At 40.3% G+C, this 288,358-nt stretch overlaps 4 protein-coding genes across 5 annotated transcripts; 2 read left to right on the top strand and 2 right to left on the bottom strand.

Annotated features, from left to right (window-relative positions):
- Positions 1 to 136,110: 136,110 nt before the first annotated feature.
- Positions 136,111 to 187,854, bottom strand: BICRAL (BICRA like chromatin remodeling complex associated protein). 2 transcript variants are annotated; one of them, XM_082481955.1, is made up of 12 exons: positions 162,643 to 162,903; positions 162,011 to 162,059; positions 157,023 to 157,071; positions 156,872 to 156,940; positions 151,136 to 152,836; positions 149,250 to 149,349; positions 147,892 to 147,989; positions 146,138 to 146,199; positions 145,866 to 146,011; positions 142,411 to 142,505; positions 140,803 to 140,905; positions 136,111 to 139,998 (listed from the first exon to the last, which is right to left on the bottom strand). In XM_082481955.1, exons 2-12 carry the CDS (start codon positions 162,052 to 162,054, stop codon positions 139,202 to 139,204), a joined length of 3,264 nt encoding a protein of 1,087 aa, XP_082338081.1. In that variant the 5' UTR covers positions 162,055 to 162,059; positions 162,643 to 162,903; the 3' UTR covers positions 136,111 to 139,201. The 2 variants fall into 2 exon arrangements, with proteins under 2 accessions (XP_082338081.1, XP_082338080.1); XM_082481954.1 differs by lacking the exons at positions 156,872 to 156,940; positions 162,643 to 162,903 and adding an exon at positions 187,839 to 187,854.
- Positions 187,781 to 190,781, top strand: TBCC (tubulin folding cofactor C). The gene has a single exon (XM_082481956.1). It carries the CDS (start codon positions 188,028 to 188,030, stop codon positions 189,087 to 189,089), a length of 1,062 nt encoding a protein of 353 aa, XP_082338082.1. The 5' UTR covers positions 187,781 to 188,027; the 3' UTR covers positions 189,090 to 190,781.
- Positions 190,782 to 200,886: 10,105 nt separating this feature from the next.
- PRPH2 (peripherin 2) lies at positions 200,887 to 211,090 on the top strand (the record flags this gene model as incomplete). The annotated part of the gene is made up of 3 exons (XM_082481150.1): positions 200,887 to 201,467; positions 204,223 to 204,469; positions 210,854 to 211,090. The coding sequence occupies 3 exons, from the start codon at positions 200,887 to 200,889 to the stop codon at positions 211,088 to 211,090; spliced, it is 1,065 nt and encodes a 354-aa protein (XP_082337276.1).
- Positions 211,091 to 222,479: 11,389 nt separating this feature from the next.
- UBR2 (ubiquitin protein ligase E3 component n-recognin 2) lies at positions 222,480 to 283,481 on the bottom strand. The gene is made up of 47 exons (XM_082480588.1): positions 283,390 to 283,481; positions 278,883 to 279,142; positions 276,299 to 276,377; positions 274,634 to 274,747; positions 271,362 to 271,489; positions 270,344 to 270,482; positions 268,618 to 268,680; positions 267,259 to 267,379; positions 264,191 to 264,298; positions 262,518 to 262,606; positions 261,577 to 261,675; positions 259,052 to 259,215; positions 258,865 to 258,964; positions 257,654 to 257,782; positions 256,722 to 256,905; positions 255,615 to 255,676; positions 254,694 to 254,804; positions 252,772 to 252,837; positions 251,385 to 251,507; positions 250,940 to 251,003; positions 250,515 to 250,639; positions 249,137 to 249,189; positions 248,717 to 248,819; positions 248,094 to 248,142; positions 247,569 to 247,723; positions 245,511 to 245,613; positions 244,644 to 244,753; positions 244,315 to 244,395; positions 243,367 to 243,548; positions 242,478 to 242,677; positions 241,518 to 241,611; positions 239,911 to 240,072; positions 239,435 to 239,550; positions 238,777 to 238,849; positions 237,832 to 237,980; positions 237,680 to 237,735; positions 237,150 to 237,246; positions 234,973 to 235,040; positions 234,309 to 234,444; positions 233,595 to 233,685; positions 232,975 to 233,105; positions 228,428 to 228,536; positions 228,113 to 228,169; positions 226,763 to 226,840; positions 226,303 to 226,473; positions 225,534 to 225,635; positions 222,480 to 224,804 (listed from the first exon to the last, which is right to left on the bottom strand). Exons 1-47 carry the CDS (start codon positions 283,465 to 283,467, stop codon positions 224,663 to 224,665), a joined length of 5,274 nt encoding a protein of 1,757 aa, XP_082336714.1. The 5' UTR covers positions 283,468 to 283,481; the 3' UTR covers positions 222,480 to 224,662.
- Between the last annotated feature and the right edge of the window lie 4,877 nt (positions 283,482 to 288,358).

Here is a 288,358-nt window from a genome sequence, read left to right as displayed (position 1 = left end):
CACCACCCCAAGGATGCCCTCTCTCTTCACTGACAATGCGGGAAAGGGAAGATGAGCATAGCTCTCGCTTAGTCATCACAGGTATGTGCCTAAAATAACTATTGCCCCAAATATCTTAAAAGCCAAAGGCTTAATGAAAAAACAGACTTGCTCCTGAGAGCATAACATGACCACACCAGCCTCATACTTCACACCCCAGTGAACCGGATGCTAACTGAGCAAATGCAACAGATTAAATAGCCCGTGCCACAAGCAAAAACAGGTACAGAGGCATCATTGAGATCAGTTAACAGCAAGCATTTTTTAGAAGATCAAGAGTCAAAGGATATACACTAAAACCTGAAAAAAAAAGAGCTGTATGGCATTTAGTCTCCAAGAGTCAGACACACTGACATTATCTTGAGAGCAAGACACAGTAAATCTGTTTAGGCTACTGCCTCCTCAGGCATCTCATGATAAATCTCTCTCCAGCTGCTTTTCTTGCCTTCAGCCAGTTGTCTTTTGGTCAATGTAGTATAATGGGATGATGAGGCCCTACCCCTTCAGACTACAGAGTACCTATTGCAAGGTACATGGCTCTTTGTAAAATCAACTCTTTTTCTTCCACATTTACTTTTTGAATTTGAACAAACTAATATACTGCCAGGCAAAAAAAAAACCAAACCAAACCAAACCAAACCAAAACAAAACAAAACCCACAAAAAAAACACCAAAAAAACCCCAACAAACACCAAACCAAAACAAACACACATCAAATATCCCCCCCAAAATCCAACCAAATTACACAAAAAAATACGCTTTTCCATACTGACACCCAGAAGTACAGACCGAGACCATCAGCTTTTCTGTCCAACAAAGAAGGAGTATAAAGCTGCCAGAGGAGAGCTGCTACTTGGAAAGCACTTGCATTTGTAGAATCCAGCATCTGAAGTAAATCAAGGAGTGCTGTCTCAGCCATCCATCGTGATGGATTTATCTTTCTGAAAATCTTCTCTAGTACTTTGGTATCGAATTTAGTTTCTGACACTTGCCTGATTTTTATGCTTTGATTACAGAAAAGTAGCTTTACTGTTAGTGCGCTGTGCCTGGGAGAGGAAGGGATGTGTGTGTGCACCTGCTTTTATGTTTTGCAGAGAGCTTTGAGATAGAGCTGATTGTGAAAGCACTGTACAAATTGACACACTGTGGTTAAGTCAGAGCAAAAGGAAAACAGGCTGCCTAGACACTGAACTTTCAATTTAAACCACAAAGGTAGACGGCAAGCACTAATTCAAGAACAGGTGGCTTTTTGCTCATAATATTTTATGGCTTTCATTGCTTTACAGTGGAATGAGCTAACCCACAGCTCCCCTCTTGACCTACCCAACATCCTCAAGTTTAGTGAAAAACAGGTGTTTGGTATCTTGGCTTTCCCTGAGCACTCCCACAATCCAGGGACTCTTTAACAGTCTAGAAAACTCTTACTTTCACTTTAGAATGGAAGGCAAATAATGGACCATGTCTAAAGTGACAGGTACGCACTTGACACTAAAAACTTTATGCACAAATGTAATACTTGTCTTCTATATCCTGCACAGGTAAAAATGCAATAAAAGGACATCAGTTCATAAACTCAGAAAAGTCTCATGGAAACTTCTTTAAAATTACACAATTGTGATGAGACTGGGGCTATCAGCAATTATCTACTCAGTAAAAAGTGCTGAGTTTCCCCTCTCATGGTACCAGGTCTGAGCTAAAACCTTAAATCCAAACTTGAAAACTCTGATGCCAATTTGGACAGAAATGTTGCATCTGGCAAGTCTTTGTGTTTTGTCCCCCTCAGAAGTTGACTTCTACTGATAGTATTTATATTGTCTCTTCTAAGAACTTTCTAAGTCTTGCTGCAAGGCAAAGCCAAACAATAAGAAAAGCTGAATTATAATGAAAGGAGTAGTCCAACTAACGCTAAGACAGTTAAGAGAAAAAAGAAAAGAAAAAAAAAACTCAGTAATTTGATACGAAATCCTAACAAGTAGGTCATATCACAGAGCAAGAACCATACACACTGACACTCTTCTCTCAGTTGCCAGAGTTTCCATTTTCATGCATGGTGAAAATGTATGCAGAGAGTACTCACTTCATAGGATTAACTGTTAAATCAGCATGGAAAAAAAAACTTTTCTGAAAACTATTTTTTATTTGGTACCTTTGGAAAACTCAGTTGTTTGTTATTTAAATAAATAAATAAAACCAAAGATAGATTAATAGACCGCTAGGTAGAGAACTTGTGAAAACCATACACTATATAAGGCAATTCTGACACTTATGATACATATTCCAAATGGATAAAGTTATACCTATTCAAATCAGTACTTAATAGGAACTAAATAGGAGCTATTCATCTGAAGTGCCTACGGCTTCCACATATGATAAACACGGCTGCAAAAAGAGATGCCTACCATTGTACGAAATCGGTATTTTGTTTAAAGTATTTTATTGGACTTTTAGTGCATTCAGTTTAAAAACAATGTGTGACCTGAGAAAAGGGAAAAACATCTGCCTTCTTGTGTTACACCAGTCCATGGGGGTCTGTAATTTACTTTTTTTTTTTTTCCCCAACCTTAAACATTCAAGAATAATGGAAGGGCAAGACAAGTAATATTAAAAAACCTCAAACAAAATAAAAGCTGAAAAATGTATATACATAAAACAGATCTGTGAAGCTGAAGTGAAATATTTCAGATTAACTGGCTAGTTGATTAATGAAGCCAGAAGGAAAAAGTCCAGATCAAGTTTAACATCATGCGCGTGTGCGCATGCAGGCATGCGTGTGTGTGCATATTTCATGGAGTTCAAGTAACTGATATTTATACATTCTGATTCCTCTTGCCTTCATCAGTAGCCTACATCTTGCTTTTAGAATTAATGTAAAATGGATTTATTTTTCTCACCATAAGGTATTTGATTTTGGGGGGCAGGAGGAGGAGTCCTGTTTTTCAAACTGTTTTGCCAAGGCATTTAAGTGACAGTTACATGTCAAACCAGCAAATGCCTAGGGGAAAAAAAAAAAAAACACAAACCAATACTAGATTAATTGAAATTCAGTTTGAAAACACTAAAGATCATCAGAATAGATATGATAACAGTCTCCAACTAAAGATCAAATACGAGGAATGTGAAGGTTGGTTGTTTCAGATGTAAGAAGGCTACAACGTGCTATCTATCAGACTAAGGGAACCTACTTTGTAAAATCAAGTCACATAATGAAAACAGACTCTTTATCACCATGATAAAGACAAGCGTGTGCATATGTACGCCTGCATTTAGACTTTGGTTGGTATACATGGGACTGCAAGTTGGGGCACAACGTGAGTGTCCATTTTTGACAGTGCACATGCATGTCTGCAACTGTGATCAAAAGTATGCTGAGAAATAAGTGAATAGCCCAGTTTCTGAGACCCAGAGGAGGAAAACATGCAGGAAAATCGATGTCTCAGACAGGCTCAGGAAAGCTCATGGAAGAAGGGGTGTGGGTGTCTCAAAGCCTCCTATGCACACCAACAGGTTTCCCAGGGAACCTGGAATGGTGAATAAGGACTCAAAACTTTTTTATACGATTTTGTGATATTTATTGCCAAAAGGCCTTTGGTTCAGGCAATGCACAAATGCTTGAGACAAGAGACAGGGGACAGGGAAAAAGTCTGGAAGAAAAAAAGAGGGGGAGTGCAGGAAAAGAAGCCATTTTTAAAATTCACTAATAAAAAGTAGAAAGTCTCATCTTCTCCTTCACCTTTGAATTAAATATTCATTTTAGGGTTCCCAAAACAAAATATGGTCAAGGAAGCGGACACACTTTACAGATGAACTCCTGGGGAACCTTCTGAATGTTAACCGCAGGACAGAATAGAGACGTCTGTGGGAGATGTCAGCAACTGTATAAACAAGGACTCATGGAAGCTATGCGTGCCTCAGCAAGGTATACCTGACTTTTATGATACATATTCCACACAAATGAGCCATGGAAAGTCAGATGAACAGCGAGTGTTAAGAAGGGCTTGAAATGACCATGCCAAAGCATATGAAGAGGAAAACAGAAATGTGACGAAACCTGCAATTCCAAAAAAGAGACGAGAATAAGGATTACTATCTTGTCTTATCAGATTTAAACTTAAAGTCTTTCTAAATGTTTCTAAAACTCAAAATAAATGCATTCTTCTACCTAGATGAGCTTTATGAGGCAGAGGAGTAGAATGTTAACAGCTTCATTTTCTGGTACCAATCTAATAAAAATGCCTAGCTTTAAAATATGTCCATCTTAAAGTCACAAATCAAGCAGTATAGTATATTTCCTACAAATATTTGTAATTATCATGAAGTAGTACAGGAGCCTTAAGAATGCAAAACAAAAAGAGCTCCTAAAGTAAAGCCTACTGATGTTACCCCATACTTCACCCCTACATACACAACGGTACAATATGCAGCATAACTTCTTGCACGTGTCCAAACTCAAAAGGCCTGATGCATATAAGAGAATAAATAAGGTCCAAAACCTGATGTCTAAGAAATTAAACTGCTAGGTTAAAAGGTTTTCACAATGCTTTCAAGCCAGCCTGCCCAGAGACATTTTTCTGTTGTTAAGGGTATATTCAAAAAAAGCTTTTCTGGAGCTGCTATAGCTGAATCAAGCAATGCCTATGCACTATTCTTTTTTTTTTAATGACCTCCTGATCGTTATACAATCTTGACTAATTTCTGCAATTAGAGAGGCTCATTTTCAGAGACTGAGATGCTAATGTTCTTGAATTAGCTTTTATAGTTCAGGGCTTTTAATTTGAGATTTAAAAACCATCATAGCTCACAAAATCAAATAAACTGCAGCTAATGAAATTCACAGAAGTGGAGTGCTCACAGAACATTTCTCACTAGCTTTCCTGGATGATTTATTGACAGCTGGTTGTAAAAACAATTTTATTAAAGGTCATAATGTTTGGTTAGAAAAGAAAAAAGTTTAATTTATGGTGTAATTAGCCTTCCTGCAATAGGCATGATGCCAGACCCATCACTTACAAACTTTGGCTTTGAAATAAGCACTTGGTGTTTTTAATTATATCTTTGAGAACATGTTCAAAGGCAAGACCCCAGTGATGTGGTGTTACTTTCTCTCTATAGCCACTTTATGGCCATTATAATGGCCACGTAATAGATTTACTTGTGCTGATTGATACGTAGCAATCGTACAGCAGTACCTGAGGAGCAGGGCTGGGATGTGTACACAGCAGCAGGAGCTGTGCTCCCTGGGGGAAGCCATTTGGGATCTGCTCTGTGTCCGAGCCTGCTCCAAGGGGCTGGTACAGTTTGAGATGTGCAAGAATGACCAGGCTTTCTAAGTAGTTCCAGGTTTTTTTAAATGTCCTTGAGATGTTATCTCTGCCCTGCCTGTTCTGTGGCAGAAAGCCAGACAGGAGCCCCGGGTCTCCTACCTGTGGCTCCCCTGGAAAGCAAGGCCTACCATCAAGGCACAACCCACGTGCTTTCTTATCTTTCGCCATTTTATTCTTCCACTCCCAGCTTTATTTTGTTGTTCTTTCTTTCTGATCCATAAAATGAAATTCGTGGCAAAAAAAAAAAAAAAAATCATGTGGGATTAAGGGAGGGAGTTTGTTGTAGGCCTCCAGGAAACCTGTGGCCTTTCCCAGGTGGGGTTAAAGCTTTCGGCAAGAACAGGGCCGTGGATACTGGCTGAGCAGTTACGCACAAGGTGTCACTGGGCAATTATCAGCCTGGCTGTGAATTTTTATTTCCACTCCTTTTCACCTTGTTACGCCATTATTGTCGCAGAGGTTTCTAAGGTCATACATTGTTGCAATAGGCAGCAGAACATGTTCAAAGACAGAACCCCTGAGAGACTGCCAAACCCCTCTCAATTTAGGGAGAGTTCCTGATCTGAACTTGAGAGAGAGATTTAAGTTGTTTGTAGGGCCAAAGTCAGGAGAGTCAGCACTGGCTTTTCTCTCACTGAAACCTGGAAGAGGCAGTACAAATTTCCCTACAGAGGAAACATCCTGGAAGAAGCGCGCCTGTGAGGATAATTCCTGTGACAGCCCTTAGGAGAGCATTAAGAGGCCCAGATCCTGAAGTGCCAAGTTCCATCTTCCAAGTTGTTCCACACACAGCGTACCCTTCACAGCGTATGTTGTCAAGAAATGTTTTCATGAAATGTAAGACATGAAAGTCTGCCTAACACTGTAGAAAAATTACAAATCTAACAGCTAAAAATCTGAAAGCTGTATTTGATTTTTACCAAGAAGCCCTGCACCAGGTATCACTGCACATCAGCCACTCTGCCTGCCTTTGTCGCGCAGAACCCTTTTAAAAATTGATCAACACATCCAGCCGTATCTCCGTCAATTTTAAGTGAGGCAAAACAGAAAAGGAGCTTGAAAAGAAAACAGTTTTGCTGCAGAAACTCTCCCAGGAGAGACTTCAATTATCTCCCAGTGGGAGTCTCAAACCGGGCAAGAACGGAGCCATGTTAAGCCAGAAAAATCAGAAATGTTAAGATAAACCCAGCATTAATTCCACTTCTTGACTAAAACACTGTTGAAAAGAAAAAAGGCTCACAGCTGTGGGGCACCTGAAATCTAACACAGAACTGTCCAATCCAATTAACATTTTCCTCATTTGTGACTACATTTGAATTCTCTACACAAAACATCTCAGAAAGCTTTATCCATCAAATCAACATAAACACTGATATTGCCTAAAATTAGCAGTGAATACGCACCCATGGAGTTTCAAGGGGGAGTTGCATTGTGTGTGAACATCCTGTCCCAGGGCTAGAAGTATTTGGCAGTACACATCAGCAACATTCAAGATTTTGTTTTCAAGAAGCCAAAAATCATGCTGCCAGGTCCTGTCAAACCTGGTTTTGGAAGTTTTGGTGTCACTGCCTAGCACTTCCTTGAAGCAAATGTCTCAAGGAGGCATTAATGTTGGGCATTAATGAGCAAGATGACCCTCCCCTAAGCTCTGCGGTTACCACTAAGCACGTAAAGCTGTGTCTAGACACTGCTGAAGCCAAAGCAAAAGGTAAACACATCCCTTTCTCTCTTTGAAAAGGTTTCCTTGTGCTTTTCCCAACTCACTCAAGAACCATCATTCTCTTTCTGTTGCTCTATTTTCTAAGACACGTCATCACTTACAAGACATGAGCAGGGCCAGGAAATGTGAAATTGTTCAAGAAAAGTAGTTTCTCCCAGCACCATAGAAAACGTGAGGCTCGGGTTGGGGAAAAGCAGTGGAACAGACAGTTGAGTAACTGCTCGTTAAAACTCTACTCTGCCTTTCTTAGAAAGTCTGTGATCACCAATTAATTCTTTTTATTTTGCTTTTACTAAAATAATGTAATATAGGTTTACTGAATCTCATGAGAACATGAGGCAGCCCTTGTAATTTAATCTGAGAAAGACACATACTTCATCAAAAGAGCAGTTGGTTTCAATGATCTGCTAAAAGTCCCAAAGGGTTCTTTTTCTAATTTTTGAATACAATTATTAAATATTATTTGGCAGAATTGTGCTTTTTCTGGCTCAGCTTCTTCAAAACAAATGCTTTATAATTAATTTTGTTTCAGTCCAGCTGAATGATCTTGAGTCAATTCCAATATAATTAAATCCTTTCTTTGGAATCCTTCTTGTCCCAAGTCTCCTCCTCTTCCTCCTCAGTCTCCAACTTTCCCCACCGCCACCCTCCACACACAGGTCGGGTATAATTTTGTGAGGGCTCAGAGAGTTCTTCTCCTGCTGATATAAAAGAGATTTCTCAGCCTCTCACAGGTTGAAGCCCATAGTCATCTTAACTCAATCTTCTATAAACATATATTGCATCAGTTTCAGTTTTTCAAAGCTAACAGACATGTGATACATAGCCTGAAAGATTTATTAGAGAATTAAATAGAATGAAATAACCATAGACAGTATACTAAATTTAATTAGGAATCAGCTAATCAAGAGAATGGTATTTATTAAGATATTTCCTAAGGAGCCAAAGGATATCCAGAGGTAATGAATTACACTGACTGCTCCCTAAATCAAATAACACCTCGTGGCTGAGATTTCCAAATAAATAACTATCTGTTCTGGTAAATGCTATGAAAATTAAATGTCTCTGTTACATAGGCTGACTGCCATTCATAGTACTGCAAGGATCAATCTCAGTAATTTTACCCTAGAGTTCGGTGCACAGATATCTGCAAGACTGGTACCTTGGGGCCCATGCTAGACCACAGCATTCAATGTGAAGAAAGTTAAGTCCTTCCCTGTGTGTTGTTTAATTACTGACTGCTAAAGCTGCATGCTGAGCACCAGTTGGTATTTGGTTTTGCATAGTATATTAACATTGCATATTTGTATAATGTATTAACATTAATCCCACCACACTGCAAATGTCAGATAAGGCCTATTGTAATTAGAACAGGTAGCATAAAACACTTGTTAAAGCCCAAAATACAATGCTGGAAGAAGTAGTAATGAAGCCAAAATTTTCAGATTTTGCTTTATCAAAATGTGCTGCGAGTAAGCTTCATTTCTATACAAAGAATACTGTTTTCTATCACATATTCATGCAGATTCTGTCACCTTCCCTGTATCTACAGAGCTGGAGAAAACAAGCCTGAAAGTGCACTCACTCTGTGAAAACAGGATAGCTATTTTTAACTGCAAACTCTAACACCCTAATAAATGTTATACTTGTTCCTAGCTTTAAAGAGTAACTTACAGTGACAACATTTATTGCTAATTGCACAAACAGTTTATTATGCAGGACCATAAGAAATCTTGGGGTCTAAAAAGATGTGTACTAAGAAATTATTTAATCTAGCAAATACTGATGAATCAAGCCCTTATTTTTCCAGAATTTGCTAAACTCAAGCTTTATGCCTTGCAGTAATTCTGTAGGTGATTACAAAAACAAATGGGCTTTAGGGCAAAATGTTAAAATTTAGCTAGCTAAAATTAGGCAAGTTAGCATACGCTGAGATTTCCAAGTAGGTAGACAAATTTTCAGATTCAGTGAGCATTTCCAGCTCTCAGCACAGAGACCAGACACTTTTGACTTCAGTACCCAACCTCTTCACCCTCTGCACTGACACGTAGCCGCATTTCCTGACATACTTGCCCAACCTGGCCTTTCCAACTCAGCCAGCCTTCCCCTCTTTAAGGCAGAGGAAATAAGCCCTGTTTATTCCTCCCCTCCTTCATTTTGAAGCTCATTTCTCAATCAGAGACAAAGTTTTCTAGCTTGGCCATTCCTAGCTAACTCCTTTTTTTTCCATTTCTGCAAATGTCTGAACCACATCCAAGCTATCCTGCAGATGCCCGCCTCCCTCCCTACTAACAGCTGCTTAGTATAATTGCCCTTCCACCAAAGGCCATCTGCACACAAACCACTGTTTGGCCTCGCCAAATATTCTCTAGCACATCTGGAGGCTGCCCCTGCCCACACAAGGCTGAGAGCCTACATGTGACAGACGAAGGGATGCCCCGAGTCTAACTGTAAGGAATCTAAATACAACTTCAAAGTCAACCCCAATGCCCAAGGTACTGTGACAATAGGTGCTGAGCCAAATTTTAGATTTGTCTTGTGTCAGTTAATTCCTACAGCACAGGTAAGATTTATGATGAAGGACTGTCATTCAGGACAGGGACTTCATTCCACATCAACAAGCAAGAAGCTTTCGAAGTGCAGCTATTTTCAGATCCAGATCTGGGGTTGATTTGTATGTCACCCCAAAGCACAATATCCTGTTTCCCCAAAGCCGAGCACGGACTCACACCACTGCCACAGGCTGCCACTTCTCTTTTAGCTTGGCACCAGTTTTAAACAGTCAACATTTCTAAATTCAGTGTAATCCCATTTCCTGAAAAACTTTTGCAACTGAAAAGGGGAATTTGTTAGAATTCAGATCCTAGTTTGCAACTGATTGAGAAAATAACTAACAGGTGCCCCATCTCCAAGCTCCACTCTCTGCAAGTCTGTTTCTCTTATAAGAAATAGGTGTTTCTACCTAAAATCCCATAATGGCAGTATTCTACCACCAATTTAAGAAAAGGAAAGAAACAATTGTTAAAACAATATTTCAAACTATGAACTGCAGATGGCTGTCTCCCACACTTACCAGGTTGAGTTACAATATTGTTCCCTTTTAAAATAAGCCTTCATTTCAGTGAACCACAGTGAGCCAATTAGCGCAAAAATCAGCTTTCTACAAAATGGAGAACAAACCTACAGTGGCCACTGGAAAGGCAATGCTAAGCATTAATAAGAAAATATCCATAAGGCACACTCTTTCCCAGACACATTCATGTAACTCCTATTAATGCTAAAGACTACAAACCCTATTTTCTTAAACTGTTTCATCTCAAGAGATCTCCTAAGCAGCCTGGAACATGCTTAATGAGCACTTGTACAGAAGGCAAAGACAATGTCCGTTGGTGATTATGAATCAGTAGTTGCAGCATGTTTCCTTGTGACTAAGTATGTAAGTATCGGTCAAATTTATTCTTTACACTATGAAGCTGAAGTGTCATAAAAATCAATAAGGACTTTGAGAAAACCTTTCTTCCTTTACAAAATGGGGATGAATAATATCAAAATATTTTACATCTTGATTTCATCACCATTTAAAATGAAAAATTTCAATACAGTGGAATATATTTTAATACTATTGTTAATATTTTTTCCCTAAATAAAATTCTGAGACTGGGACTTCATTTCCACTCAGAATGAAGTAAATTTTGAGATTTCAGCTACCATTCCAGTTTGAGATTGTATCTTTCAACCAGCCCTATCCATTCCTTCTGCTGGATTTAATATTTACTTTGTTTACGAGTAACTCTTAGCTTCAATTCCATGAGCGAGGACAACTTCCGATTACAGTATGTTTACCAGAAGTACCATATGGTTTTTGTCAGATTAGTTTTCCTTCCCTCCCAAAATATGCTGTGCATCTTTTGTAAACAATCCTTGAATACCTCAGGTCAAATGGTACTATAGTAACAGAGAGTATTATTATTCATGTTTATCAATAGCATGTACATCAGGGAAACAGTCAAACGCAGTGAGTTTTGTAGTGAACACCTATGCGTTCTTCCATCATCTTACCTTGTATACTGCTGGGTTAGTATGGTGGTGAAGAACAGAAGAGAGCCTGGCTCTCTCCTGCATACTGTGGCAGTCGTCAGCCCTGACCGTGCACAGATCAGAGGGGACCTTCTCCAAAGACCACTGAAGTCAGCAGGGATTATCATTTCGATAGCCTCAGGCTCTCTTCCTGCCTTCTCATTTGTAAATGAGGGCTTTATTATTTATCTTCCCTCACAGGGGTTAAATTAACAGATGTTTGTTGAGCATATTGAAGTTTTCGGCAAAGCATGTTTTCTTCTTGGTTTGTAGTTGTCATTTTTGGAATTCCTTTTGTTTTTCTGTTTGGCTCTTGTTCTCTGGAAGGACCATCTGAGTAGTCCAAAACTTCCAGTGGAACAAGAGAAGAAACAAGTTTTTCCTTATTGGTTATTTGTGCTCAATTTCTTTAAGAAACATCTAGAGTATATTTGCATTTGCCAATTGTGAGAAGTAGAACTGAAGCTTCAAGCTGGGTTTTATCCCTTACGAACTTGGTCTGTGTGAAAGTAGCATTAACAACAGTTCCTTCCTGAATGTCTGCTTGCCAGATGGAAATTTATCTTTAAAATCTGTACAGTAGTGTGATATTACTGACATGTTATTTCTGTGCAGTTTGTCTGTGCATTGGTGTTCTCTCAGAAAGGAATAATCAATCCATTTTAAACTCAAAATATAATTGCCTGTTATATCCCCTGATACTGTGAGAACTTTTAATCATGCCTAAACATAAAATAACTCATATAGAAGTTTGGGGAGTTTTAGTTAATAAAGCAAATAAAAAACATAGCAAGCCATTAGGCTGATGCAGTTCACTTACAGAGACTATTGTATCTATACATTTGATTGAAGACACTATTTTAAATTGTGTATTTAAAATAATTCATTCAGCTATTTCACTTTAATTAAATCTTGCTGTATTAAGACTTGTGTAGATTACTTGGTCATCATAAATATACTTCCAAATATGCAGTATTTCAAAATAAGTAAAAGTTTTAAGAAGAACTTATTCTATTTTTCACTTTCACCCAAGACACATGGAACAATCAATCACAGATACCCTGTCAGATTAATCTCTTTTTGACTTACCTTTTCTGGTACCCAGCACTTAATGAGCTCTCAAGAACTTTATCCTTTTGTGTATCAGTTTACTAACATGAGAGTATCTACCAGAGTTATTTCTCCCCTGGAATATTCACATCACAACAACCGGTTCGGTCTCCTTATTCTGGTAACCAAGCCTAGGTGAGACCAAATTTCTTTCTGTTCTGGCTTTGCAACAAGAAAACTACCATGAGAATCCTGTCCCATCAAGTGGTGCACAAACAATAGAGCCAAAAAGATTAAAGATTGTCATTTATGTCACTGAATGAGCATTAGGCAGAACTAAAAAATTTAACCTTCTGAAAAAAGGAGAGGGCCACTAGTCCTGGCATTTGGCCCAGCTGGATATTTAGTGCTTATGTGACATGATGCCACCTGGTACTAAAGGAGTGGCTTCAAAGGAACCACCTATTATTCATCAAAAGCAGTAGAAACTCCAATGTCATCAGCCCCGTAGTTAAACTCTGGCAAAAGCCTGAAATAGTTTAACTAATAAGATAACAAACAATATGAGGTAGCAACAGGGTTTTTGACAAAGAAAAAGTTGTGATTTCCTCTTAGTTAGGTCTCACTGCTGACATAAATCTTCTCTGATGTGCAACCTGGTTTCCTCTGTGTTCAAATAGTTCCTTGGCCTAAAGCCTTTCTAACAATCTTCTGTAGTGCTTCAAATTTCTAGCTTAACTAACGAAGAGTTTTATTTAATAGCCCTGTCTCTGAACCTTGAAGTCTTTACATAAATATTCAGTTGGGGTGAGAAGGGGTAAAAAGAGCGGTATTAACAACTATAAATATTTCCCCAGGAAAGCAAGAAGGGAAAAAAGCATTGATTAGAGTAGCTAAAATGCTGATTTCTGACCACTTATTGTCCCACTTGTGTTAAGAGTAAGTTGTGCCATGGTCATGCACAGGAACCATCCCAAGCTAAGAGGTGGATAAAAACCCCTGTGCCAACTCTGCACCTCTTGATATATGAGAACAGAGTCTCTGTACTCATCTACCACACAGAGGAGCATAGAACAGGACCTCAGCACAGAAGAAAAAACCCAGAATTTAGAATATGCAAACATTTCTAAAACCAAGCTGAGAGAATGACAAAATAAACTATGAACCCAAGTGCTTTTGAGGAGTGATTTACATCTGTGCTGTCACTTCAACATACAAACTATCTACACAGCTTAAGGGCTAAATATCTACTCTTGGATATCTAGGGAGATCTACTGTCTCTCTTCCCAGCATAGCTCTTCCCTAATTCAACAAAGCTGCGCTGTCTAGCTGCCCTCTATCAGGATGCGTTGCTGAATATTTTTCCGTTCCTCTCCTCTTCTTTCCAAACTGGGCTGTCCCACAGGGCGAAGAGTAGGAAAGTACATGGGCTGAGCCACATTTGAGATGTGTCACTGCAGCAAAGTTCCAGATTAATCCCAAGCTTTCCCCAAACCATTTTCCTCTGGCATCATTCTGTGCTAGGAAAAATACTATAATCGGGCAGAAAGAAGGCTTTCTTGTGAAAGTTAAAAGGGAGAGAGTTGTAATAGAAAACAGGTTAGAAATTGAACTACAGGATCATTATGGTACTTCCATAGTGCACAAACCACAGCATTCAAGTTTTGTACAAACTATCAAAATCTGCATGAGTTTCCCATCATATCCATCAGTAGGCGAGCCTTATGAAAAGCATTTTCCCATGTACTTATCAACACTGCTCTTCTTATTATGCCAATCACAGGCTCTTTGTTTAAAGGGCACAGTAGACATCTTCCCGAGGTTCTATTTTTACTCTTCTGGTGCCCTCCAGATTAATGAGAACCGAGCCCCTGCTCCTGCTGCTGTCAGACCTCTCCTTCGCTTTTTTGCTGACAGCCAAACCTGCCCTTCCTCCTTTCTATTTGATGTAGAATTTATACCAGCCACATGGGAAAAGGAGGAGCAGCTTCAACCACTGGCTTTAATCTCCATGTGAAAGGCAAGGCAACGATGGGGCAACAAGGACCATTGAAGTCTTCAGTGTAAATGTTGTTGCTCATTACAAGCTCCCTCTCTAGGGATAAAAAAAAAAAAAAAGAAATCTTCAAAGGGGAATTGCACCAGCCTCACACACGCCAGCATTCCCTCTCTCACACACGCGCCTTTCATATCTCATACATGTGGTTTCCACGCAGGAAACAATTACTGTAATTAATAGACCCAAATAACCCCACTGTTCATTTAAAAATGCACTTTAAATTGACAGAGGCATGAAAAAAGCGGCTGGGTGCTTGGGTCTCATTACCCATGTGGACTAAAAACCTGGTTGTGTATATAGACTGTCAGCTCTATATTTTTCCAGACCTATCACATCAAATTCAACTCCAGCACAAAACAAAATATGCTCAAGATCTGAATGTTCTCCAGGAGGCACTCAGACGCCATTGTTTCTTCCCGCGACACCTAGGAGCTATTTTGTCTAGACTGAAATAAATGTGACTGACACCGGCAAGAGGAATTTTTTGTGCTTCAAGAGGTGGTGGTTAACACTTGGTAGGGACCATAATGTATCTCCTACAGAAGATTAAATTAAGGGTTCTCATTTGCCCAGCTGGGCACATTTACATTTGCTTACAATTATTGCTACTCAAAAAAAAAAAAAAAAAAAGCAGCATCATATACTATATTTTTTACTGTGTTTAGATTCTGCCTTATCAGAGATGAGAACATGATTTCCTCTTTAATTACCTTCAGTAAGACACATACTATGATCACATCAGGGAATTGGTAACTAATATTTCTAATATTTACAATTGCTTCTTTTTGTCCTGCTACTTGACTGCAGAGGCTGCTGTATCCCTCACACTCGCAAGCCTCATGGCAAACCCCCGTAGGTGCCTTTGCACGTGACTGTCAGTCTACACATCTGAGAATACACTTAGGATGGGATGGCAGCCTTCTGCTGTGCTCCACATCCAGGAAAGCAGCAGCAGGAGGAAATAAGTTTACGGAGGAATAACATATGACCGCAGAGCTGCAGCTGGAAGCAGTAGGGTTGCCACTGTGAGTAAAGGCTTCACAGGGCCACCAGTGCTGAGCAGCATCCTCTTCCTACAGACCCTGTCCAACCCTCAGCGCCCTCCATGCCCGGGAGAAACCAAAGGAAGCAAAATTTGTCTCTGTAGCCATGAGGCTAAATGCCCTCACCCTTGCACAGACAGCTCATCGTAGAGGGTCTGATTTGTTGTGAGCCTGAGATACAGTGACACTTGTGTAGACAGAATAATACAGCAATCTATTTTTTCACCTCTTGTTTCTTTTCTTTAATGGTGCTGAGGAAACCCAGGCCATTTCAGCTGGTACAACAGCTCGACACGTTGTTCAGTTAACATATCTCACATGAATCATCCATTTAATTTTGAACTCTTACTTTAGCTTTTCAAAATAAAGAGTTGGGGTGGTTTTTTTTAAGGCCCCTGGGAAGAATATGTTATATTTGACTTCTGGTATTTGTCTTTCATATGTTTCAGTAAAATTAGTTAGATCTGGAAAATGTTGCCCTTTACCTGGTAATTCAGGAAACCAAAGAAACTAATACATTTATCAAATGAACAGAAATGGCCCTCTGGATTTCAACAAAGTTTCCTTTTGTTGTATATACCAAATTCCAGCTAATCAATTTTCTACACATCATAATGTTTTAGAACAAAGGTTGAAATGACAACGAAACTTGATTATTATAGCTCTTTGCCTGCAGAAGAAAGAAAAGAAAGTAACATTTTATAGTGTCAATGTACACAAAAATAAATCCATGAGCTCTTTTTGACAAGAAAGGCCACAGTAGTTCAATTCAGACAGTTAAAGGCTTTTATATCATTCTAGGGGCCATGATCAAGCAACACATTAAAATATGTATAATGAAAAAAAGAGAACATAGGAATGTGAAAAATTATGTTTTAATTTGCATTGAAGTGAAACGACCTCATAATAGAGGTTGACAATAGAATTAAAAATGTGTCTAATAATGTACGTATACTCTAGCAGGCATCCTGAAATCTGCCTGTCACTTACAAGTAGAGAAATGCTTTTTCTCTCTCATTCTCGCTTGTAATTTGGACACACATAGTGATATCTGCTGGCAAAACAGCTCACATGCATTTGTCAAAACCGCAGATGGGGAACTAAAAGCCCTGGATATATTCACTCATTAGGGGATCCTTTCAATCTGCTTCTTTGCTGTGGTTGCTGGGTTTCTTAGAGAAGTCTGGGTGCGCTCTCTGAAAGCTAAACACTGTTGCTTTCTGAGGGAGCATGCACTATATATCCTAGTTTAAGAGAACAGCGGCAGCATTGCCAACTCAGTATTTTACTAGAAGGCTTAAGAGCTGCTTTTTTACATCTTCAGCTTTGGGAGGAAGCAAGAGCCGGTTTGGGGGTTTGTCTTTATTGCTTTACAAGAATGTAAATTTTATCCCATCTGGTAATGAGGAAAACTTCATTATGTGACCCAAACACATCTGAAGGCATCAGAAGCAAAACAAATAAAAAAGATTAATCATACAATATCTAGCTTCCCAAGAAAACAGTGGTAAATGCATACTCTCGTATAATCTCACTGAATCCCTTAACAGCTTTATAGCCCTCTGACCAATTTCACACATATTGGAAATAAAGGGTGGGATCAGCCCCACGCTTAGCCACACGAGCTACATGTCCAATCTACCACCCTTGCCAACAGCGAGACAATGAATTCAATCATTTATAACTGGTTGGTGAGACACACTAATCATATTGGTTGCATCTCTGCTGCCAATAAGCAGGACCTGAGCTCAGTCGTAGCTCTTAGGTAGGCTTTCTTGTAGATACACCAGTTTTAAATACTCTGTGTGCGGACTCAGTTCTGCACATCTGGAGCTGAGTCCCACCCGAAGGCCCACATCTCTGAGCTGTTAAATTTCTGTGGGTTTTGCAAAAAGAGGAAGTGTGGTAGAGTAAGAGTTGTCTAAAGAGAGAAAAGTACCTCGGAAGGTTCAACCACAGCTTCATGCACTTATATCAGCGAGCACCAAGGGTTGCTAAGTGCTGTTACTCATGGACGTACAGATTATCAAATCTCATAACTGTGTGTGTCAAAATCTCACTGTGGCTCATGATTTTGACAATATTTCTGGAACATCAAATCTCCAAAGACTACAGCCACTGCCATAGGGGATGAGGAAGGTGGGTAAATGCAGGGAATGATGGCCCTGTACCTGAAGAAACCCTTGTGTAATGGATTCCACCGCACTGAACATGTCAGAGGGGTGCAAAAGGAGGTGAACAGATTCCTCCAGATTCCCTGTGTTCCCTCTGGGATATGTAGCATTGTTCCCTACATCATGCAACCTAGACAGTGCGAGAGCCAAAAGTAAAGTTCATCGCCCACCACAGCATGTTTGTCCAAGGGGCTGTAAGCACAGCAGAGCTTCATGCTCACTTAGCAGCAGCATAAAACTCATATAAGGTACGTGTCCATACAAGCCCGAGCTTCCCGCAGCCCTGTGAGTTTAGCAGGGGGAAACTCAGGCCCCTCCGCCTATGCACAAGCCACTACCAAAAGCTGCTGCTGGAGGAATATGTAGGAACTGAACTGTAGCCCACAAAGTTTCCTCTCCTTTTACAGAATATTTCCACTTCACAGTTGAAGCAACAGCTGTGAACAGTTTACAGAATTTAAATGAAGTAAAATATATTTACTTTGATTTTTGTTTCTGAGCTGTTGATATTTCAATGATAAAGCTGCCATATATAAATATGTGTAGACATGAACAACTGCAATGGCTCTGCAGATTCATCTCTTGGAAAGGAACTGTATCATTTCACTCCTCATAGAAACTTGGATGCAAGTCTCATTTTATTACTAATTCCTGGCAAAGATCTATATCTTCTTACTTTAGTTTCACTGACTTTCCTATGTTACGCAGCACTACCCATACAACTCAGTTTTCCTGCTGAGGGAAGGCAGGTCCACAGGAACATGCAAGCTCACGGGACAAATCCAGCAGCTCTACAGAGTAAAAACTTGCGTGTATTTTTACTTTAGGATTCCCAAGTTTTTCAAGGGACATTGCTAAGCAAATTTATAGGAATTTTTGAGAGGAGACCTTCATATACCACACCATACTCAAATATCTTCAGAAGGAACATGTTCTGCCTTGCTGAGTAAAATATACCTTCTTACCCCTCCCTTCTCTTTGCACAAGGGGACACCCACAGGAGAGGGGGGACACCCTAAACAATTCAGAATACACAGAAAGACTCATATTTAACTAGATCCTTGTTAAACCTTTTGAACACTAAAGGCACTGGAAAAGTGACACACATTTTCTTTGGCCCTACCCTTGGCAGGTAATTCAGCTTAGCATCTGAAGGAAGGACTGTAGTTAGAAAATTCAATATAAACCTACGGAAAGTTCATGCAGGAATAGATGAACTTTAGCTCATCTTCAGAGATTACTGTTACCACGCTATCAGGTCTCTCTTCTCTGGTCTGGAACCACACTTTGGCCTGAGAATATATTTGCTGAGCAATTAGACATAAGCTGTCCTAGGCCACTGACCTCCAAAACCACCTTCAGGATTTCCTCAAAAGGAGAATTTAAAAAAAAAAGAAAAAAAAAGAAAAAAAAAAAAGAACAAGAACTCAGAAAAACTCAGACTGGGAGAGAAAGAGGTTACAGGGGAAGGTCACCTGCTATGAATTTAGTATCTGGATAAAAAGTCAGGCTGTTAAGCAACAAGACTCAAGGAAATGAGTTAATTTGAGAAAACGGAGACACAGAAGACAAGGCAAAAAGCTGAACAGCATAGAAAATGCTCACTCTACCAAGATAAACAGTTTCAGTGTCTGTATATGGCTGGCTTTTTCAAATGAGTGTCAGGTATGAAAGGAAACAGGAGGCAGAGAACGGGAACAGAAAGGACACTGGCTCCGAGCACTAAGGAAACACATACAGGGGAGAAGAAAGTTGAGTATGAGGGATGAATCTTGCTCCATTTACTCAGGCAACATTATTAGTAGTGTCCCAAACACTTGTCTGAGGAGCCAACTTATGACCACTTGCATGTCCTCACCTCAGGGTGAGAACCTGGGTATCTCACCTCAGCTTGAACAGTTCCTCTGCACAATGGGGTGGGGATTTAAAAGAAGGCAGGCTTCAAGAGAAATGGCTGCCACGTGCAGATGCTGAGAAATCCCATCATAAAATCCGCCTGTATGGAGGACTGTATCAGAAAGTGGAATCCAATCCCCTCATACCCTCCCCACTTACACCCTGCCCATCACTGAGTCCAGCTCATTTACTTCCCAGATAAACACTTCCAGTGACATTTTTCACAGATCTATTCCTAGACAACTGGCACAACTTCATGCAACAATAAATGAACACTTCAGTAGCAGTTATATCTTCAGTGTGCAATGAAACTAATGAATACAGGTCTGTAACAAGACATCAGTCTCACCAGCATTGCATCTCTGACATAAAGCAGCAAAAAGCAGTTTCAGCAACAGGTTTAATTTGGGGCAATCAAGAGCTATGGAATAGTACTCCTTATTCAGAATTATGAGTAGTGCTTTTTCCTTAAAATATGGGATTAATAACATGAGCTAGTGTGGCCAAGAACAGCAGATTTATTAAAGGATGTATATAACTACAGAGTCAAAGAGAGGAAGGAAGAGGTCACAGTACTCAAGAATATGTCAGATCTTCTGATCCATAAGTTAAAGCCTCTTCAGCAGTATGGTGGCATCAGAAGAAGATAATCTTTTAGGTGTTTCTCTCCACAGAGCAATGTGGAAGAGTTTATGGACATCTTGAACTTCATGCTTTCTGCGTGAATGGCAGAAAGCATGCGTTCTGATGATCAACCATTTTCTTCTGAGAGTTAAGGATATTCAGTGCTCAGCAGAATGGAATTCCTGCCACGGTTTTTATTATTTAGGAATAGGTTATCAGCTCCTTTAGCATTCTCTAGTTCCACTAAAGGCAGGAGAATTAACCTTTTTTTTTCTGTTCCTACACCTACAATGTTCTCTCAGAACCTCTTTTATGTAGAGTTGAAGGTCTGGCACATTAGTCTGTGGGTATCCTGTGTATAATAATGCCACAGTCCATATTTCCCACACTCAAATGATGTGATCCCTGAGCTCTCCGGAGCAGGCTGAGATTTTTATCTTGTAATTAATATCAGACAGTCTTGTCAACAGAGGCAGGATGTCAGAGAGGCTAGTGATCAACCTGGCCAGAAAGTCTGTAAATCTTTCCATGGCATTCCTGTGAAACTTCCACCCGCACAAAACTGCAGAGACGAGAAGAGTACACAGGGTAACTGCAGTAAAAATGAAATCATCCTCATTCTTCCATCCAGCATTGCAGAGACATATCATGCTAATTCTTACACATCAGTGCTCAGTTATAATCACTTGTTTAGCTTGGCAAAATAGCTGGAAAAACAACAGAGAACTATCGCTGGGGGAGAGGGGAGACTTAGATCATGTTCCCATGTCATTTTTTCATTATTTCCGTTAAAAGTATAATTCCTACTAATAAATCGTTAAGACCTATAAAACTATGCTAAGAAAAATCTACAAGATGGAGAAAGAGAACATAAAACCCTTCCAGCTAAGATGGAACTTACATGTATAAAACCCTTAATGTTGCCATTTCTTTGCACTTCTGACCTTTCTTCGCTGAAGTAGTCATGACACCTCCTTATTCTGAAAGATATAGACATATATATATATATATATAAAGGTATACATATAAAGATATATATATATATGCAAAGAATATTCTTTAACGAAAGAGTATTCTGGTACTGGGTGTGAGAGATCTGGGGAGCATATTATAGGTCTGAAACTGGACAAATAGCAGCACAATAACATATCCAAATGGTGCTTTTATACAGGAGATGTCCAAGGACTCATATTTCATTCAGAATGCAAAGAAAATGGAAGTTCTCTTTCAGCAAAAATCCCAGGCAGCACCTATTGCCTCAAGGGGGTTGTGAATCACAGGTGATGTGAAAGCCTGTGCCACACAAGAGACAATTTCAGTAATATTTATTTTTATCATACTTATCTCAATCCAAATGTGTTATTCTTTGTACTTGGCACAGGAATGTGTGTGGAAGGAGACTGTCCAAGAAAAAGATCTTGGACTCTTCACTGGCAAGTTGCACACAGAGTAAAAGGCCCCAGAAAGGCAAAGGAACTGCCTGGGTCTGCAGCAGAACTGGAAGTTCCTTCACGAGGAGCCCAGTGTTCTCTGCATTGAATCATTCAGCCGTCTACGGAAACCAGCCCCTCTGTGGGTAAACTTTGTTAGCATTTCCATCCATCACTGCATTGTTCTTTAATCAAGACAATAATAAAAGTCTTCAGGAATGGCAGAAAATGTTAGATTTTTTTTTTTAACAGTCCTACTAGCCATAACTCATGTATTCTAGCATGAATAAGCTCTGTTTGGTCCAAAGCTCTCTTAATTCATGTATACTACTCTTCCAGGTTCCTTAAACTCTTGTTTAAAATGCAATCCATACCGTCTACCTGATTATTTTACAAACATTATTCTCAGTATGAAAAGGTTAACAATAACTGAAAATTAGCATAGCATCAATAATCAGGTTTAGAGAATCAACTGTATCTACATTCTGCTAACAGTAAACACTAATAAACAGTATCTGCTAGCACTAACATAAATCAAAACTGTCCCCTTTCCTCTCCTGGGCATTGCACTGGAAAATATCAGAACAGCAAAAATACTTGGAATGTTTCTTACTTTTTTTTCTTTATTTTATTAATGATAAAATATTGGATGTCAACGTGCAATGCTTTGTGCATTGCATCAGACAGCTCGAACAGTAATTGTGATGAATGGGAGTGGAAGGGCCAAGGTTACAGGCATTTAAGAAGGCTCTGTGGATTGAAAATATTAGGATTGATTAAAGGTCAAATACTTTATGGATTTATCAGTGTTGTATACATTTTCTCATGACACAGAATCACTTACACTACCTACAAAATGAAACAGAAAAGAACTGCAAATCAGATAATTTTCAGGTCTTTAACCCACATACAGGCTTAGCCATTGAACATAATTAATGGTACTGAAATGTTTTGATTATCAAGCAATAAACCAGCCAACCCCTCCACACACCTCACCATCCAATAATTCCTCTAGCTTCACACAGGTTCATAGGTAACAGTCTTTCTCAACTAATGTTTAGTATTTACTAACATACCATCTGGCAAAAGATACTTTTTATAACGCTGTTTAAAACCTTTATTTATTTAAACCATCCAACTTTAGTCAAGAGTTAACTTCATAGTTCACCCATGGTCTCTTTCCCTTGTTTTCTGGGAATACAGAGTTTGAGATGGATATCTATATATTTACCTTTGATGCAGAGATTTTTCTAGGATCCAGACAGGCAAACGGCTGTCTCCATTTGTTTCACAGTGGATTTGAACTGGCCTTCCTGAAGTCTGTATGTCAACTAGGACAGAGCAGAAGAAGATCAACGTGCAGGAATCTGTGGGAAAGGACCTTGGATTTGGAGCTTTTCTTTAAGAAGTTGTGCAAGGCGACTCTGCTGGTCTCACTAACATCAGGACCGAACCTTTAGCTCAAACCCTGCAACATACCTCAGTATAGTACTTACTTTAAGCAAGTGAAATCAGGTTGACTTCAGTGGCGCCATTCTTCTGCTTCAGATGAGATGTCCCACATGTCCCACAGAGTCTTTTTCACTGCCTTTGGTGAGCTACGTGCAATGCAGGTCTACATCACTGGAATGTCTTGGTGCTTTTTGGTGTCTTCCCTGCGCAGCACTGCAATGCTACCTCCATGTTCAAGTCCTGGCCTGGGATTTGCAATACTTTTGAACTTTACTGAAAAAAATGGAAGTAGAAACTTGATAGGAATCTCACCATAGCCTTGCACCTGCTTGGTAGGATAGTCTTTGCTATGTATATGTATTATACATTTGCACAGTTGACAAACACCTGGGTAGACTGAGCAAAGAGAAAGGAAGGAAAAGGTTTTCTAAGCCAAAGCTTTTCTAAGCCAAAGCTTTTCTTTAGGTAGGTTATGATTTCCTTCTCTTCTGAAAGGTGCTCATAAAGCTCATCTCTTTCCACCCTACTAACAGTCAAATTCACCAAAGAAACCCTTCCCAATTACCTGAGTTTCCCAAAAGATGGCATAAATCACTGTGTAACTTATCACCTAAGGCTTAGAATGGAGAAATAGTCATGAGATTAATCAAGGGATCACTGAATAAAGGCCCCTGTGGGACTGGTTACTGGTAGCTACATTGTGTTGTTCAATAACTGAGCAAATCTTGTTCTCAGTTACCTTGAGGGGTGTGAAATCCAACCCCAAAGGCTTTGCGTGCAGCAGTATTGAAAGAGCTGATGAAGGGTGTGCCTGTCTCTAGACTGATAGCAGTGAAGAAGAGGCAGAGTGTATTGGGGACATCCACAGACACCTCTATAAGGGAAGAAACGTGTCTTTGCATTTGAACAATTATCCCATTCTGTCTCCTGCAAACAAGCCACTGGTGTTACTGGTTTCCTGAGACTGGGGACATGCATCTTCCAGTCCACAGCTTTTGGATGCTTGCATGAGAAAGAAGGGTTAAGGCAATAGAACTAAGGCAACCAAGTTTAAATTTTGGCCTCTAGTATGTGCCAATTTTTCAGTCATTATGATTCTATTAAATTTGATAGCAACATCTAGTGGGTAGACATATGAAAACTCAGACCTGTTTCCTCAGTGAGGAAGCTTTAAAGAATAACACCCATTTAGTAGCATAACATTTGATTAAAGTAGGCTCAAATATCCTAACTGTAAAGGTTAAGCACAGACATGTGTGTCACACATGATGCAGCGAGTAAATGATGTAATGTTGATAGACCCGTAACAACGAAAAACATTCCAACACCGCATTTTGGCAGAAAGTTTGATACCATATAAAATACAATTAAAAGGCTATAACTTGCTTGGCGTGAGAATCAGTGTCCTGTAAAAATAATACAATATTTATTAGAAACTTTCCAAAATATTTAATTGCATATCAAAACAACTGCTCAGCTTTTAAAATTGCAATCCCTTAAGCGGGTTTGTACTGTGCAAGCTAGCTTTTGTAGTTTCATTTTGGCGGGGTAATGTTATAATCTGCAGGCTTTTTCAAGTGCAATTATTTATCATATCCCTGGCATTAAAAAACCTGCTTTTGCAGCAAAGAAGGTGTAGTACAACTTTGCTTTTCAATAAAGATGAAATTTAGTTTATGTCACAGGATCCCTGCACCACTGAGAGTCATACAGTGGTACAGACATTTACTGGTTCGTAGGTACCAAGAAAGCTGCAAATTTTTAGGACAAAAAAACCAACAATGGGGGGATATCTAGAAAATGTGGTAATAAGTAACATGGTTTTACCAAAGGTAGATTGTCCATACAAACCCTTCAGCTTCATTTAGAAAGTAAACCAGTCTCCCAAAGGAAGAACTCATCTCTCTATGCTTCTGCAAACAATCAATACAGGGTGAGGGAGTAAATTGTTAGGAAAACTGGGGGGCGGGGGGAGGGTGGGGAGAAGCCCAGGATTAACAGGGAACAGGCTAAGAGGAGCTAGTAACTGAGAAGTATTATCAGCTCCATAGAAGGCTACTCATGGAGTTGTTCACAGTTCAGACTGAGCAAGTTTGATGTTTTCAGCAGTGTCCTTAGCATAAAAACATGAAACCGTGCTGACAAAATTTGCTGATGACTGTGGTACTGGCAGCACAAAAGTGTCAGAATGGTATGTCAAAAGGCCTTGAGGTCACTCAGTTAACAGAAAGGCCATTAAATTGCATTGTATGAGATGTAAGATAATGTATGGAAGGAGAAATAACAAGAACTTCTGATGCAAGTGCATTCAGCTGCCAGAAATAGGTCCTCTTTGGTTGTTTCAATGGCCTGATGTCTTCAATGCTATTGAGCTGTCACTGTGATGTAACCATTAAAAAAGCTAAACGGGATGGACCCAGGGATTATTATCCACAAAGTATTTTCTACAGTGAAATGGAAAGGCATGGGCATTGCACAAGCTGTTGCTGTGATCTCTTATTTCAAAACATATTGTTCTTCTCAACCATGCTTAAAGAGCTTGTCAAAGGAGCAGTGGACAAATACCTGGTGGGCAAGGCCTGGGAGGAAGAGTGTGTGGCATCCTATGAAATCGCCTCTCAGAAGGCGACAATTAAATGACTTAACTTCAGGGAGAGATCGGGACTTGTCTGTCTGCTCAGTGCAATGCAGGACAGAGATGAAACTCCTTGCACTGAATGAGGTGACCTGGACACTAGGTCACCTGTCTATAGCAACACCATGGTTCTCAGCTGAAAAACGAAGTCTGCCTGAGTCCTTCTCAGCAGCAAAGCTGCTTCTGTTACCAAACCCAGCTCATTTAAAAAGTAGCTGAGGTAAAAATCTTCGTAGTAATTACCCATACAGTAATTAATATCTTATTAGACTTCAGTAACCCAAAGAGCAGGAGGATTTTGGCTATCAGTACACTAGAGCCAATTCCCAAATTTTAAGCAAACTTAACCCAAAATGCATGGGGACAGCCTCATAGCAAGTATACATATCCCTTGACAGTGTGAGTCCGTGTCTGGAAATGACAATATTCTTTCTCGTGGTCTTTCTCTAAGCAACGAGCAGACCCAACCTCAATTTGGTTTTGTATGAAGCCAAGTCTGAAAATTGCTTCTAATTGCTTTATGTGCATAGTACAGTTAAATGACAAGGAAGACATCCTACTTCACAGTTCACATGCCAGTTTTATGTATGCTCATAGATATACATTTAAAGGTCTGTGAGAATGCGAGAAAGAAACAGCGACAAAGCCATCTGCGAAAGAAAAGTTGTGGGGTCTGTTGGCTGCTTGCATTCAGATGAAACCGACAAAACATTCTCATCCCCAGGCATCTGCGAATGGCAATACCGAAATCCATAAAATAGGCATAGTGAGAAATCCACAGTATACAGACACTAGAAAGGAGATATTAGCTATCACAGAAAAACAAGGAGTTTTATTGTCCTGCTCATATCATATGGAGCATGCTTAATTCATTTATTTATTTTTTTTCTAATAGTCTTATCCTTTTATGTTATTACAGTGCTTCAGAAAATCTCAAGGTCTAGGGGGAAGTTTAATGTTTGCTGTTCTGGGATCATTTGAAGCCATGCATTCAAAGAGGACAAAATCACTTTTAAGTCTGCCTGTAGGAAATCTATCTTGGCAACCAGACAACTAGAATTAGTTATTAAAGGCATGTCAAATGAATAAAGACACCTCTGTAAGGAAAACCGCAAAAGCATTTACTTTTTCTAATATGAATAGTGGGCTAATACCAAATCAGCTTTCATTTTCCACTCTCCCTTCACCTCCTAGACCAGAGGTCAGATCCAATAAAGACTAACGCAACTGAAAATCATTTTGGTTTTTTGCATCTATTACATAGCAGACGTATATTAAATAGCACTGCTTGGAAATGAAGCAAACTCACATAATCTGATGTGGCAATCTCCTTGTGGAACTGGTTCACTGCAAGGCAAAGAAGTCTATGGTATTATTAAAAGTTAGGAGGCACACCAAAAAGTGAGGGGTTTTCCCTTTCCAGAAAAACAGAGGTAGAGCTTTCTAGTTCTGTAATGAAAATTAAGATACTGAGACAACTACATTCAGGATCAGAGTCTACATTTCTTCCTTACACTGTGCAACCCCCCAGGAATCGCTTAGTTAACCAGTAAAGACAAAATAAGCATTTTCATGGCAGCCAGAGTCTGCTGGAGTGGGAAAAATTCCTACTATTACCAAAGATCTCCTGTGTGATACCTTCTAAATTCCTTAGATCAGAGAAGAAACTTTGGGATTTTCATCTTTACCGTGCCTACATCAGAAAGCAGGACCTCTGTGCCAATTGACTGTTACGTCTGTCCCCACAACTTTACTTGAAAATGTACAATTTATGTACATACCTGCTGCTTTAAATCCTCCTTATCAGAATATGGTCAGATTTGACCAGGGTCCAAAAGCAAGCGTAAGCTTATTCTAGACTTTTTTGTTAACTGCTACATAACGTCTAATAAGAAAGGAGCCAGAAAACCCATGAATGGGCAAAAGACTGTCCCAATCTTGTATTTATTGAAAGAAGCAACTATAGATTGTGGTTTTATCTTGATCCGCTTAGTCAGGAATATTTATTTGGACTAAAGTAGCCATAAAAAACAGCTCTAGCTGTAGCTATAAAAAAATAGGTAAATTGTTTTGACATCAGGTAGCATATACAGTTACTAAATTTGTCAGAACTGAGCACTATCAAAGGCCTTCGTTTTAAGAAAAATATACTATTTATACACATAGTAATTCACCTGCTTAATCAGACACAGGGAAAATTAAACAAAAACATGGGAAAAGGAAATCTTGTGGATGAAAAAATACTCGTACCACTTATAGAAGTTGCAGGTTAGCTATCAAACACTTGTTTAGAAGACTTTGGAATAGGAAAGGTTCCAAATCTTACAAAAAATACACAACTTTCTGTTCATGCAGCTCAGTAAAACATAGCCCAAAGGAGCGTCTGGCTTGTGGCCTACAAATCAGATAAGAAAATCTCTCCATACTTGCTAGGTATTAGCCTCTTCTTCATCACTTCCCAGAGGAGAATTTCTCAATCTTCTTCACTTATTCCTTGCCTAGTCCTAAAGCCTGCTGTCATATATGTAACTACACCACTTGCACTGTCTCAGGAAGAAAAGTCTTCATTCATACAATGCACCAAGTTAAACACTGGAAAAAGACATCCCTGATTTCTCATAGCATGTGTTGACTTTTCTTCACATTACACTCACAGCGTAGCTCCAAGGAATTTCTCTATCGCTCAGTCTAGATACAGCTAACAGAGTGAATCCAGCTGAAATGTCTATTGAAATTAACTCTTTGAAGCCAGACTCAACCGCTGGGGAGGGCATTCTCCTCAGCCTTTCTCATACCTACCAATAAACAGCAAGAAAGCATCATGAAGTCGTTCAGTTTGACTTTCACGCTCTCTAAAACATGTATACCACAGGGCAGAGAATTAACTCAGTTGCTCCGGTATTGCAACCATGACATTCTGATTTACCAACATGTATTCCACATGTCTCCAGAGTCAACTTGAGAAGGCCAAGAAATGGAGAAGCCAACACTTACTTGGTACTGTGTTAATTCTGACCAACCTTTTCACAGAATCACAGAATCACAGAGTTTCAGAGTTGGAAGGGACCTCTAGAGATCATCTAGTCCAACTCCCCTGCTAAAGCAGGATTGCCCAGAGCACATTACTCAGGACTGCATCCAGGCGGGTCTTGAAAATCTCCAGAGAAGGGGACTCCATAACGTCCCTGGGCAGCCTGTGCCAGTGCTCTGTCACCCTCACCGTAAAGAAGTTTTTCCGTGTATTTGAATGGAACTTCCTATGTTCTAACTCATGCCCATTGCCCCTCGTCCTGTCACTGGGAACCATTGAAAAGAGCCTGGCTCCATCCTCCTTCAACCCACCCTTTAGATACTTTTAAGTATTAATAAGGTCTCCCCTCAGCCTTCTCTTCTCCAGGCTAAAGAGTCCCAGCTCTCTCAGCCTTTCCTCCTAAGGGAGATGCTCCAATCCCTTAATCATCTTAGTTGCTCTTCGCTGGCCCTCTTGAACTGGGGAGCCCCTTTTTTGCAGCAGTGATCATCAGTCCTAAAGAGCTGGAGTGATAACTGCCCAGCACATACCTCCACCTCTGTATTTCCTGGTTATCGAACATGTTACCTTGATGCAAGACCTGAGCTCTAGAGGCTTAACCTCAATTCTTGTCTACGTTCTGTAGAGGCACAAAGCCCCGTTTCTGAATCTTAGCACTTTGATAATATGGTATTAACTGTAAAAAGGATTTAATACTTACCAAAGCTCCCAGGTTGTCAGCAAGGACAGGATGTATTTATGTCCTTCTGGAAGGATATGGAGATGCAATTCTGTGGGAATTGTCATAGCATATCAAAATAGCAGGCCACTGCTCTTACGTACTCCATCTTTGACTTGGATTTGGGGGAAAATAGCCCAGTACTGCAACAGGAAATTGTATATTGAGACTCAAGATGAGTTCCTTACTAAAATTCCATATCGGCTGTTTTGTGTCCTGAAACATGAAGATTTAAACCTTCGCTATCATAAATTTGAATATACTTTTATTCATATGGATCTTCAACATTTTGAAAACCTAGTTCATAAAGCTTTTTACTTGGTTTGATAGCTTTGTAGCACACAAATTTCAGATGAACCGTGGGTATGTAAATAAATATTGTGTCCTTGGTGACTTTTTTTCATGGCCATCATTGCATATTTATTTGCAAAACACAGAGCTGGCCCCGGATATTTCTGAAACTCCTTGTTATAACAATGAAGGGTTTTTTTGCTTTGAAAGTACACACAAAGTCTGCTGCATGCTGGCAGCCCACAGCACTATTTTGCTATTTTGACTTCAAAGCAGTCACCTTTCAAACGATTGGCTAGTTGTGCTCACAGGGAGAAAAGTACTCATGCTAAGGAAAGAGATATCCCATTTAAGGAAGCCTGAAGGAAGTATGTTTACTGAGGGGGAAAAAAAAGTAATCTAATTTCTCTTGTGAAAATTAGTGAAAGCAGTACTTGGTAACACTGCTCTGTAGCACTGTTCTGTATAGCCATCTCTTCATGAAACGGCCATAGCACAAGGCTTCAAAGGAGCAGCTGCAAAATTATTTTCATGTTAACACGCTGCTTATCACACACTTATTTCTTCTGTCAAACTTGATTCACAGCCAATCAGATATAACACAAGAAATCAGGCAAGGGAAGAGGGCTCCTGTCATTCCCTCCTTTTACTTTCCATAGGGCAGAGCACAAGGAATGGCACTCTTTCATTTCAACAGATTACACCAAACTTGCATGTTATTACAACTCCACCACTGAGCATATGCTTAATTTCCTGTGCATCCGCAATGTAGTAGGGTCTAACAAGGCTGAGCAATACAGCCTGCAGTATTTTCTCACATACCAAGACAATAAGGAACCGCGTAAGTTGTCCAGCAGATGTCTGCTGTTAAGATATGTTTTTAATCACGGAAGGACAAATCTAATAAACTGAGAATTTTTATTATGCGTTTCAAGTTGTCTCTGGTGCCTACAATGGCATTGCATATCTGCTGGGTTTTTACCCCACAGCAGTACATTAGAAAAGAGACAAAAGGAGCAGATCCAGAAGTCACCACGATTACCCTCATTAGTATTTAGTGGGTTTAGAAACAGAATAAACTAGAATTCATGTGAAAGAGCATATATACACCATATTGGATTAATAAAATTAATTTCCTAGCCTTCTGAACCTCCTTTACTTTCATTAATATGCCTCTCTCTAACAAGTTTAAACATTTTTTTTATTACAAGCTGACCTGCTGAAAATTAATCCATGCTCAAATTTTAGACTACTCTGGTTCTAGTTTGTTTGTCAAAATAAAAGTAAATAATACTAGAAGGAGGAATATGTGCTTAAAGCAATTTGTTCATAGCATTATTGATTGAACATGACACCTCAGAGAAAGCAGTACATGGAGAGCTAAAACTTGGCTTTTAGTCATAAATATAAAACTGTATTCTACATCGTAATCTGCTAGACACATGGGTAGATAAGTACAAAGGTGTAGGGAAAGAAATTGCAGCAATACGCATCATCTGAGCAATAAAAGAGTAGGTATCGTTAGGGAAAGAAATTGTAGCACTGTGCATCGTCAGAGCAATAAAAGAAAGTGTATGAAGTTTTTACTCTTCAAATAAAAGGGAGGGGTTTTTTTACCCAGGCTTAATAAAGCTGTCTTTGTACTTCTAGAACTGAAGAATTATTTCTACTATTCTCATCTCAGCTTCCTTCTCATTTTCACTTAAAATATGAACATTTTCTACACAAAAAATACCTGAGTTTTTCTGAACACATACATGGTCGTATTTCATACCCAACACCTCTTGCCACTGCCACCGGAACAGACAAACAAACTCTGCTAATCTGTAAACTGGAAAAGAAGCTGGCAATGGAAACACGAAGCCAGCACTGACACCGATGTGATACCAAAGGATTTTATATGCAGAGTGTTTTTCTAATATTTTTTAATCACAAATTATAACTGAAAGAGGGTGTGACTTACCAAATAGATTCTTCCTGTTAAGCTGTATTTTAAAATGTTTGAGGCTCTGTACAATCCCTAAGCAAAAGACCAAAGGAAAAGAGTAGAGATAACTGCCACTGACCACAGAAGTCCCACAAAATAGAAATATCCAGAGATCTGAAAAACTAGTGATAAATAGCCTTGCCTTTGGGTCACACATACTATATTTCAGGAACCGTGATCCCAGTACAGTTTACCAAACATTTTACAAAAGTTGGGTCATGCCAACAGTATGTATAAAGAAATCATTATACTTTCATCATTTGTAAGTTAGCACCATAACCAGAACGATGGATTTCTGTACCTGTTGTCCTCTTACGGCTGAAGGGAATTCTACCCTACTGCTGCTTTATTATTTTCAGAGTAGTAATTCATTGCTGAAATATAAAAGAGCCCATAACGGCAGCAGAGCTTCATGAGAATTAAATTTTCCAAGGCATGGGTACTCATAGTCTGGTGAGTTTTTTACAAATGTTCCACAGTGACAAGAATTTCCATTAAACAGATTCCATGATGCTACTGGGACTGTCACGAATTTCAAACTTTTCACAGACTACCACAGTATTGCAGAATCCCAAGAAAAGGCTATAATTTCCAGTGCATGCTAGTCTCCTTTATATTTCTGTATTTGTGAGGCTTATTCCTAACTGAATATTTCACTTCAGCCCTAGACCGAGTGAACATCGCTACATTTTCATTCAAAAAAAATCATAAAGCACAGTTGCTTTGCATCTCAATTCAATACTTTCCTGCTCGTGCTCCAACACTGGCAGTCCTTCATGCTGCAGGGAGAGCGGAGGAAAGACGTCGGCTTCAATTCAAACCATGTGAAAGTCTATAGCTGCACTGGTGCCTCTTGTTGTGTTCAACAGCCTAATTTCAGAAGACTGTTTGAAGAAGTAATGCAATCCATTTGCTCACTTTCTAAATAACGAGGACTGACAGCCCTGCGCTGCAATTTCTGTACATAACACTGGTGCTGAAGCTTTACTCACAGCAATGTATCGAGGGGGAGGTGGCACTGAACCTTATTTTTAAGTAGCTCGATGCACTTGAATGCATTGTTTTTCTTCCCTTGTATGTGCTCCTTCCTCAGGAAAATGTCAGTAGCCTGCCAAAACAACAACAGAACATGATCATTACGAGGGCAGACCAACACCGCTGGCAAAGCCGCAACAGCCATATGTGATATCTGAGAACCACCAGAGCTGTTTTAGCAGGTGAACGGGAGGGATGACAGCCGTGCTTCAGCACCTAGATTACAACGCATCGCCTGTTTACATGCTTGTGTTTTTCTTTCCCATGTTTAGCTTCTCGCACTGCAAAACCAAGGGAGAAGAATTAAATTTCTAGCAGGAACAGAGTAAAAAGAAGATACCTTAAGATACATACAGGCACACTGTCCTCCTATTGGGCAGACCCTGAGGTTTTTGCAAGACCAGCCAGGCACAAAGCCGGGAGTCAGCGCGAGGGTACAGGCCACCAGGTAAGAGCAGACCCGGTACCAGTGCACAGCAGTGTAAGAGCAGACCAAAGAGACCCAGGGAAGCTTCTGTGTACAGCTCCTCTTGCTAGCCAGGAAAAACTACAAAAGAACAAGATTTGCCTCCCTCTCCAGTGGTGGCAGAATTTGGTGGACCTCTCTGGCAGTTGCTCTTTAGTGTTCTGTGTTTATTTTCTCCTGTTATAGGACTTCATTTTGAAAAGATGTATTTTCTAACTGGGCAATGTGCTACTTCACAGCCTACACAGATCCAAAGGAGCTTTTTTAAAAGCAATATTATTATATGAGAAATCACAAATGTTGCTATGAAAATATAGTCTGGGAAAGAAAAGTGAATTAATTCTAATGAGAAACTAGAAGTGCTTGAGAGAATTCTTTGACATTTGCCATCTATAATAGATTATACTGCATCTGTCAATTCATTAGACACTGAAAAATACAGAAATGGGACTGTCCTGTCATTTACAATTTTGTTTTCCTGTTCTACTGAACGGCAATATTTCTATCATCTCTCTATATGACTTTAAAACTATGCAAAGTCATATTTATTTGGAAATATTTTTTGTCATCCAAATAATTTAGATAAACTGCATTAACACCAGCAATCCCTAAAAGTTTCTGGAGAACATTGTCACATGTGGAATACTTCTCACTGTTCAAGAAATGATGCCACTTGTCTGGTTCAATAAGACATTCCTTATCATCCTACAGCCCAGGCTTATAGGTTGCCACCTGCCCACCACAACAGCTCATCTGGCACGTCACCCTTTACTACTCACACAAACTAATCAAGTGCTTGGTGGCTGCTCTCTGTTACCACCGTTCTCCTCAACCTGCACGTGACAACTTACTTCAAATTTACTGTGCATGTGCCGGTCAGCTCTGCTGCCCATGCAGTGAAGCGCTCCCCTGGGATGGAAAGGCAGAGGTCTGCAAGTGGCTGCAGATTATGGAGTGGAGGTTAGGCACTGTATCCACACATCCCACAGGTATAGGTACTCCACTTCCAAAATTCTCGCAAAAGTAGCTTTGTTCAAACCCATAGGCAAATTGATTTTCGCTCACAAATCCCGTTCCCTTTGAAATTATTGTTTTGATAGGATCAAGGATCTTCTCAATGTGTATAAATCCTTGAAGGGAGGATGCAAAGAAGATAGAGCCAAACTCTTTTCAGTGGTTCCCAGCAGTAAAGGCTGCTGTGAAGATAAGCCGAGAATGAACCTTTTGCCAAGCCCTGGCCATGACGTCCTTATAAATTAGTATCATCTTTGAGACTTTGTTGGCCTTCTATGACTTTCTGAGCAGGAGAGGACATACCGTTATTTCTTCTCCTGTGTCATGTGCTATTTGTGAAACAAGTCTGGATTTACTTATACTCACTGGCTCCCCATCAGTCATTCTGACATTGAATGACCCAGGTATTTACCCAGTAACCCAGGTGGTTACTTGCACTTTCCGCAAGAAGTCTCACCTTAGCTAGTTATACTAACAAAGCTATTGGTTTCAAAACAGCTATTTTGAACAACTTAGAGACAGAATTTGGAAAATGGATTAATCGCAGTCCTACTGTAACTCAGACTAGGGGAACCTCATTACCCCCAGAGTTATGACTAATTGACACTAGTGTAAGAGGAGAGACTAGTTTGTCTCTCTAATTTGACAATGTCTTTCTCACTGGGAAACATCAGAAAGCTATCTGACAGATAAAACAATTTTTTAAAATCCAGACTAGACCCTTGAAAAGATTTGCACACATTTGTCACACTACAACTTTGATGGAGCAATCCAGACATTGCAACAGTAATGTTTTGTGACCTTTTAATCAATTCCATTTTGCAAGTACTCCGTCTGAGAACCACAAAGGGTATTTACGGGACCCATTCTCTGGAGTCGATGGAAAGTTTCTGTCAAATAACCATCTGCAGAGACAGATAAAACACATAATGACAGGATACGTTTGTGGAGAATGTGAATGCATTGAAAAAATAAATCTGGACCTGAAAGCAGATGAGATAGAACAAAGGGACCCAAGAAAGATGTAAGGCAGCAATTAGGGCTAGAAAATTAAAAATACTGAGGAATTTAATCAAACAGGACAGTCTAATCAATGAAAAGCATGCCACATGCTCTCTGGGTAATTGCATCCCTCCCCCTTTTTTTTTGCGGTGGTAGTAACAGCCCATATTTAAGATAATTGCATTCCTATAAAACTCAGAAGTCTAGGACTACCATCATTTTCATATTTGTCACAAGGGACATCATCCTCATTCCCCTGAAGTCAACAGCAGCTGTCAGTGATTTCAGTGGGAGCAGGAAGGGCAGTGATGATAGGCAAGTAAGTGACAAGTGGACTTCCAGTACGAACAGCTCCATGATCTTTTCTGTTATTGCCTTTCCCTGGAAGAAAGAATTAGCCCATCTGATGACAACCTGTGTACTTCTCCATAGTACTAGTGTGTACTCACACATTATGCAAATAGGTCTCCTGTGTACCACTCCCCATCTCAATCTGCTGTCACCATGTCACTTAAACAAAAGTGGTGAGTAGACAAGAATTAAGTGTAAATCTTAAAAGCCAAGTTGGACAGAAACATGCAAACAATTCCACTCATTAAACAACCACATCCATTATTGTTATTTACCAGTTCTGTATCTCTAGTGCTCTTATCCAGAGAGTCGGGCGAAATCCTTTAGAGATGCTCCTGATCTCACATCTGAACCAGTATTTAAAGGTGTGATTTTAAATCAAGTTATTTAACATAATCTAGCCGAAATTTAAGTGAAAAATAATTTTATTAGTGTATATATCTACAGTTCCCAGCACTACAACCTTTAGGAGAAGCCACAGCTATGTTTGGTAAACTCATCTTACACACTTACCTGTTTTCTCACATGACAACAAATTCTGCTAGTTCAAGCACTTCTAAAGTGGTGCAACCGCACCACAGGAAGAGGAGCTAGACCAGTACAAGAGGAGTATTTTGTGCAGCTTTTAGGATTTTAGGTCCAGTATTTAGAAAGTGTTGTAATTGTTATAAACCCCCCCACACACACACACACTTCTGAGTACATTGGGTTAGCCTTACTGTAAAACAACATCAAAATCTCCATGCCTTTGATCAAACACTCCAACAGACAATTAAGCACTAATAACAGGGATAGTGTTTGGACTTACCATATTTTCCTGGCTAGCAGGCTAATGCCATTTTCCTGATGGGAGATTATAGAGATTTAATTAAAGCTACCATGTTTTAATAATGGACTCATTTAATAGAAAAGCTGCTTTGGAAAAGGACAGTCAGTCTAAATGCCAGTCTGTGTCTGGGACCTTCATAAAGTTCTTTTGTACTTAATACTTGTAGCAAAAACAACAATCAAGCCTTTGTTAGTAATGTCCCTGCAACAGAAGAGTGGCAGCGAAACTGTAGAAGTTAACTCTTTCATTCTTATTATTGATTCCCAATTCAATGCTTCTTTTTTCAGCCATAGTAAAATAACCTCCAGCGGACTCTATATCTATCTCCACAGAAAGCAGTCTGGACCTGACTATTGCTGGGCCAAGATTTGAGTAATAAGTTCCAAACTGTTTGCAGGACTAGTCAAAATAGGCAAGAGAGACAAAATTACTATTGGCTATCTTAAATTAAGAAAAACCTCTCTTAAAAGCAGTATCGTCCTATAATCAATGTACTGATAGGCAATCAGAAGTTAGTTTGTATAAAAGACTTTTATTCTTGAATAAGAAAAGACAATATCATTGGGATACAAATATGCTGAAATTTAGGGTGCTTCAAGAATTTGCATCTAGGACTACCCGGAGAATGACTTACATAAAAAATAGACTCCAACATCCAGAAACTCCGGACAAACTTCCTATCTCCTACAGGCTTTCTAAAGCCCGCTTGCCCTAGAACAAAGAAGATTGTGCAATGCCACTAAGTGACATCCAAAAGCAGTTTCAGTCTCAGCTTCCTCTCAACTATCAATTGGTTTTACTTCAGTGTATCTTCATTTATTAATTTCTTTTATCTTCTCTTTTCCTTGGTCTCCATTTGTCTTTGGTTTTCCCACCACATATGGAGAAGATGTATTTTATTTTAAAGTTATTTTTTAAAAGAAAGTTGCCTCTCTGCTGTTCATTCTGTTCATTGTGCAGTTCACATCCTGATAGTCTGACAATATACTTATTCCCATACACTTCCCTCATCTGGGATTGTGTTTCCAATAAGCCTCCCAAAAGCGCTGTAATATTTACTAGCACACATTTTGGCACACATGAAATGTGTGACTGTATTTATATTCATGCCTTTTGCATATATACATCTATACAGACCTTAAAAATATTGCAAGTGTTTTTCCTAAGCTTTTTAACAATTTGACCCTATTGGTGGTGTCTGCTTTAAATCCCAGTATGACTTTTTTTCATCCGTATCATTATAAAAACAACACAGAAACCTAAAAACAACCAGACACAAAACTCCATCAACTGAAATAATCCTCTATTTAGTTGGAAGAAAAGGCTTGAAATATATATATATATATTCTGAATTACATCTTAACTAACTTTTATTACCATCCCTATCAGCCGTAAGATAATTTGCTTTGAAAAGAAGCACGGTAATTTAGTCTCTAGGGTATTTATAGATATTAATACTATCAACAATTCTTTTAGATAAACTTATTAAAAAAAAAAAGTAGTGTCAAGCATAGGCATTTTATATGTAGGATTTATGTGAGGAATGCACATTAAAATAATTAAAATAATGTCAAGTTTTAAAAAAAAAAAAAGCAATTTTAAGTTAAAGCTGAAGTTCCATTCTGTTGACTGTCTGTTCAGAGCCATTCTTCCTTAGATTCCAGGATAGCTGCTTTTCACAGAGAGGCAGTATACCAGGTTTAATATGCAGAAACACCTAGAAGAATTATACGTAAAACAAATAGAAGCCAATCTGAGTGGATGTTACAAAGTAAATTTTAAAAAGCAGATACTTTATGGCAACTTTTGAAGCTCCCTCAAGCCAAAGAGAATTTAGAGACTTGATTCCAAGACACAATAGAAGAACAACCGCTTTAATGGGTAAGCTTAAAGTCAGGCCCTTAACTCATCTCACAGGTCACTGAACCCTTCTCAGGACCCTGGAGGAGCAGCCACCCTTCTCGCCGGAATAGCAAACACCTAGAGTGGGTCATTTGGTTAGGTAAGTCTTTTAAAAACGTGGTCAGAACATAAAATAAAAATACTGACACATCCTTTCAAAAACCACTGCTTCCTGTATATAGCCAAATATATAATAGATGCCAAATTATATAATAGATATACGTCAAAAAGCAGAATAAAGCCATTTGGAAAGCGCAGCAAAATGGTATTAAATTGTGCAAAGCAATTAGAACTGAACCTTTGCATTCTTTTCAGATTACTGAACCATGTATGGCTATTCGATTTTTTTCAATTACAACATTGTGCAGAGCTATATGTTTCAAAGTGCTTCTCTAGGAACTAATATATAGTTCGACCAGGGTGGTATCCACAGTGTCACCACCAAGGGCAAATGGATAAAGTTACCAGAGGGAATTATTCTTTTGTGGCAGGTTGATTTAGTCTTTTTAAATGACAGCAGCTGAACAATCAACTCTTATTTGTTTCTGTTACTAATAGGGAGGTGTTAGGTGGGTCAGCCTTGTAATAAAGTTTTTCAGTAAAAAGAAACTGCCAGTCTTGATAGCAAAATTACAGCGTTGATAATAGCAAATAGAAAGACCAAGCAGCCCCTGAAGGTGTTTGAATCCATCATTGAAAATAATCTATCATCTGCTCTGTTTAGGGACATTGCTTTAATGAGCAAAACCAATTTTATTTTGGTTTTTTTTACAGTTAATCTCCTCTAATATCACTTTTAAATAAAGATCAAAATTTGAGAATGGAAACAGGGGATTCAAAAACCAAGGGATGTGCAGCAGATGCATGTAGCATTAAAAATGAGTCCTAATAGCTAGAGATTTGAGAGAAATAACTTGCCTCTATTTACACATTTGAGAGCACGCAATGTAATGCCCTGCCCCTGGGACAGCAAAATCTCGACAGGCAAAATAAAATAAAATTTAACTCTCAGTAGGATAATCACAAACAGATCATCAAAATAGCAGCTGCCCGTTCATCAGCAGCTTGGAGTGAAACAGTCACCTTAACTCTAATTGAACTTACTGTAACCTGAAAAGTAACAGTCTCGAAGGCTGAGGTTGCTCCCCGGGGGAGTGGAGCCCAGCACGCAGGCACCGCACACCCTGCGTTGCTGGAGAGAGCCAAGCCGCTCAGCCGCGCTTTGCCACACCACATTACTTCCAGCACGGACCAGGCTGCGACTCCCACTGAACACGCAGGGGAGGGGGTTTCAGGCAGAGTTTCTGTGTGTGAGCACTGTGATGCCAGCAGAAATCAAGTTCAGCAGGCGAAGCAAAGCTCACGGAAAGGTCTAAAAGACTCTGCTCAGCTCTCAGTCCTCTGAGCAAGGCTGGACCTCGAACACCTCCATAGCAAAGGAAGTCTTCTAGAGACAAACCCGTTCTTCAGGCCCCTTCATACCCTGCTGGCAGCGTCCCTGTTACCTGAAAGATGAGTTTAAAGGCTTTAGTAGGTTAAGTCCCCTGTATTTCCAGTAAGCACGACCTCTTGATGTGGTTGACGTGGTTTTGGTCTAGTAAAAGAGGCGTTTTCCCCAAATACAATTGCAAATTTTATCCTCATTAGTTTTTTTACCCATAAATGCTGGGAAACCCTTAGTTGCAAAGCTTGTGTTTCCATTTCACCTGTTGTTGCCTACGGCCTTTCCTGAAACTCCAGTATCTTGATCCCATCATCACACTGTCTACATGTGAACTGAACGTGTTCCAGTCCCCTAAAGTTGCCCTGCTGACAAACATAACCAAGTTAAACATATTTCTCAACCTGTATTATGCTTTGTATACCAGCTTTGTGTTGACTTCAGACTCAGAGGAAGCTCCTACATCACGTTTTATGCCACTACATAGTTTGGCTAAATAGAAGCTCTTGCCTCTGTATTCAGCCCTTGCCTTAGTTACACCCCAGCCAACAGCTAGCAAATTGTTTCCAGATTGATTTACCTGCTGTGCTGGTGTTCAGTGCTCCCCCGAGGAGCTCCTCTTGCTTAGTGGCACTTTTATCACTCCCCCTTCTGCATACTCTCCGTGAACACTTCCACACTCCCCCCGAGTGATGGCAGCCTCTCCAGTTCCTACATCTCCTTCCAAATGCCAGGCATCATTGGGACTCACCATTGCCACAAAGCAAATGACAGACAGGCTTTGGGCTTCACCTGCCTTGAGATTTTTTGCCTTTTCTTTGTAAGACTTCAGATTCACCAAAATATCCACACAGGTATCCTTTTCTCTCCAGAAATTTCATTCTGAAGCCTGCCCACGCAAAGTCTGAATGCTTCCCTTTCAGACTTTTATTTCTCTCTCAGCTTTTTCTCCTGGGTATCAACGTGGATGTCATCTGCAATCGCTCAGGGCAAAGAAGATTTTGTTAGAGTTCTGCTTCATTCCAGAGAGGAGTTTCTAACTGATGGCAAACCAAGTTTACCCATGACACAACAGGCTGTGGCAAAGGACACCATTCCCCATAACCAGTCCAGTGGCTGATACGTTCACAGGGAGCAGGCTTTGCCCATCAGTCCTTCCCAGCCACAACTAGCAAACGTGCTAACCAGCGCGGTGACTAACAGGGTGAGGCCCTTTCCCTTTCCTGCTGTTGAGTGAGGATAAACACGCCCTGATCTCATAAGACTAAACTCTACAAGTGAGACACCCCCGTGTTGTGTAATCCTGCCCGGGATTAGTCAGAACCTGGGGAGAATGATTTATGAAGACTTTTTGTTAGGAGTGTTGCTTTCCATACACATACTTCTAAACGGGGTACACAGAATCTATTCCATTCTAGCCTTTTTTTTTTTAATTATTTCATCTTTTTTTTAAACAAAACCTCAATTTGGGCCTTGAAAGTATGCTGACATTTCGATGAATCACTTGGGAATCCTAGGTCCTGCCCAGCACTTGAAGGATTACATCGGGCTGGAGAGTGCAGGAGTATATTGGGTTAAAGAAGAGTATTCTAAAAAAAAAAAAAAAAAGTGCTTAAATCACTGAAAGCAGAGAACTACAGGAAACCTGTAGCACTCACATCCATTTTAAGAGCCTGGCCTTACTAGATAGACTTCATTCAGAGGGGCTTTAGAGGTGTGATGGAGAAAGTTCAGTTATGAAAACCTGCAGAGGCAGCAGAGGCTGAATAGGCATCGCCCAGCCCAGTGATTCACCATTACCTGTCTGCTGAGCTGTGAAGCAGGAGTGGCATCATTTCTATTTAGTGGTTGTAAATAAAATGGCAAAAGAGAAAGAAAATCAAAGCCCAGGGCGAAAGGGTGGGATAAAAATAAGATATAAATAGTGAGCAAGACTGAATACCAGAGATTTTATTGCTTGCTAATGGATTTAACAAACGCAAATACGTGACAGACTAGAGCATCCCTGTTGCTTAATTGTAAAACCATATACTTTCCAAAAGCTAGGGAAAGCCACTGTAGACATATAGCACTATTGTAGTCTTTCCTTGTAAAGCAATTACACTGCACCATGAAGAAATGTTAACCCTGGCAAACTAAATTTATAAAGAGAAAAGGGTGTCAATCTGGGGGTTGAATTTACTGCAGTCTCCTAAAGGAAAGATCTTTGAAACCAAACCCAAACTTTATTTAAGCATTTCTGTCTTGTGAAAGTACTTTACAAGGTGTTACCATATCCAACTGAAGTTCACACACAAATGATGTCATTTGCAGCAACGCTTCAAGGAAAAAAAAGTAATTGTTTAAGAGGCGTTTTATGATAAGCTACATATCAGACATGCAGATTACAATTATACACTGTAATTACTGCATGCTTTTCCAAAGTCCTCAAGTGTCGGTATAACACTGAACAAGGTGTGACAGCACAGAGAAGATACCACAAGGCAAGCTCAGGAGTAACTTTCCATTGTGTTAACTGCTCTCATAATAACTGCCTGCGTACTCAGCATTGCGCATAGCCATGTCAGATTTGTCCTTAAGCAGAAATGTGGGGTGGGAGCATGTGGAGGAGAAGGGCGGCCAGGCTGTGTGCTGTCACCCTCGGCCAGGCTCACTCACCCGGTGGCACATGGTGACCACAGCTACACTCTCCCATCCATCTTGAGCCACCAGCCTGAGTTACAGGGCAGATTCTCGCAGGAGAGTTGGCTTGTGCTACCTCTAGCCACCACAAGTGGTGGTAACCTGGGAAACTAACTCAGGGCATCTCCACCCCAGCTAGTTGCATGGTATCTTGTTCCTGTAGTTTTGCTGAGTGGATGAATTGTTTAGAGGTTTCTGCTTTCAGACTCCAGTGTTGGGGGTGTCCAGTGCAGGAGACTGATGCAGTGTCTGGGTTATAGGCACTGCTAGACAAGTGGCTGCTTTACTGGCAGAAAATACCACAGAAATGAGAAATGTCATTGCAGATGAGTTCTAACTGAAGTATAAAATTTAATAAATTAACCGAAGTATAAAATATTCTCCTGCTGGTTTGTGTGCCAGCAAGCCTGTTTTTCTTTTGATCTGAAGCAGATTTGCAGATCCCAGAGACAATGCGGAGTCATTCTTCCTTCAGATCCTGGTACTGTTCTTCCATTCTTCTCAGCCCAACCACATCCCCATAGGCAATGTCCGTCCTTCAAATTCGACCACACTTGGTAGCTTGCTCTAATAGGCTTCTACCTGTCTTTTCGTAATTTATTTGTCCTCAAGTTCTCGCCACTGTAACCATGAAATACTCCAATTTCATACTCTTTTGTCCCTCTGCCTTTTTAATCTTAAAATCCTTTTTCTTTACACCTGGCGCTTCTTGAAGAAATCATAGCAAATGTTTCATTTAATGCTGGAGTTGCTGGCCTTAATGTAATGCTGCTAGTTCACCAGTTTTATAATTTCTTTTTGGACGCCAGTGCAACGCTTTTCACAGCCAGTGGTGTTGACTTCTTTGTAGCACTCTACATATAGCATATCTCCTTTTATCCGATAAGTGTCTACCCTCTTAAGAGAAGCTCCAGCAAAATCACCTTTCTACATACCATTTTTTTCCTACAGTTGCTTTGTTGCTTCATTTCAGCAGTTTGCTCATTGCTTTTCTCCCAGGATGAAGCCACTCTGAGGCACCTAACATTTAGTGCAAGTCTAGAACAACTACACCAAATATCTGATACATCTGAAGAGCATTAGCAGTAACTTGAACATCCATGGTGTAATGTCAACCACACAACCAAGCAACTCAGCCCTTGATCAGACGAATATCGCGCCTTCCATCCAATACAAGAGTCACCATGAACACATGATAACATTTGAAGACATTTAGTAGACTTAAATTTCACTCTAAATGATAGACAATGCTTCCCTCCCTAATGAGAACCTTACTTGTTTTGTCAACAAGTTGCTCACTGCCCCTACAGTGTTTTTTCCTTTGGACGAGAGTAAAAGTTACATTGAGAAGAGGAGCTGGGATGTATGGAAATAACATAAGTAATTTGACATGGTCAACAATCAATAAAAACAAAACATCCAAGATGAGAAAATAACAATTATCTCATTTTGATATTTCATTATTTCATTCTGCCACCATCTTCCTCCCTTAAGGAGCAGAGCTTTCTTTCTCATAACTTTACGTACAACTATGGTGTTGCCTGTAAATGTGACTTTTCGGAGCAGCTTCAGGTAGGAGACATTAATGTACAGACATCTTAATGCTGTTCCTTACCATCCCAGATCATGACATCATCTAATAATATTGGATTCCCAGTTCCCTTCTTTATTTTTCAAACTATACTAGTTCACAATGTTCCCAAAAAGGATAGACAACGCGACATTTATCTGATATAGCATGGTCTTTTTAAGGTCTGCGACATGAACATTCACGTCAGTGAGATCTTTTGCTGCAAGGTCTCTTTCAGCATCACCCTGATAAAGAACTGGTCGATTAGCTGGAGAAAAATGCAGCAGGCCAGGCAAAACCAGATCTTTGAAGCACAGGGGAACATAGCTGTCTGTCTTCCAAGAAATTCCCTGTCTGCAAAGGAAAAGGATCATTGATGCTTCCCGAGAGGGAAGCATTCTTCCCGCTGCAGTTCCAAGAGTGTATGAGGGAAGGAATGAGAAAGGGGGCAGGAGAAGCACACAGGATCCGTATGCTATAATGTGCTTCAGGCTCCAAATAGCCATAATCTGTCCCTTGGTTCCAGTCTTTCAATTGATATCTGTAACTTCCATCAGCAAAAACCTTAAAATATTTGCAGTAAGCTCTTTTGCACATTTGGCTGTTAAAATCAGTGACAAAAAACATCCAAGTTGCACCAGATGCTTCCTCAACATGCAGTGGGCGTTTCTGAAAGGGAGCATCAACTTGCTGTACATTGACTTATAGATTTTTTTTTCATTAACACTGTGTCTCCACAATGCTGAATACATTTTCTGGCTGGTCTAAATTAAATAGTCTTAAAAAATTATGTTGTTACATGCACTGTGCCGAAGAAAATACACATTTTTATCTTCTCTGTTTCACTACAACAAAACCAAAACCAAACTAGTTAAATACATTAATAAATGCAATAAGGCAGTTAATTCTAAGTAATTCAAAAATTCTACAGCAAAAGGCTTCGCAAATCATCATCTAAGATACTTCAGACCAACATTTACTCAATTGTTATCAACTTGTTTATGGCAAGGGATTATTTGTAACACATGATACAACTAGCTTACAGCCAAATGCCAACTGAGGAGGGTGATCTTGATTTGTCTGGCAGGGTCGGGTTTTCTTTTTCTAATGGTGGCTTTATTTTTATTAATAAAACAGAGCTTTCCTGGCAATTCATAGTCCTATAATTTATAAGACTTGTAGCTTTAAATGGCTATCTAGGGGTTGAAATAAAGGGAAAATGATCTCTGTGCCACCGAAACAACACAAATTTGCGATCTGTGCTACAGATTTATTGGTTGGAAACACTCCCAAAGCTAGAAGAACGCGAATCGCATTTCATTTTGCTAACTAGAGTTAATAGCAAAGATATGCTAAAAATAATTAGCTAGATTTAAAGTCATTTAGGACAACAAATTCCAAGTTGTTTGATCCTAGGTTAAACATTAGTCTGTGATGTCACACAAGCCAAAGAACCCCCAATTGTGAAATATATCACTGTTTTGATATTTTTTCTTAGCACAACACATCGGCTTCCTTGGAAACTGCAACACAGAGCGTGATGTTACATTTCTCAGACTGAGGAAGTGTTCTGATTGACTGATGATCATTCTAATGTGGGGCTTTAATCTAGTTAAACCACAGGGTTCAGCCAGAGCAGATGTTCAGTGTGTTTCTGAACTGACAGCCCTATCTCCTTTCAGTGAAAACATATACACTTTTTTTCCACTCCCAGAATCTCCAAATATAGTGTTTTAGGACACACCAACCCAGGTTGCAGCTAGGACGTGGCTGCACTCCTACCAGCAATTAGATACAGTTTTCCTCATCTGGGCTTTCAAAAATCCCAACACAGGCACTTTGTTATAAACAAACATCTGGTCGTGTCTCCGTAACAAAGAAAGATAAAGTGGTTTTGACAGAACTTTGCCCTCTGGTCAAACTTTGCTTTTCACTAGTGTCTTTCATTTATTCCTTTTTGAAGACTATTTGCACAGGCCTCTAACAGGATGCAATAAGCAGATTCACTGATACGGAGCAAAAAGTGACCCAATACTCCGAGTGTAGTTTATAGAGCAAAGAAGGAAAATTGGAAGCCAGTAACAAACAAAAAAACACATAATCAAGTACAACAGATCAAAGCTGATACAATATAGTGACAAGAGTTTTCTGGTTCCTTTCGCTGAGGTTTAAACATGATTATATTACCTCATACAGGATAAAGAAAAGCCACGAACATTGTCACAGCACAGCTAAACTTCCATCCCTCCACTCTCTCAGCCACATTCTCTTACCACGAGCATCAGACATTTCCTTCCTTGTCAAGCATGGCAAAACAAGTTGGCATTTTGAAGTTCAGAAATAAATCCCATCTTCGCACCTTAAACTTTACACGCTCCTTTTTGTCAGCTGGACTGGTATCTGAGAGGTCTCTGGTGAAGCTGGGAGAGGAACCACAGGAAAGCCACGACCAGGGGTGCTGTGCTGCCTGGGAAAGTGTTCTTCCACCTCTCAGTCCTCACCTCTCTTGCCTGAAATGTAAGGTAACCATGATTCACTAAAGAGTATCCACCTATACAACAACGCAGTAAGTGCTGACATTTGACTGACACTCTTCCTTTAATATTCAGGCTAGATAGAAACAACACAAGTAGGGTACCTTTGAAAATACAGGTGTCATCAAGCATATACCAGTTCCTTTAACAGTGTGAAACAGCAGATGTCAATAGCAGAATCCAATTGGATATTAATTAAGGATGCTATTCTTAAGTTGCCCCTGAAAAGCACCTTACAAGCCCAGTTCTTTCAGACATAAAAAGGAACTGAGGGAATTCATCAATTTGCACCTTCCAGAAGACACCACCAGTAATTTCACAGAAGAAAGACCGAAGTAGAAGTTTTATTTTAAGTGAAGTTATTGGAGTTTGCAAAGGATGAGGAGGAGTCCTTGGGATACAGAGCGTGTTGGGAGGCAGTGCTGACGCTGTGCTATGGTCTCCTTAAGACATTCTGTATGCAGAGTGGGAGGAAGAGAAGCCCATTTGATGTTAATTTATTCTTTTCCTTTCAGAGCCTTCATCCGCATACCAGCAACTATCCTCTTGGCTCTTGGAAGTGTTTGGAGGAAAAAAAAAAAAAAAAAAAAGAGACGAGAGGTTGAAGGCACAGAAATTCTGGAGCAATCTGTAGATAGACTGCAGCTGGAGAAATTGGGGATCGTGTTTTATTCAGTTTACAAACTTTAACACAAAAAAAATGACTTTTAAACACACAAATTTCTCTACTGAAATCACCTCAGTGGCTGCTTTCTCAACATCTAGCTATAGATGCAGCCAGAAAAAGCAGTCTTTTAATGCAAATCCATACTCTCCACATCCCTTGTGTTTGAGCTGCACCACCATATTTTGTTTTCTGTTTAAGAAACAAAGCAGCAGCAGATAGGCTAATGGTAATAATCAAACCAATCTGCGATGTGTAATTCTTGGAAGGTGAATATATTCCTCTGAAAACAACAAATGAATGATTTTCTTTGTGTACCTTTTTCCCAAGAGAAGGGATAACAAAACTCTCGCATTGGCATGATGCTGAGATTTCTCTCCTGGGCTCTGTAAACAATACATTATAAGAGGTTATCCACATGTACTGCAAATACAACCTGTTTTTACGACTAAGCTACTACCAGAACATGAATGATAAGCCAGTTTCTTCCATGTATTCCCTACATTTCTCTCTAGAAAAATCAAATTTCACTAACAATGAAAACCGATATTTTAACCAGAGGTGATTTAGCCTTTGGGGCTCAGTGAACAACATCCAACTATCTGTAACATTACACTGCTCTGCGGGTTGACAGCTCATATTTGAGCTCCAAGTGACTGAAAGTAAAACAGCTTCCAAAAGCTCCCCTGCCATAAACAGGAACAAAGAAAAACCTCACCTATCTACATAGACTGAGGTCCAGCAGTTCCCAATAGAGTAACGTTCAGTCAAGGTTTGGAGGTTTAGCTAGTCCTGCACAGATGTCCACTCATACAGCTAATTAGCATTAAAGTTCATACAGTAGCAAAGCAATTTAATTCCACGTCTTGAAGTTGTTATTCTCACTGAGCTAGACCCAGAGACCATGGATGTTAACTCCACTACGGGGATGGTTGCTTTCTTCCCAGTTGCAACACTTGTCTTTTGTATATACTACAGCATAGCATATAGCGTATAGATAGCTGACCAGGCTCCAAACGAGCTAACACATGGGGAAGAAAAGCAGCCTAGCTACAGCGATGTGGAGCCCTGCATCTGCTACTATACACCCTTGTGCTCTGCCAAAGACCTAGCTGAGCACTATGGTGTAGGAGGTCTGGCTGTGGTACATCGGGTATATCTGGTATATCCAGATTACTGCAGCGTGCAACATCCTATATCATCTTACAGCCCTCTGGTGTTACACTGATGGGTGTCAGCTGAGAGCCTCAAGTCTTGCTTCCAAAGAAGGCAAAAGGAATCCTGCATTTGACTTCTTCAACTCATATTTTTTCTATTTTTCAAGGCATAACGAGAAGTAGATGTGCTCCCTGAGAGATGAGAAGCTTTTCTCTGTAACCCCTTTTATATCTTTAGGTATCAAGGCAGGAACACACCTTCCATCACCACGTACGGTACAGCTGACAGTGAGTGTTATTTCCTGTCTGAAAACACAGAGGCTATCACATTCGTTAGCTAAAGTTGTAAAGCTCTGAAGTTGCAGCTAGACATCAATATACCCTACAGAAGGTCTCAGGTGTGCAGTAACCCACCTTCACCATTACTGACACAAGTAAATACATTAATCTGGGGAGCTGATCCACTCCTGGAATATCAACACTGCAATACAACTGCTCTCATAAACTTTTGCAAACTGAATTAAAATGTGGCTATTTCAGGATGCTGTCCCAAAGAGAGAAATATATTTTTGAAAGGAAAACATACTGTTTACAAGTCTTTTACCCACATAAACAGATGTGTAGCCTCGAAATCCCCCCTTTAGTTTCCTTGATCTACTTAGCTTTCCAGCACCTAATCATAAAGCAAGCATTGATAAACTTTAGAGCATCCCTGGCATCTTTTTCCCACATTTCCTTGGTTTATGATCCCCTTTCCTAACAGGCACTCGAAATTAACCTGCTTTTCTATTAAATAGCCCATCAAACTGCAGTATGCCCAGCAGGGACTCCCAGACCTACACCTACCTCAGCTGTTGATGTTCATCACTGGTATCTTGTCTGAACAGTTTGCTTTTGCCCTAGACAGAATGCTCTATTGAAAGCCCTACAGGACAAAAAGTCTTCGTACTTCCTAGCTTCGTTGCAGTGCCACTGTGGGCAGAAGATGCACGAAGGAGTAAGTGCCACCAGCGTGAATAGTCACTACATCTTTTTCTTCCAAGGGCTTCTTTTCCTGCCAGGGAAGGCCTCTTAAAGCATTCTAGTTGTATCAGACTTGCCATCTGCTTGAATAAACTAGCCTTTAAAATAATTTGTCAATCCATCTACATCAGCAACATTTATTTCATTAATTGGAAGAATTAGCTCTTTGTAGCAAGTCAAAGACTGTGGAGCCAAAATATACTGTACTCTCTCCCAAGTGACCCAGAGACCCTTGGACGAACTCTTGGGGTGCCATTAAAATGAATAGTTATATAGAAAAAATAGCATTTTAATGTTTATTTAAAGTAGCTACCTTTCCAAAAAAATGAACTTTCAACATTTTTAAACATCTGGTTGCGTTATTTTTTAGTTTGTTTCTCCAGTGGTGTGAGCAGAACGTCTTCAATTTAGAAAAGACAAGTCTGTATTCTTAGCCACATGGATGCTCTCAGGTTACATGCAGTGCAGAGGAGGAGAAGATATATAAATACTTTTTTAAATTATTTTAGGACTGATGTTAAATTTTAGAGGGCCTGTTTCTACTGTCCGTTATGCTACTGAGATCAATGAAGCTAGCCTGGAGCTATAGTTTTTTTACACGATACTAGTCACAGCAGATACTGCTGCATTTTAAGCATAAAAATATTGTTCAAGGTAAAGCAAGATGAATTACAACAGCTTAATAAAAGAATTCATTTGCTCTCTTAAATGGCTAAGATTCTTACACAGACACTATTGTAATTGAGAAGAAGATACGAAACCACAAACCTCCCAAATGTACACACACACTTATATATACATACTTCTTTATCCAAATACATACATATTTATAGATAAAATTACACTACCAGAAATACTGGTATATATTATGCACTATACATGTAAGTTATACACTGTGTACTTGAGAGTCTTAAAGATCTACGGTATGGATAGACCCTCAGAGCATCCCTGGAATTCTTTTACCATATTTCCTTGGTTTATGATCCTCTTTCCTAACAGGCAGCCGAAATTAACCTGCTTTTCTAATAAATAGCTCATCAGTCCTATCTATAAAAATAGTCACCTTTCTAATCCTATGCTATTTTCTCACCTGCTCATACAATACCGTAGTCACGCTCCTAAAAGCGGCCTAAAAGCTCATGTTAACTGAGGTGACTACCACGAACTTCAAAACTTTCAGGATCATCGATTTCCAGCATGCACAAATCTTACACGCAGGGCCCTCTTCCTCTTTAATATAGACTTTTGTGCTCACATTTGTCTGGGATAAAATGCCTGGTCTTCCAAGCATATCTTATCAAGAAGTCCCCACCGGTTATCAAAAAGGTCCTACCAGGACAAAGTATGATCACATCAGCATATTTTTCTAAGAATAGCTTTCTACTTATTTCTAAATAACTGGAAGAAAAGGGTCAATTGAAGAGCCCAGGCTAGCAATCAGCAATCAGCTGACTTCCTGAATAAAAAAACCCAAACCTTTCTACCCATGTGATGATGATAACATTTTTATAGATACTTTTTAAAAAATACTTTTAATCCTTGCAATACGGGGTGAGTGATTTTATCTCCTACTTATTATCTTAATCTAATCTGTTAAGTGAGCAGCTTGTCATCACATTTAACTGTACGGACAATATTTGAAATTTAATCCAGTTATTTGGCAAGGGCAGATTTAAATAAAACTATCTTCATTGGCAACAATTACTTTATAACCTTTAGCTAATTGTATGTCCTAAGAAGATTTTAACAATTTTTGTTCAGAATCAGTGTCAGATTAGACTGCCTACAGTTACACAGATTATTCTGTTTATTCTCCTTAAACATAGCCTCCCATAGGCTTTCATTTTTTATTCCTTGGAATTTCTTTGATGTTTCAGAGCTGATTCCAGTAAAATAATTAAAATTGAATAGCAGCTCCACTTCACTCAGAATCCCAATACCAAGATTTGTTAGTATTTGTAATTTTATGGCTGTTTTCTCTAAGTTTGCACAAAATTTCTCCAGGATCCCATTCTGGCCAGACAGTATGATATTTCATAGTCATCAATATAAGAGGTGTAGAACCACCTGCTTTCTGGTTCAGTTCTAATAGCTTAGCTATCATTTCTAGAAAATAATTAAAACACACACACACTAAACTATCTTCAAGGCCTTAAACATCTCACATTACTATTGAGAGTTAAAATCAGATTAATAATTTTTCTTCTTTGTTGTGAAAATGAATAATCTCTTTGGTGTAGTTATTTAGAATGCCGCGAGATAAGTGATATCCTTCAGGGCAACACAGTATACAATGCAATAAATGACTTTATGGTGGGTTAAATTGTAAGGCAAGGCTGAGGTGTTTAATAACCACAAAAACCTGTTTATTGCACATACAGTACATTGCCACTGACACTATATTTTCATAGGAGAAAGCATTTATTTTTTTTTAAGGAGGAAAATGAAAAAAAAAAAATCAATACAATTCAGGTTTGAACGTATTTTGCACCGTCTTTCCTAGCTCTCCTACATTCGGGGTTTCAAAATGCAGTATCTCCTTCTGAAGGCATAATTAATATGCACACATAAAAAAACTGAATCCACCTCCCTATGCATGGAACTATTTGGGGGGGCCTTGAAATTCATACAGGCAGTGAGCGTGAGCCTATGCCACACTATCTATATTCACGCATCAAGTAGCATTTTCAAAATATATGCTCTTTCTATTAAGGCAAGCAGCGTTCCCAAAGAAAAAGACTCACTAAGCCACTGCCAGCTGGAGCCAGGAGGGAAACTCTTCATGGCTCTGGGTTGAGCGAGCTGGGACCATTTGCTATGCTGAAGGTTTTTGGCAGTTGAAGCAATCATCTGCAAGTTGTCATAGCAGAAGTAGGAGTAGGATGATGACTTCATCTGTGAAAAGAAAAATGGCATTTTATTGCTAATTGGACCATAGAGCAATACAGCTTAGAGATGTACTACCTTAAGGATAAGGGTTTTGTGAAGATGTTTTGGAGTTTGTGCTGTTCTGATACCATTGCCTATGACAAGCTGTGACCTTAGCTGCGTCATTAAGTGTGAAAAGTGAATTGATGCTTTACTAACAGAACAAGACAACCCAAAGGTATTGTGGGATATATATATTATACATAACTTTAATATATAAAGTAGGTAAAGTAAGCTATAAAAGGACATGTTTTAAAAATTATTCTTTGACATTTTTTCTCAATGTGACTAACATCTGTTGGTCATTTTGTCCGCCAGCCCAAGGAGGTTCAGAATATGAAAGAGGTAATGAACTGTGAGCAAGACTTTACCTTGCAAGAGTGTTTCTTTGAATTTTTTTTGTCATAATTGTAGTGGCCTCTGATCAGTTACAAAATAACACTCATTAATTTGGCCCTTTTTTTCTCAGTCTAGTCTTCCAACCAGCAGAACTATGTCCTCCAGCCCATCCCCATCCATGATCAGTGGGGTAAGTTCTGCCCCAAGGAGAACCCACTTAAAGCAGATACCTATTTAGGGCCTGTTACAGTCTCTCATCTGGAGTAACGAAACCCAGGTGTTCCACATAGCAACTGCTTGTCACCCTTCCTGATAGTTTGGCAGGTCTGCAAGTGAAGAGAGATCTGAAAGTTTGTGCAGACATAATGCATTTCATTCCCAAGAAAATGAAACCATGCTCGGAGTTTCCCTACGTGATGGTTGTAATGGGAGACACGGCACTGTCAGCACCTGTGTGGGAGCACCATTTGATGGAAAGTGGGAATCTTTGTGTAACGCAGAATCAATCCCCAAAAGCCAAATGTGATCAGCCTCCTAAGAATAAAACGTTTCTTCCTCAAACCACTGCTTTTTATGGGTGCTCTATCCCCCCTACGCTGTACTAAAAGACTGAGATAGTAGTGCTCATCTGTGCCGACTAAACCTACCATTCACATAGATGACTTGGTAGAGTGGATGAACAAGCAAAAGAAAAACTCGTCTTTTATACAAATATTCTTCTGTTAAAGTTGCAAGACGCTCCCAGGTTTCTTCTAGCATTTTAATCCACCACAGTGTCAGGTCTACTCCCTTATGTACACAGGGAACCTCCATGCATTAGAAGCCCAAAGGAAGTTATCGAGGTCCTTCCTACCCCTCCTTACCTTTGCCTCCACTGCGCATTTCAGATCTGTCGACACAGCTCCTTGTGTGGTCTTGAAACTGATGCTGTTCAACAGCAGCCAAAAGAGAGGGGAAAATCTGCTTTTTTATTAATATAAATCTGGCTAAGAGTTTTTATTTATTTAGAATGGAGTTTAAACTGTGCTTGACTCTAAATAAATAAAACACGTTATTTTCCCTCCCTACTGGTTGCCACCAAGCCGTGTGAATTTCAAAGACCACACAGACAGCCGCGGCTGTGTGGTAAGATGGGGACCGAGGCAAAGGCAGGCAGCCCACCAGGGCTGGGTTTTGCAAGGCTTGCAGGTGAAGGCAGCGTTATGAAAGGCACGCTTCAAGAGTACAGATAAGCATAACCCTGAAAAAGACATCAGTTCCTTGGATATTGTGCCGATGCTGATCCTTCTCCTTCCCTGTCTAACAGTGCGTTTCTCCTCCGCAGGACTGAGCCTTAGTCACGTCACTCCTATCCATCACAGTGACAACTCTCTGTGAGTAACCGCAACCCTGTGAGAGTGCAACGGTGGGGGGACAGGCAGGAAGAATGGCAGGACACCACATTTCAGGCTTCAGTTAAGTGGAGAGGGAAGGAAGAAAATTTCTTTAAGATTTTTTCCAGGCTGGCCATTAGATTTAGGAGATCCTTGAAAAAATAAATTATAAGGGAAAAACCCCACAGGAGTAAACATGCTGGGTCAAGGGATTGGACTCTTTTTCCCTTCCAGTCAGTCATAGGCAACATTTCAGTAACATGTATGTCTTCTTTTTAGCCTTTAAGTCACAAATTCAATGGACCAAATACAACTTATCTTTGGAGTAGCCCCTGGGATGAATTTAGGTCTAGCTTTAATGGATGTAGTGTTAGATGAAAAGTAGATGAAAATTGTACAAAAAAATCCTTTGTACCCTGCTTCAAGGGCGAGTCTGATCTCACTCGGTGACTCCTAGTCACATCCCAAACCTAAACGTCCCCTGTTCCTTCGCATGGTCAGTAAATGGTAACTTCAGACAAGTTGACAAGTTCAGACCTTTTGGAAAACATTAGGTTCCTGAGATACCTATCTGCCAAAGAAGGCACCTGCAAAAGCTCACAGTGTTTGGAAGAAGGGAAAAAAGCAAAAGGGATAAACGCTAACTCAGTCTCCTTCTAGCATCCAACTAAAACCAAATCTATTTGCTGCTCCCACACTATCTGCTTCCAACAAATGTCATAGATACATGCATTTATGGAAAGCTCCCCATTTTAGACCACCAGACAAATAAAGAATGGGTCTAGCTGAGACTCCATTTGTCCCTGACCTGTTGCACCATTGATTTGCATTCTTACTTCTCCTCTCCTTGCAACACTTCTCCTTTTGAAAGTCAATACAGAGGAAATCGCAAAATCCATCTTCTTGGCAGGCATCTTATTGACATTGACCAAAGACTCCACCATGCCAAGTTTTGCTCCTCACTTTGTTTTTGTGGTTTACTGGTTGTTAACTGGAGGAAGACCTGATTGTATAAAACATCATTTTGCTGCTGGACTGTGGTCTGCATTTGATCTAAAGGGCTTAATCTTGATCTCATTGATGCAACTGAGGGACCAGCATTTGACTCCAGAATTGCAGTTATATGCACCAATACAGACCTGAAAAGTCTACTCCTGAAACATGAAGATACAACTGCCTATTTCTCAGGGAGTGTCTATAGATCCTGCCTGCAAAGGGCTGAATTTTCTAAAATGCAGTGGGCAATAGTTCCATGAGGCAGACCTGTCCATAGTCATGATTAAAGCTGTTTTACAGGTTTCAATACAATTCTCAGCAGCAGCATCTGCTGACCTGGTGTGAATGTGAACTTGCAAATGTCTTACTCCTGGGATGAACATCAAACGCCAGCAGAGGGACTGGGGCACAATTAGCAGCTGCTACTAAAATTCTCTCTTCTTTTTACAGGGGAAGGAAGAGGGATCAGTGAACTCTTACATGTGAAAGAGAGAAAAAAGCTTAATACAAAGGCTGGCAAAGCAGAAACAAGGTCAAAGGAGAGTAGGAGACTTACTGGGAGGTCAACCAACTGAATAGCCTACGTTTTTATACAAATAAGGCAGACATTCAGAGTCCATAGCTTGTGAGGCACTTGGCCAAAGTCAAAGTGAGACATACAAAACCCTACCACAAGACAGACAGACAAAGAAAAACATCCATATCTCAGCAGAGCAGCACAGTTGGCTCAGAATTTACTGTTGAAGGAAAGGTCAGCAGACAGCCTTTATTCAGTGATGGTTGCTGAATATGAAGAGACATAAGTAAGGGTAAGATAAAGATATAGAGACTACTAGAGCGGCAGCAAACCCTCCCCAGCTGGAAAGGGTGCTGGACAAAGCACATACCTCCCTGTGCTCCCATGGATACTAAAAACCAGAAGCAACTCCGAGAGAGGAAGAGACCAGTAACTCCATCTGGATTCACAACCTCTTTCCAAATTCAGCTGTTTCAGATAACGATGCAGCACAAACAGATTTCTGCAAAGAGCAACTTGGTATTTCAGGACTGTCTTCTACTGACAGGCATGGAGAATGCGTTGCTGCATGCTGGCTGCAGGGAGACTATCAGAATCCCACATGGATTCAGGATCCCAGCTACACCTGGCACATTTCCACCAAATCTGTTCAACATCAAAGCTTTACCCCCTTATTTTTCTCCTTCTCCCCTCTAATGTTCTAGGTGTAACATTTACTGTAAGGATACCTTTACCCAGCAGTACTTCCTTGCCCTATCTCTCACATATTGCACCTCAGGTGAAATTATTAGCATAAACACAGCCAAATGTAAGGACAAACTACAAACAACCAGTGCTCAGAACAGCTGCAGAGAACAACTTAACCCAGAGTTAGTTCCCTGTTAACCCTAGTCTGCAAGACCTTTGCCTGCCACATCACCAGTCTTTGCAAAGTAAAGACTATGAATTCTTACTGCCAAGGACAAGGATGCAGATACCACCAAACTGGAAACATGAGTCAGGAACTCCCCATCTCCTCTCCTCTGTGTCTTCTTACTGGATATTACAGTATTACTGTTCCAAACTATTTAGACATGTTTCCAAAGAAATGTTCAGTATACTGTATTCTAATGGACCGGATTGAGTGTGTTTTGACTTTCTTCTTTTTTCTTTTTTTTTTTTTTTAATACTTTATTCTGATTTATGGGTGGCAAAAGAGAGAAGACAAATTTAAAGTGCTTTAGAGATCCTATGAGAAACCTCTTTATATTTGTGTGTGGTCCTGCAGTTTTGTCAGTTGTCTGACATTTTAATTTCCTGTTCCCCTCTTATGGTGGGATTCTGATTTCCTCTCACTCTTTCTCCTGTCTCCATTACAAAAACCTGACGGGCATCTCTATTTCTACCATCTGTTTCCTATTCACTTTTCTAAATATTGAAACAAATAATTAATTTGGCAAACAGGCATGACGTTGCCTGGCTCATCTTCTGTCAATATATAAGTCCTACCATCCCCTTCCAGTCTTCCAACCTCTTACAGACATTAGCTCCTTTGCACCAGACTATTCATGGTCCAACTCATGAATGAAACCTGTCCAGCTTCAAACGGTTTAATGTTTTTACATTAGAAACAGCCATTCAGGGTATTCTGGGCCCTCATGAAATGCTGTGTCAACACAGTCCAGTTGCACGCCACTCTTTGAGAAACTGTCTTTCTGTGTTTACACGATATAAAATATGAAAGAACTATCCACATGTGATAAAACAGCCACGCTGAACAATATATACTCTGTCTTCATTGACTAAATACACATAGTCCTCTGCTAGCAGGGACATGATGGTACTGGGAGTAGAAAGATTGCGTCTACCTTTAAAGCAATCCCAAGCTGTTCAAACAGGTACCACCCAATGCCAGTGTATTCATGTTTCATACATCAACGTAGCTCTCAGTGTATTGGGAATCTCAACCCATGAGATTCCGCCTGAACGTCCAGTTGCCATTTCCACAGAGCAGAGACTATCCTTTTCTTCCATGGTTGGCTATGGTTTGTGTCAGAACTGCTCAGTGTCTCCATCCATCAAATACAAAACCCTAACAGAGTACCTAGATGTACTCCTATTGCTGCAGGAGCATACACGTCCTGAATGTCAAGGACCAATTTAATAGATTTTAATTGTTCTTTACCACTGCTGAAACGCTAAATCATGCCTCTCAATGTACCAAATAAGCTTTGCTGTGGTAGACTATGCTAACCTACCACCCACGCTAGCCAGAGATGTTACGTGATGCTAAAAATCTCCTCTGTGTTGTAAAGTGCCAAAATCCCTTCCGTATTATTCACTTACTCCTCACACACCAATAAACAATAATGTTTGTCAGAACTAAGACAGACCTCAATGTCTTGTAGCCATTTCAGCCCTCAGCCAGGAGCGAGTGCTCCTTTATTCCTTTCGGTTTGTCTGCCCTTCACCGTAAAACTCCTTGGGAATAAACCATCCTTTTAGCATCAACCCTGCAAGGCCACAGGGGCAAGCCAGCCAGGGACCGGGCATGAAGCTGGCACAGCCACACTCTGCCTGTCACCCACAGGGCCAAGACCTCCATCTCCGAACTTGAGAAGAAACCACACCAGCCCCAGGAAAGCTCAGCGCACACCTAGGCCCCACTTCAGATGGTGGCAGGGAGCAGGGTGCGCTGAAAGGGGACAAAGAGTCAGCTCAGGACCCAACTGTCATTTTGCCAGTCAGTCCAGCCAGACTGGGACCAGACCTTTTGCCCCAGACCAACGTCATGCTGTCCTGTCCCCAGGTGCCAGCCAGCAGCGTGCCCCCTTCTCCCCTTCTACAAACAGCTGCATGGATATGTCAAGCTGCACCAGACGCTCACCTTTACCTCGCTGGCCACCGCAGTGCTCACCAAACCTTGCCCAGACCATCTTTCCTCTCCTCAGGCTTGTGGTCATGACTCTGAATTCATCTTCTGGATGTTTTCCCAGATGAATATGCCTGTAACTTTTCCTTGGGGCTTAAAAAAGACTTTTCAACCCATTTTTCCATATCACCCCACACTGCCCTGGAGATGTCTCTGAGGTAGATATATGGTGAGGTTACACATTCCTAGTCCTCACCGGGAATAGGATTGCAAAAGAGCATTCCAATTATTTTAGGTTATGGAAAAAGTAATCAAATATTTCACTCACCACTAAAATGTCATCATTTTATGCATTTCACAAAGAATTCTCTCATTATGTTAGATAGGCCTGGAGAGACTCCAGTCTCTGTGGGTTGCACGCATTCCCCTGTTCTGTTCAGAAATTAAAAGCCTCAGTCTGTTTAAGAAAGCTAAGTCATTTGGTGCCCTGCTACTGACCCAAAACTTGATGGCAATACACCTGATTTCTCTTATAAACTGACTTGGCCTTTTCTGAATTTGTTTCTCACACAGCTGTGCGCACAGTGTTCTCCCAACTTGCTTCAATAAAAATAACAATTACACATGAAGAAAAAAGAAAGGCCAGAACAATAACGACATCAGCAACCACTTGAGAAAAATTAATGAATGCTGCCAAACAGCACAGCCATTCACTGACACTGAACAAACAAGACAGCAAGTCTATAAGGCCATTAGTACCCCAATTTTTAATTTAACTAGACTTCTTTTTTTAAAATTTTGGCACAATGCTGCAACAATACAACAGCTTTACATGCAGCATCAGCAAGAAGGCTCAGAGTTTGAGCAAAGGAGTATGTTGGCACCACAGACCTTATGAACACAAGTGTGCAATTCTCACTGCAGGAGAGAGGTGAAATGTATCCTACCGCTTACTCTTCTCCACATCACCACAATGCCTAGAAGCTCAGAAACCCAAAGACACCAGTGACTGGGCACTGTACAAACATATAAAAGGACAGTCTTAAACCTATTTTCTGCAGCTCTAAGACTGCAACACCTGCACGAGAAATCCACTGGCATGGTAGAGATAAAGGTTAGGTAAGAAGTGTCTGTACTGAGAAATACACTGTTTTTCAGTCTTTGTTGCTTTAAGCTGAACTCATACATCACTGGATTTTATGTAATAAAATGCATCTCCTGATAATTTGCTGCAAAGTTTCTCCTTTTCCACGAGACCTTCATAAAATATCTTTCTGCAAAATCAGAAAAGTAGAAGAGAAAAATCTATTTAAGGAACAAGTATAACACATGTTCCAGATTATCTGAAGGACCAGGGTAAGAAATAACACTGATTGCATCTTAGTAAAAATGTAATAGATTCTTTTGAAATGTCATAGATTTCTTTTGAAAAGAAATATGTTTTGGGACAACACGCATTAGGGAGGAACTAAAGATCCCTGTTCAGGATGGCTAAGTGTAAGCAGTAGCTTTTAGTGCAGGCATTGGTGCTTTGTCCTAGTGATCCTATGATGATAACAGAAAGTATCAGGTATTACATCCAGTCCTACAAACTCCACTCATATGAGCAAATGCCGTTGTCCTGGCAGGTCACGCTCCTGTGCATAACTCACAGAAGAAAGTGTGTGTGACTGAGAGCAGTTACTGACCCTCTCTAGAGTTGCCTTTGGTGGGGAAAAGAGGAGGGAAGAAATTGTGAATTATTCATGATTTTCAGTTTATCCCTAATCCCTTAATTCTGTCATTCTGAGGGTAGAGACTTTTGCTTAATGGCAGTGCCAGAAATAACAAGCTAGAATTGCATGTTTATGAAATGGGGTCTTAGTTACTTATTAGGATCAACTGGGCTTGAATTAATGTTGGCTCACATTCAAGAGTACTGAGTGGACTGAATAAGCATCACAGTTTTAAAACTCGTTAATGGTTGTTTGTTGTATATATTTAACATACTAGAAACATCCAAGCATGCTAGCCCATAGTTTTCTTATAAACACGCAGATGTAGAAAAATATGACCAATATAGCACTACATTCTTTGGATGTTTAGCTCTACTTACAATGGTGACTGACAGACGAAGATAATCCTGAATTTAACAAGACACCTTTTGCTCCTAAATTTAAGTTGGGCTGGGGTGGATAGGACACATCACACTATCATCTTTTATCTCAGAAGGTAGGTGACTATTTTACAGGTGATAAGCCAAAACAGGGCAGAAGCACAGTTTATGTAGAAGTGAGGGTATAATGTAAGTGGAAGAGAATCCAGGCCAGGTAAAAAAAGTAGCTGACACCATAGATCACACGGGGCTTTGAAAAACTTACTGCTGAAGGCCACTGAATGTGTGACAACCAGTCCACGTTTTGAACTGATAAAAATTGCACACAAGATACTTGCTCCAGATGATTTATAAAGGATCTGAAGAACAGAGAGGACAACCATTCACACAGTTCTAACACATACTAGATTATTTTTTTATTTTTTACTGTGTAAAGGCCCATAATGCTTAAGTTTGCACAAGAGCACAGCTGCATTTCTGAAGCTTTGATCATGTGAGGGATATTCACATAGAGGGTAACATGTCAGGAATTGCTGAGCACAAGAAATAAAGGAAGTGTGATCACGCTAGCTTTCTGTTTCAAATCAGGAGCAAGAACTTTGAAGAAAACATCCTCATCATCCCACTTACCATGCTTTGGTTTGCACTTCAAACAGCCTTAGGGCTCACAAACTGGATTATGAAACTAAATTGGAAGATCCGCTCCAGCAACGCACCTGCTGCACTCCAACTAGTTAGGGGTATGCAGCCTACAGGACCAGATTAGAAACAGTTCAAGGTAGAGCACCTGAAATGTGCTTCAATGCAGACATCAGTTCCTCAGCACCAATTGCTCTGCTCACACAAGCAGAACACGGGAGCAGAGCGAGAGGAAACAAAGTATGAGCTGCCAAGCAACTCCTCCCCTCTAAGGCCAGTCCCAAAATCCTGACACCTGAACCCAGCACCTCCTGAGCTGGGTTCATCCCTATTGAAGGACAATATGTTGCCAAACCAGACCCATAGAAAAAAAATCTCTTTCAAATTAAGGTCCCAAGGCAAAAACTTTCATCCAAAAATAACACTGAAATAAACTTATAGGTTTGACTGAAAATGATGGCAATAACAATAACACATGGCAATAATAACAAAACAAACATTACAGGATCTGATTTTTCATCAAAACATCAGAAACTGACTAAAATGATTAATCTTGTCTGAGCACAAAGGTGGGGTTTTGGGTTTTTTTTTTGAGAAAAAGAAATCCCTGTCTGTCATACACAACCACAAAGTAATGGTGAGTCAGCCCAGACTTACCTCAAGCTGAGATGCATATAGAATTAACATGATCCATACAGGACACTGCCTTGTCATACATAATCTTGACTATTTTTTACCAGAAGCCAAGGAAATTCTGCCTATTCTAAGCCCTATGGACAGAAGCTTCAGAGAAAGAAATATCATCCTCCTCCCCTTCGGGTAAGAAGGGAAACATGCTACCGAAGACAGTTTCATTGGCAAAGGCTTTCAGCCAGTATCTCTGGTAGGAAAATTATCATAAGCAGACATCATTTGGGCTGTGGGGGAGCACATTCCTGCTCTCACAGCCCTATAGTGGAGGACTCTGTAGCGACAGAGAAGTTTGCCATGGCAGATGCAGGAGAGCTGAGAAGAAGCCACCGAAACTCTCAAGTCAAGTCTAATAAAGCTTCATCATGTTTTGATGGCGCCAGCGAGGAGCAAGCAAGAGTTGAGTTTGGCACAGGGTCATGCAGATTACTGCCACCAAGTGACCCCAAATGCCAGCGAGTTTTGAGGATGGTTGAGGCACAGCAGTGGAGCATGACTGTGGCTCAACAGGTGGGAAGGAGGTCTGATCCCAGGCAGCCTTACAGCAGAACATGACCGCACTGAGGCTGCAGCACATTCCCCTGGCTGCGTATATGCCATGCCACTGCGCTCTACAAGACACCCACTATGTGTGTTATATCTATCTGATGGGGACTTCCCATCACTCCTATCTAATGAGGACCAACTACCTGCTAGCGTTCCCAAAGCTGTGGTAGAGCCAGCCTCCACAAAGGTTAGCTCTGCACAGTGCAAAGTAAACCACTTTATTGCTTTACCAAGAAGTCAGAGACATTTGAAGGCTCATGTACTGCAATACCTGTATAAACTAGTACTTGGGCCCCTGCTTTGAATCACTCAGCAGGCTTGAGATTGAGACCTCAGTGTTTTTGGAAATCAGTGTCTGCTTGAGGTATCTCAAGTTTCAGGCATGCTACTTGATGCACTACTTGTTCACAAAAGCACACAGAGAAACGGAGAAAAAAAAAACCCTAGTTGTAAATATCAGATAGGCTTACTCCTATACTGTAGGAAACACCAATAAGCAATGAAAATCAGAAGGCGTGCTATGGCGTCTTCCCAAACACAAGTAATTTTATTATGATTTGAAGGCTGTGCTGATCCATTTTTCAGCTCAAAGAATTTTTTTTGCTTCAGCAGATTAACTGTGTCTTCTGAAGAAAACAAATAAAAATTTTTGGTTCTCTCCACTATTCCTCTGCCTGCTTCAGAACTATAACCTGAAGACAGCAGCTTCAGAACAAAGATATTGAGAAGGGTGGGGAAAATGAAAGAACCGCATGTCAAATTAGAAATAGGAAAGAACACAGTAGCTTTTAAACGAAAGCATGTTTAGCAAAGCAAGGTAAATAAAGATTGCTGAATAATCTGAAAAAGGTAAACTGGGATGGTTAATGCTGCAGAAGAAAATAAAACCAGCATCGTTTGTGTTTCTAAGCAATTAAAAGACATCTTGACAACAAAACCTAAGTGCATCCAGAAGACTGCATGAAACACAAACACTAATACTAAAAAAAGGCAAACATCACCTTCCTGAAAATCATTTAAATACCTAAGGCTTTTTGGAATCAGAGTGGATGAGATATCCACTCCGCAACATCTGAGTAAAGCAGCAGATTTCTTGTGGTTAAAGGGTTTCAGAAAAGATTCGTCAGACCAAGCATCATTTTGCAATCCCACATAACATCGATTTCTTCATAAGCTTGTCTTGATTCCCTCGTGGTTCTGGCAGCAATAAATCACAGCAGTTCAAAAGAAGGTCATGTACACATTTTCATATTTCATACATGAGCCTATTGCACAAAACAAATGATCTGGGGTACTTTGCTTGAGGGTTGTAAAGTCACCGGTTCACTTTGGATTGACTTTAATACACCTCCATGGAATACTCTCATCCTTTTCTCCTTCAGAAAGACTCTGTACACTCATTTGTTCCCTAACTACTTTCAGGAAGGCCCAAAACTCATCGAAAATTTAACAGACCACAAAGCTTTCTCTTACAGGCAAGCACGATACACAAGATCACGCAGTCCACCTCATCCCTAAGAGAGGTCTTTAACCCTCATTAAGGCACCTTGGCTTCCTGCGTAGTTTGTGAGGAGGTGCAAGCACCTGAGAATAAGACACAAAGCCCACACACACCTAGCACCTGCACCTTGCTGGGAACCTCTGATCTCCAGTATTGCCCCTCAGGAGCTTCTGTCTGTCTGCTTCAGCATGCTACAGCCCAGCAAATCCAGCCCTCAGCCGCCTCCTCAGGGCATACCTGTGCTCTTTCCCTCAGCCCGCTCAACAGGGCCGCTCTGGTTCTTATTATTTATCAGCCCAGCACGACCCAGCGCGCAGGGGAAGATGGTACATGGGGACCCACATAATCACAAGGTGACCAGGTTATGCTTAGCAGGGCTGGTTTGGGACCAGAATTAATAATTTCAGCTGGATCAGACTGGACTCCATGCTAAGTCTTTTGCTCCCTTTGTGCCCTAGGCAAGCTCTGTTACTCTGGTTTTCCCATCAACCATGGTACATCAGCACTTCGTTAGGGAGAACTTTGTGTGGTAATAATGTCTGGTATTATAAGACTACCACAACAAGATCACTTCAGGACAGAGCCTAAAACTGAGCATAGCACCTCTTCGAGGCTGAGAGAGTTGGGGTTATTCAGCCTGGAGAAGAGAAGGCTCTGGGGAGACCTTATAGCAGCCTTCCAGTACCTAAAGGGGGCCTACAGGAAAGATGGGGAGGGACTCTTTATCAGGGAGTGTAGCAATAGGATGAGGGGTAACAGTTTTAAACTGAAAAAGGGGAAATTTAGATTAGATATTAGGAAGAAATTCTTTACTGTGAGAGTGGTGAGACATTGGAACAGGTTTCCCAGGGAAGCTGTGGAGGCCCCATCCCTGGAGGTGTTCAAGGCCAGGCTGGAAGGGGCTTTGAGCAACCCTGGTCTAGTGGAAGGTGCCCCTGCCTATGGCAGGGGGGTGGAACCAGATTATCTTTAAGGTCCCTTCCAACTCTAACCATTCTATGATTCTATGATATCCATCCCTGACATCTTTTCATTTCTTTTTGAGTTGAGTTTTAATTTTGTATCTCCAGGTTTTGTAGTTGCTAATCAGAGAATACTACTCTGCATCTTTGCTATTTACTAATAATTTCACACAGTCTTTTACAATTATTACTGGTTTTGTTTGGAAATACAGTTGCATTCACTGATCTTATAAATAAGTATCAACTTCTGCCTAATATAAAATGCAAACCAAACTGCTGCATATCAGGAGCTTATTCCGTATTATCACAGAAACACATCTGCTTACATTACATTTTTAGACCTACATGAAAATCAAACTCAAAACAATATAGAAAACAAGCACCGGTACCTAGAATAGGTGTTATCTTAAAACAGAGGTTTGGATTTCATACTTTATATGCCCTTTTTTACACCAGACCAAAACACTTTACGTGCTACTAACCTGAGCTGCAACTTTTATTATACCCTGACCCCTCCTCCCAGCAAAACTGTCATGGTCCACGCTATAAACCCCAGAGCTAGCAACAGATATCAATCAGCAAGAGATGAAGGGCCGAAGGGATTGCTCCAGACCCCAATTTCATGCCCCAGAGAAAAGCTATTGTATTATTTCTGCTACTGCTGCCTGCCGCCTCCTTGCTTCACACATGGTCGAGAACCCTCTCTGCTCCCGCTCTCTCACGCCTCCAGCCAGGCAACAACTTGTAATAAAAAGCTGACACCAAAAATTAGAATCATAACTGTATATTGAAACACTCCTCTGAAGTGCTAACATCCCTAACACCATATGGACCCAGCAAAGGATCTCAGAGAGAGGGGAGGAGAGAGAGACGAGAGCTTCTAGCTGAGAAGCACGTGGATTCATGCTAGCAGCAGCACAGCAAGCTGCTGGAACTGATTTACCACTAAAGCTGTTAACCAATAACTGACTTCTCCCAATTATTGGTTTCACAAACAATAATCAGGTTAAAATTAGTAATCTGAATATAAAACTTTTCTTAAAAGAAAGGGAGCGCTGTCCTGTTGGGGGTAGGGGATGAGGGAACACTCAGAAAGGGGAGACATGAAAAAGCGTCCTGTAGGTGGGAAATGTGTTTTGGATCGGGGCAGAGCTGCAGGACACCATACAGCACACTTTCAGCTCCCTCTCTCACCTCAGGGACTGCCAAATGCCACTGTGGTGACAGCGGGGGTGAGCTGGGAGCCAGAGAGCAGAGAGTATGAGGCTTGGGACCATGTGTGCACACGAGAGGGAGAGTAAGAGACAGAGAGAGATGAAGATTCGATGGCAGAGATTAAAGTCTCAAATATATCATTCAGTTTCGTATGACTCTTCCTACTCTATTCTCAGCTTGCAATTACAGACCAAAGTTAACAACCCAGTCTACCATCCGCACATTTACTTTCTTAGATTTAACCATTGCACTGCAAACATTTACCAAACAGCCAAGTCTATTTTAAGAAATATACCATCATTGAGAGTTGGCAGATGAAGAAACACAGGCACAAAGGTAAGAGGTAGCGTTTTCAAAAGCGAAGGGATCCTGATTCTGGGGTGACCATCTTGTTTATCACCAACCAGAGACTTTTTTTTTAAAGCTTTGGTTTCGGCGACTGTAGCCAAACACAAGAGAGAAAACTGGAGCCTGAACACAAATGTTTGGCTCCTATCCTTTTCTTAGACCACCATGCTGGATTACCACCACTGCTAACAGCACTTCCACTAGGAATTGGCAGCTGGGCCCCTTGACAAAATATGGAGATATGTTGATGGGCTTTGAGTTGAAAACACTGAAGTATTCACTCCATTTAATAAAGAAAAGCATCTAAATCTGTTAAGTAGAAAGTTCTACTGGGAAATAAGCAATAGGCACTGCTGTGTTCCAAATGTCAGGACTTCCATCCTCCTCCTATAAATCGTAGGCAGAGCTCAAACACAAGGGGGGAAATTCCCAGCACAATCCTTCACGCCACGCAGACCAGAGTTCTAGAAAAGGACAACACTGAGCAACGGCATTATCCATATAGTTTTCCAGCCTTTTCATACGCCCAAAGAGGGGAAAATTAAAAAAAAAAAAAGCCCACCCCAGGACAGGAAGTGATTTTACTTAGCGTGGTGGAAATTAAGCTACAAATTATGGGAAATACTTGTACAGGAATAATTCAGCTTCCTACACACTTGGCAGTATCACCAGGAAACAATAATACTAGCTGTTCAGAGATTACACCACCCTCTCTAATAACTTTGTGCAGAACGAGATGTTTTTTCCAGTCTGCAAACCCCTGTATAATTTTGAAGCATATTAGAGATGAAGGAAGTGAGGACCACTGGCTATAAAACACAAAGGTCAAGATACAACCCCTGCCCCAGGAAGTTCCTACACTGCAGATTACCAGCTGTTTCGACAATTTAACGATGAAAGCATCGCTTTAATATTGCTCTGGTTTTACACTCCTCTCAGTACATCCACTACAGAGCACTGCATCCTGGGCTAGAAAGGAAGGTGTTAGCATTTTTCTCAGCAGTTCTTGAATTTTTGCCCCATATATTTTTGCTTTTAGGTATATTTTCTTCCTTTTTCTGCAAGTACAAAACTTTCAGTCAGTAAACAAGAAGAATTTGATAGCCAGTATTTTAAATAGGAAATTAGGCTCTAAACTCCATATTTAAGTAACAAATAATTCCTAATCAGAGCAAGTTCTAATAAGATTTCCCGATGCGCTGAAAGACAAGGTAGGAAGTACGGGGACAGCCAAGCTGACCTAAAATGATCTCAGACAACCGACTTTCACATAAGGCTTCTTGCCCACAGTATCACCAGTTCCTGCTCTTCTTTGTTCCACAAGACAGGATACGTTAGGAGATTTGCAACCTTGAGATCATTCCCATGGCAACTCATGGCACAACAAAACATAAGACATTAATCACTATTCTCAGACTTCATCGGGAGAGAAAAAACTGGGCTGTGAGCTGACAGAATTGCATGACTCACAAATATGTAAGTGCAATAAGGAAAAGCAAAAGCGTGACAGCATGCTGCAGTGCCCTAAGGGATAAAGGGGATCCGAATCACACTGCATTGGTCCCCATAGATCCCCATCCGGATCTGGATCTTAGCTCCCCCACTGTTTGGCAATATTAAGAATCAGTGCTTGAACTCGTGGCGTTCGGACTCCGAAAGGGATGAATCTGGGCTCCACAAAGATTGCGTACAGTCACATTCCCTGGTCTGCTCCTCCTCAGGGCAGAATCAGACCTATGCCACAATGAGGTCCAGGGTCAACTGACCCAGAGTTCAACTGATCCAATTATTTCTCCTAATTGCACCTCTACTGGAAATGTTTCCTTATCTGAAGCCCCAGTTGAAAGATCCTCTTTTGAGGGCATGTGAGACAGACTGTTTATTCTTATGCTTCACTCCTTTGAATGTTTTCATTTCCACTGATAATCCCATTTTATTGCCTGGCTTTTCTCTCTCTCCGAGATATAGCTACATCTGTGCTAGAATCTTACTGCTGATGGTGACATGCTTACAGTGGAACTTCTCTGTAAAACATTTTCAGAATAGAAGATATTGCAAGAATCACATCTAAGTATTTTTTGCAAGTATTCAATTTTTTAAACTTGCATCCAATACTCTGGCCTCAGAAGAAAGTCATAACTATTCTTTGGATGGCAAAATGAGTATTATTGATACTAGGACAAAAGCAAAGGAACGATGCATATTTAGATAACCTAAAAAGGTTTCAGACAGTGAACATTTGAATCTATTTTATACCTATACCTCAAGCTGAGGCTGAGAGTTTGATCTGTGGGAAAGGCCCCAAAGAAATCTTTGATCATAAAAAGTTCACTGCGCTGTATCCTTCAAGTAAGTATAACTCCCCTGGTTCAGATCTTCTTGGACCTTGTGTATAGAAGCTAATCTTCTTTGATTTGCTATGTAAACACAGTTGCACATACCAGGTTAAGTATATCTAGGAGGCAATCCTGCATCCTGCTGGCATGGACATTTCTCCTAAGCCATTACCTCTAGAGGATTTGTTCATCAATATCTTTTTCCCACTCAGTGGTCCATTGTATTGGTTTCACGAGGAGAAAAAAAAAAATATTTCCAATAGGATGTTCCTAGAAGCTGAATGAGTTTGGAGAGTGTTTTTATTCAAGTATACTCTCCAGGAGGTGGTATTTTAGAAAGACAGAGTGCAATGTGAAGTAAGTTGTGCAATATAAGTATGCCAGACTGGAAGTCTCCGCTCTCAAGGGCTGATGAAAATAATTCCTTAAGCTACAGCTTTCATAGCTCCATATCTATGAACTTCATGCCTGCATGGATCCGCACACAGAAGAAAACAGAAAGCTAGCCAAATTTCAAAAGTCTGAAAATCCCACAAAATTACTGAATCCCACACAGTTCCCGTCCAAAAGTATAAATTAACTGCAATTTGTTTAAGACTCCTGTCAAAAATCTGTGAACAAGCCCAGTCTGAACTTTGCAACAGACATTTCATGTGAATGAAGGACCCAACAGCAGTCCTTAAAGTTTTGAAGAGATCTCAACATGCAGCTGCTCCCACGGAGAGAAGCTGAGAGCAGCATACCCCTGTTGAACGCCGAGCTATGCGGAAAACCCAGGAGCTCAAATGGAGCACGATGGTCTCCAAATTCCTTTGAAAACAAAATGAGCTCTTCCGAATTTCCCCTGCAGTGGCAGGCAGCTCCAAAGGCATAAATGATCGCTGCTGTGGTAACACAGTCATAGTGATTCCATAAACATTAGAAGTACGACTTGGGAAGGCATTTGGGAAGTAAGCTTTAGATTTATTCCTTGTAACTCCAGGCACCACCAGAAAGTGAGACAGATCTTACAAGCGTGGTCACTAGCCCTCTCTTCACAGACTGCAGGAAGCACTGAAGGTTCCCAGTGGTGGTACTCATGTAGGTGCCCGAAGGCAGGTGACAGGAATAGATGGCATCACGTTTCCAAAAACCTCCACAATGAACCTCATTGCCTCTTCAGACTCACTACCAAACCGCTAATCTGCTGCAGGTTCACCAAAGAAAAAGTAGTTATGCATTTTTCTTTTTTTTTCTCTTGCATCTGGAAGGACACTTGAAAACAGGCCCTATGGTTTCATCACACCTATTTGTTAACAAGTGTAAGGCCACTGCCATCCCTGATGCAGTCTAAAAAGGGCAGAAGATAATAAGACCTAGGCCAGGGTAATGCTTCTGGGTGTTTTCAAGCTGGAGAATCCTCAGGGAATATATCACGGTTTCCTTACATGTAACACAAGAGTACAAATTTGAGCCAGTGATAACTGTGGTGGATGATGGGCTGTGTGTGGATAGTTTGACAAAGTAGATGGAAATCTTGTCTCTGTCCCTCACTCTGCTGTGGATTTCTTACATTAGCTTCATCTAATAAAATCTGGCAACAGGAAAAAATCAGCTAGTGCCTTGTCTCTGACATCAAGAAGGCTATGATGTTATCTTTGGTACTACAGAAAATTCTTTTTTATAGAATAGAGATTATAAACTGCTCCCCTGTTTCCCAGAGGTCTCCATAGATAAACATCAAGAACTCAGATGCTGTGATTATAAGGTCAGACAAAGAAAAAGTTACTATATTCACTTCTAAAAACTTGACAGAATGAACACTACATATTCATGTATGTGTTCATTTAATGATCTTTCTTTTCTTTTTATTGCTTTGCTTACTATAGCTCAGTAATTTTGTTTCTAGTGTTTTCCTGTAAGTTATCTTCATCTGACATGAAAGACGTCATTAGGGGCGATGTCAGGTTGGAAACAGTCATCTGTTTTCCAGCTAAATCCAGCTACAAAGACAGCAGCTAGCAACTGGGATGTATAGCAGCTGAAGCTGTAATGGTGCGTACAATGCTTAATTGTGCATACGTGAAACACGCTATTTAGCTTTTTCTTTAATGCAGCAGATAGAAATTCTCAAGAGGCTGGGGAAGGTCACAGCCATGGCTGAATGAGAAAAGAACATTAAAATTATCATTATAGGCCTTCCTCCCTTTGACTTAGCTGGGTGAACCCTAGAAGATTTAGAGTTCAGGTTCAGTTCAGATAAACATCCAAAAGTTCACAGGTTTACCCAAACTATCTGAATCTCTAGAGCCTCAAAATGAGCTGGAAATCTCCAAAACTGTCTTTCTTGGGGGATTTCCTGCACTTCCACTTTTCAGACAAAAATCAGAAGTGGGGAAAAAAAAAAGGGGAAAAAATTAACATTAATTAAATATTGCAGAACACATTTAAGTTACACTCTAAAAGTCAGAGTTTACTCACACAGATTTCTTATCAAGTGTTTTGGTGAGTTTTTTTTTTTTTTAATATCTGCTTTTATGTTTGAACCAGAGCATATTTACTTTTTCACCTGACTTCTCAGTCTATCCTATTCATTTTTACCATCAGATTGTCGTGAGTGGAACTCAGAGCAGGTGGTAAAAGGAGGCTCTGCTCTTCTACACATTTACAGTACATCTACATAGCACATTTAGGTCTTGCAGAGACTATCTCTCCATCTAAAATATTTATTAAAGCAGAGGCTAAGAGGTGAAGGGAAGAGACAGGCAGTATAGTGAAGTAGTTTACAAAGTGCTGACACTCATAACAGATAGCTCGCTCACTGGCATAGGAGCTGCTGGTTTCCCTCTTTGACACTGATATGGAAAAAATATCAGCAGCCGCCCTATCAGCAAGAACGTGACCCTCTGATCAGCCATTGTTCACTTTCCCAGAGCAGATTGCCATCTACCAAATTAACTGCGGCCATTCGTTTTCTGTTGTAAAAATGTGTTTTCAATCACCTTTGGGACTAAGACAGATGATCTGTACTAAATGAAGAGCACATTGCCTTGTAGTACTTTGCATCATCCCTTCCACTTGTAAAACCAGAGAGGAATGCGGGCACCCTTGCCACGAGCGCGGTTACCCTGGCATGCTGCGCAGAGCCCACCTCATCACGAAACACCCTCCAGAAACACTCGCCCCACTCACTCGATGATGTGTTGTGCCATTTGTACCAGGCTGACAAGAAGTCACTTCTTACGCTACCAAGTGGGGAAAAATTATATTTCATAATCTAGCACTGCCATGCTGAGCCAATCAAAGGTCTGTGCAGTCCAGTCTAATAATAGCTATGAGAAAAGGGGTATATAGAGCGTAATTCTTTCCCTGCTGTACCCATCCAGCTACCAGCAAGATACAAGCTTAGACACTTCCTGAGTGAGAGTTTGCACTTGCACCATCATGTTTAATAGCTACTTAAGGAACCCATCCTCCTCTAATTTCCTAATCCTTTTCTGAATCTGATTATGCTTTTGTCCAGGACAACATCCTGTGGCAACAAGGTCCACGACTTCATCACACTACCTTTTACTTGTTTAAAATCAGGTATCCAAGAATTTAACTGAGTGTTCATAGTTCTTGTTTAGTGAGAAACAGTGAACAGAAAAATAGCTCCTTATTCACCTTCTCTACCCTTCTCCATTCACCCTCACTGCTTTTAAATATAATGATCATCTTTCCCCCACAGTCACTCTTTTCCAGCCTAGGAAGTCCATCACGCTCTTTGTCACTTAGAAGTAATTCCATAATATCTTATGATCCACCTCTCCATTTTTTCTTAAAATCCTTAGGATTTTTAAATTACAGTGTTTCCAGAGTTTCACACAGAAGACCAGGTGCGATTGCTCTGTGGCATGATGCTCTACACTTTGATCTCTATTCCCTTCCTACCAACTCCTAGCATTTTCGCTGATTCTGTCATTGTTTTGAGATGACATGGTCAGAGCTAGCCATAGTAACACCTGAGGTGCTTCCCCCCAGATGGGAATAGCTATTTCCTGCTAATAAGGACATACGTTTAATCTATGCTAGTTTCTTCACTCTTCATTTAATAAGATTAGAAAATAAGATGAGAAAAGAGATTCAGCCAGTCAGCGCTATAATAGCATCTGCCACTCCCCAGGGCTGATGTGAGTTTTCAGGTTTTCCTGAATAGTTTTGTGTCATTAGCAAATCTTGTGCTTTTACTGCTTATACCCATTTTAAGATCAGGAATAATTTGAATAACATGGAACAGATTTTTGCCAGTAACTTCCTCCTCCTTTGATTGCCATTCCTTCTATTACATCATTGTGATGTTACAGCTAATTGAGGAAGCGTTTTCTACATGATTTTCACCCATTTCTTGGAGGCTTGCCACATCCATCCTCATAAAAGCACAAAATACCTCCTAATTAACATGGGTTATGAGTTAGTAAAGGAACGCATTTCTCTGTCTCACCTCCTTCCTGGATCTCTGTCAATGCTATGATACATTTTAGCTCTTTAAGACCTAATATAGGAAGCTCAGCTTCCTATATCCTTTTTGTTTTTCTTGGTCGACTTTTTGTTTTGGTTTGCTTGTGGTTTTTTTTTTTCAGACCAGTTCGGCGTCGATCTGGGGCTTGCCTCCTATCACAATTGGCTCAAATGCCTGAAATTATCCAATATCCCCAGCAATGTTCTCAGATTTTTAGCCTGGCAACTCTTCCCGCACAGCAAACCCAGGGCCCGCTTACAATTTCACACCCTCCAGAAAAACCTACTAGTCAAACTGGCAGCTGAAACTCGTGTTTGCTGCACCTTTCCAGAGAAGCATGCCTCATGGGGTCTGTTCAGCCGCTGATGAAAGGCAGGCTTAAGCGTGAAATCCACTGCGGCTCCAGCGGCAGCTCGGTGTCGCTGTCCCCGGTGCGTTGACACCGGGGGAAGAGGAGGGGCACCCCGCACATGTATAGCCAGGCACACACAGTACATCTTCTCACCAGATGGTGCATCAGACCTGTTGGAGTTTAACTTTTAATTAAACTAAGAACTAAGGCCACATTCACTCACAGCATCAGCTTCCTCCAAACCAGATGTCTGCAAGATACCACAAAAATTGTATTCATGTGAGCCCAAACGCAGGCTGCGGGTGGCCACTGCCCAAGCCTCGTATACCATCTCTGTCAGGACAAGAAGTCTTCTCCAGCAGCGAACTGACAGCCCCTTTGTTCTGGGCCACCATGCCCTGAAAGCCTCCTCTATCCTGCATGGCACACGCGAAACCAACACTCCTGCAGCACGTCGCCGTTGCTAACCTGGCACAGAAAATAGCCTGGAACAGAGCAGGAAACGCTCTGTAGGTTAACCCAAAGCTTCCCAAAGCAGTATACTTCTTGTCAAGGCACCCAGTAACGGTGCAGTGCATGCACAGTTACATTAATTTTTGCCAGCAGCTCAGCAGGCTGACCAAGATACTCTCGGTGCCGAAATCCCCGACACGCACTGTAGTCCTGGCTAAGAGCAAACTGGCAGAAGGTGTCTCAATCGATAAGCCTACTAGACTTTTGGAAAACAACCTAGTAAGCCTTCAAAAGCCCCTGGATAACATTTTCAGTAGGCGGATGGAAAGAAAATGAAAAAAGACCCAGGCCAAGTTGCATAGCAGCCCTACATCTTTCCTGGAGCCCTGCCTCTAGGTCTCCTTCAGTGCCGTACAATGATTTTAGAAAGGTGAGGTCCATAAGGCTCCAAAGAAGCAATAACAATTTTATTTATGTGGGTAAGACCCAAAGCCAGCAGCCTACCTGTAACGTTATTTGTCAAGCAATGGTAACAGAGTAGTACAGATTTTTATATCCTGGGCATTGACTCGGTGTCAAATATTTAATGAAAAAAAAAAATAAGAAAAATGAAAAGTAGCTGATCCAAGGACTGGCAATGACTGTACTCAAGGATCCAATCCCTCTCTTGCCTCCAGTCCCCTCCCCACACTTCGCCCTAACTTTTCCCTCCCTCTCTGCCTTTCTCACTTGGAAGATGTTATTGTTTTACATGGCACATTCCCAAGCTGCTAGACCAGGACAGTAAAATTATTCACTGACTTTACTGTACTCTTCTACCAGCCACTCATTTTTTAAGCTTTCAGCCCTCCTTCCTTCCACCCCCACCTCCTCCATTCCCCAATGAAATTCTTTTTCCCTTCTCTCCCTCCCCCTTTGCTAGGCAGAATCTGGAAAAAAGAAATCAAGGCCAAGCTCAACAAAACTACTGCTGCGTAATAGCAGTCCTTTTTCACACACAGATGGTCAGTCAGAAGAATGAGCGCTTTATAAGACAGACATCATGCTGGTCTTTGCAATCCTGTTCTCCTGGACCTCAGCAGGAGTTTTTCATCACCAAAGTGGATAATAACTCTGTCAGACACCTCATACACACAGGTATTAATAAAAAAAGAAAATACTGTAGTGACCGATTTTACAAGAAACTGGGAATCTTAACGTGATAGTTAAAAATGCGCACGATGATTACACACAACCAATAGCTATGTCAACAGGGGTTTATAGCAGGTTGCTAATAAGCAGGGAATGCGCTTATGTACACAGCTATGGTTTTGCACTTTATTGACCACATTTCTGCGGCCAAGGTCCGTGTACCGTTGCACAGCCGTAAACATGCACACGTTGTGTGCTTGTAAACACCTAAGTGGCCATAGATGTCTCCATGTTTGCATACGGAAACACCATTTGCATGGGCAATAGCAGTTTACAGCACTGATGCCCCATATACCACAGGGTGCTAGCCCTTACGCACGCCTTTATTTCTGAAATTTGGCTGAATCTATAAATAGGCTTAAATGTTTTTTGTAAAGAAAATCCATTTTTCCCAAAACTGAGTTTTGATGACAAAGAAGGTAGATTACCATCATTATTAATTAGAGGCAAAGTCGTCATTTTTTCTTGTGATAGATCCAGAGTGTCAAGACAACATATGAAGACACAGACAGCACCAGCATTCACTAACCCAGAAACACAGCTGCCTTTGTTTAAAATGGAAAAATATTTTCAGAATCTCTACATTTTCCTACAACAAAAGAGGCAATGATAAAGAAAATCACTGCAGTAAGTTTGAAGTAGGAGCCCTGTTCTGATAGTCATCTTCCTCTTTATTCCACAAATGGAAATTCTTAGCACTTTTGTAGCTCAGCATTTTCAAATTCAAATAGAATGAAATTATGTGTGAACTCTCACACTCTCACTTCATTAGGCATTCCCTTCATTAGTCAAATGAGAGGGGGCAGCACTTAATGCTTCTGCTCATGAAAGAAGTTCCCTTAATAATGTATTTGAGAGCTATTCTGTCATTAAAGTTAAAAAAAAAACTCCTGTACTTTGGATTTGATCATATTCAATAATGGCATAAAAAGAGAAATTACACCATCTTAGAAGCTCGAAGATGATTCAGATCCCAAAGAAAAATTAATTTGCTGACGTCCATTTGTTACCAGCATACCATCGCACTCTAAGTACTAAACAGTTACGATGTATGTGGAAGGACAAATCCCTGCTAAGGACACACACTTTCCACAGGTTAAGCACTACCCGGTCTTCAGCCCTTGGTCTCCATTCTTCTTTGGACACAGTGGTACGAAATACCCTCTTTTCCTACTCTGGCTATCCCATTTCTCCTGTTCCTCCCTCCCCCAGTCTACGATTCAGAACCATTTCTTTGCACTACTGAAGTTTCTGAAAAATAAACACAATCAACAGCATCACACTGATGATTTGTACTCTCCCCTAGGTGCAAAATTAATTCAGGATTTTGTTCAGGAGTTGCCAAAGAGCAGCATATTAGCTATCATTAGAGAGACACACGGACAAAGCTGTGAGTGAAGATTGCCAAGAACTGGGCTTTGCTGTGCCCACCTCAGTTTGGTGCTGTCAAGCCTTCATCTTCATTCTCCAAACATAATGAAACAAATTAAGTCAGCCTTTTCAGCATCATTCTCATCCATCATAAATTAATTTTTAGTGGCATTTTCCCATGGATTCAATCCAAATGACCCGGATTCCATGCTTCTCTTTTACACCAATCATAAAAATTAACAATAAGCGCTCAAAATGAGATCTCATACATATGGAGCACAGAATAAGATTTAGGAAAGGGAGGTTAAATGTGTTTAGCCACTGGGGGAAAAAAAAAAAGATAACAAAAAGTTATTTAAAACAAATTTATATTATATTGTAGTACAGCACAAATAGATTATGTATTAACTTTGAATGCACAAAAAATCACGTATACTCCTGTTTTCAATCAGCCTTTTCAAACTTGTAGACACTGTTTTTTAATTATTATTAATGACAAGCACTCAGACTTCACTACATCAGCAAAACTCTTATTAAAGGGGGTGAGAGGAAAGAAGAAACTTACCCTAAAGACAGGTTTTTCAGCAACACCTATCTCAGCGACTTGTGAAACCTTCTCTGGCACCGACGGTGCTAGCCTCCGTGACACAGAACGTAGGACTGGGCTGCGGAGGAGATTAGCAGGCCAGTCCCGACAGTAAGCAAACAAACTTTTTAATTGAGGATCTTAAACAGGGTAGGAGAAAATAAAGAAGGCAATACATTTTTTCTCGGACGAGAAAATACACAGAGAAAAGGGAAACCGTGGGGTGTAATGTATATTCTCACCTTCTCCGTCTGGATACCTCGGTCTGCCAAACCCAGTTTCCTCTCCTAAAAGCATCAGTTGCAATGATTACCACAGCAGCAATTTTTGATGGGCTAAAGGTGGGGAAATTCTGAAAACAGATATGGTGATGGATCCTCGCTCTCCCAACATTTATCAAGCCAGCTTTGGAGAATTTTTTTAATCCTACACAAGCTTCAGACTATTTAACAGGAACTTCTATGTTTTCTTTGAGAATTTCACTTTTTCTGAGTTTGGTTTCAATATGTTTCCCTCGTAGCATGAAAATAAGGAGGGCATAAACCAGCCCTGCAACGCTCTGGCAACCTTGTGCAAGTCAGAAATACACGTATGTGAATGATCTGACAGGGGCTGAAACCCCAGGTTTGTAAAAACAACCAACAGATTTAGTGCCCTCAGTGGAGGCAGGACTGATCCCTGGCAATCCAGGATTATTAAGGCCGTATTTTTTAAATAGAAAGGAGAATGTATTTCAGCTGGATTTTTAATCCAAGAAAACTCTTCTGATTGTAATGCATTACTACCTTTCTGCTTCCCCCTTCACTCCTTCCCTGCTTAGTTGCCTCTGGCAGCAGCTCCCCACCTTGCCCTCCAACACACAACTCTCTTTCTCCAACTCGGCCTCAGTCACATAAATTGCTCGGAAAGGCAGGATCCCCAGGCTCTCATGAAGCTCCCACCGAAGTTAACGAGACTTGGCACAAGACCTTCTTATAGAGAATGATTTGCAAGGGCAGCACCTTACTTACTATTGGAGACAACACAAAAATCACTTCTCCACTGACAGTTTTCGTCCTCAGCTCTAATTTCTACCCAAGTCAGGAATATTTTTTGCTTTATACCTGACTTGACAGTTATTAATACTTCTGTGAGTACATACCACCTGACTTTATATGATTTAGAAAGAGGAGAGAGAGCAAAGATAACAGTTTCATTATACATTTTAAGTGCCCATAAATCTTTCTACATCAAACCATTCCTGATCTCCCGAGAGGGATTCTCCAAACACTGAAGCCATGCCTATTTGGCAGGAACTACAGACAGGGATTTCTTTTTCAGCCTCCTTCGTCTCTACAGAGGGCAAAAATCTTGGATAGAAAACTTTGGTCCAGAAGCCTTTTTCTTTTCCTGCAGCAGTTAGAAGCACAGTGATGGTTTTAATAGAGTTTTCTAATGACTCTATTGCTACTTTTTATGACTCTTTCTTGGAATAATAAAGTGGCAGAGGCAACAATATTGAATCACTCGCTTTTCTGCAGCGAATAAGGGAGCATAATGAGTCCATAAAGTTATTTTCATTCAAAGCCCAGTGTCCAACATGTTTCTAGCTCCTGCAAAACACAGAGTAAAAATTCCTTCTCACCTGTGTGCTCTTCTGGTTAACGTCAGGAGGTAAGATCCCACTGCCCAGCTACTTGGGGGGTAATTTCAAAAGTCCCACCGCGACTTCTGTTTTGTGATATTCCAGTGACTGGATGTTCCTCAGAGTGCCTGCAACAGAGCAGATCAATGCCCCCTTGAGCACCTGAGGATCCCGTGCTCTCCAGGGAAGTGCAGAGGTAATGGGCAGCTCCTCAGCCTGCCTCATCCCATCTGTGCAGAGCACAACGCAGCTACCTCCAGAGTCACTTCCAGAGGATGAATCAGATCCCAGGTGGGATAAATTGCCCCATATCTCCTGGCTGACCTTGAAAAGGGTCAAGGCTCCTAATTTAGGCGCTTTAATTTGATGACAAATGCAGAACAGGGTGGTTCTAGACCATCACACAAATAGTTTTTCTAATGTCAGGGGTCTTGCAACCTAAAATAAAGTGAGTATTTTTCGCCACAAATCTTAACTAAAGTGCAGACTGAGATCAGGAGACCTGTACAATGGTTGTGAGACAACAACCAAGTTCCACTGAAGGAAGCTGATGGTTTTTTTACCACTCATTTCAATGGCACTGGGATTTCACTCCTACTTACGCCCAAATGGCTAGGTTTATTAGCATGAGATCCCCCTGTCTATTCAGTAGAAAACTTCGTAACTTTACAAGAGTGTATCTAAAATTGCTATCTAAACAAATCGTGGCTGAATACATGTACCTCATTAACCAAAACCAAATGTGTTTTCCTCTACAGTTCAGTTCTTGCTACAGCTGTAGCTGTGACATAGTTCTGTGTTATGCTGTACTCTAGCAAGGTATGTCAAAAATGCAAACTGAAGGGTAAAATGATTTCATTTCCGAAATAAATAAGTGCCTTTGGTCAACACTAGTACACAAAAGGCAGGTATTTTAAGTCAAGGGACCTGCAGGGAAGTGTTTCCTCACAACACTTCAATTAGCTTTCAAATTATCTCTCTCACAATGTGTACAAATGTTCCTAACCAAACTTCACTGAAAAATGGATTCTCAGTACTTTTATTTACCTAATAGTTAACACAAGGATAACAACACACATGCAAATTTAAAATAAAAACATATGTGGGGATTTTTTGCTCCGAGTAAAAATTTAAAACAGATGTGCTCTTTTAACTGTATTTCTTCACCCAATGCTTTTCTCTTCACTGTTTGTATTTTTAATGTAATTTTTTTCAAAGGTACAGTAAGATATAATCCTAATAAATTATTCCCCCTTTTATCTGACAAGCATGGCTTTCAAGTAACATATTCTATCTTTATTTCTTGCTGGCATAACTCATTCATATCAACTGGTGTTTTGCACAAAGGGAACTGACTGCAGTTCAACTATAAGCAGGGATACTATTTTCATTAGAACTGTATTTAAAAAACAACATAACAAAGTTGCAGAGTGAAAACATTATAATATTCACCCCTGCTTCTGCCAGCCCTATATTCTCACATCTTCCACTAAACCCATGCTTTTAGTGGGCACTGCCATCCTACTTCTCTCCTCATGTTTTCAAGTAGCAGTGCCTAATGCTCAGAGCGATAAATTAGCTGTAGCAGCTTTTCAGTCCCAGAAACAGAAAATATTAGAAAATATATTTGATGTCTCTCCTCAAAACTTTATCTGTGACTTTTGCAGAAAAGCATGAAAATCCGGTAAAGCAATATTCCATGCAACAGCGAAATGTAAGAGGTTTTAATGAATCAGCTGTACCAAACGTACCCAATCTGAATGTCTTCTCTAAGACTCAGATTTCGGGGTATGCTCATCTACACTGCTCTCAGCTCAAGTTATTCAACAGACGATTGATATCAAGAAAGATCCCAACCAGGAAAGAGCAATGTGAATTCCTGTAACAAAACACCTTCAGATTTTCTTTTATAACAAATCATCTTCAGATTTTTCGGGGACATTTAATCATGTCACGCTTCATTAGCGCCCACCTGGGCATGAGGTGTCTTGGCCCATCGTTACGATACAAAGGGCCACTGCACAAAAGCATTCTGGTTCAGCATAATCCAATTCCAAAAAACACACCCACCTATACAACTTCATATTCAGATACTCTGAAAATAGATTTCTAACAAGCCCTGTAATTACCAAAAATATGTTTAAGGTGTAAAGCCAAGAACTGATAAGTTAGGAAACATTCCTACACTTCTATTGGGCCTAAATGGCAGGGTGTGGGTAGCAGGGGACTACAGGGGCCCTGTGGGAAGGAGGTTCAGGACTGGTCACCTCAAGGTCCTGCTGACTCCAACACCACTGTGAGCACCCCAAAACTGCAGCCCACTGTACGTCTGCTGAGACATAGCTAAAGAAAGCAGCCGGTGGGGCAGGAGACACATGAGGATGAGACACGTTTTGAGAAAGAAAAGGAAAGAGAATGGAGGGGACATGCGGAAGGGGTCATCACGGGGGACACTGCTGAAGACATGCTCTTGAAAGGAGGTGCTCCCTGATAAAGGAGGGACACCCTCATGGGACTGAGGTCACCCCACACCAGGTCAGCAACACCCCAAGGGACCATGGCCTACAGGCACGCCATACCCAAGCAGAGACACCCCTGAGGGACTGCAGCCATGGCTGAGCCCCACTCGCACAGAGGAAAACGAGTAAGGAGTGGCAGAAAGCCATTTGGCAGGTGACCCCAACCTGCTGTGCCCCCTGCCACCTCACTGAGGGGACTGGGAGGCTGCGGCAACACGCGTGGCAATGGGGGAGGCTGCGACCAGAAAGGAAGAGGAGGAGAGGAGTCGGACTGAAGCTGAGCCTGGGGAAGGGGGGGGAAAGGTGTTTCCCTCAGAGTCCATTTAATTGTCTTTTTCTCCTCAATGCTTGAATAAGTAATTAAAAGTTTACGTTAACTGGCAATAAATTAAGTAAAATCCCCTGAAGTCAAGACTATTTTGCCCATTTAGGAAAATCCTTATCTGTTCCTTTCCAGTGTTTTCATTCAGCCTTTCCAGTGTATTCGGATCTTCAGCTGCATGGCTGCAGGCCCCCTCACCACCAAAACCCACCACGAGTCATTTAACCATAAATGAAGAGAAAGTGTCTTCATACAACAATGGACTTTCTTTTCTTTTTTTACCATGCTTTCTTAAAATCTTCCAGAAATCAGAATTGGGAATTGACTTGTCAGCATTTTCAGTGGTACTCCTAGTAGCTTCAAAATATGATATCCAAAAGCATTTTACCACATGTTATCAAAGAAGAAATTACATTGGTAACACCTGAGCAAAACTAAAATTTTCAACATCCAGTAAGTTTCAATGCTTTGTATCATTCTGACTTTATAAGTTAGAATACTTCCAAAAAATATATTTGAATTCTGATTTCTAAATAAAGGTGATAATTTCATCAAATAAGGTAAGATTTTTTAGGGTAAATATCAAAAGATATGTTTCTGGCCCAAATACTCAAACCTCTGGCTTTGTCAGCTCTCTGATTCAAAGCATGTGGCTACAAATACTTCTTTTTTTATCTTTTTATTACTTAACACTTAAAATATAAATGAAACAGTGTATTTTTTTTCCTTTGTATTACTCTGAAAAATGCTAGTATATGTTCGTGTATTTTTTGTCTAAGCAAACACATTCTGCTTAATGCAGATACCTGACAAAATTTAAACCTAACAGTTTTAAAGTCTGGCAAAGTTAAAGTGACTGAAAATAGGGTCTTATTTAGTGGGGTCTTACAAAAAGAGTCTTATGAAAATGGGCAGAAGAGTAAGGCAAATGCAATAACTGGGGAACTTATTAGGACCATGATTAATTTGAGAAAATTAGAATATTTGGGGAGCTTTGGCGTCCTTGAAGAAGTGCAGTTTCACAACAATCAGATAGAAGGGGATGGGGAAAAAATAGGTCTGCCTTGCAGACCTGGCACATCTCACTGAAAGATCACAACAGAAAATGAAGCTGCAATGGCCCCACACCAATCAAAAAAAAAAAAAAAAAAATAAAACCCCAACAAACAAAAACCTATAAAGACTGAGACTGGAAGATGGCACTATATAAAAATCATAATCAGACTCAGGAACCAGACTGAGTGAATTACATGTTGGCCTTTGAGCAGCAAATCAAAACAATCAGCAGAGAAATCCAAGCAGCAATTGAACATTGACTATTGGAAACTAAGAGCGGCAGCCATTCACCGAGATTCTTCTTTCTTTTTTTTTTTTTTTTAAAAGTGAACTCAAGTAAAGCTAGTAAAACTCAGCAATTGCTAACATACCACCATAACTGCAGGTTTAATAATGTCCCACAAACTTTAAGAATTTGAAATTCATTGCTGCAGAGCAGCTTATGCATTCACTTTGCAACACACCCATTTTCACACTCAAAGACATCAGAAAAGCAGATGAAAGTTTATTTTTCTTTTGATAAAGAAGTTAAGCAGATTTTGGCAGCTTGCCACCAATTTGACCCCATCCCCCAACTTCCCCCCTGCCCAAACTCTATAAATTAATCTTACAATAGTTGAGGGGGAAAAAAAAAAAAAAAAAAACCAACTGAAAAACTTCCAATGAATGTCCTTTGGCTGAACCTCTCTGGGGCATATCCCATGGTGACAATCTTTGGCCTTGACCAGCTCAGCTGGCCGTTTCCTCAAAACTATGCCTATAGCACAAACTTCTCCCTTAAATTCCAATTCCATTTTCTCTTGGTCTTGATATTATCATCAACCACAATTTCTTGTTCAGACTCTCCAGAAATACCCACTTCTGGACTAGCTGGTGGTCCCCACGCAAGCATATTTGCAGAGTAACTTCACTCAGCTGAAGTCGCTCCAGGTTTCCACTATGAAACCTAAGAGCAGAGTATGGGCCCTACAAAGTCCTACAAATTAGTAATTAAATCCAGGAATTATGCAGGGAGGAAAAAGGTTTAGTTGATTTTGACTGCATGGCAAATTAGATTAAAATTTTCATAACTTGTCTGCATAGCAATGAATATACAAACAGAGAACAAATAATACAAGGCGACTCTCACTTTCCACACCCATGTAAGTGCCATGCACACAGGTTTTCCTAGGCCAGATTTTAACTTAATCCTAATACCACCGACATCCCAGTCTTCCTTCTGAAAGTTTAACCTTTTTTTTTTTAATAACGATTCTGCAATAATTTCCTACAATGCTAAATCCCCAGCTTCCTCACTTATATAAGCAACCGCCTGAAATTCTTATTCAGGATAGACCGAAAATGGAGGAAAGTTTCAGAGTTTCTAGTAAGTCTGAATTTTGTGGAACAAAAACCTGGTTGTTACATCAATCTATGCAAAAATATTTATATTGGCTCTGGCTTTAAGGTTACATTTCTCAGTTCATGCAAGTGGCAGGAAACATGCAGAATCTAATCAAGAGATAGTCCATAAGGCTTGTTAAATGAAATGTTAAATAAAGACTTGTTATGAAAACAAAAAGATGCAACTCAGGAAATGAGCTTGGTCATCTCGCAACTCTCTGTTGTTCCACAGCCAAGCATTGGCTAAACATTAGATTATCATTGTAAACAATACACAGGGAAAAAAACGCATTCAGGATTTTCCCGAAAAGTAAATTTGAAGAGCACCTAAGTGACTTATGAGCCTCAGCTTTATTTTCAAATCTGACTTAAAAGACTAATTCAGTTCTTAATGAAAACCAGGGAATGTAGGCTTCCAAGTCACGCACTTTCGAAGCGCTTACCTAAAATCTAAGATACAATTTTATGCATGAGCCAGAAAAGCCTGCAAGAAAATATATTTACAAAACGTGAACTCTCATACAAGAAAAAACTTTTCACGTGGAAGAGTCTTTCTTTGAGGAGGAAACTCTATTTTTCAACGCAGAAGGTCAGTGTTACGAGAAAATAAATAACATGAAAGAGGCGGAAGAGGACAGGGGAAATTGCTCTACAGAAGAAAAACAAAGAACAGCAGTCACAAACTTCTCATGAACTCCTGAACTACCAAGTTAACCAAGGTAATCTGTTGCTATCTTCCATATTTCTGGTCCAGCCCTTCTTTCACTTCATTGGCCTCATTGCTGTAACTTCCATACACTTGTAAGGGTGAAATATGTATTACCACAGTGAATACGGTCTCCGAGTATTCAGTGGGGTTCTCAAACTGGTACACACCAGTCTCGGACCAAGCATTTCTTCAGATTATAGAAGTGCAACAGCCGTGTCTCGTATTAAGATTGTTGCCTCTGGTTTTATTTGAGAGCATGATTGCGTTTACATTTGGGGGAAAGCCTGTACAAAGGGATGGCTTTTGAGCTTGGCTCCCGTACGTGCTCTTAGCTCCTAACGTGGTGAAATTAATAGCTATTTTTATTTCATCTGGCAGGGAGTTTTGCAGTCAATGCAGGATTGCATCTCCTGTGACCACAGGGTTTCTCAGATTTCCCAACAGTGTAATTGCTCGATGCTACGTGAGGTTGCATTTTCAGAGAGAGAAGGAGCTATCTCATACAGCCAGAGCTCTGCAAACCAGCCAGCCTTCTTGAAACGCAGTCTTTGTTCAGTGACTAGGACGAAAAGAAAATTAGTCAGGCTTCATTGGATAAAGAACTATAATCAAATGAAGAGTTTATACTTAAATCTTACTATCACTCTGATAAAATTAAACTAATGAAGCAAAAGAAGCGTAAGGCAAAAATTAAAACATTCAGTGAAAACTCGCATATGAGGGAATGATTTGTTCAACTGTCATCACTGCTGACTTGAAAATTCCATAACCCCTTGATTTCTAGAAGGGGAAAAAGGTGAACGGGGAAAAGAAAAAGGGAACCAAGTGAATTGGTTGTCTGGACAATCAATGAAACCTGGACAATCAATGAAAACAAATACTTGGTTTGTTTTTACTTTCCTCTCTTCCTGAATGAATTAATGAAACTGGTGAACTTTGGCCTCTTCTTCAGGCTAGAGCAGCAAGGAGACTGGCTGACTTCATATCCCCCACAGCCCACAGCAATGCTGATGGAAGATTTTAATGTGAGAACACTGTGTGCTCGTTTGGCATTGCATTCCCTAGAGGGAATATGGTAGACAGCGTATAGATTAAATTTAGCTAGAATTGGACATTAAGAAACACATACTTGGTGCCTTGACAGTAAAGATCAAAAGAGGTCACTCTGTAGTTGTTTTCCTTTGTAGGTTTATGATACTTTTGCCACTCTCATTCCTTTTCTTCTTTTTATGACATAGTTGTTGCATAGCACACAACCATTGTGTCTTTCTTGGTGAGGCTAGTTACAAAATATAGGAAGCTCGTGTCAGGGAAATAATCTGGATTCTCTGAAGCACTCTTGAAGTCCTTTCAGCATGCCTCATAATTGAGTTCAAGTGTCTGATGAAAAGTCGGGCCCTGTGACACCGATTTTTCTTTGGCTTCAAAATCAGCAGAAAATTTCCTGCCATAGGAAAATCAAAGCTTCAGGTCCAAAATGAGAGTTTTCTTGGATTTTCTTTTTTGTATGTGAAATGCCACTATTCAGAGGCATCCTCAGCATTGCACTAGCTAATAATAACAACGCATGGATAGTGATCTGCAGCCGCTGCTTTGTGGACAATAAAAAGGCTCACTTTTAAAGCGCAGTGCCAACAACAGTTTCAGGTCATTTCCCAACTGGCTTTTCCCGTCTGGTATGCCTTTCCGAGTTTTGGCTCTGTTGACACTGCAGGTTAAATGAAACAAAAAAATCCAAACAGAAGCCACAAAGCCTCAGCAACTCAGCCTTTTTGATCTACCTAAGTGTTTTTAAGCCTGCTCATCGCCATGGGATCCAAGTGCCCTTTTTCTCATTTCAGTGTTTCCAAAAGAGTCGAGTCATGGTAAGGCCACAATGCTCAAGGGGTTGTTGCAAGACAAGATTGCATCTTTCGAGAAGAAACGAGTCCTCTTCTCCAGAAATAAACCCAAACAGGACAAATTAAAGGTGGAAAAGGACAAAAAGGAAAGGGCTGGTTTTCCTTGGCAAAAACATTAGTTGAGTCGGCAGCACATGGATGCAAGAGTTGTAAAGAGTTGGAAGAAAATGCTTTCCTCTAACCATCAAAAGCAAAGAGGTCACAGTTCTTTCAAAGGGCTTCCCTTGGGATAACATGAATATGGACCGTCCCATACTTCACGGATTGAATAACCATCTGAAAGTACAATAATGGGAGATAAACTGAGATTAGTTCCTTGCATTGACATCTGCTTGGAAAATAACATGGAAAATCTAGTGCAAGGGTCATTTGGCTTGGTATGTTAATGATAATACTGCCAACATCCAGTACCAAAACAATGAGTAATTTGTAAAGATTTGGCATATTACATCCTGCTTAATAAATTCAAAGGTTTGAACATGACAGCATATTGTAATATAGTAACATAATACTGCAAACTTGCAGAGCCAGATTCAATGCATAAGCAGACCCAACATTGTTTTCAATATAAATGCTTACTGCGAGCTGAATGAATAATCTGAATACACACTTGGCTAAATACATCCTAACCCCACTATACATGCAATGAAAAAAAATTGTGCCGCTCATTTCTAGTTATTTTTATGTAGCCATGTAATAAATGTATTTTTTCATAGATATTTGCATCAACATTTTGGCAATGACAGAAGTATATATTTAAATGCAGGGCATGATAATTGGTCTTTGAAGACCTGACAGGCACGATGCTTTAGTGAGCATAAGTTAATAGAAGCACAGTCAAGGCATTCGTTCTAAAAAAGGCACAGCAACTTTGGGATGAAGGGAAAGCAGTTCAACGAAAGATAAGACGTAACCCAATATAGCCGAATAATAATGGAGAGTACAAACTGGTCAAGGGGACAATGGAGAGAGGGGCAGGATAACCAAGCATCAACTATGGCACAGGGGAGAGGCAAATTAGCACCGATTTATTGAATCCCTCCGGCAAATTGCTAGACTGTTCACCCACCAGTGTGCCTAAAAAATATCTCTCTGTCCATCTTACACTGTTACTCAGGGAATCAAAATGAACATCCAGGGTAAAAATCCTGATTCCGAGAGTCCCATTGGCAAGATTTTATCATATATCTTCCCAGAAAGAGGGAAGTTTTCAATTATCAGTGATTAGTCACGGCATTTCCACTGGGACGGGCTAACTGCTGCCGTCATCTTCTCCCTCCTGCAGAACACCTGATGAGACCCTGGTTAGAGCAGGAATTCATCTGGAAGGAGCACAGACAGGGCATAACGCCAGACAATCCCTACACTTCCACAAGATCTAAATGGAGAACCACAAAAGAAATGGACATAGACTAACAATTCCTGTTCTTGTTCCAAAAATGGGTTAATTTGCCGTGTGAAGAGCGAAATTTTCCTCTAATAACAGTGTCCCTCTGTCAGTAGCAAACGTGGGAGAAGTGACCCAATGCTGTTTTGCTATCCAAGACCCAGGCATGCCTCTTTGGCCGCATAGAGAGAGCTGGTGAAGGCAGAAGGGGAGGCTGGGTAGTGTGGAGAGATGGTTCGCTAATCCTGTCAGGAGAAAAAGTGTTTCATGTCACTCAACAGCATCTCCACAGGGCAGTCACAGGAGAAGCGCTGACAGCCTCTGAAAGGAATCGCATCCAGTCGTCCTCCAGCAGGAAGAGGTTGGCTTTGACACGAAGCTTATAGGGTAGGTGAGATGAAAGTGGGGGGAAGGGACCTCTGAGCTCCATGTAGGATTTCGCCTTCCTCTGCCCCGTGAGGAGATGGAAGAGGAATGCATTAGCAGTCCTGACTGCTTTCAGCTAGCCTGTCCTTTCTGACCCCTTCCCCAAGCAGTTCTGTATCTCTCTCATTCCCCGCCTTTCAAAATTTAAACTTCCTCACCCTGCTGCCAAAAATAAAGACAGAAATAACATCAGGGTCGAAAGCAATTTCAACATAAGGAAGAGCTGGAGGGACAGAACGGGGATTCTTGCCATGTGACACGGGGTACATACCATACCACTGCACACACTGATAAGTACATTTTGCAACCAATTTTACAGACTTGTCCTGCTTTTCTTTAGGAAACGTTTAGTCAGGTTCTTCCAATCACTGGTGCGCTTGAATGATTTTCAGCAGTGCAAGCAGTAAATAAGTGTAGACAAAGAAGTGAAACATCTACAGAAAGGATGAAGTCACCCAAGACATCAACAGGGTTAAGTAAGAATGCACTTAAATCATACAATAAAAGTCTGCATTGGTGCAGCGTTACCATCTCCAATATACAAATCAGAAAGCATAGAAAATGAATGTAATTTACGTTCTGCCTAAGAGCAACAACCCCTTACTGAGTGCATGGGATTCACCATCCCCACACCATGCCATAGCACTCCAAGGGACAGGGTATTCAGCTGTGCCCAAGGACCTAAATCCTCTGCCCAGAAGGCACTTCCAGAGTCATGTTTTTAAAACACGTAGGTGTCTAGGGTTGCAGATGGGCATCTGGATTTTTACACAAGATATTCCTCACTGTCTAGGAGGTTCATACCGCATTTTTACTGCGGCACACCACCTAATTTCTGCCATTCCCTCTGTGGCAGGAGCCACGCATCCCTCTCAGATACCTTCGTCCTTCCCTTCTTGGCCCTCAGTACCCCTTTAAAGAGACAATAATTCTTGCCTCAAAAAGCAAGTGATGCTTTTTACCGATACTGAATGACAACGCGGAGAGCAGCCCCTTGCCCATTGGTGGGAAATAAAATTCAGAGGTCCAGCTGCTCCTTTGCTTCAATTGTACTTCAACATCACGTTTTCCCCCTTTTGGTGGATTAAAGCTGAAAGGCTTTACAGAAGACATGCCTGTTACAGTAATGTAAACAATAAATAATAATAGGAAAGAGAAAGGAAGACTGATTTATTGAAGGTTATTCACTTCTATAAAGTAAATAACTGAACTTTAAATTTAAGCGGACATTTTTACTGCCAAATAAATCTCCTTGCACAGATATGAGAGGAGCAGAGACTTCATGTAGTACACAGAAAAGGAAAAGTTAAGAGAAATTCAGATAACGCAAGTGAGAGCACAGGGCCTGACTCTTGATGGATGCTGCTGGTTTACACCAGCCTAGGATTGTTTATATATTCATCTGCCATTGAATGATAATATAATACACTGAGATATAGCAGAAATAAACAAATTGCTTTTGAGTAAATGGAAAAATAGCCACATGCCTATTCAGCAGCCTTCACGTCATGAAAACTCCAAAGAAGCTGGTATTTGTTTTGCCCAAATAAGGACTACTAAGACTTTTGAAGTAAGCCCCTGAAGTTAGGCACTGCATCTATTTTTATGCTTCTACATGTCCTGCTCTGAAAAACATATGAGTACTCAGCAGTTCCCCTGGTCAAAGAAAAGTGGCATTTTTCAGCACTGGATTACTCATCTACCTTTGCAGATTCTGATGGAGATGGGTTTGTGGACATCCAAAACCAGAGCTCAGGTACGTTCAGTATTGGCCACTACTTGCCTCATTGCAGAAGTTGTCCCAAAGCCCCAGAGGCCAAATTATTGTTACTGTACAGAGAGCCTGACCATAAATGAGAATGGACTGATAGATCTGACAGACCACCACAAGAACAACATTTGGCCCTGGTTTATTACCTGAATCAGGCACTATATCCAGTTTCTAGTGAAGAAGACAGCGACCTGAGTTTCTTATCACTCTTGAAAAATGTTCAAGCCAAAACCTGGCATCTTCTTCTTAATATTCTTTGCTGATTTCTGCTCTGCAGTTTCTACACCATTTCCTCAGTCTACATGGATTCTTTCAACAACCCAGAGAAAGGGAATTTAAAATCTACCCTCCTGAATTTTCACCATTTCCACTCTCTCTAACTGTCTTTTTCCAATGAAGCAAATCTTATTTCTTTGCAATCTCATTTCCCACAAAGTACAGTTGACATTGAAGTAACATAGCAGATACGGGTACACCTAAAAGATGGGAACTTGAGAGTGATTTGGAAAGTTTTATGTATGTGAAATAATTGAATTCGCACACCAGTGACTTTTATCTCAAAGGACAGCCACACAAAATGCTGAGCATGATTCCTAAGTGGTGAGTTACTACTGCACTTGTTAGATTTCCATCTGATCTGATGGACAGTCTTAACAATTTTATAGAATGTGATATATCCCTCAGGTTTAGAATGAACTTTGACGGGTCACAAATTTAAAGCTTCAAAACTTGAATTTGTGGAACAGATTTGCAAATCTAGAAACCTTTTTGGATGAACAAGAGAGTAAGACAACTACAGGGGAGAGAGAGTTAGGGAGAGGAAAGAAATACATCCTGTAGTTTATTTATATTATTTTTACTTATTTACTTAATTTTATTTTCATTTAGTTTAAACACCTACCTCCAAGGCTTCTATTTGTGTCCTTAAAAATTAGCAGTCCTTACTTTAACAGCGAAGAGCTAGTTAGGATTATTCATTATCCAGGTACAAATGCAATGGATCGTTCAAAACATAGAGTAGCCTTTTTTATTCTTGGCTGATCTATTTCAAGAGCTCTCCCTGTTTTGTGACCGTATACAACAAACCCACATTTCTGTAGCCCTATCAAGCAGATTGTGAACTTTTCTCTAGACTTGGAGCAGGCTTTGAAGTCAGAGTGATGAAATTAAAATGCAATAGGACATTAGTTCACCGAGTTCATGTAGCAACGAAAATCTGTTCTAAGATTTGAAACTGAAGTTAAAAGCACAATAAAGATACAAATTCCTGCTAATCTGAAACTTTCTCTTTCTCACCTTGTCATAAAAGCCCTTTGTGCCTGTAACCACAGCCCCTTATCTATCCTCCAGACTCTGCCAAAAGGAAGCTGACACCTCATCAGAAGATATCAGGGGAGAATGGTACTGCTTGAATCCTGCCTCTATCTTCAGAATGATATTTTAGTCTTCAAGGGATGGCAAAGGATTTCCCCAGGCAGATGGATCAGCAGAAAATGTAACTGAACAGCTCATAAACAACATGTCCTCCGCGTAACCAGCTCGTTGGCTTTCTGTTTTGTGGTCTTACTTTTAAGAATTCAGCTGTGACTGTACCTTTGCCGAACACACGTGAATTTCGTTTCCCTAGCTCTTACCCTAGAGTTACAACTCTTTAATAATTATTGTAAATGAAAATAGGTTTTCCATTCACTGGCAATATCACTCTGGTTTTGCTGTGGTAGTCGCATAACTTTACAGTATTAAATGTTAGCTATCCCGCTTAGCAGAAGCTGAGCGCTATAGTTTTTCTAAGAGACGGGAGCAGGCGAAGTCAGTCACTGCTGAGTGCAAGAGAGTTAAGCCTACTTAGCTGCCGTGTGGTAGAAATCTGTAATGCCTGCAGGACCTCGCAGGTTAAGATCTGGCAGGCACCCCTTAGGCCACAGTGAAAAAACCCAGCCTTTTGCAGCAACAGCATACACATAGCCACTTCTTTCATGCTGTCTTCTTCTTTAGCTATATTTCATTTTTCCACAGGTTTACACAGCATTTCTGCAAAAGAAATACTGGAGTTTTAAGATTTTTTGCTTAGTCAATGTCTTTGACGACTTGTTATATCGAAGTGCTACAGTTTTGGATCCAAGGCAAACAGTTCAGCAGGAGCATAGGTAATGATGAATATAGAATAATGGAAAATGAAAGACGGATAATAATGAACTTTATTCAAGAACATCTTTTATTGTGCGTGGCACAGTCATTAAAAATAATGTTCTAAATACTCAGGAAAATAGAGACTTGGAGTGAGCAAGCCATTTAAGCATGTGCTTACCTTTAAGCCTGCGGAAAGTCTTACAAATGTTAACTGGAGTAGTCACGTGCCTGGAGTTAAGCATGCTTAGAAATACTTCACTGGACTGAGAGCCAAAACCTGTTTGCATTACAGTTTGGGAACAGCAAAGGACAGAGAACAAAAGGAACAGTTATTCAGAATTTGGACAAATAGCTGTAAATACATTTTTGGGTGTTATTAAGCCAACATTGGCTCTGCCCAGAACACACTGACTGAACACACAGTCCTAATAATCGCAGCTGAAAAACACAGACCATGGACGTTTATTGATTTAGACAAGATCACTCCTCGCAGGAGAACAAGCCTCTAGTTTTACAGACCTTTTAATTCCCCGTACACCATTCCTTTCCCTTTTACAAATCTCCTGCTGTGAAACTCTAATGCACTCCTGAGACACTAGAAATCACGGAACTAACTCTGGAAATTGTCCACCGGCCAAAAGACGAAGCAACTCCCGAGACCAAGGCGTTTAGTCGTTGTTCTCCATGCTATGTTTTTGTCCAAGGCATAAAGCAACAGAGTCACCACGTCCCCCCACTCAAACTGAAATGTTATCGCAGTAGAGATAATAGCTGCATATCCTTGTTGCTTCTATTGGTGTTATTCTTTAACCACCTACCCCCCCACAAAAGGTACCTAATATCTGGCGTGTCTACTGGCCAAAAACGTCATTTCTTATTTTAAGCAAATCCAACATTCCATGCAAATGGAAGTAATTTCTGCAGTACAAAAAGTCCTTTCAGAAAATGCTGAACTGATTAGTATTATGGAAAAGTGGAACTAATTACTACAGTGATATAACAAAAAAACAAAGCTAGGAATTACAGCCATCCGATTCTCGCAAAAAAAAAAAAAAAATGATGGCGTATTTCCCACATACACAGTCTTTAAGCACACTCATGAAAAGGTATAAGCAAGATAATCATACATCCCCTATCTAACCCATAAACGCATGCCTCTGCAAACCCTTACGGACCAGGAGCATATCAAAAGCCTGTACAAAATGTTCGCTCCTAGGCTTGATTGCTCTTCAGGAACTCACCAAAACAGCCAGTTTACTCCCTCAAAAGGAGGTTCGCTAGCACGAGCCTTATCTATCAGTCAAGCCCCATGCGAGCCTGAGGCAGAGACCTTTCGCTGGCCCTTCACTCCACGGTAAATTTCACCTTTGGAAAATAGAGGCCATGGGCTCGGCTGAACAACACGTGCCCCTTTTTTTAAAGGAAGACTGTCAAGGCCGCAGGGCCAACTCATTAACCTACCCCCCGGCAGTCCCATCTGGATGGTCTTATCTGTAGGAATTCGGTCGCTCATTTATTTTTTCAACCACCATTTGTGACAGAGTTTCTTAAAAAGCAGACTCATGACTTATTATTAGCACATGGGCAGGTCAGCACACAGGTTTATTTGCTGTTAACCAACATCCTAACGTGCTGTGTTTAAAATTTCCACAGGGACTATGAATAGGCTGTAAAAGTAGGAGGTTGGATTCCTGAAGGTAAAAGCTTATGATGGGACCACTGTCAAAGCAAGTCATATTTTGCTCTGATAACCCACAAAAATTGCTGCAAAGACACATAGTTCCTACACACCTGAATTTGTGACAATTCCCTTTTTAAAGGTGCTTTGATGACCAGCCTGTAATACTTCAGCTGTGCCACTTAGAGAACAGGAAAATAAGCAAGCATTAAACTTTGAAAACGTACAATCCATCCAGAAAAAGTAAAAAAAGGGGAGAAGGGTCAGGAGAGAGGGGGGCAGGGAAAGGGGTAAGAGAAAAAGAGAATATTCCCACTAAAGCATACGCAGCACAATTCCTGCAGGCTATTAGGAAGAATAAATACTCCCATCACTCTTGTCAGGGGCAAGCCCCAAGCACAAGGACATGACCTGTAGGAGGCTGGCGGGAATGCTCGGAAGCAAAGATCCCATTTTCTGCCTGGGATGTCTATCAGATCCTAGGTTATTCAGAACTTCACCAGTGGAAACACTTGCCAAAGTACCTGTGTCCCTTATTGCTGACATACACTGTACGCACACAGCTGGATGACACACCCCAGGAAATTATTCCTAGGGAAAGAAAAAAAAAAAAAAAAAATAGAGAATCACCTCCAGAAAAGATTATCCACTTGCTTGCTTTCATCTTGTGCAGAGCACTGAAAAGTCTGGAAAGAGATAAATGTCTGTTATACGGGGATTTACACATTTCATCCAGACAATTGACTTAAATTTCAAGCATGAGGCCAGAATTGATCATTTATCAAGTTAATCTTCATGATGTATTTAGTGTCTAACCATAATACCTTCAATTGCTTTCACAGTCTGCAGAGCACCAGGCAGGGGGAGAGCACCTGTTAAGAATCAAGAACTGCAAAAGAGCTATGCAGTAGATTGAAGTTATAAATATTGGCCCTGATCCTGCAAACATTTGGCATCCACTGAGCACCAGTGTGAATGAAGCTACAACTGGCTGCCTTCGTGGTCTGATGATTGTCTATCTGTTTTAAGTGAGGACCACCTTCTTAGCTCATCGAGAGGCATGCAAAAGGATTAACTGCTCAGCGTGGTCCACTATTTCTAACGTAACGAAACAAAGGAGCAAATGAAGGTAACTTGATTACAGCATTAACTTAAATTGTTAGGATATCCAGCGGCTTCCTTTCACCACTAGTGCCTTGATATTTAATCATCACTGAGAAACTTTTTGTCTTGGTTTTCATTTTTTGCAATACCCCTGCCAAAAGCAAGTATTAAAAAAAAAATTTAAAAAAATCACAGATCACACATCTCTCCACGCTCACATACAAGATAGCTTTTTAAATTATGAGCTCTTCCAGCCAGTTAAGAGTCAGAATCTTTTTTTCTTTTTTTGAATGAATGAAAGCAAGCATAATTTTCAAGTAACACTTTGACTTCAGCAGCACTAGGTAAAACTCTGAAAGCTCTGATCAAAACCAAAGATTTAGTAAGTAAACATCTTTAAAGCTAAATTAGTAATTTCCCAGTCGAAGTTCTGCATCAAACTTCAAAACTAAACATTTTTAATACATTTTCTTTCTGTTAAGCTGAAGTATAAATAATAGAGAAAACACTCAAAACTCTGTGTGGGGTTTAGAATACAAATCCTGCTGACTTTCAATAAAATCTATGCTTCTAAATCTCTTGAGTGTATTTTCAAAGTTTTGCCTGCTTTGTAAGTGACCACTGTCCATTTTCAACATGTGCTTTGCCTTTCCAGCTAGCCTTTCTACACGTTTCACCTAATTTCATTTTCACCGAATCTTTTATGTAGATCAGTTTAAGTGGGCAAACTGCTAATTCTTAAGAGCAAAGGCTTCTGTCTCTGCCATTGTAAGTCTAGAAGAGTGGACCTACAGGTCAGTTTCTTGGCTGCCTCTAATCATCACACATCAATAGCTGTCACTGGAAATGTGCTGAATTACAATACTACATGCTGGGGGGAAAAAAAATATGACCCCTTAGATCTCTAATTAAATCACCATCTTCCTTCTCTCTAAGCTCTACCCTTTCATTTGATGACCACTTCCAAAATCAGTGGGAGGAGGGGTATGGACGAGGCTTGTTGGGTTATTTTCCAAGCCCCATGTCAAGAGAGGTGATATTTCATTCTGATTTTGTACACCACCTTGACATAACAGAATCCTGCTTAAAGACAGACCGTTTTCAGCATTCCTGCAATCCAGTAATTCAATTAACAGACTTGGAGGCCACTGAAGTTATTCTTTGGTGTCACTGTGCAAAGAGTTGGGGTGCTGTAGCCCGACGGTCACGGATCCAGAATAATACAATTATTTCTATTTCAGACTTCAAAGATTGGTATTTATATGCTGAACAATTGTAATACAGTATTTAAATCACCAAAATTAATGAGATGCTCACATTCAAAATCACTGCTGCGTGGATTGTCTAAACCGTACCTAGACATGACATTTTGCTTTCAGCTCAGTAAGCCCAAGTACAGATCAATAACACATGTGAAAGTCACAGACTGCAAAGAGACCAAACCTGTAAATTTGCATTTGTACGTTTTTTAACTCTCTGGGGTCAGTTCTGGATTACCTCTGATAAAAAAAAAAAAAAAAAAAAAAGAGAGAGAGAGAGAAATGATGATGTCAGAGTGAAAATTCACACATCTGGGTAGCAGGGAAACGATGCTATTTTGTCGATTTATACTCAAGAATGGGTGTTATTTCAAAATGAGAAAAATAAATAAGATCTGTACTAATTATTAGTAATTTGAGAAATAGCAAGAAGTACGAGATAGGCTGTGCAAGGTAGATGAAAGCTACTTTGGCCTGACTTTTGCTTTCTTTTCTGAACCGCCACTTCACTAAGTGGCAAGCAGCGGAGGTCAGAGGCCAAACGAAAAGGATAAGCGTCAATGGGAGGCCCTGTGGTGTGACACAAGTGCATAGTGGTATATTGTCCACAGCCCATGAAGAACTTGTCAACAGCTCAGTGAGAATCCCTCAAAGGAGCGTCTACAGTTTCATTGCATCCTCCTCCCTGGAGGCGGTGGCAGATACCCAGGGAAGGAACAGCTATAAAAGCAAGATGGCTCTCTAGGAGCTCTGCTGTCTTCTAGCATTTGTTTTTATTTATCAGCGTAAAGATTATCAGTAGAAAAATCTTCCAAATAACTGGAAAGTTCTATACAAGCAAGAACAGCGAAAAACAGGTTAGGCTAAAAATTAATTCCACCTTCGAAAGCTAGCTGTGAAAAATAAACACAAATAATATTTGCTAAATTGGCTCATACTACATTAAGCCCCTGCAAAACCTTCTTGTGACATCCCAGTGTCTGGCCTTTTATTCTGCTGTGAAACCTGAACTTAGCTAAGCAGCAGACCAGGCTTTGAGGAACCAGCATTTCCTGCAAGGGAAGAACTAAGAGATAGTGTCCTTTTCAGGAAAAATTAATTATCAAGGTATCCTGTGAAATGCAACCTCTTGCAACAGGCAAGCTCATTTCATTCATTCTCAGCAGTGAATCAAGGACAAGCACATCAAGGACAGCATAAAGAGCACCTGCTGTTAAATGAAATTGTTCAGATTTTTGAATCCTGGCACAGACCTAACGGAATCGAACAGAAGAGAATTTGTCTCACAGTTAAGAAAAACTGCATTTCTAGAATAATCAGTTTAAAAGTATACAATACGCACACATATAGCCTCTGTTCTGGTTTTTATACAGTTCCTAGAAGTAAGAGTAACTCAGTAAGAGCCCAGGAAAGGGCTTTTAGGCCCAACATCATACAAGTAATAAATCATCATTCCTATTCTGTTTTGAAAAGAAACCAGGGCATAAGCTGAAGAATCTTGAATTGTCTGTAACAATACAGGCAACCAAGAAGTTCATCAGTAAAAGAGATCAGAAGAAATTAAACAGCATCTGTTTGCTGGATGAGGCACATCACAAAATTGCTTGTAGGTGGACATGCAGCCAGGTTTATTCATACAGGAACAACAAGAGAGTTAAAGTACGAAAAAAAAAAAAAGTAAAAGCAAGAAACATTTTGTTCTCTTGGCAGTGGATTTTAAAGAAGCCACAGCTCGTGTTTCTGCAGAACAGGTAAGGAACTGGTCTGGGGTTGCAAAGCACATTTTACTGAATCTCCTCTGGCTCTTAATGACTTCAAGAATTCTGCATTTTTTACCTTACTTACCTACTTCTACCTTACAGACTCTCCCTTAATTATCATTTTAAACACAATAAAATATGCAAGTAATGAAGACGGGTCCCAGTATACTGGCCACCTAACTTTAGTGCAGTGGAAGAATTTTTGCCATCTGAGAGGCTGAGTCAGGTGGCTATATTATTTTTAGCTGTTTCTAGTGGCCTTCGGGCATTTTGTCAACTTCTCTATCACCTATATTATTCCAGATCAGCTGTGTCGAAATAAATAGGGTTATGGCAGCATGACTGGAAACACAGAGATGAAACAGACCCTTGCACTGTAAACACGATGCCATTTGTGGGTTGTAATGTTACATGTTTACAACCACTGCTCCCAAGGCCAGAAGAGCTCAAGACCGTCTCACTGAGCGAGGCAAAAGCTACAGTGCCAAGTTTTTGGAGAAATGACTGGCCGGGAACCAAACCATGACTCACAGATATTAGAAGATGGGCTGAGCTGTTCTGAATAAAATACTGCCCAAGTTATAATAAAATAAATGCATTACGATTTTTAATAACAACAGTAATGTACTGTTGTGCAATCCTTTGAGAAGTCTTAAAAACACGGGCAGGTATTAGTCTGCCAGCCGAGCCTGACAGCATCCCACATCCTCAAGAGAAGCGCATGGACGCCAGCAGCAGCATTTTCAACCGCCAGCTTGAAACCAAGCGTGTCCAACTTGAATCAAGTCTTGCTGTTTACCAATATTGGCACCTGCGGCTCCTGTTGATTCTATCAGGAACGGTGACTCCTTCCCATCTATGAAAATTAGGGTTTCAGACCCAGCCCAAAAGCTGTCTTTGGAGCACAGCTCCTCTGCTCCAAGTACGACATTCACATGCTCGCGTCAGAGCTGAGCTGACAACGTCAAACTGGAGTCCCACCTCCTGAAGTGACAGGCCGCAATTTCTCGGTCTTTGGAGCCTGCTATAACTAAGTTTATGAGTTACTGTTACAAGCACTCAAGAAAAAAACTCGACCCTTTCTTCCCCGTAGTTAGAATGCAATCCCAGTCTTTATAGTTAAGCTTACCTAAACCCACCCTGACTAGAGGGCAGCTGCCTGCTGAGAGCCACAGCCTTCAGAGAAGAGGAGCGACACGGCGAGCAGGCTTACGGGGAAGCACAGGCGAGCACTCAGCCATGCTGCTGCCGCTGCCGCCACAGGAAAGCAGCTTAATTTGGGTGCATGTGAAGCGTGTTGTGCTCTCTGCACAAAGCCACCCTTTCATCAGCTGCCTTTAGAAACCAGGAGGAAGCCCCTTTTAAACACAGTATTTGAACCTTTGGCAATAGGAAGGTTTTTTGCCTTTTGGTCTGAAACTTTCTCAGTGGGATCCAAAGGCATGGGAAATCACAACCATACTCCTCCTCAGAGGCCATATTTACTGCTTGTTGCCTTGTGAGCCCATTCCCCATTAACATCAACAGGAGATGGACATGGAAACTAAACCACCTTAAGGGATCACTCCACTTCTGATCCCTTCATGCTCGAACCTCCTAATAAGAACGGCATCTAAATTAACTAGACACAGCTTTCAAATCCACTTTCAAAGCTGACTTTGGTCTAGCTTCTCCCCTCTCAAAGCCGAAAAAGTGGCTTCAGCTTGTGCAAGCAGAATCAGGGTCTTTGTCTACCCCCACGAAGATAGCAGAGGTGTCATCTCCCCTGTAATGAAACGCTTCAAAGGCATTACTTTCTCCTTACACAGGACACAATACAGTTGGATTTTGGCCTTGTCTCAGTTTCAAGTAAGAAGCCAAGTTTATTTTTCTATTTTCCTGTAGGGGACTAATCTTTCAGAGGCCAGCATTTATTTTTACAATGCCAAACTTTTCTCCCTCCACCGTGGTGGCACTCCATTGTCAATCTGCACCTCCATATTGCCCCGATGCTTGAGGAGCTCTTCATTCTACAGCACATCAGTATCAGACCTAACCATGAGCAGTCTGCTTCATATGTGGCACACGTGGGGCGATTCCCTGTGGTCACACTGTGCCTGGCTGCGTGACACACCAGCACGCTCTCCTTTGTTACGGGCTGTGGTTCTGAGCACAGCTGAAATCTCTCCCTAGGATATTCAGAGTGTTAATGGAAGGAAGGAGGAGGAAACCAGAAGTATTTTTCTGCAAATCCCACAAAGTATTCCACGGCTTTTTCATGATAGAAATAGTCGTTCACAAACCTCAGCAACTGTTAAGGGATCACAACACGGAAACAATAAACTCTTCAGATTTCTTTGTGGAAAATGGACAAGAGCAGTCTTTTGAACAAAAGGATAATCATCTGGCCTCTGAACATAGAAAGTTGGCTGACTTGAGAGAAACCCCAAACAACTTACAAGATCCTGCTAAACTTCTGCTTCTCTGCCCAACCGAGGCTACCCAGCAAAGAACCCATCTTGCAGTCTAAAGGTAACTTGACTTCACTGGATGATGGGCACTTTAAGGAGATGCAGAAAGGGGAGCAACCAAGCAGAAAGAGAACAAAATTTACATGAGTTTTATTCACAGACTTGCTGATCCCCAGACAATCATCATGTGGGAAACCAGAATAACGCACTGAGCTCTAAAGATGAAAACCACGTTGAAAGGACTAGATGTCACTGTAAAACTAAAGGATAAACAACATCTTTCCCTTCAATGGCACCGGTACCATGTGACTTTTAATAAATTATGTGAAAACAGATTTACAGGCTCATGCCCTAAACTTATTCCTCCTTTGATAAGAAAACATGCAAACATAAAGATCTGGAGAAGAAAATTAAATCCCCAGGACTGGATCATATTCAGAATAAAAACAAAGAGGTTCTTCAAAAGCTAATCTCCCAGAAGCCTCAGTACAACATGATACTCTCTCAAGGTGCAGATTTCTCTACCTTGCTGCTTAAGTATGCTTTACTATGCAGAGCATAACAATAAAGAGCATTTTTTTAAAATTCAGTTAAAAGGCAATAAATTACCTTAAATGATAAAAGAAGAGAAACAAAACCCAAGAGCATGAAATTAGAGGTGGTAGGAATCAGATTCTCAGACAAATACAAAGATGTCACTCTGATTATTGGCTATTAGATATATTTATTTTATGAAAACCTAGCATAGTCTTTTCTTTATCAGCTACTATGTCAGGCGTTTCTGAACAAACATATTCAGATACCCAAGCAACCCCTCCAATGAAAGGAAGTGAACTTTATCATTACACTGACCTGTAAACGAAGCCAACTGCCAAGGGTGTTTCAGGGAGCATCACCCTAATGAAACCGGAGCTGGCAGTCGCCTTCCTGCCGATTCCTCAAAATCCGGAATAATATGAACTGTCCCCCAGGATTTACAGACCCTCCTACCCAAAGCCTCCCCCGCTCACACCCTTTCACTCTGTTTTTAGCTGGACAGACCATTTCTCCTCCCCATAAAATTTGCCTGCAGAAAGGAACCCTTAGTTTAAACCACCACCATAACATGGGAAACACAGCCCATTGCAAGAGGCCACCTGTGGAGTCTGAGATCTGGTCCAGTTACAGTGGACCGTGGAAATACAGGAACTCTGGCTCCTGTGGATAAATGGCTATACAGGAACCCCAGTGGCAACAAACTCGCTGACTTGTGTTTAGCCAGATTGCAATTTTAGGGCTGGTAGTGAAGACAGACGTGGGAAAGAGCTGTAGGTGTCTTATGTTCAAATAAACCAAAGGGGTTTCAGGTTCATATCCCTCTGCAGAGGGTTAACCTCCATGGCGCAGGGCGAGAGCACGAGAGTTACTATCACAAATGAAGAGGAGATCTCTAGGCATTACCTGGTGATAAGCTCACTTTCCACGTGTTGTCAGAAATTCAGACCCAACACTTTGGGGCAGCAAGGAACCATCGTTTTGTCTGTAACTTTGGTTTGTAATTTGCAGCTCCTGTATTGGCAAGGTCAATGACAGAACCAAGAGCTCTGACTTCAAATCTCCGCTTCCACCAAGATGCTGTTTCTTTCTCCTTTTATCTTCCTGAAAACGAATCTGAGAAGAAAACACCACCACAACCGCTGTTCCCCAACTACAATAGGGAAAAGGTGCAGCCCGGCACCTTTCTAATGCCCTCCTCCATGTGGTGTAACTTGACAAATGAAGAAGACAGTAGGCAGTCAGTCCCACCTTTGCATAGAGCACAGTCATGCCTTGCAACCTTCTGCTGACGGGAGCTTCTGCACACAGCTAGTATAAAAGCAGGGGAGTTGACTTCCTCAAGCCGGAGTCACAGACCATGGCAGAAGAGGACACCGCAGCAGTGAGGTGCAGAGTCTTTCAACTGATAGTTCCTTCCCTGCTGTGGACCCTACCCTTTCAAAACCCCTGCGTAACAACAACTCTAGGCAACTCAAAGGAGGGGAAGACTAATGCATTGCATATTTACTATACCTTTTCTGTGATCTTTGGTGCCACAATTTTGCCCACCCCTCTACATTTTGCCTGTCAGCCATCACGTGTCGCAGTGAAGGACCAGTCCTACAAAATGCTGAGGCTATTAAGTGTCTTTCTATTTGGTTCTTCAGGCATTTATTGAGTAAAGGGGCTGTCCTGGAAGCCTCCTGAATCAAGATCTCCACATTAAACCCACATTTATTGCCTTTCCCACAGTGTTTCCTCCAGTCATCCAACACTATCTCCAAAAGGCCACAACTGGAGTATTTTTTAACCAAAAAAAAAAAGAAAAAAAAAAAAAGATTAAATACCTGGTTCCCAGACTAGCTTCTTCCTACAAACCTCTCTGTGGAGCAATCCCAATTTCTGAATCAGTGGGGAAGACTTGTGTAGGCATATCTTGCATTCTAGAGGCATCAGGTCAAGCACACGATTGATCTTACTCCAGCTGGTCACTTTAGGCCAGTTACAAAAGTGCAAACAATTTATCAAGTAAGAAATTACGGTGTTTATAGACTAGGAACATACACCTTTAACACATTCACATTTTCTTCCATTGGACCTGTGGAAACCTTAAGGATACATAAAGTACCTGCAGGCTGATATCCCAATATCCTACGCAGCTTCTGTTGTTCCCACATATAGATTGTCCTTCAGGGGGTAGCCACTAAATAGTGAGTGTTCATAGTACTAAAAACTGGGTCATTGGGTAAACGAATTAATCTAGAAATTGCTAAATTCTTTATTGTGTTCTGCTATTTATATACGTATGGGGCTACAAGGAAGAAACGTAGATATTTTTTTTTTTCTTATTTTTAATGAAAGATCATTCTCTCACATCAAGTCTCTTATATGTACGCATACCAAAAATTTCTGTCCTGGGATACACCAATGACTGCTCTTCAACTCACCTTCAAAAGTTAAAACTTTTTTTTTTTACATTTTCTTATTTAACTAATACATTTATTGGTAATAATCCCGCATTGATCTAAGGAATTTCTCAAATAATCAAACATGACTGAAAAAAGACTAATATCGCTTTTACTCTTCCAAAAATAAACGTGCATACACACGATGCAAAAAATATATTAAGTAATCCAGTGTAAGCTGGATAATTATTTTAAATGCATACTCCAAAACCCTGAATGTGTCAGCCTACAAGTCCACTTCCTATGTTTTTCTGTCTGCAAGATCTGCAAGTAATTTAGTCTTGTTTTCACAGAGCGCAAAGACATTCCATTTGTTTACACTAGAGACAAATTTTACTCAATTGACGCAATTCCATTGATTAAATAATGGCTTTCTTCCTCATTTTAGGCAATTTCGGCCTTATATCTTGACATAAAAGAGGTAAGCGATTGTCATCTGTGTTCATATTATGTGACGGGCAGATTATCAGGTATGAGCCTTACTGCCTAATGACAGCACCTTTTCAAGGTCTGATTTAGGTCTGAATGCTCATAACCTGTTCTGAAAACTAGGCAGATGATTAAACAAGTCAACAAAGGGTCAACTGTAGGCCAACGACAGGTGATTTAACTGGAGGGACCTCTAGTAGGTCAAGTGAAATAAAGCAGATATAATTTGTCCAAGCTATGCATTAAAAACTGGTGAAGACCAGCTTCTGTTTATCTGCCATCTCTGTGATAACCCCTCTTTAACAAGATTACTGGACCTAACAGGACAGGTTTTTTTAAAAGGGAAAAAGCATAAGAGAGTCTACATATTCCTTATCAGCATGGAGTTTTATCCTAGCGTAAAATGCCGAATTAGCCATTGCATTTAGAAGATAATAAAATCCTTATCAATCCTGGTAAACAGAGCACCACTGACACACTTTCACAACAAGAGAGGCATTTGCCCTGACGTGCTTCCACAGCACTAATCCCAATAGCCTTACTGTGCTCATCCCGCAGGCTCTCCAAAACCTTAAGATGTAACAGTCTAGTTTTCCCATCTTAAACTTGTGCGAGGTATTGGCCACCACACACAAGCCCAGGGATGGCTCCGTGCCTCGAGTCAACATGGGATGTCTGTGGAGAGGCAGCAGAAGCCTTAGCACAGGAGCAGCACCGAGAGGGATGCAAGCACAGCGATGATGCTCACCTGCACATCACCTCTTTAACGACCGACCAGAAAAGGCTTTTTAAATCTTATTTCAGTGAAGTGCCAGTGACATCTAGTGGACAGCTCTTCTACAGAAATGTATCTAAGGGGGCAAACGCGCATAACCTTCCAATTTCTTTGAGGGAGGCTACAGAGCAAGGCTCTGACAGAGGATGCTAGATTTAAAAGGAAACTTTAAAGGTTTTCTAGTCCATCTCCCTGCTTTAGTGCAGAACCAACTATACCTGTGTCGTTCCTAATAAACACTCAGACAAACGGGTCTTAAAAACCTGTGATGGAGCCACAGCTGCATCAGCCACGCTTCCTCCTGAGCACCCCAGCAACAAGTTAGGCAGTGACTTACTCGCTGCACTGTACCACCCTTTCTTTCCCTCGCTTGTCCTACGGGCAGGAGGAACAGTGAGTGCTTATAACTTGCCTAGTTATCTGGATGAGCAATTGTAGCACGGTATATAAATGTTCCGGACAGGTCAGTGACCTGCCTAGCAAGTCACTCGGCAACACATGCAACCTCAGCTTCTCACAAATGCATGGTTTGTCCAAAACTGGGTGACATTTCACAGATGCGGCAAAAAAAACCACACCCCGGGGCAACAGGACAATGCCCCAGCCAAATCGCAATACCTTATTCCAAAGGGAAAAGCACAAACCCCATTTCTCAATCTCATTCTCAGCAATAGATTTGAAAACAGACTACTCAAAGCACTCTGCTCGCACTGAAGCTTTTGGCTCCAAAAGCGAAGGTTTAGCAGATGTGCGCAACAGTAGCAGGGGCTTTGTAAGGGACAATACTAAGCAGCTGTAGCTGTAAGTACAACTTACCTGCATGTGCCTGTATATAATGTATCAGCAGCTAATCCTTTTCTAAATAAAACTGCTCAAATGATATTTCATTTCTTAAACCATGGTATGGACTTGTTAGGTTTCAGCAGTAATTCCAAACACTAAAACCATCTAAAAGCTATAAAAACAACCGTAATTTATTTTCTGAATAAGATTCTACATAAGCACTTTCTAGACACTCCTGAAACTTGCTTGAATAACACAAAGATTTTTTTTTCTAAGCCAGTATCCAGACCTTGGCGGTTTAGGCTGCTGTGTGTGCTTCACACCACACAGCAACATCTGCTAGCAGTTAATTTGGAAAATGGGAGACTGTCACCACAAAATGTAGACCTTTTAAAATAAACACAAGAAAAATATTACCAAGCAAAAATAAAACTGCATAATAAATATAAGTGGGTGGTAGCTACACGCTGGTATAGAGGATTTTATAATAGATCAAACAAATCACCACACTGAAACTGCCCACCACAGTGCCGCTTTCAAGAGACTGCTGTTGTCAGGCTGAGATCTGGACCTCACTCTCATTCCCCTTTACCGTTTCTTCCCCTGGAAAAAAAAAAAAAAAAGAAGGTCCTAATTATCAATTTACTTTCATAGGATGGTAATATTAAAAATATAAACCTCAAAACCTAGATTTCCAAAGTACTCTGTCAGCAAGAAACGCTTGGTCTTTCTTCTTTATGAGCTCTAGCTACAGAGGAGCAGAGAAGTACGCTACCTCCCAACATCAGATGAAATATGGCTTAAAAGCAAAGTCAGTACTCATTTACTGGGCTGCAGTGGAAGTGGTGTTCTCGGATAGACAAAACAGTTTGCATTAAATAATGTGGTCTGGAGAAAAAGAAAAGATTGTTCATACTGAGGAATACAAGCACATAAGGAAAAAGAAAAGAATAAGTCTGCTATGTTCATAAAGTAAAAACAAAAAAAAAAACAACCCCACAACATATAGTGAATAGATAATTTTAAGACATAGGGCTAAAATTCCAGTGGCGCAGGTGATATCAACTGGCAGAGGTTATTTTGCAAGCATTGCCAAATAGGGCTTAGCAGACGTTATTGTAAGGATCGTATTGAAAGCAATATCCCGCCCTTGTATGCCATTGAACCTCAAGTCAGGAATCGGAAGCCCTCCTCTGTCTGCATTTAGCTGGGAAGCCCATTGGCAAAACAAACTTTTTGGCTAGCGCTATATCATTGCAAGGATGGGATCTGTGGTACTGATTTTTCTCACAATTTGGTGCTCTTAGGAAGCGTCTCCCAGGTTTTCAGAAAGACTGTGGACTTTAGTCTGAGAGCATATTGCCTCACATAAGTCAGGCTTGTGCTTGGCTCTAACAGTTCAGACCTGTTGACTGATCACACGGGAGTCTGCAGCATGAATGTTTAGGGAGAAGGGTTTTGTGCAAAGCTTCCCAGGAATCACACTAAAAAGAGTATATGCTAAAAAAAAAAAAAAAAAAAAAAGTCAGAGCATTAAGGCTCTCAACTTGAGCACTCAGAGTGTTTTGGTGCACAAAATGACCTGGATTTGGTCAGTAGGTTTGATAAATTTCCAGCTGAAGATAATGGGGGAAAAAACTTGTCATCAGTGGGGCCAAACAAAATCCTTACTGGATATTGACACTGCTGGGGGAGATTTTTGAAAAACCCCCAGAGATGAACTGCCTATTTACCATTCACAGGTTTTCACATCTCTGTTGCTTTCTTCCTCATTCTGCTTTTTTGCTGGGAAGACTGGAAGGTGCAAAGTGAACGTGGGGACAGCCATTTTCAGGGCTCCAGCACCTGAATGCTGCTCTCAGCAATTCAAGTCTACTCTTGCCGTTGGGCAATGCTTTCGGATGACTCTAAGCCACTCAGGTACTCCCAGTTCCCCACAGATGGGCACCAATTCTGGGAGTCTCGCCTCGGGGTGAGAGTCTGAACTAGATTTGCCTAGAGTGCGAATCCCTCACAAGACCAGCTGAAATTACTGGAGACTCTCAACATCTCGGTTGCAGTCTTAATTCCCTCTACAGCTGATTTGGGCATTCTCCTCACCTCCTAGGAGCAGAGTAAAAATTAATGCATTGATACAAAAGTCTCAGATAACTTCATGATCAGCACCGTAGAAAAGCCCCCCAAAAGAGAGAGCTTGATATATCAAGGATACTTTGGAAACATATCTGACTCAGAAGAGCTAGCAGAAACCATGGAATAATAAAGTGAGACACTGAATAACTGTTCATTCATTGAGTGCTGTCCATCTTGTCCCCTGTGCAAAGCTGAGCTGCCCTCAAAGGTGCAAGCTACACGTGAGCGAAGAGGGCCTCTTCTAAGTGGAAACAGGCATTTCAGACGGTCTCGAGGGGAGAGCCCTGCCCAGTGAGTTCTCTGGCCCCTTGGGTCTGCCAGGAGCTATAGGAAATGGTATTCCCTACAGCAAAAAGCTGGCTTTTGTAGGCAATTGAATGTACTGCAACTGATAGTACTCAGGTCAGATGTCAAAGGAGGACTGGTGCCAGAACGGTGATATATGGCTGGCATGAAACGGCTTGGGGCATCACCATCACCTTCCATCTGAAGATATCAAAGACACAGTCAGACATGAACAGATAACATCCACTCACACTTGAAGAAACGGGAATTCCAGTGCTTCCAAATATTTCTATCCCCAATGAATTAACCCCTGTAGCACTTGCAAGGATGCAAGAATATTTGGTTATCGAGCTCGAAACAGGAAAACAGAAAAATAAGATTTTGACAATCATTTTCAGGTGTGCTAAGTGACCAATTCTGCTGTTTGATCTGATGAGGTATACTAGTCTAAGGTTCCTCTTCCTTCAGATAGTAGTAGGGTAGATCTAGCAGGCACAGCTCCCTTCGCTATGGGGAGCGAAAGCTGCTGCTGCTGCTGCCACCCTCCCTGCCTCAAGGCTGTCTCTCTATACCCCAGACAGCCCTCGACTCACCAAGCCTGGGTTATCCATGTTATTAGACCCATGCTCCTTCCCTGCTCCCACTCTTCTGTTGCCATGAACAATAGCTACTCATCTGTCTTCATCATTTTGCTCTCAGGTGAGGTAAGGTCAGAGCACGTGGGTCCCCTCGGGCCCCACAGCACTGGAAATGTTTACGTGCTGTCAAACCAAACTGGACTCGAGCTCACTTGCCGTAGACTCTTCTGTTTATTTCATAGCGGTGATTTTGAAACCAGATCTGTTCACATGGGAACTGTGCTGTGTGTTGGCTGTGACTCTGCCCATAATCCGCAGGAATCACAGGTTGGGAATAGCACATCATCTGACTCTTTTACTGGAGGTTCTCACTCCTCTTTTATTATTACAGTATAAAGTTAATGATACAGCCAGGCATTCAACTTTAACAATCTAATCGTAATTGTCTAAGGGGCTCAGCTTTTTCTGATTGGGCGTAGGCGTCTCACATCCTTACTGAGGAGTGAGAGTATTCTCACTATGGTAAAAGTGAATCCCTGGTGGTTTATCTGACTCCCAGGCTTTTACAGCTCAGATCTCCACATCCCTACATTGCGTTGTTTCTCCAGAAACTGCACCATTATACATTTCATAGTTGCAAGTTAATCTTTCACGTTTCTCTTCAGTTATTCAGAGCAGCCAGTTCTCTCAAGAAGCATCTGAAGTGCTATACTTACACAGCCCGTTTTCAAACTGGCAGGCAACGATGAAGACACACACAAGTCGGTGTAGCTTTTGCTCACATGCTTGATTTGCTGTTCAGATTCCAGAGCTGGTTTTTACGTCTGTCACAGGGTGTCTGTCATCACTTCTCCTCAGAAGCCCAGCAGGGTATCCCAAACAATACCAGCCTTGCAATGGGGAAAAAGGTTCCTTTCTTCCCAAGGTTTTAGTGGCAAAATCTCAGACGACAGAGTGAAACACTGTGTGCCAGAGCTCAAACTGGAGAAATAAATAAAAAAATAAAATAAAATAAAAAACCACCAAAACCCAGCTTTTCCACCCACCCATCTTTGCTGTGAGCCCAAACTCTCCCTGACTTATGGCAAGCACCCTGGAAAATACAAGTTTTTTCCAAATTAAAAGACCATATGTCGCAACCACAGTTCCTTTCCAGAGAAAATCATAGCAAGTCCTCCTGCGTTCATAGTCTAACTCCAGTGGGAACAAGGAATTGTTGCTTACCCTTTCTTCCTATAGGAAGAACATACAGGGAGTGATTTCAAGAAGGACTATGTGGTACTGAGCCCCAGACACCACCAGCACCACTAATTTATAAGTAGATACTTTGGGATCTGTTACAGTCTGCTGGTACCTGTCTTTTGTCTGCAAAGAAAAAAAAAAAAAAAGAAAAAGCAAGTTTTTCTTGGTTTCAGAGACTCCTCTCTCAGCTCAGGGCATGTGCTACCGCACTTTTGGTGGCCTGCCCATCAGACTGCTGTTGTCCCAGCTGCTGGCCGCTCTGTTACAGTCACCCCAGAATCCCAAGAACCAGAGGGCCGCAGGCACCCACCCATCTCCTCCACACACAGCTGTGGGCACGGGACCAGTTGAACATCAGCAGAGCCTTTGTGTCAAGCACTTCCCCCATTCCTTTTTTATCCATCATCTCCTGCTGATGGTACCAGTCCCACACAGAAAGAAAAAACCACCACAGTCACAAAGAGGCCTCTGCTGCAGAGCTGACACCAGGCAGGCCAGAGGACACAGGAGCCACAAGCCGGTGGCTCATCAGACCAGGGTGCAGTCACTCCAGCTGAGGACCACTGCACGGCTGTGATCCCTTCTCAGAGAACCACCTCACACCTTCCCGGCCTTTGCTGCAGCTCTGGGAAGAAGATAAAGGTAACTCCTAAAAGCTGCTCTCCTTTTCCCAGAAACCTAGACCAGATGCATGGCCCTTCCAGAAGCTTTTTCAATTTGCGGTCCATGCAGGGTCCATTTGAAGTCCCCTTACACCATTTCTTAATCATACCCTTATCTGCCGTGTTGTGTCTGGGAATTGATAAAACAGATCCCAGGTTCCTGAATTATAATTATTTCTTTGCAGTGATTTGAGGCCATCTCAGCAAAGCTTTTATTTCAGGGAGACTGAGGAACATCATATTCATCCGTGGGTTCCTAATCCCTTCAGATTACAGACTACTTTCAAGAGTATTTCCAAATCACTTTCAACTTCTTTTGGTTAGATCTTGGAGAAAAGATTCCATGGAAGATCTTATCTGAACCCTGGCATGCAATGACCTTGCTGCTCCATTTCATCACTGGTTCTAGGGTCACGTTATTAGGGATAATACTGGGAATTATAGGATTATTTTAGGCTTCCGGATACATTTTACATTGACTAATTTATTCTGTCTTCTCTTTCATGAATGCCTGATGTAATATACGAGACAGAGGGTTTATAAGACTCTAAAAGTATTAAGCTTTCACCTAATCACTATTGTTTGAGGCCTTATGGAAACTCAGCCTGATCTGCAGCTGGGTATTACTAGTATCTGACCCCAGACATGTGATGGTCCATTAAAAGTGCTAGTAAAGTATCTGGTTAGCAGATTCATGAAGGGAAAATTAATGAACTAGTACTATATGTACGCCGCTGTGCGTGGAAGTTATATCTGGCTGCCATGTGTGCCCAGAAGCAGTTCTTTCTCAGAGTACGCTGAAAAGCTCTGTCACCACAAGTCAAGCGCACCCTCGATACTTTTCATAAGGCTCCAGAGGAAATTAATGTTGGTTCTTCCAAGTTATAGCTTTTATATGATAAAAAACCCCACACCAGCTGTATCATATGGAAAACAGAAACAGATCAGAACAGAGACAGGTAACATAACCCACATGCAACTGATAATTCAAGTACAGGTCTGATGTTCAGCATTTGACAGAATGATAGATGAGGCCAGGGTTTACCTCCTTAAAACATTGAATATCAGTGGGAGAAATGAAAGCAACACAAAAATGTGCAGCCTGATCGTGACTGAAGGAGAGCTGTAAAAAGGGAATAATTGTTATTGAAGGCGACCTTTCAGTCTGTAGTGAAGTCCCTAGTTATTTCAGCGTGCTTTACGCTAGGACATATGCGACCAATCTGCAGGTATCTAGAGATCTTCCGTACGCCACCAAGCTCTGAATGATTTGGTCCTGAAGATGCAGCCGATATACAACAGCAACACACGCTCTACCCTTGTCAGAGTTGCCAGCCTCACGCACAGGACTGAAAGGCACTCAATTAATAAGATGACTCAATGCTTAATAAATGCCTCGATGAAACACAGATAAAAAGCTTGGAGGTCACTCCCACAGCGTTACATCAATATGAAATAATAACGCAGCAGTGAGTCAACTAACACGAGGGCTCATTTCTTGACACGTTCCACATGAGACTGGTGAGATTAAATGAACCTCGCACACAGCATTTTGGGTGAATTATCCCTTCTACCTTTTAATTACTCATTTGCAGACCCTTTTTGCAGAATAAGGCAAGATGGACTATACAGAGACAGGCTGTGTTTTATGGGAATGAAGGAGGTGTGCTTATAGTGAAATACATCTTGTGCCCAAAACTCAGCGCCAAATTTTTCAGTAATTATCTGTACCAGTAGCTTGTAAAGGCACTCCTTAGATCTCAACTCAAATGCTAAAAATACTCAAATATAGCTGTACAGAATTTGTCATTGTCCACACAAAAATTCCTCCTGAGGATCCATAATTTCCCCTGTATCCTAATTTGCTATTTTCACTATCTCTGGGTTTGTCTCATCAGAAGAATTCTTCTTTTAACCTGGTTTCATATCAAAGCAAGTTCTGTCTTCATTAACACACAATTTATCAAAGAGAGAACGAAGATTTACGACACCTCGTCTGCCCAAAGCAGGAAATATTCTACCAACACAGCTCAGCCTGTCTGCAACCGCAAAGTCACTGAAGCTCGTTGCCCCATGACATGAAAAAGATCTCAGTTACAGAGAAGGTCCCATACTTTGCCAAAGTTATAGATCTTAGGAGTCTAATTTTCACATGGTTGAACTACTTCACCAATACAAAACAAAGGTCTTGAACCGGCAGCCCCGCTGTTTCAAACAAGAAATTAATCGTAGTTCTCGGATACGACAGCAACGGGCATGCTGGATACACCCGGCTCGGTATGTGGAAGTCAGATAACACAATTTAAATCCCCATTCTGTTGATTTTGGGCTGTTTGCTGTCACCCGGCACGTTACAGCTTGAACCTTCTCCCACACGCCTGACGCAAGTAAGCCGGCTTGGCGATGAGGAGAGCGGGGCAAGCAGCATTTGCCTTTCACAAGCTACCGAACTGCTGCGCGGGCAGGTCCTTGCTGCCAAAGCAGAAACCGGTTCCTCTTTCTTTCCAATTCCCTTCTCTGCTCAGCAAAGGAAAGGGAGGGGTAGAAAGACTCACAAGGAAGATTAGCACGTCATTGGCTCCATCTTCCCTTTCTTCTCCTTACCGGCTGTGTAATCCCTTCACAGCCTGTGGGGTGGACGAGAGACAGTGGCTGCGGCAGGAGGTACAGCATGGTACGGTGGGAAGTCCAGGAAAACCGTCTGCCACCTGCTTCACCAAAACTGGCACTGTCTGTGGAAATGAGTCCACTCAATTAAAGGTGAAATACAGTAATTTGAAGTGATCAAGGCTTTCTATTTCCACATTTTTTGAATCTGATATTTAAAATTTTCATTCCTGATTATTTTTTTAATTTTGAAAAAAAAAAAAAAAATGTACAAGATAAAAAAGACCTCCCACCCCCCAAATCCTAAAGGAGGACTCTTGAACCTGCTGACAGCCTCAGAAACAGTCTCTTGATTCAGAGTGGCGACAAAGCAATTCAGTCTGCAGAATTCAAACTAAAAACAATTCATCAGATTTCTGCCTGCCCTGATGCGTGCCTTCCTAGCTCGTAAACGCATTACGTGTGCCATCCAGGAATAAAGCGTTCGGCCTCAAAAAGGAAGAGGAAACAAACACGAATGAAACCTTGTGTGGGATTAGTCAGTGCTGTTCTTCCCTGCTTAGCAGTCCGAATACGCTGCTTCAGCTTCGGCAATTTTTCTCAACTTTAGCTGCACTATGACCTCAGATGACCCAGACTGCTATGAATCTGGCCACTGGACATTTGAGCCAGCATACTAAACAACCGGTGTCGTTTTCAGTCAGCGCTCAATCCAATCCGACCTAGACAGAAAAGCCTTTACATCCCACTGCTAATCCCTTCGGTTCCATCCAAGCAGTGAAGCCCGTAAGCAACCACAGCACATGGAGTTTACGAAACACAGCCAAACAAACCGAGTTTCACAGAAATCTAAAAACTCAAGACTTCAGGAGATCGACCCAAGTAATACAAGTCTCCATATTCTCTAGAAGCATATTTCTCTGTACTGCCCAAACAGTTTCAGACCATGTTGTAATGGCAAATAGATTTCATCTTTCTTCATTGTCTATCTCTCTAGGACCAGACTGCAGCAACAATATATTCATCATCTGTTTCTGGTCTTCTAAAAAGGTACATCTTGCATGAACCTTGCAAGAAGTTTTTCAAAAAAAAAGTTACAATTTTAAAATATTTTGCTTCAATGTGCCAGACATTCCATACCACATTTTTTCCCCTAAAATCATGATTCTCAGCCACAGCCACTTCATCAGTATAGAAATAGCCGATTTTCCCACAGTCCCTCCAACAGTCAGACAACAAACCTGCACCAAGATGGTTCAGTTTCATCGGAGTCAGCACCTACTGAGCAATGTGGTTTAGGTTTCTTTCAAGCATTCAAGAACGTTTTTCATAATAATGCCAGATGGCCTTGCGATCAAAACCTTCGCGTTCAGCTCCTTACCTCCAAATTCACTGCTGATAATGTACGGATTTGCATTTGAATACACAATACAGAAGCTGTTTCAGATTTTCTTAAAAAAAAAAAAAAATTACTTTTGTAGCAACAAATTTTCTAACTGCATTAACTGTTCTCTGGTTTCCACATACCTTTCCAAATATTATGTGAAGAAAAGAGAAAGAGAGAAAAGAAAGAAAAAATTCTTGAGTACCATCACAAGAGAAATCATTTCTTAATTACAAACAGGACACCCTTAAGCCGAGAACTGAAGAGAAGGGCAATCTAAACGACCTTTCTCCATCACTTTGCTTTGAAATACAGGGGAAGCAGAACCAATTGATGTGAACAGGTTTAGTAAGATAAACACCACTGGCAACTTTTTATATGTAACAACACTAGGCCTTCTCCGGGACAAAGACTAGGAATGAGAATACTTGTTACGTACTCGCGCAAAATGTACTGTGTATTTAAAAAGAAAATATTTGGTTATCAGTTGTGGCTGTATAATGTCAAACACAGGGTAGCTACATGATGTTTTAACCCTTACCCCCAAGCTACAAGGAAACTGAGTAGATAGTTGGTTTTCTAGTGTCTTTAAAGTAACTAAACATGAAAGGTCAGACTTCGGGAGAACAGTAGATAAGCTGCCCAACAAGGCTGGCAGAGCTGAGGAAACATGCTCAAATGCAATGGATATCCCAGTGTTTGCTTAGAAACGTGTCATAAACGTAACATTTAGTGATGGCTTAAAGTACCCCACATGAATAAGAAGTGGGATTTACACAGGAAAGAAAAGGATAGGAGAGACTGATTCAGAGAGTAGAGAGACTGCTGCTTTAACACTCTTGACCAACTTTAATTAATTTCATGATACACTACCATAGTTACTGATCTTATGATCATGCATCACAGTTAACGTAATCATATCTCCCATAGATGGCCTCCATGGAGACACCCAGCCTCAGAACGTATTTTAGCCACAGTGTATTAGCCCTTTGTGATGACAAAGTGATGAAATGGGTAAAATGTTCCTGGACCTGCCTGGGCTGGACCCAGTGTCCTCTGAAGTCAAATGAAATAAGTTTTCCACAGATTTCCACAGACAAAAAAAAAAAAAAAAAAAATCAGGAAGAAACATAAGCACAATCTAAGCTGCTCACTATTAGAATTTGTTATAACTTGTAATAACTGTCAGAAGGGAATTGTGTCACAAGTTTGTTTCACGCCGACACATAATAGTCCAATGTTTTGGAGAGAGAGAGACATAGGGCCATTCCTATAGACAGGATTTAAAACTCCCCTATTCAGTGACGGTGCCCAACTTGTCTGGAAGGCAGGGTGTCCCAGCGAGAGTTACGAGTCCTACCACAGTCACCCACCACCAAAGTGCAGGGAAAGGGCACTGTTCTTCAAGCAGGCGGGTATCTCACAACAGTAGAAATCTCAACAACAATGGTGTTGCCTAGTCGTGAACTCTAGAAAATTTTTGTCTGTTCTAGTGGAGGTTTGGTAGGGTAGAATTCAAAGAGAACACCTTCCCCTCATTATATTGTTTTTAGAGCGCTGGATCCTGCACCGGAACTCACATCACAGAGAGGCTGAAATATTTCCACTGAAAAAAGTAAATACTTTTTAAAAAATTTTCTTTGCAAATATATAGATAGGTGGGTATAGGCCTGTCACAAACTTCCTTGTGGCTAATTACATAACTTGTCTTTTAATCCCATAATATCCCTGATGGCTATACATTTGACTGCTTTGTTCCGAGACCAGTTGAAGCAGTAGTCACTAACTGCTGCAGAGTTTAGAAATGAGCAGTGGACGAGACAACTGATACTGCAATTCAAAAACTACAGCTGTGATACAAACAAACCACGCACAGATATCGCCATTTTCTTTCTCTGGTTGGTGGAATCAAAACCCGTGCCCCTTACCCAGCTACAGAGAACGCTCCCGAAACAACACTGTCAAATAAGCGCAGCAGGACTGCATCCACAATTTCCAGGTCCCTCTGTAGCTGCTCTTCAGCTGCAACAAAGGAAGCCGCAGAGGAGCTCGGCAGGACGGCAGAGCTGGCACTCGGCGCCGAAGCAGTCCCCGTCCCCAGCCGTGCTCCAAAGCTGTCCCGAGACCTTTCCCCGTGTGCCATCTCAGTGGAGCAACATTCAAGGGGACACAGGAACAGGATTCGTGGGACAGAAATACCGGGTGTCGCCTTCTGCCATCGTCCTGAGCCAAAGCCTGCACTATACTTCCAACAAACAATGGCGAGTGGATGTCGGAAAGTCGCTAATTTAATGGAGGCGCAAGTGCCAATTCGCATAAACTCTGTTTAATCTGATACTCCCCCATTGTAGACTTGTGATACTGTACTTCACCTTAATTTTTATGAAATTTTATTTAAGTTTTGCGTGTTCCCCCTGACTTCCATAAGTTTGGGGTATATTGTACACCAGTCAGCGCTCTCACATCCAGCATACAGTGCCTGTAAATTTCAGGTTAATTAACTCACATCTGGTTTTCCACAAGCAGAAATACTAAGTTCTGCAGCCAACTACTATTACTAGCTAAAGTGCTTCGTGCTCTCACTTGTCTGGGGATGAAACTGGTGCATCTTTAAGAACAGAGATTTAAAAATCAAAGTCTGATGCCTTGTTAGAAGGCCAAGGGTTATTAATTTCAAAAACAGAAGGTAGAGTTTAATCAATAATGAATAGCAGCTGTTGGAAACAAATCTTTGTAGCCCTGGGACCGTCTTTCCCTATGTTACAATTACACTTTGATTGACCTCAACAATAACTAACAAGCATGCCCAGCTGGATCATAAACCAAGTATATACTATGTCCAGATACGGTGTAAAATTTCACATCAATGAAACACTCACTGTCAGTCTAACTTTGTCCCATCATATGTCAATCAGACTTACAAATAAACTTATTAGAGCTGGGACATGCGTTTTCCTATGGAAAAAAAAAAAAAAAAGCTCTTTACTGGCAACGAATGAACAGTTTAGAGAAATCACGAGTACACAGGGATGGCTCTAACTCTGAAGAAAAGTCTTTTGTCACGACAGACGTGTGGGGTTTGTTCACCGTGTGAACACGTAAAAGCTTTAAGAAGGAGAGGCAGTTTTCCAGGTTGCCTAAAACAGCTATATCCCCATAGCTGGGAGGCTGAAAGGAGAAAAAGATTAAGTTTGGGCTGATTGAGCATCTGACGTATTTTCTCTATGAAGGAATGTGCTGCACTGGGACCTGGTGCTTTCGGGGGTCGGGGGGGGGGGGAGGGGGGAGGCCCGCAGAGTTCACTGGGGGTTCAGTGCCTCTCTCCTGTGGACGACCACATAGTGCAACACCTAAATTTGGAATCTGCCTAAAGAAACAGGAATAAAAATGCAGGGAGGGACCAAGTGTTTATACATGAAAAACCAGAAAAATCTGGCACATGCTGTTTGGTGGATGGATTACTCACAGTTTTACATCCTGTCTTATCAGATAGGAAATTTGGTCTATGGCCAAATTATATTAGGGATGAGCCACTGGTGAATAAAATACTCAAGCCTTAGGATTTATATACACTCTCGGCTTTCTAACACCTTATCCTCCCTCTCCTAACAGTTCCAGGTGAAACAAACAGAGAAGCAACAGATCTTTCTCTCATGAAGTCATTGGACTTCTAGGCTTCCCATTTAAAACAGCTATGTATTTTTATTTGTATTATTATTTCTATGCTGAACACAACAAATTCGTTTGTCACCATCCTTCCTGTTCATGGACTACACTATTACAAACCCCAAAATGTTTTTACAGGCACTTTCCTAGAGTGCACGGCACAGCCATGCAAAATTACTTAGATGCCCAAATATCCCAGGCTTAGTTTCCCAGCTTTAATTTCCTTGATGCGACCTGTGAGACCACCTCACACAATCTGCACTGCACAAGAGTCGCCTCAGCTTGCAAGTTGTGTGTTCTGCGCTGCAGAACAGTTAACTGCACGCCCTACCTCTCTCCATCAAAAAATCAAGGACAAGCACATTCCATCCTTCTGCAGCTTCCTCTCTTTCGCACCTCATTTAATAAGATGAGAATAAAACAGATTATATGACGAACAACAACATGGGGTTTGCCTCCCCTTATACTATTGCCTGTCTTTGTTTTCTTTTCTCCAACTGACGTTTCTGTTCTACAATGACGTGTCACTGATCTCAGTCTTAAAGAGAAGTCCCGTTACCAGGCTTCCCTGATTTAAGCCATCTTTACGTAGACCTTATTTATAGATTCTTATCTGATCTCAAAAGCTTTGCTCAGGGGAACAAATCCTAGGACCGGGGAATGAGTTGTATACTCCCACTGATTTCAATGGCATCAGAAATGTAATTAATTAAAACGCAGGTGGCAATGCCTCTGTTCCAGCCACATGATTGCAGGTATAAACTGCAGCTATGGTGTCATTTCAAGAACAATATACTGTTCTTTCTAGCATAAAGAGAAAGGGAGGGGGGGAGAAACCCCAACACTCACCAGCAGGTAAAATTACACACCACCACTAGCATAAAGCAAACCCCCAGTACTTCACACCATCCCCTACCAGGTCATCAGGCAGAGAAGTCGAGCTTACAGCACACACTAACTTTTGACAGACCCCAGCCCAGGTGGAAGCAAATTCCAAAGCCGAGGTCAAGTGTCTCTGGCTGATCCCAGTTCCAAGTGCGGCGCTGCAGGAAGGGAAGCAGCCTCCTGGGTAACCATTTGGGGCTTTATAGGTTCAAACTAACACCTTGAATTCTGCCCAGGAACTTATTAACAACCAGCAGAGCTGATCTAAAGTGTTCTTGGCATGAAGGTCCACATTGTGCACCAGCTCCAGTTTCCAAAGGTCGCAGCACACAGCCCCGTATGGAGCGCGTGGCGATAACATAATACAGCGTCAAGGTGTCAAAGGCATGGACAACTGTGACAAGGCTTCTCCGCCGGACAGAAAAGACCCATTTTTCTTAATAGCAACATAGAGGGGGGGAAAAGACACGGATATTTTGTCAAGGACTTTTCTCAAAGTGTTTCTATGCCCCGGACACCAGTAATCTTGGAGACCTTATAAAAGTTCGGTTATGGACCTGCTCTGTGCTTTGAGAATTTCCTGACCTCACCCTGATGAAATTAATAAAGCTGCCTAGGTGTGAAAGCTGCGTGGGGGGTCACATCAGCCCCCAAACTCCTCAGTTGTGAAGATTAGCCAGGGTATACCAGAGAAATTTTAGTGGAGAAAATGTCTGTCTGTCCTCCACAGAGCTTATTTCTGCCATACTCCATTGAAGGTTTATGGAGGTCAGTTAATTTCTCCCCATTCTCAATTCAGGATTGAGCTGTACCGAGCAGTATTTTTTGGAAAACCTATTTAAAATCTTACATAGTTGAGCTGATTTTTCTCCACATTTCTTCTTGTGATACTTACTTTCTGACTGTAATAACATAAACAATTCAAATTACTTTAGGACTAGAGAAGAATCTAAAGTAATACTTCACTTTGCTCTAACAGACTTGCTGGACCAAAAGCAGAAATAAACAAATACTGTAGAGTAGGTTACTACATACGTAAAGGCAATTTGAGTCTCAGACAGTCCAGGTACAAATGTCCAGCACAAAGCTGGGGACACAAACACTGGCACGCACAGACTATGTTACCCATTTATGAGCAATAATATGCAGTAGGGTTGCAAATTATGCTAGACTGAGCTTGTCAACAAACTAAAGTTACTAGATACGCAAAGCAACGTAGTATTTTAGTTTCTTGTCCAGTCTGGCAAATTGTAAGAATTTCCTCTATGATTGAGCTGATCTATATTATTGTATCATATTATATAATCAGTAACTAATATCATCTATTTACCAAGAAGGCATCAGGGTTAAGTACCTTCTTCACAAGTGATGAGTCAACAACATAAGGCTCTTGGCCAAAGTAACAAAGCTGGCTAAAAAAATCAGACATCAAAAGACCACTTCAGTTAAAAAGCTTTCTAAGAGAAAGGGGTCACAGAAGCTATTTAGGGAGACAGATAGAAAGAGTCAGTGACAGATTACGGAGTGGGAAAGCTTCCTCCTCCGTGATACTACGAACAGCAAGCATTCAGGAAAATTCAAACAGTCTGGTACCTTGAAAAAAAAAAAAAAAACCAAAAATAAACTTGTTTCTGAAGCAAAAGAATTTTAAAGTAAACATATCTCCAAAAATGTATCTTTACTTTAAAATCCATTTACTCTATGACTTAGCTAGAAGAGAACTTCAGGTCAATCTCCTCCTCTTGGAAAAAAGAAAAATGAAGGACCAGAGTTAGGAATTGTTCCCACAGAAATGGTTGCACTTAGAGCCAGATACACAACACAGAGATGATCTGGAAGTCAGAAAATTGTGTGATTAGGGGGTTCTCTCATGTCTTTTCCCTTACCTAGGAAGGTATACAAGTTGGAGCCCATCTTCAAGCCCTCGTTCTCTCTGAATTTTCAATTCAAAGAGAAATTCTAGACTACAGAGAATTGTGAAAAAAGTGCGTGCAATGCAAATCCTGAAGGATACCAACTATTGCTATGCAATGGCTCAAGAGAAAACCCATGTGTTCATTCAGAAATGGTGATTTCAAACAGTATCCATCACACTTACAAATTCCCAGGCTCTCAACCCGGAGCCTTTAGTGGAACGAGAACAGAAACAGAGACACTCCCAAAAACCAGCATGATACCAAGACATTTTAGCAATGGTATCGTGCTTCGTATGGTATAAACATTGCTCCAGGCAGAAAGCAGTTCCTTAAAAAGGTGAATGCTCTGGTTTCACTAAAGTGAGCTCCAACTACTATGAAGATTATGGCTAAACCATTGAAGAACTTAAGAGAGCCCACCACCACTCCCTCTCCAAATCTCTGCACAGAGGTGACCATTCTTTTAGGGCTTCACTCTAATAGAGACAAATAATTTTAGATATTATCTGACAGCCCTGAGAATATAAAAAGGCAAAGTCTTTCTCATGTTGTTGTTCATCATCTGAGCAGAACACCCACAGATATTAGGAAAGAAGAGGTGCCTACATACATCACAACCAGACCTTACAAAATACCCATGGAATCTATATGAAATACATCTACAAATCTGAATGTCCCTACCTTAAGATTTATCCCACTCCCATCATGACAGGCAAGTACTTGTTCCTAAGCCTACTATTATTTTTGGTTTTGTTAAATAAGTAGGATCCCCCACCTTGATCAACAAATGTTGACACAATCCAAACATAAAATTTCTGTCCTATAGATCGTAATGTGTCTTGCATGCTGCACTGATTATACCAGCACATAATCTACCTCCATTGTAGGAAGAAAACATATAACTATTTGGATTGGATTTGGCAGGACTGAAAATAAACTGTAAAAATATTATGGAGATTAACCAGTCACATAGCACTGGAATCCAGAAACACTGATGCAGACAAACAGAAAAATTGCCATTTGGCAAAGAAGAATTCCCTGTATCAAACCCTGTTGAGATGCACCTTACAGATACAGCCACAGTAAAAACGCACATGATATTCATTTTGAAATTACAGCTCCACTTCAGAAGGACCCTGATTTTAATTGTGACTGACAGGAGCCCAAAACAGTGAGATCTAAGAAATACTTGCCATAAAATTGAAATCTTTCCTCCACTGACAGCAGCAAACATTTTTACATTAGGTCACCAGTTCAGACTTAGCTGACTGTTCGGGCACCAAACCAAAATAGGTTCTTCTTTTGCTGAGACATTAAACAACCTATCTTGAAAGTATCAAAAAGCATCAACATACAGAATCCGAGAAGGGTTTTTTCACTATTTATGGACTTATCTAAAATAAGGTCCATTTACTCCAGTCACTAGAAGAAAATGAATGAATGCAGGAAATGCTATATCATACTACAGAAATATCTTGGAAGTGTTCTTTAAAGAAAAAAAATCCCAAACTCCTACCAACTACCTCCACGTTAAAAGAAAACAGAGGTCAGATGTGAATCTAAAGAACAGCAAGTTAATAAAGTATCCTCCTCCAAGCTTCCAGGAGAAGAAAAACAGAAGGGGGTGTTAAATCTTTGAATAAATCTCCAGTAAAGACACCCAGAAATGATGCTGCCTTTAGCCACGTGAAAGAGAATAGAAGGATTTCTCTTTTTAAATTAGTCTTTATTGTCTGCTTCGTAAATAGTGATTGCATGTGGTATTTATTACAATGAAATTTTATTGTTGCTACAGCCCTCTTGCTTGCATTTGGTGCTTTCTGTTTATTTTTAAAAGAAAAAATGTCCAGAATTCCTTCAGTTCTGTGACTGCAATTTTATGGCTGTGCACATAGCAGAGGGTCACAGTGACAACAAAGGAGCTTGCGTAAAAGATACACATTTTAAAGTTCAGATTCAATGCAGTAGAAAAGAATCTACATCGTGTTATCCCATCTCTCCACTTCGTCCTCACACAGATATCTTTTTATTGGTAGGATGGGAATTGAAGTCTAACAAGATTTTTCTGTGCCTGTCTAACTTCAGGGCTTGCACTCCTTTCTCTAAAGCCCACCAGAACCATTCCATTAGGCACAATCATTTAAGCCCTTCTACAACTGACCAAACCCTTCACAAACTCGCCAAACAGGCAAAGCCCATTCACGGATTCACACAATTTCACCTCCCCACTGAGGCCGTGAATCACCACATATAGAAAACGAAAGAGAGACACTGATATGACCCGGATAAACACATTCCTCACATATTTTTTTTTTTCCAGTTGGAAATTGACCCACGTTTGGTTTGAATTAAAGATTCATCGCACTGAAACAAATAACTAAATGCAAAGATATGAGGCCCTTTGAAGAGCGTGCAAATCAAATTTGGGTGATAATTAGCAGCAGACAATTGAAACCCACTGTTTATTTGCACAGAACCCGATGTTACTGAAACGGGGCCTGAATTCAGGCACACCGAGAGCCAAGTGACTGAGTTTTCAGGAATTAATTTAACAGTTTAACATCTGAGGCAGAAACAAACATGCTTTGAACAAAAAGAGACAGATGTACACGTGCTCAGACCCTTCATTCCAGCTACCGTCCCCTATTTTACAGTTACGGCGCTTTCGAGACTTTATATGCTGTATTTTTTTTCGTCCCAGAATACTCCTCTCTTGGGAAAGTGATGCACGGGGATGCCATAATTGGAAAGAAGAATAAGCTGCTCATAGTCAAGTTATGATGAAGTATTACCTCCTATAACGTCTGCCCAACTTAGTCCCTGTTTGTTTAACTTAGCTTGCCAGGGAGCATAAATACGTGTGTCATCAGCTGCATGTTTGGCAAACCGAGCAGTTTTTTCTCGAGATGTGTTTGGCCTCAGCGTAAGAGGAAGCGCAATTTTGCAGCACAAGTGAAGATGAGAAAAATGGCTCCCCAGCACAGAGCAGGCTAGAGTAGCAACTCCCTTAAGATAGATTTGGCCAGAGCACTGAAGTGAAATTTTGGTGTATTTTTCACTTCACCACGTTTTAAAGATTTTTTTTTTTTTTCAGTCAGCCTGAGCTACCAGCAAATAAAAGAAGGCCCGATAAAGATTTTTAAAAGATTAGAAATGATAGCATCTTTGTGATGAAGAGAACTAGCAATCAGGATCAGGAATTACGCAGGGAAAAAATGCTGCTGCAAGCTTTAAGAAACAGTATCAGGAGAGCGGTCCCAGTTTGGGTTACTAAAGCCATCGCTCCAAAAGAAAGAGACAGCCTTCATTTCACGCTCACTTTTATCTGCTGGAGTTCTGAACTACGCCAGTAAAATTTGACTCCTATAGCTTGTTACTGCGTCACTTTCTATCAGTTGTCCCTGACGACAGGGTTGGAGGCACGGTCATTAGTGCGGCAGGGAAGGTAACCCCCTCTCCCGCGCAGGTCACCGGCAGGAGAGCGAGAGCAGCATCCCAGGCTGTGCGTGCCGCAGGCTGCCGGGCAGTTTTAAGAAGCACCGAGTGCATTCCCAGCTCTGGGCACGGACCAGTAAGGAGCCACCCCCCACCAAGGAGAGCAAGGACCAGACCAATCCCGTAGGCAAGTCATCACAGTGTTCTCTGCAGCTCCCCATCACTTTTTGCTTTGAACTGGCTGTTGCTGGAGAATTTCAGGCAGTCCCTCCCCTTCTCGCCCAGACAGAAAACAGAGCGAAGCTTTAAGGCAACTGCCATCCCATCTTGCTAAATGTGACCTACCTCCCATGCAGGTACTGTCCAACTTGAGTCCTGTATCAATAACAGAACAGCAAAGCCAACATACTCTTTCAGGTCTCTGGAGATAAGTTTTGCTTCTTCTGGGACAGATAACTCACATAATTTAGCACAGCTCCAGAGATCACATTTCTCTGGCCAAGGTTATGTTCTTTAGGGTAAATGCATGTTTCTTCACATACTTCAGAGGCTGTTCCCATATATTTACCCCTCCGCCCAGAGAAAGCATATTACTGTTAAATTTCCGTATAACTGAAGCAGAGCAATTTCTGTTAAAGCTAAGATTTATTAATCTTAACTATGGTCACCTGAATTTTAAGCCTCTAGAGAGGAATTTGCGCTTGGTCATCGGACTGATTTACCACACTAACAGATTGCCACTAATCAACTGAGTCTTCAGTAATGAAACATATTCTTTTAGCTGTCACAGAAGCCAGCAAAGCTTGACTCCTGTAAACCTCTTCCAGTAGGGTTTATGTTAACATCATTTAGTTTGTTACAAGCTAACATACGTAAAGGAACAGAGACGAAACCTCACCTGAAGTACATATCCAAGCTGTTAGAAATTTCCAAGTCCTGGCTAGGAGCTAAATGAGTTACTAACATAGGTATATCAATCAGAAGCAATAAGAAATTATGGCCCTAACTGGCGAAGCTATGCTGGAAGAAGCCCTCATATATTTTGGCAAAAATAAATATTGTTGCTCATTTCCTTTAAGGAATAGGCACAAATAATACCGGTAAGAGGGGGTGGGAGACAAGCATCAACTAAACCAACCAACCATCTGCCCTTGCCCCCAGAAAATAAAAGCTTTGGGATATTGTGGAATACACGCCTTCGTATGTTTAAGAACAAATTCATGGACATTTTCCCTGATGGCAACACTGCTTATCAAGTCTGCACCTTCCTCACCTCCCACTTCTTTCTAATCGCGTGCTGCAGCTCACAGATGCTTCATTTATGGCAACATGATGCTTGTGGGAACACAGAAACAAGCAGCTCACAGAAAATCCCTGGGCTAAAAGGAAGCAAAATGACCTCGTATGATCATGTATCAAGGATGAAATGGCTCCTCAAGACCCCTTTCCAGCCTTCTTTCCATGCAATTTACTGTTTCAGTCTCCAGTTCTACTTTTGTGTTCACTTATTGTAAATTACCTTAATAACATCCCATTCCAATGGCTTTTTATCTTGATACAATCGAGTTAGCCCTGTGCAACTCAGAAACAACCTTGGCACCACTGCAAACGCACTTTAACACCTTGAAAAATAATTCACATGATCTGCCATAATATGACCGCGTAAAACAAAAGCAGCGTTGTATCGCGCATACATAAGCATTAAGAGAGATCTTTTTTTCAACAGAAATTAACTGAATTGAATTTTAAAGCTAACCAATATTTTCTATTTTGGGCTGACCTGTTTCATTACAGGCAAAAATGAAAATCAATCAGATGATAGCGTTTAAGACAAGGAAAGGAAATTGCAAAGACTGAAAGCACAGGACTCTGAGAAACACAAGCTTGGGGCTAATTATGCAAGGTAAATCCTTCCAAATCCCACCACAGTCAACAGAAAACCTTGAAACACTGTTCACAAAAATCAGAGCCCTAAGCAGAGACCTAGTGTAAGTTATTTTAATTACAGACACTAGCTGGTCTATTTCCTACTTGTATTTTATCCATAAAGAACACCAATTTTATAGTGAAATTGGCCTCTGGGAGTAAATACACTGCAGCACGCTGAATCTCAGAGACTCAGGGTTATCTGCCAGCCCGGCCGCTACCTGGCTGTATGACCACAGGACAGGCATCGCACATGTGGGACTAAGCTCCTCCGATGGAAAAGCAGACGTGATCACGTCGGCATCCTTCATGAAGCCCTTAAAGACCTCCCGATGAATCACAGCATTGAAATCCCCGTTATCGTTTTTAAAAGGAGCAAACCAGCAAGAAACCTTCAGAGCCTGTTCTCGCAGCCTCCCTGCCTGCAGTCCGACAGGCCGGGCGGTGTGGGGGGAGAGGAGGGGAGCCGGAGCCCTGCACAGCCGCGCAACTGCACAGCTGTACAGCTGCACAGCCGCTTCCCCACGCTGCAGCCAGCTCGCCGGTACACGCCGAAGCGTAAGCTGCTTCCTCCACCTCGTGGAGAACCATGAAACTGATGCGCAAATCACACTCACCAAGAATTGATAAAACACAGAAATTTTAAATCCAGAGAAATATCCCTTCCCCAGCCCAGAAAATTCCAGAATTTTCGGAAGTAGTTTCCTGTTCCACATATTTTCTCTTAAGTGGTTAAAAATCCTTTTTTTGTTTTAATGGCATAGAACATCATTAAACGTACAAGAGGTTCAGAGAAGCAACTTAGAGACCACTGCTGAGAAGTGTTCAGATCTTAAACTACCTTGAAAGCTGTAAGTTTTGCAAATTATTTTCTCACTAAAAAGTGCAGAGAGTCTCCTCAAGCAGGGTGAGTTTTTTCATCTCACTATGCTGTAGGTTCCAAAACCTTGTACCACTGAATTCCATTGGTGTTATAGAAGGCAATAATTACTATTATGCCAATATTCTGGAACGGTTACATTCTTAATATAAAGTTTTTTGACCTCACTTGATGCTTAATTTTGTTTCATTAGCTGTCCCGTTCTCCTGTATTTCAAGTTTACACGGACATATCCAGTTCACCTTCTCTGCATCAGCCACTATTTTGTCAAGTTCCCTTTTACTTGATTTCTTACATTTTTTAAACTTCCTGTCTCTCAACTCCCTCTCTTTTTGCTATAGTTTTCTTGGGCGTAACAGAAATTAACACTTTATTCAAATTAATTTTAATAGAATTACAATATTACCAGCTTTTCCTGGCTTATTCCTGCCTCCACAGCCTCAGACTTTGTTCTTTGACTACTCACTTATCTTAAACAGATATTTTCATTAAAGTGTCCATATTGACACCCACCCCAACACAAAGTATGGCACCACACAGCTGAACTAACCAAATGCATTAACTAGGTGTTAATTGCAAAGCAAGCAGTAGTGAAATTAGGTTTTAAAATCAACACTCCATTAAAGCAGCTGGGAGAAATTCACACTTTGCAGTACTATTGTGTCTATCTGCTTACAGAATCTATACACGCTATTTCTTTCTGAAAAGTAGGCAAAATGCAGGAAAAAAAAAAAAAAAAAAGGGTCTGCAGAGCGAATTTTAGCTCAGATTCTAGTGTTTACCTGCCCCTAATTCCTTCTTCCTTCTCTTGGGAAAAGAAAAATTAATAAAAAACACTCCCAAATACTCGTTATCCAGAGGTACGAGTGATCTAAACCCGCTCACCTAGCTGAAGGTAAAGGAGGCCAGACCCCACATCAGCCCCAGCGCAGTCGGGCATCCCAACGACTCAGGCAGGTCTACCGTCTCCACCAAACCAGCACCACGCGCCCCTGGTTTGGGGGGACCCTGACCCTGGAAGGTCTACACATTCCCGCGTGCACAAGAGGGAATAGGAGCGTGCAGTCTTGAATACAATTTTTTTGCAAGAATCTGTACCAAAACTACATGCAATCGTCAATAGCTGTTACCAATTACCAGGGCCAGCTAACGATTTCAATACCACCTTTTACAGGCAGCGGTTCACAGATTGGATTTACCCTTTTCCCCGCTGTGGCTGTTAAGTGTCTAGCCAGCTGGATGGCAGATTGCTCTTTGGCTGGATCCGTTACAGCGTAAAGGCACTAAATAAATAATTTTTTTATCACAAAGACTGATTTCAAGATGCAGAAAAAGCAGAAGCTCAAATGTCTGGACAAGGACCTTCTAAGTTTGCCATCTGTGCTCAAAGAGCAGTTGGCAGGGCTGCTTTCAGCATGAGCCGAAGGAAGAGATGAAGACTGTTCTCAAGGGGGAAGCTGGCAGCTACTGCTGGAGCAGATGATCGACCAGATAACTGACAGAGAGTGTGGACGAGGATGGACATCAAATATTTTTAATGGTGAAAACAGGCAAGGGATGTTAAAATGAATAGCATTCACTCCATCCAGCAAACACTTTACAACTGCCTGGAGTTATAAGCTACATACTCCCCAACAGGGGATCAGTAGCTGTGGTGTTTGGGAAATACTCAGGAGCCAGCTCTGCTAACGACGACACCTACTTTACTGGCAGTTGCTATTTTGGCTTCACAAAGACTGGTACCGGCAGTACCCAGCGATCCGGGAGATGGGCGCTCTCTTCCCAGTGCAGTCGATCAGAGGAGGAAGTTTGACCCTTAAAGAAGGCTGAGGAACTGGGAATCGATGCTAAGCGCTTTGCTAGGGGACAGACTCCTACCTAGGAAAGGGAGATGCTCTTCAGATGGGGCTTCAGCCTCTTCAGGCTTGGTGTAGCTTTTACACAGCACACAGACAGGCCTTTAGAGAGACCTGACCACAGTACAGGGTACCTGTGCTGTCCTGCGCGCTGAGACAGCCATCCTTAGAAGAGGGGCAGGCAGTCATGTAATTAAAAAGCCATCTGACAGCCAAGGATAATTGCAGGTCCAAAAGGCCAGAATATGGCGAGTGTGTGTAAGCATGTGAATGCACTGTATGGCACGTGCACAGGGCAGTGTTAACATGTTCACAACAGTTAAATAAAAAATAAAAATACGCTCCTTAAGCAGGATAAATAGTCATACAGGCAGCTGTAATTATGTTATTTTTTCTAAAATACTAAAATGCCTTTGACTGGTAACAATTTTTTAACATTTCTAACAATATATTCTCTTTCTAGGTTATAAACAACTGGAAGCAATGTATTTTTCAATACACCCATCACCTCTGTGGCCCCAAAAAGTTCAATTCAAAACCACAGCCAGTGAAACCAAAGTTACGTTTTGTACTGCACAATTAAAAATCCATTCTTCACAGTTTTACTGAATATTATTGGCACAGAATCACAGAACGGTTGAGGCTGGAAGAGACCACTGGAGGTCACCTTGTGCAATGCCCCTGCTCAAGCAGGGTCAGCTGGAGCCGGCTGCCCAGGACAGTGTCCAGATGACACAGCACTGCGAGATTTCTAAGGCAGTGCTCAACATCTACTTAGTCAACCACTGCATCAGAAGTCCCTTAAATTGCCTTATTTTCTCATTATAGGCCTATATTTTGTAATCGATGCTTTCGGTGGAGGAAAGACATGCAACCATTATTTCAGCACCCTCAGAGATTTCAGGCTGCATCACCACATACAGAGAAACAAATATCCTGCATATAAAGATTAAAAAGAAAATTACTGTAGTAGAAAAAAATGCGCATGCAAAGGACCAACTGAACTGATGTTGCATAAGGGAAAATAATATCTGGGGGAAAATGTACACAGAATCAGATGTTGTTATATTTGTAGAACTTCAAAACTTCCCCTCATTACTCAAAGCCCACCAGAAACATTCCATTAGGCACAATCATTTAAGCCCTTCTACAACTGACCAAACCCTTCACAAACTCGCCAAACAGGCAAAGCCCATTCACGGATTCACACAATTTCACCTCCCCACTGAGGCCGTGAATCACCACATATAGAAAACGAAAGAGAGACACTGATATGACCCGGATAAACACATTCCTCACATATTTTTTTTTTCCAGTTGGAAATTGACCCACGTTTGGTTTGAATTAAAGATTCATCGCACTGAAACAAATAACTAAATGCAAAGATATGAGGCCCTTTGAAGAGCGTGCAAATCAAATTTGGGTGATAATTAGCAGCAGACAATTGAAACCCACTGTTTATTTGCACAGAACCCGATGTTACTTAACTACCTCTGGAATGGACACACGCACACACAGAGCCAAGTATTCTGCTTTCCACCTTCTCTTTTTAAACCTTTTACAGAAGACTAATTCAACTCATCAATGCCAAAGCTCCTGCAGCCTTGTTAAACAAAGGAGGGGAAGAAAGAACCAAGCAAAACCCCAAATTTTTTGGCTGTTCTAAAAAATAACAGACCTTTTTACAATTTTTGTCTGCTGCTTCTCCTCTACCCCTCCGTATACACAACCAAACCAGATTTCAAGTCAAATATTGCCTTTGGATTGCAGTACAGACAAAACAGAACTGTATTTGCCTATAACATTTTGAGGCTCTTTTAACCTGGTCTCACCATTTGTGGCACGGTTAACTCCAACCTTCAGGCTTGCATTCTTTCCATGCCTGGACCCTGGTATCAGAGTTGCAGCCATAAAACTGCTATTAGCACTTTCAGGTCTGAAAGAGCGTGGCAGATGGGGGGGGGGGGGGGGGGGGGGAGGAATAAAATTTCCAGTTTTCACTGTCACCAATAATCTCACCCTGGTATCTGGATTAGTATTTCTTTCTACTAAGCTAGCCAGGTAAGAAAGAAAATGCCTTCACCCTGTTTGGGGTAGATGCTAAACCCATCTGCACGCAAGTAGCAAAGGGGGTCTCTTAGCTAAAGCGTTTACAATTTAAAGACATAAAACTAAGCCTCCCCAAAAAGTTATTATACCTCACTTAAGGAAAATGGGAGCACAGATAAACAGTTAGGATCATTTGTAGGATCCTGCTTGATCACAATGGCTCTGAAATCAACCGGGCAGCCACTGCTGCACAAACAGGTCAACGCGACTTAAGGCTCGAAGTATCTGAGAGTGCTTATTTACTTAGGGGCTTCAAATCTGCCAAAGGATAGAACAACAATAAAACAAAACAGAGCAGGGTGGCATCTCTCTTTCGGCTTTAACAAATCAAATGTGGTGTAATTCAACTTTAAAAAAAGCAGGTCTTCATTCCTTGGGAAGTAAGTTTTAACTCTCATGCTGGTTGTCACAGAATTTAATGGCCCTCCTTAATTGGCAAGAGTAACATAATTTATTCTCATAAATTGAATGCTAATTATTTCAGGTGTCATAAGGTTGTACACATTTTCACTAAAAACTCAAAATCTACTCTCTTCTAACGGGGAAATTTTAACCTCAGAAAAAAACGCACAGTAGCAAATAGATTCCACATCTTCCTTACCTCTTGGTAAGGAATATGTTGCCGATGATGCTCATTCAGGATCATGAAAACACTTCCCCAATTCCACAATATTTTGCAGTTTACTGACAGTTTTTACTAATGTTCTTGCTCAATTCAAAACCAGACCTTGCATATTAGCTATGCTGTTTCACAAGCAGCTTTCAAACTGTGTTGAGCCCTTCCTTGCAACCGTAAGACATACAAATCTACATCCAAGCGGAATATTCACTATGTTGTTAAATCCATTCTTCACCCAGTATCATCCACATATTTTCAGAGGTGCAAGGGGAAAATAAAGACAGTGTGTTTAACAATTTTTAAAAAATTTAAATTATGTGAACCAATACATAAACAGATACCACTTCCTATGTGTACAATACATCCTGTGTTTTTAAAATCAAGTTCAGACATTAAAATCTCAAAGGTGCCCACAATATCCATCCCACATGCACCCCTACCTACCTTCCTGCTCACCTCTTCCGAACACTGGAGCCTCATCTCCTTCAGCTTCATCTGAATTTTCTTCTCTGTACACAAAGGTTTCCGAGTCCCCGTTCCCGAGCACTCGGTATCCAGCCCTTCAGAGGCACCGCAGGCTGGGCTGTTACTGGCCTCCGTTAACAGGGGCCTTCCAAATCCCCTATTCCCCGATTAACTTTACCTTGAAAGCAAGGTGAAATTGAATTGTTCAACTTCAGCATTATTAATCACACACATTTTTTTATTGTTTGCCATTTATCAGCCTCAGGTACACCTACCAAGATCAGGCTGTGAAATGAAACTACCGCAGGTTCCCAACAGTGTCACTCTCTGCTGCTGCTGCTCACTGAAAGGGTAGGTACCACACACACACATCAACTACAGCATGGCTGAAAAAAAGAGCCTAAAACATCTAATAGATAATCAAAATACAGTTTCAGTGTATTATTGCACTTCGGAATAAGACTTTGGAAGAAATTCTGAGATTAAATCAGCTTCAAACTGAATTTTAAAAGTTAGTCACATTCAACAGTAGTGCAGGAATATTCTTGTTTACATCACTTGAAAGTACTCTAGAGGGAACAAACCAGACATTTATATATGTATTTTGTCAGCACTGGCCCAGTGGCTGAATCCTGCAGTGTAAAAAAAAGCATCTAAATACCCGTATTTATAATATTACCCCCTTGATTCCAACAATAATTACTGAAGCTGAATTTTCTTCAGTTTTTTCTGTACACAAACAAGTACATGCTGCATGCAACTCTCAAAGCCTATTAGCTGCCTGACTCATCAGCAAATGGAATTCATTCACAAAAATAACAACAAAATTTGTGATTACACCTTTAGAAGTTATACAAAAAGTTTAACAAACAAGCACCTTTTCCCAGTGTCTTAGGTGCCACCTGATAATTTCAAAAAGCTGTCAGTTTTGAGTATCTCTGAAGTAATCCCCAGAGCTTGAAGTCGACGAGAACCAAATTGCTGACACGCAGCTCAGGAATGACATGCATTGTAGTCATTTCAACCTTGTACTTCTCCAATTAAACTTCACAATTTGTAATTTATGAATTTAATTTCAGCTGCTCAACTTTAGTTTCGATCACAGTAACCCTGACAGGTTTTTAGCCTCATATAAACATCAACTATTCTAGTTCACTTTTGTAATTCCAGCCGCTGTACCCCTTTACCTGCCATTAACTACTTGCAATAATTTCTCACCATGACTTGCACACGGTTTCACATCTCAGAATGAACATTTGGAGTCAAAAGTTCAGAGGAGAGAGTGAAGTTTTGTATTTTCAGAACTCTGCAGCAACTACTAAAAGCATATAACATTTAGAGGAAAAAATTAGCAGCCTGCTTATACAAAAACATTTTATTCAATCACCACCCCAAATAACACCATTAATTACATCATGCTACCTACCTAAGTGCCGAGATGGTCATCGCTCTACAATCTGAGAGACCTGGCATTGCCTTCCACCCAAGGATACTCTATCAGTTAAATTTCGTGCTTTTTAAAATTTTTATTTTTTAGAGAGAAGTATTACCACCACAATCCTTAATTGAAAATCATCTTTCCACTGATTCAACAGACTGTGGATCAGGCCCTATATGTCAGGTGTCTAGCAAGGAATGTCAGAGTTAGGTCTACGTTACTTCCACCTCGCTGGTGTGCAGGGACAGCGGACCTGCATCAGGACAAACTTGTTTTGATAAATTAATTAGAATGAAACATCACTATCTCCACAAGTTGTAATAAAGATGCAAGAGTAAGGAACTTTTATAGCCAAGAGTTCAGGGTCATTTTGAAAATTTGGCCTCTGATACGACTACACTATATAATGAAAATCTATGTAGACATAAAAGCTAACTGAAACATAAAAAGCTGTTGAGATGTATAAGCATGGACTAACTGACCTTAATTCCCCTTCAAAGGGAATCCTAAAATTGCTGTTGTTTCATTAATATAGTTGCAAAAATTCACGTCAAATGAGAACGTCTCATTTGCCTCAGTAGCGTTAAACATTTGGACTCAATGATCTTAAAGGTCTTTGCCAACCTAAATGATTCTATATCCTTTTCAAGAAAATAAAACAATAAAAAAATAAAAAATAAAAAATTGGAAGAAAATTCCTCCAAAAAATCCCACAGTGCAAAAGCAGTGAAGATGAGCACTACATTCCAGAAGGCTAACAACCTGCAGAAACAATGGCACCCACCTAAACAAAAGCTAGTGTATGAGGCCAAGCAAAGAGTATACCACAAAAGAGCTTTAAATTCTGATTTAGCTTTTTCCTCCATTTGTAAAACATTTTTCCCCGCAAAACTGTATGATATCAAGTCTAGACAAAAATAAAGGAGGGTTTTGTGCGCAGCACACAACAGGGCAACTTCAGAGGTTTTTGCTTTTACACCAAAAATATTGGTTCAGCTGGAAACTTCCTATCCTTTTATCTTTTTCTTCCCTAGTACAGCAAGTTTGCTTGCTGTTGCAACCAGTTATTATGGGTACATTCTTTTCAATTTCCAGTACAATGACTTGTTGCAAGACCAGTAGCACAGAAAGACAAATGCCGATCCATAAATTATAGACAAATAATTCAGTATACCCACCGCTACTGCAATCTGAAATCTGTGTACAGTGTATTGTATCTGTGCACCAGAGCTGCGGCTGTTCAAATCTTCAATGGCACTTCCTTATTTTCTGCAATGACTTTCTTTAACCCCAGTCACAGGTGACCCCCAAGTCATGAAAATATTTTCTTGCATCTCTTGAAGCTGTCTGACAAACACATGATTGTGAAAACTCCACGAAAAAGCGTGTGCAATTCTACAGGAAAAATTCAAAGGCTTATAAATAAAACACCTTGTGAGGGAGGGAATTTCTCTAAGGCTTAGTATTACTTACATACCTTTCCGTGTGCCAAGCTTATTCTATTTTTTTTTTAATTTGTAGAGATCCTCAAAGTGAAAGGTGTTCTTTCTTAAATAAATGCATTAACACACATGCCCAAATTTTCAGAAATTCTGTTCTGAATGTTGGAATAAACATTACAAACCCCACCATAAAAAAATGCTACTGAAAAGCAATTAAAAAAATACACTGTGTTCTTGTAACAAAAAGATATTCTGAAGACAGGTGCATGGTAAACTGTACATCAAATGTTTCCCAATCCAGAAAGTTGGCCTGGTAATTCCACACCACAGTGATATGATAAAGAGAAAAAATATTCCAAGATGCTTAGCTATCCTAACCCAAATGGAGATTAAAATAGCGTAACTGATGTTATTCATGTTGTTACTGTCTGAATCCATATGAGAAGCATTCAAAACGCACGTTTATTTTGTCTCATTGACAAAATAATGAATACTAACCATAAAGATTTCTACCTTTCAACACTGCAGGCCCTACTCCAAGTTGAGAGGCAGTGCACTTCACCCATCCTTCGTTTTCACAGCCTCCAAAAATAAAGTGTTGAAGTTCCAAGCATAAGACCTTTACGAGATCACAATCTCAGCATACTTTCTGAAAAATTCAATCACAGTAAGAAAAGCTTCATCACCCCTCTAAAAGTAGGAAGAGGCATTACATTACCAGCAACTGTAATTATCTTCTCACAGCAAAGGGGAAGGAACGGGAAATGCTGCACACACAGGTGTCTATAAGCAAATACAACTGGCACAACCCAGAAACCTGCAGCATGGATGAGGTGGCCAGCTGACTAACAAAATCCCTCTCTTCATCTCCCCGATGTATCGGGAAGATGATGCCTCTATCTTGTGAAAACATGCTGGAGAAGGAGAGCATGTCTCAGCAACCTCACCATGGCAAGATTTCTAATGACAACAGAGCAGGAGCATTGGCAACCTTGTTATCTGGAGATCGACACTCCTATGAGAAGCTGTTATGCCACAGGAACCAAGTCCTAATAGCATATGTTCAGAAAAATTCACAGGGTATGGACAGCTGGCCCATTAAGTATTTTATATCAGGGCTGCATTATAAAAAGCACAGGAGTAAGAATATTTTGCAACTGTATTACTTAAAACTGAGAACAATCCCCTTTTGGAAATGTAAATATTCAACTTGGTTAAATCAAGACAATCACAGATAGACATTTTTTCCCAAATCTTTGGCTGTATTGCAATGGTTGTTTCAATTTGTAATCTCCAACTAAACATTTCCTATCCATGGATTAACAATATATTTACTGACTTGTGTCTTTTAACAGTATTTATCCAACATAACAAAATAAACTGCAATTTGTTATACTTTTTTTTTTTACAAAACATTTTATAAATATTTTTACAAAATGTATACAAAGCAATTTCAAGTGAGACATACTTTACAAATGAAGGTATTTAAGCAAATAAAGTCCATACCACACTGACAATAAGTGACACATCCTCTTTAAGTGAAGTCAGTCTGTAAGGCCTCCCTAATCTAACAGATAAATTATACTAAAATCTTCAAAACAAACATAGTTTTCTTAATTGCCAGTTTAAAATTTGTTTTAATAATAGGCAGTATTAAATAACATTGAAATCACAATGCTGATCCAGCAAAATAATGAAAACGTTCAAAGTCATGCACATTCACAATACTTTGCTGGACTTGAGCCCATATGATTAATAAATTCATACTTTTTTTTTTTTTTAAGCACAACAAAAATACAATTTTTTCATTTACTGCTTCACCACGTACCAGAATACCTTTAGAATTTAATTCAAAGGAGTGAACAACAGAACATTAACAATCTAAGAATAAACTTGCTAGGATTGTTCAATGGGTTCCTCTCATAAGTAGTTCAGAGAAATGTGTCTGACCAAATCAACCATGATTACTTTTTGCAATTTGTCATTTTTTATATGCCATTGTCCCCCATCCCCAAATGAGATCTAACAGAAGACACATAGCCTGATACATCAATCATGTATTTGGCATAGAGAGGCTGGAAACCCCATACCCATTTTGAGGTGGTACAACAAGCAAGTGGATCAATGCATGGTCAACCTTACCTTTTTCTCCCTATAAAAGAAAAATTTAAGGAGTTAACATACAGCTGTGTGACTCAGTTTTCCTTCCTAAATAGTTTAGAATGGTTAAATTTCCAAAATTATAAAATAAAATACACATCAGGATACACAGCCATGAGCATATTATTAAATCTAAAAAGGCAATAGGTGAAGACTATATTGTCAGTTTTGCCAATAAGAAAACAACTAACCGCCTGAGAGTCTATCCTATGGACACCTAACTAAAAATTTAAAACTGGCAATACTTATTATTACCTTGAATATTTTATACAACACTTGGGAATGATGGGTTTTTACAAACATGTACTTGAAAATTGGCACATCTTTTTAAAATGGCAATTAGTAACATACAAAACCAGTATTTCCATTCATGTTGAAGGGGAAATGAATTTTAAGTAAGTTCATCTTTCTCACATTGCTTTCTAGATTTGGTTTCCTTTAGTGGTCAGACAGTGGACTGTAGCTCAACACTGAGTTGCACTGTAGTCTTCCACTGTCACGAGGATATAATTCTGCTTTCTTTTCCACTATTCAGATGGACTGAATTGCATGACAGCAAAACCTTCTGTTTTCTTTCCTGGCAATCTGACAGACAACCACAGCTTGTCACAACGAGCCTCTCTATTACAAAAATTGTAATCAGCAAGTCTGGAAAATGGCTGGTAATTTTTCTAAGAAATTGTGGAGAAGGTTTAGGGGAGAACGTGAGCATACCTTAGAAATCACAAAAGCTATTATCCTCCTGAGCAGACATATGTACTACACGCACGTGACAAATGTCAGCGTACTTATGTGCACAAAAGCACTCATGACCAAAGTAAACTAGGAAAAAGCAGCATGGGCAGCAAAAAAAAGATGTCATAGATTAAAATAAATAAATAAAATAATAAGATTCTATCTTAACAACATGACAGTAAGCCAAATACAAACCATGCAATGGTTTCCCTTGGCTCTACAATATGAATTAATAATTACACACTTTTCGATATGTTTAAACAATGGGATTGCTGATTGACTTTGGTCTGTACATATCTTGATAATTATGACTGCTACGGTGGATGATTTAACATTCTCTGACAGCAAAAAATCAAAAATAAACACTGGCCTTTAAATTTCATCAGAGTAAGGCTAATGTCTTCTTAAAATATAAGCTACAAATATCATAACAGTTTTCAAATAAAAGTGCTTTGACACTTGGTCTAAAAAAAAACAAACAACAAATAGAAAAAAAAACATTTATACCACTTCAGAATGACTCAAGGCTGACTACATCCAATTATAAAATGCAAAATCTTTTCCTCAAGAGTTAACATATATATGTATTATATATATAAATTCATGGCTCTATCATGGCCTCATCCTGTACACTTTGCCATTTACTGGCTTCCATTCTACCTTCCTTAGTCAAGCATTTATTACTTCATATCATGCCACTGTGACTAAGATCATATAATATCATCCCACAGACTAAAGTTACCCACTACAAATATATCATCAAGTACTAGTTTCTGCTCGGAAAGCAATAGAAAAGCACTTTAAGTTTAAATTATGAAGCCTTGTAAACACACCGATGATATCCTTCCAACTTAAGAATCCTAGAACACAGATTTATTAACAAAGCAAATAATCGCTTCTGAATAGAGGTACAGTGGGTTTTCCAGAAAAATTAAAACTTTCATGATTTGTGGAAGAGCAGGGTAGGGGAGAATTGTTGCTTCCATCACTTTTTAAAAACATTTTCTTAATAAATATATCCTTTCAAATGACTGTGATTGTCAGTATATTACCGTATTACATAGGGCCTAACAACCTGCAACCTTGTCATGTTGCAGTACTGCACAATTATCAAAAGCACTATCATAGTAATACTTGAAATAGTAAGGCCCTAACAGACTGCATTCTAACAAGGATTAACTTTACTTGGATATCTCACTGTAACCACAATGAGTATTGCTCTCAAACACAGAACAGAATCTAGTTTAGAAAGGTTAACCTTAAATGCATGTCAGGCTGTACTTGTGGTGTCATTCACATTTGCTTCTGCTAAGAGAAACATAACTTGTCCATGGTACTGTAACTATTAACACTCTAAGATACTATTTACAGCTGCTTCTAAAATAGAGTCAGTTTCTACAACACCTTCACTGTGGTCTGGAATAAATTTTTCCAGGCAGTTTTCCTGTGAAGCAATAGGTGAAAAATTAGGAAATTCTAACTCAACTGAGCCGCTACTTGTCGCCTCGTTTTGTGGCTGTCTCCCAGCTTTTTTAAGTTCCAAGATGTTTTTAAATGTAGTTTCTAAACTCTTACTTAGCAGTAAGTCTTGCTGGGGTTCACCAGAGCCTTTCCTGTTATCAGGATGTAAAACCTCATTCTTTGGAGAGCTCCTCAGAGTTTTGTCTTGGAGGGAATTATTACACGTTACCTTTGAGAAAGACTGAACTGTGTTCCTTGATATTTTATTGTGTGTTCCATGACCACCTCTTGACACATTTTTTGACAAGTCTTCAGAACTCGAAGAATTCTCAGTGGACTTGACAAGATCTTTCCCAGCCATCTTTTCTTCAGAAAGGGCCACATATTGGCTCTCAGAAGAACAATTAGCTTTTTCAAATTTTAAAGCTTTACTGAGGCTCTCGGATTTTTTAGAAGTTCCTTCTTGCGGTGTCAGAATGTTGTTAGGCACTAGAGGAAGTTTACTGTGATTTGTGGACTCTGCTGAGCTGGATTTTGGTCGGTCTCTGGCTTGAGTTTTGGTAGTCTGACCTCGAGAAGGTAATGTTTTGCTAGACTGGTGGTCACTTTTGCTGGACTGTGCTTCTTCAGCTGTTTTATCAAATTGTTTGGCAGAACAACAAAAATCGGCCTGATAACCATCTAAAAATAAATAACAACATTTTACTTGAATTACCTATACACTAAAATAATAGACACTCCAGCCTAGTTTCTGAGTATTAAAAATCAAATAACATCCACAGCCTACAGATTCATGTCTTAAAGAGACATACACATGCTTAAGTGTTCTGCTGCGCCACCAAATTATTCACCATACTATGCACATATATGCACTGTAAAACCAGACTAAAGGCACTTCCTAGCATACTAAATATGCAAATATGCTATCTCGAAAATGTTCAAGAATACCTTCTTGAATATATCCTCTGAATTTCTTTTAAAATGTGCAGAATATGCAGAACATTTAAACAAACAGTAACTGTTATCTTAGACAAATGTGTTTCTAGTTGCTACGTTCAACAACACTCCGGTTAAAAATGCTGCCATTTAAGTGGCGATGACATTCCAAAAGCAACACTTCATTAAGAAGAACAAGAGTATTCATGCTTCATACAGCATTGTTCTTTCTGACTGCCAGCTAACTCACAGATTCTTCCTTACTAGAACTGAGACCATGCAGAAGTCATGACTACTGTCAGAAGAAACTCAGAAAAAAATTTCTGCCAAACAAGCCAAATACATTTTTTCCCCCAAATAACTGCCTTCAACCTTACAGTGTCACCAGATTATTTAATTTGGGAGTTATTAGAATTTAACTTGCAACTGCTTATTCAGTACTTTGATTACTGGAATCCCTAGCAATCAGTGCCTCACCGCAGCCACAACTTCTTATAAACACTCCACACTTATGCTGCTTTTGAGATTCAGAACTTCACCATTACTTACCAGGATCCACTAGTGCAAGCCGCTTATCCCGGGTCAGAGATGCCCTCTCTTCCTGGTTAAACATCCTATCAATCATAACCATTTCTGCAGAGGGGTTTATCCGCTGCAGAAAAAGGAACAAAAACACCCATCTCTGTAGTCACTCATAGTTGGTACCAAATCAAAAGGTTTATAGCTTAGTTACTCTTCAGAGAAAAAGAATGTTCCTTAGGTACTTCTGGCAAATGTTCGCGATTCCACAGAATCTTCAACGATATGGACTGTGACCCCAACCACTACTTAAACTCAACCATAAAATATTATTCATATTTATTATTACAATATTAATAAAAATATTAATATTTTATTTGGCAAATATTTTTTAAAGGAAATTATTCCAATTTTAAGAATGGTACCTTTTCAGGACTGAGTATGTTTACCACTGTACACCGCAATTTTTTACATCATATAGTATCTTTCTTGCTAAAAGAGAAAAACAGCAAAAATCTTGCCATGGGAGCACCCTATCATCTTGTTTCCTCCCTGCACTTCTCTCCCATCCATCTGACTAGTTGGTGCTGAGTTGCATTTTGCTGATGCCTTCAAGCCATGTGGATCCATCCATCACAGAAGAAAGTTCACTTGTTACTAAGTCACAACACAGGCAACTAGTTCCCAATCTTAACAGTGAAACAACATCTTCAAAATGTCAGAATGGGATTCACCATACAACACACCAGACGCTAAAAGAACAGATTTTAACTTCCATCCCCCCTTTACACCTGCAATTACTTGCAAATATTTGATGGTTAGTATCTTTTTAATGAGACCACTTGATTCCCTTGATTCCAAAACCGTTATTAATTCTAACACTTACATTATGTATTCCTGTCTCTAAATCAGAGTGATTTAAACATCTACTATACATAAATTCAAAACCTTTCCAGGCTTGAAATCTAGCATGTCTGAAGCCACAATGACATTTCCTGATCCTTGTAAAACACATCCTTAAAGTAACTGTCAGTTTTCTTTTTACCTCACACCTGGGATTGTGAAAGCACCTAGATCAGAAGCATTTCCGATGAAAATGTGAGGCTCCACCTAGCTTCTAAGGAGAAGTAATGATTTCCCAAATTGTAATATGATTTAGCTCCAATTATAATATAGCTGGAGGCCTCTGAGTGGAGCTTTTCAACATTCTTTCAGGCTCTATCACCCACAGAAAAATACAGAAATCACCTGCCTGGCTACCACAGTCTGTTCAGGCAAGACCAAAGTATAAGCATAGAGCAGAAGTTCATGTGTCTTAAATATATAGTGGCACCCTTACTTGGGCGGTATGTGAAATACAAATTCGACCCATTTCATTGATTTTAAGATGTGTGCATACACTTAAAAATGCAGGGTGGTCACTGAGATTAATTGTGCAATAACAAATACAATATATATACATACATACATATGTATCTCTAAAACTTTCATATATATATTTATAACCTTCATAAGGCAATAAATAGTATCAACAAAATGAATTGTAATGCTAGCTCTTGCCTTCCTGCAGATGTATTATTTTAAAAAAACTGAATCACATACTATAAACATAAAATGTATCTGGGTTATACACCTTACCATTGCATCTTCTATAAGCAAACATCTGTATTTGTTCAGCATAGCCTGCGTCCTCTTCAGAAGCTGTGTAGCTACAGATTCAAATTCACCGTCCACTAGAAAGACAAGAGTATACTTTCAAATACTGTTCTTCAGTAGCTAATCATAGAATCATAGAATGGTTCAGGTTGGAAAGGACCTGGAAGATCATCGAGTTCCAACCCCCCTGCCATAGGCAGGGACACCTCCCACTAGACCAGGTTGCCCAAGGCCACATCCAGCCTGGCCTTGAAAACCTCCAGGGATGGGGCCTCAACAACCTCTCTGGACAACCTGTTCCAGTGCCTTATCAACCTCAAAGTGAAAAATTTCTTCCTAATGTTTAATCTAAACCTGCCCTCTTCCAGTTTAAAGCCATTCCTCCTCGTCCTATCGCTACATGCCCTGGTAAAAAGTCCTTCCCCAGCTCTCCTGTAGGCCCTCTTTAGGTACTGGAAGGCTGCAATAAGATCTCCCCGGAGCTTTCTCTTCTCCAGGCTGAACAGCCCCAACTCTTTCAGCCTCTCCTCGTAGGAGAGGTGCTCCAGCCCTCGGAGCACCCTCGTGGCCCTCCTCTGGACACGCTCCAGCAGGTCCATGTCCTTCTTATGTTGGGGACCCCAGAGCTGGATGCAGTACTCCAGGTGGGGTCTCACGAGAGTGGAGTAGAGGGGCAGAATCACCTCCTTTGACCTGCTGGCCACACTTCTTATCATGCAGCCCAGGATACGGTTGGCCTTCTGGGCTGCCATCGCACATTGCTGGCTCACGTTGAGCTTCTCATCAATCAGCACACCCAGGTCCTTCTCCTCAGGGCTGCTCTCCAGCCATTCCCTGCTAAGCCTGTATTTGTGCTTGGGATTGCCCTGACCCAGATGTAAGACCTTGCACTTGGCCTTGTTGAACTGCATGAGTTTGGCTTGGGCCCACCTCTCCAGCCTGTCCAGGTCCCTCTGGATGGCATCCCTCCCCTCCAGCATGTCTACCTCGCCAAACAGCTTGGTATCATCAGCAAATTTGCTGAGGGTGCACTCGACCCCACTGTCCACGTCGCTGACAAAGATGTTGAACAGTACAGGTCCCAGTACCAACCCCTGAGGAATGCCACTCGTCACTGGTCTCCACTTGGACATCGAGCCATCGACCGCAACTCTTTGAGTGCGACCATCCAGCCAGTTCTTTATCCACCGAGTGGTCCATTTGTCAAATCCATGTCTCTTCAATTTAGAGACCAGGATATCGTGTGGGACAGTGTCAAACGCTTTGCACAAGTCCAAGTAGATGACATCAGTTGGTCTTCCCTTGTCCACTGCCACTGTAACCCCTTCGTAGAAGGCCACCAAATTTGTCAGGCATGACTTGTCCTTGGTGAAGCCATGCTGGCTGTCACCAATCACCTCCTTGTTTTCTACGTGCCTCAGCAGTTTCCAGGAGGATCTGCTCCATGATCTCGCCAGGCACAGAGGTGAGACTTACTGGCCTGTAGTTTCCTGGGTCTTCCTTATTTCCTTTTTTGAAAATAGGGGTTACGTTTCCCCTTTTCCAGTCAGCAGGAGCCTCGCCAGACCGCCACGACTTCTCAAATATGATGGCTAGTGGCTTAGCAACTTGATCTGCCAGTTCCCTCGGGATCCGCCGATGTTTCTCATCAGGTTCCGTGGACTTGTGCACCTTCATATTCCTCAGGTGGTCTCGCACTTGATCTTCACCTACAGTGGGTGGTTCTCCATTTTTCCCAATCCTCACCTTTGCATTCTGTGTCATAGGCAGTGCAGCTGCAGTCCTTGCCAGTGAAGACTGAGGCAAAAAAGTCATTGAGTATCTCAGCTCTGTCTCTGTCCCAGGTAACCAGTTCTTGCGTTTCCTTCCGGAGAGGGCCCACAGTTTCGCTAGTCTTTCTTTTCTCGCTGACATACTTAAAGAAGGAATTTTTGTTTGTCTTATATGTCCCTGGCCAGATTTAGTTCTGTTTGGGCTTTAGCTTGTCTAACCCGATTCTTGGCTGCTCAAATGATTCCTCTGTGTACCTCCCAGGCTACCCGCCCCTGTTTCCACTCCCTACAGGCCTCCTTTTTCCTTTTGTTCATGTCCAGGAGCTCCTTGTTCATCCACGCAGGCCTCCTGGCTTTTCTGCCTGACTTCCTCTTTGTAGGGATGCATTGCTCCTGAGCTTGAAGGAGGTGGTCCTTGAATATTAACCAACTTTCTTGGACCTCTCTTCCCTCCAGCGCTTCATCCCATGGCACCATACCAAGCATATTCTTCAAGAGGCCAAAGTCAGCTTTCCTAAAGTCAAGGGTGGTCAGCCTGCTGTGCACCTTCCTCGCTGCCTCGAGGATCTCAAACTCGACCATTTTATGGTCACTACAGCCCAGGCTACCCTTGAGTTTGACACTGTCTACCGGCCCCTCCTTGTCGGTAAGAACAAGATCCAGCATAGCTCCTCTCCTTGTTGGCTCCTCAACCACTTGGAGAAGGAAGCTGTCCTCAGTGCAATCCAAGAACCTCCTGGATTGCCTATGCCTGGCTGTGTTACCCTTCCAACTGATGTCAGGGTTGTTGAAGTCACCCATGAGAACCAGGGTTTGTGAATGTGATGCCACCCCTATCTGTCTACAGAGGGCTTCATCCACTCAGTCTTCTTGGTCGGGTGGCCTGTAGCAGACCCCCACTGTAATGTCCCCTGCTCCTGGTTTCCCTTTAATCCTGACCCATAGGCTCTCAGTTGGCTCTTTATCCATCTGTATGATGAGCTCCATGCATTCCAGCTGCTCCTTGACATATAAGGCAACACCGCCTCCTCATTTCCCTTGCCTGTCTCTCCTGAAGAGCCTGTAGCATTCCACTCCAACACTCCAGTCACAGGATTCATCCCACCAAGTTTCTACTATGCCAATGAAATCGTAGCCTTGGAGGCGTGCACACATCCCTAGTTCCTCCTGTTTGTTCCCCGTGCTCCGTGCATTCGCATAGAGGCACTTCAGCCGTGTCTTCGTTGAGACTGACTTGGCTGGAGCAGCTGTAATTACTTTGTGCTGCTCTCCAGGCAGCATTCCTTTGCCGTGTATTAACAGTGCCTCCCCACTGGCTCCCGTTGGTTCAGGAGCTCCTGGCTTGTCTACGTAAGACTTTGAGCATGCTGCAGAGTAGCCAGCACATTTTGGAGCTAATGGCTGCAGGCCCTCACCAACACCCCATTCCTCTATCCTTGGTACAACATCCCTTGGCTGGTCACAGGCAAACCCGATAATACCCCCTTCCCCTGTCAAATCTAGTTTAAAGCCCTGTTAATAAGCCCTGCTAATTTTTGGGCGAAAACCCTTCTCCCTCTTGCACAAATTTAAAAATGTTCCCTTTCTTACTGCTCTACCCAACACACAGAATTCTCTCAATACATTCATTACAAATGTATTGCCAATTTTTAAAGAGAGAATTACCTTTTCTTAAGTCTTCTTCTGTCGGCAGTGATCCCTGGCACACATGGTATGAAAGGAGTCTCTGAACTGCATCATTTAACGATCTGAACTGACTTTTATCTGGTGTCACAGCGTGCATTTGATCCTTCTGTAACTGCTGTAGAATACTATAAGAAAAATTAATGATATATAATTAACACATACTCTAACAAAAGTTTATGCATTGACAAAAACTGAAAAGAAATTAAGGTTAGAGGAAACATCTGCAACAAAATTACAAAAGAAGGACTTACAAAGCTCCTTTAGTTAACTGTTTAGCAGCAGGCCTTTTCTGTCCAACTAAATGACCATCCACCTAAGTTCAAAACAAAAGACAAATTAAAATATATCGCCTCCTTTGCAAAGCCCAAGTTTCAGCATTTATTCCAGCCAATTGAGTATATCACCAACACCAGGTGTAACCACCACATAAGTATAAACACTTTCAACTATCTCCTATTTTCACAGGGCACTATCAATGAACTAGGGAAGTCACTTCTCCTAAGCAAGCCAAAGGTCTGAAATGATGTTTGTAGGCAAATTCCACCACAGTGCATATACATGCTTCACTAGGGAAAAGGTTGGTTATCAAATTTAGTAGGTGAAAAGAAGAAAAGGTACAACTAGAAACTTTTCCAAAGAAATCTGCTCTCAAGAACTGCCTGCATTTCTCAGCTGATGTCATCTTGCCTGATTTTGATGGATTAGAGTATCTGTCAGGAAAGCAGGCTAAGGTTGCGTAAAGGTGAGGTGGTAAAGGCTCATGTTCCTGCTGTATGGGAGGCATTACTGCAATCCAGGTATTCTCCCAAAGAAGTCATCCTGGATCAAAGAGCCTTTGTTTAATACGAAGTTGTTGGTTTTTTTCAGTCTACTATTCTTTCTAATGGAATTGGCCACAGAGCAAAAGTTACTTACGACTTAAAAAAAGACTTCATGAAAGATCTTTTGAAATATAACATGGTTAGAAGGGAAAAAAAAAAAAAAAAAAAAAAAAAAAAAAAAAAAAAGCACGTGGTACAGAGCACCCTTCTTAGGAAAGTAGGAGCAGCATGAAGCAGGCACACTGTAACAATACTTGCTGGCCAAAAAGTCTCTAGCTTCAGAGCATAAAAAGTATTTTCTATGACAAGAGAATGAACATCTGACCAACAATTACAAAACCAGGCTGAACTCATAATTGAGCACTACTGTGAGCATCTCCTGCTCTACTTGTACATCAGTAAGACAGGGAAAAACTTTCATGTCATACTACATTGACAAACACATTTGCAGCAAAGAACAAAAATTCTACATCAGATCCTCCCTTTTCTTCCATGTTTGTGTAGTTTAGTTTCACCCACAACAAAGCCCACGTTTTCAAGCCTACTTCAAACCCTCGCTTCTTGCCCTCAGCTACTCAGTCAAATGTAACAACTGTCTCCTCTGTCCAGAAGTTCTTGTATTCCCCCTCCAAAAAAGCTGGCCTCCCCTTCCAGTCCCAAACCCTGGACATAGTATTAAATTTTTGTACATAGTTGCCATATATAGGAGAACTTTTGGTGGTTAAAAAAACGGAATGGAAAAAAAAAATGACACTGGGGAAAGAAGACAATGCAATGAAGGATAAAACAGACAAAGACCAGATAGATTTTTTTCTGCTACTTCTCAAAACCATACCATCCCAATCAGCTAGAGAATAGCTGAGTTTGTAAGAAGTAATGCTAAGAGTAGGTCCAACTTATGTCCAACTCAATGAAGAATTGCTGAGCCATATGACATTATCTTTAGGTAACATTACGGTCAGACTCCACTTACTGAATTAAATCTCAAAACAGCATTCAGAATACCAATTTGCAAAACACTCAACGTTTATTACGTCAAGGTAGAATTGACAAGTTTGAGTGACACTCATACTCTAAAAAAACCTGCAAGGACTCCTACATTATCAATATGGAGTTGAAACATCCCTAACTACTAAAATTCTAAGGGAAAGGGAAAGGGGAATGCAAATAAGAGTATTCTTTACCTGTATACTCTGCTGAAGTGATGATGACGCTATTACTTTTTCTTGTGACGGTGCAGTTCCTAGAGATTGCTGTATGATTTTTCCTCCAGAGTCCTGTCCTATAAAAAATACATTAAAAAGACTCTGTCAACCTAAGAAAGAACAAAATAATTTTGTGTACCTATCTTGATCATTTTACTTGAGTTTTTAGCTTTTAGGAGAAAGACACATGTCTTATATGCTTAAAAGCATTAGTGCGACTACCCTGTGGAGAAACTGGGTCATAAAAATGAAGCAGGATTGACATTTTGTGCCATAAACTACAAAAACCCTCAGATACAGATCATCTCCTGCCATAGTACTGCAATGCAAGAAGAAATTCAAGTACCATGAGTATAGTATCCCAACAATTTACTGAAAAGCATACAGTATATTTTATCAAGCTTTTCAATAATAACCCTCCCTCAAGCACCTAAACCCAATTTTTCTAGAGCTCCTGAAAGTACTTAGACAGCAGGCATCATCTATTTTTTCCCCTAGATTTTCTAGATAGGTAGACTTCCTTCAGTTGCCTTGCTCAGGAATTCAAACAGGATCCTACCAGCCATGCTACGTTACAACCAACACAAATAGTAATTTATGGTTCTTTCCACCCAAAAAAACATACTGTGCTGATTATAGAGAACTGCCTGGACAGTTTGCACATAACAGTACACAAGGAGAAAAAAAGAAAAAAGGCAGGCAGATGATGAGACCTTATTCAAAAGGGTTACTTATGTACAAAGAGAACATGAAGGTTACTGCCTTCTTCTGTTTTTTAATATACTGGTTTTGTTCTTTTAGTAGCACAGTGCTGCTTGAAAAGCCCAGTATTTTGCCATGAACAATGCATTAACTATTCTAACTGAAAGTGACACATTCAAAAACAAATCGATGACAGCCTGCACATAGCCTTGTAATCGCTATTTTCCTTCCTCTCTATCTGAAGTAGCCATCACAAAACAGAGGGTCTAGAAGTTTCACAGAATTTTTAGTAGATATCCCTATTTCAAAAATGACTTATTTCTATTTTCCTAAGCTGAAAAAAAGTAAGAAAAACGAAAAGAAGGTACAATTTGGGGTTTTACAGAAGGGAGAAATAATCACTTATTGTGGAGATTCAACTTTTCACCCTAAAAAATGAAGTGCCATGGAGGGAAAAAAATAAAAGCACACACTTAACACAAAAAATTAGTTTGTGTTCTTCTAAAAATAAAATTCTGATAACCTTTAGGACCCTATCAGCATGAGCTGTCAATGCAAGTCTGACACATCGAAGAAGAACCAATTTCTGTTGCTGCAGAAAATTAAGAAATGATTTTAAAAAGACCTTAGTTGACCTGATAGTGTGTTGCTCAGAAGACTTGTTAGCTGAGGCTGTCTCAAATTATCCTGTGTCTTCGATGCAGAAACTGCTGATGTCTGGCTCATAGCTTTTTTCTGTCACACACATTAAAAAAAAATAAAAAAAACACAGTCATCTTTACCGAAAGCTCTAACAAACAAGAGGAAAGAAGAAAAAAGGCAACTAAAATTCAGCTCTACACATCCATTTTCAACCTCAAACTCACAAGCGGTGGAATTTCAGACATCTCAATTCCTCCTAAGTTCAAGAATTTTATAAAGTAAATCAGAAAGGAATAGAAATTACACTAACAGTACAAATATACACCAGTTATATTCTAGAAGATCTATTTACAAGTGGCCCTCAAAAAGCCTAGTTTTAAGAGTCTCAAAACTGTAAGATGACTAAATAAGCCATCTCCGCAGCAAAAAAAATACACAGTGGAACAAACTGTCCAGTGTTCTGCAACTAAATGATACATGGTTTACAATACACTACAATATTTAAAATGCAAGTACAAACAAACTAAAAAGATTCTGGCAAACAGTAACATTTGTTCTCTGTAGTTCCCATTTTCAGCTCTGAAATTTCAGCACAAAACCAAAATGACCTTTTACAGCAATAAGAAATATTATGCTTTTATGACTGCTGAAACTCACTGACCCAGAACATAACCTACAAATAGGAAGATGTAGTCATATGAACAGAAAGTCAGGCAGGCCTCAAATTACTAATCTGCAAACAAAATGTTACAACCTGTGCTAGCAGTTTTGGCAAAGACTGAAAATGTGGTTCTACAACATATTCACCCTTATTTTCTCCATAGACATCATTTTCTAAGACACATTATTTCATTACCCAGTGGGTAAAAAAAAAAAAATTCCATTAGACCTCTGAGAGAAGAGAAAGATCTAAGATAATTAGTGCAAATGCATTCTGAGACAGTTGCTATCGGTATTTTGTAATGACCAGGGGAAAAAAAAAAAAAAAAAAAAAAAAAAGTCAGAAGTGGAATAATAAATTGTTGCTAATTGTGTGATGAGTCACTGAGTTAATGGCAGAAACTGGAAGTTCACTTAAGAAAATAGACAAACTTGACTTGAATATATACTGCACAACAAATGACCAGTTCTAACCTTAAAAGTAAATAAAAAAAAAAAAATTAACTATTACATAGACGTCTTCTTAGAGAAAATATTTTTAAAATGTTATGCTTTTACAAACTGCTTTAGAAGGTATTTCCTGTTAAGGATTCTAATAAACACTTCTTGCCTTGTCTTTGCTTCAAATTTGAAAACTCCTAATTGCTCCAGACACATGAAACGACAATAGGCAAACTGCCAAAAAGGTTAATTTTAACAGATTAATTTTGTGTGGTAAATAACAAGGAAAAGAAAAACAAGAAACCTTTTCATCTCTAATTTGAATAGGTCAAACCTTGAAAACACATACATAGTTTTTAGTGAGGTCAAAAGACCTGTAAGTGCTAAGGGTGTACCCGAGCCTTTACATCCAGCTCTACGGTAAGATTTTTCAGGAGAACTCATAGTTGTGTTAATCTTACAATGTCCATTCCTTTAAACGGGAGCAGAAATAAATCAGTGCTAAGCAGTTCTAAAAATATTACTATAAATCACCAGCAAAATCTCCTGAATTAATGAAAGTGACAGACTCATTCACTCGTGATAGACTTTAGAAAATACCAAGTGAAATGATGCATCCAGGTTACAGTAATTTTTAGCAGTTCCACAGTATTCAGAGTAATACAAATTAGCAAAATTAACGTTCTCCATATTAACACCAACTTTAATACTTTGTTAACCAGATTTTAGCACAGCTTAGAAGCATTTATTTGGCTACATTCTCAAGCAGCTTTCATACCTGACCAAAGGCAAACTGTTGTTGTGTTACTCCAATTGATGTGTGACTAAAGGTGCTGACAGATTTGGAAGAGGATGCTGGAAGACGATGTGATGCACTGACGGGAACTTGAGTTCTGTTCTGTGTGAGCTGATCTCCAGTGAAGTTTCCTCCTGATGCAACAGACTGAATTGATGGTCCCAAGCTAGGATGTACTGAACCAGAAGAACTTGCAACAGCAAATCGATTAGAAGCTGACATATTTGAGACTGTAGACTGCCCAGGTGACATCGTAGTAAAACTCGATCTACCTTGAGAAACATTAGCTTGACTTGGTGACAAATGCAACACTGTTGGTGACGCCTGCTGCAGTGGCACCTGTCCACCAACAATTTGTGAGGTTCCATGATTTACTATAACTTGGTTTCCAGGAGCTGTGAATGTCTGGCCAGAAACTAGCTGAACAGCTGTGTTCTGATTATTCAGCATCTGTCCAGAATATGACTGGTTGGCTCTTAGCATGTTTGTAGAATTCCTGTTGAGCATTACATGTTCAGCAGACACTTGGCTAGGAACCAGCTGGGAAGGCTGAGTCTGAAGAAGTTGTCCATTTATGGCCTGGACATGATGAACTGAATTGGAATTAACAGACAAACTTGTAGGTATGAGAAACTGGTTTTGAGGTGCATGAGGCTGTCCCATAGGAGAATGGATAACAATACTACCTCCAGCATTGCTAACTGTCTGAGGTGTAACTGATTTTCTTGTATTTTGTTGATTAACAATATTAACGGACATATGAGGACCAACTACTGAACTCTGAGGTGAGTTTGCAGAAGCAAACGGAATCCCTTGCTGTACATGATGTTGCTGTATTCCCAAGTTATTCACATTGTAAGCAGTCTGCTGACCCATCTGGATAGGCTTTGGTTGGATATTAATGGGAACTTTGTTAGAGTTTGGTGCCAAACCCCTTTGAATGATGATATTATGGACAGGCAATGACGTCTGAAAATTTGTGCTGTTAAATGGAACGGTTACAGGTTGTGCTACTGGACTTGAATTTGAGTTACCAAAGAGTGAGTTACCATTTGGAGTTTGTCTATGAACCAAGAGGCCACTACTCATGTTTGCAGGTGTTTGTTGACCATTGCCTTTCAGTATAATCTGAGATCCATCAAGGTTATTAATGGTCATCATGGAAGGTTGATTACTAAATGAACCAATTAGCTGTATCTGCCCAGAACCACTAATCTGGCTGCTATTAGACAAATGCTGGCTGGGAACACTAATTCCGACATGTTGCATAAAGCCATGTTGCACACCGACTGTATTGCTTGCAAAAGATGCTCCAACAGGTTGCTGTACCACTTGAGTAACTCCTATAGGTTGCAACGTCTGACCTGAGTAATTAGAAACATTAGAAGCCTGAGTAAAGGATGCTGATGAAGAAGGATGAAGCTGAGCTTGTGCAAACTGTTGGCTAGAACCTACACTGGCATCCAAATACGCCTCTTCTGCCAAAGTCTGTTCAGTAATATTGGCCTCCTGCAAGGACTTCTGAAGAATATCAAAAGGCTGATCCTCAGTAAGATCGGGTAAAGGAGAAGATACAAGTTCATCTTCAAGAAACTGAAGGCTACTGGACAGCTGCAGTCCATCGCTAGGCCCCTCTCCAAGCTGACCACTTACACCTTTTACAGACGACTTAGGATCAGTGTTCTGAAATGAAATGCAAAACAAAAAATAAATCATTTTCAGAAATTCCAAGCTCTACCTTGTTTCTTCATTAAGCTTTTCTTCATGCAAGCAAACTTTCTTTACAAAATTATATTCTTTGTACAGTATGTATATAAGGTGACGTTCATCCCATACAGTGGGCCAGCATAAACACATGCATCACTTAGGTCCCACTCATGCCCTCGTAAGACTGCTGGAGACACTACTCTCCTCTCACTTCTCAAATCTCCCAATTCCACAGCACTCAGCTCTGCAGCTGCACTGTTTCAAGAGGTGTGACATGCTCTTTAAGTACCATTTTCCCCTTCCTCCAACTGAGCACTGTATGGACAAAAGGATAAAAGAAAGGAGTGAAAAGACTTCCACTGTAACTCAATTTGGGGCAAGGTTTCAATAGCAGCTCTTTCACTGACCTGCTCTGTCAAATCAGATCCATCTCCAAAATCCTACCGATATTTCTATAGTCACACAGTGCAAACTAGTGACCATTTCATAAAGTTAAGGACTAATTCTTTGTTTAGATAAAGAAAAACAATGCTACAGACTTTGTGGTTTATGCTAGTAAAAGGATTATAGAGAACTATAAGCATTGAAACTAGAGCAAATACTATGTGGCACCCTGAATGAAAAAATCCTTCAACTCTACATCCATAAATACTGTGATAAGGAAAATCAGAACCTACTTTACTCTGGTCTAAACAAAACTATGTCCAGAAACTCTAGACAACACAAGTACCAGGTTTCTACAGGTGGAATGTATAGTAATATTTGCAACAGTTTTAAGTTAGACAGAGTACACCTTTCTAAATTGCAAAACCATATCTCAACTATTCAAAGACAACATCCAGTTTCTTTTTAGGTCAGTATAAATGCAAAACGTGGGTGTGAAACGATCAGTCACCTTCATAATCTGAGCCTTCACTCCTTGAATGTCATAGACGCTTGTTTTCACCTCATATAAACAGTGTGAAGATGTTGCAAGCCCTAATTATCACAGGCAGTAATGTTCCCCACGCATATTTATTCAGAATTTTACCCCAATCTGCTTCTGAATCAGCCTGTGTAGTTTTTGAAACTTCAGTCATGTTTTAAGATATTAAGAGGTTGATCTTAAAATTCCAAAATACAATTGTGAAATTAATAAACTTTTTTACATTTAATGTTAACAGAAGGAATCAAACTAGTACTTAAATGTCTTGATGTCTGTATCTCATGAAAACCTAAGACTACAAATCAGGTTCTCAACTGTACCTAGCTACCATCAGGCAGAGCAAAAAGGAATCACTAACTAGGGTGTTATTAGGAGTCATAACTGTCAGGTTCTTGTGGAGAAATCCCTATTGCATCTGTAACTTGTCTCCAGTGACAATGACCAACCTGAAATCTTTCACAACTGCATAACTTAAAAGAGTACAGTTAATGCTATTCCTGTTAGTACTAACAATACAACTATTACTACTAGTAGTAATAGCAATAGTGAAAATAAATAATATTACATGCAATCAAGATTAATAGCTTGAAACTCTCCCACTGAAATGGAAGAATCTCAAGTTTCACTCCCTGCTCCCAGAACTGTTTAACATACAAGAACAATTTTATGTGCGTAAACTGGAACAAGAGACCTTCCAAGTTAACATCTGAATCACTGCTGCCCAGATTCAGAACAGCCACGCAGAACACCAAACTAACTTCAACAAGAAATTAGTGCCTCTGCAATTTCATGAATCTGCTTACCAACAAGAGTCTTATTCTCACTGGCTCCATGAATATTCTTAAGCTGGTCTACTATACCATAATTAGAAGGTGGAAGCAGCCATCAAATACGACCCAGGTAATAGGGTGATGGCTAAGGAACCCTCTCATGAGGGTTGTAACAAGAGACTATCGAAGGAAATCAACGTGGAATCAGTAGAGGTGGTATGCAATCACTCAGCTCAGGGGATGGGGTCGGGGGGGTGAAATGTGGACACAGCTTTCTCATCCTTCAGTCAGCAGGAACTTAATCTTGTTTGTGTTAGGTGTTGGCTGAGCACGCTTACCAGCTGAGGCACTGAACCCTTGCCACTGAATTTGTAAACTCTGCCACTGAAAGGCATGAGATGAGAATCAAGACAGTCAATCCTACTTCACGGTAGCAATTCTGAATACACACAAAGACAGAACTTTCAGTATCTGCAAAAATTTTAGTGACAAAAAAAACTCAGAAGCCTTTAACTTTTCAGGTATCTTACACTATAAGCAGGGACCTGTTATTTCACAATGCACTATAAGAATCTATCCTTGCAATCAAGTCGTTCACTTAGGTCAGCACAAGGCTCATGCAAGGGAGGGAGGGAAGGAAGAGAAGATGGCTTTGGTATTCATTATGAAGATACAAAAGGATGAGAACAGAGCATGAGAGGAACAAGTGCTGGAGAATGAAAATACAGGAAGTCATCCTAGGAATACACACTAGAAATCCTTGTTCCTCTGATCCCTGCCTTCTAGATTACCCACTCCTCCAATCTCATATACCAAATATTTTTGTTTCCCCCAACTGCTACTCCCTATGCAACAATCCCACCTTGCCCAGAATCTCCCACTCCCTCTCAAAAATTACCCAAAACCTCACTTTCTGAAAATAGACCAGAAATACACCCCTGACTCCTGCCCACCTACCCGTGTTTATCAGAAGAATCCGTACAAAGAACAACTAGGAAGTGTAGGCTACGACAAATGCATGTCATGCCGCCCTTTTTCCCCCCCATAACTTCATTTTTCCAAGGATGAGTCCTCAAACCCACCTCTGCCATGTTGCATACAGGAAGCCACTGCCCAATAATGGCTAGCCTGGTACCACTGAAACCACCGTTCTCAATTAGCTGAAAATTGGGCACACCTTATTACTGTTGGCACCCCACTCCCCCACCATTAGCTCAACCAGCTTATCTGGAAAAACTGTCACTCAACTTATGTTTCTTCTACAATATTTAAAAATTATATTGAAAGGGGAGGGACAGGGCAAACATTTCACATCATACTACTGTGGCTACAGAAAAGTCATTAGTTCCCTACATACAGATAAACAGTTTTCAGGATTTATTTATGCTAATCATGTAATGTCCCTACACACCTACAGGCATATCCACATATCTGTTAGGAACACGGGACAAACAGAGTCAAGACAACAGCACAACAGAAAGAGGAATCACCAAGGAAACCCTATCCTATGTATTCAGATAACTGAATTGTGGGATGAAGAATTCAGTTTTTTTAGAAAAACACACCAATGAAATCAAAGAAACATGGATAAGAAGGGATGTCTGAAAGTCATCTAGTCCAACCTTCTACTCAAAGCAGGACTATCACCAGCACTAGAGCAGATCAGCCTTGGCTTTATCTCCAAGGAGAGGGATTCCACAACCTCACTGGGTAAAACTTGGTCCAGGGCTGCAATATGCTCCTGGTGAAGAAAGAATACTGAAGACTATTTGCAACACCTAATGAATTTAAAGTGACTTCCCTAACACCAAAGTTACACGAAGGAAAGATCCCAAGGTAGCTATTCGGTCTAAAGAAGAAAAAAAACCCCATTCATTAATTTTAAAAAACTGCTAGCTCAGATTCTACTCAGAAATAAGAAAAAAAAAACCTCCTAACATACACAGGAAATGTATGAATGACTAACTTTTAAGGTCTACATTTGAGCACTACTGCATCTACAGTCACTAAAATTACAAGTCCAGTTTACTGGAGAGAGTTACACTGGAGAGTGTTTTCACTGCTCAGCAAGCTGTTTTATGCATTTACAAAACATGGCCCAACAGTGTAGTACCTTTTGATTAATTCCCCACTGAAAACCCAATGAAATACTTAAAATACTAACAGCATGAGGTGGTTCTATGTTAGCATTCAGAATTTTCATATGAAAAAGGTCAAAACCCACATCTACTTCGTTTAGTTTTATAAAAGGCAACTAAAGTCATAACAGAAGCATGCAATCTCAATACAAATGTAATTTCTCTCCTGACCACTTACATTGGAGTTGGCGAAAATTGAATTTGAGTTGGCTACAGAATATTCTGCATTAGTCAAGTCTTCATTGCTCTGGTAAAGGACAAAAATCATGTTTAGAAATAATACACTCAACGAAACTTAAGTATGTCTAATACACAGGAATGCTACTTACAGATTTACTACTAGGTCCATGTAGAAAATAATTCAGCGCCTGTGGGTCCCTTAAGGGAAGGAAGAAAAAAAAAAAAAAGTGTTACCACTTTTAGGAAGCTCTTTCTACTAATGAGGCTAATTTAACTAAGCCAGATACTGTATTCATGTACATCAGGTTTCTAGTAAAAACACATTTATTTCACTGACTCCAATGCAAAGCTGAAAGTTTATAACATCTGAGGATTTGTGTTTCTGTATCAGCACAATTTTCAGATACTGATTGTATTTGTTGTCATTGTACCAATGCATTTCAAGCAATAAATTACACATATTCTCTTACAACACACAGTAATTTATGAAAGCACCTAGTACAAAACCTAAGGAAAATACTACCACCAAATGACATGAGAACTAAAGCAGGTACCATCCCTTCTACAGAAGTAAAGTATAATGCCTGTTTAGCTAGTATCTAAGTCAACAGGGTATTTACAAATCTCAATCTTTAACGTATTTTCTGCCACCCTTAACATAAGTTAATAAAAATACCCTATCGACAAACCTGACATTTAACATGTTTTCTGCCATCCTTAACATAGGTTAACAAAAACTTATGCTTGCTAGAGTAACAGTGCCTTTTCGAAGTGTAATCAACCACAGAAATAACTGATCAAATATTATGAAATGCAATTTCAGTGTATTTCATTAACTTAGCACTATCACTGAATAAATCTCAGATTAAAAATGTGATCTGACAGAACGAGTGTTGGAAATTCAAACGAATAAAAAAAATGCATAAATGTAACTGCACATGTAGACCAAGTAAAAAACAGTAAAAGATTGTGTTAAATGGCATTATTTTAATACAATTATTGAGCATTTCCCAACATGTCCATTAACATGAAGAGTAAAATGACATGGAGCTTTTTTATTTTAAAACATCTTTATTGATTAACAAGTAGTAATAAAACATTCTTGAGAAGCAGGAGACTCTCATGTAAAAAAAATACTAATTCAAAACATCTCTCCTTCTCTCTTGATCATCCTAGAAAATAAAGAGGGAACAAGTTAAAAGATCTTTCAGGTTTACCACCACAAATACACCTCTATACCTCTTTTTTTCACTTAAAAAACACACTGCATTCACAGTATCACAGTATCACAGTATGCTAGGGATTGGAAGGGACCTCAAAAGATCATCTAGTCCAATCCCCCTGTCGGAGCAGGAACACCTAGATGAGGTTGCACAGGAAGGCGTCCAGGCGAGTTTTGAATGTCTCCAGAGAAGGAGACTCCACAACCTCCCTGGGCAGCCTGTTCCAGTGCTCTGTCACCCTCACTGAGAAGAAGTTTCTTCTCAAATTTAAGTGGAACCTCTTGTGTTCCAGCTTGAATCCATTACCCCTTGTCCTATCATTGGTTGCTACTGAGAAAAGCCTGGCTCCATCCTCATGACATTCCCCCTTTATATATTTATAAACGCTAGTAAGATCACCCCTCAGTCTCCTCCAAACTAAAGAGACCCAGCTCCCTCAGTCTTTCCTCATAAGGGAGATGCTCCACTCCCTTAATCATCTTAGTTGCCCTACGCTGGACTCTCTCCAGCAGCTCTCTGTCCTTCTTGAACTGAGGGGCCCAGAACTGGACACAATATTCCAGATGTGGTCTCACCAGGGCAGAGTAGAGGGGAAGGAGGACCTCTCTCGATCTACTAACCACCCCCCTTCTAATACAGCCCAGGATGCCATTGGCCTTCTTGGCCACAAGGGCACAGTGCTGGCTCATGGTCATCCTGCTGTCCACCAGGACCCCCAGGTCCCTTTCCTCTACACTGCTCTCTAACAGGTAGCTCCCCATCCTATACTGGAACCTGGGGTTGTTTCTGCCCAGATGTAGGACCCTACACTTTCCCTTGTTGTATTTCATTAAGTTATTCCCTGCCCAAATCTCCAGCCTGTCCAAGTCTCTCTGGATGGCAGCACAGCCCTCTGGCGTGTCAGCCACTCCTCCTAGCTTAGTGTCATCAGCAAACTTGCTGATAGTACACTCAATTCCCTCATCTAAATCATTGATGAATATATTGAATAATATGGGCCCCAGTACTGACCCTTGAGGCACTCCACTGGTTACCGGCCTCCAACTGGACTCTGCCCCATTGACTACGACTCTCTGGCTTCTCTCCTTCAGCCAGTTCGCAGTCCACCTAATTATCCGGTCATCCAGTCCACACTTCCTCAGTTTAGCCATGAGGATGCTGTGGGAGACCGTGTCAAATGCTTTACTGAAGTCAAGGTAGACCACATCTACCGCTCTGCCATCATCCATCCACCTCGTTATTTCCTCATAAAAGGCTATGAGGTTGGTCAAGCATGACTTCCCCTTGGAAAAGCCATGCTGACTGCCCCTAATAACCCTCTTATCCTTGATATGCCTTGAGAGGGCACCAAGGATAAGCTGTTCCATCAGTTTCCCAGGGATGGAGGTGAGGCTGACCGGTCTATAGTTACCTGGGTCCTCCTTCTTGCCCTTTTTGAAGACTGGAGTGAAATTTGCTTTCCTCCAGTCCTCAGGCACCTCACCCGTTTCCCAAGACTTGGTAAAGATGGTGGAGAGTGGTCCAGCAATGACTTCAGACAGCTCCTTCAGCACCCGTGGGTGCATCCCATCTGGACCCATGGATTTATGGATGTCCAGGTTGCTTAACTGGTCTCTGACCCAGTCCTCATTGACTAAGGCAAACTCATCCATTGACTTGACTTCATCTTCATCTGGGGTCTCAGCAGAACAGGACTCCTCAGGACAGCCCCCGACAGAGTAGACAGAGACAAAGAAGGCATTCAGTAGTTCTGCCTTCTCTGTATCTTCTGTCACCAGGGCACCCACCCCATTCAGTAGTGGGCCTACATTGCCTCTGGTGTTAGTTTTATCTGCCATGTATTTGAAAAAGCTCTTCCTGTTGTCCTCAACCCCTCTTGCCAGGTTTAACTCTAAGGAGGCCTTAGCTTTCCTAGTTGCCTCTCTACATCCCCTGACAGCAGCCCTGTACTCTTCCCAAGTGGTCAGCCCCTCCTTCCATGATCTATAAACTCTCTTCTTCCACTTGAGCTTGCCAACCAGTTCCCTGTTTAGCCACACAGGTCTCCTGGCTCCCTTCCTTGACTTCCTACGTGTCGGGATGCTCTGATCTTGAGCTTGGTAGAAGCAGTCCCTGAATGCTGACCAGCTATCCTGGGCATCTTTACCTTCAAACAGCTTTGTCCACGGGATTTCCCCTAGTAATTGTGTTTACAAAAGACATTTTGAACAGACAGTATGTGGAAGGGACTTTATGGTGCAATTACTCTTACAACACAGAATTAGTTACATATATTTTCAAACAAAAATGTCTTTACACTAAATTTCAAGAATTAAGGAGAGCAGAAATCATCATCTCATACAGGGCTCTATCATGCTTATGAGTTTTATTGATAAATAACCAGATCATTTAATACTCGTTACACCCACTGGCTTTAAATCATGAAAAACACAATTAAAAATGAAGAACACTTCATCACCTTAAATATTGTCTTTAGTAAGGAAGGAATTTTAGAAGGCACTTACCGAAATCAAAGATCAGATGGAAAATAAAATGCTGTCTTCCATTCTTCTAGATGCTTAAGACAGTAATTGCTGCCCGCAGCAGGAATAACATTGTAATTTTTCACACAAACACTCATCTGTATAGAGAGCACTTCATCTGCTGGACCACCTGTGAACTTGTACGAGGATCCTCGTGATTCATGCTCATGACAGAGCACTTAATTGTCCCATGCAGTCAATTATCATCTTTATGTTCCAAGCAGGATGTGTTTTCATACAGCTACAATCAGTAATCTTGCACAGTATACTTGACAGAATATAACTGCAAGCCATTACTGGCAATACTTTTGCTATAGCACCCACAGAGTAACCCCCAAATTACAGTAGCCGCTGTGGTGATATTTTGTTTTTTTCTAAAGTTAAAGTTCTCACTGGTTTCACTGGAAGCTTTGAGTGCGTAAGCAAGGTAAAAGGCCTATTTATTTACTATATTTAAGACAGTAAAAAATTCTTGTATGAAGCAGAGACAATCTTTTAGTAGCTGCTATGAGACTGATGTCATACTAATTTCTGGTAGAGTTTGAACAGTGTCGTATACGAAACATTCAATTTTCTTCTTATGTTTTAAATGCACTATAGTATGTAATCTGTTCTTGAATACCGACGTGAATGTTAAAGAAAGGAAGGTAACTTGTCACATATACAATCTACAAAAATCTTGCTCATGCTTCAGCTATCCTAATTACTTTTTGAGATTCCCATATGGAATTATAAACCTCCAAATAAATCTGTTAAGGAAATAATGGCGGGGGGCACCATCACCATTAAAATCACCAATTTTATTAAAATCAAGTCCCTTTGAGCAAAATTATGACAAATTCTTGTTTGTTCTGGATACTTAACAGTACTGGGTAGCAATTCTATTTTACTAACATTTTTATGCAAATGCATATTATTAGTAGAAATTAAGTATTTATAATTAAGAATAATTTTACTTTTCCCTTTAAAATACAAGCATAGTGTTAACAAATTATCTAGTTTCACTACTCAAAAAATTGAGATCTTTATTTTTTTTTTATCAAAAAGTATAGTTCCTTGCAATGAAGTTTGTAACAACATCCCTAGTAACATGCTTCAACATTCACCCAATATTACCACTAGCTGGGAAGAGAATCCAGCCTCCACGCACACTCTTTCCTTAGCCTCTCTTGAGGAGAATGCCAGCAACTGGACTGTCAGCTAGCATGCACTGGGACTGAAGGCTTTGTCATGCACACAGCTCCACATGGAGAAAGTGAAGCATTGCTACTCATTTCATTTGCAGGTCACCTAGTCTTGAGACAATACTGAGATAGAATCACCTTCTAGAAGACAATTTTGCAAAATTATTTTTCCCAACTTTTCTGAAAGAATTGCTTAAGAATAACTTACCCAATAAGATCAAGGAGACAGGATTCATCATCGTCATCATCCATGACAACTAGAACAAAAAGGGAGAGGATGGATATTTGATACGTATCAGACAAAAGATTGCTTTCAACAATAACATCAATTTAGAATATCTCAAGATTTTTTATTAAACAATTGATGTCTACATATGTCTACAATAGACAAAATTCTTAAATAAACCTGCACCTTCTACAGAGGTCCATTGATTTATCTCAAAATCAAATTCGGTCACATGTAACAATATACAAAATCCCATGCAATGTTTTACCATTTAGGGTTTTTTTTTTTTAGAATTTTAAATTGGAGAAAGACCGATGATTACACAACTAGTGTTTAATCAGTTTGCATGACTTAAAAAAGCAGTAAAAAATCAACACTGAATGCAATCTCAAGACTCCAATTAAAATGTTTCTATAGCAATTTACTCCAGGTGCGGGAATAACCAAACACTACAGAACCTACGAAGACCGTTACAAATTAGTGGTTGCAATACTGACCAGCAAAAAAGGTAAACAAATTTAGGCCAGTATCATGACAGTGATGTTACAGGCTAGAACCAAAACTATAGCCAAGACATTACAAAGCATTAAAAAGAACACCATTTGCCAGCATACCTTTCTTAGCTATTGCTAGTGACAATATGACCACTTCCAGTTTCTCCGCAACAATTCTCAGAAGACTACTTAAACAAACTTGTGATTAACAGTACAGAGTTCTGACAATCCTTTTATCAACACGTGGGGAATTCATTTGCATTAGCCAAACTGAATGTAAGCATCCATTCATTGGGTGCAGGGCTTTTTTAGCCTTACAACATCATGACCACCAACTCCCTTACGCACTGCCTACTCGGTCAGGTGCTGCCTGTACCAAACACATTCCATCCCTCTTCCCTCCTATCACTGTTCCTTCAAAGCTTCTGTTCACATACCCTGGTTCTCCTGTTCACCGCCACTCTCAGAAAGTCATCGGAGACTGTACCTTCTCCCTTTTCCCTGTCCAAAACTCTTAGGACCATTTTATGGTCCCTTATTCTCTCTGTAATGATCTCGTCTAATGCACCAGTTCAATTATAAACTGATGCTAGCATTTCCTAAACCTCTTGGTACCCTGGCTTCCATGTACTTATACAATCTCACTTTCACAGTATTTTCTAATTAGATCAAACTGATCATTGTGCATTCCATGCTTGTTTTTTCCTCAACTTCCCTTAAAAAGTCTGCTATCACACTTATCACTCAAATGTATTAATATACTTTTGGCTGTGATTCATTTTGCTCTCTCTTTTACTTCTGACCAAACAGAAACTTAACTCTCCCTGACCAGATCCACATGAATCATTCTTCAGGCTCTCCCTCATGCAGATCTCCATAATGACTAAGACAATGAAGGGACAGGAGCATCTGTTACACAGGAGGCTGAAAGCACCGGGACTGTTCTGCCTGGAGCTATGGGGAAATCTTATCCCTGTGTATAAAGACCTGGCGGGAGGGTGTAAAGAAGACTGAGCCAAACTCTTCTCATTGGTATCCAGTGAATGAACAAGAGCATAGGGCACAAATTGAAACAAACAAATCTATTTGAACACAATTATTTATTTTTTTTTAAACTCCGAGGGTAGTCAAACACCGGCACAGGTTTTCCAGCAAGGTTATAGTCTCTGTCCTTGGAGATACCCAGAACCCAGCTGGACCACAGCCCTGAGCATCCTGCTCTGGCTGAGGCTGCTGTGAGCAGGACACTGGATGAGGTGATCTACAGATCTCCCTTCCCACCTCAGCTGTCCTGTGACTCTGTAACCTCTTTCCTGACATTTTTCTATTCCACTGATTCTGAAACTGGTTCACATTTTAGCCAGCAGAGGATACCATGTCCTCTATACTGCGTAGCCTCATTCAGACTTTTTCTTCAGTCTCCTGTGCTTTGACTTACAGAGATGTTGAAGGAGAACAAGAGGATACATCACTATAAGGATCCCTCAGTATCACCTCTCTGGGAGAACAGGAAAACAAATCATGGCTACAGAGAACTACCTCAAATGTTGACAAAATCAGCATTCATGAAGTGATTATGCATCTTAAGAAAAATAATTTCTCCCATGATTCAGTAGCACATCTGCTCACCGTCATGTACAGCCACCAGCATGAGCACTGATCTTGCAATTTAAGGCTAAACAAATAACGCGCATTTAAATTTCATGACATCATAAAATGTCATGTGCATTAGTAAGAACAAATTAATAAGACATTAGCATTAAGTGATTAGCATTCTACTTTAACTGCACTGTTAGTACTACTTACAGAAAGCTGTTATTTCCTCTAACAGCTAAACAGCATCTCCATCTCTCAAGAGTAAGGTTTCAAATACTCCTAACTAACCAAAAGTAAAAATCAGCTCTATCAAAAGTCAATAGGATCTTTGTTTTTGCACTGCATGCCTACTTTTGAAAATCCCATACCATCCCATATGGCAATACTGACATCATTATTTAAATAAAATGTCTTTGCTTTACCAATCCAAATATTTGCTGTGACTGTGCTACAGTAAGGGTTCAACATTATGAAAAGTGATCACACAGAACTTTATTCAATCAGTACTCCTGTAGGTATTAAAACTACTACCACAAATACAACAAATTTCCTAAGTTCACTAAACTCTTGAAAACCTGCATATAATGATCAGAAAGAAAATAAATTGCGTGAAAACACCAATAAGAGAAAATCTTAATGGTAATACATATTATTCACTATTCAGTCCTTCAGCTGAACATGCGGTTGGCTTTATTAGAAAAAATAATTTATTGGTTTTCCTCATTTCACAAATATGGTAAAGAAAAATTTACCCAACATACCTACCAGCTTACTACAGATAATAAAACCCAAAGAAAACAGCTACATTTTTTATAAACATCAAGAATCACAACCAGCCCCCTCCAGAAGCGCATCTTCCTAACAAGCTTTAATAAGATTCTTGTCATCACTATCAGAATTCTATACACACATGAAAAAGAAATATTTCATCACCTTTTTTTTTTTAATGCCAGTTTACCAAAGACCCGGTCTGTATAAAACCATTACCAAGTTTTTATACAGCCGATCAATGTACCATCACAGAGCCACAAACACTTGTAACACAGCTCTTACTACATTCAGAAGTTGTTCTGATCAGCTTTGGCAGCCTAAGGGGCTCCTGCACCCTGAAAACTGCAAATAAAGCACACACAGACGGCTACCATCTCAATATCCCCACAAATGATGGGTAGGTAACACTACACTAATGTGACACTGCACGGCAATGTTTTTGTGAAATACCACAGGACCAAGACGCAATTTAAACAGCACACATAGGGGTATGTGGTCTGTGAAAGAACAATCTAGATCACAAACAAGCCACAAACCTACCTATTTAGACTAAATTCTGTTGATATGTTGCCACACATATCACGTAACTGCAGGTTCAAATCTTTTTAACTGATGCAGATCTCCAATGAGCATTAGTGTCCTGTTAACTTCAGGACAGCAACAGAGGAGGGGCACAATCAGACTGAGTCCTTGCACACCCAAAAGCAACTAACTCATTTAGTCTATTTAGAAAAGGGGGCAACTTTAGCAACACGTGACCGTGACACAGATGATCATTTAAAAGTGCGTTAATAAATGCAAGCCTATCCTGTTACATTTTCTAACACGCTTTCTACAGCACAAATGGTAGAAAAGTTTGCTGCTTGTCTTGCTGACTATCTTTTCAGTTTTTCTATATACAAGTTATACAAATTGTCTTTCTCACTGTTTGTTAACATATAGTGGGCCAAATCAATGATTGATGTATGAAATGGGTATAAACCATATTAAACCAAGACAGTTTGAAAATAAAACTTGACACAATGAGTGGAATTAGAGGATTAGAGTTAACGTAGCCTAGATCAGAGGTCTGCAAAGTGGTGTGTGTGCACCCCAGGGGGTGTGCAAGAAAAGCCACTGGGGTACAGGAAGAATATATTAGAACCTCAGTAGTACATCCATATAATTTGTAATCAAATGTACGTATCTTAGGGGTTCATGTTTGAAAAACTTCTACCGATAGGGGTGTGTGATCAAAAACAACTGGAGACCACTGTCCTAAACTCTTGAAGATTGACTCACTTCTGTATTTGGACCAGTTGACAGGCCTTCAGCCCCTGGGCAAGGGGTGTGGGTGAAAGCTCCAGGTGAGGCTCGTCTGGGCCATCTGGGCTCATCAGTGCACCCAGGGCCTGATAAGAGCCCACGCTAGAGACAGCTGGGGGAAAATACACATGGGGAAGAGGCACACTAGCTGCTGGAGAGCTGTTACAATTTAGCCTAACAAATACCTAGGTATTGTCAGTACTGTTCTACAGTGCCTTTAAAAAAAAAAAAAAAAAATCACAAGAAAAATCTGTTGATCATAAGTAGGCCAAACAGCCCTACTGGCGTACCCAACTAATTTACAAAGGGCAATCCTCACTAATTAGTCACAACCCAGCACAGATATTCCCTGTAACTTATTATTAGCAAAGCCTCTACTGTTTTGTTTCATACTGCCGCTACTGCAGCACTGGTGAACCCAGCATGCACTTGAATTTGGGTCACATGTACTTGTGGAAGCAACACTGCCTGTCCCTTCTGGGAAATAACCGGAGCGCCCTTTATCACACACTCCCAAATAAAAGGTAAGAAAAGGTGAAAGTAATAACACTGACAAGGAAATCCCAGCTATGTAGGCCAGCCCTCTGGGGGACTGTTATTACTTGGCCTTAAAGCCTCTGCCTCCCTTTCAACACTCTTGCCTACTACAAAGACCAACAAGAGAGGAAGAGCGCGGTCCTGTGCCCCTCTCATCCACCGTTCCCGAGTCAGATCATGGCTTTGAACAATCACCTGGAACAGAAAACTGATCTGACAGAATACGCTGATCTATTTCTACTCGGATTAGCTTCTCGATTTGGTTCCAGCTTGCCAGAGGGCTACAAGAGTGCTAGTGCCAGCACAAGAGAGGGAACGGGCATGACGGAGCTGCGTAGTTAAGCATGGGGGAAGGCAGCAGTGCTTCAGCCAGCTTAAAGTTGCTGCCGAGCTGTAGCAGCACATGTACAGTTAATACAGACGCCATTCACGTTAGCTGCAGTGCAGGCAGCAGGTCAATAGAAGCAATTATTTCCCTCTACTCGGCACTTCTGAGCTCCCACCTAAAATACTGGGTGTATTTTTGCCACATACACCCCTTTTAACAGAAATATAGAAAAACTTGGGAGAGTCCAGCAGAGTGCCAATAAAATCCTGCAGGCATGTGACACTAAGAAAGGCTGAGGGAACTACATTTCTTCAACCACCTGCAGTCTGCCCCTAACTAAAAGGGGTCCTGAGACGAGCAGCGCCAGCCTCTTCTCATCAATGCCCAGCGAGACATGAGGCAACAGCCAAAACATGCAACACAGAAAATCCCAACCAGATACAAGAAAAAAAAAAAATAGTTCACAAATAAGAATGCTGAAGCAAAAGGCGGGAACCACCCTCTTCATAAATTTTCTAAACTCAAATGGCCCTGACCAACCTGTCCTAACTTTGAAGCTAGTTCTGCTTAGGCCCGGGGACAGGGTCAGACAACCTCCAGAGGTCCTTACCAGCCTGAAATTTTAATCACGATGACACACAAAGCACAGTATCATGCAATACATGCAGAGTCTACAACCTGCAGAGTCATTAAAACTGTGTTTGTCCAGAAATAGTCCAACTACTCATACATGCCTCATACACTGTGCATAATTTTTAACTTAAAAAATGGTAGTATTCAAAACCACTTTAAATACCGTATTTTAAATTAACTCGAATTATATTCAAGCTTGTCACAAAAGAATAATTTTCCTTTCTCAAAATCATTTACAATTTCATACACCCTTAATACATAACTTCAGATACAAAGAAGTAAAATATTATTTTCACATTTTATAAAAGGCCTAAGATAACGGCAAGTTTAGAAAAGCAACATTTGTAGAGGAGTAATTCCCAAATGTGCGATCCAATCAACATCAAAACTTGCTAAGCCACAAGTAAATAAATTTGTCTGTAAAACTCTTGTAAAAATCTACAGACTCATAACTTCCATGCAATTACCTGGGATCAATTCCTGACTGGCAACACGCTGGCCTGTGACTTCTGAGAGTGAACACTGACCTTTGGAAATCAATGCTTTAAAGCAAGGAAATGACTGCTGTAGTTACAGCTTTATTGTGGGAGACAATCAACCTGCATACAGTAGCAGACATATCACCTGAAGCAACTATTATTTGAGTTACAAGATACGCCCACTAATCCTCACAAGTTCAGTAAGACCTTGTACACACCCAGTCAGGAGTAACTCTGACAACACCTCCATCATGCTTTATAATGGATCTGAGCCATCAAATCTTCTGTACTGTTCCGTAGCTCTACACCATTCTCCATAATTTTAATCTACAATCCCAACATTATTAGTAACTTTACTGTGGAGTATCTGAAGAAATACATTGTCACTATAACAGTAATCATTAGAACAACAAAAACAGAAGAAACCAAAGCTACTGTAATAGTCACTGTAAAGAATGGTATTATAGTGAACTGGGAGTGCTACATCAAATTTATGACATTTTTATCCCTCATATCCTTTTTGAATACAGATGTAAAGTAACTCTATTAACCCAATAAAAGCATCCATCCCTTGTTAAATTACATCAAAGAATCACAGCAGCAAAATGCCCAGAGTTGAAGTCCTTTCCTCACACAAATTTCCACCACAACTCTCATTACTTTTCACAGTGCTAATATTTCACACAGTATGCTTCTGAACTAGGGAAAAAAAAAAAAAAAAAAAAGATGCCATTTTACCACATATTAAGTAACGCAAATAATTTAAGCAGTATGCACTTTAGGTTGCTAAGATGCTGTAACTACTTACTGTCAGTTATCTCTGGGGTTCCTAACAAACGGGCAGCTTTGGATTCATTGAAGGAAACTTACCTACACAGGAACAACCAGACTTCATTTGCATTCTCTCAACACAGGAGTGTAAGAGAGAAGTATAAACTCAAACCCTTATTACCATATATTTTATTCTTACGTTTCAAGTCCATGCTACTTTTGAACAATCTAATTATCTTTCAAACTGGAAAAATTCAGATTCTTTTAACTAACCAAGCATGTATTTTATGATCAACTTAAGAGCTGTTCACCACATCAAGCACTTTATTTTCAAGAAACTGATTTTTACACAAATGGAATATAAAAAACAATTATTAAGAGGTATTTCCACTTCCCCCCTCTCATTACTGTAAAAAATTATATGCAGCAGAATAATGACAAAGTATTCAATGTAAAAGAGGTAAATATTGAGAAACGTGATTGTAAATTAAAATCTTACTCTCAATTTTACCCAGACAAAAATACAGAAGGCATAATTGTCAGAGAGTTGTCTTTTCAGGACAACAGGAGTAAGAAAGCAAAAATAATTTTAAAAAAGTACTTTGTAAAACACAAGGATTTAACTACTCACTTGTAAACCGTGCTGTGCTTACATTGTACAACATGTAATTATTCCTTACACATACTTTCTCTTCCAGAGTAATCAATGAAAAGCGACTACTATACTGTTGCAAAATCTACCACAAGTTGGCCTCTAAAGATGACCTAACAAAGTAAGAAATTTGGGATTCTAACCTACTATCACAACACAATATGCCAGTACGAACTTTCTATAGATATGAAAATGTGTGTTTGATTCCAAGATTCTATATCTGAGTAGTACTTTCAAGATGAACTTACAATGTTTGAAATTAGGTGCAAAGCTGAATTTAATCATCAGTATTTCAAAGACACCTGTATGCAACAGAGTACAAGAAGAAATTTGCAATTTTAAATATTCAGAAGCATGATGCAAAACCTCTCTATGAAAAAAAAAAAAGGGAACCATTCAGGAGTCAAATAAATAGCAACAAGAAAAGAAACACAAGAGTGCTACCTCCCATGAACTGGTATGACATTGTACATCTTCAGGATTTCTAAAATCTGGCAGGTGGTGAACACCTAAGAGGACAGGCAGGGTCTTTACAGCACTGTCAAGTACCAGCTCCACATACAGAAGAGCAAATAAAAACCACAAACTAAAGCACAGACAACCTACAATAGGTTGCTTATCCAACTCTTAAATTTTATTTCCCTTTAGTATACCATTAAAAAAAAAAAAATCCGGATTTGAGTTTGGCAAATGTGGCAACTTATCAAGCTTCCAAAAACTACAGTGATATTTTAATATAAAGAAAAAAATGGAAATGTGCAGTTCAATTGTTAACAGTATGTATGATAGCAAAGGTTAATCAAGCTACAGTCAAGCTCACTGAGTATATGTGTGAATCTCCATTGCAGCTGTCTAAAATCTGTTTTCCCTCAGACACACATGTTCAGCATCAAACTTCTAATTTATTCAATTAAATTTTTTCCTACTGCATCCAGAGCTGCTCTTGGCAACACCAAAATCTTGACAGGATTTTCATCTGGAAACAGATTTTTTTAAACCACATAGAGAAAATCCAGAGTAACTCGCAGCCTGCAGGTCAGGACGCTTACCTGGCATTCACCAGGTTGAACACTCAGGTCAGCCCATCTCCCCAGCAGTGAGTATCCTTATTGATATGTTACGGTCTATTTTGGGCTCTGCCTTCTAAGCTGCTTCACCGCATACACAATTCTTCAGGAATCTCAATATTCATAGAGCATTTTGAAAGGTCCTGGTTTCATCCCAAAAGAGAAAAGGAGGTGTAATCTCAACTGTTCCTTAGGAAAAAAACATTCGCCTGCCCAAATGAAGTTAGATGCTCTTAAGTATTTCTAGAAACTATTATATGCAATAATACAGGCTATTAGCATATATTATTTGTATAACACAACACCTCAATAAACATCGAGTCAGTTCTTCAGATGTTTTTACCTTGTTTCTACTAGAGAATACCTGTGTATCATACTTCTCATTCTGTGTATAGAATTTTCAAAGAAAAAACTTCTGCAGTCCTGGAATGTAACTTCCTTATGAACTGATAATTTCTAATTTAATTTACAAACCAATGTCCAATTAATACCTCTTCATTGCCACTCTAGTCCATAGCAATTTAAAAACAAAACCGAAACTGGTTACCTTGCCACAGGCTTGGTCCACACAAGCTAGCATCAGCTAACAACTGCCAATAATTGAAGCTGAATGGAGATTTAGACTTTCAGTTATTATGTTTGAGAAATCAACTGAAATTTGAACACGATAAACTGACAGATGTGTAACTAATTCAGCAGTGCAGTCCATATCCATGCCCTCAAAACCAGACTGAAAATCATCCACACTACCCGTCTTGTCCTTGTTGAAGCCAATGCCTTGCTGAAGCCAAAGGAGATTTTGCCACCTATTTCAGTGGGGCCAATGTATTTGCTGTAGTTGACATATCTCAATAAAGTCAAGCTTCAACACCAGATCTTGAAATTCCCCACTCAGATCAAGTTCACTGTAAAACTACTCTAAGTTCCACCTGAGACAAGGCATAAGATCAGCCCTTACAAAAATTAAGTTAAAACTTTCTCCCTGGACTCCCCTTGCTCCACTCCACCCCTCTTTCTTAATACCTTCAATGAAAGAAAGGCTATTGTATGAAGTTTTGATAGCAATTTGCCCACTTACTTTCTTTTGCTTTTGGTAAGCATTCCCTACTCAAAGTAACATCAGAAGTAGCTCTAGAACATTTTAAAACTACTGCAAGAAAATAAATCAAAGCAGTAACAAAAAATTTATAATCTATTTGTGATAGTTAATCATGTTTATTTTTATTTTGTCTAAAACCTCAGAGATTTGCAAATAAAGCAAAAATCATAGAGACACAGCAGTTGTTTTTTCAACAAGGAAAGCAGGGCCAAATGAACATTTGAAAAGAAGGATACATATCCATTGAACTATACCATGATCTTGAAACAACATCAGTTCAGGTCGGTGTTTATGCATTTATGTTGGTGCAACAAGGGCTTTACCGATACTGCTTATTCCAACTTTCAAACTAGAACAGTTGCAGGTCACAGTTAATGTTAAAACAGTTTATTAATCTTGCTGCTTTTCCTCTACTGTAAGAAAGCAAAACACAGTTGTTTTTGTAGACAATCCCCTTGTCTACGCTGGACTGGGTATGTCACCATAAAAACCCTTTCAAGCACAGATGCATCTTATTCCAGCAGAACTACTAGAAGAAATTATGCCAACACTCTGAACAGAACGAACTACATTATCAAAGAGGCTCTTATGCCCGGACTGTATCTATTACTTAGACAGGGATGACACATTTTCATGCTCTCACTGCTACATCTACGCTAAAAAGCGCCAGCCATTAGACATATCACAAGCCTAATGCAGTATGAAAAGGCATGATCATTGACCATTAGAGCCACATTATAAAACATAACTGCAGTTACGCAGATACAGCTTTTCTGGAACTGGTGTGGAAGTATACCAGCAAAACTCTGAAAACACAGCTGGCATACCATTGTATGTATGTATGTATGTACTTCATTAATGCTGAAGTAGCATACCAATGCATCCATGTTTGCAAAGCTCTTCAACTCTAGACTATGGACCTACCTCTGTTGCAAAACTTTACAGATACAGAAAGGGTCCTTGGAAATGTGGCTTATACTAGCAGGACCTGGGGTTTTTTTCCTCTCAGTACACTTAAACTAAATCTATAAACTCTACTGGAAAAGGACACGTGGCAGGGAGGTGCATGAAAACTGCGTATCTGTAAGGTGACATAAATATTTAGCTACAGTAGAACCTTCTCTGTTAAGGGCACAACTATGTAGCACTGACCTCACCTAAGGCCACACATATACTGGGAGTATTATCAACTCCAGAATACAGGTATAATATACAGGGCAAGCGCTCTAAGTATGAACAAAATAAGAACACACTTAAAATACATGGAGTATCACACTAGAGAATAAGCCAAGGGGCACCAATGAAAGCACAACTGGGCTAGTGTATGAACACAGTGAGCTTCTGCACCCCCTCACCAACCTAAACAAGCTACACCAAATAGGAAGTACTACTTGTAACAACAACAAAAAGTAAAAGCTTTTAAGCTCAGAATTGGCCAAAGAAACAGATTTTAAAAGACTAGGTCTAGCATACTTAAGCACTATCCGCCAATGATCTCAACTCAAGATGTGAATACATTTGCTTTAATGCAATCAGGTCAGAGTAGAGAGTATACCTAGTCATCTGGCAAGTATTATGCCCTGAGAGAATAGAAACTGGTCAGTTTTATCCCATTTTTGTCATTTCTTCACACAATCTTCCAGACATTAGTGCATAATAGAGAAATTTTATAATATAAAGCCACTAACTACAACTAAAAAAATTCACTATCTTGATCCCAAGACTGTTAGCAAAATGCAAAATAGTAAGTTCAAAAATGAATTTCATGTAATAATAAGATTTCTGAAGTGTGTGAACAAAAACTGTAGTCCTCATTCAATAGATTTTTAAACAATTGCAGTTTTCACAGATGTGTTGTTTAAAAAGAAAATCTTTCAAAAAGAGTTTCTATCAAGGCAATTTTTTTAGTATATTCCAAGCAACAAAAATGTGCATGTCAATAGAAATGTCATTTAAAACCCTTCAACACCAACAGGCAAAGACTTTAAACACCCTTAAATTTAATCCCAAATTTTAAAAAATATCCCTTCCTTCAGGAATGAGCAAGAGGCTTGGGGAAGCCTTCTTCTGATCTGTCAAAAAGCATGAGACAAAGAACTAAACAAGCATTCCACACTCCTTAGTGGGCACAGCATGAGTTCGTCTGGCAGCACACTTGCTGTTCCTGAATACAGATGTTGTCGGTATTAAACTCAAGCCTCACGAGCATTGATCTGATTACACGGAAATGTAAAAAAAAAAAAAAAAAGCAAAAGTTCTGATGAAAAAAATAGGAGACCATTTTCAACACTCTCCCTAAAAACCAGCACCAAACCAAAACTTTAAAAGCCTGTTAAAGTGCAACTGCCAAATTGGAACAATTTGAAAAAAGCACTGCTTCCTGTGAGACATAAAGGAGTGAGAAAACTTGAAAAGAACCTAGTCCTATCCCCCCCCCAAAAAAATATTACCAAGAGAATAATAGCAACAAAATTGAGTTATCTACCCACCCCTCCTAAACGTTACTTGCCCTTGTATTTTTGCCAGCACTTTAGGGGTATTGGAGGCTCCTCAATGAAGATTACTTCGCCCTATGTACTACATAGCACAGGATTTTTTTAAAGGTGGATTTATTTTTTTTAATAACATTGTATTTTTTGGTCATCATTCAACAGAAGAGGATGTTCTTTCAAATCTTTTTTCTTCCTGCACTCTGAATGCACCCCATAACAAGAAACAGGTTACTTTAGCGACACAAAAAGAGGCTCTGAAGCGATGCTGACAGGCTCGCATCCGGGAGCACAGGCCCCGCTGAGGCAGGCCGGTGGGACACCCCACAGGCCAGTGACCCGTACTGGGGAGATGGGGGAAGCTTGACAAGGCACCCATTCACCGCAACAACTATGGCAGGGCCTTCCCCCCCCTTCCCCCCCCCCCCCCAAAAAAAAAAACTGTGCCCAAATCCACCAACAGCCAACAATCCCTCCACCTCTCTCCCCAACCACACGCAGGAGAACCCCCTTACAGCAACTTCTTAAAGAAAGGGGGGGGGGAGGGGACACAAGCAGCTTGTAGGATTCCGGGGAGAGGGCTTTTCAGCCCCAGAGAGTAACGCTTCCCACACAGAAAGCGACATGGCCCAAGCAAAGCGCGATGGCAACGCCCCACACGGCGCGGCCTCAGCAGAAACGGCCTTAAAATGGCGCCCGTGGGGGGGGGGGGGGGGGGGGGAGGAGGAGAGTCGGAGTGAAACTGCGCAACAAACGCTGGCAGGAAGCCAGACAGCGCCATCTTCCCCGCTCTCTCCCCAATCCCACAGGCAGCGGCACCACGATCGCCGGCCGCCCGGCCCGGGTACGGCCGGGGCCATCCTCCGAGGAGACTCTCCCCTCTCCTTCCGAGCCTGTTTCGTGCCGTACTGCCGAGCCCCGAGCGGGAGGGGAGCGGGGAGCGGGGAACGGGGGGGGGGGGGGGAAGCAAAGGCCTCCGCATCTCTCTCCTTCCCCCGGCCATTATTCACGAACAGTTCTAAGTCAATATAAACGTGCCCTCTATACGCCGTTTCGTTTTGCCCGGTTTTTATCATCGCTAGATCTGCTTTCTGCCATAACCCATACGTGAATTTTGCAATTAATAGCAGAAACAAATTACAATTTAAGTACTGAAGGCGCCCCCCCTCCTCCCCGTAACCCAATAAATGTGAACTGTGAGGGTCTCAGGAAATCCCCTCCACAACCCAGCGCTTTTAGCCACGAATAAAAACTACTTATAGAACATTGTTTCTTTTACAGAAAATAATCCCAGCAGCACAAAGGATCCGATTCACGCCCGCCCTGCAGCAAAGCCCAAACGGGTTACTCCAGAAAGAGACGGTTTATTGTCACGTTTTAAAAAGAGGCGCTACAGCGAAATATTCTCTCTCGAAAGGGGGAGGAGGGGAAGAAAAAGAAAAAAAAAAAAAAAAAACAAACCAAAACCCCCACACACAGAGGAAAACTTGGTCCCGAAAATGAGAAAAAAAAAAAAAAAAAGCGCATTAGCCCAAACCTACCGCCCGAGCATTTCGCGCACCCACAAAAAGCAGCACCGTTTCCATTCCTCGGGTAAAAGCAGGAGGCACGGAGCCATTCAGAGGAAATTGCAAATAAAGAACCAAACAAATCAAATCAAATCTAGTGGCGACACCGAAAACGAGGAAACGAGTGAAAAATAAATCCCCAGAAGGCACAAATCTGAGACACAAGCTCAAAGAAATGGCAAGATAAGGGTGGCGGCGAGTGGACGGGGGAAAGGAAAAAATCAAGCCAGGAGTGAAAAAGGAAAAAAGAAACGAAAAATCCTTCCCAGCTCCACAGCCAGGAGAGAGACCAAGTGTCTCCATTTTCCCGACGAGGAGGAAGAAAGAGTGTTTCACAGACCACAGAGCTTTAGAGAAAAGCAAAGAAACGAGGGGGGAAAAAAAAGAGGGAGGAGATTTGAAAAGATTATTTTTCTTTCTCCCTCACACACTCTCTCTATCCCCCTCTCTCCCTCTCACTCTCTCTCTCACACTCACACATACACACACACACACTCTCTCTCTCTCTCCCTCCTCTCCTCTTTCCATCCCTCTCTTGATGGCCATCAAGGGGGCGGAAAATAAAAAAAAAAAAAAAAAAGACAACAACAACAACTAATTTTAAACCGGCTCAATCAATGAGTCATTAAAAGAGATTTTTCTTCCCTCCTCTCCTGAATTTGCATGGCATCAGCAAGAAAAAAAAAAAAAAACCCACCCCAAACCTCTCCCCTCTCTGCAGCTATCAGCCTGGACCTGAAACCTTATCTCTCCCTTCTACACCCCCCCCCCCCCGCCTTTATTTTAAGAAACAACTTTTCTTTTTTTTTTTTAAGTGCCCTCAGCAGCCACCACCACCACCAGCCTCCCCGAAAAAAAAATATATAGTTCATTTCCATGTGAATCCACATCTGCCCAAACAACAGCCACCCACAAAATATCCCTCTTCTTCCTCCTCGTCTCCCCTCTCGCTCGCTCTCTCTCTAGATATATATTTATATACATAGCCCCAGAGCCAATAGCTCTCTGGGCTGAAACCTAATATCCTGGTTTTGGCAACTCCTGGTTGTTAATTTGCTCCTCTTTCTTTTCTGTCTGTCTGGAGATAGATTTCCCCCCTCTCTTTTCCCTCCCCGAAGGAAGGGAGGAAGGAGGTTGTGTGTTTTTTTTTTCCTTGAAATTTTTATCACAAAATTATAATACACTCAAAGGGAAACTCACCGTCATGAAAAAGCAGTGCCTTGTCAACGGGGTTTCTTCGCCATCACATCAGGGGCTGGCAGTGTAAGAGAGAGAGAGGGAGAGCGAGAGAGCGAGGGAGGGAGGGGGGAGAGCGCGAGCGAGCGAGCGAGCGAGGGGGAAAGAGAAAGAGAGCGAGAGAGGAGAGCGTTGCACCGCGCGCTGCACCGCGCACCGCACCGCGACACACCGCGCCGCGCCGGCGGAGCCCGCGCCGGCGGAGCCCGGGCCGTCCGCGCCACACCGCGCCGCACCGCTCCGCGCCGCCGGCGGAGAGTGCCGCAGACCGGCGCCCGGGCACACCACGCACCGCCGCCCTGACATGATGAGTCCCCGGCTCCAACGCGATCCTCGCTGCGCCTTTTCTACAGTCAGTCCCTTTAAAAAGTTTAGCGGCCTTCTTTTTTTTTTTTTTTTTTTTTTTTTTTTTGTTTGAGAAAGCCGTAAATCTGGCAATCTATACGTTCCTTAGCTGTTTACTTTCGGTTAAAAGTTAGGGTGTCTTCCGAGTTACAGAAAAGTAAAAAAATAACGAGTGTTTTTCTTTTTTTCCCCACTAAAAAGAGCATTGATTTTAACAACTTGGTTGATTTCCTTCATGTTAAAGTTGTTAACCACCACACACTTGGGAGGGTGTGTCCCCAGAAAAATAAAATGCAAGGTCACCTTCAAAAATACAAGATTTTATCCCTTTACAAGTTGCGGTATTTGGAATACTTTAAGATATGCTCATATCACCCTCGGTGGACACAAATGACAAGAATTTCAGCCACTTAAAGTTTTGGGTAGCCTAAAAATGCTACTTCAGAGTCAAAAGCTTATAGTACTGAGACTTCATTGATACAATTCTACAATTCAGTTAAAAGCATTAATTTTATTCAAATCTTTATGGTTATACAAAACTAATTCAACTTAAAATACTTGCTTTATTCATTACAGATATAATTAAAAATTCTTCATTTAAATGATCTGAGAAGCCTAGTTTATTTAAAACAAAAACATTTTGATTGAAACCAAAGTTAGATTCTTAGCATGTAGATATGTATACTAATGTTTTTAAAACAAGAAATCTCTTTAAAGACACTTTTTCTGCTAGTAATCACAATTCCCAAGGACCTGCACACAGCAATCTTTTATATTTTTTTCCTAAGAAAAATTAACTTTGTTAAAACTCCGTAGAGACAAGGATTTAAAACCTTAATTTAATAGTGCATTCTTCTTTATTAGCTGTACAGCTCAAAAAACACTTTAGTTTTTAAATACAATGACATGAAAATAGTTATGGGCAGTGTACTAACTGGACCTTCTCCAAGAAGTTGACCAGATTTTTTTATGTGTAGAAAAAAAAAAAGTCAGCACCTCAGCATTGTTTGCAATTTGAATCTGGTTATATTATTTTTTAATTAATCAACCAATTCATATTATAATATGGGAAACAAAGGTTAAGCCTGATTCCAAACCTTTGCCAAAGCCAAGACCCACCTGCAATTCTTGTCTACAGGCATGCCCACAGTAGAAAATTGAGGTGAAGCTTCAAATCACTCCCTAAATGGAAAAGTTGGGCCCTAACAAACAGGTCTTAGCATGAGTCCAACAGACCCTTTATGCAGTCCAGACATACTGAACACAAGCACAAGCATGGCGCTGCCTAGGCCATCAGCCAATATATTAACTTCACTTTTCCTAAACACGGTATGGACCTGAATAGCCAACAATATGGATGTAAACACCACATGTCAAAAAGCTCAGTGTCCTAATTGCTCTTATAGCAAGTGTCCTGGTTTGAGCGACACAGGACTGATTTCTCTTCTAATACTTGAGAAGACTGCACTTTTAGAAGAATCTATTGTCTGAAATTGTGAAAATGTTTACTTTGTAACCAGCTATGTTGTGTGGATTTCAAGGTCTCAGTGTTTTGGAGTTAGCCAGGTGCAGGGATAAGGAGGAGCAAGACCCAGGCACTTGACCCAAGCTGGCCAATAGGATTATTTCATACCATCAACATCACATTCAATATAAATTAGAAACTCTGCTGTGAAGTTCTCCCTTGCTGGCTGCCATCCTGAGAACTTCTTGCCCCGGTGCTGGACCCGAGCCCTTCCCTTCCTCCCAAAGCCATAGCGCTCAGTGTCCCACACTTGCTGTCCACTGCTGGGAGTGCACAGCTTCTAACTGATAGAATTGGCTGAGTATAATCTTTGCATATTCTGTATTGGTATCAGGATCAATATTGGTTCTTTAGTGCTATTAATGTTAATTATCTAATCTCATTCTATTAAATCTGTTTATATTTCAACTCCAGGGTTTCCTTTTTTTCCTGATTCCCCTTCCCAGGTGGGGAGGGGTCATCAGGTAATAGAATGATTGTCTAAACGACAATAAATTGTTATGTGTTTCTCAAACCATAACAGCAAGCCTGACACTAGCATTAGAAAATCGAAAAGGCCAAACTTCAAGGTCCCTAACTTCAGCAAATGCTTCAAGGGGCCAAACCCTGCCCTGAATTAAAGCCTACGCAGCATCACCGGCTTTACAGAATGTTGCTCAAGTAAGAACTTGTGAGCTGGAGAGACACCACAAGCGTTCTTCTGATTTGGTTAACAGGAAGGAACTTAGCTTCAGAGGTTACACAGCAGAATATCTGATCAGTATATTATTATTCTCCCTGTCCTGCAGAAACCACAAATAGGAAGTAGGCAATACAAAGAAGGAACAGGAGGCAGGAGGACAAATGACTTTGAATAGATTCCCTTATCATAAGAAACACAAGGAAGCCTACATAAATTGTCCAAGATTGTACCATAATTTACACTTACTTTCCCTGAAGGATGTTTCAAAGGACCATTGGCAATAACCTTGCTAAGCAGGGGCAGTACAAAAACGGAAGGAGAGCTAACATCTATATAGTGAAGCACCCTTGAAGCAACTAGATTTCTCCAGACCTACACGAGTCAGTGAGTTTAATGAAAACCCTTTACATTGCCATTGAGTGGACAAAACAAAACCAGAACACACTGTACCCTCTGCAGAAGTAAATTTGCATATCTTTCTATATTTGCTATATCTATTCAGAAAAAAAATTGGCTCAAGTAGAAATGGTCACTAAAAAAAAAATAAAAATGAAGAGTTGGACGTGACTTTATATGTCAGATTGAAGTAGACACTTAAAGCAAAATTAATATTACCTTTGATACTAAGACGTTTGAATGCAGTCTTCAGCTGTAGTGTTATTACTTTCCGGTGTACTACAGGACTTTCCAGACCACAATTCTAAAGAAATAATGGCTTTTGCCATGAGGTACTCATGCTTTTTTACGGGGATCACATGGTGTTTCTGAACTGAGTATCATTGCCCCAAGAGGTTTCCCCTCCTCTCACTGTCTTAATGCGTTAACACAAAAGACCCTAACGTTTCAAAATTCTTCTACCCCAAGGTCACCTGCCTAGAGCTGTTGTCCTCAGTCAGAGTCCTATTCTCCAAATTACATACAATGGACATTCAGTTGCTGTCTCTCCTTAGATTCCTCAGTCACATTCATTCATTTTCCTGTAGCAGCTTCAGAAGCAGTAAGGGGAAATAAGGATGAGAAGAAAGGCAAGACCAGTGTCAAAAAGGAATAGAAGACAGACGTTGGCATAATAATTCTTAAGTACAGCTACTGGGAACATCATGTGCACCCATCACACAACATACTACTTGGCTATATTTTGACATCAGCTGTCAAATTGTGACCATGCTATTTAACAACTACTGCTGTCTTAGGTGTGCAAAGACACCAAACGACATTTGGAGTGAACTGAGATATATATCCCTGAAATGACAGATTGTGCAGAAGTGAAAACTAGGCTTAGATATTGAGAGGGAGAAAATAAGGGTGTACAAAACACCCTCCCCATTCATTCTGTCTCTAGGTTTCTCCTAGATCAAGTCACTTCATTATTATTCAGCCCACATTTCCAGGTCTGCATCATGAGCATTCCAATTCGTGTGTAATCATAAACCAGTACCCCAAAAGAAGATCAAGCAGCAGCAGATTCATAAGAAAGAATTTAAGGACTAAGGACTAAGCTATTTGCATTAAAGGAACAAATTCCACAGTCATCCCAAGATTCTTGCATAAATAGTTGTTTTGTAACCTCAACTCACTGCATCTTCTCTGAGGTATACTGAATGGAAAAGAATGTCATTTACCCCACTGCAGCCTTGCTTCCTCAGACTGAGTGCTTCAGCTGTATTGATGGCACTTCTTCCTCCCACGCTTCTTTACCTCTCCATCCCCTAATATCTTTTTTGTGTCAGCTCATCACCAGACACACCATTTATCCAACTATATGCTGTTTTATTAATTACTAATTTAGATAACAATAAATAAGCTGGAAGGCACAGAAACAAATAGGTCATCATTAAAAGGTACAAGCAATAGAAAGGCAGAGGTCACAACACTTGAAAAGTAGGGCACTCAAATACAGTGGAATGAAGGGAGACAAAGACTTTTAACTTGGAATATAAATGCAATATGAAAAATTCAGTTTGATATCTGTTTGAACTCCCAATTAGTTGCCACCAATACATAGGTGACCCACCAGTAAAAATTTCCTAAACATTAAAAATTTCAGCTTGATACCATGCCTTCCTTAAACAAAACAGTACTTACAAAACCAGGGTTGTAATTGCATGGTGTAACATATAAAGCTGTATGACTCCAGTACCAATCATCATACCAAACCCAGGACTATCTAACCAATACATATCTTAAAGATTGATTGGTTAGGATGTAGGTAGTCAAAGGAGGTAACTAAGAGTGAACCTCAGAACAAAAGATTTACAAAATACCAGAAGACAGACAGGTTTCTATGACTGGAGATTGCGTGAAGGTTAGCAGGGCTGTTCTGTGATGAATCCAAAGAACAGATTTTGGAGAACTATGCTCCTCTGAGATGTGGATCTGAGGTATGGGAGACAGTCAAGAAAAAACAGAGAAAAATGTGGTGACTGGACCTCCCATTGAAACAAATGACAACGCAAAATTATTACCGCAACACATCAAGAATAACTATATCATGCTCTAGGTTATTTAAATAGTCTCATATTCTTCAGCTTAGAGAACCTTGAAAAGGAGAATTAAGTTTGAAAGATTAATAGCTCTCACTTCCAATTTAGACTAATCTCAAGATATGCAGCCACTGAAATATATTGGAAAAAAACACCTCGGGAGACAGAACTTTACTATGGTATCCGGAGAAATATCTTCCACAACTAACACCACCAAAATTTATAGAGGAAATTTAAACTAAAAATCATGGCAGAAATTGGGAGAAGCTTGTATATAATATTCATAGTTTGTTTGGTTAGCATAGACGAATAGGAAAAAAAATCAGGTAAGTAAGGATACAGAAATACATACGAGTATGTTAATGAGTACGTGAACACAAGATGAACACAAGGTTTAAAAAAAAAAAAAAGATAGTAGTAATTAAAACCAGCAGCCAGGCAATGAAGCTAGCAAAAGGACCACTCCTGATGCAACTGATGCGCTATGGATGGTTTGGGGGGAAAAAAAAAAAAAATCAAATAAATATTAATAGAAGGAATATAAGCAAAAAACAGAGGCCTGAAACATGAAACCAGGTGTTATAGGGATAACAGAAACACAGTGGAACAGTAAGCTATACCAAAAGCATTCACATTCAGGAAAGTAACACAAACATGCTAAGCTATACTTGTATAAGGACAAGACAAAATGGAGTAGCAGAAGGGACATTATGAATAAGGTACCATCTAAGTCACAACTTTTGAGAAAGAATGGTTTCACTTGGGTATTTCTGGGACCCTACTAGAAACCAACCGGATAACATTTGGATATGAATAAAGACTGCTGTAAGATAAGTCTTAATATTATCACTAGAAAGTGTATCAATATGAATGGAATTTATTCTCTCAGATTTAGACTGTAGAACAAATGGTAATAATAGGAAGAGGCAGTCCTCCTTCAGAACGATAGCCAACAGATTTTTTCATAAGATGAATAAAAGGCAAAAAGAATACAAGTTTAGTTTTGTTAACTAATGAATATACTACAGGAGAGCTAACAGAAAATCAGTAAACTTGGACACAATGACTTAAAATTAATTCTATTTAAATTATTCAGAAAAATAAATGGAATATGTTTACAATTAAGATTCACAATTCCAAAATGGAAAACTTTGATATACTATTGAACCTAGGTGGTCCATTGAACTGTCTAGTGTAATAACCAAACATAGTTTTCTGAAATGCTTTAAAACAAAACAAAAAAAGCATCCGAAGTCTAAAGTGAGGCACTGAAAAAAGTCTCTTTGGAGCTCCAGAACTAATAGAATAACTACCTCAAAGGGATAGTCCATAAGACAGCATCTGTAGTTTACATACTTGGTCTTCAGAATTTAACTAATGTCAATTAGCAAGTTAGGATTCTAAATACCAGTTAGCAGCTAGGCCTAGACCAAACCTAAGTGCTCTTCTGCTCTTGAGCTTTTGTGTTTAGCATATTTGGGCCTTGCTTTGTTAATCTTGAAGTGCTTCTTGTCATAAAATGTTATGCTTTGAAGTCTGTCCCTGGTTTTGGAGGATAACTCATTTTCATAGAAATTAATTTGTTTCTCCACCTTTGGCATTAGGAATACCATGTTCTCGGAAGGGACCAGCTCAGACTTGTTTCAGAACAAGTGCACCTTGACTGGTCGGAATATAATTAGTATCTTAAGCATTCCCAAGGATTACATTTCAAAGCTTTTGCATCACTCACAGCAATTAAGATGCACCAAGTAAGTTCTATAGTTTTAGCTCTAACTCTCTAATTTGTGATTTAAAAGCACGCATATTTTACATTGTCTTGTCTTTCCATATGGCCAAATATATAAAGCACAACATTTTAATCCAAACAAAAGCTTTTGTAAAAACAATCAGTATGCCAAATGTAACTTTAAAGGAATTTGTTATTTTTTCCCAAGAGAAGAACACAGAGATACAGTAACTCAACAGTCACTTTTACTGAAGCCCCGTTCCACCGTGAAAACTGTACAGTCAACAGTATCTTAAATGAATCATAATATAGCTTACATCTTTAATGCCTGATCACAGTGCCAGAGGAGTTCAAAGAGCTCTTACTAAAACCAACAGTAGAATACGATGGTTGCACAAGCCACTGAAGTACCTACTTTGTAGCCAGAAGTAATTACGTTCATCTGCTAATCTCTTCTGGAGAAACTCAATCTAACAGGCAGAGATCACATCTATCAGATAAGAGCTCCATGCAAGACACAGGAGCTGCAGCTTTTCTTGAAAACGCAGCTAAAAGACAAAATAGCATTTTGTATATGTGTGCAATGTACATGCGTTACACCCTTTGGAACAAAAAATGTCAGTGTTGGGAATACATACCAATGATAAAAAATAACTATTTACTTCCTTCCTTTGCTTGAGAGAGTGCAAATCTACATCTCAAGATCATGCCACAACTATGAGCTTCTTTACTTTCACAAGCTCAGGAACCTCAGGTTTTAGAGTCCATTATTATGAGGTCAGACACCCACTTGCTTCTGTTTACTCCCTGCTCATGTTAAAATGATGATGGAATGAGACAGAATCTTGAACCTTCACCTGAACTGTGAGATACATCTCACTTCAAAAGGCTATGAGGTCATGCTGTTCAGCTAGTTTAAATCAGTACAAAATATTTCAGATAGACAGCATTCAAGAGCTATAACCATGTGATACAGATCGAAACCTGGAAGCGGCGTAATGGAGCTTAAGTTTTCGAGTTTCACAGCGCTAGATCCAAGTAAGCATGTGCCACCTGCAACTTCACATAAAACAAATAACACTGTACAGTCCAAGCAACAGCAAAAGGTCTTACTGAAATGATTACTGTCTACTTTCAAACCAGAGAGGAACTAAAGTACATCCAGGGGGAAAAAAGGGCAGGAAAAAATTGTAACACAGACAGAACTATGTACCTTACTTTTATCTAATATCTACAAACAGCTAAACTGCTTGTTGCAGCTTGCCAAAATGAGTTCAAGCCTGAGCTAAGGCTTACATTTTATTTAGGTGGTTACTGTTTGGGAAATTGCAAATCTTCTGTTCTCTATGGCTTAGAATGGAGCACACTAAGCAGCCTTAAAACATAAAATTGCTGCCAGCAAAGTCAGGAAGAAAATTGTCAGTCTTTGTATTACCACACACACAAGAAAAAAAACTATCAAAAAAGCCCAATATCAATTATACCAAAACCTCAAATTGTAAGTGTGGAAAGTAAATCTGGAATATCAAGATGAAACGTTTAGAAGAATTTACTATTCCCCTTTTAATTTTTCATTATGGTCATACACTTCACCTTCTCGTATCTGGGGTTATTTTGCTTCTAACCCAAAAATAATTTGGGCACATTAGCAAGGTGAAAATATTGCAGTCTCTCCCAGAAGCTTCTATTCACAAGTGTATTTGGTCCCCATTAACTTAAACTTCCAATCACCTCTAGAAAAAACAATTTAGATTACCAGCTTTCTAAGTGCCCAAATATAATAAAACGTAATCATTATACTGCAGCATAAAATACTTAACATTTATTTTGAGCTGTGTACACTAGTATTTTCTTGTAATCTTTTCATATATAAAGTTTGGGGTTTTTTTTACCCACTGCAGTTCATCTACCAGGTCACATCTGTGTAACAATACCAAAGCCATACTCCAGTAACATTTGTGCATACTGAAAACCAGCAAAACCGTTTTTCTATCAATAGTCTCATGTACGGGATAAGCACTTATATCACTGTTGCCATGTGTATTACATGCACTCCTGAGAGCGTAAGGCAAAAAAGCCTGCTATGCAAAATGAAACTTACACATCTTTCTTATGAAAGAAGATAGAAATAAGGATTTATTTTTTCTTACAGTGAATTAATTGCACCATATTCCTGCCTAATGTAACATTACCGCAGGAGTGGATTTGGCTATTTATTAGCAAAACCACCTAAGATTTACTAGATGCATCATTTAAACACATTGGTAGAAAAAAAAAAAAAAATCAAGTGAAAATATCTCAAGATATCCTTCTTTTTTCATGATTGAGCATTTTCCCTTTCTACAAGGTAAGTGTTTTAATTTTTAAGACTCAAAATCTAATTTTTCAGAAACAAAACTCTGGACGTACTAACATTGCAGTGTTGTGACAGTTAAGAGCTGTAATGCATTAACCACATTACCCACCCCTGCTGCCCCCCATTCATCCTGTTCCAAAGTGTTACTGTTGTACAATAATCCCTTGAAAAACCCAGATTTTATACTGTAACAACGGTAAGGAAAGAACAGTCTTTATTTTAGTGCAAGTCCTTTACACATTACAAGGATTAAAGGCATTTCAGTGTCTTTCTTCCATCGTCCTAACTGGGCTGACATTATTACATACAAGGTTCAGGTACTCCATACCCTCTAATGATGTTGTATCATGTCCAACACAGAAATTAAACCATATTTCTCAGGAAACAGAAAACAAGGGCTACTTTCAAAGGCTAACCTTCAGTAGCATAACAATCTATACTTCCAAACAGGAACACTCAATAAAAAACTCATGCTATCACCAAATAGAGGACAGTAAATTTGCAATATCTACTGAGTTTAGCACCTTCTTGTTTTAATAAATAGCTTTAGGTCCTATGTTAATTTATCATAGGGAACTTTAAAACACCAAGGGAAGGGAGATGATATTTGTAGAACTGGACAGGAATTAAATTTATTTTTGTATGTTTGTAAAAGAGTGCTTTGCGTTAACTTCCTTTGCAAAAATTAACATTCCATGAAATAGAAGAGCAGTTCTCAAAAAGAATACATCAGAATGGTGGTCACTTTTCTACTTTGTAGCCAGGTGTACTACATTTCTGGTTCCTACTGCAAATTAACTTAAAACATATAAAGAACATCTTCCTTGCCACGTTTCCACGTAGGCCTCTGTGGATTTCTCACCCAGATCTCCTTCTAGGGCATAGTAACCTACAGGCACTCCTCTCGCCTTTCCCCTCAACACCACACAAGAAACGGAACAGGCAGCTCCTTTGCAGTTACCTGCAAGCACTAATAGCCTTTTTCATAGCTACTTCACCGCAGAAGAGGAAACCGTCGGGAAGGTTTGTTAAAACCCCGCATTTACACAGCCTCCTGAACACCCCGGCCCTGCGGAGCAGCCGGCCGGCCCCAGGCCCGCACCTCCGCGCCCGCCTGGGCACGGGGAACGCCGCCGCTGCCGCCACCACCGGGCACCGCACCCGGCCGTGGGGGGCAGCCCGACGCCTACCGGAGACAACAGGGCCCGAGCGCGCAGCGCGGCCTGGCTTTTACACCCAACGGCAACCGGAGAGCGGCTGAGGCGGCTGCGGGGCCCTCAGCCGCCCTTCCGCCGCACCCGGGGCCCGCCGCAGAGCCGCCCTCCCCCGAGACGAGGAGAAGACGCCCCACAGACACACAGTTCCCCCTCTCTGCCCCACAGGAAGGGCCGCGGGCTGGCGGGAGTACGGGGTGTGCCGGCAGCCAGGACCGCCCCCACACCATGGGCCGCCGGCCCAACGGCCGCCGCCGGGCTCCCGGTCGCAGGCGCGGCCTGGGAGGGGAGAAGGGGGGGTGGGGGGGAAAGGAAGGAGAAGGGGAGGAAGAAGCGGGCACTTGCGCGCGCAGAGGGGGGAGGGCAGAGGGGGTTATTTATAGCCCGGCTGCTAATTTGGGAAGCGGGCTAGCGTGCCCCGCAGAGCGCGGCACCTACCGCCAGAACTCACCCCATCCCGCAGAGAGGCGCCGGCCCCTTTAAAACCACAGGAGACCCCTCCCTCTGGCCCTCCTCCCCTCCAGCCGGGAGCACCCCCCCCTCCCCGCCCGCTAGCCAATTGGCGGTGGCGACGCAACTGGGGCTGCCGGCAGCCAATCAATGGGTCGCTTAGTGAGCGGAGGGGAGATGAGGAGGCAAGATGGAGGCGGCGGGAGAGGCGGTGGCGGCGGTGTCCGCCGAGCAGCCGCGGGCGCCGGCCGCCTTCGTGGCTCCCCTGCAGGCTGAAGCGGCCGCCGCCGCCGTGGTGCTGCCGGAGCGGCTGCAGCGGCGGGAAGCGGCGCGGCAGCAGGGCGTGGAGCGGCAGCGGCAGAAGAAGGAGGCGCAGGTGGTGAAGGAGGAGCAGAGCGAGTTCTTCGTGGCCGCCTTCGCCCGCGAGCGAGAGGCCGTGGAGGCGCTCCTGACGGTGGGGCCGCTGGAGGAGGCGGCCGCCCGCCTGCAAGGGCTGCAGAAGCTGCTGACGGAGAGCGTGCGGTTCCTGGCGCCCTATGAGGTGCGGCAGGGGCAGGAGGCCGTGGCGCGGCTCCAGGGGGACCTGGCGGCCCGGCGCCAAGAGCTGCAGCCCAAGAAGAAATTCGCCTTCCGCGCCCTCAAGAAAGAAGGGGCTCCGGGCAGCGAGCCGCGACCCGCCGAGCCCGCCCAGCCCGCCGCCGCCGCCGCACCGGCCGCCGGGCACGGCCCCGCCGAAGGGGAGGCGGGCGGCCCGCCGCTGTGTGGATTCAGCGGCGCCGAGGCCGAGGAGCTGGAGCTGGGCCCCGCCGAGCTGCTGCAGCGCGACGTGGTGCTCTCCGAGCTGCGGGGCTGCCGGGTGCGGCTCCGCGGCAACGCCAACACGCTGCGGGTGCGGGACTGCCGGGGCTGCACCGTGCTCTGCGGGCCCGTTTCCACCTCCGTGCTGGTGGACGGCTGCAGCGATTGCCTCCTGGTGCTGGCCTGCCAGCAGCTCCGCACCCACCGCACCCGCGACAGCCGGTTCTACGTGCAGGTGACCAGCCGGGCGGTCATCGAGGACTGCACTAAGGTCTCCTTCGCCCCTTACACCTGGAGCTACCCCGGTATTGAGAGAGATTTCGAGTCTTCTGGGCTGGACAGAAACCGAAACAACTGGAACCTGGTGGATGACTTTAACTGGCTGGCGACTGACAAGCCGTCGCCCAACTGGAGCCTGATCCCCGAGCAGGAGAGAATCAGCTGCTGGGATTGACTGCAGAGGCAGCTCGGTGCTGAGCGAGAAATCCTGGTGTAAACGCATTGATTCGTAAACTATGGGACTTCACCCCCGATATGCCATTAAATGATTCCATTTGGTATTTAAATTGTGAATTACACTGTATGGCTGGATTTTTTTAATTGAAGAATACCGGTCAAATGTAGTTTGCTGGTCTTACACAAGTTGCTGCTGTAATCTTTATGTATCACAGTGGAATTTGCCAACTACTGCAGTACCTCGTTGCTGTGTTTTTCCAATTAAGGTGGGGCAAGGGGGCACCAATACACAAGAACAGCAAGCCTCTGTTAGAGCTGTTGCACTGCTTTGGTTCACCCGGGTGAAATCTGAATTAGCTGCAAGTAGTACAAGCTGTACTGGAATGGAAAGATGAAAAACCAAATTTTTCATATTTTTGTAGTTCTCAAGATATAGCGTACTGTCATCTGCAACTTAGGGGGAGTACAGGAGAGGGCTTTTGTGACATGGGACAAAATGCTAATTTAAAGACTTTGTAGCTGAACAGTGTAGCAGACTGATATGAATTCTAGGCTATGCTGTAATGAGCCAGGTTCTGTTGATGTGGGCGAAATCTGTAAGTTGTCTTTATTTAGGCTTTCATTTCAAGTGAGATAAGCCTAAAGGAAAAAAGTCTCCTAACAAACATTTAATGCTCTCCTAATATATTAAGGATTGTTTGAAGTTAACAAACATATAAATATTAAACCTTCACAGTCTGAAAATTTTATGTGAAAGGATGCTCCTTCTGTAAACAGCTTTAACCTGAAATTGATGAGTGCTTTGAGTGTACTTTTGGGGGCATACAGTAAGTGCCGATTAACATTACAGAAGCTAGATAAACTGCTCTCCTGCAATCTGAAACTTCAGGGGAGAGATGTTCCAGTACGTCCTACTAGTTTTTACCTGTCTGCCAGGCAATAGGCTTTGTGGTGCTTTGATCTTAATTTACAGGAGCCTGCTACTACATAAGTGCAGTGTTGGCAGGGCGAGTCAGTAAAATGGGAAGATGAGGTGCTATATTCCAGTTCCAGAATTGCATGTCATCTTGCATAAAGTGCACAGTAACTTAAGTCCAATTTCTTTACTCCTGCTAAATAAAAAAAGCAGCGCCTTATGGAATACAGTGTCTTTACAATGCCCAGTTAGTGGTGGTGAAGTGACCATGATCCATACATAAAGTACACATAGTAGTTCTAGGTTTCCAAACGTGCCCCTTAACTTGTGACACTTTGCAATAAATCATTGTTTATCTTGCCTAAGAAACAGCTTAGAGTTGTATTTTAAAACTGCAAAATATTTATGCTGCCCTAACATCATATATGTGCCTCTAACAGAAAATGAATACTAGCTGAACCATCCAAAACTGCATCATTGCTATGAAAGTACTTGAAACTTCACTTGAGTACTTGACTGAGAAACTTGAGCAGAGAAACTTTTTTATCTAAGTTGTTTTCAGCATATTTAATTTAAAAGGGGAGAGGGGCAAAAAGGGGGAAATTTTGTATATTTTTCACTTTATATATGCTTCTTTGTTTACTTCTGTTAATGTGTACTTTTTGACTGAATTGGATTTTTGCATTTCAGATATTTGTTTTGAATTGTTTCAGTTGTCCCTTTACTAATGGTTCTTCTTTGCATTGACAGCATCATAAAATGATTTAAAGAAAACACCCTTAGTCTTTCTTTAATGTACATCATTTTTAATATCTATTGTTAAAGGGATGTAATCAGATGAGGCTCTCGAGTATCTTAATTGTAACGTGTCCATCTTAGTACAGAACCTGATTTTTGTAGTTAGTATTTCTTCCCCACGTATCCTGCTAGTGACAAATCAATCCCCTTAGCATCCTCTAGTCCTGGGATGGCAAATTGCTCAGCCTCTGAGAACTACAGAAACACCTTTGTTCTGCTAGGGAAAGGCTGGAAACATTTACTTACGGGGTTGATGGACACTGGTAAATCTAGAAATGGGGAGACTACCACTCAGCTGTAGCAGGTATCAAAGGTGGGCGCTTCTCAATACACTTCAAACTGGCATTTAAGTGCATTCCTGGGTTAGCTGTTGGTCCACAGTGTGCAGTATTGCCTGAATAAACAGAGCATGAGTCAAAACAAGGAAATGTAGACTTCAATTTCAGTCTGAAAATGCTTCCTCGGTGACATTTTTCAGACGTCAGTTCTTGACATCCCAGTTCCTAATGTTTTCTTTCCTCCAAGTACAATTTTGTCAAGCCAGAATTATTAGGTAATACTCTTCAGGAACATGACTTCAGAGGAGGCTGCTAAAGATGTTCCAGACAATTATTTCCCTTAAAGATTGTCATTACCTTTGATAATATAAAGCTGCTAACTGAATCTTGGTCTCAAGCATGACATGAAACGAGAAAATTCGATTTGAGAACAAGTCGAAAAAAGTTTGGTTGGGCAAATACTTACATGTGATTTATAGTTTTAAATATGTACCTTTATATATATATATATACACACTCACACACACAGTTGCACATGTTTCCATGTGCCTTTTTTAAATGTTAATTTACTAATGTAGACTCATACTAGGAGAAATTCAAAACTATTCTGAAACAGAAGTACGTTATGTTAGTAGTGTAGTATGTGAGCACAAGTTATGCACTAGAAAAGGTTTTCTAACGTATTCATAGGCTCTATCAGTACAGAAGTGGCAACTTAGGTCTGGAAGAAAGAGAAACACCTAAGCGTTTCTGTCTAATTAGTTATTTTAACAACACTATTTATAATTTATTATTAAAAATACATACAGAAAAGGAAGTCACGACTGGTACAAGCACTAGCAGGCTGGCATCTGGGTGTCCCACAACAGTTCCTCCTGACAACACCAGCGCGGACAGCTTGTGCCTCACTCACCTGTGCCGTAACACCCAGCCTTCTGCCAGCACTTGTAGGTAAGAAAAGAGTAAAATGCCATGGGAGTGAGAGAATATTAGCTGGTATCCCAAAAGTACAGTTACTCATTCGAGAATCCATTTTTTAGTCAATTCTAGTGGACAATGATAACTCAGATGTATTGAGAATTATATACTCATTATATTTTTACAAAAGTATTTAAAAGCATGGCAGGGGTAAGTATATATATGTGTAAATGTTTTATAGAATAGTTAGGTGTATATAGCCTGTATTTAAAATTTCTCAGCTATTTCTTAAAATAATTTCTTAGCACTTCTTAGCATCTATTTTCTTAGATGGAAAAAAAATTTTATGTTGACACATAAACTAGTGTTTTGGAAATAAGATGTTGGGGGTACTTTGGGAGGTCTAGACCATAGAATTATCTAGATCATTTCATTGGAACTACTTACAGTGTAAATGCTAAACACAGGAAGACTAAAAGTCCAGTCCACAGTATTTGTAGCCTCATCATATTTGTTTACCTTCTGCCTCAACTGACAAGGCATCAGAAAAAATGTGTCCCATCTGCAGGTGAGCCTTAAGCTCTTTGTTTAAGAGGAAAAAATGCATCTTAACTAACTATGGAAACGATGAAATAGTTCTACTGAGAGTGTCTGGTTTCAAGAAGTGGGGAATTCTGTGCTATCTTGTCTCTAGATGACTTGATGATGAAGCATCTCGTACATCACACCGAAGCAAACCTCCTTCCACGACAGTAAGGAGTATGTCGTGATGTGCCCCGAGCTGCCAGTGGCAAGCAGCTGGGCTCCCAAATTCCCCTTCCAAAGCTTGCAACTAAGAAACATTCAGAGAGAAGGTTGGGCAGAGTTTGTGCAGCAGCTGGACGGAGGCGATGTGCCAGGCTGTGTCCGTTCTCCTGGGTCAAGGAGACTTGCAATGCCGCCTGGGCAGAGCCGCTTTGTCTCTCTGCTAATCGCAGCTTGGAGAAAGGAGGGCGGCACATGCTCGGTTTCTTCCCTCGGAGCGATAAGCAACGCTGACACGAAGAAAATGCCTGGCAGCCTCTTTTTAGGCCGGGAGGGAGTATTGCCTTGTGTCCAACCTGCTAGGGAGAGCTTGTCAAAATCCCCTTCCCTGGAGAACCCTGGGGGAAGAGGCAACTCATTCGGGAGGCTCAGTGGGAGCCCGTGCGCTGAGCGGGTTTCTGGCTGAGTGGGCAGCAGGTAAAACCAGGCTCATGGTTTTGCTACTGTAGGGAGGGCAGGAGCAGTCAGAACCGCCGCGAAAACAAGCTGGTTTCGAGCTACCTTGCCTAGTGGCAAGATGAAGGACTGAGAACATGACACAAGGGAGAAGGCAGCTCAAGGAACCCATTGAATGAACGTGTTCAGGGACGGTAATTCCCCAACCCATTGGGAAAGGGGAGCACCAGGAGCCAGCACCGAGACTGACAGTGCACCGTCAGTCTCACCAGGGCTGGCCAGGGGGTGCAGCAGTAGCACCACCAGCTTCGCCTTGCCACTCTCTGCAGCAGCTTGTCAGCACGACCCGCATGTTGGCCAGATTCGTGCAACCTGCATAATGCGAGGCTGAAGCAAACAAAAGTCTCATCAAGAACTTTAGCTCTGGTTTGCGTTTCATCACCACCAGACCAACCAAGGAACTTCTTTAAGAACACGTACCCTAAAGAAATTTATTTTGCTAGGCATCAGAAGGGGCTAAAAAACAAACACCTGCCAAGGACATGGTTATGAACACCTTGTGAGGGTAACAGAAACATCAGCACCATAAAGTAGGTGCAAATTTGCCTTGAATAGAGAGAGCTCATTTGCAGAAAGGTAGAAAATTTCTAGACAGTATGGGGCATTGAGGTGTGGAACCATTTTCCACAGGGAGTCACAACAGCACGTTCTTGGTTTAAAGATTTTTTGAAAGACAGCCTGGCTGGACAGCCCTCCTCCAGCTGACAGCCTTATGGAAATCTTTAAAGCCAGCGCAACTTCCTTCACTCACCACAGCACTATAACTCAACCTTTTAAAGCTCATACGTGTCTGTGAATGAAATCATAGCATCATAGAATGGCTGAGGTTGGAAGGGACCTTTAAGGTCATCAAGTCCAACCATTAACCTACCCTGACAAAACCACTTCTAAACCATGTCCCCAAGTACCACATCTACCTTTTTTTTTTTTTTTTTTTTTCCTAACACCTCCAGGGATGGCGAATCCACCACCTCCCTGGGCAGCCTATTCCAATGCTCAATAACCCTTTCAGTGAAAAAGTGTTTCCTAATATCCAATCTAAACCTGCCCTGACATAACTTGAATCCATTTCCTCTTGTCCTGTCACTTGTCACCAGGGAGAAGAGGTCAGCCCCCACCTCTCTACAACCTCCTTTCAGGTACTTGTAGAGGGTGATAAGGTCCCCCCCCTCAGCCTCCTCCCCCTCAGGCCAAAAAACCCAATTCCCTCAGTCGTTCCTCATAAGACTTGTCCTCCAGACCCCTCACCAGCTTTGTTGCCCTTCTCTGGACATGCTCCAACACCTCAATGTCCCTCCTGTAGTGATAGTTCTTTGAAAAATAGACGAGCATGGATCTATAGAAGAGAACTGAGACTCTTCTTCGGCTCCATGCAGAGCTTTGAGCCTTACCATTTGTTGAGGCTGTGAGAAGTAGCACGGGCTAAAGCTTGCCTCTGGAGGAGCAGGTGGGAGCTTTGCTGCTGCTTCAACTGAGGCCACCATCACACCTGGAGATCTGTCCCAGGAGGGGCCCACCCCCTTGGTTCCCGCTGGAGTCCAGGCATTTCCCCTCTGTCTGCACCTGCTTCCCTGAATACCAGGAACAAAAATGCAGTGATTTGTGGTCTCTCTTTATCCAGCTCTCTTTCATCTAAAGAGATTCTGGTGTGGGATCTAGCAAAATATTTGTGTGAAAAAAACAGGTAAGAAATAAGTGCATAAGACAATTTCTTACATGTGTTTATGCTTCATATTTTTTGAGGGCTCGGATTTTATTTTTTTTTTTTAATATATGAGGTGTTGGGTTTGTTTTTTTTTTTAAAAAACAAACAAACAAACTTATTCCTATTTTGGCAACAGCTGTATGTAGACAAGGATCAAACCTCAGTGGCTTTACCTGGAATTGCTTCAGGTGTTACAAAATACTGAGGAATTCTTGAATGGAAGTTGGTTTTGTGAGTGTATACAATCCTTCTCCCTCCCCCCTTCATATACATCGTACTTCTGTCTTTCCAAGTAGATTTCTCCCAGCGTATAAGAATGGGATCCGAGGGCAGACTTGTTGGGTGTCAGAACTGGATGCAGACAAGTGCATTTCTCCACCTCCTTTATGCATCATCTTTTTGTGGCTCAGCTCTGCCCCCTTACCTCCTACTTTCCATCAGGCTCTCCTCTTTTCTAGGGACTGTGGCCTTTTTTCTATGCAGCCTTCCTGTTGCGGCCATCAGATCTGCACAAGAGAGCTCACGGCTTGTGCTGTACTAAAAAGCTAATTGCATCACATGTGAGGAAGAAAAAAATAACCTGTGCAACTAGTGGAATTTCAGCATTTCCATTCACATCATGATCTAGTTTATCGGACTTACATGAGGTTCCATCTGTTGTGCCGAGATGTTTTCCAGCAGTAATGACTACTGTGAGGCTTTTGTGAGCTTCTTTCAATTCCCGACGTATTTCTTTCCTGTTTCTGCAAGTACAAACATTGATTTATATCTCATTCTTTCAGCAGTGAACACTACGCTCTAGGCATCATAGTAATACAAATAAATACTCATAAAGAGCACCTCGGGGGTCAAAGAAAAACTGTTTCCTGAACACGTTGCCCACACTGTGCATAAGGATCTCTGAAATGCTGGGAACTACCCAGAGGAAAACCACACTAAAAATGCCCCAGTGTGCCCCAGTGTAGTTTAAGAGCCATGGGGTCTGGTAGAACAGATCAACCTTCCCAGGGTATAAAACAATCAAAGCAGTGAATTAAACTACTTGCCTCTGTTTCCAGCCTCAGGACCTGCAGTCACCTCACATGGCACAAGAATAGTAGCCTACCAAGTTACTTGTGTACATAGGAGGGGAAAAAAAAAAATGTTATAAATCAGACTTTTTCTCCACCCGTTAATCATACAACGTGGTACAGCCATTTTATCACCTTGTTCCTCAGGAGTGTCCCTGTACACACCACACAGTTACAAATGCAAGCCAAACCATAAGCTAGAGTGCATAAAAAACCTGCTTATCTCTACACAATAACTTCCTATCGTAGGTAAAAACAGACATCTTCATCACACGATCACAGAATGGCAGAGGTTGGAAGTGACCTTTGGAGATCATGTAGTCCAACCCCCATGCCGATGCAGGTTCACCTACAGCAGGTTGCACAGGATCGCATCCAGGTGGGTTTTTAGTATGTCTAGAGAAGGAGACTCCACAACGTCTCTAGGCAGCTTGTTCCAGTGCCCTGCCACCCTCAAAGTGAAGAAGTTTCCCGGGTCTTCCTTCTTGCCCTGTTGGAAGGCTGGAGTGACATTGGCTTTCCTCCAGTCCTCAGGCACCTCTCCTGACCTTTCAAAGACGATGGAGAGTTGCTTAGTAATAACATTTGCCAGCTCCCTTAGCACTCGTGAGTGCATCCCATCGGGGCCCATGGATTTGTGGGTGTGTCGAGTCCACCTAAATAATCTCTCACCCCATCCTCCTCAGCCAAGGGAAAGTCTGTCTTTCTCCAGACTTCTTCCTCTTACCTCCAGAGTCTGGGATTCCTGGGGTCAGGCCTTAGCAGTAAAGGCTGAAGCAAAGGCAGCATTCAGTAACTCCACCGTTTCTGCATCCTCCATCCCCAGGGCAACCACCTCATTCAGCAGCAGCAGGCCCACATTTTCCCTAGTCTTCCTTTTGCTACTGATGTACTTGCAGAAGCCCTTCTTGTTGTCCTTGAAATCCCTTGCCAGATTTAATTCCAAGTCGGCCTTAACCTTCCTCGTTGCATCTCTTCATGCTCTGACACCGTTCCTATATTCCTCCCAAGTTGCTAGTCCCTTTTTCCACATTCGGTAAACTTCCTTCTTCCATTTGAGTTTCATCCTTGCAATGAAACCTAACCACTTCTACGGAAAGAAAAGAAAAAGGAACCCAGGAAAGCCGCATGTTTCTATCACAGAGCAGTGTGAAAAAAAAAGATTGGGCCAGGAAATTATTTTTATTGCCAACTAAGAGTATTTCCATAGTTTAGGCACATCGGATATACCTACATAAAGGGAATTTGCCTTTTATCTCTTATATTCCTGAAGATGAAAGGAGCATTGGTTGGTCCAGGGCTGGGCAGCAGACTGCATAACAAATACCAGGTTGAACTGTTTGAATTAAAAACAACTTTTTTCTTCCCTGCTAGCATTAGCTGGTAAGTTTATGGCTTATATTTAGGTTAGCAGGCATAGCTTTTTGGAAAGGTATTAATATTGTATTGTTATCATTAGAAATTATATTTTTTTAACAATATTTTGAATTTTAACACATTCATGCTGAGTTCTAGCAGATCAATAACCATTTGAATATCTTAGCCTACCTTTTTTTTTTTTCCTCCAAAATGGCATATGAATTATACATTTGAGTTAGTATGCAACCTCTGAGGAGACCATTAACTCAAACACCCTCGCTGCAATTAGCTTTTATCTGCTATGGATCAGTTTCAATATTTTCCATTTGAAGTAGAAAACGGTAGTAAGTCTGCCCAATTAAAGGCAAATCCCAGTCAAGATAAAGATTTGTGAGAAAAGCAGATGCCAGGCAAAACCAGTTTTCTTTTTTTTTTTTTTTTTTTTTTTTTCTTTTTCTTTGTACTGTCAACACCCCAAAACAGTTCTTGATGATCCCCCATAACCTTCCTCTTCCTCAGAGTGCTCTGCTGGAGGCAGCCCTCAGCTGATCAGTTTGTGCTGAACCTTGCCCAGGGCTTGTCAGCTCTGTGCCTGGGATAAGCGGGAAGCGTTAAATCCCCACTTGCGAAAGTGTCGGCTTCATTTTTCGAAGGAAGCATCGGAGTATAGCATACGATTTACTGTCACCAACCCCCTTTAAAGCTTCCAGGCATGGTGAGTTAACTTGATAGGTAGGTAGTTTTTGCCACTGTAAGTCCTCAGCTGGTATTGAACTACTTCGATAAACAGATTTCCAAATCTGGGTTGTTTTTGTCATGTTGATTGCTCTCTGCGATGACTTTAAAGGCACCACCTGAAGCCTTAAAGGTGTACTTAGCACCTGAGTGTCCCTTCCTGAGCATCAGGTGGGTCACTGATCATCTCCCAGAAAACACTATTTAGGAGTGATTTATTAGGACCCCTGCTGTTACCTTTGTTTAAGGAGAAGAGTAAATTTGGAGAGATCAATGAGCACTGAAGCGTATGCTGCATGTTCTCTTTCACTGTTTTTATCCCTGAGTTAACAGGAAACACCCCACTGTATACAATGACATGGTTTATCTGCATCAGATTCATTGTGAACATCCGAATGTTAAATTATTAAGGTAGCAGGTGTCCAGACTGTCATCTGTGCTCCTCAGTACAAACTTCCCCATACCCAGAGCAGCACCAGGCTCACATCTGCTGTGGGCAGGTTTACTATTTCTTGTCCTATTAATTGTACAGAAAATACAAAACCACATTTCACTGTGGAGCCTCGTGATCCACAGACCCGATAGAAAATTCTTTTTCACTTTAACTACATTTTCACCCTGTCATCACTGACAAGAAAAGGAATAGTTTCAAGGTCATTTATCTCAAATTAACTTCAGGCTGTCAGACAAATGCACCCTCCAAACTATCTTGTGTTTCCTAGCGGAGTCCTGGAGGAGTCAGTGAAACGCGGTAACACGTGCTGCATAGTTACAGGTTATTTTGCCGAGCAGCCAGGAGAGACGCTATTTCAGTGCTATGGCTTATTGCACAAAAATATTTAACAAGATTTTCCAAGAAACGGCGCTTTTCACCCACTTCACAGCAAGCGGAGAGAATAGCCCCCGATGGATAATTGCCTTCCTCCTTTCCTCTTACACACTCACCCTTCGCCTGCGAGGGCAGGAGCGATGCCAACCACCAGGCCAGTTTTAGGAGAATCCCAGTTACCAGCTGCCCTCCAGATCACTGCAATAGTGCCAGGGCGGGCCAGGAGAGGTCTGTCACAAAAACCTCCTGTTAGCACAGGAAAAAGCAGCAACTTCATAGTCTTTGTCCTTATTGAGACCTCCAGCATTCCAAGACCTCAAACGGTAACTGAGCAGCATCCATGGTACCACACAGCAGCAGACTACCAAATACTGTTTTTCAGTGCTTTTTAAAAAAAAAAAAAAAAAAATTACTATTATTTTTCACACTTGCCTTCCTCCTGGGCAGGTCCCTTCAGCTTTCCCTGGAGGCTGGCGCACCATGCTGCTGGCAGCCACTAGAGGATGCCCCCAGGGCACTCGGCCAGCAGCAGATCAGGTTGGCTGGGGTCGGGGCAGAACCTCCCCATCCCTCTCCTGAGGCTGCTCCTTTCTCACCTGCGGCATTAGCACCCACGCCCTCGCACACCTGCAGGTTAATTTTGCATTGATTGAGGTTGCCCGAGGCTAATTTTGCATTGCCCCGGTGGGTGGCCAGCCAGGGCAGGACTTTCCCAGTAGCTCAGAACCTCTGCGGGGCTCAGGGTGGGTGAGAAGGAGGTGATATTTCAGAATAAAACTCCCACAGCACTGGAAAGAGCGAGTGCCCAGCATCCGTGCTTGCCCGAAACGGCTGTACGGCATAAGGAGGAGGGCCACCACCGAAGGAGGAGGTTGCATCTCTCCTTTTCTGCCCGCTACAGCGTGAAAGTAGGCCTGCAGATTCTTCAGCAGACCCTGAGGACCCTGGGGGTGCCTCCCTCGTGGTGGCTGGTGACAATGGCCCGAGGGTCCCTCCCCAGCCACTGGGCCAAATTCCACCCTGGTGTAAGGTCTCCTTGGGCAGCCCCGGCCCGGTGATTACCCAGTAAGCTGCTCACGTCAGCTCGTTTTTTATAAAAGCATCTCTAGATTTCAGGCTGGGATTTATTTATTGAGTTTCTCCGAACTTTTCCTTTCTCCTTCCCTCCTGCCGAGGCCCAGAGATGGTACAAGCCCTGGAAGTAAATAGAAAATGCCAAGCTTAGGTTTTTTAGGTCATTGTAAACTACACTCTTATCTGTTTCCACAACACATAAGCCACGGGATGTCACCTCAGGCCAATGCAGAAGGATAAGGACTAGAAAGGTGGTTTTGGCTGTAGATATGAATAAATCAGGATCACACAGGGGAAGTATATTTTTGTATTCAAGCAGACTTTTTCATCTCGGAGCCCTTTTCCTTTTTCCTCAAAGGATCCGCATTCTTCTGGCAACAAAGATCTTTTTATATCTCTGGGTTTTCACATTCTGCCCAGCAGCCTATCATAAGAAAGCACAAATCTACTAAATAGTAAAATGAGGGATTATTTCCACTCATCTGTTGACAGACATTTCTCCAAATTGGATCAAATGATTAAAGGTATTAGAATGACGTCTTGCAGATCCAGATCAAATCATTTGAAACCTTGAGACTGTTTCTCCTTTGCTTGGAAGGAACCACCAGAAATAGTTGTAGGTGCTAATTGCCCATTATTCTCACTAATGTGAAATTGTTAATTGGGATCTTTGAATATTTTACTTCCTTGAATCCTAACCGGGGAAGCTCAAGATGGAAGGACCGTGCAGTGGCTCTCTTCCCATCGTGCCGTTCGGGGTCTCTTCCAACGCCTGAATGGTTCTTCCTCGAGTCGTTTACTCCAAGAAGAGGGGTCCAGGCTGCAAAATCTTCCAACACCTCACATTACGAAGATGGCACTGCTGAAAGTCAAATTCAACCAGAAGAAACGGGTAAAACTAGCGCAGGGACTATGGCTCATGAACTGGTTTTCAGTGTTCGCTGGAATCCTTGTTTTTAGCATGGGGTTGTTCCTCAAAATTGAACTCCGGAAGCGAAGCGAAGTGATGGACAATTCTGAAAGCCACTTTGTGCCCAATTCTTTGATATTGTTGGGTATATTATCCTGCGCCTTCAATGGTTTCGCTGGCAAAATTTGTTACGATTCTTTGGATCCCACGAAGTTTGCCAAGTGGAAGCCTTTGCTGAAACCTTACCTGGCACTATGTTTCCTCTTTAACATACTCATTTTTTTCGTTGCTCTGATTTGCTTTCTCATGCGGGGTTCTCTGGAGAGCACGCTGGCCCAGGGCCTCAAGAACGGCATGAAGTTCTACCGGGACACAGACACCCCTGGAAGATGCTTCATGAAGAAGACCATCGACATGCTCCAAATTGAGTTCAAATGCTGTGGGAACAACGGCTTCAAGGATTGGTTCGAAATTCAGTGGATCAGCAACAGATATCTGGACTTCAGCTCCAAAGAAGTGAAAGAGTAAGTGAGTTAGTGGGGTATGTAACACATATAGTATCATTATTTGATCAGTATTATACTAAAGAAACGTATGTCAGAACAGGCGCTGACTCGGGGTGGGGGTGTGTAGTGGTGGTGTATACAATGAGGTTTTTCTCTGCCTTTGCTTAACAAGCATCCCAAACATTCACCTAGATCGCTTCCTCCCCCGACAAATTCCTCCGACACGATCCAGAACATAAAATGTAATGCACCAAAATACAATTCTCACTCCTACGCAGTGCAATGTAAACAGACTTAGTATTTTTTACTGCCTTTTTCCTCTTTGTAAACCCATTAGTTGAGCCACACGTACCTACTCCCGAAATCAACAGGAAAGTATCAGAACTTCATTATTCCTAAAGCAGCTTTCAATGCAACTTATTAAGTTCCTAAAAAAAGACTTCCCTGGGTATATACTGCTGACACCACTTTTAAAACTCCACTTTAGATACTGCCAATTAAACAATCTCGTGGAAACAAATAGAAACAGTAACGCTTCACCAAGAACTCGTGCGTTTTAAATCCTTAAGGTTTAGAATTTTATTTTTATATTCACCCAATGGATTGCTTCGGCGCTGTGACAATATTGAGCCGTCAGCACCCGCTGACGTCCCTACCTTTACACAGTGTCCAGTGTAGCCAAATGCATTTTATGTTCTCTCCCATACAAAAACATGTTCAATATATGTGCTTGTGCCTAATTTTTTTAATCCTACGTGAAAGCAGCACTAGTTTCCTCTGTACAAACCAGAACAGGTTGATGACCAGAAACACCTTAATGGCTCTGATGTCAGTGCCTAAAGAGGCAGTAATCTCAAAATCAGGTTAGGCGCAGTAAGCACAAGTAAAAAATAAACACGGGAACAAACGAACTTTTGAAATTAAAAAATGAGCATTGAGCATAAATACCCACAACCTTTTTATAAATTAAGCATCGGGGGAGGAGACTCTTATTCAGAGTTCTTTGGGAACATCACTCGTTAACGTTCATACTCTGTGGCTGCACAAAGGGTCTTGTAAACTGGAAGCAATCTGCTTTTTAAATGTACTGCCCATGTTAAAAATGTCAGAATTAATTTTGAAAAAGGCTTTGTGTATCTCATGGGATCCCTGCCTCACTGTGTAAACAGTATCTCACTTGTGCGTCTCTCTGAATGTTGTTTTGACTTGTTGGGTGGTCTGGTTGTTTTTGCAATTCTGAACAAGGACTTTATAGTGAAAACTGTTATAGGCTTAACCTATTGCACTGCGGGGTTATAACAAATTCATTCGCTATTTAATAAGGGGGTATTTGCATTGTGAAGGTATGCCCATGGGTATAACTAACTACTTGAAAACATAGTAAGTTCACCTTGCCAGCATTATATGGAGATTTGAGAGCTGGAACTTAATCCAGCAGCAGTGGAAGGGCAAAGCACAGATGGAAAACAAGGTTATATTGTCCTTAATAAATGATGTCTTGTTTGGGACTGAGACTCGGGGAAATTTCTTTGTACTGCTGAGGGAGGAAATAGGGCATTAAAAATCCACAAGTGGATGTTAATGAGTGAATTCAAGGTTTGAACTGCGCGGTGGTGGTGGTGCACAATCTCTGCTCACATTCCTGGTGGGATATTCTGGCCCCTTTGAAGTCAATAGCAAAGTTCTCCTTAATTCCAGGGAAGGTGGGAGTCTGTCTCCCCCGCAATGTGATTTTTATATTAATTGTAGAGCAAAGGCCTGATCCAATCTCCCGAAACTGGTGGAGCCTTTACACATTAATGGGAATTAGACCCAACACAGAGCACACTTTACATCTAGAGATAAAACCTCAACTGCATTTGGCATTTAGGTATATTTAGGTCATGACTGCAAAGTGGAATTTTGCTTCCCCAGGCTGTTGCAATCACCTCTCTCTCTGTGACACGATTTTAAAATATCCATATAGAAAGCTACAAGCTACTCTCAGATTTTTTTCACCTTTTTAGGTCACTGGGACTCTCCATTCTGTCATTTTCTAAGCAAAATGACATCTGTTAGAGTGGCAGTCCTTTTATTATAGTCTTTTTTTTGCAGTGCCAGTGGAACTATTAGCCTCCTAAGTGTCTCTCACCCTAAACATCTCCTAAGGCACCAGACTAAATGGCTGTTTATGGAGCTGGGGAGCTCCTGCAAGGATTTCAGAAATTTTTCAACATCCTGTTGCTGAAGTACCTTTTGTGTTTTAAATACTGGCTACCTTCCCAAGCCAAGAATAAATGCATAACCCCTTCCTGGAGCTATTATCCTTCAAAGAGAAGCTATTAGGTTTGCTGGATCAATGGTCTAGCTGGAGATGGTGGGCCCTAAGGCTGTTGTGGGTCCTTTTCCAAGCTCAGCTCACCTTCAGCATCTCCCTTCCACCCTAACTGTGCTGTGATCACTCTTTTCTGGCTGCCCCTCCTGAAATTTCTCTCTTCCATTTACTTTTCCTAAAAATTAATTTCTTCGAAGAAGTGACCCGAGAGGGTGTGTTTCCATCATGAAGAGTTAATTATAGACGCAGTGTAGCCTTGACATAGAAAAGGATTTCAGAGAGGAAAAACACCCGGGACATACGCCGCTGTCTACACAGGGGATGGGGAGAAATGGCATGGCCAGGAGGTATGGTGGAAGATCCACCTTGCCTTTGCTTTCCTTCCTTGTGCGAGTTTGCTCCAGCATATCTGTATACGCGTCTGTGTGCATTCACGCTGCCTTCTGCCCTTGTCCATAGTCGGATCAAAAGCAACGTGGACGGAAGGTACTTGGTGGACGGTGTCCCTTTCAGCTGCTGCAACCCCAGCTCCCCGAGACCTTGCATCCAGTACCAGGTCACCAACAACTCGGCTCACTACAGCTACGACTACCAAACGGAGGAGCTCAACCTCTGGCGCCGCGGCTGCCGGGAAGCCCTGCTGCACTACTACAGCAGCATGATGAGCTCCATGGGTGTCGTCGTCCTCCTCGTCTGGATCTTCGAGGTAACCCTCTCTCCCCAGCCGTACGTTGCTGAAGCGCCAGCTCCAGAGGAGCAGAGCATTTTTCAGCACTGGCTTCCAAGTTAAATATGGGATCTATTTAAAATAAATCGTCCGCCGTCATTCTTTGGCTGAGAAAACATCTGATAGTGACCATCTGCGTAAGGCCTGAAAGGTCCCAGGCTGGAGACACGGCTGGGCAGCATGGGGTGGGGGTTGGATTGCAGAAGTCCCCTTCAGAGTAGTCCTGCCAGAGCCTCAAGTTTCCCTGCAGCAAGAGGGGAAAAAAAGGACCGATTTCGTGCCAAATGCAGGGTGCTGAGCAGGGAAGAGCATGGGAGGGCTCAGCTGCCCAGCTGCCCTAATTTTGTGTGCATCACCTTTAGTGGGGAATGAAAAGTACGCAAAGTACTGCCATCAGAAAGAGATGGCAGTAATTTGTGGGACAGAAAGTGCAATTAAGGGGTTTATGTGCTGATGAATATAAGACCTAAAGCCACATGCAGTGTCCAGCCTCAGGGCAGCATTTTGTTTAAGGTCCTTCATCGCCTCCATCAATGGTTTTGGGCCCAAGAAGTGTTTTAGGTAAAGCAGATGGATTAATTTTATTTTGATCTGCTCCCCGAAACCACCACGCCTGTGCAAACAGGCGCGGGTATCGCCCAGTACAGATCTTAGTGGGCACCATAACCTGAAGTGCAGCTTCGGTGCTGAAACACCATTCATTCGATGAGAGGAAAACACGTCCTTCTGCCCCTGGGAGACGGCCAATTTTCGAGCCCGGGTGTTTAATCAATACGAACACACGGGGCACGTGGGCTGGCGGCGACACGAGGGCCGGCGCGTGAGGCGCGGGGTGCGGAGGTTGGGCAGGACGGGATGGCCAGCGGGGAGGGTGCAGCTCAGCGTGCGACACGCAGCGCCGCAGACCCTTTCTACACCCCTGAAACGGCTGCTGCAAGTGGCATCGCCCGTTTTAAAAGGTTCAGCCGGCTCTTTAAAAATTGGGATGAACGTAAATTTAAAAAAGATGCGTTATATTTTGATACAAGCACTGGGCTAGCTACACCCTTCTAGGAATGGAGATGCTTTTTAGAAAATAAACAGCTACCCAAATAATCTGTGAACCGGAAAAAAAAAAAAATCATAAAATTATTAGTGTTGTGTTATTTTAAAAATAACTACTCTGCACAGCTGAGGAAGGTACTACCTCCTTGTAGCACTGTTATCCTGGTAAGAAAAGAAAGAGAAGCTCATGTCTCAGCCCAAATTCAAATGAAGAGCTCTTGTACAGAGGGAAATTTCGGCTGCATATGAAAATCAGAAGGAAATTCAAAAACTCAGGGGGAAAATGCAGAGAAATACTCATGCCAGCCGCGAGAAATCATTACTAGGAACCTGTAACATACCTCTGCTGACCTGCAGGAGATTAATGGCAGTGATATGTTAACACTAATAGCAGCGATAAAAATGCAGTATTTTATTTCTACCTCTTCAAAGTACACCTGGGTATTTTTTCCAACCTGTGGCATAATAAGAAATACAATCTTCTCTTTTTTCCTTTGTCTTTTTCAAAATATAAGGTGAGATTTTTTTTCAGGCGAGCAGAGGACTCTCAGGGCAAAGCTTTAAAGAAATAACACAATCCTGGGTTATGTTAATTGACCCTCTTGAATATTTATGACTTGCCTGATATTCTACCACAAAGGGTCCAGACTGGGGTCTCAAATTCCCTCCGCTTTTAAGGCAAACTTTGAAGGGAGGAAGCAGAGCAGGAAGCAGACATTAATTTAGTCTCCCTTAAAATATAACCACTTTCTTGAAGTTGCAGTCAGGGTAGGAAACAATTTTATGCCGAGTAGGAGCGCGGCGGAGGTCCCAACCCCCGGCCAAGGTAAGGTATCGGTCTGAGCAGGGTGCGACCCAGCGGGCAGTCGGCGTGCTGGCTCCGCGCTTCTCATTTCCCCTCGGACCGGCTCGCTGAGAAGTTACGGAAAAGCGCAAAAACAAAGGAGCGCCCTGGTCTTGCTCTGCACCTTGAGGCAATGGGAACTCAGGCCAGCGGCACGGCCACAGCACCTCCCCAGCAAAGCCCTTCTGGAGGCCGGTGGAGGACACGTGCAGCTGGGTTGGTGGTACTGAGGTGTGGGAAGGGGGACAGAGCACGGGGGGAGACACTCAGCACAGCTGTTAACTTTGAGCTGTAGAAAAACGCGATGTGCCAAATGGGTGTCGGGACCTCAGGGAAGGCCATTTGGGTTTAACGTTTCTACGTTAGGTGCAAGGAAGAATGAACCTGTTTTGAAGTATCAAAACTTCTATTTGAAAAAAAATGCAGCCTGTCATATTTTGGGGGGAAATATATTATTATCCACATGCAGCTTTTACTAGCAAAAGCTGTAGGCTTCCCATGAGTGACAACCGGTCATGAGGGCGACAAAAAAAGATCACCCCCTGCTCTGGCTAAGCCGCCTCAGGCTAAACCCTGGCAAACAGATGGGCTTTGCTGCAGAAGGTCAAGCAGAGCAAGCCTGGCTGTCTCCTTGACCTGCCTCAGCCAGTGAAGAGGAAATGGAGGGTTCAAGGGTGCTCTGAATAGAGCATTTCAAAAGGAAAGGAGGGCAGCAGCCAGTTCCTGAGATGCTCCAGGTCCTTCACCTGTATAAACGCGTGGCTCTTGATAGGTCACACCTCCTGCAATGGCCAAGACCCCGAGATTCATCTCACATGCGGTGCCAGAGAAGGATCCCAGCACTGAGCTCCAGGAGGTGGGACCCCAGGAGAGCAGTGAGACATGAGCAGGAGGTGCATTGCGCATCACGCGCTGGAGAGTAAACTCTCTGATGCATTGAACATTAGGAGTGAAGATAATCTTCAAAACCAGCCCACAGGCAGCAGGAACCCTCCAGAAGAACAGAGTTTGCTCTGTGGGCACAGCTCGAGGGGCTGAGCATGCTGAGGTGCAGGGGGATGCGCCAGTCCAGTCTGCCCATACCTAGCCCTGGAGAAATATTGCCGCCTTATTCTTCCTGCCACTTAAAAGTTGCTGTAAAATGACAAGAGTTTCCATGACAATTGTCCATCAGCCAGGGGAAACCATCGCTCATGGAGACTGGGCTAGCTTTGGGACCTTGATGCCCAGGCCTTCTCTGCTGGGTTGTGATTAAGCACAGGTCTACAACTCCGAGTCACAGACTGGTTGAGACTGGAAGGGACTTTTGTGGTCATCTTGTCCACAGCCCCTGCTCAAGCAGGGCCACCTGGAGCTGGTTGCTCAGGACCATGTCCAGGCAGCTTTTGAATATCTCCAAGGAGGGAGACTCCAACACTTCTCTGGGCAATCTGTGCCACTGCTCAGTTACCCTCACCATAAGGAAGTGTTTCTTAACATTCATAGGGAACATCCTCCATTTCAGTTTGTGCCCGTGACCTTTTGTCCTGCCACTGTGCACCACGGAAAAGAGCCTGGCTCCATCTTCTCTACATCTTCTTTTCAGGTATTTCTATATAGATTGATAAGATCTGCCCTGAGCCTTCTCTTCTCCAGGCTGAATGTTCCGAGCTCTCTCAGCCTCTTCACACAGGAGAGGTACTCCTGTCCTTCATCATCTCAGTGGTCCTTTGTTGCAGTCCCTCCAATATGCCCACATCTCTCTTGTACCAAGGAGTCCAGAACTACTGGACACAGCACTCCAGCTGTGGCCTCACCAGTGCTGAGTAGAAGGGAAGGATCACCTCCCTCGACTTGCTGGCAATACTTTGTCTAATGCAGCCCAGGATACCATTCGCCTTCTTTGCCTCAAGGACACGTTGCTGGCTCATGTCCAACTTGGTGTCCACCAGGATCCCAAGACCCTTTACTGTCAAACTGCTTTCAGCCAGAGTCACCCCCAGCATAACACTGGTGCATGGGGTTGTTCATTCCCTAGCGCAGGACTTCACCAAAACTGGTGGTCCAAGGCTCTGTGCTATCATGTAGGAGATATAGGCTAATTTACCAGATAGTCGTCTCCAACTTCCTGGACTCTTCTCATCTGGCGGAGAAGGCAGGCTTGGGTCAGTGGAGGTGACAAAAGCCTGAACATTTTGCATTGCTTTTAGGAAATCTCAGCCCCAGGGACCCAAAATCTTTCTGAGCAAGATTTTTAAGAAAACAAAGTCTTAAACTGAGAGAAAATGTCACAGAATCTCATCTGAGGGCAGGTCAGCCACTCCCTTCTGCACTAGCACCTTCCTTTTTTAAAGCCTGACCATATTTAGTGACTTAGAGCCATCCAGGAAGCTTCTAAGTACAGCTAATTTTGCTGTCAAATAGTGAGACTTAGTAAGTCAGTCACAAAAAAAAAGTCCCTGCTGACATGCAGTGAGGTAGCACAGGTAGAGAGCAACATGGGGGCCATCTTTTCATCCAGTCCTATTAATCTTTACTTGCAACAGACATTAATATGAAATATATTAGTCCCATGACTGAAAGCAGCAAGACTGGGGCTCAGATTGAAGGGAAGATGTCAAAGTCTTTAAATCCCAAGACTGGTGTGATGTGACGTGTCACTTCTCGTGACCTTTATAGAATAGTGTTTCAACTGATTTAGGTCATCGTAGTATTGGGTAGATCCACAATACAATGAGACTATTTCCAGTTTCAGGGCCATTAGAAACTTCCTTGAGGACCAAGGTGTTGCAAGTCATGCATTCCTTTGTTAAACAGGACAAAAAATTACCTTTCGATATAGAAATATTTGATGAAGCTTGTTTGTTTGACCAATGTTTTTCCCTTTCTGATCTTGAGTGAAGGCCGGGAAACACCAACGTCTGAAAATTTCGAGGGTAACCAATGGTTACCCTTTAGTCTTCCAAGAGTTTGGAGGCACTGATGATACACGAGCAGGATGACAGGGGTAGATAGGCTAACAAATGGTCCACAGAAGCACATGCTTGAGCAATGCCGTGAGTCCAAAATTTTGCATTTTACAATTGGCCACGCTATGTGGCTGAATCCCAACTTCAAACCTGCCCTGCTACCCAATGCTGTAATCCTGCATGACGGTTTGCAAGCTTCCTCCAACTCTAGTTCAAAACCCTCAGCAGAAAGCAGCACCTTGCAGGTCCGGGGCAGCTCTCCGTGGGCCTCAGCTGTGCCACCGGGTAAGCAACACACAGGGATGGCAACCTCTTTAACCATTAGGGTTTCGGAAGACCAGAGGCAATCACTTCCTTAGGAATTGGGATAGCATAATAGAGGCATCATTCTTCCCCTACAGAACAAATCTGTTAACAACAATAAGTGGTCTCGATCTTAGCTTTACCTACCACACGAAAGACTAAACTAGTTGTCTGCTTCCCTACCCTGACCACCTGCTCTACCACCCCATCAAGCTGGCTCTTCTGGGCGCTGCCTTCTCTTTCTTTCTCCGCTTCACAGGTCAATCACTTTTCTTCATAAGCACCACAACGGTCCAAGTCAGATTGTTCTGAACGGTGTCAGAAGGCAGGAGACTGGCTAAAAGCATTCTTGCTCTCTGGAGGCAGGTGTGGGGTGCTGCCAGCGTCAGGAGTGTTACACCAGCATAGTACAGTAGAAAGAGTCTCACTCAGGGCTGCTGGGACTGGTAAATATTTTATCAGAAATAGGAATTGGTTTTAGATTGAACCAGTGAGAGATGCAGATCACCTCCTGCCTTGGTTTCCTTATTTGCACCTATCTGTATAAGAACAAAACCAGAATTTGAAGTAGACAAGCTGACGGCTCAAATCCTAATGCTCCTCCGTTCTGCACAGATGCCGATTCATGAATATCACCTTGATCAGATTAATAGACTTGCCACAGATTAATATACTTGCCACACGTATTAAGGTCAATGTGAAGTAAAAAATATTTAGACTGAATTTTAAGTGGACAGCGGCAGAGCACGTTGTTGTACATACAAACAGCTTTATGGACATCTAGAGCAGAGGTTTCATTAAAATCTCCCAGGAGGCAGCTACCCTGTGACGGGTACGCGGACAGTCCCCTTGTGCACATGGCCACGCAAAGCTGCTGTTTCGCAGCAGTCAGCAGGTCCTTCCTTCCTAAGTCGATGCATCCACTCGTTGCTTACCAACTCCAACACTTCCCGCGGTGCTCACTCATTTCAGACCTCCAGACCTTACTTGTGAAGGGACGTTTTCCTCCTGCCAGCTCTCCTTCACCCCTCCTGGCCATCCAAAGGGGAATCCTCTCGTTTGGAGGATTCCCACAGCCCTTAAGCTCTATCTGGTGCCGTTGGGATTTTGTTCATGCCACCAGCCCAGGCTGCTGACAGCGGAGGGTGGCAAAGACATGGATAAGGGCATAAAGGTTATAAAAGTTTGCCTGACACACTCTGTCTTTTCCATTGCATGGCGCAGACGTCCGTGATGGTTGGCTTGCGTCTTCTGCACACCTCTCTGGAAAGCATCGCAAATCCCGAAGACCCTGAATGCGAAAGCGAAGGGTGGATCCTGGAGAACAGCCTGAAGGACACTTTGAAGTCCGCGCTGGAGGGTTTGAAAAAGATTGGTAAGTTCAATCAGGTGCAAGCAGACGCCGAAGGGGGCGAAGGAGAGGAAGGTGGGAAGACATCAGCCATCACAACGGTCAGTTGAGCTTCTAATTGATGTGGACTTTTTATCAGCGAGGAAGAAAAAAACTGAGAATTGTGAATATCTGCGTTTTAAAAGCTATGTATCAACCATCAGAATACACGTTTCTACGCATGCTTTTTTTTTTTTTTTTTGTATATGGGCGTATACGACATAGTGCACCTTGGGATAATACATTTATCCACAATGTGAGTACACCATATTCATAACTTCTGGGGGAAACGACCCCACTAGGACTTGCAATATTTACACGTTCCCTTATCAGGGACGGGTAGTTTAAAAAAAGTAAAAATAAAAAATTGCTGGCATCACACCGTGATGCATTCCATCTTATTTTGAAATTAAAAGTGGAATTTGAAAAGTTAATATTTTTTGCTCAAGTTGTTTTATCAGCATACTTTATGTACTTCAACTTTTAAAGACAAACAGATTGGTTTTCTGGGGAGTAACATGGTAGAAGTCAAAGGAAGAAGGATTTCCAGAATTGTATATAACTTAGTATACGGGTATTTTGACAAACTTCTCATATAATGTGATTTTTGTTAATGTGATAAGCAATGGTATTTTCTGCTGTATTTTTAAGATGTACACAGAAAAAATGCAAACTTATGCTGAGAATTTATGTACTAAGCAAAAATGATAATTTAATGAAACAGCACAAGTATCATGAAAACAACATGAAGGTAAGATTCATGGGTTTTGTTTCTCAGGGTTTTTTTCAGCCTGTGTAACTTGAATGAGCGTGTTGTAGATGTATGCTTCACCTTGTATTTAAACAAGCAGAAGCTTAGAAGATGCCTCTTGTAGTAGGTGCAATCAATGCTATGAGCATGTGCCAGTTATGGTTATTCTGGACATTTTAAAAAGTATGTAGTCTCATAGCTTGCTCCGGAATATTCAAGCCCAACTATTTTTAAACCAAGAAAAAAAAAAAAAAATAAAAAGGAAAAAGGTTACTTAGAACTAACACTTTAAATGTTTTCCGAGGTCCTAGGCAAAGGGACACCGTTCATCCGCAAGTACTTCAAGCCTCAAACTTTGAGGCCAGGGAAAAGTACGTTTAAATCAGTCCCCAGCGTGCAAATTTTTGCAACTTCACTTTTTCTTTATCAGTGGTAGGGTACCCTTTGATCTATATTTAAGTCAAAGGGAAGGCACGTTTTGCATACGTTGCCTCCCTCCAAACGTACTGCCATAGCTGGAGGACCCTGTTCTCACGGGCGGAGCTGGAATAAGACATGGAAAGAGTTTGCTGTGGTGCGTGGCCTCTAGTAAGGGAACAGAGCATCGTCTTGAGTTTCCCTGCAGCTGCCAGATAGATCAGCTAAAGGGAAAGAAACCCGACAGAGCAAGCCCCGAGCCCCTGCACAAACAACTGCAGACACCTCGGTCCCTCAGCTACAAGCCAGCCACCACACTGATTTTTAACTCGGCTGTGCAAAAGCTCCTCTTCTCTGCGGCGCACCCGGGAGAGTTTCCTCAGCAGGTCCCTTCCACCTGGCTGTTGGCTGGTCTTCAAATGCAGCCGTGTTTGCAGCTGCCTAATCATTGCACAGCCCGCTAATTTTTTTAATCACTTGCCCCAGCAGCGCTCAACTGCTCTGGCTTTTGTTCAAACTCCTCCTAGGATGGAGAGACCAGTTCACAGCGGGACAGGTAGGGACATGTCCGTACATCGAGCCGTAGTCTACATCTCGGTGGCCAGGCGGTCTCAGGCCATCTGCATGCCAGGTTAGATTTTGACAGGTATTTGTGGCATCCTTTCACTTTTTCAAAGCTGGTGAAAGCTTTTAACTTTAGTTACAACAACGACTTTAGTTACAACAACGAATTAACAAGTCAACTCTATTCTTTTGTGTGCAAGACTGATTAGAACGAGGGCACTAACGTACAAGCCAACTTGCTATTCACCACAGCCTATCGTCTATTGCTTTGCTGAGGGACACTCTGCGTGGCAGAACTCTACAAACCAGGCCAACTCCGTCCTTCTCAGTAAGACATCGCTACGACTGGCTGCTCCTCTCAGCTGGTCTCTTAGAGAAGAACAGGATTGTGGATGGCGCATCATGCGGCCACATATATGAGAGAAGAGCTTTTTGGAGGAGTCACGTACGGATAGGAGCTGCATTACAAGGATTAATTACAGTTTTTCCTCATGAGGCTTCAGTGTGCTGTAATCTGTACTGGTTACTTGACTAGACGCCAGATTTTTCAGAGATCTAGATTTATTGCTGCCCTAGAAATCTGGCTTAGGCCATTGCTTTAGACAGGACTCTCCAATTATTTGTGGTCGATTTTTTTTTATTTTTCATTCTATTGCTAAAGCGACATAACAAATTGTTAAATTATTCTTTCAACGCCACATTGGAGAATCCAGTTGCCAGAGAAAGGGTCTCACGGCATTAGGCAGGTAGAGAGACCACATGAGACGGGTTTATGAAGAATAGTACTGGAATCAGGGTTTCGTACAAATAAAACCAAGTAGTGTATATGCTAATGCTGTCTAAAATAAAGCCTCCTGGTTAACGAAGACCTATGTAACATCTTATGATTACTACAAGATTGTAATATGACTGCTTTGTAAAATATTACATGTAATATATCATTTGTCCAATCTTAAAATATCCTTTCTTGTGACATTGCAAATGCTGCTCTAGATAAAGATATCTCTGCTGCCTGCAAATGTATATTTAGGTATTAAAAATCATATTGCAAGTAAAGATCTCTTTGAAGAAAATGTTTAAATATATACAATTTAATACAGATTTCTTTAATTTGCAGTACTGATGACTTTTTGCTTCTGAATTCATTTTTTGGACCTGTTTTATGTGTTCCTATAGGTGGAAGGCTTTTCCCCCCTCTATATAATACTCTAAGAGAACGCAAACCTTCCTCTTCTCATGTGCCCAGCTAAGCTCAGGATGTGCAAACAGACCCCTAAATCACTTGCCTCTTACGAGAAACAGAAGTTGCAGGACCATTTCAGTAGCATCCTCTTCTAGTACACAGGAATTAAAACATCTTCACAGGCCTTAACTTCTAGACATGCTCAACAAGCGGAACCACCGGCATCCTCAGGATCTTTGACGATCCGCTACACTGGGGTTTATAAACCCTTTTCCCCCATTAACTTGCACCAGACATTTAAAAGAAAGCATTGTTATTTTAAATTTAGGTAGTAAAGCTCATGTAGTCAAAGCTGCCTGCAGCAATCCAACAACTTCCAGAGCCGTGCCCTGATTTTCAAACTAATAAACTTCAGAAGGATGTGAGCTTAATTCATACAAGCCAGGCCACTTCTTTTTAGGTAACTCCATATGGATTACCGGCTTAAATCCAAGTACCCAGATCGGAGAGCCAGCCCAAGGCCGCGAAGTGCCAACTTTTCAGCAGTATCATTCATTTTTTAAAAAGAAACGACAAGAAGCGCACTATTTTACCGGTGACATTTATTTGAAGGGACACAGAACATTCACTAAAGTGCTTTAAAGGAGGAAATATAAACAGCTTCCTTAAAGCTATTACTTCCTAAGTAGCCTTAATACAATTGATAAGATTAGCCTCCATGCATTACATGAGCTTGGACATTTTATAATACCAGGCTGCAGCTTAGCAGAGAGCATGGGAATGCTATATCGGGCTCGCAGGCACCGTGCACTTCCAGGTAATGCTCAGGGAAGATTTTCAAGGCTGATGTAAAGAAAAAGGGATCCCAGCAAAACAAGTACTTATTTTGACCTGACTTGTTTGTTTTGTAAAAAAACCTAACACTGCTCTTACCATATTCAACATAAAATGGGGACGGATCGCAAATGTTTATAAAAAAAAAAATAAAGAGCATTATTAGAGATTAGTTAATTAAGAGATAAGGCCAGAAAAATAGAATGGTGCCATGTGATAACAGCCCCCTGCGGGGAGCCGAAGGCTTAGGCAAATTTATTTCTGGTAACAGGAATGCAGCAATCCAAACGAAATCTGAAGTACCGCATACGTGAAGTCTTTTTTATTTAAAAAAATAATGCTATCAGACCTATGGTGTTCGGTGACTGACTGAAACACTGAAGTGGAAAAACACCTCTCAAAGCACCTGCATTTGCTGATCCTGTGTCACTTTACAGGTATTACTGAATTTTGATCCAAAGGACATCTGTGAGGTGGGAAAGCTGGAAGAAACCCTGTCCTGGAGCTCAGGTTTGTGGGCACAGCCTCTGCAGCACCCTTCCCTGGGGAAGGCACCCCCGGTTTGCAGCCTCCCCCTCGGGCACGGTGCCGGAGGAAGGGCTGAGCAGGGCTCCCACCTCCCATCCTACCAGCCCCCTTCTAAAGCAACACACAGAGAACAAGTCTTGCCTGAATAACCCATCTCTATTAAAAAGTCCACAAATGTGTCAACTATTAAGTTCATTTTGAGGTCCACTTCCACAGTTTGTTCTCAAAGCCAATTTTTCCAGAGCGAAGAGTGGTGCGAGAATCAGAGGTACCAGGCAAACTCAGCAAAACTAGGACCACAGGGCAGGTCTGCAGCCTGTTGTCTGATGAAGTCACACCGCTTCACCAGGCAACCAAGCTTCCACTCATTTTACATCCCGTTCCCAGACAAAACAGGCTGCTGTGGTTTAACCCCAGCCGACAACCAGGACCACGCAACCGCTCGCTCACTCCCTCCGACTGGGATGGGGGAGAGAATCAGAAGAGTAAGAGTGAAAAGAAGGGTGGGCTGAGATAAAGACAGTTTAATGGGTAAAGGAAAAGCTTCGCACACAAGGAAAACAAAACAAGGAATTCATTCCCTGCTTCCCATGGGCAGGCAGGTGTTCAGCCATCTCCAGGAAAGCAGGGCTCCATCACGCGTAATGGTGACTTGGGAAGACAAAACGCCATCACTCTGAACATCCCTCCCTCCTTTCTTCTCCCCCCAGCTTTATATGCTGGGGATGCTGTCACGTGGTATGGAATATCCCTTTGGTCAGTTGGGGACAGCTGTCCTGGCTGTGTCCCCTCCCAGCCTCTTGTGACCCCCCCCCCCCCCCCCGGCCTGCTCGCTGGTGGGGTGGTGTGGGCAGCAAAAAAGGCCTTGACTGCCAAGCAACAGCCAAAACCACCAGTGTTTTACCGACACTATTTTCATCCCAAATCCAAAACACAGCACTATACCAACTGCTAGTAAGAAAGTCAGCACTGTCCCAGCTGAGACCATGACACAGGGTAAAGCAGCACGAATCAGAAGTGGGGAGGCTCAGGCACGTGAACCTCGGTAAGGCACGACTGCAGCTGTGGGGGCCGTGAAAGGAGGAGATCATAGCAGCGTCTCCCACCAGCAAGTAGAAGGCAGTAAGTCTGAGGCACACAATCTCCCAGACTGACTGTCTTGTTAAGAGGGTGAACATGAAGTTTATTTCCTGAAAAAAAACCCATAGAAGTCACTTTGAAAGATGCGACGATACAGAATTTAACAGCAGTGTCAAAGAACTGCTGTCACCCCCAGCTGTGGCATCCCCCCCCCAGCTGTGGCACACCGAGCCCGCTCCCCAGCCAGGCAGTAACATCAGCATACGCAAACTGGAAGGAGATAGCTCGCTCTGTTCATCTGTTCCAAGACACGCATAGTCCCCAAACGCAAAGTTTTCCTCTTAAGAATTGCTTTTTGCCTTCCCAAGGGCCCAAGTAACCTGTTCAGCGGGTAGCACAGCTCTGCCTTAGACACTTTTTCCAACGGGTGTGAGTTTTCCCATTTGCACACGGTTTTCTTCTGACACAAACAGGACTAAGGTTAAAGATGAAAAAACCACAGGTGGAAAATACAAACAAGGACGAGGTGACTTCACAAGCTCATACGAATGAATCTCCTATTAATTAAATAAATTAATCAAAAGCAGAAGTAACACTGATTCTGTAATGTTGCTATAGGCATATTTTAAGTAAATTATGAAAGCATTTCTTGTTTTCATCCCAGAATTTTAAGTGTAATTAGGTCCTGAAATTTACATTTATTCTCTAATTGTCTAAGGATGTTTTTTTTTTAATTTTAGAGTGCTTCAAATTATTTTTGATATTAAGTAATGTTACAATGGATTAAATTAATTTCAGGAAGCATTTTATTCAGGAAGAGACTCACAATGGCCTATCTAGATTCCACAGCATGCCCCCAACTCCAGTGGGACAAAAGGACTTTCTGTCCCCTCCCTCTTTGCAAGCTGGAGCTGAACCACGTGTGCTGCTCGCACAGGTGCATGTTCCCAGCGCCACACACAAATATTTCACAACTAGGTCTCTGCCACTGGTGAAGACTTACAAGTGGATCCTGAAGCTCTGTGAGCAGGAAATAACCTCATCCTTCTTCCACGACAGTCCTGGGAAATGGCACGTGCCTCGTTAGCCATGCCTGGAGCAGGGGGTCCCACCCTGAGCACACGTTACGCTCCGCTCCAATGACGCAGCCACGGTTGTTCTTGGGTTTGCTGTCTTAGACACGACACCTGTCAACACCCTGCATGACTTTAATTCCACATCTGCTCAATCATTTGAAATGCTACCCACGCTAAAGTGTTTTCTTTCAGTATCTCGCATATGTTGATATTCACAGAATGGCAGAATGGTCAGGGTTGGAAGGGACCTCTGGAGATCAGCTAGTCCAACCCCCCTGCCCGAGCAGGGTCACCTACAGCAGGTAACAGCTATTAACAGCATTTTTGCCTCCCAGTTGAACGCTGTGTGCTTTTGCATGCTCCAAGTGCCACACGTGTCGCTATCACATAGCGTTTATCTCTCCATTAAATAAAAAAACCACTCAAAATCCCTTATTTTCAGCCCCGTCCTCTTCAAGCTGATAGCAGAGATAGAGGGGAGCTTAAAGCCTACATTGAGCACACAGAAAAAGAAAATGCAACACGAAATACTTTGTTTCAGAGTTCATGCAGTCTTCTGAGCTTTCAGTCACTACAGCATTTTATGAATTACCAAAGCTTGATGTGGAAAGATTTCAAACACAGAGAGATGAGATGCCTGCCTAGTTCAACAGCAGTAAACGGATCTCCAGCAGTTACTGCAGAATTTTTTTCTTCTTCTAGTGTACTTTGTGCTGAATTGCACATTCATTCCAAAAGACTCCGATACAATCATTGCAAGAAAAGGCAGGCTCCTTGGAGCTGTCTTTATAGGGACCAAACGTTACCCCTCTCTGCAGGCGGCTGGGTAGGGGACACCAGCAAATCACAACAGTGAACATATTGCTGATCTTCTTGCCTTTGTTTTTTTTACATAACCTTTTATCCGATTTATTGACACGCTTTAGCATCCTCCATGTTTAGAGCACTGCAAGTACAGAAATATGTTTCACACATTATTCCTCAAACGCGTTGTCGATTTCAAATCAACCCCTTGGTTTTATAAATCACTAGAACATCCCGCAGTGGTCTGCAGAGATGCCATCACTAACCGGCGCTCAGCTGTCCCACCCCGCCCAGGGCTGACAAGCCACTCTAGCTTTCCTCCCAGGATCCTACGCAAAGGACAAGCTGGAAAACTTATCGCCTCCGTGCTCGTGCTCTCTGGAAAGGCACTCAAAATATATATTCACAAACTGAAGAAAAAGTAACATTTAACCGTTGCTGCCATGGAAACGAAGATCAGTATTTGTCACTGCTTAGCTCCTACACCTGGCACACTGCGGAAACACCTCATACTCTCCCCTCTTTTTTTCTTCAGGAGAAGTGTTTGAGAAATCTCTGCATGGAGACAGACACAAGATTTGGGCATCTAATGTTTGCATGCCAGGAGATGGGGAAAGGTGGCAGAAGAGCAGGAAAAAAAAAAATAGAGGATGAATATGCAACTGCCCCAAGATAAGAATAGGCAAAGCAGTTTTTACACTTGGTACAAAGATTTGTAGAAAAAAAATGTTAAAACTGCTACAAATGGAGTAGAAACGGGCATGTATGGAACAGCAGAAGAAATAATTGAGCAAGCCTTTAAGGAGCAGCGTGTATAGATAAACAGGGATGTGACTGACAGCAATAAAGCAGGTAGATGCTGAGAAACATGTTGCTTACATCTAGCGCAGGATGCCTGAGCTCCAAAAGGCCACAGTGCAGTTGACTTCTCAAAGCAGACCAACACTTTGGTAACAAGAGGGAGAAAATGAGGTTGTAGTGAGTTGTGCGTGCCATTCCTCTTCACATTATTGTATTTTAGGCAAGACACCCCAAAACAATACAGAAAAGACAACGGGCAGCCTTACTTAACATTTACGAAGGGTTAAGTAGAATACTGAGGCAAAACACGGCACCACAGCTATTGCTGAATCCCAATGGGTATAAAAGACCTTTCCAAAAGCCAGTTTGCAATCATCAACGAAGCAGTAGGGAGGACACGACAGCCACCGCTCCTGTCCTCTGTAGCGGACAGCAGTCCTGGCCAGACCACTTGGCCATGCACATCTTGGTGCCTGTGGGTGTAAGCGTGCAGGTGGATACAGTGAACTTAGAAAGTTAAATAAAAATCACTTTCCCCTTGAATAAGGTCTCAAGCTGAAGCAAGAGGATGTTTTAGTATGCGGCTTCCACTCATCACCATAAATACTTGGCCACTTCTTCGAGCCAGCTGGTGATAAGGTGCACTGAACAGCATCGAAACACTCCCTATGTGACCAGAGGGTTACAACACCCATTCAGCAAGTCACATTCACAAGCCCCCGCTTTGCGAACATCTGAACTATTTTATTATAGTTTGTGTTCCTGTATCAGCCTGTAAGGTGTTTAACAAAGTATGTATGGAACAGTAGAGGGTAAAAATAATAATATTGACAAAACTAGCTCAATACAGTTACACAAGAGTCACACCTGCATTAGCAATCAGACACCGAGATGACTCTCCCAGAACAGGCCAGGAATTGCTATTTCTCCTGACCATTATTTTACTTCAAGGCTAATAAAGATAATAATAAAACCCATTCTCCCTTTTAGTGGTCAAAGCTGCCTATCAGTCTGAAGAGCACAGCTCTGTGGGATTGCAGTCAGGCCTCTGAGAGCTTTCCGCTGGATGAACTCCCCGAGCCTGGTTTGGGGGCAAGCACTGACCAAGAGCCTAAGTCAAGCCTGGGATGCCCAACCACCCACCCGACACGCTGTCCCTTACCCAATGGTTCAAACTTCCATGCCAGCAAACCCCCAAGCCGTATGGGCACTGCTGGCTGGCAGCAAGAAGAGGCAGGGAGCCTCCAGCTCGTTCTGGGCATGGCCTCCACACTCTAGAGCTGCCCGCAGCGTGTGCTTGCGCTGCAGTCCCAGCAGCCAAGCAGGCAACTCCACTTAGTTGTCCCAGGCTGATGGCAATGCCCTTCCATCAGTCACCGCTGGTTCACCAAACCAAGAAATGACACTCCAACAAGCTGAAGCCACTTACTGGTAACAAGAAAACTGGAGATTAAGACCTACTATCTACCCCCCCCCCCACCCCCCCAACTTTCATCGGTCACTAAAATGATGGAGACATTTTTGCCTCAGCAATACCCGTTTGCAACGTTCTTACTGTGGGACTCTCCCCACCTTTGCTTGACTGTAGTCCAAAAGGAAAAGCCAACTGTACTCCTTCCCATTCTCCTAAACATTCAAATCCCATAAGAAAAAAATCATGGTAAGAAGAGACATTTCCCTAAAGACAACTTGTAAGACTTCTCCCACTGGTTACCAGTTACCCAGAGAAAGCGGACAATCAGATGGTGACGTGTTAGCTATGTACACAGAAGCGTGGCTGGCAGGCTCCCTGGCTGTCGCTGCTCCGGAAGCGCCTGGAAGCATCCATGCAGAAGGCATGCCTTGATAATAACTGCATCCAGTGTTGTTCCCATGAAGTCTCCAACCTTCTCCCCATGCAGGGTCAAGTAGGACTCTGGGACACTCACCATAAGGAGCTGAGGAATTGAACAGCTAATTGGATGCCTCCCTAAGAAAGTTTTCCTTTAATGCCAGTTAAGACGCGAAGCACACCATTCCATTCCCACTAAGGTGCAGGATTGGCTGGGTAGTGGTCCTGGCTCACCAAACACAGAGCAGATTGTAGTACGAAAATACGAAGATCAGAAGACCCACAGAAGCCCCACAAAGGTCAACCCAATATCTCTTGCTGTTTTCACCAACAGCCTCCCTATCCTGGTCACACACAAAATCATTCAACTGTTGGGTTAGTTTAAAGGCTTGTTCCTCTTTTGCTTCTTAGTTGCTGTAAAACCCCTTTCAGTGTACCGTGAATGTCTCACTTTAGAAAAACTTTCAATATGGCTTCAGGCAACATCCTCATAAACCAAAGTGGGGAGATGTAGACTAGACTGCAAAGCAGACAGAAACCTGGCTGGATTTTCAGGCTCCGAGGGCAGCAATGAACAGCTGGACACAAACCAGTTACAAGCGGCACTCCCCAGTGGCTCATATTCAAGCCAAAACCGTTTAATGCTGTCATATTTAACTCAATAATCAATAATCTCAACAGTGGGATGGAAATACAGAGCCACTTCTTCTTGCCAAAGGCAATTCCTAGAAAGAAGGGAGGCAGACTGCATACTCAGTTGATCATAACAGGACTCTACTGAGAAGAGATTTGAGATGCAACTGCCCTCACGCAATTTAATCTTCCAGAAAGGAAAATAGCTGGGGTTTTTTTGTGCTGAAGGTGCTTTCACAGTAAGTCAAGTATCCAGCTTCTCCTCTACACATTCAGGTCATAGAGAAAATGATCACAGTGATGTAGCTTCTAAACAAAACAGCAAATCAGTTCACATAAAATAAAATGCACTTAATTAAATGAGATGCCACGGCTGGAGCCTGAGAGCTCACAGGGCTTCACATCAAGAGTAAAAGGACAGAACAGGTGGTCTGTGTTGCCACACCTGTAGAGTAAGAGAGAGCCTCCTATGGAAGGCTGGGGAGAGTACAAAGTGTTATCTTGCAGTATGAACAGAGTAAAAAACATTACTGATGTGAACCCCATCCCTCATCCCTTTATAAAATATAATTTACAATCCTTTAAAAAGATGATTAGACATTTTGGTAGAGGTCAAGAAAGGTTTAGCTGACTGAAGCAAACGACACTAATAATATAATCACCTTACATTTTTAGCCGGGGAATTGCAGATGTTGCACATCAAGGCATTTCTTTTAGCTTGTGATTAACAAGGTGACATGCCTGAAGGAACAAGCTCAGCAAAATTCTAAAAACAACACTTAAAAAGTACTTATTTAATGTCAACACCAAAAGCGTTCACTTGATGCTTTCAGCTTTGTTTTGTTTTCTGTTGTGATGGTTTCTGGTTTAGGGATTTTGTGGGTTTTCTGTTCTTTTTTTTCTCCCCCCAAACACATATTACATTGTAGATTGTACACATAATCCGCAAATATTAAAGTTATAGCCAATTTATTACAGTTATTATTTCCCTCATACTGAAACAATGTTATAAATATTTCTACATTAACATAAATACATGCAAACCAAATCAGAAAATAGAAGTCTTGAGTAAAGAATGACTAAACTTGCAAAAAATTATAAATTGTGTACTTCGCAATTATTTGTGGTCACAATTTTGCCAACTTATTCAACCCTGCAGTCTCCAACTCTGATCCCAGAGAAAAAGAATCCTTCCTGCTGTCAATATTTTGCTTTGCACAGAGAAATCTGTCAGTATAATAAATTATCTTTTTAATACTATGCTTACAGAAAAAAAGTTTTTCAATTAAGTAACACATTATTTGAAACTGTGGCACACAGATTAAGAAGCAAGGCTCTCCGCAAAAGGAACAGTAACGTCACCAAAAAAGTGTGTTTTAAGTACCGTGCACTGAAAACTGTTGATATATCAACCAGCTTAAGTAGGGGAAGGCAGAGATAAAGCGTTAATGTCTTTTCCCCCCCCTGGAACTTGTGCATGTCTCTTTGTAAAAAGTGACAGCAATATATAAATGATTAGAACTACAACAGGTAGTAGAGACAAACGTAGCCTGTACTGTTTTTTAAAAAAGGAAATCAACATTGGCCAAGTTTCTTTATTTCATATTTCACATCTTCACTCAATACTATTACTGAATGTTTGAAAAATTGTCCTGTACACCATGAATATACAAAATTTATCTGAAGCATTAAATCTGTAAAAATAGAAACAATTCAGTCAGACCAAGTGTAACTGAAGACATGGCAGACAGTAAAGGGACTGCTTATCTGGGCTGAAGACAGTCAGAAAGTAAGACTTAACTAAAAGAATCACAGATTATTAAGGAAACAGAACTATGTAAATTAAGATTTTACTAATTTGTCAGAAGATAGGAGAGAGAAAGATAATGGATTTTATTTTAAATCAATAAGCATAATGTCACTTTTTAGAGACACCTTGGCGGTCTAATTACATACAACTAGAAAACTCACTGCCTTCAGGCACCCTCATATCAAGTGCAAATCTGCGCAGTTATAGAATATATTTATAAAATATACTATATGCAAACATCTTTACAGAGCTTTAAATCAAGCCAAAAAGTAAATATACTTGATGGGACAACAGAAAAAAAAAAAAAAAAAGAATCAATGCAAAAATGTGGCAGTGTGGTTGCGGCCTTTCAAAGCCAGAGGAAACCATTCAGTTTGTCTGCAACAAAAAGGAGATGGGTGATTTGCACCTTAAAAGTTGACTGTTAACAAAAATGAAGAAAATACCCTCTGTGCTTCTGCAAATTAACATAACATTAGCTTTCATGACATTTTACGTATTGTCTTTATCTTAAAATATCTTCTAAAGCACAATGTCAACCCTTGAATACCAATAACCAATCACATAATTGAAAGTGAAAGGGTTTCCCAGCTAAATTCAAATTACAAACTACATAATTCTAAAGAGTGCAATGCTCTGGAAAAAGCTTTAAATTAAATTATTTTACTTGTAAAGCTAGTGTTAGGGCTTTTTAGTTAAAAAACAACTGGAAGCAAGAAAGCTGCAAGAGTACAAATGACAAAATTGTTTTAGATACACCAAGTGAAAGAGTGAATTATCCACTGATGCAGACAAACATCCATTTGCTACATTATTTGCTTCCTTACTTCTTCATTCCATTGCATGTACACACAGCGTTAAGTATTAAAATGCAGAATAATAAATAAAACGGCTCAGATTACTAGCAAGGGGCAAAACACAATCCGTAATTGTGCTCTATCTAATTTCCGTTTCAGCAGTCTTTTTCTCTTGCAGGTTATAAGAAAAATCATAGTCAGACTTCCAAAAAGAGTCATTCTTTTTTTATCAGAAACTCAAGTTCATTTGCCCAGATTTATAACCCAAGACATTTCTGTGAAGGAAGCACAGTGCAAATTATATGACTAATAAAACTTGCTTACATAGAAAGAAGTTTACTTGATTAATGTTAACTGGTATCTTTATGAAATACATTGTAAAACAAAGATTAAATAACAGGACTGGGTTTGTGTTTTGTTTTTTGGGTTTTTTTTTTTTTTTTCCCCTCAGACTTTTTTCCCCTAATCCCTCCTTTGAAAAGCTTACCGAGTTACAAAAATCTTAATAAAGTTCCAGTATTCAGCAGATAACCATTATAAATGCTGCCAATCAATGCCAACTAGTGTTTGATTTGCTTCTTGTGCATGTCCAATTTCCTCTGTGATACTGTGCTGCTGCCAGAGTTTTTGAATCTTTTTAAATCGTTCTTTGCACAGGTGTAAGGGATTCCCACGTCTGAAAAGGAGATAATACTTATCAGGAATGACAAAACACTGCAACTAAGCACAAAGACTCAGGTGCAACATACTAAATATTAGATAACTCTTTAAAATATTTAGATAATCCTTTAACAAAACAAATCAATAGATACTTTGATTAGTAAACTGGAATGCTACCTTGTATGGTCCCCCACCCTTACTGCTCAACACTTCCCTCCAGCCTTTGGGAATCTCATGTACAGACCACAGAAGTCTGAACGTAGGTTTTCAGCAATCTTTCCGTGGTTATAAACCAGCTCATATTCTATGATTTTGACCAGTTTCAGGAGTAGCAAGCATTAACAACATCAATTCCCCAAACTACCCTCATAGGCAGCAGAGTTAAGACAAAGAACTACCACATTAAATAAAATCATAACAGTATTTTCACTTGTTACTAAATTAACACAGTTTATACTAACAAATGCACAATATATCAAATAAAATTTTCAGCCTTAGTTTCTAGGCAACTTCACAGATGCTGAAAAGGTTTAAGACAACTGTTTATAACCTTCCATTAAATATTTTTAACTTAAAAACACATAATAGCATTAAAATGCTTGAAGATGTATTTTTATATTGCTGCTGCGTCTAATAATATTACCTATATAATGAAAATAAAAGGTAACATAGAAAATGTATTTCACGAACCAGATAGTTTTAGAACTCGTGTCTTTAAAATATATATATATTTAAAAACATTTACCTGAGTCCCTGGTCTGTCTCTCCATAGTCATCAAGATAAGGAGGAGGATAAAAGCAGCCCTTTGTTTTTCCAGCTAAAAATAGCACCTGACATTCTCGTACTCTAGAGAGAAACACAGAGAAAATTTTTAGGCGAAGAGTTTCTAATATCTTTATAGACACTGCTTTTCCAATTCTCACCTACTTTCATTCTGTATAGTCTGCATGTACAGATTTTTAAAGGTACTTTTTTTTTTTTAAACTAAAGATCTTATTCTCTTCCTGTTATAATTCCTTGGTAGCAGTTAAAAACAATGTAGTTTCAAGTCATATTATTTGCAGTCTGTGTAAAATATTCAACACAACCACAAGAAAATAAAACAATTTCACTTCTCACTTATCTTTGCCAAAGTTAAAATAGACCCTACCTAACCTTTCCTTGTATGCAGGAAGACAACTAAAATTGATTTTCATGTTTTAACAGCAGCAACAACAACAAAACCAAGGTATTTACCTTCACTGTTGTGTAATACTTGAGTGGAAATAAACACACAGAGAAAAAGCAATTCACTTTAAAATGAAATTCAAATTTTGCATGATACCTTATCTTCAAAGAGACAACCTCTGAAGCTTATACCAAAGTACCAGGAAGTTGAATACGCGCTAGTTTTTAGGCAGCCCTGTTATTAACAGTCCCCTGCCTTTACAAACCACATTTATAGAACTATTCATTTCACGTCCACACACACCATCTAACCGAGCAGTATAAGTAGAGGTATTCAGTTCCTTACCTAAGGAATATGCCCACTCCAGAACCACAAGTGTATGTATGTGCAGTACAAGCTCCAACATCTTCTCCTTCTAATTCAGTTTGACAGCAATAACTCTGAGAACACAGCATGGTCCCACACACAAGGCACAACGTTGGGGCTCTGCTTTTATCACCACCTGATTTCGGACACCTTTTGATAAGTAAAAAAAAAAAAATAATATCCATTGTATGTATTAAGTCTAGATGGTAAAAAGATTCAAAAGTACTTCTGAACATTTATACAGTTAACAGTTATTCTGATCCCTGCAATTTCTATTTCACTGAAATACATAGCAGTTTTGTTGGAAGAGATGACAATCAATGTGCCATTAACTTTATGATTCTACAAACATCCTTCTGAGGCTTTCAGTTAGAGGATTCTCAGTTCACCAAAAGGAGCAGAAGGCTTCAGGCATCCTCACTAATTGCACAAAACTTACGAGAAATTGGATGCTTGGTTAATGAGGCAGCTGTAGTCATCCGGAAGGTCTATTAATTTGTTGGATTCTCTTGCATAGCTAGAATAAAGCAATCAAATTAACCACTCATATTTCAATGAATAATACACAGTGATTTCAAACTCATTCATATTTTTCTAACGCATTTAAACAGCATCTGTGAATAATTAAATTTTTAAAGTTTTCCTCTTCCCTTCTACTGAACGGAAAATAGCTGACACAAGTTCAGAGAACTTGTACCCTGACGTGAATGAAATATTCATGCAATGAAAAGGGCCTATTTAATACCAAATATTTATATCTTTAGAAATAAGTTATTTTTTTTGCAGATGCTACATACTAAATTTTAAAAAATCTTCAACTCTAGGAATAATACAAATTAGACTGTGAAATGTAAATAGAGGTTTGTAACAGAAGCAGTGTACAAGAACATGCTGAGAGGAAAAAAAAAAAAAAAAGACGTCACTGTCAAGTTAGACAATCTTGGGAAGAGCAGTTAAGAGTCAGCAAAATGAACACATCGAAAAAAATTCCAACAATCACACATAAAAGGAAATGAATTACACAATCGGAGTATTTTTACTGTATAAGATATTCTGTTAATAGCCTGGTATTTAACCGACGAAGTGATTAATTTTTATTTTTGTCACTTAGCCTTACTGTATGTACAACATTGAAAGACTGACTTTATGTATTTAGCACAGGAGATTAAAATGCAGGGATATATTTTTAACGACAGCACTGTGAACCTCATATTAATTTATAATTAATTTGATAATTGCTAACCACTGTTTTTACACAGCTTTCATAAAGAAAAACATCCCAAAGGCTTTCCTATGCCCACTAAGCATTAAATGTGTTCTGAACTCAATTGCTTAGCAAGTAGAAATGCACTAAAAGCAAATATTCTTTTCAGCAACTGACTTGGTGTTTATTTCACTGAAGAATTTGGATTCTTTAAAAAGCTCTTCAATGTCTGGTATTTTTAAACAAAGGTTATATATGTCTTTTAGCAACAGCATACCTTTTGAATCAGAAGGTACAAATCTACTATAGAAAACATGAGAAGAAATGTTATGGCCTGTGATTACTGCAGATCAGTCTAAATAAAGTTATAATATTTAACTTTGCCTTTAAAGTCTACTAATTTAAGCAATTTCACTTTTCTTACTAAATTCAAAAAATCTCTTTGCTTACCCCCTGATGTGTTTGTCATTCAATAAAGCAGAACTGATACTATGTTATTACAAACAACCTTTAGAAAAAAATAAACGGAGAAAACTGCAACATTAAAGTTTCTCCCCTGTCTCTGCTTAAAATTTCTCTGTTTACCTGATAGCATGTCTCTTGCCTTCGAGATACCTTTTAACTTCATTGTTACTACACCAACTACAAGAAAGAAAAAAAAAAAAAGGCTTTTAACTTCAATCGATTATACTTTCCAAAAACAAATAAGTAAAAATTCCAAAGTACATGTATTAAACAATCTCTACAACCAAAATTATTTCTTTCAAAACACTTGTTTCACAAATGCTTTTCGGAGTCTACTATTTATTTCCATATATGCACTCCTGGAAGAATACTTATATTACTAGCTCGTGCAGAATTCCTTATTATATTTAAACTAAGAACAAAACCACAACTTACCTTTCTATTAATGTGTTCAGAATCTCACTATTTTCTTGAAAAAGGCAAGTGAGGTTGTTTGGCAAGGAAAGATAGCTACATAAATGTTCATACTGGTTTGTTCCATTTACTGTAAAAAAAAAAAAAAAAAAAAAAAAAGAAAATTTCTCAGAACTGCATTTTTTTTAACTAACATTAACTATAACAAATGAAATACAGCCCTAAATGGAACAGCTTTTTTTTTTAAAAAAAAAAACAACACTGTATTCCTCCACACCCAAAATGTGGTATGAAGTATGAAAGTGCTAGTAAAGGCACCAGACAGCTATGTTGGAAAACTGCTTGGAAAACTGCCAGTAACGAGAAGCAACTTTGCCCAAACTTCCCCTCTAGGCATGCTTCAAGCCTAGTCATACAAGAACCACAACAGAGAGTTCAGTGGCCTTAACAACTTAGCAGGTCTTTGTTTCAATGTGGTCCATTAGATGGCTACTTTGTGGTCCTTGGAGTCCATGACACAAACCAAGATAGGTGGTCAGTGACTGGCAGTATACCACAGCCTCAGAAAAACAGAAATCGCAAATGTAAATGCATGCAACGCCAACTCTACTAAAATATTATGTAGGACACAACCACCAGATTGCCACATTCATACTAGTCTATTGCTTTGACTCCCCAGGCCTCTGCTCTCCCAACATTCAGGACAAACGGTACCAGGTACCTCTTCCATGGCACAGCCTCTTTTGCTCCTGAATAAAGGAGTGAAGAGAATTATAATAAAAGCTGTGCTCAGTTCCCTCTCATGGCCAAGCGATTCCTGTTTTGCAACCCCCAGTAAAACACCAGAGAAGAGCAATACAGCCCAGTTGTGGGATCAGTGGGTCCTGGGACAGGGGAGTGGGAAGGGAACGCAAAACACCTAGTGCCTCAGCTGCCGTCAGGACATCCCTAGGTGGTGGGGACCTGCAGGGCCATCCAACCACCTGGGACTTGTTGATTGTAAGAAAGTGAAGCAAAGCCCTCCTCTTCCCCTCTCCTACAACCACCTCCCTAAAGGCCCACAGACCTACTGTCTGGAAGTACAACTGAATTTGTTCTTAGAGTATCTGTAACAAAGAACTCAAGTGGTCACTACTGGTCCACGCGACGAACTTGAGAACCTTGTTACAGAAAAAGCAAAGTTCAGAAATAGAGGGTTTGGTTTTTTTCTCCCCCCAAATGCTTAAGCATTGCTATTATTAAATGAAAATAATCGACATTTTAAACACAATTTGTGAAGAAGCTATATATGAAGGAAACATTCGACAAGTTCTGTAGCTCTTCTCATATCAGCTCAGCACCACATATCATACTGCATTTTAAACATGGGAATCCTGAAGTAATCAGAATCAAAGAATTTTCAGAGTTGGAAGGGACCTCTAGAGATCATCTAGTCCAACTCCCCTGCTGAAGCAGGATTGCCCAGAGCACATTACTCAGGACTGCATCCAGACGGGTCTTGAAAATCTCCAGGGAAGGGGACTCCACAACACCCCTGGGCAGCCTGTGCCAGTGCTCTGTCACCCTCACCGTAAAGAACTGTTTCCGTGTATTTGAATGGAACTTCCTGTGTACTAACTTGTGCCCGTTACCCCTCGTCCTGTTACTTGGAACCATTGAAAAGAGCCTGGCTCCATCCTCCTTCAACCCACCCTTTAGATACTTGTACGCCATAATAAGGTCTCCCCTCAGCCTTCTCTTCTCCAGGCTAAAGAGTCCCAGCTCTCTCAGCCTTTCCTCATAAGGCAGATGCTCCAAGCCCTTAATCATCTTAGTTGCCCTTCGCTGGACTCGCTCCAGCAGTTCCCTGTCCCTCTTGAACTGGGGAGCCCAAAACTGGACACAGTATTCCAGTTGTGGCCTCACCAGTGCAGAGTAGAGGGGGAGAATGACCTCCCTCGACCTACTGGCCACACTCTTCCCTATGCAGCCCAGGATTCCATTGGCCTTTTTGGCAACAAGGCCACATTGCTGGGCCATGGATAATTTACTGTCTACCACAACCCCCAGATCCTTCTCCTCTGAGCTACTTCCCAGCAGGTCCGCCCCTAACCTTTACTGGTGCCTAGCATTCTTCCTCCCCAGGTGCAGGACCTTGCACTTGCTTTTGTTGAACCTCATTAGGTTCTTCTCTGCCCAGCTCTCCAGCCTGTCCAGGTCACGCTGGATGGCAGCACGGCCCTCTGGGGTGTCAGCCGCCCCACCCAGTTTGGTATCATCCGCAAACTTGCTGAGGATACACTCTGACCCCTCATCCAGGTCATTAATGAATATATTAAACAAAATTGGACCGAGTATTGACCCCTGGGGGACACCACTGGTTACAGGCCTCCAACTAGACTGTGCTGCTGATCACAACCCTCTGAGTTCTGTCCCGCAGCCAACTCTCAATCCACCTCGCCGTCACCTCATCTAGCCCATACTTCCTCAGCTTCCTAATGAGGATGTCATGGGAGACAGTGTCAAAAGCCTTGCTAAAGTCAAGGTAGATGACATCCATGACTCTCCCCTCATCCAGCCAACCAGTTATAACATCATAGAAAGCTATCAGATTGGTCAAGCATGATTTACCCTTGGTAAATCCATGTTGACCACTTCCAATAACTTCCTGTTCCTCAACGTGTTTGGAGATGACATCCAGAATGAGTCGCTCCATTACCTTCCCAGGGACAGAGGTGAGACTAACTGCTCTGTAGTTCCCTGGGTCCTCCTTCTTGCCTTTTTTGAAGATTGGAGTGATGTCAGCCTTCCTCCAGTCCTCAGGCACCTCTCCTGTTCTCCATGACCATTCAAAGACGATGGAGAGTGGTGTAGCAATAACATCCGCCAGCTCTCTCAGCACTCGCGGATGCATGCCATCAGGGCCCATGGACTTGTGAATGTCCAGCTTGGCCAAGTAGTCTCTGACCCGGTCCTCCTCAACTGAGGGAAAATCTTCCTCTCTCCAGACCTTGCCCTTTGCCTTCAGAGTATGGGATTCATGAGGGACAGCTTTAGCAGTGAAGACCAAAGAAAAGAAGGCATTCAGTAACTCTGCCTTCTCTGTGTCTTCCACCACTAGGGCACCTGTCTCATTCACCAGTGGGCCTACATTTTCCCTAGTCTTCCTTTTTCTATTGATATACTGAAAGAATCTCTTCTTATTGTCTTTAACTGCAGTGGCCAAGCTGAGTTCTGATTGAGCTTTGGCCTTTCTCATTTTCCCCCTACATAGCTTTGTTATATCTTGACAGTCCTCATAAGTTGCCAACCCCCTTTTCTAGAGAATGTAAACTTTCCTTTTTTTCTTGAGGTGCAGCCAAAGTTCTCTATTTAGCCAGGCTGGTCGTCTTCCCCGTCTGCTCGTTTTTCGAGACAAGGGGATGGCCTTCTCCTGCGCTTTTAAGAGCACCTGCTTGAAGTATGCCCAGCCTTCCTGGGCACCTTTGCTCTTCAAAACTGCCTCCCAAGGGACACTCTCAACCATGCTCCTAAACAGGCTAAAGTCTGCCCTTCGGAAATGCAAGGTGGCAGTTCTGCTGGCTCCCCGCCTTACTTGATCATTTCATGATCACTCTGCCCAAGGCGACCTCCAACCTTTACATCCCCCACAAGACCTTCTCTGTTAACAAACAGTAGGTCCAGTAGGGCACTTCCCCTAGTTGGTTCCTTCACCAGCTGTGTTAGGAAGTTGTCTTCCACACACTCCAGGAACCTCCATGACTGTTTCCTCTCTGCTGCATAGTATTTCCAGCAGACGTCTGGGAAGTTGAAGTCCCCCACAAGAATAAGGGCAGATGATCGTGAGACCTCTGCCAGCTGCTTATAGAATACTTCATCGGCTTCTACACCCTGATTAGGAGGTCTATAACAAACTCCCATCACGATGTCTGCCTTATTGGCCTTCCCCTTAATTCTTATCCATACACACTCAGTGTTGTCATCCACACTGTTAAGTTCCAGACATTCAAAACTGCCCCTAACATAGAGGGCCACCCCACCACCTCTCCTTCCTTGCCTATCCTTTTTGAAGAGTTGGTAGCCATCAATTACAGCACTCCACTTGTGTATGTCCTCCCACCACTTATTATTGCAAGTAGTATCTTCAGATTTACATACAGTCCCTATATACACCATATGTGGAGGACAGTGAAGTATGTCAATAACATCGATCATTTGGGGTATAATGTTAACATCAGTGTATTTGGAGATTTTAATTTTTAGTGGATGTTAATTTGAATGAAATCAATGCAAGCAAAAGGAGGTCTCATTTGAAAACAGTAATCAATAGCTTTAAAATAAACAATATTTCACATTTTAACAGAGGAGCATCAGTTTCTGTTTTAAATAATCTAGAACAGCACTGGCCTCGATATTAAGAAATACATTTTTAAACAGGAAACAATTCTTTTTTTCTTTTTTCATTATGTAGATATGATTCTGTACCGGCAACAAACCCACATTCATTCATTCAGCTTCTTCAGGAAAGAGTGTTTCAATGTAATGCTTGTATCTTTTGAAAAGCTGAGTTAATACAAAGCAGACAGTACCTTGCAGTTCTGAGGGCGCTGGGACTCCATTTAAGTAATGGAAAAACAAAGCAGAACATCTCAGGAAAGGCATGATTCCAGCTTTTAGACTCCTCCACAGGTGCCAGCCTGAGGAAATTTCTTTCAAGGCACTTAAGAAAACACAATTTAACAAGTTTGCTTTTATTCAATCATTTCAGTCTGAGAGCTCTATTTAGTAAGTCTTCAGTCACACTTCATATTAAATTACTAACTTCAGTTGAAATAAGCATTATGCAAAGTGTTTATTTCAAAGCTAATTCCAAGAAAAACAACAAAATAGAGATTCATAAAAATGTAACCACCTGGGACAGTAAATTAAGGAAGATTTTGCATAGACATTTCAGATACTGTACTCAGACACTGCCAATTCGAGATTTACACACCTGCAAACTGACTAAAAAAATTGTTCCAGAGCATAATCTTCATGAGCACAGAGGAATTTATAGGAATAGTTACTTGAAAATTCTAAAGTAGCAGATAAGAAACAAGATGCAAGAGTTCCCAAGTTAAAAGTCTCATCTTTGATAGCGTTAGTATATAGAATTCAGTTCAGGAGGGAGAAAATATTATGAAGTTTTATCAAAAGATTGTCCTTTTACCTTCCTGTACACTGGCAAAGAAATTTATACAGTGTAAGCACAGCTACTTCCTCTTCACTGTTAGTGTTTTCTTGATCCATGCCATTCTCTTCTGAAGAAATAAAAGCAAGTTACTTCATATATACATGTTTACACAGCAAGAATGTAATTTTTGAGGTTTTGACAAAAAGGCCAAAATGAAGTGAAACATTCTGCTGTACTACAATAAGATGTACTTGAAAAAATTAAGTTTTCTGCTTCACATCTTATGTGGTAAGTTTATGCTCCTGTCAACTCCAGCGAGGTGTTGGTTTACTTGTTTGATTGATTTGGTTTCTTAATATCCTTGCTTGGACAGTTCTTTGCTTTTGACATACTACACCTTATCCGGTTTCTCTTGCCAGAAGATACATAGATTCCTTACTTCGCTAACTGCAACTTATTCATCATGCAATGCCTAAAGCCAAGTGTCTGCAATGAACAATACCAGGCACCGCTACATTAGCCGGCAAGCCAGGATTCACGACTTGCTATGCTCCAAAAATCCTCCAGTGTTAAGCAATAAAGACTAAAGATTGAACTTCTGTTGAGTACAATTTATCAATACCTTCTATGGGCTGAAAGAGAACACCAGCAATTTTATTTTGCCACTGTTAACTGCATACATTTGCCATTAGCACCTTAGGTGTTTTCCAAGTACAGATTTCAATAAAAGTTGAAAGAAAGTGGCATTACCTGTTGATGAGGTAAGTAAAATTTGTATTATGTGTGCCATAGTGACAAGATGAAACAGGTGAAGATCTCCAGTGCCAAGACTAACCCCTGAAAAATCCTGACAATGTATGGCAGGGAAAGAGAGCACCAAGCTTACCTGTAAAAGAAAACAAGAAAGCTGCTATATGCCTTTTCTTTTTGAATCTTTCCATTTTCTCTCCTCATGCTGCAACTGTACCCGCTGAAGGCAGCATACCTCATAAGGTGAATTTTGAAGCTAATTACTCAGCCATTATTTAAGGGAACAATGATTAACTATCGCGTGTTTTGGGGGTCTGTTTGTTTGGGTGTGTTTGCTATTTTTTTTTGTGGTTTGTTGGGGGGGATTGTTTTTATTGGGTTTTGGTTGAGTTTTTTTGTGGGGATTTTTGTTTGGTTGGGTTTTTTTCTAACATTCAAAGAGTATACATTCCACCTCATTTTACCCCTTTTTTATTTATAGATAAGAATACTTGCAACAAAAACAGTCTTTACATTGTATTAATTAGTGAAAAAATACTAAAAATCTGGACTTTTTGAAAGGTTCCGAACTCAGAGTAAAGAGGAAGTTTCCAATGAAGTTTTGACATAGCGCCTACTGGATCAAAACATCCAGTAAAGAAAGAATGCATTAAAGAATACTTACCAATAAATGAAACATGTCAATATCAAGTATGCAAGGAAGATTTCCATTTTTTTCATTAGGCACCAGTGCTGAGTATTTTAGAGAGAAAAAGAAATGTATTAATTGAACATTTATGTGAAAAGATTTTAGTGTACTTCAGTTACAAAATGAGAGCCATCTCCTTGGTTTATATGCTTAAAGTACTTAAAATACAAATCTACCTGTTTTGGCCAGAAAGGTGTGAAATCAAGGGTTGTTCAACAGTATTGGAAAAGACTCTTGCCTACTTGACTATACTGTATTGAAATGAACTAAATCCAAAGTAACTATAACAAACTAAGTGCTGCCATTCACTACTCCCATAGCAACTTGTGTTCGTTACTTAGGTTTCCAGTGGGAGATAAAATGAGATAGTATCTCAAGCTATGACCCAGAAATAAGCTCAAACACTAGCGACTAAACAGAAACACCAATTGTTGTGTGTTAGACAGCTGTTCAAACGAAGTTTCTGCAATTTGTTTAGCTTTACAAGGTTCCCTAAGTTAGCCTCACGTAACTCATGGACTCAAAAATGCATTGCTAAAGAGTCTCTTAAATTCATTATTTTATCTCTAATGAAGAAAGAGCTAGGTATTGGTCTATCTCTGTAGTATTCACATTCACAGTAACTACAAAGTATTAACCAAAGCTGTCAACAGAAATTCACACACTTCATAAATTCTAAGTAATGGAGTAAACTCCATCTAAAAGCAAACATAAATAAAGTGTCTTGAAAATGTTACAATCTATTTAAAACAACAATCAAGGAACAGTTGCAAACTTCTTTTCTCCAAGCAGTAAAATCTGATTTACAATAAAAGAGTTCAAACTGCAGCTATGAGAATAGTTTTACAATGTAGCTATAAGCATTAAGCTGCCAAGTTTAAAAACACTACTACAGTAAAAAATAGTCTTATCATAATAACTTCAAAATACTTCAGTTGAAGACTGCTGCCTTGCTGGCTAGAAAGTTAACAGCTGAAGATTTGTGACATTCTGAAGCTCTTTCTATTAGCAAACATTTCACCACCACTCAAATTTCAAATGTTTTTACTTTTCTAAGCATATAGCCACAGAACTCAACCCAAAAGTCTAAAAAAATGCTTCTATCGAAAATGTGACCAGAGCAAGGGACTTCCAAACCCACAGTTATTCAATAAGTTATCTTTATGTATAAAGACTTCATAGAATACTGACAGATCAAAGTCTAATAATTTTCCTTATTCCTAGCCTTTAAAAATAAAATAAAATAGCAAACGCTTTTCCTTCATAAAAATAAAAGCAGTACAGCTGCTTCTGTCAGCTGGAGGGAAGAAGTTCCAGCCAAATATCCCGCAACATTTCCTCTTCTGCTTCACATAGAAAATGGCTCAATCATTACTGCTACAACCTGATGTTAATTAAGTTCTTCCCCATAAAGCTGCCAACTGTTTGCTGAAGTACTTGGTATCAATTCTACTAGTAATTTCAGTATATGAATGCATTTTAAAAGTTTCCCTGCTCTACTGACTGTAAATATTAAAATTATCCCACTTTACAATACCCTTTCAGAATAGTCCTCTCATGTATTAGGCTGAACTTCAGACTTTTCACCTGTATCTAAAAATGCTTCAAGCTTGGAACTTTTTGGCTGTTCTCATTAAGATTCTCAACTAATATGTGATATTACATAGTAAGTCCTGTCTTACCACAGATCCTACTTTTCAAAAGCAGAGAAGTTTGCAGATGTATTACACACCTTTGCAAATATCCCATTTCCTTTCAATACTGTATTAAACCTAATTTCCTCCTCTTTAAAGTTCCAGCATATCATTTTTCTTTTGTGAAAGACCATGCTTCATTCTCCTTTCCTCTAGGTACCTTTCTAAAAGCAGCAATATAAATGCCGGGAAGAATCAACAGAACTCCTTCACAGCAAAATATCAATGGTTCTCTTGAAATTTATCTTGGAACTGCAGACCAAAAGAAATGTCTTTTTTTTTTCTCCCCACGGTATGATCAAACATGTATAGGTACACATGTGAAAATACCAGCCTTTGGTCTATTGCTTAAAGCCACTATATAAAACAATCTTCTTGTAATCAAGACTAACAATCATTCTGTAAGCATCTTTCTATACCTGTATCTTTGTGAAAACCAGAATAAGGTGGTGAACTTACATGCTAAGAGAGTACAAAAGTGACCCTGTACTGCCGAAAGAGATGAAACTGTCCAGTGAGCTGCTGCAAATCTTGTTAATGATGTAAGGCAGTCATCCTTTAAAAACAAAGAAAAAGAAACACTGCCACAGTTAACGAAGTTCCTCAATATGAAAAGGTCTTTTGGCTTAGAGCATTCTTTTCAGGTCGCTCAGCTGCAGTTCATGGGAGCAGTTTTAGTGTCTAAATATATGACAAAGATACCTATGTTTATGCAAATATACAAGTTCCCTTCAGTATTCTTATTTTGACTGTTACCACGAGAAATCCTGGCCTTACTAAACTATGCGTTTATAGAAAAAAAGGTAATAGTTTTGCTAGATTTGATTTTTTACATTGATTAATAACCAGATACTGATTGGCTAAGCAGTGGGAGCCAACAAATAAACCTATTAAATAACCGTAACTTAAAATTTAGATATTCTGCATTAAAGAAGCATAACTCCCTCTTTTTCCACTGATTCAGAGAGGAATTGCTACTTGATCCTTACCTGTCGACAAGGTAAATGACCAAATAATGGTTTATCTTCATCAGCTAAAATTCGCTCTGGAAAAAAAACAAACCCCCAAAATATTTCAATGCCATGAATTTAACCAAATCCCAAAATACACATATAAAGGAGCAAAATGAATACATTAGTACCTATAGTCTGTATCGTGTAAGCACAGCTTCCCCAGCACATTATAGGTACACGCGGATCTTCTTCATTTGGATGAACCTTCAAGCCTACTTTGTATGTTGCTGTACCAAAAGTTGTCAACATCTCTTTTATGCTCTCAGAGTAAGGATTCCTGAAACAAAGAAAACAATATTAGTAATTAATTTTTTCTCCACTGTCAGCACAGTACTTTTAATGAGCATTCACCCTATAGCTGAACACCTAGATTTTTAAAACTTAAATAAGAACTCCAGTATCTTTCTTTGGATCTAGTATTCTGCAACCTCTTTTCTGTGACAGATACACTCCCAATTATTTTTTGATTGGAACCAATCTCATTTTTTAGCATTAAGAATATCCAGTCTTCACAACATAATACAGTTAAGACCAAATTAAAAGAACTGTGCGTGACTCAGAAAAATCTGTCATCAGCTGGGATAGGCATCTTGCATTTTTGTGTGCAGTTGGCAGATAAATGTCTGTACCGTGTAACGAATTTCCTTACTTTCTCCTCAAGTGAAGAAGGGGTAGTCTCAAATACAAACACAACATGGTACCTGAAATTACATATTAACATACACTGCATTCCATAGTCTTTCTGGATGTTTTACTTGTTTTGCTGAGCTACAATGAGGAGTCCTTCATCCAGTTACAAGCGACAGGGAAAGAAAGCTTAATCCTGATGTTGAAATTTATACAACAGCAGCATTGTCTCTGCACATCCATGCTTGACATCAGCCTCTGAAATTCTACTGCATTATTTACTACTTGTGGGTTGGACTTCAATACCATCGCAATAATAGGATCAACTTTTCTAATTAAGGCAAAATTCATATTTTTGCCTTAATTAGTAAGATCTTCCAGCACAGAAGTCATATTCTAGTACCATTTCATGATGAAGTCTTAATGATTAAGATGTAAATACATACTTCGGTTTGAAATCTGGTTTAAATCCTTCAGGTAAATGCAGTTGATCCATTTTTTCTGAATTACCAGAATTGCCTGTACAAACAAGAAGTAATAAAACACCAATTATTCACCTATAGGTAGTTTTTACATTATAAAAAGGAGCAGGAGCACATCACCAGAAACTGAAATTCTGAGCTACTCTTGCTACTTTTGGCACCATTTCTCAAGTCCACTGTGGTAGAACTGTAACACTTGCTCTTTTACATGAACTGGGGTTGTTCAGTCTGGAGAAAAGGAGTTTGAGATGAGACCTTATTGTTCTCTACAACTACCTGAAAGGAGGCTGCAACGAGGTGGATGTCAGCCTGTTCTCCCAAGTAACAAGCGATACAACAAGAGGAAACGTCCTCAGGCTGTGCCAGGGTCAGGGGGGAGGGCAGAATTAGACTGGATATTAGGAAAAATTTCTTTACTGAAAGGGTTACCAAATATTGGATCAGGCTGCCCAGGGAATTGGTTGAGTCATCATCTCTGAAGATATTTAAAAGACATGTAGACATGGTGCTTAGTGACATGGTTTAGTGGTGGACTCGGTAGTGTTAGGTTAACGGTTTGACTCGATGATTTAAGGGTCTTTTCCAACCTAAATGATTCTATGGTTTTCACATACAAATATACATATTTCTTCAGACTTACTTGTACAGTCTTCATCTCGAAGTAAATACAGTACTTTTATTTGCTGGCATATTGTTTTGATCCACTGAGCTAGGTTTGGTTGGCCTGAAAAGTCTAACCTGTCCAAAAGTATATAAACAGAATACACATTAGTTAGGAACAAACTATATACAGAATTAGTATTTCATAGGCAGTTCATGTTCTTCTGTTTCTCAACAGGCTCTTTCTTTGTTGACCACATGTTCCTCTACCTTCAGTTCTTTTCCTGCAGGTCCTACACTTTACTGTCCTTTCATACTCTAAATTCCATACTGTACAACAACCAAGGAAGGTCCATAAACCAAAATAAGCAGGCAGACAATCCATTTGAGATTATCAAAACAGAAGATAATAAACATTTTGAAAGGGGTTTTGGGGGTGTGGCTTGTTTGGGATTTTGATTTTTACATTTATTAAGGACACTTATAAAGCAAACAGACCTGTTAAACAAAACTCTTGGTGGAGGAAGCAGAGGAATAACGGTGTTGCTTAAGCATTCACAAAGAGGGCAAAGGAATTCACCATTTTCTACATCGTAACTTGTGTGTACTCGTAATCTTTGTTGTCTTCGTTGCTCTTTTGCTTGGACAGCATCAAAATACCTTTATAAAAGATGAAGATATTAGTGGCAGATTATTAAAACATTACTTTAACATATAAATTAATGAATTCTCACGAAGACACTGTTTTGCCTTTTCCCAAATATACATAAGAGAATTATATGAAGCAAAAAGCTCTACCCTCTGACTGATAAAGCATTACTAACTGCAGGCTAGCCCCAGTTTTTGGCAGCCAAAATTCCCCAAAGCGCTGAAGTTCATTAGGCTGTTAAAATCACGTTTAAGTCTGAACTTTAGCAATTTCTATTTAGGAAAAAAGCGTGAGGGTGAGAGGTAGAGAGAACGTTGAAGGATTTAAAAAAAAATAAAATTCTGAAGTTTTACATGAAATTTTAAGGGAGGTGCCATGAGCACTATCCATGCGCACATTCCATTACAGGCCACAACAGAGCAGCAACGGGAAAATCTGGTGGCTGATCTCTGAATCCTATATGAAAAAGGAACCTAATTCACTGCTTCACTACATGTAACTGCTATTCCAGAAACCTCTGGAATGGTTTAGACTGTGCCAACAGTGACCCAAAAATGGTTTGAATACAGGCACCTAAGGACATTTCCAGGAGTTAACGGCAACCACACAGGACTGTACGTGAGCTACACAAGAAGACAAAGAACACAGTGAGCAGTGATATCAAAGACCACAAATGAAACCTGCACTAGGATCACCACACGGTTACAGCCAGAGAATCTGAGAGCTCCCAACACTCTTCACGCACATGGCAGAGTTTGAAACCAGCAACGTCAGGAACCATGCCAAGGACCAAAGAAGGGCCTAATTGAAGTCAGAGGCTTGAATGGTTTGCACTTGTCACATGGCAGTAGCACCATATAGCACTAAGCACATCTATCCCCCTCCAAAAATCAAAGAATAAAAATAGCTGAAAAAGGTTTTCTAAAAAAACCATAAGAACAAAGGATAAAGTTTACTCCTTGTTGAAGATGAACTTGAAATATGTCGCAGATGTTTCTACTTCAAATTAAACATGATGGAGGAACTAAGAGTGCAAGGGATGCACTGCCATTTAAAACTTCAGTAAAGAGCACAAGAAGCAACAGGAACATGTCTTGCTGAACTGCAAAAAACACGCCAAAAATCTGAGCTTCAGTGTGCAGATATGTGTGCACCACAGGGGATTATGCATACAGATAAAAAACCAAAGGGAATGAAAGCTGCGATGTGTGGCTATGGATTCTTCTTTACCAACAGGACAGATAGTAAATGAAAATTACTTTGAACTTGTTTACAGCATTTATTATAAAGTTTTTTACATTTTTTTTTTTCCAACAGAAAGCTGTTTTAATCGCTTCATGACATTCCTTTTTAAATTTACTACATGGTAGTAATTTTGCCATTAAAATTAGTGCCATTAGGCAAATTGATGGCATGACATGCTATTTGGACAAAAAACTTAAATATAGTTTTTTACCTTTGCCAACAATGAGCATGCATAATATGTCCACAGCTACCTGTGTGTGTTCCACACGACAGATCTGGGTGCATGAATAATGGGTCATATTTTTCTGTATTTAAAATAAAACAAAACAACTTTGAAATAAACATTTATCAAAAGATGTAAACGCAGATAAACGTTACCACATTTGTGTTATTATTAAACTTTATCACAAGTCATTTGATGAAGCATAAAACATATTACTGATCTAAACAGTTTAAGTTGTTGTGGATTATTTACAATTATCACGTCATTTTGTTTTGAGCGTATGTACTGTAGACAGACTTCAAACCAAGCTTTCGGAGGTGCTGGGCCCTAGTAAAAGTCCCCAAGATCTACCTGCAGTTTTGCTGGTTCAGTACCAGTAAACAATGAGTCTAAGAACATTAATCTTCAGAGTGAGAGTGCAAAATGATTCAGTGCAGAAATTTTCTATGTGTTTACGTACACAGAATCCAGAGAAACCTTTGTAACAATGCCATTGATCACTGTGATCTGTTTCACAAAGTCACCTAAATCGAAGCACTTCTTTATTCTTGCTAAGAGGTATTTCAGTTTGTATAACTGAGAGGAAGGAAATGTGTATCTTGTGCTTTTATAGCACTAAATCAACACCTCCTCTCCCTCTAACGTTACAGGCATACTTTAAGAACAAACACTTCTGATTTTAAAGGGTTTTTTTAATAGTTACAAATAAATTGTCATAAATGGCTGACAGAACATTTAGATAATGCTTTGCAGTGGTTTTACATTATTTAGAACACAAATTTCTATCTCACTAAAAATATGGGAGTTCTGCCACTGATTACAATGAGGCCATTCACAATTATATGGTTAACATAAGCAGCTAATGCTACGGTCCCAAAAGAAAGCACGTGGTCATTACAGTGACTCTGATATTCATTAATATTGAAGACAACTATGAACACTACTTACCAGGGTCTGGAATAATTTTGCTTCTATTTTTAGACAACACAGTTGATCGCTGAATAAATGCTGCCAAGACCATAGCCCTGCTGTCGACTTTAACTTCTTGTTCCTCCTGACACAATATACACATAACAACCTGTCTGTGTTCAGCTACTCTAGTTTGCTCTGGTCCCAAGGCTGTGAGTTTTGCATCCGAAATTACAGGGCTAGAATATTCAAAGAATGCTAGTGAGCAAATTATTTGAAAAACATTACAAATCAGATAATCATTTAAATGCGATTAATGAGGTTTTTATCTTTGTGATAAATGCTCTCTGACAAAAGTAGTTTTGGCATTTATACAATTCCTATGTCCCCAGAAATAGAACAAATTTTCTAGAAAAAAAGTGGCCTCCCGATATTACCCACTCCAGTTTAACATAGAAACTGTATCTGCAACCCTCCATCATCATCATCCCTCAAGTGCATGACAAATTCTGAAAACACTCTCCACTTCCCCACAAAATCATTAGCATGCTTCAAGTCGTATTTCCAGTTACAAGTAGATTTTCTTTCAGACCTTTAACAGGCAGATAATCAGCTACTTCCAAATTACCGTGTTTAATAGCATAGGCTCTTCTGTATTATTAAAAAATTACTGGATGATTTTATATAAAAAATTATTTGCCTGTTTATGTTGAACACTATGAGGATGGGATGAGGGAGGAATCAGTATTTACCCCACTATCTTGACAAGAAGAGGAAAGCATTCCATTTACTGCTGCTTTTTTGGTCTCAAAAAACCCTTGTGAATAGTTTTCCTTCAAGACTAAAAAAAGTGATTTTTTTAAGAAGTAACAATAGGACAATCTGATGCAAAAGTTAAAGGAAAAAAATGTAAATGAAATTCCTTTACCTATTTTCATGTACTCCGGAGGTTGAAGTATCTAACTCTTCCAAAGTTTGCTGAAAGAGTTCTTTGTTTTCATTAATGAAGTGCCGTTGCATCTCAGACATCTGGGCCATGATCTTTTCCCTGCGCAGTCTGGCAATCTCAGCTTTTCGCTTCCTTTCAGCTTTGTCTTTATCACGTGAACTCTGAAATTGTATTGTTCACTCAGTCATTTTTAAAATCTTATTGCAACACACAATTTATTTTAGGTACTCCTATGTGTAACTTGTACTAACTTTAAAACAATGAAAATCTCATAAAAAGGCAAAAGCAAAGTCTACCAAAAAGTTATTTTGTACCCTCTTTTCTCTAGCTCATGTTCAATGCCAGGTAGAACTGCAGATCCAGAAGGATACTTCTCCCCCTCAACCTTTAATTGTATTTTGTATTTCTCTTCCCTTTGAGCTTTCATAAGATAAAAAGGTAAGTGACAAGTCTCTAGTGCTGCTCTTCCTCCACATTAGCTGTATTCCTAAATGTACTATAGTGCTCCCAGGTTTTGTTTAGTGTCTAGAATATCATGTCAAGATAAATGAATCAGCAGAGCTTATCTGGAATGACCTGCACGGTAAAATGCATAGATACCATTTCTTTTAACAACTTTCCAAGGAGTGAGAAATTATGGGAAGAGCAGAATCCTTAAATACTGTGATCAGTACTACAAAGAGTTCTAAGCAGTAAACTTGCCAAAGATTTGGAGACTACAATATATAAAGCAAAGAAAAACAGTCCAGGGACTCTCCCAATAGGTCTTTCGAACAAATGGGTTTGATCTAGAAGCTGTGAGACAGAATTTCAGAAATCACTGATGTTTCCCATCTTTGATTTAGAGCTGCAATTAGAAACACAGTCCTTCGCTAGTCACCACCCAGACCTGTTCCAGATCAGCTAACTGTTACAGCTTGCTTTTACCTCCTCCATAATATTTCCTTCTGTCTCGGCCACAGGACTTGTAGAAGAGCTTTCTCTTAGTTTCTTAATAGTATTAAAAGTCTGTAAGAAAAAAAACAAAACACCAACCCAAAAAACAACATCACTTAATTTGTTTGTGACATGTGAATATAACTGTATATACTATAATGCTGGCCAGATAATGTGCAGTGTTGGATTCCAGAAGAAGAAGAAGAAGGCGGCGGCACAACAAATCAACACGGGAAATAAGGAAATCGTCACAATATAATTACAAGAGTTTCAAAAATCTTCTTTCCATGATTTTCAGCAGTTATATAAAATATATTTACCTTCAATATCCATCTGATCATGTCCTTGTGCACTTCCAGATGAGGTGCATTTTGCAATGTTTCTAGCATAGCTAGTATACTGGGGGAATTATTGGGTGCCTCTCCTGGTTCTGAGAAAAAAAATATGATGATAACTGATTATACTGTTACCAAACAAACTAATCATTCACTAACATTGAAAACAATAAAAACCAAAAACCAATGCTTGCATATGTTCAACAGCTGAAGAATTCCTTCAACAAACAGGCACAAAATGCAACTTTCATTCCCCCCTCCTTAAATATTTTCATGAACACCCTCTAAATCCCATAAAGTTAGAGGAAATACTCTTAAAAGTCTTGCTCACTGACTGTATTTTCCTACAAGACAAATGCACTATATGTGCCCCCTGGCTATTTTCATCTTGGGAGCTGCTGCGTAGAGCTCCCAATATTTTATTTTCCACCTATTTTAAATTGAAAAGTCTTAGCAACTTTCATGTCTTAGTAAAAATAGAGGCACTAGTCAGAAGATACAAAGGAGAGTCAAGATTAAAAGACCATTTAAGAAAGCAACTACAGGTTTTGCAACTGTAGTATCTGATCATGTACAGTAATCTTTGTAAAGACACTACTTAAAGATATTAAGAATCAGGTTTACTGGGTATTATTCAACTTTTGGATTTCTCCTCTAGAAAAGGCCTTTAGTATTGCTTCTATCACAGAATCTACCCATATGTAAGGGACATACGTATAGTCAACTTCATAAAATTGTGATGGATAAACACACGTACTCTTCTGGTAAATACCGTTTTGGAAGAATAAAATATGAGATACTGGCATTTCCAGTTATTTAGAATTTGCTATACATTTGAAAAGAAAGGCATACTTGATATTTTCTGAGTGAAGGTAAATGTTACAACATTCTCCTCACTGAGATTCTCCAGATGCTGTTTTTCTTCTTGTAGTGCCATTCCAAGCAAATGCAAAACCTAAGTAAAAATTATAAATTTTAGTTCTTTCCTTAAATAATTCATATAATCTCTTTATATAGTTTGGGCAATTCATTAAGCGACAAGGAAGTCATACAGTAAAATTATAAAATAAGAATATATTTGAAGTTATTTCTATATACATAAATTTAAAGACACATTACACAGGAGTAGCAGCATTTGTTTACAAATTCTTGAAACTTTGCCAGATAAAAAACCCAAACACATTGTACCACTTGTATCTTTCTGTTTGCTGAGAAGTCAGTGCTTCTTAGCTTTCTCCCTAGCAATTGCATGTTATTACTGCAAGTCTCCAGACAGAAGCACGATGCACACTTTAAATCCTTTTTACATACAAATTTTAACTGGCAAAAAGTTAAAATTATTTTTTAAAGTTATTAAAAGTTTATTCTAACACTCCCGAAACACATTTAAAAATGATGTTAACCTTTAGGTAAGTAAAAAGCTGTAGTCTTAAAACATAAAAACTGAAATCATCCTATCTGAACTAAAATAGCCTGAATAGCATTTTAAAACTGAAATACTTAAATCTTGATGGTGAACTCTGTCATGCAGAATCAACCACTTTCGCCACCCCATACAAATTGCAGGATGGTCTAGACAAAAAGCATTACTGAATGCCTGGAATCAACACTGAAACCCGTGTAAGGAAAGGATAATCACTGGAAAATCTGTAGCAGAACTGGAATGCAACAGTTTAACTATCTACAGAAAAAGTGGTAAAACCTGATTTAAGTCTTGAATTTTTTTTAACTTGTTTTAATAAGTAACAGTCAATTTTTCCTCAGTCTATCACATCTGTCTAACAAGGTCTCATCAGATATGGGCCACCTCTTCCAGATGTCTCATATTAACCTTTACACGGTGCTTCCAAGATGTGAGTGGTTGACATAGGAGACACAGTCCAACTGCATGGCACCAGTGAACACAAAGTGTCACGAGCTTCTGAGCAAGTGATAGGTCCCTAATGAACCACACATTTTGGAGAACACCACAGAGGTACTCAAATGGCTGAGCATATTTTAGCTCAGTTTCAAAAAAATAAAAATAAAATCTTATTCTATTCAAACAGTTATTCCAAACCCTAGCATTCTCACATTACCTAAATGTAACTATATTCTTCAATTTTTGTTGTGATTTAAAACAGTGATATATTGTTCCATCTTCAACTTTTTGTTATACAGAATTGCTTATGTTAATTTAAGCTTAGCTCTAAAAAGTAATAGACACCCAATAAGACTGAATGTAAAAAAATTAATACTTAGTTTCAAAGCTGGGGTTTCACTGCAAAATGTTATTTAAAAATCCATCAATATTTTTGAAAAGTTTTGGTTTGGACACTAAACCAACAACCCTGACCAATACGAACAGCCCTTTGATGGCAGTTCACCACTTATCTCTGCACACCCCAGAAAATGACCATCATAGACAACAAAATCCACAGTAACCCTCCAGGTTTCTAAAGATCATTATAAATAGTAAGGCACAAAAAGTTGAGTTTCCCTAAGTTGGTACACTTTCAAGTTAGAAAAATTCCTTTCTTTGCTTTTACGATATTTTCTAAAGTGATTTAGCCTAAACTGAAAATAAGCAAGAACATCTAGAAAAAGTCAACGTGCTGTACTTAATATGCAACAACTCAGATAAGCTGGTTTTCTAGCAGAGTAAACACTATTTCAACTGATTCAAACAGAACTCTTCCCTCTGGTGTGCATCCCATTAGAAATTTACCACTGTCTTCCACTCATTTCTAAAAATAAATTGCATCTGAGGCAGTGGGGTTTCCCTAGTCTTGTGTATCAGAAAACACCATTTATTTCTCAAAGCATTCTGGATACATCAGATACCAAGTAAACAACCCAAATCTATAAACCTATGCTGAACTACATATTACTTCCTTTAGCATAAGCACAATTTTAAATAAGGAAACATACCCTTTGCAGCATGGACTCTGACCAGGCATAGCCATTGTGTTCTACTGCCCACTGCAGTATAGTTCCCATAATGCAGAGCATGACATCAGATTGCAGAATATTAACCAGACTTGCAAAAAGTGGGCAGAAAGGAGGAAGAGCTGGCGGTGGAAGTGCTGAAAGGGAAATTTGTGCGTTTGATATTTCAGCATCTCTAAAATTTGCAACACCCACATAAAACGTCTGACTTTCAAACAGCTTAACAGCTTAATCCAAGACAGTATACAGTTGCTTGATAAACCGTATTACAGGTAACATCCAATGTGGCTTTCATGTAACAGAAAAGCCAAAGGAATAAGCCATGCAGAAGGCTAGTTCCATGACAGATCAGATTCCTGTCTATAACCAGGGAGACATAAGGGAAATTGCTACATTTTCAACCAATTTCTGGCTAACCCAAGAAGAGGATATTAGTCTAAGTGTCAGGGCAAAATACAGATTGATAGGTGCTTCCCTCTCCTCCCATCTTCTCTCAAAGAGAAATACCTGTATCTTCTCTGTTCTGTCTTTTCAGTTTTCTTTGTGCTTCCTCTGCCTGAAATAGAAGAATGATGCCAATACTACTCAAAACCTGTACAAATATAAAACTAATAAAAGAGCATTCATGCTTTATTACGTTGTTACTGGTTTTCCCCCCTTTTCCCCAGACTTAAATAAAACAAGAAAGCTTCCATGTCTTTTCTGTTTGTCTTACATTCTACTTGTAAAGTAGGGCATGTATCTTCAAAATTAATCTTTCATCTTGAGCCAACCTAGATTCTTTTTCTAGCGTAAAATTGTAGGACAAGTCTGAGCTAAACTGGTAATTTCCATAAAGGCAAGCAAAAATATGGATTGTTTAAATACTTTCAGTAAAATAAGACTTAAGAGAACCCACAAACAAGCTCCTAAAGGGCCTCCGATTTCAACAGCTTTGTATAGAGTATAGGATCCGGTGACACAAAAATCACTGCAAAATCTTGGGCGAATTTTTAACATTCTCAAATAATTTAACTTTTAAAAGTTAACTTTTAACCAGCTGATAATACTTCTTCACAGAACTAAGCTTAGGAAAAAAGCAAACCAAAAAAGACACAAAATAGAGATGAGAAAGTTAAATTACTAGATACCTTTGATTGCTCTGCCCTTGAAAAGTGATAGAAATATAGATTGAAGTTCTTGGCACATTCTGGTTTTAATTCATACAGCCCTCTGCCTGTTAATCCAGGTTTCCTACAAAAAAACAAAAGAAAACAAAAAATTCCCTTATGTTTTGTAGTTATTAACATTTGTGCATAAATGATTATTATTAAATTTTGGCTATTAATTATTATTATTAGGTTATTAAATGATCATTATTTTAGAACAGGTAAAAAACACCACTCAATAGCGAGTCTACAAATCAAATAAGTAACAGTATTAGAACGATGCCCATGAGTAAAGCCATGGGAAAACATCATGACACAGCACCCTTTTTTCTATTCTCTCATTTTCACTGATTTCGGTAGTCCATTTTTAAAGTTGAAACATTAGAATAAAGAAAAACATACTTGAAACATGCCACTTCTTCAATCACACTTTCCATTCCTGTCTCTCTATTCTCCTACATAGAGTGAAAAGGAAAGACAGTCTGTTACTATAGTTCTTGGATTGAACAGTCAAATACCATTCAACACTAGATAAGCATGCAAAATGAATGTAGTACAAAGCCATTTTACTGGCACTGAAGAGAACACTAAAGCACGTAACATGAAAACACATTCAGAAGTACCATTTCGGCAAAAAGTATTTTTAAAAAATCATGCCATTTCAGGTGTTTAATTTTTACTGTTTTCCCTTGTCATAATAAACTTGGATGTAACAGCAACAGAAGAAAACTCTTAAGTTAGCCTACTCAATGTATCTTAGGAATACACAGTCAATTTCTGGTTTCTAGGCCTTTAAAATGAAATAAATATAGGAAAGCTAAAAAGACAAGTCACTGAAAAATGCTAAAACAACCACAAGAGGCAGCAAGAGAAATCAGCTCTAGTACGTAACACTACCTCATACACAAATTACCTTTTAATATTTCCATCCCCTTCCTCCAATGCATATTCACAGCAGTTAACAGGCCAGGGAAAAATTATTTAAGACTGACAATACAATTTAGAAGTCTAGCTTAAATCCTAGTTTGCTCTTTCATCTAACCTTAAATTATTTTTTAAAAAATCATGATACTACCCTAAAATTTGACTTTTCAAATTGTTTAAATTTAAAATATTTAGAAGAAGGAAAAATATTTCAGAATTTATCATTAAAAGTACTGCCAGTATAGTAAAAGATTAGCTTTTGAATTTTTACTGCCTTCAGAAATCATGTTTAAAAGATTATTTCAAAAATAATCTAAAAAAAAAGAAAAAAGGCAGCTTTGCTATCCTACAAAACCACTCATACCAGAATTCAGATAAATGCTTCTGTCCATGCAAATAAAGCATCTATGTTACACAAGTCGTTATAGCATGCCTGATTCCATGTCTCTCCAGTTACTGTTAGGCTTTAAAATATGACAGCTTATATTTCTGGATAACTCCAACAACCCACTTCCATATGTCTATTCCGCATTTACAAGCGGACTGCAGTGACTGCTGGCCAGATGGCCTGATAAGAAACGTATTAAAAAGAGAAGAGAGAAGAGCTGAAGAAGCCCTCAGGCTCCTGCCTCTTTCATGTGTTTTTTCTTCTTCTATGGCTTTTTTCCTACCTTCTCCATGACAACTATTAATCTGTCCTGAAGCTAACCTTACTCTTAGCATAATCACGCTGCTCCCATTCCACCGATTCCACATTAAGTGGAATGAACATGTGTAAGAAAAAATTTCAGCAATCAGAGAAATCAGCCTTATACCTTTGAAATTCCTTTTCCCCCCTCACCCCCAAGTTACTTACATCTTCAGGTAATGCCTTTACCAATTCACTGTGCGCCATTGGCCTGATGCTCAGCTGATGGATGATCTCTCGTTTGATTTCATCTGTTGCATTTACCTGTCCTATTCCAGGACTGAATCTTTCACCTGTAAACCAAAAAACAACTTTTTATTTAAGGATTTTAAACATTTATTTCTCTTCTTTCGAAACTTAAAGGAGAAGACTGGAAAATAAGTCTCTTCTGTGAAATTCTGTGTTCACCCACCACTGTTCAAAACTTCATTATGATCATCTAAGCTAGTTTCGAGGTTTTTCTCCTAGGAAAGAAGTCAGAACTGCAGGAAGTTCAAAACAGAACTGAACTTGAGGTGATAATCAATAATGCTCATTCCAGACCATTAAAGAGACTAAATTTTAAAAAATAATTAAATGTATTCTGAACTTACCAACAATCATTATAATGAGGTATAGCATCTCTTCTATAAGAGTGTTATTTTGCTGAACAACATCCTGAATTAAAATAAACAGACAAAAAAAAAGAATTTACATTTTTCAACTAAGGGTAAAAGAATTATTCCATATGCTGAAAATATTTTTTCAGTGCTTCAAAACATTGGCTGGCTTCACCCTTAGCACTCCCAAATTAAGCTATGCTGAAATGCCATCACAACTGCCTTAAACTTCTTAATGCAAAAATTATGCATCGGTTTCTGACATTCACCAGTGTGACAGGAAAAAATTTTTATGCATATTTCAAACTGGTCAAATAAAATTAAAATACAGTAGGTTTTGCATTTTTATCAAGAAACTGCACAATCTCACTACAACAGCATCTGATACACTTTTGGAAACAAAATTGCAGATTTTCTATTGCCGTAGTACATAAAATACCTTGTTAGTATTTTCTGTGCTAAATCTTTTGCCATAGTCTGGGGTACTAAATATCTGATAAAGTTCAAAGCGACTCAGCATTATCATCAAGAAGTGATTTGGATCCATCATAGACACACCTGTCTATTAAAGAAAAAAAAAATATTATAAACAGAAAACAGATAGGGTTTTATTATAGCATGTTTGTATATTTACATACAGTGTTCACAGTACATTCTTTATGAAATTCATTCCTCTCTCCATCCTGAGCATGAAGATTTAATTAAGTTTACTCCCTTAGGTCTCCAATAACATAAGTGACAGTACATTTGACAAGTAGGATCCTATGCTTTATCAATAATTTCTGATGTCCTTTTAAGTGTAAAATATTCAGAATTACTCCTTTATCTCAAATACTCTGAATACAATTCAATTAAAAACTTTTGGTTGGTTGGTTTTGTCTCTACAATCCTGTTCCTGCTGGCTCAGCTTTTAGAAGGCATAATATCACTTAGTATACAACACAAAGATTTTAAATACGAATTCCAATCCTCAAAACCAAGGCTGAAGACTTTAGCAAGACTTCCCAGACCTTCCCGGAAAGAATACTACTAATGTTTCAACGTAGCCATTTGTCCTTAGTTTACTTACTGCTAATGGGACCATCTTTAAGACAGAATGATTTTCAACAAAACTCAAGGATATCTACCTTGGGGCAGCTGCAGATGATCATTAAAATCTAGGGGCAGATCAAGACTCAGGGAAGCATGTCTGAAAGCCGAAGTAATTGAGGATGTACACATCATATCGGGCATTGCTAACTCTAGGTAAGATTTAAGGGACTTCCTGAGAAAAGAATTTGCCATCTAGATGAACTATGCGCCCCAAGCTGCAAATTTTAGTTTTCAACACTCTCAATGTTGAAATAATGCATCAGACCTCTCTGTGTCAGAGCTAACTAGACTGCCAGATTTGTAAAATTTCTTCTTCACAAACTACTATATGGGGGTTCCACTTTCTATCCAGCATTTTAGATACCAACTTTGAAGGGAGGGAGAAGAGACAACACATACGTTGAGTACATTACTGAAGACCTGTAGACTCACACAACTGCCAGTACAGCATGATCCATTAGCCAAAATATTACATTATTGAATATGTAGCATAACATATGCATTACACAGAAAATTCTGCACTTTCCACAGTATATTTAAAAAACAGGGATTACAACAACAGTATTTCCTTTGCAAATTATCACATAAAGACACAGATACAATTAAAAAATATAAGTCCTTCCACAAAAACTGACTTTTTCCCTTGTCATTTCAAGGTTCTGATGGAACTAAAAACAAATGCACACATATCCTGAAAATGCTTGATAAAAATGCAAACTGGTACATGTAGTTACCTGAAGCATTACTATGTCCTTGTCAAACATCTCCCTCCTGCACTTCACATTATGATAGTAATAAATCTGAAACAAAAAAAGCCAAACCACAATAATTAACAAACATCATATTTAATCTAAACTTATTTTTATTCTGAAAGAGTAAACTTTGTTATACAGTATTAGTAAACAAAAAATGCATCTGTGATTTGAAAAAAATACACAGATATATTTCTATGCAGAAAGCATTTTTATATAGCACAAAACAGCATGGTTGCTGACTGGGTTGTACTGATCTAAAGCCTAGATAAACACAGAAGGAAAAATCCTGTGGACCTCTTTGGGCTACATTTTAATACATCTACTTGTTCAGCAATTAACTGAAATTCACAGGACAGAAAGCCCGTGCAGTTGGAGAAGTGTTCTTTGCTCCATTAATTGCTTTTAATTATTTGAGAGATAATCTTTCAGGAATTGCCAGTTTCAGCAAAATGTTAATACTGTGATAGAACCATACTTAACTAAATCATCCTGGGAGTGAACTCAACAGTACCGCACCAAGCGGTAGCAACACTGCAGTCACTGCACGGCACTGAAACGTGGGACAGGTTGACTCTACCACAATTAAGGAAAACTCAAGAGGGCTGTCAAGTTTCTACCTCGGACTGGGAACAATTTTCAGTGTGCTGAACTTTCCTCTAGACACACACCATTTCTCACCAGAATTACATGGAGGAGAGCTAGGCATGCCTTCCCTCTCTTCCCCACACTAATAATCCACACATAGATGCCCATTCCAATCTCCTGGGAAAATATCCAAAAGGACCTGGCTGAACATGAGCTCTCCATAGCCAAAGGAAAGAGAAAGAACTTCCAGACCGTGGGAGCCATATTACCTAAACCAAACCAGGCTCTTAACTTCAAAATGCTGACAACCAGGAGAAATCAACGGAGACTTATTTCTCCATTAAAGCTATGCTGAAATTTCAGATTTGATGTGTGTCTACAGTAATACGGGCGCTGCTACAATTGTACATAACCAGAGCTCCTTTTGCTTTAATAATGACAAGAAAGGACATCACCTTATAAAGATCTTTTCAGTTAAAAGGCCAGAAGTGTCAGAATATATGTTTGAGCAGCACAATTCAGCCTCCTAGTACACATGCATTGCAATTATCTAATAAAGATGGGGGCTTGTGGGAGGGAAAGAAGTTTCTTGCAAATAAATCAAGTTAGCACCTCACAGAACTAAATCCTATTTCTGTTGTAATCTGTGTCTCGCTAAGAAAAATCACTTTATCCGATCACCCTGGTGGGTGGCACTGACACTACAGTACCCATTTTATAGTTGTTATGCTTGAAACACCTAAGACTTAATTGGTACAAACACAGAGAACATCAGTTTAGAGATGGATGGAACTAGTCTCCAGAAGTACGACAGATAAAAGCCAAGAAACACTCAGTTCTAATGCTTCTGTGTCATCCTTGGTTTTCAATTAATTTATAAACATAAAGAGTAATAATATCTTAATGGTGCATATTTTCATATGAGAATTTTATGTGAAGGTGATGAATGCATTACTGAAGATGCACAGATCTAATTCTGCACTTCATGCTGCTGCTGGACAGTATACAGTAAAAAGACTAGGAGTCACTAACTGCATTATACTAAAACTTCTTTATGCATAGAGGACTAAGTTCACTGAGCACTGCAGCAGTCCTGAAACAAAAAGCAACTTCTGGCTAAGAAATCAAAGACCTGTTTAACAGCACAAATATTCAAATGTTGTGAGTGTTGACATAAATGCCTACGTCGCATTACCTTCCATAAGATTTACGTAAGTGAAATTTGAAATCAATACAGAAAGGGGAGGTTTTGAGGTCCGAAATGATCTTGGGGGAGTTATCAGAAAACAGTGATTCTACAGCTACTATGTACTTACCTGATTAACAAGAGAGAACCCATTTCTTCTCCACATCCCTGCATGCACCTGGGCACATAGGACTAGGCATCGTAAAGGATGTTCTATTAACATAGGCGGGCTAAGTTCACTCTGCATTAAGAAAATGCAATATTTTTATATATACAGAGAAAATAAAAGAAAATGGGACTGAAATGAAGGAGGATGATATTTGTGTTCATTAAAATATTTTGGCAATACAAAAGAGAAGCAAATCCAACACACGTATTACAAAAGTTTGATGAGCCTATTCACAGTCTATCCAATCGTTGTTCACCGACCTTACATTCTCTTTGCTCCACAGAAGTACTCCACAAGGGCTTTAGTTTATTCTTAAAGACAGCAGGTTTCATATTTTAAAACATCAGCTTTATCAATTTAATAACATTGTCATTTGCTTTCTTTCATTCTAAGGTTAAATACCCTTTTTTCAAGACACTGAGATTTCTTCTCCCAGTTTTGTTTTCTCCTCTTTTTATTTATCTTAATCTTTTTAACTTCCCCTTTAAGAAACATCATATCAATAAGAACATGCAGGAAGCAAGAAACAGCTAGGCAAGAAAATTAGAACCCAGGCCAAGGAGAAGGAATCAGGTCCTGCCAGGAGTTCCTAAAAACAGCTTCTACTACAAAAAGAAGGTAATGCATGAAGAACAAAATACCAACCTTAAACCTGAGTCTTAAGGTATTTAAGAGAGCAGTACTGATTGCTAATGCTCTAGTCATGAATATCTAGATATTAATCTTTTAAGAGGTAATTTTATCTACTGAAGATAGTCTCTCTGAACAGAATTCATAGCAAAAAAGTCCTTTGTTTTATTTAATAATATCCTACACTTACATGACCAACTTCGCGTTCAGCCTTAATTATATTTAATGAATATGCTACATTTAATTACATACCAGGGGCAGCAGCTCTGGAAACTTATATGCCACTTCAGTTTTACTCAGCAAAACATGCAAGCCTACATAAATACATGAAACAAATACATACATGATATTACACACAATATTTTATATAATTCGAATAGGACAAAATAGGTCATCTAATTTACTATCGAACCATTTTCTGGACAAAGCTACAAATAAGTCTGCAGATTTATCACCCTGGAGCTACACAGCTATTTCCTGAAGAAAAAAAAAGTGTACATCTTAGGAGATTTAAAGTTTTCCCCTTGTATCTGTATAAAACTTGCAGTACAAGTGAGATTTTTGCCTTTCTTCTGACTCTGTCACGTCCCCTCAGCGACAGTCAAGAGTCCTTGGTCTATCAGGACACATTATCAACAACAGATACCTCACCCTTTCTATCAGTCCTTAGAGATTTATAAAAGAGCTCAGGAACTAAATGAGGGCCCTACAAAATACATAGGGGTTTTCTGTTTTGCTGTTTTAAAGCTACAAGAGGCTTGTGTAAGCATTCAAGCATTCAAAGTTATTTGACTTTGAGCGGCATAGTCAGCTCAGCTGCTTAGTCAGTCATTCGTTACCTGTGAATTTATTTTTATCATATAATTTTCTGATTCTGTAAACTAAAATTCATCAGCCTTTTTTCAACACAACTGTTGAACAAGATAGGCACAATACAAAGAGAAAGACATAGCTTAATTTTCTGGTGACACATCTGTTTGATAAATCTGTTCTCTAACAGAATGTTGATTAGGCTATTCAATCTGACAGCTAAACATGTTCCAAAACAGTCAACTACAGCCCATATTTTGTTGCGTTTCTTTTGCATCACTCAAGTGCCAAAAGCAGCAATAACTGCCTACAACACATCCCACTGACAAATCCAGAGGCATGAGACAATCTCCCCCAGGCCCGGAACGATAACTTCTCCAATGCCTGGGAATATTTAGCCTAGAGGCTATCAAACAGCTAGAAAATGGCCAAGACACATCCTATTCAGGCTTTAAGCAACTGTTGTGTATTTCCTTACGTACACACAAATACAAATCATATTTATGCAATATTTTTCATTTCCTGAAATATTTTTAAAATAGGTCATACCTGCAAGTAAACGAGAAACTGGGAGATGAATGCTAACTTTTTCCTGAGAAACACAGTATCTGATGGTCTCGACTGAATGTCCACACATATTGAGAACAATAGGCTGTTCTCCATCAGTAAAACCACTATGACACTGCATCAACACAGTCAGGCATTTCTTGTAAGCTTCAATTAACACTTTTTCCTAAAAGAAAGATCGCAGTTTACAGAGATTATGGGAAAAACAGATCTACAAAATAATACAGCCAACATTAACACAGTCTGATGGGTTTGGGGTTTTTACCTTTATTAACAGGGCTGCAAATTTAAGATAAGGAATCCAACAAAAGGTGCTGAATCAAGGGTGGCATAGATTGCAAAACTCATACCAGTATGTCCGATTAGAAAAAAAAAAAACACACTAGTTGGGTTTTCTTTTTGGTAACTGATATTATGGAAACTTTCTGAGCAATGATCATGCTAGGCTAGTAAAACCTGCACATTAACTAACAATGACAGATTCAAGCCAGCTTGAATGTTCAAATAGTCTAGGATCACTTGTTCCACAGCCATATTTTACCATGCTGAAGTTCTGTACTCCTAAAACTTGAAACACTTATGGAGTAGAAACCTGATTTACAATCAGGCAGCATTTGGTAGATTCAGGGGCTATTCCTCTATTCCCTCTTCTCTGAAAATTATAACCCGATAGTGTTGTGATGATCACAACTTTCAGATGTGTGATTGAACTCCCTCTGCAATATTTTATAAAAAGTCTTAACTACATTCTTATAAATTGGTCAGTTCAAGCCATAAAAGATATGTTTAAATACAGCAAAGATTTGCACCTGCTCAGAGAAAATCTTGGCTTATGGTGGAATTATGTGTTTAGCTCAATTGTTACACATATTCCTCACATATTCACATAGAAAAACAATTTAGAAGAAACTTACATCTAATGCACACCAGTCCTGCATCATTGAAATAACAAGTGTTAATTTCATCTGCAATGTAAATGCTGCTTCCCATTCTGGTTCCATTTCTATGTGTTGTCCTACTTGACGAGTTATTGGATCCATACCCTAGGGGAAAGGAAAAAAAAAAAAAAAAAGAATTACAAATTTCAACAATATACCACTGAAACACATTGACAACATTAGCATAAGTGTGAGACAGTGGTTATCTGTCCTTATAAATACATTGTTCCTACAACAGGAAAAAAAGAAGCTTGGGACCATCTGAAAAGGAATTATACACATCAAAATAATAACAACAAAATGAAAAAGGAAATGGAAAAGAAGAATACTGGGACAGGAAGGGTTTTGCATATGAGCTCTATTTATTACTAACACCTACAGAGATTTCAGTATTATGAGCAGTACAACAACATTCACATACATACATTATCTTACACACACATTTTGGGTTTTGAATGTATTTTCTAGGGATGTGCTATTAAATGCAGTTAAGTACTAACTAAAGACTGGTTACTGCAGTACCTAATCAGCTCTTGGCATAAGAAAAAAACACAGCATGGCATGAGGATTACAATATATTTAAGAGACTATCATAAACAGACTAAGGAAAGCTAAGTACTGAGAAATGCATGCTACTGAAGTACTGAAAAATGGGACTGATTCTGACTTTGCGTTACTGATCATACAGTCAATTTGCCATTATAAAAGCTACACTGCTATTAAAGTACTCCTCTTAAGGTAAGACAGCATATGAAAGGGCTGAGAAGAAAAAAAAGTACAGTGAAGAGGTCTATTTGTATGTCAGGAACTACACATTCCTCAATACAGGGAGTAACTCTGCTGACACTGAAGTACAACTGGAGCTCTTGCTATGAGGGAAAGTTGGTTAAGATGAACCAAATTTCACTCACGCAATTGTGTCTTGTCTACCTCTACAACTGCTAAATATGCTCAAAATGACACTTTTCTTTTTGAACCGCTCTTCCTTTTTATTGCCCTCTACAATAAACTAAATTTGAAAAAGTTAGGTGAGATGTTACGTTTCGGGAAAACATGATGAGTCCAAGTGTTATACTGCACTGCAGTTATAAAATTGAGAGTACATTAAATTTCTTCCATTTTTATATCCTGATAGCTAACTTCCTGCTTTAATTTTGCAAAGCTTTGTAATTCACAGATTTACATACCTGCATACATTTGAGTAATTCTAAGAAGGCATCAAAACCCTCTAGGAACTTGTGCCTTAAGTCATCTGACCACTCAGTTGGCTTACTTATCAACACATACCTGGGTACATTAGAAAGATGCAAGTGTTAATTTTATATTTTTTTTCCTCCTCAATCAATCAAATTAGCACACAGTTAATATACTTACTTGAGATCCAAAATAAGGCTCTGAACACGCCTGAATTTGAAAGCCTGCAGAGCAGTGTAACGTTCAAACTGAAACCTGCCTTGGACGTCACGGTGCCTTAAGTGGTCCATAAAAGTTTTGATGATAGTGGTCATGAGATTTTCTTCTGTTATTAGCATTCGAGCCTATGCCAAAGTACATTGAAATTTGCTGTAATTAACAGACACAGCTAACAAGAGTTTCCTACTGCACCATGCAGTTTACAAAATACACGAACTTTTATCCAAAATAGTTACATCAATAATTAACACAAAAGAACATATTGAAAGCCCATCTTCCAAACATTCACAAAGAAAAAAGTAACCTAGCCAGAAATTATCATAATCCAGATCTCTTTCTTCAGATCCCTTCTGTACAGAAGTTTGACTATGGTTAGGCTCCTGCTAACCTACATAATTATGACACAATACATATGTTAATATGTGTATGATAATTAACTTGTACGTCCCTTTAAGTATGTGTTGTCTCCTCTCATATAATTTAAGTCTGACCCATTTAGGGGAGTGACAGCTCTTCTGTTTTCTGTTTACAAACTGTCAAGCCCTGTGGTGAACAGCACGTCTTCTGAACTGCTAAGGAACTATATAGTGCAATTTCCACATGGAAATTATGTGAAATGACTTATGATTCCGCTCAAGGGCTACTGCATATATCCATGTGTTGCAGGAAACAAATCAACAGGCATCACAAAATCCAATGAAGATTGTATTCCACACCCAACCTGACATAACCCAACACCACAACGGAGTACGGGGCACTAGGTAGTTACAGCCATCTCCTACTTGACTCTTCTAAACTCCCCTATTTTGGTGGTTCTCCAAAGCGAATGGGATGAGTCTTGCAGTTCTCAGATCCCATGAGGATTTTATAATGTGGCTGGTAGATTCAAGATCAGCCACTCTGATCTACCTTAACGACACTGTGGTTGTTGACTAGAGCTTACGGGCTCGCTTATGGGTTGCTAATGATACTCCAAAACACAGTTTCTAAAATGCTACTGCCGGGGGAGGGGTGGTGGTGCGTCTAATGGGTACCATTTTCCCCCAAAAAATCACCACCAACACAACCACACATCTTCCCTCAAACCAAAAAATCTCAGTTACTTGAGAGCTCAAACTCTTTAATTACTAAGATCAGTCTGAAAACATTACTGGCTGGCAGTGGGGTGGTTTTATATTCTTCAGCTGATTAATTCAATTTAGAATGAATGGCTCTAAGTATATAAAAAATAATTCTTAATGCATATGGTAGGAGTTTATCATAATTACTTTCACCTCATCAGTCTATTCTATCCTTCGACAGAACAGTCAAAAAAATTTGCTTTACTTTTTTTGCATGCTGTTGAAAATAGAAAATATGTAAAAGGGACACTGCAATTATTCTCTAAGGAAATGTTTGAAATTCCTTTTAAAAAGAAATGTTTTAATACACATATTCCACCACCCCATCTGCCAAAGGAAAAAATAATACCATAACCATTTAAATAATACTGGTTGGTTAAGTCTAACCGTAAGTCTAAATATTGGCAACATTCTTATTAACAGCATCCACATTAAAAGAGGTAACACAATGTTGCCCTGAATCATGGGAACAAAACCCTGAGGTCCTGTTGAATTCTCATGAATAACATCCACCCCTAGGAAACTCAAAACCAACTTTTTTCAGTATTATAACTGTCATGCTACTATTGAATTTTAGAGCTCAGTTAAGCTGATTAAATATGGAAAGATTCAGAAGCATTCCTTTTTTAAACAATTCTCGCTCTGAAAATCAGACTTTTATTTCCAGTACAGCTCCAAAATTTTATTTGTCTAGCTCATAATACAAGCAGAGACAGACTTATTTGGACACTGGAGCAAAAAAAGACACTTCCCAAACAAGCATAAGCTGGTGAAAGACCAGCAGAGACAGTGAGCTGGGAGAAGTAACAGTGCCTGAAGCACCATAACAAAAATTACCTGGAAACCTGAAAGAAGGTGTTGTCCAAGTCTAGAAGTACCAGAGGAAGCAGGAAACATTATGAGACAATTTTTGCTTGCACTTGTGTTGATTGGAAAATTAACATAAAGTGGATCATTTACAAAACTGCACCCGAATGGTAGGCTCTGAAACTGTGATACGCAAACCATAACGTAGATTTCTACAAACAGTAACTGTGGCTCAGTACCATGAAGAATTTAATTTAAAGGTGTTGTGTGTGTTTCTAAACAAAACTGTAAGTACCTTTCTAAAATAAGTAAAAGAAAAGTGTAAAAAGAAAAACCAAAAGTACCCAGCCCACTCTGGGGACTCAAACTTTGCAATGCTGAACGCATTAACTTCTAAACACATAGCAATGTCTGTAAACAGTCTGACAGCTCTGCAGCGGCAGCGCCCGCGCCCTGCATTTCCACAGTAACGTTAAAAGAAATCTGCAGTCTTGATTCAAGAACCTTGAGTGGCTTTTAACAAATAAAGATTTCCTTTTTTGGTCTTTTAGTACTTACAAGAGAAGGCACTGTGAATATCTGTATCGAGAGGTCAGCAATTGAGAACTCTCTGTCGTGGTCATCTTTCATAAAATCACTCTGCAATCGCTCATAGTTCTATTAAAAAGGAGGCAAAAAAAGGCAAGGAGTGCCAACTATCAGTTTTTAAAAGAAAGACAGGCACTACTCACCAGAGTAGGTACAGTGAAGAGTTGGACAGACAGAGCAGCCACCGATACTGCCCGTTCGTGATCATCCTCCATATAATCTCTCTGCAACTGCCGGTAATTCTAAACAACAAGGGGAAATTCACCTCTAATCCACACTGACCTGATTTTTTAATTTAAATGTTTGCTCTGGGAAACTTTAATGCCATGATAAAGGGAAGAGTAGCTCTTATGGATTATGAGATAGGTATTTTGTACAAAGAACACGACAACTTAATCTGCTCACACATAAGATCTATTCACTCTCATTTCACAACAAAGGCTAATATCCTATTTTCTATTCAAACAAGTTAGTCTTCAGCTGAGTGAGCAGAATTTTGCAGTGCTGATTTAAAGCATTTCAAATATTAGTTACTGCAGAAATACTAATCAGCATAACTGAATTTCAGCACTATTTGAGTACTGCTGTAACAGCTTACACTTCAACAATGAGAAGCAATTAGCTCTTAAGAAGTGATAGCCTGCATAGTTGATGGTGAAGACAAAAACATCTGAACTGCTTTAGTTCTGGGGAGCCTGGAAAACCCATTTTCTTCCCAGGAGATGAGATGCTATTATAACTAATATTTAGAAGACAGAAATAAGGTAGTCAGCATTACATTTCAACTTTTCACTTCCAAAAAAAGGAAGAAAATTCTAGACAACAGTTCATTTGAAGCACTGTATGCTAACTAAACTCTCTCGGCTAGACAGTTTAAGCATCTAATGGCTCTTTCTAAGAAAGATACTTACTCTTGCAAAGCGGATAGCGAAAAGTTTCTTGTATTTCAAATCCATAAGTAGACTGCTCATGAATAACTGGTGATACACATTTCTAGCTCCTGTCAAGAAAAATTAATGACATATTGCATGTCACTATTTTCTATCAACATATTATGGAAACATTTAGAAAAGTAAATTTTTACAGAATGAGGTAAGCATGCATTTCAGAGCAGAAGCTGCTTCAAATTTGAAGGTTCTTCAAAAGAAGAACCTTCAAATATAAGGCAAGTCAGGCAAACAAGAATGGAACTCTATTCCTCCTCAGGATAAACAGAGGATTTGGATAGCCCAGGGAAAAAAAGAGCATGGTGTTATAAGAAGTCCTGGGAACTGCAATAAATTCTGCTAGTTGTGAACAACTCTGCAAAATAAACAGCTTAGCTATCTCTGAATGTCTAGTCTGTGTGAGCAGCATCCTAGAAAATATTATCAATACAAATGAGAATTGACTGTATGTAGCTTGGAAATATATGCAGGTATGTACCATTTCTTTCTGTAGGTCACTTTTAAATCAAAAGCCATTATGCTATTTTCTTAATGTAGAGTAACTATGGAGCACATGAAAAAGTAGAGAAATATCTATATTGAAATAGAAATGCAAACGTTACTCCTTGCTTACAGGGAAGACCTTATCCTAACAAAACCTGTATTTAAAATGTTGTAACGGTTCACAAACGCAGTACCTTTCAGATCACAACATTTTCAAGGGGGAAAAAAAAATTAAAAATCTGAGTGCCAGGAATTCATTCACACAAGATAAAGGCATTAGATAAACAAAACCTAAAAGAATCATTTTCTCCATACTACATCCACTTTTCACCTTACTTGTTATTCTTTTATTGCTGCTCCAAAGACAGACCACAAAGAGATGTTACTACTCTCTAGGATATCTGCACCTCAGAACTGAAGAACAAGAGATACTGGGGGGAAGGCAGCAATTTTCAAGTTCCTATATTCTTGTTTAAATAAGGAAAGGACATACAGATTGCATCATTCTCTGCATTCTCCTTGTGCTTCTCTTTCTTACACCTGGCCTTACATGCCCTTTCAGGATATCAAATCAGACACAGAATCTATGAGGGAGAAGAAACTAACTACCTCCACTTCCTCAAAATTACAACTTTCTAGCCAACCCCACTATACCTACTGGGCTTTAAAATTTTAAGGGCTCTAAAATAACAGAACAGTAGTTTTCACTGAGCATTCTCAGAAGATTTAAGAGTACCTCATGAACACAAACACAAGTCAAAGCAGAAAACCTCTGGCCTATACCTGAAAGAGAGGCATTTTGGCAGATATGATATAGATGCTGAGACCCTACAAAGCAGACAAACCCCAAATCACTCTGTTGTTTACTCAATTTCCCTTAACTATCACTGGCATCCGCATATTCAAGTCAGCCTTCATTTCAGACTATTTTGAGAAATTAGATCTAAAACCAACCCCACTTCCAAATGGTCTCCTTATGTTCTTGTCTTCAATATATTTGGAGTGCATCACAAAGGGACAGATTATAACAAATCAGGCAATTCTATCTATAATACACCACAGTAAAAATAATCAACATTAGCAGATATGGTAAAGGGAAAACTTTTTTTTGAATAGCATTCTTTAGTATTTTCCAGAGACTTGAGAAAACTCACCTTTCCACAGTTTAGAATCATACAGCATCAACTTATCCACAAGAGAAGAATTTTCACCATCTGGCCCCTCCTGTAAACCAACCTGACACAATATTCGACGAAGACCATCTTAATGAAGAGAAATTATATAAGTTAGTTATAGCTTAAACATAAATTATACATTATTTTGACATACTGGAATTTTCATAAGACACAGTAGAAGCCATAGGGCCCTCTTTTCCTTGACTAACTGAATAGCACTGCTCCTATTTTGCTGATAGAAACACAAATATTTTCTACTTGCAAGTTTCACGCTAGCCCTATGGAACATTAGGAACCTTGTGAAAAATGCTACAAACCCAATGATTTGTTTCAAAGCTATCAAATAAAAATGTGCTTTCTTAAATGCGCTGCTGGCTTACTAATACAAGAAACAAATATACAGCAGGCTAATTTTCTAGGTAGTATTTTTCCTGTTTAGAGTCCTATCAAAAGAAAAGTATAATTCATATATGAAATGACTCGTATACTCCTATATGAATGTTTCTGTTTACACTTACTAGCTGCTATTATTTTAAAGCTTCTCTACATATTTTTTCTAATGGAAAACAGTAATAATTGTTATTATATGAACATGTAAGTTATTACATGCTTGCAGACAAGCCTGCACCTGCAACAGAACACAACACAGACATGCTCATATTAACAATGTTCAAACTATCTTTGCAGTGCAGGTAATGCATATTCACTAAAACAACTACATGACTTATTTGGGGTTTTTTTGCGTTTTTGTTTTGTTTTGCCTTGCAGAGTTCTATTCCAACTACTGTTACTAAAGGTAACAAATTAAGGGAAACTACAGACAAGAGCTTGACGCTCATTTCACAGCAACCATCCAACTTAACTTTGTGGCACAGTAGAAGACCCCTCCACCTTCTAGTCACCCTTTGGTCAGGGACATTTAAGCATAACCACCTGAGCAGTGCAATTCTATCACCCTGTGTTACAGACTAACAGTAGCAGGCTGCTTGATTCTGCTGATTGAGCAGAAACTAGATGTCTGGGTGTGTTTGTGTCCTGGTTTCAGCTGGAATAGAGTTCATTTTCTTCCTAGTAGCTGCTGTGTTTTGGATTTAGTATGAGAAAAATGCTGATAACACACATTGTTTTAGTTGTTGCTAAGTTATGTTTACAGTAAGTCAAGGATTTTTTCAATTTCCCATAGAAGCTGAGAGGGAGCATCGACAGGACAAGCTGGCCAAAGGGATATTCCATACCATAGACATCATGCTCAGTATATCAATGGGAGCTGGCTGGGGAGCAGGAATCACTGCTCAGGATGGGCTGAGCAACTGATCATCGGGTTGTGAGCAATTGTATTGAATCACAATTTTGTATATTCTTCTATCATTATGATTATTATTTCCTCTTCCATTACTGTTCTATTAAACTGTTTTTATCTCAACCCATAAGGTTTTTTTTTCCTTTTTTCTCCATCTTCTCCCCACCCTATTGGAGAGGGTAGGGGGGAGGAAGAGAGTGAATGGCTGTGTTGGTCCTTGTTGCCAGCTGGGGTTAAGCCACAAGAGTTTGTTAAAAAGCTAAGGGAAACCAACTTTTTCAAGAGTGCATTTCACAAAACCAGACCCCAGAGTACATTGCAAGACTGAATGCCACGGTGTGTAAGGCATTTGAAGTAGCTGAGCATGTAGGTCACAGACAAAACGTATGCATACTGCTGACCATCAAACATTACTTTTCCCCTTCCGAATCATAACGGACACTGCATTTAATGAAGTGATCTCTGCAGAATTTCAGAAATACCACACCTACAAATCAAACTATAAATTCAATGCTTTCATCTGTAATTTGATAATCCATTAACATATTCAAGTTACTTTTTTGCAACTGTAATTTAGTGCTGAGAATTAGTGACTCTGGCACCTGGCACAAATGACATGGCACAAAACAGGGCTTTAGGAAAGTGAGAAAGACAGTGCCTGCCTACACATTACACTGAAAGGAAAATTTATCTCAGAAATTAAATATCTTCATGTCTCTCCTTTCTATTAATATCTATTATTTGCCAGCAACACTAGCAAATTAAATAGTTGAACAAACTATTACCATAACTTTTCCAAAGCATGATCTACGTATCTTTAAAAATTAACTTATACAAACATAAACTACTTATCTTTCAAAAAAGATAACATGACATAGAGACCCTGTGCCTGAAATCTTGGCTAATTTTTTAACTATCAGTCTAATAAAACATATAATCCGAAGAAACCTTGCAACTATGCAGAACATATATGCAATATTACAGCTGAGTGTGCTTTGCTAATAATTCTTGTTAACGTTTACAGATACAGAGAACACAATGTACATTTGGGACTGTATCTACATTTCTACATATCAGCAGTTTGACACATTTTGCTTTTATTTCCCCTTATGCTCCACGTTTTCACAACCTTATGATTCAACAGGACAAAGGAAGAATCAAGTCAAAACAGCAACAGAGCCTTCCCATAAAAATGATACTGTGCATCTTGATTTCTTTGAAGAAACCTCTTTCTAAATATCTGATTAATACTTTGTTGGCTTCTATACTTACCCTGTTGGCTTCTATACTTACCCAAAAACCTCCACACATCCTTGCATTTTCTCTATTGTTCTACTTAACAAAAAATCTGAAGCAATCACTTTCATCATCATTCATCAAATTACTTCTGAATAATTTTGTTTTATCTAATCAGACAGGTTATTTTCAGCTTACTGCATTCATTTAAAAAGAACTAGGGACTGAAAAATAGCTTGTTGGCATACAGCATTTGACAGCAACTCTCAGCTTCTGTTCAACAGCAACTAAACAGAAAACAGTATTTGAGAAGACAGGTAGAGCTTTCACATGGAAGTTAGAACTCAGAACAGCACTCCAATAAGAGAAAACAGAATGAAATTTGACAAGTTATTAATAGTTTTGCTTTATATATTACATATCTGAAATAAGTAGACAACATTGCTTCAGGAATTCAGCTTGCCTCACAAATACTCTCTAACTTATCTCAAAAAAGTTCAAGTTTGCCCACCTGAATATCCAATAACACTGCCAAGCCAAGTTAGGAGCTTCAGACCAAAGCTCTGATGGGCAACAATAGATGAGTGCATAACTTGTACTTTCAACGGCTTTGTCTGACGACTGGTATTTCTCTTAAAAAGAAAAGGAAAAAGGAAGTAATGCATATTTAAGTGAGGACTAGTGTATATTTCTGTACAAAACCACAGCATTCCTATGATTAATTTCAATGATTTATAATAATAATAAATATTCTAATTACTAACACCTACATAGGGAAGAAACAAAGCCAAAAAAGTCTGAACTTTGTTTACCCTATTAATATTTGGAGGACCTTATTACACAATATTAACATATTTAGGCCAATACATTTTCCACTCTTGGCCTCTTATCAAGGTACACACTGATCTGCTGCATTTTACTGATAAGCAGTCCCATGCACAAACTAAGACAGTCATGCACGTTTGTTCCTCACAACACGATATGCAAGTCACACAGCAGCCCACCAAGGAAAGAAACTGATTGTCCATGAACCATTTTCAAAAATACAAATTAACCACCCAGAGTTAAAACAAGAAAGAAAGAATTTCCCCTCATCCCCAGGTTAGAAACCTTGATAGTTAGACATTACACATAAAAGCCGTCTGTTCTTTGACTGCATAGGTGGCAAGATAAAAATACTGCACAACTTTATCCTTAAAGATATGTTAATGTTTTCAAAATACCTTAAATAGTTTAAGGCCAGTAACTCTAGTTGCAGTATTTGTTTTTCAGTGGTAGCACTACTATGCATGAACTATTTACTTCATGTGATTAAGTACTGCACTGCAGCGGTTAAAAACTAAATAGAAAATATTATTCCCATATTCTTACTTGGAAGAACCTTGCAGTATATATAGATATCATGAATATATATACACTCATATAAATACAGACACACAAAATGAAAGTGTATTTGTAGTTTCACACTTGGATTTATTTAGTAACAATTTCCATAGTTGTGGCTGTGAAAGATGCAAACAACTTCATGCTATAAGGGATAAACTAAAATAGTTTAAGTATGCAATTCTAAAAGATTACATTTGAAGTTCCTGATCAAACTCTGTTTTCTGAAGGGAAAAGTGGTCTCAGAAATTCTTTTTAAGAAATTATTTTGGGTGTAAAGTATATCATAATTGAAAAAACGAAACAAAAATAAAAAAGGAGCATAAACCTGTATTTTGATACCTCTACTGTGTGCTCTGTCTATCACATGCCCAACAACTTGAATTACTAAAACATAAAGAGCCATTATGGCAACAATATCATATACCTGTGTAGCAAAGCCTCTTTTTGCTTAAGATGAGGCAAATAAGTAGATAATGTTACTTACCACTATTACTGATTTTGCTTGATCGCAGTACTGAAAGTCTCCATATCGAACAGACCTACGTCCCTTTAAATTTGTAAAGAAGTAACATTACCAGCGGCTTCTAAACAAGAACTTTAAATGCTGTTTTTTACATTAGTATAAAAGATAAAGTAAAAGTTTCAGATGTACATTAGCGACTCTTTCTTTCTTGCTATTTTTTTTTTTTTTTAAAGTACTGGAGACAGTTACACACTTGTTTTCCAAAAGGAACCCTGTACTTTTTTAAAAGAAAATAAAATTGTATCATGTATGCAGTTACCTGTCATACTAAATTTTCTGTGTATAATATTGTTTTTAAGATGTAACCATCACACACTTTTCTTTAAAATACTGTAAACTTATCTTTAGTACTAATGCATCAATCATTAGTTTTGGTACAATTTAAAGATATTTCAGACATTTTAATGCCTTTTTAAAAGTAGGTATGAAAGGTAATTCGTCTTTTAAACATACAACTAAGGCACTTGTTTTATTTCAAACTAGGTTTCCAGTCTTTCTATACTGACAATACATACATTCAAATAGACAGCTGATTCAATTTATAGTGTATTATAGACAGAATAGCTTTTAGATCTGGTCTGATGTCAAATTATTGTTTCAGGCATAACCTTCTTATTTCTTTTATATACAATACACATATGCACACATTTATATGCATTCGTGCAACGTATTTAGAAGTAGGACAGGGATCAACCATAGGGAAAAATCTCCAAAGTGCATCCTACAATACACAGCGTGTGCTCAAGTCAGCACACATTCAGGGATCAGATGGGAATCTTTTGGTTAGTGATATTATAAAAACAGAGTAGTGATAATACAAAACCAAAATCTAGTTCAGTGTTAAGTAATATAAAGTGGTTATATTGCCTTTTCCACTGACCTTCTTGAAGTACTTTAACAACCCAAAATGACACTCATTGCCATTTTGGAAGAGGCTTCCTCCCCACCCCCAAAAAAAGGCACTAGCCAACAAAACAATACAAAATTACACTCATTTCCACAGCAACTGCTTACAGGCTCATGGTACAAATAACAAGCTGCAGTTGTCCCTAGAAAGTGTCCCCTTCTTAAAAAAACGCACACAAGCCAGACTACAAACACAGCCGACACAGTGCTTCTGAGACCAACATATTAGTTGAAATTATATTCAACATGTAGTGATTCTGAACTCATTGTTCTTTATAAATGCTGTATGAAGTGCTTTTCCTGCCATTATCATCTGACAATTATGAAAAAGAAAATTATTTTTTTTAAAAAAACACAAATAGCTCCGTAAGCACTGGAACAAAAGCAGGCAATTACGGATTTTATCCCTCATAGTTGACTGGTGTTACTCTGAATACTGTTTCCCATGCTTGGAGCATGTAGAGGGGCTCTTTCAATGTCAGCTCCCTGACGAACAGTAAGGGATGAAAAAAAGCTGCTGCCTGTCCTTGATAGAGGAGCGAGAGACACCTGCTATCTACACTGACAAGACTTACTGGAATCCAGTTACACCGAAACATATATTCAATATTAGGTCTGCTTTGGATTGACCAATGACTTAAGACATTTTAGGGTGGCCTGACACACAGGGCTCAATCACAGTAACCACACTCTTTGGGAAAACAAACTAAAGTCAGTGCAGTCATATAAAATAAATATTAGGGTAAATATAATTAAAAGTTCTAGCAATTCATTTACTTACATCTCTATCTACTGTTGTTGCAAAACCAATAGCTTCCTTCTGCGTGCAGTTGACAGCCTTCTGAAGGGTATAAATGACTTGTTCATAGGTATGGACTTCATCATTAAACAGCATGCAGTAGTAAGTGTCACTCTTCTCACTTCAAAGCAAGCATTGAATTTATATAATTCAAAGCAATGTAGTTTAAAAAAAAATAATCAACTTCTAGTTTAACAAAGTTTTCCACCAAGCAGACAACCCAAGCCTGGGCTTCCTTTGCTATACCAGAACCTATCTCCACCATTTATTTGTAAAGGACTGGCCACTCCCTTATTTCTGTAGGAATGTGTATCTTTTCTGCAGAATTAAGACCAAAATGAGCAAAATCTTAAGACAATACCCAAGTCTGAATATTATTTTTGAACATTTGTTGATTATGAATTGATAGTTTCCTACTAAGGAAAATACATTTCCTTCCAGTGCAGCTGTGCTCAATACATTCCACTATAGCTTCTTAGAAACTTCAATGGTCTTGGCATTATTTTGCCACACCTGTTTCCCCAATAGTGCATAAAGGTCTATTAGACAACAAAAACTTGGCAGTCTCTTAAAAAGCACAAATTAAACAAACCTCAAACCCACAACTTATTAAACTTACGTAGACTCTGTGCAATCTTTTGATTCTCATCGTTTATTTACACAGCATTCTTCTTCACACAATACAAAGTAAAAGAAGATACTAAAAAGATGTCACAAATTAATCTGTGATAACTATGATGCTCCAATACACTAAAACGTTCTGTAATGCTTTAAAATTTTTAATAAGTGGATCTCCAAAAGTACATAAGAAATTATCCTGCCACTTGTTTTAAAGTATTGTATTTTACTAATACTTCCTTTTCGATTTTAAGAAAACAAAGGTATAAAAAACATTGTTTCATCATCACTATGGCAAAAAGAGACTTAAAATCAGAATTTGCCTTTTCTATTGTAAATATCTCCAATCCTTTAAAAGGCAGAAGACAAATATTATACTTACATCATTTCTAGGCCAGGCAATTCATTTTCCTTTTCCCATGTTAATATATCTACTGCATATTTAAATGTGATGGCAAAAATATTATAAGCTCTTGCCACCATATCTTCTGGTAAGTGCACAAGAGGATCCTGGAAAATAAATATAAATAGCAATTGAGAAATTAGATGACATTCGAAACAGGGATTGTCAAATTTGCACCTCTCTTTGTCAAAGATGATGTAGCATCTTTAATCATGTCTTTATTTAAATGACTTTACATTTGAAAGGAATAGTCAATAATCATCCTGTTTTCTTCTTCCAGTTCTTCACTGACAATCACCAAAGCAGTAATCTAACACTACCTAAATGTTAACTTGCCTCTCTGATCACCCACTTAATTTTTCACACACTTCATTTTCACTTTCATTTTTCCCACTTTTGCACACCTTCTAAGATAGTTCTTCTGAAGAACTTCTAACCTTAGCTGTATTAAAATCTTTTTCCGTGACACCTTCAAAAACATAATTTGAAATCACTGTGTCTTTTGTTCCACTTACTAATATTAGTAAACTGCAGAATACAAACAACAATGCATCTATTGCCTTGTTTTACATGCAGCACGCATTTAGAGGCAGAAGTCTTATCTATCCAAGCTTATACAACATCCAGTACACTGGGATCATATTTTATGACGCATGTCTCTTACATGCTGCGGTATATAAACAATTAAATGCTTAAATGTAACTAGGTATTTCATAATGATTTGCCTATGGCTCAGTCTTGTTCACAGACAGATGTTCCCCTTTTGGGAAATGGCTCTTGTCAGAGCAGAATGGCTGCTGCTGCAGGTGGGGAAACTGAAATGAGGAGAGGGAGGAGGAAGAGTGCTGCCTCAGTCTGCAAAGTCAAAGGCACTACTTGGAGCAGCAAATGAGAACCACTGCCAACTCTGGATCAGGTAGTACAGGTACCACCACCATTTCCTTCCAATCCATTTCAAGGGACTTGTGTGTGAATAGGAAACATTAAAAACCTGTTCTCTGAAAGGATACTTCTACTATTTCAAATTTCTGATGTTCAGAACAACTAGTCCCTCTTCTACAAAGCTGGAACGGGAACAATGCATGCCCTGCAGGTCACCTGGACATAAACTATACATTGGGTCACTGACTCAATTCATCGTTTGATATTTTGAAGTATGTATAATTGATAGCCAATTAAAATATTTAACAGTAACCCAATTTCTGTTTTAGGATTATCTAATACCAAATTCTGTGTTTCACTACAGTTTATGTTGTACAAAAATGGCCACAATCTTTTCGGAACTTAGGTCTGCATTATCTACAGCAAGCCCTTGACAATCAGTAATGCACCTGTACCAGTGAAGTTAATCCACACAGCCCCCCCCCGCCCCAGGACTCTGGGAATATTTGGAAGCTTTACAGGAATGTTAATAACTGCCATTTCTCCCTTTTTTTTTTTTTTTGCTTCAATTAAAACTTATCTAGGGTATGGAGAACAAAAAAGTCACCAAAAGCAAAGGCAAACCTTAAGCAGCAGCGCTGCCTCCATTCCCAGCACTTTCAACAAAGACGCGTATCTGGGCAAGGCAGAAAACAGGCTCTGATAATGCTCAACAAATGATACTTGACCTACCTCAAACACAACACTGCGTAACATAAGAGAGCTCAATCCCCATCACTCACAGGAAAGAAACACAAAGCCTGCCCAGTACCTTGATTTTTCTGTCACTCACAGTGTATTTTTGGACACAGAAGTAGCAGTCCACCCAAGACTCCAGAACAACACTTTTCTAAGAGTGCCCACTAATGTAAACTGGCACGTAAATGAAGTGGTGAGTCCATGCAGCAGCACTACAGTCTTAGGGTTGAGATAGTGAGAACAGATTTTAGAAGGTCACTGCAAATACAGATACAGTTGCTTCACTTAAAACATCAGATCAGCAAAATTGCTACAAAAATTTGCCCTATATTTTACTTTAAAAAACAAAAATCTTACAGAGATTATATTCCATAATAAAAGACATAAGTGGCTAGATCAGAAGCCAAACTAGCCACGCTCATTCCTGAGAAGGGTTGACTATAAGAAAAGGACAGAATGCTCCTCTGTTCTCCAGTAACTTCAGACGCTAATACTTCCCACACGAAAGATGGTATCTACAATTTTAAATGGCCATTGATCATTTTTTCCCTCCACAAACACGTTATATTTCCTTTTGAATATATATACAATTTTAACAATGGTGTTTTGTAACAGTTAGTGCAACAGCTTGAATTCATACTCTAATTAGCACATATTTTTGCATTTAATATGTTCAAGTTGTTATACTATGAGAAATGGTGAAGATATGTTCTCTATTTACCTTCTTATAAGGAGTGGCAGAGGGAACTGGAGGTGTTATGCCTGGAGAAAAGGAGGCTGAGGGGAGACCTTATCGCTCTCTACAACTACCTGAAAGGAGGTTGTAGCGAGGTGGGGATCGGTCTCTTCTCCCAAGTAACAAGCAATAGGACAAGAGGAAATGGTCTCAAGTTGCACTAGGGGAGGTTTAGACTGAATATTAGAAAAAATTTCTTCACTGGAAGGGTTATCAAGTATTGGAACAGGCTGCCCAGGGAAGCGGTTGAGTCACCCTCCCTGGAGATATATAAAAGACGTGTAGATGTGGTGCTTAGGGACATGGTTTAGTGATGGACTTGGCAATGCTAGGTTAGTGGTTGGACCTGATGATCTTAAAGGCCCCTTCCAACTCAAATGATTTTATGCTTCTATACCAAACAAGCTTTTATAGACATCTATCTTATATCTCCGTTACAGCTTTCCTGTAAGAGCAAGTAATTTTGAGTTTAAAAAATCTGTGCATTTTACTTTAATAAGAATCAGAACATACGTTGCACAGACAGCTTAATTTGGCTTCTTTATGCACATGATAACATACAGACTTTTGTTTTTTTCCCCAAATGGCAGATTCCCTTCACCTTTCAGAATAAGACAGAAAAACAAAGAAATAGAACTACAGCTACAGAGGCAACCAAGAACATACAAAATAAAGCCTTCAAGTAGAAAATGTCATTCAAAATAACCCCTTAAAGTTAGATATTAATTTTGTCTAACACAGTGTGGTTCAAACATTACTATTAAATTTCCTCCCATCACTCATGCATGGTATACAAGAATAAAAATAACCTCACATGAATGATCACATACATACACACATATGAACACATATACACAGTTAATGTTTTGAAACATGAAGCCTCAATTGTTATTACCTCTTCTTCTGCAGTCTCTGAAGTGTTCAGTTCATGCTTTTGACAGTAAGGACCTTCTTTCCAAGCTTCTGTATCACCACAGTCACAGAAACCTCCTCCACCTGATGTTGTCATCTAAAATTATTTAACAACAGAACAGTTCACGTGAATATGCATATACATACATGCACATTAAGAAATGAGTAATCACAGATAATCTACAAAAGCACGATCAAAACACCTGATAGCTTTAGCTAGTATCCTGTCAAAAAAGCACAGTGAAACCATGCCTGCTTCTATGATGGCTGAAAGTTTATCTACTTCATTGGTCTGCCAATGCCAAAAATAAAGACGGGGAGGGGAGCTTCAAACACCCCCATTCTGCTCCACCTGAAGGCTGTGGGTTTTTTCTGGTTTTCAGTTTTTCTGAATCTATTACTTGCAATGCCAGCTGTACTATTTCAGATTCTCACATTTTTAATCTGAACAAAGCTAAATCCTTTCACATAGCACTATTACGCAGAGTGTAAAAGATGTGCTGTTTACAGTAACAGGAGTTTACAGCCGAAATTTACAAGCTGTCCACATAAGTCTTAGGAAGCATAGAAAAAGGTATCTGGAGACTGTAATGATACATTTACACTGTTTTAATAAAACTGATTTTAAAGCTAAGATCACTTCAAATTAATAAGTGAATAATACTTTTTTGAACCACAAATATTAACTGATTCATAGAAGAATTATTCTTTCACCTATTTTTGGCATACAGGTGCATTCTGTACATACAGGTACACCCTACAGTATCAACAAATTTAGACGGGTCATTTGAAAGAACATTTGCATATACTTTTGGATGTCACCTAGACTTGCTAATTCACTAAGCTTGCAAACTAAAAACCTACATACAGGAAGTATGCTGATATCAGCAAATTGGGTTGGGTTTTTTGGGGCAAGCTGTTGTGTTTGGGTTGTGTGGTTTTTTTTCCTAAATCCTAGTGCTCAGGGTAAACATGCAGTGATCAGATTTACATTAACAGCAGGGCAGTATCATCAAAAACAGATTTCCAGAAAGGTCACACTGGTAGTTTTCACTTAGCTTCTTAGTTTAAAAACCACCCCAGAGCCTTCTTGGTTTTGTTTATAGGATTTTTTTAACTAGTGTGTATTACTAACAGCAGTATATTACAAAAATAAAGAGCATCTACAGTTTTAGGTTTCTATTTTAACTTTATGTCTAAAAAACAAAAAAAAAATCCTGCTATTGTACAGAATTTGATAACAAATCAGACGTTTAAAGGAAATAAGTTTTAAATAGAAGTGGTTTCTTAATAAAGGTTTTTCAGTACCTTTTAAAAACAGTCAAACATCAAGGTCAAAGCAAGTCAAAAAGCAACTGTAATGCTGTAAAATTCGCTAAAGGGCATGTGTTAAAAATAACATACATTTGTAAGCTTAACTGTTGTGCATAAAATTTAATTGCTCAATATTTTAAAGTGTTAACTTTCAGAATTTACACTTGGATCAAAACACTTAAGTTCTTATAAAATTATTGCAGACATAATTCAAAATTTTATGTTCATCCAACATTTTCAGATTATGTATACATTCTTCAACTTTAAACAAGCAGTTTCATACACATACAAAATTATTAATGACTACATCATATATTCCAGCAGCATTACTAACCCTGTATCGGTGCTCTCTATGAATACTTCCAAGAAAGCACTCCATGCATAACACACAAGTTGGGTCAACTGCACAGTCTCTGAAAACAGCAACAACAACAAAAAAAAAAAAAAAAAAAAGAGAAGCATTAAACAAATGTTTTTGCCTATAATTACATATTTTACAACAGGTAATTTTCAGATGTCACCAATATGAGCCTTCTGACTAATGTATATATTATTCTGAAAGAGGAAAGGGATGGCTCCCAAGTAGGGGGAAACGAAGAATAAAAAAATCTGTTCTCATAACAGAAGAGGCTTTAAAATATTGTCTGGGTAGCATGTATATTTAGGCAATATAGCCACTGCCTTCAAAAGATGAGACAAGTATATAAGCAAGTAAACTGATGAATTACAGAACACAGTACAGACAGGTATACAGTATAAACTCAAACAAGTTCTCTCCAGTACAGAGTACGAGCATTAACAATCTCCAGCAATCAGAGAAGACTTTTTTTTTTACTGAACATTGGAAAGATAGCGCACAACAGATTAGATGAAACCTCCACTTCTAAGCTTAGCCCTACAAGCTCACTGAAGAGGTCCAAGAACACAATTTCCTCAACCAGACCAGAGACTATAGTAAGGTCCTGTCTACAAGCACTGCTATAATAGATAGAAGTAATATTTCTAGCAAAAGGGGTTGAACAAGTGAATGAGACAATTCTGCATTATATTTAACTGTCTTCCTGAGAAACACTGAAAATACATGAACCTGTGTAATACAACTGACTTTAAGACACCTCAAGATTAAATGAGTCAGGTTTTGCAATGTAAAAATAACTACCAAGAAAATGAATGTCTTATGAAGGTTATTATCAAAGCAAGAATTCAGAGAACAAACTTATTTTGTTCAAAAGAAAACACCAGAGATCCTAGGAAATGTTATTATCAAGAATTCTCTTAATTTCATTTCACCAAATAAATTAAACCAGGTTATCACTGAAAGACAATCAGGTAATCATGACTTACTATGCATAAAGTACCATTTTCACGTTTGTTTTCTCCAGAACAGCCACTAAAGGTAAAAATGTCAAATACAAGTTCCACAAAGCTCTTCTAGTTTAGAGTAATTAATATTCATGACATTTCTTTTTTTTTTTTTAACTAAAAAAAAGTTTAAAAACACTTATTATAACAATATGCCTACATGATTGGGTAGATCAATTCTACAATATCAGGTATCGATTCTTCACAGCACTCAACTTATGGCAATATACTTACAAACTCGGTACCACTCGCCAAGTATTTTCTCAAATAAGAGTGCTTATACCTAAATTAGAGGCAGACCTGTAAGCTTCACAACTGGACAAAAAAAACCTGCTTTTAATGTATTTCATGAACTCAGAAAACAATTCTTTTCTGTATCCCACAAAAGTTTAATTTAAACTCCTATTATTCTTAATTATCAGCTAGGAGTCAAAGAAAATTATTATCGCAGAACAAGAAACATTAACAATTTTACAACTATGTTCAGTACTTAATCAAAAGAAGATGAGACTCCATCTTGATAGCAGCAACAGCAAAAATATTCTGTATTCACTGTTGACCCTGACTTGAGCAGAAGATTGGACAAGATGGACTACCAAGACATCGTTTCTAATCTGAATGACATTATGATTATATTACTGCATTTAAATCATTTTTCTAATGCAACAAGGACCCTGAATATGAACAGTATATTCACCCATTCTCTAAATTCTACACTGACGGATTGCATTGTTCTATGTTTTCATCATACCTGACAGTATTCTCAAGGATATACTTTACATACTGAGTTGTTGGTCTTGAAAAAGCAAGTGTTTAGAAGAAATTAGCAGAACTCCCACAGTTTTCATTAGTCCACATGAAGAGTACTTGATCACTAACATATTACTTCTAGGCTGCAACGCAATTTGACTTGAATTAAAACACTAGTTCTGAGGTTTGGTTTTTCAGTTCTTTGGGACCAGATTTTACTAAAAGGTACTAAAGAAACTGTGGAAATTCTTTTAATAACCTCTGATAGTCTTCAGCATCCCTACCCAGATCTCTCCACTTTTTCACAGCTAGTAATATACAGCTAGTAATACACTGGCTCAAACCTGAAGATTTTTAAAATACTTGTAATTGGTTATTAACTTACTGTCCTCTTTCAAGTAAAATGGTATTTTTCGAGAAATTTAGAGATACAGTTAGGGAAGGAACAGGTCATGGAGAGAGGTCTAAAATACAGGATCAACACTAACAACTGATATTTAACACCTGAATTACATGCACATATGCCTGCCCGCTTACTTCTGATCACACTGTTCTCCCTAACCACTTTCTTAATCTTGCATTTCTTTTGTACAGAAAACACCCTTCATTACACTAATTAATATTTTTCCATTTACAAATCTGTAGTGTGTTAATTTTCCCATGGTCCCACCTGTCATGAAATACTGCAAGGTTACTTTAAAAATACATTTGGGGTATTAACTTTTCATTAGGACAGTATATTCTTATCAAAAAGTGTTCTATGACTTCACAAATTATAAATACTTCACAATGCTAAGTTGAACTACCTGCAAGAATACGTAGGTTCTCCCACTTTAAAAACGCGGCCACAGAGATGGGAAGGTTTGTTCGCTTGCTCAAGCTTTGGAAAACCAAATGCAGGATCTTCGCCACAAAGATACCATTCCATTGGTCCCAACAAAACATGTTGTGCCAGCATGTCTTCTCTTTGTGGGGCAGGGTTAGGCCCCCTGCAGTAAATTTTTGGTACATAATAGGCCAGATGCTGGTATACTTCTTTCTGAAGGTCATTTGCTTGCAGCCATTTCTTTTAAATTAAAAGGAATGAGAAAACAAATTGTTCATTAATAAAAACACCAAACATAGTTCTATCCATCAAAATGACTTCTTTATTTCTAAATCTAAAATGACATTGCAAAACTAGAAAGTCATGCTTCCTTCTAAGCGTGAAGTCTAGATGATCACAGAAGACATTAAGAAAGGAATAATTTTTTTCCCTGCTTGCACATTTTATCCTTTTGACATACAAATTCTTTTCAAAAATCAAAAGATAAGAGCGCAAATTCTTAAAAAATTTCCTCTCGGATGCATGACCAGTAAAACTTCTCAACTTTATCAGTGACTTTTATGAGAAGGCCTAGACTATGCTGGTTGCATTTCTTTGGAGCGCAGACTGATGCTGCCAGCTGGGGACACAGAGATGCAGTGGAAGCCTGGAGTTGGCAAGGAAGAGGCAAAGACAAAAAGTACAAGGAGAACGGCAAACACAGCATTAAGTAACAGTCCCTCTCATTTAATTTCAACAAATTACCTATGAAAATGAGGGGGGGGATGTCCCACCACCAAAATAACTTATCTGAATTACTGTTTCAAATGTGATGTTAGATCCACGAATTCTCTTAGTCAATCAATTGTAAAAAACAATGTTGACAGAGTTTTCAAAAGCCATCAAACTACTGTACCAGCTATAGGCCACTGAAAACCTCACAGCTCTTTTCTAGACTTTTTTCCCCTTGTATACATACACAGAGTAAAAAAAAAAAAACGCTAGGACAACATTTGTGTTATTTCTGCCTTGTGGATTACAATTTTATAAAGGTTTAAATTGTAAATTAAGGCTGCAAGGTTTTTAGAACAAATGGGAACAAGCACATACTGCAAGTGTGCACTGATTAAATCCTTTGTTACATAAACAGCCTTAGTATGCCATTTCTCATTGTAAATATGACAACCAGATACCCCCTGGCAACTTCAGAAAAAGAATTCAGAATCAACCTAAAACTGTACATGAAAACCAAGAATTAATTATACCAAAATAAATGGGTTTGGTAATTAAATGTTACAGCTTGATTTACTCTGAATTATTTATGACTTATTCTAAAGGACTTATGTTTGAGACAACACAGTTGTAAATTCTTCAGGATACAGACATAGAGTCAGCAGATCATTTGTGCCATTTAAGAATGGCTGCATTTTTTCTTTTTTTTTTAAATATACCGTAGCATTTTCATTTACTAGACTACATTTTCTGAAGCAGAACTTCATATAAACAAAAAACTTATTTGCCATTACAGCTCTTAATAGAATAATATGCTTTCCTCACTTCTCTTTCCTTAAGTTTGACTTCTCAAAATCATAATCAACCTACTAAATCTTTCCACGTTGATCGAACTTTGACACTCAAAGCCCCCATTTTTTCCAAGGAAGTCCGTGGGAAGAGGTTGCTGAGAAGCTGTATCCAACAATACAGAAATTTACAGATAACCTCATCGTTCCCCCCAGGATTCAGAGAATACCGCACAAAAATGAAAAAAAAAAAAAAAAAAAGTTTGCATTACTAAGAATTGATTCGGTTTTTCCCCCAGCTCATTAATCTCTTCCTCTCCTTTCATCATTTGTGCCAAATACCTACTATCACCAGGAACCAACACAATCACAGTGAAACTGGCTTCATTTCTTCCATGATTTCCAATTAAGAAGATCATTTTTAGATTTTTTTCTAGGGCATACATTAGTTATTACACCTGCATTGTTCTCAGCAAAATACCTTTAATTTCAGTCTTTTAATTCAGCAGTACATTTCTAATTTCTATCCAGAAAATACACAGTGCATATTAGCTACACTACAAGCTCAGACAAATACCTAGCCAGAGAAAATTCTTGTTCCTCGAGTAAATGGCTTTCCCATCCCCAAAATTCTGGGAGTAGTTGTCTGAAAGTTAGGTGTGGCAACACTGAACGTCATCATACCTACATCTTTTTGTGGAGCCAGTTCTACAGACATAACTGTGCATAAAGTTTTGAAAATCAGACTCTGGTTAAAAAGAATATCAGAAGGAAGTACAGGCTACTAGGACAAGGAAACAGATGTCACTCCAAGAGCTACCAGAAAGGCAACTGAAAATACTGTTGTGCATGTAAAATTGTTACTAGAAATATGTACATATGCATCCATTTGTTACGCTGCCTTTTTAAATCACTACCTGGGAGACACTGAACTCCAGCAATACTACTCAAAACTTTGGAATTTGTTCTTTAACAAAAGCATTTTGTATTTAGGCAAGTTTAGATTTTCAATTTGTATTTGTTTATCTTCTAACCTGAAGCCACATGTAAGAAAATCTAATGTAAGAGAGGTTTTTATTAAAAAGAGAAGTATATTCCTCTTAACTTGCTCCCCCCTCAGACTTACTCTCCCGCAGAAATTTTGGACTCCTCTGTAAAAAAAAAAAACAAACCCAAAACCAAAACAACCCACAAAAACTAAAAGCTGATCAAATAACATTTTACATAAGTAAATACCTAATGGTTCATCAGGGTTTCTATTAAATACGTATTTAAGTAAGAGATACTATGAGAACAAAACATGTAAGGCAAGCCATAAACCAACTCAGTTTACGGTTTTAAAAGCTAAAAGGTACAATTTATGTTTTTCTTAGGTACACAAATAAATATTTGCAATGTAGTGTTATGTCCTGTTACAGATAATTTATTCTTTTGATCTTTGTTCTTTGGATGTTTATCTTTAAGTTGTTGCGATGAGAAACTGAAGCCAAAGTGCTACTACTGCTTTGGGCTGGCATTTTTTTTGTTAATATTGGGCTATCAGCAAAGTAATTCTATCAACAAAGGAGGGAGAAAAACAATGCTAAAACCCAAGTTGTTTACATATAGAATCAGGCAGTGCCAGCAGCATTTAGTTGATAGCATATTGTAGATTTGAGAGTGATAGATCTCAGAACTGTAGCTTATGCTGGTAATAACAGAGAACAAAAATGAGAAAGAATTGACTAAATTTAAGCTGGCACTTGAACCTATAGTAAATTCCTAAATGCGTTCCACTTGGTACATGTTTGCCTTGGGTTTATCTACGGTGTGACTCAAAAAAATCCATCTGCTACTCAAACAGACAAGGTACTTTGGGCTCAGTTTGGGCTACTTTATGAAGTGTTTGACAGAATTACTGGTTTTCCTGTTGAGGGGAAGGAAGACTAATCCTGGAGCTAAACTAGCTAGGATACGGCTAACTGCACAGTTGCCCATCTAATCACACCTTTGTCTGCACCGTTGATATACCAGCATAATCTGAGGATAATCTGAATTATAGCAGTCTTTTATTTTCTTTTGGAAAGCAGCCAACGCAACTCTAATTGAAATACACACAGACAGCTCTTCAAGGTCTTATCCTACAGATATGCACATAAGCAGCCCCAAAATTTTAACATATAAATCCAGTTCCTCAAATGCACGAGTGTCTGGCGTTTACACAAGAAACAAAAGTTTCTCTGAAAACTTTACCCTCAAGACTTCACTCCTCTTCCCTTTCAACTACTCTTCATAAAAGCAAGAAAAGTATATAAAGAAAAAGTAGATTACTTCGAATATTACATTGATTTTACCAGAATTTCCTCTACAAACGTCCCATACCAATAGTCCTAAACTTAACTAGTGCAATCTTTTGCCAGAACTGCATCTTAAATACGGGGGAAGAAAGAAAAATCCTGTAACGAAACTTCAACACTACAAAGCATATTTGGGGCCAGACATCTACCTAAACGAAGGGGGGGGGGGGGGGGGGGATCTTCTCCCGTCGAAGTACGACTGCCGGCAGAGAGCTGTGAAAACAGGCAGCAAGCTAGGCAGGAGAGCTGAACCTCCCAGCGGCGTGGAGAAGGCGAGAACCCCTGGGCTTGGGGGTGACCACGTCCTGGCGGCTTGCTGGGGAGCCACCCGCGCCAGCCGGAACAACAGGAAAAGCTGGCTGCTGCTGCCTGCCACCGATTTCGGCTGCTGCAACAGCGACGCTGGCGACAACAGTGGGCCGAGGCCAGAGAGGGACGCCGCCGCCAGCCAGGGCTGCCCTCACAGTCAGCCCTCATGGAGGGCCTGCTCGCCCCCCCCCCAACCCCCCCCGCCGGGCCCAGCCTTGCCCCGGCCCTCACGGCCCCACCGCCGGTCGGGGCAGGCCGGTGCCGCCCGCTGGCCTCACCAGCCCCAGCTCCTTCCCCCGCCCCAACCACTTCTCGCCCTTCCGCCCCGGGCCCGCCGCCTCACCACGGCGATCTCCTCGGCGGAGCACTCCAGCAGGCTCTTGTCAATGGCCTGCACCTCCGCCTCCAAGTCCGCCGCCATCTTCTCTCCCCCCCCCTCCCCACGCCGCCGCCGCCGCCGCCGCCGCCGCCAAAGCAGGGACACCCGGAACCGGGCCCGGCCGGCCGCTCTGCCCGGAAACAACTTCCGCCACGCCCCCGACTTACGTCATCGTCCGCGGGGCATTCTGGGAGTTGTAGTCCATCCCCGACACAGCCCTCCTGGTCTCCTAGGAGACGGCGCCCATTGCCCGGGGCCCTGGTGCGGGACCCCGGTGCGGGACCCTGCGAGGGCCCAGCCCGGCGCCGGGAAGGGCCGGCGGCTCGGCACCCCGCGCCCCGGCCGCCTTCACGCCGTCGTTTGCCCTTCTCCTCTCCAACGTGAAGCGATGCCCGGGACGGGGACGAAGGGGGCACCTTTGGTCTCGCTGGCAAAGCCGGGTGGCCGCCACGGCTGAAGCCCTCAGAGGCCCGGCCTGTCAGCGCTGCCCCTGGGCGAGGGGGCGGCGAGGGCTTCCCGGGAGGGCCCCCCTCCCCCCGGCACCCCGCGTAGGTGAAAAGGAAAAAAAAACAAACACCCCCAATAAATTATGTGAGTCTGGCAACTAAAGCTTTGAGACAAATGTTACTAGGTTGCAGGAGCTCTCAATCCTGTTGCTCAGCTGTCCTCCTTCCCTGGCTACCAGAGGGGCCGCACACTGCCCAGGCTGCAGCGTCGTGGCTCAGGTAGAGCTCCAGGTTTGCAACTTAAAAAAAAGAAGTCACCACCACCAAAAACTGCAAACAAATCATCTCCTGTAACTCTGTTTCACTGTAGGTTAATACAGGCGCTCTGCTTCCTATGAGGTCGTTCCAAAAACCTGTTGTACCGCTGTCGTACCCACGGGCTCGCCTGTGTGTCGGCACTGCACTGCTGTAATTACAGCCGGGCCCAAAACTGAGCAGACGTGTCTAACTTTGTATGTGCAGCCACACGGCACCTGAGCGACGGCATGAGCCACGGTGAGGGCTTCACACAACACCTTCCTTTTCTTGCTGCCAGTTTTGGTGCAGATAGACCCAAGTGTCACGCACAAACTAAGTATTTTCTTCCACCTCGCACCCTCTGTCAGCCTTCACAGAGATAAGGACCCACCCTGCAGGAACCTACACCAGCAAATCCTGCTGAGGAAGTCTCTGCTCCAGATGGTTTACGCTCCCAAATTTAGACAATGCACGGGAGGGAGGGGAATAAACAGGCAGGAAAGACAAACCAAGTTAAAACTGCCTGAAGTACTTGCCAAACAGTACTAACTTACAACAAAACTGTGCATTAAAAGTGAGTTCCAGTTCACAGTTTATATTCCTTAATAATTTTTAAACACTCTCATAGTAGGTACGTATAGTTGTTTTTTTCCCTTTTTTGTCTCATTTCTTTCTTCTTCCTTCTCCTCATTCTCCCCTTAACAATTTAAATATTGAGTTACCCAAAGGAGAGACATTATCTTATATCTGTCTAAGCAGTAACAAATACATCTATGGCCATATATCAGTAATAAGAAAGAAGGTGGGCTGCGTGCCCTTGCCTGGCTACTCTCAAAGAGATTTAACGTTCCCTGCATCAGGGGGCAGCAGCGCACGCTCGCATATTAGTCATACTATATAAGCACTTGTTTCTGAAACCTCAAGGGTTTATAAATCATCGCATTTACTTACATACTGTGTTTGGGAGGGAGTTCTGGGGGAATTTTGAGATGAAGGGAACATACACGTCTGGAAAGACAGATTGCCAGAACTGAAAAAGATGGGTTTAGCCAGTGCTATGAGGGAATCGTAAAAGGATGGCCTTTAGAAAATTAATTTCACCTCCTAATATTCTAAGAACAAGCTTAATTTCCCTTTATCTGATTGTACTCTTACTATATGCAGGCTGCATCTTTTTACTGTATTTATTTTTATATCTTTGCCACTTTTTAAGTAATTGTTCTTAAAACACAGAAAATAATTATATATTCCTTAGAAGATCAGTAAAGCCCACGCTGTTTCTCATTCATGCACTGTTGATGCCTAAGGAATACAGAACATGACGCTTCTTTGGAAGAAGGCAGAGGGTGAAAGCAAGCTGTATGATTTAATTGTCTCTCCTTCTGGGTTGCATGAAGAAAATGTTAGAAAAATCCTGTGGTTTAGTAACGTGAAAGGCATCTTATTTTAACTAGAAAGGTGGGTGACCCCAGAAACAGAAATTAGACTGCAATGCCATTATTTCAATATGAGTATAACAACTTCCTGGGTATCATTTTTTATAACTTTGGGTATAACTTTCCATAACTTTTAGCCTGTGCCATTAACTTCATAAGCAAAGATATTATTCAAATTCAGGAACAATAATTAAAGTTGATGAGACTGCCTTTATCTTCTGCCAAAAAGCCTAACTCTTCCCAGGTTTATTAGCAGATAGAAATCAAAGAAAAGAAATCTAGAGAATACAATGTTTTAACAAGGTTAATAGTAAACCTTCCCCACTTTAGCTGATATGTTTCTGGGTCTCACCCTGCTGTCAACACAGAAGATAGCCCACAGAATGCTACAAACTATGGTTTTGAAAGATGCAGGTATAATTTGTATCTCTCTTACCTCCTGACCTGTATGTTTAAGCACTGCTTGCCTCTACCATTACTAAAAAAAAACAAACCCACCAAACAACAAACAAACAACCAAACTAAATGGTACTTTGACTGGGGGTCGATCGACTTGATTAGGTTCCAGTATTTTTAATAGATGCTGCATCCATTAAAAACACAATGTACATAGGCATAATTGTGCAAATATTAATTATGACAGTGGAGAGTGATGGTTCCTTTCTAAAAACTCTTTTAGAAGGTACTAATGAAACAGGATCTTCCACAGCAGAAGACTGCCTCTCAGTGGAAGTCCAACAGAAGTCACCAGCCGCAGCCAAGCTGAAGCCTAGCTGTTCTGAAAGAGAAAGGCCCTCCAGTAGAGCATGCTTCAAAGAGGTGCTCCGCTTACAGAAATTATTGTCATCTTGGCTGAGTACTGCTTGAATGTGATCATCTACAGGGCCTGTTGCATTTGTGACTAGGAATGGATGAAATCATACAGTAAAGGGATGTTGGAGGGAATTTTTAAGTGGCTGGTTTGCTGGCGTGTTCACTGTACCTTAAATGCAGTCAATTTAATATCATTGTATTAATTTGAATGTAAATAGAAAAATATTGCATAGCTAGACTGCAGGGATAGTTGTCTTTTTATAGACTCAGAAAAATAAAATGCTATTTAATATTCTCCACATCGATGGAGTTTTCTGGCAGTCATTATGAAAGTCAAGTCTTGTGAGAAGGATTCAGAAATGTTTCTATTTGTGTAAGGTTCATCTCCTGGTACAGTTAGAAAACATTTTGAAAGCATTTATTTCCTTGTCTGCTCTCTAAAACAATGCTGCAGTTGTAACTTAATTTCAAAGTTTAACTAGTAAAGCAGATGATCAGCATTTTGCTGCATTAAGTTGATATTACGTACCTGTATCTAAGATCATCACCTTGCAAAGACATTTGTATTTCTTTAATCTGCCCTAAGTCAGCAACCCTTTCCACCAAATAAAGCATGTGTCTAAGTGTCGGATTCAGGTTTATATTTTCAATAACAGTAATTTTGATAAACCAGTTTGCTTAGCAGCTACTGAATGACCAAAGTAGTGATTTTTACATTGCAAATACAATTTTTAAAGCCATTATCATTTACATGGTTTCCTTCCCTTCCTCTCCAGCGCCGGATGAGGTAGGTTTTTAGTCACCATCTCCTACGTTGTCTTCAGATAAATTCAGATGGTAATTCTTTTATTTCTGTACTGCCAATTCCAATGACAAATTATGCTGACCAAAATAGAATTTTGCCTGTGATAATATTAATTAAAAGATGAATTGTGAATGAGGTGAACAATGACACCCAGTACTTGGTGGATTGATAAGACATAGTTCACTAAGCAAGACATTATTCAGAACAAAAGAGCACATGGTAATCTGCAAACACAGGTTATTTTAAGAATTTGGTTCAAAATTAGAGTATTAAAAATACTATCTGACAAACTGTAGGCAATTCTTTGTTCCTTGGAGGCACTAGTGAGTGCTATAATATCAGCCCTTTTAGCAATAAATCAGAATAAGCTTCTTTCTTTTCCCTGCTTTGTCTTTGCATGATCTTAGATTACAGGTGTATAATTTTCTAAACATGATGTCAGGAAAAATGATTTAAAAAAAGATACTAAAAGCAGAGCGCATTGCATAATAACAGTGAACATAGGAAACATAATGGAAAGCATAAAGATACTGCGGCCATCTTCCCGTATGGCGAATGCTCTCTGCAAGTCTAGCAAAGGCGGTTACATAACTGATTTTTATTGCATTAGGCAACAGCAATATTGCTAAGCAAACCCATGTGCAGAATTATAAAGCTTCTTCCACAGTAGAAATGAAGAAAAAAGGCGTAGGAAGGGTTCTCACTTAACATCCAGTAAGAGGGCAGGGCAAGAGGGTGTGCGTCTTCATTAATGGATCATGTCAGGGTGACAACATGATTTATTCTCATCACGCAGTGTCTTAGAAAAAAAATACAGTGCAAACTCAGTCCCTGATAATTTCACTGCTTTCTGCAGTGTAACGTGTCAACAGTCTAGAGCTCAGGCTGGTAAGTTAAAATGCCAGCCTCTAAAAGAGATTCAACGGGAGCTAAGATAATAGTCAGTAATGAGTTCTACAGGGGGGAAAAATTAACACAGAAGCAAAAGAAAAGAAAATGTACACGCAAAAAAAATCCCATTTGTTTTCACTGTAAATTCAGAACACTGCTAGCATATACTTAGACATAGCAGTTAATACAAAGAGGTCTCTGAGCTGGTATCAGGAAAGCCTATGTTTGTGGCTCATGGGTGGTCA

The sequence above is a fragment of the Vanellus vanellus genome, assembly GCF_965231255.1.
Source record: "Vanellus vanellus genome assembly, chromosome: 3".
Taxonomy (NCBI): Eukaryota; Metazoa; Chordata; class Aves; order Charadriiformes; family Charadriidae; genus Vanellus; species Vanellus vanellus.
Note: the sequence above shows the minus strand (reverse complement) of the source record. Positions and strands in the feature narration are given on the sequence as shown.

Coding starts and splice junctions, on each gene's coding strand:
- BICRAL (XM_082481955.1), bottom strand. CDS start 162,054: ATGGATGATGACGATGATGAATCCTGTCTCCTTGATCTTATTGG. Junction 157,072..162,010: donor TGTCTCCTTGATCTTATTGG/GTAAGTTATTCT, acceptor CCTTCCCTTAAG/GGACCCACAGGCGCTGAATT. Junction 140,906..142,410: donor TGCTTATAGAAGATGCAATG/GTAAGGTGTATA, acceptor CTTTTTCTGCAG/CGGATAAACCCCTCTGCAGA.
- TBCC (XM_082481956.1), top strand. CDS start 188,028: ATGGAGGCGGCGGGAGAGGCGGTGGCGGCGGTGTCCGCCGAGCAGCCG.
- UBR2 (XM_082480588.1), bottom strand. CDS start 283,467: ATGGCGGCGGACTTGGAGGCGGAGGTGCAGGCCATTGACAAGAGCCTG. Junction 251,004..251,384: donor GCACAGAAAATACTAACAAG/GTATTTTATGTA, acceptor ATTTTAATTCAG/GATGTTGTTCAGCAAAATAA. Junction 242,678..243,366: donor TCCGGAGTACATGAAAATAG/GTAAAGGAATTT, acceptor TGAATATTCTAG/CCCTGTAATTTCGGATGCAA.